The sequence below is a fragment of the Bos javanicus genome, chromosome 8, assembly GCF_032452875.1.
Source record: "Bos javanicus breed banteng chromosome 8, ARS-OSU_banteng_1.0, whole genome shotgun sequence".
NCBI classification, from domain to species: domain Eukaryota; kingdom Metazoa; phylum Chordata; class Mammalia; order Artiodactyla; family Bovidae; genus Bos; species Bos javanicus.
Genome location: NC_083875.1, coordinates 70,512,004 through 70,785,916, shown reverse-complemented (window position 1 = coordinate 70,785,916; position 273,913 = coordinate 70,512,004). Strand labels below are relative to the sequence as shown.

Below are 273,913 nucleotides of genomic sequence, written 5' to 3'. Positions count from 1 at the left end.
ACAGGTTAGCCCAGGGATCTCTGCTGCCCTGAAGCAATTCCTAGAGCAAGCCTGAGATTTCTTACTCATGGGGGACTAGAAAAAAGAGCCAAACTGGGTGAGCTAGAAGTCTGAGAGGATGAAAATGGGGTTAGGGATGTGTTCAGTTTGTTTTTAGAGAAATGGATCCCACTGCCTAAAAAGTTGGGGTGCTCCTGGGGTGGGGAGGAGGCCATTAAGGGGTCACAGAGGGACTGGCCTGAGATGGAAGGAAAGGCCAGGCTCAGTGTAACTGGAGGCGTTTCTGGTATTGGCAGCGACCCTTCAGGTAGGAGAGGGGCAGAGACAGAGTAAGCCTGAGGGCCACAATGGCCCCAGAATCATAGGCTGTTACTGTACTCCATCCTGGCCAGTGGCCGCTTTGATTGATAAGCATGAAATGGGCGGTTGGAGGGGCGTGCCTTCCTCGATTCCCTTTCCCTCCTGGCTAGGTTCACAAGGAGAGAGTAGGATCCAGGCCACCTGTAGACATTCCCCCCACTTTCTGCCCTGACACTGGCTGCCTTGGGTTTCTGGACCACACACAGTCAAGGGGCTACTGCATCTTGATGGGTAAGATTCCTAACCCACCTGCCCTTCAAGCTGCCTTCACAGCTCTTCCACAAGATCACATCGTGAGAATCCCACATTGTACTAAGTGTTGGGACAGGTGAGCACAGATAGGGAAAGATGGGGCTTGACACAACTCCTGTCTTTTCCCCCAAGCATAGAGAAAGATGCCCAGGGTGGTCTCGGGGCCAGTGAGATGTGAGTGATGGACTTACCTGCCGCCTCTCCTCTGGGGCCCGGCTGGCTTGTCACTATTCCCCGTCTGGAAGCAGTGTCCTGGGCCAGGTCAGTGGGAGGGAGGGAATGAGTGAAGAAACATCCAGAGGGATTTTTCAGGGCTGGGATCCAAATGCCAGCCTATGGGGAGCCAGGTAAGGGGCATGGTCACTGTATCCAGGGGTGGGACCTACTGGCAGGCCTCCTGGTCAGTTCCCGCCCTCCCCAGACCTCAGAGAGAAACTACCTGGCTAGGAATTCATGATCCCATCTTTGGGCAGGTGAGCATTCCAGATCCCTCACCCGGCCCCTGACCCCAGGGCTCTGTGTGGGTCTGCCCTCAGATTCTCATTCTGATTTCTCTTCTGGTCTCTCCTCCTCCCCCATGGTGACTCACACTGCTTTGGAATTTCACTCACTGGCTTTTTCTGACGCACATCCTGGGAGCCTGGCTTGGAGCCAAGGAACAACACTATTGCTCCAACCCCACCAGTAATTAATGTTGGCTCCTTGAGCTAAAGGCTATATAGACTTGTGGTGAGGGAAGCCAGGCTGGAGAAGCAGGGTGGGGAAGGGGAGATTTGGCGGCGAGGGGTGGTGTTGCTGCTAAACAGAAAGGCTTTCTTCCTGTTTCTGCTCATCTGCACACAGGTAGAACACAAACAGCAGGAAAGCTATGGGCTTGTCATGTTCAGACATACCCAGCCGGGCAGCCAGGAAACTCAAGAAGATGGAGCAAGAAAGTTTAAAACCTGGACTGACCTCTGCGCTTTTTAGATTTCTGTATACATGCGAAATTGCTTCAGTAGTGTCTGGCTCTGTGAGACCCCATGGACTGTAGCCCACCAGGCTACATGGGATTCTCTAGGCAAGAATACTGAAGTGGGTTGCCATGCTCTCCTCCAGGGGATCTTCCCAACCCAGGGATTGAACTCTTATGTCTTCTGCATTAGCAGGTGGGTTCTTTACCCACTAGCACCACCTGGGAAACCCTTTTGGATTTCTGGATCTCAGTTTACACTTTTGTGAGTCTTAGAGGTTTGAGCTTCTCTGGTGGCTTACTGGTAAAGAATCTGCCTGCAATGAGATGCAGGAGCCATGGGTTCGATCACTGGGTCGGGAAGATCCCCTGGAGAAGGAAATGGCAACCCACTCCAGTATTCTTGCCTGGAAAATCCCATGGACAGAGGAGCCTGGCCGGTTACCGTTCGTGAGATTTCAAAGCATTGGACACAATTGAGCAACTAAACCACTGCCACAAAGGTTTGACAGCCCCTGACTTTAAATGCTAAGCATGACAGCCTGGTTACTTCTTTGATGGAAGGTCCATATGACTCCCGACAGCTTGAACTCCCATACCTCCCCCACTTTGAATACTGTGTAAAAGGTTGTCTGTGTGTGGGATTTCAGAGAAGAAAAGGAAAGGTTGTCATGACAGTGCCCTGGGCTGGAAACTGAAGATCTGGATTCATTTCCAGGTCAGCCATCACCCCATGAGGGAAAAAGGAGATGATTCCCATGGTGACAGCACTCCCCTCCTGGGAGTCCCTCTTGTTTGTGGCAGGAGCTCGCAGTGGCTCCTCGATTTTGTGTATCTCTCTTACCTCCACTTCTCCATAAGGCAGTTGCTTTTCCCATCCCCTCACTAGACTGCCCCTGACCTCAGATCTCCCCTCACTGCCCCAGGAATCATGGTACCACCATGGCCCTTCCAGCAGTTCTGCTGAGAAGTAAAGGATTGTGTGTCAGTCTGATAACCTGACCCCTGGGAGGACTGCAAGGCCAGAGGAGGCCCTCAGTATACTCAGGAAACAAAGCTCTCACCCTGTTTTTCACCCCCAAAGAGTGACTTCAGGTCAAGAGGGTTGCCCTGTCAGTGAAGACGATAGCCAGTGCATGCATGTGAAGTTGCTTCAGTCATGTCCAACTCTGTGCAACCCGTGGACTGTAGCCCACCAGGCTCCTCTGTGTGATTCTCCAGGCAAAAATACTGAAGTGGGTTGCCATGTCCTCCTCCAGGGGATCTTCCCCACCCAGGGATTGAACCCATGTCTCTTAAGTCTCCTGCACTGGCAGGCAGGATTTTTACCAGTAGTGCCACCTGGGATGCCCAGAGGTCTGTCCAATACCCTACTCTGGTAGGGTAGGTACGGTCTGCAGGGAGCCCTAAAAAAGCAGGCCATCAACTCTCATTCCACCTCCTCCCTCTTAGCCAACTTCAGGGACACGATCATTTGGGAAGATGCTAAGGGGCAGAGAGAGGGAATAAGGAAATGAATCTGTGCCTCAATCCCCATACCAGTGATTATAATCAGGATTTTTTTTTTTCAAATTAAAAGCACCTTTAATAAGACAACAATACATCATGACCAGATGGATCTAAGAGTTTGTAATCCCAGGACTTCCCCTCGTGGTCCAGTGGTTGAGAATCCATCTTCCAAGAGGCAGGGGATACAGGTTAGATCCTTGGTTGGGGAACTAAAATCCCACTTGGTAACTGAGCCCGCAAGCCCTAACTGCTGAAACTGATGACTCTAGAGCCCGTACTCTGCAATAAGGGAAGTCTGAGCTCCACAACTAAAGAAGCCATCAAGTGCCACAACTGGAGAAAGCCCACTTGCAGCAACTAAAAGCTTGTGCACCGCAATGAAGACCCAGCACAGCCTAAAAATAAGTTTGGAATTCCGAGTCAAAACTAAGTTCATATCAAAGGAGTCCCACTTACAGGCTTTGGGCATGCTACATGTTTCCTTCTATAGTTGTGATATTTTTAAATGATGTAATATGCAGTATATTGAAATGTTACATGGCTTCCCTGGTGGTTCAGTGGTAAAGAATCTGCCTGCCAATGCAGGAGACACACGTTTGATTCCTGTGTGGGGTAGATCCCCTGGAGAAGGAAATGGCAACCCGCTCCAGTATTCTTGCCTGGAGAATCCCATGGACAGTGAGCATGGCAGGCTACAGTCCTTGGGGTCACAAAGGAGTCAGACATGACATAGTGACTAAACAACAATAGCAGAACGAAATGTTACATATAGCCAAGTTATAAGACATAGTAAGGACCAAGACAACTGTGAACCCCTTACCGAATTTAAAAACTATAATCCAACCAATACATTGCATGGTTGAAGCTACAAATGTGTAACTCCCCAATCCCACTACCTGTCTTTTCAACAGAGTACCCCTAATATCCATTTTGTGTTTGTCATTTTCTGGATGATTTAAAAAATTTTCTATCGTATTGTGTGGGCATCCCTAAATAATATGCGGCTCGGGTTTGGTTGTTTCAAAACTTTGGGAAGTGGTGTTATATTGTACATATATCGTCTTGTTGGACTGGTGTTTTTCTCAGCCTTATGTTACTAAGACATAGCCATACTGGTGTGTGTGTAGCTGGGTTCCATCTTTTTCACTACAGCATCATTTCCAGGGCTATGGCATATTTTTCTGCTGTCTAATTTCTTGCTATTATAAAAACCACCTCTTTGAGTATTCTTGCACTTGTTATCTCATACACATGTTCGAGCACTTCTCATTGGGTAGATAAGTAGAATTGGAATCGCTGGGTTATAGTGTATGCGTACACTGAACTTGACAAGATCACACCAAGTATTCTCCCAAATGGCTGAAACACCAGCAGTGTAGGAGAGTTCTTAGTAGCTCACATTCTCATCACCACTTGCCTTTTCAGACCTGACCTTTGGCTCTTCTTTGTTGGATGTATGATGGTATCTCTGTGTTACTCTGATTACTAACAAAGTTAAGCTGTTATCTTCATACATTTTGGTATGTTTGTGTTTCTTCTTCTCTGAGGTGCCCAATCATGTCCTTTGCCCATATTTTGGACACCATCGTTAAAAAAAATTTTTTGTTGTTTATTTTTTTGACTGTGCTGGGTCTTTGCTGCTGCATGGGCTTTTCTCTAGCTGCGGTGCCTGGACTTCTCATTAGAGTCGTCTCTCCTCTTGTGGATCACAGGCTCTAGGCTCTTAGGCTTCACTTGTTGAGCTTCCAGGCTTTAGAGCACAGGCTTAATAGTTGTGGAAAACGGGCTTGGTCGCTGTTAGGCATGTGGGATCTTCCTATATGGACCAGGAATCTAACCAGAGTCCCCTGCGTTAGCGGGCAGACTCTTCACCACTGAGCCACCAGGGAAGCACCACCCCCCCCATCATTTTTTTATCATGAGTGATTTGTTTGAGTTATTTATAGATTCTGGAATTAATATTTTTAGTAATATAAACGTTATATATCATATAGTAGTATATATCTTCAATGTAGAAAAAATATTTCTAACAACTTTTTCAGCTGTATATGTGACAATTATTTTTTCCAGAAATATTTCTTATTCTATGAGTCTTTTTATGGTGGCTTTGGGTGAACATGCATTCTTAATTACATTTCAGTGGAAGTTATCAAGTTTTCTTTCACAGCTAGTGTATGTTATGTCTTGATTTAGAAGCACTTCCCTAGCTTAAGGTAATGAATAAAGTCTTCTGTATTTTTTTTCTCAAACATGTTAAACTTCCTTTCCTTTTTGCATATCCATCTGTAATTCATTTTTGTCAAGTGGATTTTTTTGCTTGTTTTGTTAAGAAAGAAATTTTATTAAAAAATTCCTGGTTCTATAATTAACAAAGTCTCATGAATACATAATAATTTCAGAAAACTTGGAAAATATGAAAAATGTAAAGCCATTAAAATTTTCACTACCAGTAGATATAACTATAGAAAGTATAACTCTAGGTATATAGCATTATATTATTTTTTATGTTTTCTAATCATACAGGTTCATTTAGAAAGTAGAAAATAAATAAAGGAAAAAATAGTATGTGTTTCCACCACTTTGAAAGTATTTGATGTGCTTCTCAACATCCCGACTGGTTATTCAGCAGCAGAGTTCTCCACTGGTGAGAAGATTCCAGATCATGGCCATCACTCCCACATGAACAGACTTTCTAGCCTCATCCTTCATCAGGAAGAGACTCATGTGCACCCCCTGGAACAAGCATATTGTGAGGGGGACCGTCAGCAACCCAACACAATTTGAAATGGGCCCACTCAAATTCCATAAAAACAAACTGTACTTTTGAATATTTAATGACACCATCCAAAGTATGTGGAATCGGTTATTTCAATGAGAAATAAGTCAGGCCTCTACCAAAAACATTTCTTTTTCCTTAAGGTAGAAAATAAAAACATGGATTATGATCAACACCCCCAAAACCGAGTATTTTTCCCACCACCACATTTTACTCATGCTCTATTATGGCCAAAGTCTCAGCCTTGGACTTACAGCCATTTTTAGCCCTGTGAACTTGATTTCACTGGACTGGTATACAAAGTAGTGTCCGTAATGGTGCAAACATGCCGTGTGTCACTTTTATTCCCACTTAAGCTTGTGGCAGGCAGAGCAGCTAATCAGCCACGTACCCACCATGAGGCCAGAAAGTGCCTTGCAATCCACAAGAAAGACTCCCTTTAACAATGGGTTGTACTTGGCCCCAAAATCTGAAGTCTGGTTTGCTAGGTAGTTCCACTTTGGTACACCGGAAAGACTCAAGAACGAGAGAGCCAAAGGAGGAAGCAGCAGGCAGCTCAAAGGAGAGCAGAGCCCTCCCTGGCAGATGGAAAGGCCAGGAGATTGTGGTTGTTCCAAACCGAGGTCGCCATTTTGTCTAGATGTTGCCCTAGACCTGCTGCTGCTGATGCCTCTGCCTAGTCCCTTCAGTCGTGTCTGACTCTGCCACCCCATGGACTGCAGCCCACCAGGCTCCACTGTCCATGGAATTTCCCAGACAAGAATACTGGAGTGAGTTGCCACTCCCTTCTCCAGGGGATCTTCCCAACCCAGGGATTAAAGCTGAATCTCCTGCATTGAAGGCAGGTTCTTCCCTGAGCCACCAGGGAAGCCCGCCCTAGGCCTACATGATGGAAACAGGCTGCCTCCAGGCTGTAGCCTCACATTTTTCCTGCAGGTAGGTTGGGTGGAACGGTGAGAGGACAGAGCTGGGGGCAGTGGAAGCTTTCTCTCTTCTAGTTCTGCTGCAGAAATGTCTGGGCAGATCCTGGTGCTTTAGCCAAGAGACAGACATCACCTTTTATAGATTGGGGCCTGAGATCCCGGTGGGGAAGCTTGGGGTTGGGGTGTGGGGGAAGCGGTTAGGTGCACCTGAGTGTGAAGTGGTCCGGCTATGGGGCCTCTGGGGCTGAGCAGCATGGTTTCACTGCAGTGGAGCTCAGCTGACTGGGCTGGGGGCCAAGTTTAGGCCCTACACTCCCCTGCAGAAGCCAGAATTGCCCTGTAAGAACATTCCAGCTAGAGGGGCTCATTGCTCATTGTGCAGCCCTTGGAGAACAGATGGTGTTGCTTCAGGGGCAGGTAGGAGGAGGAAAGGTCTGCAGAGGGTACATCTCTTCTGTCACCTTTCACCCTTATCACCCCTCACCCCCACCCCAATTCGAGAGGAAGAACCTGCTGTGCCAGCTGTGAATTCCTGGAAGGGATGTGGCAGCTTATTCACAAAGCTCAGATCTCAGAACCAGACTGCATGCATGCATGCTAAGTTGCTTTAGTCGTGTCTGACTCTTTGTGACCCTATGGGCTGCAGCCCTCCAGGCTCCTCTGTCCATGGGATTCTGCAGGCCAGAATACTGGAGTGGGTTGCCCTGCCTTCCTCCAGGGGATCTTCCCAACCCAGGGATCAAACCTGAGTCTCTTAAGTCTCCTGCATTGGCTGGTGGGTTCTTTACCACTAGCGTGGCACCTGGGAAGTCCTAGCCTACATGGAACCATCTCAAGGGGTCAACCCTGGGACAGCATCTCATGGCTCCAGTGTAGCAAGGAGTGAAGGTAGGGGAAGAGTGGCCATTACAGCTCAGGAGGATGCCATGGGGAAAGCAGCAGGTAGCTCCACCAGATTTGTCTGAAGATCCCTTTGTTTCTGTAAGTGATATAATTCAGCATAATTTTGAAAATAATCATCTCCACCAACCAAGTTAGAGACGTTTTACTTTTACCGATGGTTGAGTTGGTTCCAGTCAACATGATCAAACATTTATGGAACTAGTTATAGCAGGCACTGTGCCAGGCACTGACAATTTGCCTTTAAAATAGGAAATGAGATTGTAAGGAAAAAATATATTCTGACAAGCAGACCTGCTTTTATAGATACTGCAGTAGAATTCCAGAAAATACATTTATAAATCTCAGAGGAAGGTCAGTAGGTGGTTTAGAATTGGAAAAATCGTGACCAAGTTCTTTTGCTTTAATCTCTACAAACAGACAATGGATCACCTTTGAAATAAACAGCTTAGAGTAATACAGTGTTTTCTTTTGATTGGCTATGGCTTAACAGGAAAGTTAAATATAGGAGATTTGAGCAGATTAAAAAACATTATTTTGGAGTCATAGCTATGGAATGAAGTGCACTTAATGTAATCAAGTGAAAACACAAAGTTGTAATTTGGGATTGCTGAGGTATTTGAGACACCACACAAAGTCATTGGAAGATTAGCCTCCATGGAATTTGGAGCATTAATTTTAAAAGCCCACAGAGTTTGTTTTTTAAAAAAACTTGGTGTTGGACTTCAGTCCAAACTTTCACTTTGAAGATATCTAGGATAACAATCAAAATTGTCCTGATTAAATAACCTGACCCTTCTGTTTTTCAAAATTATTAAGGAATTTGATGATTAAATGCATTCTTATTTCTCTTCACGCTGGTAAGATATACACACAATTTTTTCAGTCTGCTGGCATAAATATTCTAATGTCACAATTGAGTATTTAAGATCTGAAGGATTTTAATCCACTAGTAAATTTTTTAGCAAATAAAAGCAGGTAAAAGAGCAGGCAAACATAATTCATTCAAAAAGGAAACAAATAGGGAAGCAAACAATTTTTTCAAAGACTTAAGCTCAGTGATTTTAAAAAATTGAAAATTAGACCAATTTTAATTTATCAAATCAGTAATGATTTCTAAAAATGTTAATACTTGACTCTGCTTCATAAAAGCATAAATTAGTAAAAGAGTCCTGGAAAATAATCAGATAATACACATGAGGACCCATTTAGAATCCAGGAGTTGATATAAAAAATATTTTAAGCTGAAAACATTTGAAATGCAACAGATGTAGAAAGAAGCCTCTTGAAGATCCCTGATCTAACTAAAAGCAGAGATTTCTGGGAAATAAGTCTACCATAAATTATTTCTTCAAGGTAGACTTATTCCCCAAAGAGATCAAATAATAAAACTTACCCCAGATCCCTTTTCTGGGGAATCTGTATGGCCTTGAAAGAACAGAAATACATCTGATGAAATAAAATTTATATTTTAAGGCAAGACAAGAAACACTGAACATAAAATTCTCTCTGCATGTGTGTTTGGGCCTCCTCTTTCTCTCCATAACACGCCTGCATTACATACTAACCAGAGCTCCTTGAAGATGGGAGTGCCTGCTCAACCATAAGATCATTTTTTTTCTCTCTTCTGAGGCTACCAGTGGAACTTCTTACGAGAGTAGCATTGACATACATACACTACCACGTGTAAAACAGTTGCTAGTGAGAACCTGCTATGATAGCACAGGAAGCTCAGCCAAGTGCTCTGCGATGACCTGGAGGGGTAAGATGGGGGAGTGGGAGGGTCAAGAGGCGGGGAATATATATATATACATATGGCCGATTCACAATGTTGTACAGCAGAAAGTAACACAACATTGTAAAGCAATCATATTCCAATTAGGGAAAAAAAGACTGTTCTTTTCGGGCTCTGTAGGGAATCATGGTGACTTACTGTTCACTTGGTACCTGTTACCTATCCTTGGTGACCTTAATGTAAAATATGGTATGTCATTTTGATGTATGATCCTTTGTCTCAAAAATATATATGACTATACCTTTGACTTCTGACAGGCACAACAGGTCTCAGAGCTTTCTAAGAATCTGCTCCCTGGGTTCTAATCCTCAGTATGGCTCAAAAAAAGCCATACTGTTTTCCTTCCTGATAGTTAATTGAATTTTCATCTACCTGTATAGACAAATATCATCACAAACTTTATCTCTTGTTTGTTCTGAAAATCCATTTATCCTACCCAAAAGAGGCCTATTTATTCTTCCCATAGAAATATTTTACTCCTCTCTTCCTGTCCCCTACTAAGTTAGGTACATAACCCTTTAACTTTTACCATTTAATGAACCTACATATATACTAAGAGGAAAGAAGAATTCATATATTTTGATCCAAGAAAATATAAGGGCAAAAAGAGTCAGGGAAAAGATATACATATAGGATGTTCACGACACTAGAAATAGGGGGGAACTGAAGAAAAAAAGACTAAGTATCTTTGTCTATTCAGGTTGCTATAACAGAACATCATAAACTAGATGGCTTATAAACAACAGAAAAATATTTCTGACAGTCTGGAGACTGGGAGATCAAGGTACTGGCATATTCAATATCTAGTGAGAGCCTATATCCTAGTTTATAGACAGCTGTCTTCTCCTGTGTCCTCATATGGCAAAAGGAGGAATGGAGACCTCTGGGGTCTCTCCTGTAAGGGTACTAATCTTGTTCAAGGAGGCTCCATCCTCATGATCTAATCACCGTCCAAACACCCCATCTTCACACACCATCACATTAGGGATTAGGTTTCAACATGAATTTGATAGGAAGACAAACATTCAGTCTATTGCACTAAGTGTCCAACAATAGCAGAAAGTTTAAATACCTGATGGTGTATCCATAAGATGGAACGTGTGCAGCATGCTCTCTTTCTCTCTCTCTCTCACACACACAAATAATACATGATTGCTTATCAGTATGATCTCAATTGAGAAAAACTGATACATGAAATAAAAGATTAAGAAATATCACAAAATGTAAGCTGTTTTTTTCTAAATGTTGAAAATAAAGGTCTTAAATGTTTCTATCTGTTTATTTTAATACCTTCTAGATTTTTAACATATGTGATATCTTTTGATGGGGGATGGAGGGAAGAGAAGCACAAAAGGTAATTACTCACCAAGATAATAATTTAATTTGAAAGGAAGGAAAGAAAAAAGAAAGAAAATGTTTTGCCAGTTCTTTTTTTTTGAATTTTAAAATGTCACTAAAGCAATAAATTTGAGTGAATTTTTTTCCTTAAGGTACAATTAGTATTTTAATTGCTTTATTGCATCCCATAGGTCAGTGATAAAATAAAACATAATGTAACTCAAGTTGAAACATAGAGTTGAAATGTGGTATGTTAAATAATTTGGCATAAAAGACTCCAATAAGGTAAAGATACATACATATATATGTATCAGTTCAGTTCACTTCAGTCGCTCAGTCGTGTCCGACTTTTTGCGACCCCATGAATCGCAGTACGCCAGGCCTCCCTATCCATCACCAACTCCTGGAGTTCACTCAGACTCACGTCCATCGAGTCAGTGATGCCATCCAGCCATCTCATCCTCTATCGTCCCCTTCTCCTCCTGCCCCCAATCCCTCCCAGCATCAGAGTCTTTTCCAATGAGTCAACTCTTCGCATGAGGTGGCCAAAGTACTGGAGTTTCAGCTTTAGCATCAATCCTTCCAAAGAAATCCCAGGGCTGATTTCCTTCAGAATGAACTGGTTGGATCTCCTTGCAGTCCAAGGGACTCTCAAGAGTCTTCTCCAACACCACAGTTCAAAAGCATCAATTCTTCGGCGCTCAGCCTTCTTCACAGTCCAACCCTCACATCCATACATGACCACTGGAATAACCATAGCCTTGACTAGATGGACCTTTGTTGGCAAAGTAATGTCTCTGCTTTTGAATATGCTATCTAGGTTGGTCATAACTTTCCTTCCAAGAAGTAAGTGTCTTTTAATTTCATGGCTGCAGTCACCATCTGCAGTGATTTTGGAGCCCAGAAAAATAAAGTCTGACACTGTTTCCACTGTTTCCCCATCTATTTCCCATGAAGTGATGGGACCGGATGCCATGATCTTCGTTTTCTGAATGTTGAGCATTAAGCCAACTTTTTCACTCTCCACTTTCACTTTCATCAAGAGGCTTTTTAGTTCCTCTTCACTTTCTGCCATAAGGGTGGTGTCATCTGCATATCTGAGGTTGTTGATATTTTTCCTGGCAATCTTGATTCCAGCTTGTGTTTCTTCCAGTCCAACGTTTCTCATGATGTACTCTGCATATAAGTTAAAAAAGCAGGGTGACAATATACAGCCTTGACGAACTCCTTTTCCTATTTGGAACCAGTCTGTTGTTCCATGTCCAGTTCTAACTGTTGCTTCCTGACCTGCATACAGATTTCTCAAGAGGCAGGTCAGGTGGTCTGGTATTCCCACCTCTTTCAGAATTTTCCACAGTTTATTGTGATCCACACAAACAAAGGCTTTGGCATAGTCAATAAAGCAGAAATAGATGTTTTTCTGGAACTCTCTTGCTTTTTCCATGATCCAGCAGATGTTGGCAATTTGATCTCTGGTTCCTCTGCCTTTTCTAAAACCAGTTTGAACATCAGGAAGTTCACGGTTCACGTATTGCTGAAGCCTGGCTTGGAGAATTTTGAGCATTACTTTACTAGCATGTGAGATGAGTGCAATTGTGCAGTAGTTTGAGCATTCTTTGGCATTGCCTTTCTTTGGGATTAGAATGAAAAATGACCTTTTCCAGTCCTGTGGCCACTGCTGAGTTTTCCAAATTTGCTGGCATATTGAGTCTTTACTCCCTAATAATTTAAAATGCATTCTCTCAAGAAGGACATTCTTTTTCACAACCACAAAAGCATCATTACCCTTAAGTAAATGTTCCTAATATCATGTACTACCTAGTTGTTATCATATTTCCCAAATTGTTCCCAATATCTTTTATACCTATTTTCTTATTCAGATCTTTGAACAGTTGCGCAATACTCCCATCACAGGATGAAACTCACTATTTCTTCTAGAGTTGAACTGCAATTATCAAGGAGCTTCTTTCTTTGCAAAGTTGTTCTTTGAACAAGTGTTTATTGAGCACCTATTAGCTTCTCTGTGGCTCATCTGGTAAAGAATCTGCCAGCAATGTGGGAGACCTGGGTTCAATTCCTAGGCTGGGAAGATCCCTTGGAGAAAGGAAAGGCTACCCACTCCAGTATTCTGGCCTAGAGAATTCCATGGACTGTATAGAGCATGGGGTCACAAAGAGGCGGACACGACTGAGCAACTTTCACTTCACTCACTTATTGAGCACCTAGCATGTACAGCAAAGTGCTAAATGCTGGAATTAAAGTCACAAGGTGGCATCTTTGCGGACTCTGGGGAACTCTAGTCTCATGTCTCAGCACAGAAAGAATTCAGTAAGAGGCAAAGTGATAGGTAAGAAGTGATTTGTTAGAATAGGATGCTTGAAGGCTTATAATCGGGTGGGCCAGAGGGAGCCACTTCCTGAGAACTTAGTGAGGTACAGTTTTATAATCAAAGGAAAAGTGGGGAGGGAGAAAAAGACCACTTTCATCCTCATTCTTAGGCACACATCAAACTTCCATCAGAGAGTTTTCTTATCCCTGCATGGTCAGTTTAAGACTGTCATGGCGCTATGGAAAAATTATTTCAGGTCTCGGTACAAGAGGGTCTTTACTTTGAAATGTCACCTTTGCGTAAATGGTTGTGTTTTTATGTGAGCAGAGAGCGTGTCCTAGGAGTCATGAACTTACTGAGCTCACCAGGTAGGATGTGATCTCAGGCCACCATTGTTTTCCTGTTTGGGGGCACGTCTCATGCTTTTGTTGAATGGTTCTTTTGCTAAACAGGGCTGCTTGGCTTTGTGGTTAAGCAAACCTGCTTTTTTTTGAATGATTACTAACTTATAGGGGTCTCCATTACATTTTTCTTTACTTGCAATCCCATAGTGGGATCAACTATTTAATCACATACTTTGTCCGTTTGCATGTGTGTGTGCTAATTTGCTTCAGTCGTGTCCGACTCTTTGTGACCCTATGGACTATAGCCTGCCAGGCTCCTCTGTCCATTGGATTTTCCAGGCAAGAATACTGGAGTGAAAAAAAAAAAAGAATACTGGAGTGGGTTTCCATGCCCTCCTCCAGGGGCTCTTCTTCCTGACCCAGGGATTACACCCTGGTCTCCTGCATTGGCAGGCGGGTTCTTTACCATAGTGCCACCTGGGAAGCCGCTTTGTCCTTTCACTTTGTCTCCATCAGAATGATGGGTTGAAAGTCATTTTCCTGCCTTTGGGTAGCATACGATCAGTGCACAAGGATACCTTTCTCTCATTGGAACATTTCTAAATTAGCAGAAAAGGGGGAGGGAAACTGAGTCAAACAATGGGAGTTTGCATCTTAATATGCGTATTGTCATTCCCTTCCCCAATCCCCACCAAAATGTGTTCTAGCCATCATGATGTATCAACAGATACAATGCTTTGGTCATTTGACCCAACTGGAAACAGCAATATCCATTCTTTTGCAATTTCTCCCCCCCCCTTTTTTTTTAATTGTTTTCTGTTTTGGTATTTCCTTTAACAAAAACCAATATGGCTTTTTCTTTGTTGCTTAATGATAAAAGTGGATTTTTCTTCCCAAGTCCCTCAGTTACCTCTATTAGCTATGCTTCTGTGGTCCTTTCCTTTTACCCTCTGGTCGCAGCATCCTCACTGCCAGAGTAGTCCTGCCCCTGGAGCAGAGGTGGCCTTTCACAAGTATTTACTGTGGGTGGGGCGGGGGGTGCGGGTAGGGGAAAGGAGGAGAAGGTGGACCTGGGAGACCAGGATTTGCTGTTTCACAGCTTCCACACCCCCCACCCCCAGAGTCCCCACAGGGTGATGGGCAGCCAGGACTCATCACACTGAAGAGAGTGGGAAGAACAGCAAACAAGAAAAGGAAGGGGGCTGCCAAGCTGGAAGGACCACCTTAAGCTGGTTCCGTCTTTTTCTCCTAACCCACCCTTCACCACAGTACTGCGTGGCAGCTGTACTTTGCCTTACTCTGCTTCTCGCTTTCTTAGGGCTGTGTCCCTGCCTAGAATGCACTACCCATCCTCTCCTCCAACCACTCCTCAAGGCCAAATTCAAGTTTTTAAAATCTCCTCTCACTTTCACTCTTTGCTCACACTCAGCTCTCTCCATGCTTCCCTCTCCTCACCAACACAGCAGCATCAATGCTCCCAGGGGAGACCCCTCCCAGATGCTTCCAGCCAGCTCTGGTGGGAGTCAGATGTGCAGGACAAACCCAATGTCTTGGTGTGTGTGTGTGTGTGTGCGTGCATATTCAGTCATGTCTGACTCTTTGTGACCCCATAGACTGTAGCCCACCAGGCTCCTCTTTCCATGGGATTCTCCAGGCAAGATACTGCAGTGGGTTGCCACTGCCTCCTCCAGGGGATATTCTCGGACCAGCGATTGAACCCATGTCTCCTGCATTGGCAGGCAGATTCCTTTATCACTGAGCCACCTGGGAAGCCGGATCCTAGAGATACCCCCACTTAAGAGGGGCAAATGGGGTGCTTAATGGGTGAATCACTCCTGTTGTCATTTTGTTCACAGGCCCTCTAAGTGGTGGGAACTCCGGATAGTACTTGTTTATGCACAGTACCTGGGCCAGTGGGGGGCTTCCCAGGTGGCTCAGTGGTAAAGAACCCACCTGCCAAAGCAGGGTACTCAGGTTTGATCACTAGGTTGGAAAGATTCCCTGGAGGAGATGGCAACCCATGCCAGTATTCTTGCCGGGAAATCCCATGGACAGAGGAGCCTTGCGGGCTACAGTCCATGAGGTCACAAAAGAGTCAGACACAACTGAGCGACTGAACAACAACCTGGGCCAGTGGCTCCCAGCAGCCCTTTCTCTCCCCCTGCTGGTCATGTGATTTAATTAATATCTCAGGAAACAGAATTCCCTATGGAGGCGACTGATGGCCAATTAAAACTCTACTAACTGCATTTCACAGGCCCAGGCCGGGGACTCAGCCTGGCCTGGCCTGGAAGATTCGAGGTCTGCAGGGAACTTAAGTTCCTCCCTTACCAGAGCTGTGGTGACTCAGGAATTCTCTGTCAGCAGTATCTCCAGGGGGAGGCTAATCGGAATTGTGAAGTGGGGCAGTGCTAGTTACAGGTGAACTCTCCGAGTCTAGAGCTTTCCGTAGCTTGCTGCCCCGGGGAGGCCCATGGGCCATTTGGGTTCAGCTCCCAGGCCGAAGGCACTGGCGTGTCTGCTTCCCTCACCCGTGACACTAAAAAAGTACAAACAGCAAGCAGGCCACCCTGCACTCCACGACTTGCCTCTGCCTTGTGACTGTGCTTAATATAGGTCAAATGGAAACAGCTCCCAAAATAGACCTTCTCTGAGAAGCAGCTGCACTTGTGAAAGGCTCCACAGAAAGGGAAAGGCGTGGGTGACAGCAGAGCATGGCTCTTCTCAGGTGTTACGTAACCTGGGCTTGAAAATTGGGGCCAAATAGCTCCGGAGAAAAAGCCAGTGTGCCCCTGCCCCTGCCTTTCCCCTCCCCCTAACCCCTTCAGGCCCAGGAAGCAGCCCAGCTGTCCATCAGCAAATTCCAAAGGAGCTGGTTGTGTGCTGGATGACAAGGTCACCCCTCAGAGCATCACTCTGGGGGAGCTTGTCATGCATACCAAACCAATCACGTGACCTCACCAGGAGTGGGGAGGTGACTCCCCTGGGAGAGCTGGTGCAGCATGTGGGGCTCATCTGACCCAAGCTGTGAAGTGGGGGAGGGACAGAGAGAGGTGGGGGGGTGGGGCGGGTGGTGCGGCTGCTGCCTGGGCTGAGGGGAGCTGGATGAGATTGCCAGCCCCAGGGGGTGGCCGCTTTCATGGGTCCAGAGCCACAGGAAAAGCCCCTCCTTCTGTAGATACAGCCTCTTCACCTCCATCCGCACAAGCCACCAATGTGCCCAGTTCATCCCATCAGGGCCTCTTCCTTTGCTATTTTGCCTCAGCCAGGAGGAGGGCTTTCTATGATTAGAGAGCCAGCTCCCCCATTGTTCACTTCCCCATCCACATATTGGAGCTGCCTGTGAAGGGAGGCAGGGAGAAGTTCAAGACTTCTTGAAGAAATCAGTTGAGAAGAGACAGCAGGTTAAAAGGGGGCTGCCTAAGCAAGGGAAAGACGTGCAGGGTGTCCAGGCACAAACAAAATATGTGCAAAGGCCCACAGGTGAGAGGAGAGCCTATTTCCATGAGAAACCACAGAGTCACTGGATAGCAGATTCAGAAACGCACAAGGGGCGACTTCCCTGGTGGTTCAGTGGTCAAGACTCCATGCTTCCTCTTCAGGAGGTTTGGGTTTGATCCTTGGTCAGAGAACTAAGATCCTGCAAACTGCGTGGCATGGCCAAAAGAAAAAATAAATAACAACCAAAAGAAAAAAAAAAAAAAGTACAAGGGGAGATGAGGCTCCTGAAAGGAAGCTTGGACTTCATCCGAACAGAACTGGAGACTGTTAAAGAAACAAGCGTTCTTTAACGTGTGGGCAAGTTTGGAAAGAAGGTTGTTGGGCCTTGCCTCAGATCTACAGAATCAGGAGCTCAGAGCTGGAGGCCCTCCATCTGTGGTTTAACAAAGACATTCACATGATTGTGAGTCACCCTGAAGTTAGAGAACAGCGAAGACAAAGGTGTGCAAGTCTTTTTGCAGCAGTGGAGACTGAAGAGAGGTTGCTCTCCCAGAAAGTCTGGCTATGAAGGCAAGGAGAGTGATGGGTGATGGTTAGTGGGGCTTGCAGAGTGTCTTGGGTCGGGACCCTGGGAAACAGATTCTGAGACGGAGGTTTGCAGGCAGGAAGTGTCTTGGGGAGCACTCCTGAGGGTAGGGGCACACCGTGTGAAGGAGTGGAGCGAGAGGTTGGACTGTGATGTAAGGATCCAGGCTCGGCAGAGCCCTCTGGGAGATGTGGAACTAGGATGGCCTTTCTGAATTGTCCCAGAATCAAGTTAAGGGGGCTTGGCCCTTTACCCCACATATTAATGCCATTTTATCTTCTGTATTTTCTGATGTTTTGACATCTGGAGCCTTGCTGATTCTGGAGAGTCTGCCCCTCCCAGGACTAGCTAATTCTAGAGACAGAAAATGACTCCTCTGTAAGCATGACTTTCCTATGCAAATCAGAATAGGAAATCAGAGTCCATTCACCCCCAGCCCCCACCCCACCTGCCACCAGCCATCTCCTTTATCAGAATCTTACACCAGGGTCACTATCCACCTGCCCCAATCATGCAAGTGTCAGGCACCAGAGCCACATTCTTTAGCGTCCATGAAATTACTCTAACTGGCCAGTCCTAAACCTGCTTACACTGCCTTCTTCATGGAAATTATAATAACGGTTTTCACACGTTCCCCTATTTTCCCCTCACTTCCTCTGCCTCCTGACCAATGCTGGTGCTTCCTGGTGTGTTCCTACAGGGCATGCTATACCTCCTGTTTCTAAGGATTGGTGAGCGCAAACCTCTTGCTTCATGATAGTCATCTCTAGGTCTGCGTGTCTTAGTAGTAATAGTAGTGTTGTTGCTCAGCTGTGTCTGACTCTTTCCAGCCCTATGGACTGTAGCCTGCCAGGCTCCTCAGTCCATGGGATTCTCTAGGCAAGAATACTGGAGTGGGTTGCCATTCCCTTCTCCAGAGGATCTTCCCGACCCAGGGATTGAGCCCAGGTCTCCCAAATTGTAGTCATATTCTTTACCATCTGAGCCACCTAGAAAGCCCTGTCTTAGTATACCTGCTTAAAACAAATCCCAAGTACCCCTAAAATATCCCAGCGCCTATCAGCCAACTATGGCAGTTCTCAGAGGGGGTTTGAGCTGTGAGCTGTCGGCAGCCAATACTCCTGGCAGCTGGAAGGATGAATGTCTCAGTCCAGGAGGGGAAGCTGGGTTATGCATGACAGCATCTACTGCAGAGAGATTTTTTAAGGATGGAAGAAACACAAGCATGTTTAGGTGCTGGGAGGAAGAATCAAGTTGAAGGGGAGGGATTAAGAAATGGGAAAGGAACAACTGATGGGCTGGGTGAGGGTGAGAGGAAGAAGACTGAAATCTAGAAAGACAGGAAAACCTTTGATTTAGGGAGATACATCTTCCCCATTGTGTTAACATGAAAGCAGAGGTATTCAGGTAGTCTTTGTCTCATAGCTTTTTTGGTTGTGGTTTGCTCTCCTGTAAAATCATTATATGGGACTGATGGGTTTCATGTGGTTGAGAAATAGTTTTAAGGGGAGGAAGTCAATGAATGAGAGAGCTGGAAGCATGGGGCTGAAAAGGGATGTGAGATCTCTGACAGCAGAAGTGGAGCAGAGTTCCCTGGTGGTCAGTGGTTGGGAGTTCGCCTGCCAATGCAGAGGACACGATTTTGATCCCTGGTCCAGGAGAATTCCATACGCCACAGGGCAACTAAGCTGGTGAGCCACAACTACTGAGCCTGTGTTCTAGAGCCTGAGAGCCATAACTACGGAAGCCCACACACCTAGAGCCTGTGCACTGCCATGAGAGAAGCCACTGCAATGAGAAGCTCACATACCACAACTAGAGAGAGAGTAGCCCCTGACCACTGTAACTAGAGAAAACCTGCACACAGTAATGAAGACTGAGTAGAGTCAAAAATAAATAAACTTTCAAAAAATGAGAAAAAAAAGAAGTGAAGCAGTGTGCCCTGGGGAGAAGGTAACAAAAACAAAATGGACTTAAAGATCTTAGAAGATAAAATAATCAGGGAATTGAGAAACCATCTTGTTGGATCACTCAGACTTGTGATGCTAAATTGACTTAGAGGAAGTTAAGACCTGAGTAGAGAAGACAGTGAGCTGGGTTTTAAAGCCCTTGGGGAATGAGGAATTGTGACTAGGAGGTCAGCACATGGCCTCCAAGGGGAAGCATAGAGGGCAGAATATCATGTGGCTGAAGCAAGATCCTTAGAAGTCAGATGTGATGCCCTGCAAGGAGCTGACTTTCCCAAGTCCCTTTCCATGTCTGTACTGTTGATTAAAGAAATACACAACATGAGAGTAGAAATTAAGTTTTATTTGGGGCAAAATGAGGACTGCAGCACAGGAGACAGCACCTCAGATAGCTCTGAGAGACTGTTCCAAAGAGATAGTGGGGGAAGGTCAATATATAAGATTTTGGAAGGCAATGGCATCCCACTCCAGTACTCTTGCCTGGAAAATCCCATGGACAGAGGAGCCTGGTGGGCTGCAGTCCATGGGGTCGCTAAGAGTCGGACATGACTGAGTGACTTCACTTTCACTTTTCTGCATTGAAGAAGGAAATGGCAACCCACTCCAGTGTTCTTGCCTGGAGAATCCCAGGGACGGGGGAGCCTGGTGGGCTGCCGTCTATGGGGTCGCACAGAGTTGGACACGACTGAAGCGATTTAGCAGCAGCAGAGTTTAACACAATCAAGCACTGACTTTATAAAAGGTTTTCTGTTAGTCATGAGGAGCAAATGTCACCATGAAGGGATTTAGTGTTTTTCTAGATATGAGGAGCTGCAAGGATTGGGATCATTAAATCAGTTCCTGAAAATCTCTATCTAAAGACCTGTCCCACCAGTTTACCTTACTCTGAACTCCCTTACTCTGCACTCTGAACTCCCTTCAGGGTGTGTCAAAGGTCAACAGCTGCAGCAGCACAGGGTTCAGTCTTCACAGAAGCAGATGGCAAATGCCCTTGGCAGGTACCAATTTGTAGTTGACACTACTTTGCTTATTTAGGTCATATATTTTTCTGCCTTATCTTGTTACCAAACTCAGGTTCAGTTGCTCACTGTTAAAAAGCCAATACTCAGGAGATGCATTAGTAGGAAAGGAAAAGTTCCTTTTTTCAGAAGACAACAACCTGGAGAGAAGGAGAACTCATGTCCAAAAGCCAACTCCTACGATGCTTGATCACAAAAGTTTTTAAAGGGAAAATCATTTGAGGAGGAGATGAGAGTCTTTCTTGTCTTCCACTTTGTGCAGATTTTTCTCTGATTGGTTTGTGGTGAGGTAACAAGGAATCTTGTGCTCAACCTGAAGTTACCATCCTTCACTGGTAGCTCAGTGGTAAAGTATCCGCCTGTCAATGCAGAAGACACAAGAGACATGGGTTCAATCCCTGGGTCAGGAAGATACCCAGGAGAAAGGAATGGCAACCTACTCCAGTATTCTTGCCTGGAGAATCCCATGGACAGAGGAGCCTGGTGGGCTACAGTCCATGGGGTCACAAAAGAGTCAGACATGACTTAGTGACTAAACAACAACAATCTGTTAATTAACGTGGGGGCCTTAATTCCTGCAGAATAACTCAAAGGTATTGTTATGTGTATTCCTTGCAGAGGAGCCAGGATACTGCTTTATCACTGCACCATTGTTTCGTGACTGCTTCTCCTTTGTTTCTACATGCCCTCCTTTCCCTACTTAGCAACTGTATGAATCTGTCCATTGGAATTTAGGGAAAGCCTCAGAGGCTGTGCACACTAAGTCGCTTCAGTCATGTCCAGGTCTTTGTGACCCCAAGGACTGTAGCTTGCCATGCTCGCTGTCCATGGGATTCTCCAGGCAAGGATACTGGAGTGGGTTGCCATTTCCTTCTCCAGGGGATCTTCCCCACCCAGGGATTGAACCCACGACTCCTGAATTACAGGTGGATTCTTTACCACCAAGCCACCAGGGAAGCCCCAACAGAACTCTTAACCTGCAGTAATAGTCACGAGACTGAAACTGAGCAGGACCCTGTGGTGCTCTCCATGTACAAATCTTTCCCATGTTCCTTGTTTCTTGTTTGCAAGAAATAGCCTTCTTTCAGCCTCTGAGACACAGAGGACTCAGGTCGATCCCTGTGTGGGGAAGATCCCCTAGAGAAGGAAATGGCAATTCAGTCCAGTATTTCTGTCTGGAGAATTCCATGGATGGAGAAGGCTGATGGGCTACAGTCCATGGGGCCTCAAAGAGTCAGATACAACTGAGCAGAAACACACATACACACTCTGAGGGTCAAGGTCCATTGGAAGGAAGTCAACTTGTCTGCCATCTTGGATCTGGTTGATTTTAATCGGTTTATGTTGTATCTTCAGGCTATGTCATTCTTTAAAGGTTCAGACCTGCCCCATTCCTGTCTGTTTTGTGCCCTTCAAATTCACTCTTTCTTTATCTGCCCTGCTGTTTGGCCCAGAGGCTGGACTGACTGTGGAGTAGCCTTGCCCTCTGGCTTCCAAGTAGGTCTGGTGAGAGGAAGCCTTGTGGGAGATAAGAGGATGGGAAGAGAATTAAGAGCATTTATCTCAGATAGTCTTTCTGTGGGGTCACCTTGGGCTGCCTCTGGTACCCTATGGAAGATCACTGCTATCTCCAGACAGCTTTCTCTGTAGGACTCCCTTTCCAAGTTCCCTTAGTAGCTTCTTCCCCCAAGGCCAAGGCTAGGATGGGATGAGGGAGGTGCCTGCGATGCAAAAATATAAAGGCACTCACTCTCACTTGCACAATCCTGAGTGAATGGATCCTTAAGTTTTTCAGTCTAGGTGCCTCAGTTTTCTCACCCTAGTCTCTGCCCTGCCTGTACTGCGTGCCTGGAAGTCTAGAGACATTGTGCTGTGACTTTAGTCCTGGGTTATTGTATTACCTGTAATGTTTCTCCCTGGGCTTCCCTGGTTAGTCAGTGGTAAAGAACCCACCTGCCAATGCAAGAGACGTGGATTCTATCTCTGGGTCAGGAAGATCCCTTGAAAAAGGAAATGGCAGTAAGCATTCTTGCTGGGAAATCCCATGGACAGAAGAGCCTGGCAGGTTACAGTCCATGGGGATGCAAAGAGTCGGACATGGCTTAGCGACCACAAGAAACAATGTGTTTCCCTACACCCTGCCCTCATCTTTGTAGGTAGCCCTTTTATTGCTTCCCTATAAGTTTATCCCAGGTTGAGTTTACCATCAAGCTCCTCTAGGAATGCTGACTGCTATGCTTGTGTACATCTTTCTATGTCACTTAGCATTTTTACAATATTTTTAATAGTGTGCCACCTACATTTTAGTGGTAGTTCCCCTGTATAAAATGTTATCATTTTAAAACATCTAATTTTCTCTTGTTAGACTTCATGATTTCCAGACTATTACTATTAGAAATAATACAGCAAATATGTGGGCATTTCCATAAGGTAAATTCCTAGCAGAATTTCAGGTTTAAACTGCATAAACCTTTTTAAGGCTTTGATAGTTTTTATGTAATAAAATGTACCTAGTTTCAATTTCCATTCTTCATTTGTTAATGAGATAGAACATTGTTTTAATCATATGTTTATTTCTTATTTTGTGAATTATTTGTTCAGAATCTTTACTCATTTTTCAGTGGAATGATACTTTGTATATTGATTTATAATGGCTCTTTATAAATTATGAATATTGGTCTTTCGTCACCTGTTATAAATATTATTTCCTAGTTTGTTGCTTGACTTTTATCTTGTCTGTTAGCATTTAATAATTTTATGTTTGTGCTTGTGCATTCAAAAATTTCAGATTTTTATCTCTTAATAAATATGCATTTTTGTTTTTTATTAATATGTTTTCTTTGCTTTTAATCTTAGCAAGGCCTTTCCCCAGTACTGAATAAATATTTTATATTATTTTCTCATTCTTTTATAGTTTTGTATTTCACATTTAACTAATTGAAGTGTCTGGGTTTCTTTCTTCTGAATAGTCAACTGTCCTAGTCTCTGTACTTTCCTCACTTAAATCCCAATTTTATCATATATTGAATCTTCACTCACACTTGAATTTGTTCCTGGACTTCCAACTCTGTTTCACTGAGCTGTGACGGAGCCATGTTCTTGTGACAGAACCATAATGTTTTACTTACAGTAGTTTTACAGGAAAAATGAAATAGGACATGTTCTTCTCCCCTGCATACCCCATTAACTTTTCCTTTCCAAAGAATTCCTGGCCTATTCAGTTACCCTGATTCTTCCAAATGAAGTTTAGGCTTTCTTTTTAACTTGCATTAAAAATGAAAAATTTTTTATTTGAATTGCTTTATACCTATAAATTCATTTGAAGATCATTGATATTTTTAAAATATTAAACTGTCCCAACTAGGTATATAGGTATCTCTCCATTGATTCAATTTTCTTTAATGAATATTTCTTCAATATTAAAATTTTATCATTTTCTCCATATACATCCATGAGTTAATACAGATCTTATTTGTTTAGAGAGAGCTTCCTGTTTTATTTTGACTTTGATGTGCTTTTTTGTTGTTTTAATTTTTAAAAATTTATTTAAACTGTAGTAAAATAATGTATCATAAAATTTGCCATTTTAGCCATTTTTCAGTGTACAGTTCTGAGGCATTGAGTACATTTACACTGTTATGCAACCATTATCATCACCCAACTCCAGAACATTTTTCACTTTGCAAAACAGAACCTCTGTTCCCCATTCTCCCCTCACCTCAGCCCCCAGCAACCACTTTTCTATTTTCTGTCTAAATGAATTTCACTATTTTATGTACCTCATATGAGTGGACTCATACAGTGTTTATCCTTTCATGACTGGTTTATTTCACTTAGCATAATTTCTTCAAAGTTCATTCGTGCTGTAGCATGTGTCAGAGTTCCCTTCCTTTTTAAGGCTGAATGATATTCCATCATATGATAGAATATATATCTGTAGTATGTTGTCCATCCATTTATCTGTTGACATCATTCATTTACTCTGTCTGGGTTGCTTCCACCTTTTGCCTACTGTGAATAATGAGTATACCAACATCTCTTCAAGGTTTTGCTTTCAATCTTTGGGGCATATACCCAGAAGTGGAGGTGTTGGACCAAATGTTAATTCTATTTTAATTTTTTGAGGCACCCTGTACTATTTTTTATAAAAGGCTGCACCATTTTATGGCCCCACCAGCAGTGCCCTAGGATTCCAGCTTCTCCACATCTTCACCAACACTTACTTTCGGATTATTTGATAGTAGCCATCCTAAACGGTGTGAGGTGGTATCTCATTCTAGTTTTGATGTGCAATTCTCTGATGCACTAGTGATGTTAACTATATTTTCATGTGCTTACTGGCCATTGATATATCTCCTCTGGAGAAATGTCTACTTAAGTCCTTTACTCATTTTTGAATCAGGTTTGTTGTTGAGGAATAGGAGTTCTTTATATTTTCTGGATGTGAATCTTTTATTAGATTTGTGATTTGAAAATGTTTTACCCCATTCTGTGAGTTGTCTTTTTATTGTTTATAGTGTCCTTTCATGCACAAAAGTTTTTTTTTTTTTTCAGGAAGTTCACTTTGTCTATTTTTTCTTTATTTTTCTGTGTCTTTGGTGTCATTTCTAAGAAATCATTGCCAAATCAGATGTCATGAAGAGTTGCCCCTATATTTTCTCTTAAGAGTTTTGCAGCTTTTGAGCTTACATTTAAATCTTTGATCCCTTTTTAGTTAATTTTTATATATGGTGTTAGGTGAGAGCCCAACTTCAATTCTTTTGCACGTGGATATCCAGTTCTCCCAGCACCATTGGTTGAGAAGACTGTCCTTTCCCCCATTCAGTTGTCTTAGCACTCTTATTGAAAGTCGTTTGACCATATGAGATCATAACTTTGTGTCCTCCATGGTTTCATCTATGCTTATTGATTCATAAATTTTCTTGAATACAAAGCAAAATGAAGGTAACTTCCTTCTCAAAAATCTGACTCTTGAAAATCGTACACTTGGCATTCAGGCTCTGTCTTTCCAGTAAGGTAAAACCTGTCCTGAAACTCAAAGCTGAGCAACTCTACTTTCTTGTTCTACGCATAAAGTGGTGAAGGATGGATGTTGAGTTTCTGGGCTAGTAGGAGAAATCAGGAGCTACTTTTAATGAAAAAATGCATCACTTAATGTTAAATAAAATATCCTGCCATTTTAGAAATAATTTTATCATAAAATCACCTGGATCTAGTACATGTCCAAAAGATAATTCTTAGATCACATTTTCAGTTTTTCCATTGTTATTTGTCTCTTTGTTTTATTTTTTGTGAATTTGAACACCTTACATATTCTGAAAAGCTATAGGTTTTATCAATGTTTTCAAGTTGATTAACACAGTTTGTATGTGTACTCATTTCAAGAATATCTTTTTGTATAATTATATCCCTTTCCTTAACTTACTGGTCATTTCTCTCTTTGACCTGCATCTGTCAGGGCTCAGTTGCAGAAAATAAAGTCCTAACTGGGGTAAGCAGAAAGGAAATGATGTCAGTATGATAAATAGCATACAGAATGGTTGGGAAGACAGAAGAAATAGACTTAAGGTTGAGCTCTCAAAGACAACTTCTAAAGACACATAGAACTTAGTGAGTCCCTATTATGTATCCCCTCTCCCCCACCCCACTTTTTAAGCACTTTGTAAGTCATCTCAATGGCGTCTACCCCACAAGGTAGAACAAAAACAGACCATTGAGTTCATGGTTTCCATGGTCACCAACAGTCCTAAAGGCAGGGGACCAGGGCCTGACATAACTACAGAGATCAAAGCAGAATTGAGATGTGCCACTAGCTCTTGGTGGCCCTTGCAAGCTGTTACCTAAAAGTTCAGGATCAGCCAGTAGCTAATAACAAGAACCAGAATTCTGGACTGAATATCACCCTGGAACTGAATTATTTTCTTGCTAGGAGAAACCTTAATTTAATTCTGCTCTGCTGCTACTGCTGCTGCTGCTGCTAAGTCGCTTCAGTCATGTCCGACTCTATGCGAGCCCATAGACAGCAGCCCACCAGGCTCCCCCGTCCCTGGGATTCTCCAGGCAAGGATACTGGAGTGGGTTGCCATTTCCTTCTCCAATGCATGAAAGTGAAAAGTGAAAGTGAAGTCGCTCAGTCGTGTCCGACTTTTATTGACCCCATGGACTGCAGCTCACCAGGCTCCTCCATCCTTGGGATTTTCCAGGCAAGAGTACTGGAGTGGGGTGCCATTGCCTAAATGGCCCTAAGATGTGGGCCATGTGACAGAGACTCATGAGTAGAGGGAGAATACATTATGGCTGGACAAACAGGGTAGAGACCCAGGAAGCATGTGTAGGTGGCCTGGATATCTCCCCTACAGGGCTCAAGAAGGATGAAAGGTGGATTCCCAAATCTGGAAGCCTGACGGGGTCTCAATTTTCTTCATATGGAAAACTGAGCACTGCTGGTCTGGCTTGGACCCTGAGGCCATCCAAGACACACATATGTGTACCATGCCCCACTAGCTGCTGGTCAGTGTGGTTACCAGGTTTGTGGGATGTTAGCCTTCCCAACTGGGGCCCATCCAACCTAGAGAGGTGGGATGTGGAGGGAGGTGGGAGGGAGGTTTAAGAGAGGGGGGGCATATGTATACCGATGGTTGATCCGTGTTGATGTGTGGCAGAAACCAACACGATTCGTACATGCATGCTCAGTCGCTTCTGTCATGTGCGACTCTTTGTGACCCTGTGAACTGTAGCCTGCCAGGCTCCTCTGTCTATGGGATTCTCCAGGCAAGGATAGTAGAATGGATGGCCATGCCCTTCTCCAGGGGATCTTCCCCACCTAGGGATCAAACCCTGGGCCTCCTGCATCTTCTGCATTGCAGGCGGATTGTTCACTGCTGAGCCACAGGGGAAGCTCAACCACAATATTGTAAAGCAATTATCCTTCAGATGGGGAACACATGTACACCTGTGGCGGATTCATGTCAATTATGACAAAACCAATACAATATTGTAAAGTAATTAGCCTCCAAAAAAATAAATAAAGTTAAAAAAAATTAAATTAAAAAAAAAAAAGAATGTAAACATAGCCTCCAAGTATGTGTATTTCAAATCTATGGCCTCTTGAGTGACAGATTTCAGGGTACAGAGTCCAGCTTCCTAACTTTGATTTTTCATATGAGCTCCTTCAAGTTGCAAGCTCTCCTTTCTCCACCCTGTGCCTCAGTTTATCTGCGTTTTAAGTAAACAAAAAAGCTCACATGTACCCTAGTATACATCCTCTCCTCCTCCCAGCTTTCACTTATCTGAGATACAGAAGACTAACTTCTTCAGGCTGTCTTCATACTTAAAGCTGCTTCCAGGTCTTTATCATATTTTCTATATTCTGTTTCCAGCTGCCTGTCTTTCTAGAGCTTTGGAGTATCCTCAGTGATACTCCGACCTTTGGTGAGGGGCAGACACCCACGCAGCACCAGGTGAGGACAGCTTGGCTTCTTTGTGCTTGTGGGCAGTGGACAAAAGGAAAGGACACGTACTGTACTTTCTCAGTTGAGTTGCCCTGCAGAGCTCATGCTTACCATCAGAAGTTATCAGTCTTATGAAGACAATGCAAGCGTGAGTTGAAAAAACAGCCCAAGCAAAACTTAATTAGAAACAGGATATTTGCATAATCTCTAAGTCAGTTCAGTTCAGTTGCTCAGTCATGTCCAACTCTTTGCAACCCCATGGACTGCAGCACACCAGGCATCCCTGTCCATCATCAGCTCCCGGAGTTTACTTAAACTCATGTCCATTGAGTCAATGATGCCACCCAGCCACCTCATCCTCTGTCATCCCCTTCTCCTCCTGCCTCCAATCTTTCCCAGCATCAGGGTATTTTCAAATGAGTCAGTTCTTCACATCAGGTGGCCAAAGTATTGAGTTTCAGCTTCAGCATCAGTCTTTCTAATGAATATTCAGGACTGATTTCCTTTAGAATGTACGGGTTGGAACTCCTTGCAGTCCAAGGGACTCTCAAGAGTCTTCTCCAGCACCACAGTCCAAAAGCCTCAACTCTTTCGCGCTCAGCTTTCTTTATAGTCCAACTCTCGCATCCATACATGACTACTGGAAAAACCATAGCTTTGATTAGATGGAACTTTGTTGGCAAAGGTACTTTTTAATATGCTGTCTAGGTTGGTCCTAGCTTTTTTTCTAAGGAGCAAGCCTCTTTTAATTTCATGGCTGAAGTCACTCACCATCCGCAGTGATTTTGGAGCCCCCCAAAATAAAGTCTGTTTCCATTGTTTCCCCATCTATTTGCCATGAAGTGATGGGACCAGATGCCATGATCTTCATTTTCCTGAATATTGAGTTTTAAGCCAAAATGTGGCCCACTGGAGAAGGGAATGGCAAACCACTTCGGTATTCTTGCCTTGAGAACCCCATGAACAGTATGAAAAGGAAAAAAGATAAGACATTGAAAGATGAACTTCCCAGGTCAGTAGGTGCCCAATATGCTACTGGAGATCAGTGGAGAAATAACTCCAGAAAGAATGAAGAGACAGAGCCAAAGCAAAATCCCTAAGTATTTACTCATAAATATGTAATAATTACAAAGGGAAAAATAGTAAGTCTACAGTAGAGAATCCTGACAGAGACCACCTTAACCAAGTGATCAAGGTCAATATCAGCAGTTACAGATTGACATCCATCATATTCCCCCTGATCTGATGCATTGAGAAGGGGGTGCTCTGCTGCAGCCTCCTCAATAATGTTGGCCTCAATCTAACCATGAGAAGACATTCTCCAAAATATCTGACCATTTGCTCCTAGGCTTCAAAAAATATCAAAATCACAAAAGACAAGGAAAGACCGAGTGTCTTAGTCCATTCTGGCTGGTAAATACCAGACTGGGTGACTTACAAACAACAGACATTTATTCCTCACAGTTCTGGAGTCTGGGAAGTCAAAGGTCAAGTTGCCAGCAAGTTCGGTGTCTGGTGAGAATCACTTCCTGGTTCATGATAAGTGCCTTCTCATTGTGTCTTCACATGATGGAAGGGGTGAGGGAGCTCTCTGGGGCCTCCTTTATAAGGGTACTAATTGCATTTATGAGGGCTTCACCCTCATGACCTAATCACCTTCCCAAAGGCTCCACCTGCAAATACTTCAGGGATTAATTTTCAATATATGAATTTTGGAGTGAGACAATTATTCAACTGTAACTTAGGTGCTAACTAAGGAGATGTGACAACAAAATACATCATGGGACCCTGGAACAGAAAAAGGGGTTCATGTGAAAACTCATAAAGTCCAGATACATTCTGTTGTCTAGGAGTATAGTACTAAGGCTAATTCCTAGAGTTAAAAAATAATAATAATTGCATTCTGGCTGCATTGCAGTGTGCAGGCTTTCTCTAGTTGCACTGAGCAGGGGCTACTCTCTAGTTTCAGTGTGCGAGTTTCTCATCACTGTGACTTCTATGTTGCAGCGCACAGGCTCTAGGGAGTACCGGCTTCAGTAGTTGTGACTCGCAGCTCTTAAGAGAAAGCGCAGTAGTTGTGGCTCACGGGCTTGATTGCTCCAAGGCGTGTGGAATGCTCCCAGACCAGGGATTGAACCTCATCTCCCCTGCACTGGCAGGTAGATTATTCTTAACCACTGGACCACCAAGGAAGTCCTAATTCTTAGTTTTAGTAAGTGTTCTATGGCCATGCAAGGTGAAGCTGGATGTGGGGTAGACAGTCTATTCTCTGTATTACTTTTGTAACTTTTCTGTAAGTACAAATTCAACTTAGAAACAACCTGCAAAATCACAGGGGTGGGTTGAGGGGCTGTGCAAAGGAGAGCACTGGTGGATCCCAGAGCCCTTCCTTGCATTTGTCTCCATCTGTCAGGGCACCTGCCTTGATGGTTAGTGTTTGGCTCCTTCGCCAGCCCTAGAGCAGGAAGCTCTGGAGGATGGTCTCCCTCCATATTCTCGGTACCTGGCACAGAAGGGCATGCAAAGATGTGTTGAATGAATGAGTTGAATGGGATCCTGGTATCTAAAATGGAAGCAGAATTGTCCTCCACTTCAGAGAAACTGACCAGGTGGGTCAGCCTGGTGTCCTGAGGAATCTGGGCATGGAGCCAGAGTGAAATGCAATTGGTTCTGAGTGAATCTCCAGGTTGTGCTGTCCCTCTGGGCTCCTTTGGGTGGTTGGAGGAGCTAGTGCTCATCTGAAAGGCCTTAGAGGGGCCACTGGAGCACAACTCCCTAGAGGTCTGTGCTCCGAGTTTCTTCCTGTAGTTTCCCCCTCCTCTCTGCTGGCTTATTCTTTGGTTTTTCTCTGATGTGATTTGTGTGTGTGTGTGTGTGTGTGTGTGTAGTCGTTCAGTCGTGTCTGACTCTTTTTGACCAATCAAGCTATAGACCGATAGGCTCCTTTGTCCATGGGATTCTCCAGGCAAGAATACTGGAGTGTGTTGCCATTCCCTTCTCCAGGGGATCTTCCCAACCCAGGAATGGAACCGGCATCTCCTGTGTTTCCTGCACTGCAGGTGGATTCTTTACCCATGGAACCACTGGGCAAGCCCATTTGATTTGTAGAAGCTCTTTATGAATTCTCAATATGGAGACTTTTTTGCCTATATGCAATATTTTATATCAGGTTCTCTTGATGAAAAAAAGATTTTTTTGTTTTAAATATAATCCAATCTATCAATCTTTTTCATATAGTCTGTGTCTTTTCTGTACTATTTTCTTCCCCATCTTAAGTCATAAAGATGGTTTCCTGTATTTTCTTCTGAAGGTTTAAGACTTTTCTATTTTAAATTTCATTTTTAATCCACCTGAATTTTGTTCTGGGTAAAAGTATAGTGTCATAATCTAATTTTATTTTTACATATGGAAATTCAGTTGTCCTGGCAGCATTTATTGGATAGTCTGTTCTTTCTCCATTGACTCCAAATGTCACTTCTGTCATGTAAGGATGCTTGAATAAGAAAATAAGACTACTGGGTGTCTGCCATGGAAGATAGCTTAGAGCACACTCTTGGTTTTCTGATTTTCTGCCCCTTTCATGACTTGGGCTATTTTTAGAACTCCATAAACTATAGATGATGATGTAGATAACTAAAAACAATGCTAAATAATTCTCATCTATAAACATAGAAATAAATCCTGGATAGTGGAAGTTCATTTGATTTCCCTTGCACATTGCACATTCATTTCAACATTCCTGACCTATGGATATATCCATTCTTTGGCTTGCCTTTGAATGGGTTGTAAGGTCTTATCAATTCCTTTATTAATAATGAGTTAAAATAGAAATTTTAACATGTATTTGTATCTGTGTGAGAGTGATGGTTTTCCTTTTCTAAAAAATTATTTGTTATATATCCAAGACATATAGCTTTAAGAAAGCCCAAAGATGGGAATTCCCTGGTGGTCCAGTGGTTAGGACTCCATACTTTCAGTCAAGGGCCTGGGTTCAGTTCATGGTTGGGGAAATAAGATCCCACAAGACACTCAGAGACCAAAAGAAAATAATAATAATAAAACCCAAAGAGAAACCATTGGTAGGTAGCAACTACTTACTTATACAAGCTCTTCCCATGTGAGCAGTTACAATAGGATACAATTAATAAGTGTTTAGACCCATTTCTTTAGGATGACAGCCCTAAGTACAGAGGCATGTTTTTGCTTATGACAGTGCTTTGGGTAGGGCTTCCCAGGTGGTGCTAGTGGTAAAGAATTCTCCTGCCAACGCAGGAGACAGAAGAGATGCGGGTTTGATCTCTGGGTTGGGAAGATGCCCTGGAGAAGGAAATGACAACCCACTCCAGTATTCTTGCCTGGGAAATCCCATGGACAGAGGAGCCCAGACTGGGCTACAGTCCATGGGGTTGCAAAGAGTCAGGTAGGACTGAAGCAGCTTAGCACACATGCAGTGCTCTGGGTGACTGGGGGAAAAACCCAAATAGAACACATATTCTGATATGTCTCATAAGCATTACAAGGGAACTTCCCAAAATTGAAGTAATGGTAGAATCAACACCAAACATCTGGAATGAAGGTGCCTGATTCAACAAGGCAGAAGATAATGAAGTTTCCAGAAGCTTCCATCACCCATGCATTCCTCAATAAATATTTACTGAGCACCTGCAAGTGAAACCGTTGGGTGGCATTTTGGGGGCACTCCGAGGAGCTCCAATCCTTTATGCCTCAGCACAGAAAGAATTCAGTGAGAGAAAAAGTGATAACTAAGAAATGATTAATTAGATTAGGACATTTGTGAGGCTTATAAATGGGTGGGCTAGAGGATGCCATCCCCTGAGAAGTTACTGGGCTAAAGTTTTATAATCAAAGGAAAACTGAGGCCGGGGGAAAGACCACTTTCTCCATCACTTTTGAGTAGACACTATGCTTCCATCATCGGCAACTCCTTCATTGGGCAGAAGAATTTTCTTGTCCCTACATGGTCAAGACAAGACTGTCACGGCACTATGGAAATATTATTTCAGGCCTCAGTTCAATGAGGGCCTTTACTTTGAAATTCACCTTTGCATAAATGATTTCTTTTTATGTGTGCAGAGAGCATGTCCTAGGGATCATTAACTTACTGAGCTCACTGGGCAGGATGTGACCTCAGGCCACCATTGTTTTATTGTTTGGGGGCACGTCTCATGCTTCTGTTGAATGGTTTTGTTGCTAAGCAGGCCTGCTTGGTTTTGTGGTTAAGCCAACCTGCTTTCTTAAATGATCATTAACTTATAAGGGTCTCCCATATTTTTTCTACTTACAATCCCCCAGTGGAATTATTTAATCACCTACTTTGTTCCTTTACTCTGTTCCTATCACAAGTGCTATGCTCAGTCTTAATGCAATAAATCAAGAAGTAAAAGTCTCTTCAGTGGGTTGAAACTAATTTCCTAATCCAAAGTGGAACTTACCCCCTCTGCCACCCACCCATGAACTCTACAAAGAGAGATATGATGACATGAGAGGACATGAGAGATGTGACTTGGATCTGAGCAGGTCAAAGAGCAAGTTGTGCTGCCTCCTGTCCCAGCTGCAGGGACTGTGAGGGCTTGTACCTCTCCTGCTATGGGCAAAGACATGTGGTCCCTGCTGGCAGAGCAGAGTTCGTGTCCTTTCTGGCCCCCACCTCCACCCCATGTGACTGTCATCTGTGAGGGCTCCCGGGGATGTGACTGACTGACTGTGCTACCAAGAACTTCCTTCCTTGGCCCTTGGGGAAGGCCTGGTGTCATTTGTTTACCATCTAGCACCTGCTTATTGTTCAGTCAGTGTCCAGCTCTCTGCGACCCCCATGGACTGCCACAGATCAGGCTCCTCTGTCCTCCATTATCTCCTGGAGTTTGCTCGGATTCATGTCCATTGAGTTGATGATACTATCCAACCATCCTATCCTCTGTCACCCCCTTCTCCTCCTGCCCTCAATTTTTCCTAGCATCATGGTCTTTTCCAATGAGTCAGCTCTTTGCATCAGATGGCCAAAGGATTGAAGCTTCAGCATCAGTCCTCCCAATGAATATTCAGGGTTGAGTTCCTTTAGGATTGACTATTTGAGCTCCTTGAAGTCCCAGGGACTCTCAAGAGTCTTCTCCAATATCACAATTTAAAAGCATCAATTCTTTGGCACCTCTGCTTAATTTAGGAGATAATTTGGTGACCAAAGACAGTCTCATCACTAAGTGGTATTTCCCCAGGGAGCCCAAGCCCCTCAAAAAGTAGTTTTCCCAGGCTTCCCTGTGGTCCAGTAGCTAAGAATCCACCTTGCAATGCAGGGGACACAGGTTCGATCCATGTTCTGGAAAGATCCACATGCCATGGAGCAACTAAGCCTGTGTGCCATAACTATCGAGCCTGAGCTCTAGAGCCCACAAGCCACACAACGTAGAGCTTGTGCTCTGCAACAAGAGAAGCCAATGCAATGAGAAACCTGGACACTACAACTAGAGAGTACCCCCTACACACACACCCCCACCCCCGGCCCCTCTCTGCAACCAGAGAAAATCCCGTGCAACAGCGAAGGTCCCTGCAGCTCTAGACGGTTTGTTTCTTCCTGGTCTTGCATCCCCTCTCTTCCCTAATTAGCAACTTCTTGAATCTGCCCGTTGGGACTCAGGGAAGGTCATGGAGGCTAAAGGAAGTCTATTTCCTATAATCAAAGAAATGGGGGGGGGTGCAGCACAGAAAGTCTTTGTGCCTAGGAGGCCCACAGGACTCTGCTTAACATAATTTGTCTGCCGAGTTGAGTTTATGATTAACATCTTTATTCAAAATAGTTATTTCCTTTTCTCATCCAACACCTGTTCTTCTCAAGATTGGGGAGTACCAAAGAAAAGTGGGGGCAAGCAGTTGCTAATTAGGGAAGGGAGACCAGGGAGAAATAGTCAAGAGCAGCTTTGGAGCAAGGTCCTTGGGGCAATTTCCATCACAGATACACACAACAGTATCTTTGAGCTGTTATGCAGATACTGAGGGGCTTCCCAGGTGGCACTAGTGGTAAGAACCCACCTGCCAACTCAGGAGACACAGAGATGTGGGTTTGATCACTGAGTTGAGGAGATCCTCTGGAGTAGGAAATGGTAACCCATTCCAGTCTTTTTGCCTGGAAAATCCTGACAGGTTGGCTACAGCATCATACCAATGAAAATCATAAAAAAATCATTGGCATCATACCAATGAAAATCAAACAAATATGTCAGCTTGAGTGTTGTAGGTCTGAAAGAGTACTTGAGAAAAGCTTAAAGAGGGAAAGGGCCAATGGGCATCGAAGGAAGGTCAGATTTGAGAGTAGGGTGAAGGGAAGACATTCCCAGAGTAGAGGAGAGTGGACTCCCTGGAGGGGACTTTCAAAGTGGGACACAGAGCTTGGCCAAGGGAGGTGAAGCAATGAAATTCAGCACAGTTGTCCTCACATGCTGTCTAGGAGAACCTGACAAACAGAAACACCAAATCCCAGGCCCTGGGTTTGGAAAGAATGGGTTAGGAGCTTGTGAAGGGAAAGAACAGAGGCCTAGAGTCAGCAAGGCTGACTTCTAATCCATCTCTCCTCAGCCAGCAAGACCCATAAGATGTCAAACCATCTTTAAATGCCTAAAACAAAATGCATAATTAATACCTGCTTCTTTACCCTGGCGATGCTTCTGTGGCTGAATTCATCACACTGTTGACAATTTTGTGATTGTTGTTTGTTTGGATGTTTATTGTCCTTGTTCAACTTATCAAGTTAAGTTTATCAAGTTAAGGCTCTGCATCTCATGCATCTTTGTACCTTCGGCATCTGTAGGGTACCTGCCCCCAGTTAGGTGCCTGGCTGCTCTTTAAAATCCCATAAGGAGCACTTAAAAATGTACTCTCAAAGATTCTGACTTAATTCATCTGGAGTGTTTAAATGTCTACTGACTCCTTGAATTTCCTGGAAGAAATTTTCCAGAAGGAAACCGAGGCTGTCCACCCAGATGTGGTCATTTAAAGCGCAGAGAGAAATCCAGGTCCTGCAAGCCAGGGACTTGCCTGTTACAGGAGCATCCACTGCCCATTTTGGTAGAACATTACCTGCTGGACACAGTTGGTAGGCCTGGCATAACTTGGCCTTGAACCAGTGTTGTTCTTCTGTGGCTCCAGGCCATGCTTGCTGGGGAAGGGGGCACTGACTCCACCCCAAGCAAGGGTCCCAACCCCACCTCTCTCCTATCTGTGTCTATGAGCATTTTGCTCTAAAGCACTCAGGCGCTATTTGTCTCTCTCAGGAACTCTGGTCTCTATGGTTTCCCTCCATCCCTCTGCAGCTCTCTTATACATCCATAGCGGGTCTTCAGCCGGCTTTACAGTGTAAAGGTAAGAGAATCGTCTATGTGATTCCCACGGCTTTCTGTAGAGTCCTTGGAAGGAGGAATGCCAGAAAACCCACCCTGTCTTCTTTCCTATTCTCACCCACTCTACATATTAGCTCCTCCCTGGAACTCCCTAGAACTTTCTCCAACTGCCTCCCCAACGACCAACCGTTGCCTCCTCTGCTGGCAACTCCAGGAGCCTTCCCTATACTCTCCGTCGCTCAACACTGCCAGACTCTGATTGGGCCTTAAGGGCCCAGACTCTGGGGCATCCTGGAGGGAACTTTCTCCCCACCTTCTCCAGCCCTGAAACCTGCCAAGATTTCTCATCTCCCCGCAGCCTCCTCCCCACAGCTCCCACACTGCTCTGGGTAAGTGGCCAGACTCTTCTCCTTGGCATGGAGTATGAGATGTGAAGCCAGGACTTTCCATAAGGACCGGCCAAAGAGACAGAGAAACCTCAGGAATGAGAACTGTGGTCTGGAGGCCTTAAGGAAATTCATGTTTAGGGTGGTATCTTCGATTTCTTCACTCTAGTATGATTTGAGGCTTGTTATTCGTGGCTTTTCTATGCTTATTTCTGAGCATCAAACATTTCTTTAACTTTCCCAGAAATGGCTCTTGGGTACATATATCACTCCTGGAGTTCTGTGCTAGAATTGGCATTACTAATGGGATTAGCATTACTGATTTAGTTCAGACAGGCCTTACCAAGGAAGGAAGTAACAGACTTGGAAAGTTTCCTTTCTATGTGGGGTCCTGATTTCCCTTTCCAGAGAAAGAAGGATCTCAGGCTGATCCTGAGAACTAGAACTCAAGGTGAAAGGTTATAGTCTTCTTGGGTTTTTTCTGAGCATGTGTCTTGAGCATATGGCTTTTTCAATTCTTCCACTTATACAGCTAGCTACTTTTGAATGTCTTAATTTCCCCAAGAGTCTCACCCTAGTCTCTGCTTAGGACTTTTAGATTGTCTTTTATGGGTGTGAAGTAAAGTGAAAGTTGCTCATTCATGTCCGACTCTTTGCGACCTCGTGGACTATACAGTCCATGGAATTCTCCAGGCCAGAATACTGGAGTGGGTAGCTGATCCCTTCTCCAGGGGATCTTCCCAACCCAGGGATTGAACCCAGGTTGCAGGTGGATTCTTTACCAGCTGAACCACCTGGGAAGCCCTTTATGGGTGTTTACCCATAATTTAATTTGGCCCACCAGGCTCCTCTGTCCTTGGAATTCTCCAGGCAAGAATACTGGAGTGGGTTGCTATTTCCTCCCACAGGGGATCTTCCTGACCCAGGGATCGAACATGTCTCCTTCATTGGCTGGAGGATTCTTTACCACTGAGGCACCTGGGAAGTCCCACAGAAGAACACATACAGTATAATCCCACCTATATGAAATGTCCAGAAAAGCACACCTATGAAGAGAGAAAGATAAGTAGTTCCCAGGTTCTGAGAGAGGAAGGAATAAGGAGTCACTGCTAATGGATTCTCTAGGCTTCTTTGGGGGGTGATGAACATATTCTGCACATCCTTTAGTGATTTTTATACTAAAATCCCCACTGAACTGCACGTGTTAAAAGAGTAAATTTTATGGTATGTGAATATATTTCAATGTTTTTAAAAATGAAGTAGGAAAGAAATCACTGAGGGAGAATTTGGTCACTGCAGTACAGAAACTCCAGAAGGCAGAGGTGGAAAAGTTGAGGAGGGAGGGGAAACATAAGAGTCTGTGTCTGGGTGGAGAAAAAGCAGGTGACACTTGAGCAGTGATAGGGGTGTCAGGCACAGGAGGCCTGGAGGAAGGAGAGGAGGGTAAAGCATTCCAGGAGCACTGGTTCAGTAGATCTGGGTATCTAGAGAAACCAGGATATCTCAGGAAGCCAACGGTGTGGCCTGATTGATGGTGCTGGGAGGTGGTCTTAAGCCCACGTGCCTGAAGGAAGAGAAGGAAGCTTCAGGGGTGACCACTGAGGGGGCTGGAGTTCAAAAAGGCAAGTCTTGTGAATTCCCCCAAGGAAAGGATCAGATTCAAAAACACCAGGAACCACTGCATTCTGTCAGATCTCTCTGTACAAAAACAAGCCAGAGAAAGTTAGATAAATAAGCAATGGGGAGCCAGGGCCTAACGCCAGCCTGAGAGGTTACTTTCCCACTGATATTTATAGAGAGTTAAGAGCTATTGAGTGAACACAAGGACCATCAGAAGCAGAAGTGGCAAGTTTGTCAGGCATTCAAACTAGAAAGTATGTAGCATGTAGACCCACCAAGGGCTGCCTTGGAAAACGAGACACAGACTAGGCATTGCCTCTGAGACCCTGGTGGGCTGTGGAGTGGGGAGACTATAAGCAAATTACTAAGTATAAATAGCTACAAAATAATTTTACTAACATATAAGGACAGTAAGGAAAGGAGTAAATTGCTCTGATTCTGTATAACAGCAGTCTAATGGAGTCTGGGAATCAGAGGAAGTCTCTTTGAGGAAATGACACTTCCGGGTCCCCCAAGGGGGAATGGGAAGTGGCAGCGGAGTACTGGAAGGCCCTGGGGCAGGAAGGAGTTTGAAGGACAGACTGAGAGTAGAAAGAGGTGGCTAGAGAGGCAGGAAGAGCCAGATCTTTCAGGGCATTGTGGGATACCTGGAAGATTCCAGGCTTTATTCTAAGAACAAAGGGACTAGAGAGGAACAAGTCAGGGCACCGCAGAGCCGAAAGAGGTGTCAGGAGAGTGAATGGTTAAGGAGCATGGCGTCCAGAATCAGAAAGCGAGGGTTCAAATCTCAGGTCGGCCACCTACTACCCATGTCACCCAGGTGCAGGTTCTCTGGCTAAATCTCTCTGTGCCTCACTCTCCCCCTCTGTACAATGGGATCATAATAGTACCTACCTCATGTGGATTATGGGGCTTCCCAGATGGTGCTAGTGGTAAAGAACCCCCCTGCCAATATAGGAGATATCCTTGGGTCCAGAAGATCCCCTGAAGAAGAGCATGGCAACCCACTCCAGTAATTCTTGCCTGGAGAATCCCATGGATAGTCCAGGCAAGGTGGGCTACAGTCCATGGGGTCTCAAAGAGTCAGACACGACTGAAGCGACTTAGCACAGCACACATGAGGATCACAGTACGGAATAAAATACATATCATCATGAGGACTCAGTGCTAAAAGCCTGGTGCTCACTGAATAAGGAGGAATTGCTGACTCGAGTAGTCTCCCCAGGAGCAGTCCTGCCCCGTGGACTCACTCCCACCTCCAGACAGCCATTCATCCTTACTGGAGTTAAATGCTGCTGACACCCAGGAGAGTTCTGGCTTCTCTAGTGACTGTCACTCTGAAGACTGGAGCCTCTTGGTCTTGGGTGATCATTCTGGCACTACCATCTTCTGGCTTGGGCTGTTCTGTGAGCTCCATGAGAGCAGGGACCACTCTTAGACTATGCCCCACAGGCACAGGGCTCAGCACATAGGAGGTGCTCACACCTGCTGGTGAGATGGATTGAGAATGAATGGATGAAGGGATGGATGGGTCTATGGAAGAATATTTACACTATACGTTAATTATTGAGCATTCCCTACGTGCCAGACTCCTTACTGAGCGCCTTATATAATTCATTTCATTTTATTCTCACAACCATCTTATGGGGAAGCTACTCAGAGACACTCTCCAGTAGGGGAGGCCTTGGGAAGGATCTGTGGGGGAGCCTGAGTCATACTTCAGAGAGCCCGATCACTGAGAAATGTGTTTAGTTTGTAGCCCCAAAGAAGGGCTTTTTGCTGGAAGTTGGATCCTGGAAGTAGGAGTTCAACCAGAAAGCCAGCTCAGCTAAAAATGATTTCTTCAAAGATCTAGCTGCGTAGATGGTAGAGCCATGATCTCACCTTCCTTAGCCAGGCACAGGGAATAAGAGATCATACTTGTTTTTGAAAAGAGGTACTGCATCCTAGATGGCGCTAGTGGTAAAGAATCCGCCTCAAATGCAGGAGACAAGAGGCACAGGTTCGATCCCTAGGTTGGGAAGATCCTCTGGAGGAGGGCATGGCAACCCACTCTAGTATTCTTGCTGGGAGAATCCCATAGACAGAGGAGCCTGATGGGCTACAGTCCATGGGGTCACAGAGAGTCAGACACGACTGAAGCGACTGAGCACACAAACACACACATCCTAGAGAGGCGTGGGGCCCCCCAGTCATGTGGTTTAGCTCAGAGCAGAGCCCAGGAATCCTTGGTCCCCCACACCCCTCCCAAGGTGTGAGAACTGCCTTTGATCTTTCCCCTGCCCTGGCTCTGGTTCCAATCAGAGCCCCATACACTCCAGCCTGCCGGCCTGTTCCCCAAAGGAATGAATGCAGATTGCCCTGGGGTCCCAGCTGAGTTGTTCAGTGCAGCTCAACCCCAAGGCCCCCCTTCCTCCCAGTACAGCACTGTGCATGCCACCCCCATCTTGGGCAGCTCTGCTGGCCGTCTTCTCCAGGGACTATTATTTTGGGAGAGTGCTGAGTTCAGCACCACCACAAGGTATAGCTGGACGCGCCCCGGTGTCCTCAGCTGGCCCTTTGGAGCTGTCCTTCAGGCCAGGCAGCCCCACCCACTGCAGCAGCGGCCCTTCCTACACAAGGTCACCGCGTTCAACCATGACCCCCACCCCACAGCCCTGAGGCCATCTAGACAGGCGGCAGAGGAGCTGCGGGCAGGAGAAGCAGAGCTGTGCAAGGGGCACCACCCAGCCTCACTCCTGCTCCAAAAAAACCCAGCAAAGTCAGGCTCTCAGGAGCACCCCCAGAACCCAAAACCTGGGGCCACCAGCCTCCAAAAGGTTTGCGTTAAAGCCAGAGGGGCAGGCTGGCCCTCAGCCAACTGACTGCACATGGGGAAACTCAGGATAGGAGGTGTGTCCGGGACGAGGTGGGCCGTGTGAGAGGCTTATATGAGCCTTCCTGCTCTGCAGTCTGCTCGTGCCCCGGGCAGCAGCAGGAACAAGTGACAGCACTGCCCTGCATAGACGGAGGAGGGGCCTAGGCCACGATTGTAAATTGAATCCAGCTGGGAGGAGGCCCAGGGCCGCCCAAGGGACTTGTGTCTGGGTGGTGGATTAGCTGCCGGAGCCCAGGCTGTGCCTGCCCTTCTCCCTGCCAAGCAGAGGGCTCTCTCCCTACCAGGTGGGCCCCCTGGGGCAGGGGCTGCGGGTGGGAAGGGCACCCCCTGCAGAGAGCCCGGCAGCTCTGAAGACTCCTTCCTTTCCAGGTGCCCATGGGCTGGACCATGAGGCTGGTCACAGCAGCCCTGCTCCTGGGCCTCGCGGTGGCGGTCACTGGAGAGGAGGAGGACACGGACTTGTGTGTGTACGAGGCCCTGCCTGACAACGACGCTGTCCTCTGCAAGTAAGGCTGGGTGCAGAGGGAGGGGGGTCTCCACGAGTCCGGGGCCACTGGCTCCCGTGGCAGTGTCTGCGGACAGGAGACTCAGACAGATCGGGGAGAGGACTGTGAGACAGGCCTGTGCCATCAGTCCATAGGGCGGTCCTCTCAACACCAGGACTGAGATCGGGGAGAGGACTGTGAGACAGGCCTGTGCCATCAGTCCAGAGGGCGGTCCTCTCAACACCAGGACTGAGATCGGGGAGAGGACTGTGAGACAGGCCTGTGCCATCAGTCCAGAGGGCGGTCCTCTCAACACCAGGACTGAGATCGAGGAGAGGACTGTGAGACAGGCCTGTGCCATCAGTCCAGAGGGCGGTCCTCTCAACACCAGGACTGAGATCGGGGAGAGGACTGTGAGACAGGCCTGTGCCATCAGTCCAGAGGGCGGTCCTCTCAACACCAGGAGGGTACCCGGATCTGGCCACCTCCCCTGGGGCCTCCAAACCTGAGGGGCTGGCCTCACCCTCCCTGCTGGGACCCCAAGAGAGACCATCCCTCCCCTACAGCCTGGAAGGCTCCCTTCCCCCCAACAAAGTGGCACTTTCAAGAAAAGTGGCATTTGACAGAGGCTGTGTAACCAGACCCTCCCTGTGTGAGAGGTGGTTGTTTGCTTTTCTCAAACAAAGCCCCGGAAGGGTCAGGACAGGCCGGAGTGGGGCCATTGGACATTGTCCAGAGAAAAGGCTGGGCGTCAGAGGCTGGCTCTGTCCCTTCCAAGGGCACAAGCTTCTCCCACTCTGTGTCGGAGTCCAGCTCACTCCTCACCCGTCGTGGGTCAGAAGAACCGGTCTTCATCACCCTGGACACATGGGCCATCCCGAGGGCTGCCCAGGCCACATTGCCCCCAACACCCTCTGCCAACCTGGTGGCCGAGGACGCTGGCGTCACACTGAGGCCATTGGAAGTAAGAGAGGGAACAAGGACTTCTTACTCTGTCTCCTTGAGTACATTCGAATTCTTACAAACATTAACATTACTTTTAGGGAGATAAATATGTTTTTTCCTAAAAAGTTAGGCAGCTGAATTCCGCCCCCTCCCCCTCCCCCAAAATGGCACAGATTTTGTTCCTATCAGTACAGTTGTAACTCTGGTGAGACAGTGCTGGGTGAAATTTTGTGTGAGGGAAGGCGGGTGGGGCTGCTGCTCCTATGTGTGCAAGGTGCTCTGTGGAGCAGGACCTTCCCGGGGGCGGGCAGGCCTTTCCCTTTGGTGGGCTGGTCAAGCCCCCCAAGCTGGGGAGGACAGCGGGGCCAAGGCCATGATCACAGCCCCATGCGGAGAACCTCTGTGCTTCCCGTGTTCACCGTGGGACACGTGGATCCCATGTATTCGGTCACCATGTACGGAGGGAACCCACCAGCACCCAGATGCCCTGAGCTCAGCCCTGCAGGCATCCACAGGCTGGTCTCCTGGCGGCCTGGGGACCACGGCACATGCAGGAGCTCCAGTCACCTGGTACGTGACGGGTGTTCTGCCAGTGATTTAGAGTCCTTGACCTATTTCATTGTTACCATGACCCCACCAAGTACGTGTTATCATCCCATTTTGCAGATAGGAATCCCCAGAGATTAAATAACCTGCCCATGGTTCTGATATACCTGACCAGGGGCAGAGCTATGATGCAAACCCCTGCCCCCACCGCCCCACGTCTGACTACACTCCTACTCTTTCCCCACTCACCTTCAACTGCTGACCCTCGTCCAGGGCCCAGAGCATCTCAAGTAAAGGGAATCTGTCTTACAGCAGTCCAAGGGGCTGCTATAACACAGGGCCACAGACTGGGTGGCTTATAAAAAACAAAAAATTATTTCTTACCATCCTAGAGGTGCTTCCCTGGTAGCTCAGATGGTAAAGAATCTGCCTGCAAAACAGAAGACCCAGGTTTGACCCCTTGGTTGGGAAGATCCCCTGGAGAAGGGGATGGCAACCCACTCCAGTATTCTTGCCTGGGAAATCCCATGGACAGAAGAGCCTGGCGGGCTACAGTCCATGGGGTCTCAAAGAGTCAAACACAACTGAGCAACTAACACACACATTCTGGAGGTTGAGAAGTCCAAGGTCAATGTGCCAGCAGATTGTTTGTCTGATGAGATCCCACTTCCTGACTCATAGGTGGCTGGATCCTTGATGGGTCCTTGCAGACTGGAAGGGGTGAGAAAGCTCTCTGGTAAGTCTTTTCTATTCTATTCGTGAGAACCTCACCCTCATGACCTAAGCACCTCCCAGTGGCCCCACTTCCAAATTTTGTTACCTTCAGGGCTAGGATTTCAACCTATCAATTTTCAGTTCATTGCAAGGAATCATTCTCAGGACTTCTTAGAAGATGCTAGCAGATCCCCAGTTTGAGAACTTAATGGACTTCCAGCATTAAGCCTGCATGCTAGGACACGAGTTTTTGACTGCAGATCATCATTGCAAGAGGGAAGCTTTGACTTTATGACTGCTTAAGATTTTTTTTGGTAAAAGATTCAGGGGATCTTCCTGACCCAGAGATTGAACCTGTCTCCAGCATTGCAAGCAGATTCCTTACCATCTGAGCCACCAGGGAAGTTCATTAAAAGATCATCACCGAATGAGAACACAAAAGAACATATCAGACTCCGAAGTTGAGATCAGGACCTCCTGTTCTGTGCCCCCATCCCCAAGGATCCTGCTCAGTTCAGGCTCTTGACCTTGCTGAGAGACTCCCCTAGAGAAGCGCCTCCTCTCCCCGGTATTGTTAGAATCTAACAGGGAATTCTTGAAGTTAGCACTCAGGACCTAAAAATATTAATCTATAAGAGAGGAATTTCTTGTGCTGTGACAAGCAATGGAGAAATATTGTTAAGAGAAAAGTTCTTCTCAAATAATACCTTACCTATGCTTGAGGGGCTTCCCTGGTGGCTCAGGTGGTAAAGAATCTGCCTTCAAGGTGGGAGACCCAGGTTGAGAAGATCCCCTAGAGAAGGGAATGGCAACCCACTCCAGTATTCTTGCCTGGAGAATCCCATGGACAGAGGAGTCTGGCGGGCTACAGTCCATGGGGTCACAAAGAGTCAGACATGACTGAGTGACTTTCACTTCACTCTTGAGGAAGACAGACTAGACCAGCAAAACCACTGAGAGTCAGAACTCTAGGTTCAGTCACAGACATGAAAGAACCAAAGTCATCCAGTGGGTGAATCCACTCAGCCCCTCTCTCCTTGCTGCCTCGGCCCCAGTGGCCCCAGTGGACTCTCACAGGGACACGACCTGCTTCCCAAAGTCCCCTCTTCTGTACTGAAAGCCTCCCACATCATATAGGGCACCCTTGTGTCAAGGCTTGTGACTTGTCACAGTCACCCTTGTGACTGCCCTTCTTTAACTGCACCCCCATTCTTCCTAGTTTTGCCCCAGGCACTGCATCGAACAAGTCTAGCCTCTCTGTCCCTGGAGGGTCCTTCCGATGTTTGGAGACAGATGTCACGACCCTGTCCCCTGCCTTCACCTGCAGTTCTTTTTCCTCTGAGCCTCCACCTCTCATCCTTCAATTCCTCCTTGGGGGTCTTGTTCTGGGCTCCTGCCCTAAGGAAGAATTGGTTGGAGATAGACCCACATATCCACACTGAGAACCACACAGCAGAGGGTGGGGTGTCCCCTGAGTCCCCAGGCGCCTCTATGAAGGCAGCCTTCCCTCCATGGACCTTTGTGTCTCCCTTGCTTTGGGGGCAGCTGGGATTCTGAGCTTTTTTCATCCCCAGGGAGCTGTTTTCCTCTGATCTGATTCTTATGATGCTGAGTGACTTCCGTGAACATCCAGTCAAGGGAAGTGCAGACAAGCCTGTGCACTCCTTCTCTGTTGCTTACAGAAGAGTTCCCCAAACCTCACTGGGGCACACATTTACTGCCTCAGTTTCTCTGGGCATGACCCAGCTGGGCACCTCTGCCCAGGTTCTTGGGAGGCTGTGGTCCAGCTCTCGGCCCATGGTGATAGTCTCATCTGAAGAATGAGACTTGGAGGAAACACGTGGGCTTCAGACCCTGGGCTGACAGTGCCCTGTGGGTACGACAAGGGCCTGGCTGGATGGGCCTAACTCTTGGTCCCCTGGCACCCTCTGGGGCTTTGCTTGCATGCTCAGTCGTGTCCAGCTCTTTGTGATCCCATGGACTGTAGCACGCCAGCCAACCCTGTCCATGGGATTTTCCAGGCAAGAATACTGAAGTGGATTGCTGTTTACTCCTCCTGGGGATTTTCCTGATCCAAGGATGGAACCTATGTCTCCTGTGTCTCATGCATTGCAGGCATATTCTTTATTGCTTGAGCCATCTAGGAAGCCCCTCAGGGGCTTTAGGCCTGATCTGAGAGGCAGCAGAGAGCAGTGGCTTGAAGCAAGATTTTAGTTCCCTCCCCAGGAATTGAACCTGCAGCAGCAGCAGCAGCCTGGATAAAAACCAGGAATCCTAGCTGCTAGTCCACCAGGGGCTAGAGGCGAGAAGCGAAATTCCCCTGGCCCTTGCTCCCCTCCACTGAAAAATGCAATTCTCAAGGAGGCAAAAACTGTAAAACCGAGTATGAAGTTTATTATTAGAGACACAGCACAACTGGGAGAGCACACAGATAAACAGTTTGTTAAGACAGAAGCAAGGCAGAGATGCACCCCGGACAGAAAGGGTGTGGGCGTCTCCCCTAGTGAGGAACGCAGTAGAGAGGAGGTTAAGTCATTTATATAGGGCAGTTCTTCTGGGTCTTTGTTTATCTTTGGCCAATTATCTGATTTCTTTTTCTACAATTGACCTGCCCTAGGACCCTCCCTAATATTTATGCACAACTGTTTTCTGAGATGGATTCCAGCCCAGAGGCCTATGGGGGAGCCTCAGCATCACCTGCTATGGGGTGTTTCTGCCTTCTTTTTGACCCTCAAGGAGGCTTCCTGCCCATGTACTGCATCTCCCTTGTTGCATGGAGGGGACATTGGTGACCGCTTGATCTTTTACTCAAACAGGGTTTAACCCTTCTCTGTCCCGCCATAGCTGTTATCTTAAAGTAGCCACAAGAAACAAAGCCTGGCTATTTGCCCTGTTTCTGTTATTATTTCTATTTCAAAGTACAAACAGGAGGATGATTGTAAATACCTAACCTGGAGCCTACTTACTTCCTGTCTCAGGAAATGCAAACAGGAGGCTAGTTGTTAAGTGTCCCTCCTGAAACCCATCAATCTCCTGCCTCAGGCCCACTCACAAATGTCAGTTTGATGATTTTGCTTAACTATAAGAAGATCAAACCAATCGATCCTAAAGGGAATCAACCCTGAATATTCATTGGAAGGACTGATCCTAAAGCTGAAGCTCCAATACTTTGGCCACCTGATGGGAAGAGCCAACTCACTGGAAAAGACCCTGATGCTGGGAAAGACTGAAGGCAAAAGGAGAAGTGGGTGGCAGAGGATGAGATGGTTAGATGGCATCACAGACTCCATGGATATGAAATTGAGCAAATCCCAGGAGATAGTGAAGGACCGGGAAGCCTGGCACGCTGCAGTCCATGGAGTCACAAAGAGTTGGACACGACTTAGCAGCCAGACAACAAGAACATTTAAACATTGGCAGCAATTCTACTGGGATAGAAAAAGGAGACACTTGTGTTGCCTCTGGTCCTCAGTTTCCTTCCTCCCCACCCTTTCCCTCCGCTTCCAGTTCTGGGCTGTGGTCTGAGTCCCCATCTTTCTGCCAGAAGAGGGTCCCCTCTCTCAGCCTTAGATCTCGATAGCTGCTGTGGCAGGGGGTAAAGGCAGAAACAAGCCAAAAAGTCCTTAAAATGCTGCCATGAGGAGAGATGAAAACCCATACTCTACAACTTCTTCAAAAGTTATTAAAACTATACCACCTGAGGACTTCCCAGATGGTCCAGTGGTTAAGAATCCACTTGCCAATGCAGGGGACACGGGTTCTATCCTTGGGAACATCCCACATACTGCGGAGCAACTAAGCCCATGAGCTGCAACCACTGAGCCTGTGCTCTAGAGCCCAGGAGCTGAACTACTGAACCCGAGTGCTTCAGCTACTGAAGTGCACACACCTGAGAGCCCATGCTCCACAGCAAGAGAAGCCCGTGCTCCACATGCAATTAGAAACCTGAGTACCGCAGCCAAGAGGAGCCCCTGATCACTGCAACTAGAGAAAAACCCACATGAAGCAACGAAAGGCCGAGCACAGCCAAAAATAAAGTAAATAATAACACTAATAAGGAAAGCACAAGGAATGGCATATCGAGAGCCTAGGGTAGGGTCACCCACAGAAGGGAGTTATGCAGCTACTGCTGGGATTTGCAGGCATGGAGAGGGTCTTGATTGTTTAAAGAAGTTTGTCCCCATGAAGAAACCTGTGATAACTTGCTACACCTTTTTTTGTGTAATAAGAACATTCCAAAAAAGCAACATAAAAATATCATTCTTCTATACCCAGCCCTACTTTAAAGACACTGATTAGGTTTGCCTATGGATTTTTTTTTTTTTTTTTTGAGAAGTAAACACTGACAGTAATGAATACTTTCCGACCATTGATAACATGCCAGGCCCTGTTGTAAACATCAATCACTACTTTACCCTTCTCACCAACCCTACAAATAGGTATTATTAGTATTCCCACTGTACAGGTGGAGAAACTGAGTCACAAGAAATCAAGTAACTCAAGCTCCACGGGTCAGACTGAAGCCTTATGCACCCCCAGCGCCCCAAAAACCCCAACACGAAACAACCACCTCCCTCTCTCCACAGGGGCCTTAAGGTTTTCTACCCAGAGTTGGGTAACATCGGCTGCATGATCGTTCCTGAATGCAACAATTACAGACAGAAGATCACTACCTGGCCCGAACCAATCGTGAAGTTCCCTCAGGCCCTGGACGTGAGTGAGCTGCCCTGGCTGGAGTGGGAGGGTCGCTCTGAGATCTGGGTTCCCTCTGAGTCTGTTCCTCTGGCTGAGAGGAAACCACGTGCAGAGCCAGCTGAGCCAGGACTGGTGGCACCAGATGGCTTGTTGCCGTGAGTGTGTGCCTCCGTTAGAGTGGCCCACCGCCTTGGAGGAGGCTGGGGTGGGTAGCAGGGGCTGCAGGCCGCAAGCTTTGGCATCGTTCAGGGGGTGCTCCACCCGGGGACTGGCCAGGGGATGCAGAGGGTGGCAAGGAAAATGAGAAGGGAGGGATCTATGGGGAGCTCTTTCTCAAGGTGCAGAGTGGCAGGGTTTTTGGAGTGATCTAGATGGGGAGGACTCGATTCATATGGAGCAGTGCTTCTCACGTGGGCTGAACAAGTGGAGGTCAGAGCCCTTGACTCTTGGGGCATCTCAGTATGAGACCCGCTCAGAAGTTGGCCCCGACTTGCCCGAAATAAAAAAGAGAAACATTCTAGGAACTGGATAGAACTATTCCTTTTTCTGGAAAATGATCGGTACCATCTTGTTCTGGAAGCTTCTCTCCGTCTGGGAATGTGGTAAGCCTGGGGAAGAGCGATGGGAGGGGGATATAGAGCTGCAGTTGTCAGGATAGCTGCTCCAGTGGCTTAGTCGCCTTTTCTTTCGTCTTTGACTCCAGGCTGAGCTCCCAGAGTATCAGGGGGCGGAAGGTAATCCTTGCTTTATCTGCAGGTTGTAGTAGAAGGTGCCAATGTCAACCTAGGCACAAGGACTGTGATGTGTTCGGGACTCGAATGGGTGGAGACGGAAGGGTCATGGCCAGGATGTGACCACAGGCACACCTCTGCTAACCTTCTGATCCCCCTGCGATCGTGGCAGGGAGGGAGCACAGAGGGCTCCCCACCTCTGTTGGCCCAGCCTGGGGGCTGTCAGCACAAGGATAACAAGATGACAGGTTCTCGAGTCGGGGGCTGTGAAGACTACTCAGGAGATTTTTCTTTTCTTTCTATTCTTTTAGCCATGGCTTGTGGCTTGTGGGATCTTAGTTCCCCGATTTAGGGATTGAACCCAGGGCCCTGGCAGTGAGACCACAGAGTCCTGACCACTGGACCGCCAGAGAATTCCTGAGAGTTTTTCTTTCTTTAACTGACTTGCACTATCAGGGAACAAATACATGGTGATCTGTCTCATAATTGATGAGGCTGAGAACATGAAGCTTTGACAGGCTATTGTGTCTGCAGCGTTGACAAACATCCTTTCCTCTGGGGGGCTAAGCAAGCTAGTCATGAGAGACTTTCTCGGTGTCCTCTTCCTCAGCCCTCCCAAGCCTGCCACACATGCACACGTGTGTGCACACACACACACACATGCTCATGTCAGCCCTCCCCACCAGAAACCCTCCGCCTGGGTCATAACATCAATAGGTGGGAGAAGTGGAGGAAACATAAGCCTCTGTGACTGTAACTCAGGGCGGGAGCCTGTTCCTCCAAGGAAAGGTATAATGCTTACTCCGTGAGACAGGACTCTTGACTTTACCCTTAATTCACTTGTCCTTAAGGAGTGAGGAGTTTGGACCAAATACTTTCAGAGCCCAATGACTGTTCAAAGAGGGAATCTAAGCCAAGAGCTCCATTCCCAGTGATATTGCTCCATTCCATGCGACATTGTCACATATGTCCACTAGATGGCAGTGTAGACTTTCCTGAGTCCCTGGTGCCCTTGGCCGCAACAAGTTTGAAGCCAGTTTGGGAAGCCTTTGCATTTGACTTGGACTAGGCTGCAGTCCATGGGGTCACTAAGAGTTGGACACAACTGAGCGACTTCACTTTCCCTTTTCACTTTCATGCATTGGAGAGGGAAATGGCAACCCACTCCAGTATTCTTGCCTGGAGATTCCCAGGGACAGAGGAGCCTGGTGGGCTGCCGTCTATGGGGTCGAACAGAGTCGGACATGACTGAAGCGACTTAGCAGCAGCAGCAGCAATTGGGACTGATGGTCCTTGGGCATGAACACAGAATGCAAAGAAAATATCACCCCCTCCAGATCCTGCAATCTCCCACCCTGCCTCAGCCCAGAGTGGGGCAGCGGAGAAAACCTGGAGATTTACAAAGGATGCAGAGCTGTGGATAAGAAATCCAAGGAAAGCAGAGATTTCACAAAGGACAGTCTGGCCAAAGTGGTGGAAAGAAATAAAGGAAAAGTAGAATTCTACTGCTATAGAACTATGAAGTTTACAGAAATCTGTCTGTTGAGAAAGCAGGTTCAGCTAGAGTGTCAAAAGCTACCATTTATTGGGTGGTACCCACTTCATATTGAATACTGTTCATGCATTGTTTCATTTAATGTGCTCATCAAGTTAAGTATTTATTTAGTCAAGATTGTCGGTGGCAAGAGACAAAAATCAACTCAAACTGGCTTGTGACAAGAGAAAAGAAGGAAGGCATTACTGGTTCACAAACTGAAAACTCCAGGGATAACTTCAGGCATGGCTGGATCCAGGTGCTCAATCAACGTCACCAGGAAGCTGTCTGTCCCTTTTCTCTACTTGTTTTTTCTGTGCTGGTTTTGTGTGTAAACACTCTTTCCTGTAATGACAAAGATGACTCTATCAGCTTCAGAGTTATGTTTTACTAGTTTATTAACCCACTGGATATAGATTGACCCCATCCAACCGTTAAAAGTCCCCAGATTTGTCCTGCTTGTATCCCGTGTTCATCCCTGACCCAAACAGTGATGCTGGGCAGCCCCATTTACTCTACAAGGGCTGAGAGCAGAAGAGGATGGTACCCTCCAAAGGAGCATCAAGGGGCAGGTTTTCAGACAGCAGATAGGATATTGAACAGGAAACATGAGAGAAAAAGTGCAGAGTCCCTTTAAAGTGGGGGCAGGGAAGCCCGAGACCTTAGTGACAGTGAAGAGGACTAAGGCATTGCCTCTGGGTCTGATGGAAAAGGGCAAGAGGCTGGTGACTGACTACGTGGAGATGTTGCCTTTCAAAGGTGATCAAAGCAGCTTACAGGGGACACGCCCAGGAAGCCCACCCACGAAGCAAGCCCTGAAGCCCCGGAAGGAGCCGTGTAGTGGGCGGGAGACTAGGCTCTCTGCCCAGTAGAGGTCTTCCTGCTGGCTTAGGCCCCTTCCCCAGACTTGGACCGCACTCCGGTACTCCCCGCCCCTACCAAAATGCTTCCTCCTCTGAGAAGCTTTCCCTGACTGCCTTCCTCTGAGTAACGCTTCCCTCCCCCCAGTCTTTGTTGGGTCTCTTCTTTCTCCGAGCAGTTTTCACATCCCCTACCCTCCAAACCCAGCGTTTGCTTCCCTCTGTCTTGTCCTGTGGTTGCCTGTGCATATCTCCTGTAGCGTCAACTGATTTATGAGCTCTCGGAGAGCAAGACCATGTGTTGTATTTCTTTGAACTACCCACAGCCCCTACCAGCATCACAGACCCCACGCTGGCTGACTGGGTGGCCAGGTGGCCAGATGAATGAAGGAAGGAAGGAATGCATGAATGGCAGGTGGATGGACACACCTCTTGGAGCATCAGCTCTGAGGCGCGTGAGCCCCATGGTTTGTGCTTCAAGCTGCCGGGTGTCCTGGGGCCTCGGCAGAACCCCAGGACAGCATTAGTCTCTCCCCTGCCAGGATAGGTGGGGGGCTGGGGGTGGGGAGGAGGAAGCAGAGAGAGAAGAGGAAATAGGGTGGGCCCCCTAGAAGGCAGAGTAGTGCAGGAAAATACGGCTGGTCCCCCTGCCAACAGCCGCAGAGAGCCAAGAGAGGCGATGAAACAAGAAACTTCCTCCCCTGGTGCTGTGACAAACGTTAAGAGGCAAACATCTTAAAACGCGTGCCCTTCTCGAGCCAGTGAAGACTGAAAGGCCCCCGAGAAGCTTCTTGACTGTGGCTCATTCTTCACCTTGAATTTAAACAGCTGGAATCCTTTTGAAGGGAAGAAATTGCCGTTAAGTGGGGAGTGTGCATTGCATTAGAGGGAAGGAACACAGACCACAGCCATCCTTCCTGTGGGCCCTCGGCTTTCCAATCTGTTCTCCTCCCCAGCAAGCCAGTGACCCTGAGTGTCCCCCCCGCCCCCCGCCCCGGGCTGAGCAGGCGTGTCCCCGCGTCACACGGCACCTACAGCATCTGTGCGGTTGCCTTTTGGGGACCACCTCCTTGCCCACATCGGCCCAAGGCAGAGACGCAAGTTTCAGCACGAATCTTATAGAGGTCTGGAAATCTGGAGACATGCACGTGTGGGAGAGTCGGAGACCATTCTCGATGAAAGAGACCTCAGAGCTCCCCAGCCCACTGCCTATCATTCTTCTTCCTTTTCTAACTTTTTACGATATACAGAAATACAGCCGATCAACAATGTTGTGATAGTTTCAGGTGGACAGCAAAGGGACTCAGCCACACGTACATGTATATCCATTCTCCCCACAAACTCCCCTCTCATCCAGGCTGCCACGTAACACTGAGCAGAGTTCATGTGCTTTTACAGAAGGTCCTTGTTAGTTATCCATTTAAAATATAGCCATGTGTACAGGCAACCATAAGTTCATTCTCTAAGTCTGTGAGTCTCTTTCTGTTTTCTAAGTTCATTTGTACCAATTCTTTTTAGATTCAACATATAAGGGATGTTGATTCTAAACATATAAGGGATTACATATTTCTGTGTTTCTAATCCCAACATATAAGGGATAACATATTTCTCCTTCTCTATCAGACTTACTTCACTCAGTGTGACAATCTCTAGGTCCATCCATGTTGTTGTAAATGGCACTATTTCATTCTCTCTAATGGCTAATATTCCATTGCATAAACGTCCCACACCTTCTTTACCCACTTACCTGTCGATGGACATTTAGGTTGCTCCCATGTCTTGACTATTGTAAACAGTGCTATGATGAACACTGGGGTGCGTGTATCTTTTCAGATCATGTGTTTCTCTGGATATATCCCCAGGAGCTCCCATCCTTTTTATACGCAGAGCAGAAAAATGGGAGCTGCTGCCATCATGAAATGATTAGGACACAGGGCTCCAACACCCGGGAGCAGCCCCTGATGGATTAGCAGATCCACCCAGCTCATTTTTGAAGAGATGCTGAGAGGGAATGTGCCCACATGCAGGGGGCAGCCAAGCGCAGTTGCTCCAGGGACAGCAGTTCCCAGTCTAAGGTGGAGAGATGGACAGATGCATGGAGCGCAGGGACACCGTGTCAGTGCTTCAGGAGAGGGACCTCAGGCACCATGAGGGCCAGGGAGGGCAGCCAAGCTGAGCCGGGGCCTGGAGATGCTTCCAGGGGGAGGGGACCCTGAGCTGAGCTGTGCTGGTGACAGACAGGAAGCTGGGACAGCCGGGTGAGGGCTGAGGCTCCAGAGGGGGCAGGACCACACTTTGAGGGGGTCACAGATCTGCTTCGTGGGCGCTGGTGTGGAATCTAGTCTTTATCTGGAAGCCAGGCTGAGGAAGTGGAAAGGTCACCATTTGATTTTCAGGCTGGTACAGGTGATCGGATTGACAATTCAGGAAGGTCCCTTGGGTAGGTCACCCAGGTGCCTGTGGGTGGATGGGAGAAACACAAGGCTGGAGGCAGGGTGAGCCTGCTGAAGCAGAGGGTGATGGCGTGGACCGGGGCAGGGGTCTGAAGGTATAAAGGCAGTCAAGTCCACTGGGCTTGGTGACAGCAGAGGAATGGGTATCGCCAAGAAGGAGACAGCCGGGACAGCTGTCGGGTTTCTGTGACAGGCAGGTGGGTGGCTGAGGGTTAAGCTGGGCATGTTATTTATCCCCCAAAACAAGACATTTTGGAGAGTGTTAATAATAATTGGGAGGAAGGGCATTATCGGGCACTGTCCCTAACAGCGGTGCTGTCACCAAACCAGGGACACAGGAGAAGGCTTGGATCCACAGGGACCATGGGCAGTGAGTGGCAGCAGCCTCACTAAGGCCCCTGTGTGCACCCAGTGAGCGTATCAGTCTAATACTGGGAAGAGAAGGCAGGGCTGGAGGCCTAGCTTTGGGTCCTTGGCATCTGGGGGCGCAGGGTGGAGTGTTCCAGGAGGCTGGGCTCCTCAGGGGACTGGGGAGGATACGGAGTGGCCAGCAGCAGCCAGCGGCAGAGGTCAGGTCAGACTGGCGAGAGAGAGGTTGCTGAAGGGCCAGGCTAGGGAAGAGCTGTCAGATTTGTCAAATTCCCTGGCGCTGCTCTCCAGCAAGCAGGAGAGGAGTTTCAGGGCAGTGGGCCTAGGGAGAAGGTCAAGTCAGGACACAGTACAGAGTCTACTGGAGGGGGTTCACCCACGTGATGCTTCACACCTGTGATGCTTTAGGGAAGAATTAATTAATGAGGTGCAACTGCAACCCAGTGCCAGGCACATGACAGAAGAGTAATAAATGGTATACCTTGTCATACAATAAAAGACTGCTTTGTAGTCTGAAGGGTAAAGGGCACAGAAGGAGGGTTGGGCTCCTGGAGGCTCTGAGAGGAGCTGGTGAGGTGGTAACAGAGAAGGGGGCTGATAGGTGGAGACAGGTCTGGGAAGGCAGGTGGGCAGACCACCAGGCACCCAGGTAAGGATGCTTGTATGGAAGAGAGTCACGTGTCATTTTATCCTTTGTCCTTGGCTGAAGGCTGCTAAAATCACCCCACTCTTTCCCACCCCAGCTCAGGGCCACCCAGCCATCTTTTTGGGGGGTGCCTCTGGCCACAACAGGGCCAGGTGAAAAGAATGATGTTCATGGCCGTCTCTAACCTTTGTAGTCAGAGTCTGAGGTCATAGAGAAACTTCCTATGCAGGATTTCACATGATCCTCCTAGCAACGCTGGGAGCTAGGCCAAGTAGGGATTATCCCCACAACTGCAGGATGAGAAACATTTCCCAAGGTCAAGGTTAAGCTCGCCCAAGCTGGGGAGTGGAGGCATCAGCCCTGGATGGCAGGTGTCCCACCTCTCAGTTCACTGCTCTATCACCTTCAAGATGTTGCTTCTCAAATGCACCCCCGAGTCCCAGAGAAGAGTCCTGGATGTCCATGCGGGACTCAGGGTGTCATGCACGCATCCGTTTCCCGGAGCAGATCCTGCCCCGCTGCAGGACACTGTCCCGGGAGCCAGTTGTTGTTGTTCAGTCACTCAGTCGGGTCTGACTCTTTGCAACCCCATGGACTGCAGCATGCCAGGCTTCCCTGTCCTTTGCCATCTCCTGGAGTTGGCTCAAACTCATGTGCATTGAGTCGGTGATGCCATCCAACCATCTCATCCTCTGTCGTTCCCTTCTCCTCCTGCCTTCAATCTTTCCCAGCATCGGGGTCTTATACATTCCTGCCCACGAGGGGCATCTTGTAGCTATGCGAATGTAAGTTGCAGTCATTGTTAAGAGGATGACCTCAGGAGGAGCCCTTCCATGGCTGATGTTTTGCTCCTGGGTGCCTTCGTTAGGGAGCTTCTTGGCCTTGACCTTCATTTCCAGTCCTCTTTATCCCCCACCATCTTTTCCAGCGTCATACTCTCTGCTCCAGGGTTTACAGAAGCCCTGGTCAGACCTTTCTATAAACCTGCCCATCCCCAGTCCACAGGGCTGTTCCTGGGAGCACCGGCAGAGAGGGTGTTTGTTCAGTGACTGAGCCTCTGATGTCTGCTGAGAGCTCCCGGTCAAGTGCTGGGGAAACAGGCTCCAGATGTTTTTCAGATCAAATAATGTTCCTTTGAAAACACTGTGTGGGCTGCTTCACTGAGGGGGCAGATGGGGCCTGAAGGGCCAGTTCAGTGGGTTTGCATCCGGGTTTAAAGAATAAAGGTCACTCAGCCAGTGTGTGTTGGGGTCCAGGGTGGGGTGGGGGTGGGGGGGTCGCCGCACCCTTGGGATCTGTTCTCAGTGGTCTGCTGGGAGTGTGGGCAGAAGTCTCTTGTATTTTAAAATCGCTGCACAGCCTTGATTGGAGCCATTTAGAGGGACAAACACGTGAACTTTGAACGCCCCGCAGTGACTTTTGTAGGCTCTTGCTGGAGAGGGGGAGGTGGCTTTACAGAGGAGTTCGGAGAAAGACTGGGAGGAATTTAAAATGAGGCAATAATGTCCTTTATTGTTTGTTAACACTTGCGGACTGAGGGGTGAGGGGAGAGGGGAGGAGGTGGGGAGGGCATCTGCTAGGAAGGGGCACCCACTACAGTCTGAGCCCTCCCCAGGCCAAAGGCCTGAGAAGAATGGGAGCTGGGATGGCTGCTGGGGGTTGGGGCCTGGCAATGTCAAGTGACTTATAGCAAAGGGACGGGTTGAGGGGACGGGGGCATGCAGAAATGTGAAGAAATCAGGGACGGTTTGCTCCCCACCTGCAAGTCTGCTCCGACAATCCAAGGCAGGGTCAGGACAATCCATGGGGCATTTTAATTCCCAGGTCTGAGATCTGCCGGTGACGTTGGGCACGCGGAGACTCTAGATGTCCCCGTAGGGGCGGGCAAGGCCCAGAGGGCCGGGAAGGAGCAGGGCCTGCCCGGCTGGTAGGCGTGGCTCTCCAGGCCCTGCGGGTTGGAAGGCGGAGCTGGCCTCTTCGCTCTCCCGAGGCTGCAATTCCAAGAGCCGACACCAGAGGGAGATAGACGACCGTCATCCCGCCCCATCAAGGTGAGCGGGCTGAGTGGCCAGGGTCTCAGGCACAGGGAGGCAACGGCCAGGGCCTTGGGATGGTGGAGGCTTAACCTGGTAATGGAGAAACAGAGGGTCCCTGATTTGGGTCGAGTGTGCAAGCCTCCGCACTCCTTGCTCACCTCTCCTGGGCCAGGTGGCTGTGGGGGTGCCCTCCTATTCAAATACAAATATGCCTGGAGTGAAATTTCTGACACTGGGCACCACTAACTTGAAATGCCCTAGGGGCCAGGCTGGTAGACTGGTGGGTGAAATAACCGGTTGGAAGGCGAGGAGAAGGGCAAAGACAGGCCCTCACATCCCAACTGGTAGTAAAAAGTTATTTTAAATTGTGCTTATGGTCCTCTGTTCATCCCATTTTGCTTGCCTGCAGACTTGACCTGCAGAGTCAGGATGGTCTGGCGGGACTGAGAGCTGCCAGCTGTGAGAGTTGGTTTTTCCGTTCACAGAGCACTTGGAGCCCTGGGGTTGGTCTGAGAAGCTTGCAGGTCCCTGGCCTTGCAGAGACCTCCTCTCACACCCTAATCTGTTGCCCATAGCACTATGACCTTGGGCAGGTTGCTTCTCGCTGAGATTCCTTTCCCTCACCTTAAAATGGGTATAAGATCCACTTCTGGTGGATGAGCAGCCAGTTATCTGTCCCGGTCTTTTCCTGGTCCATCAGTAGCATTTGGTCCAGTTGGTCACCTCTTCCTCGTAGATGCATGTTTTCCACCTGGCTTCAGGCACCCACACTCCCACCCATTTCTAGTTCTTCACTTCTTCATCCTCTCTGCAGGGTGCTCCTCCTCCCACCAGCCTCTCCTTGCGGGAGACCCCAGGCCTCAGTGTCGTGTCTGTAAATGTCACCTGTATGCTCTCCTACTCACATGGCCACGGGGGTGTCTGATGGACCCTCACAGCCAACATATGCAATGCCAGTGCTCCGTCCCCACCCTCCCCCAACGCGCACCGTCTGCCATCATCCCCGTCTCGGCACAGAGCTGCCCCAGCCCCAAGTTGTGCCAGCTGGACATCCTGGCATCTTCAATAACTGCCCCGTCTCTCCCACCACACATCCATCCCACCAGGAAACGCTCTTGGCTTTGCTTGCAGAATCTGTCCAGTCACTGACCACTTCTCTCGCCTCCGCTGTTAACACCCTGGCCAGGGCCACACCCTCTCTGCCCGAATTATTGCAACAGCCTCCTCCCTGGTCTCCAGGCTACCACAACTACCCTGAACAGCCAGCCTGTCCTCAACAGAGCGGCAAGAATGAGCTTTTACATCTCCTGGTCAGATCAGCTCACTCCTCTGCTCAGAATCCTTCCATTTCTCCTCAGGTCACCAGAAAGTAAGAGCCAAAATGCTCACACTGGCTTATAGGAGCCCCTGTGACCTGGCCCACTGTCACCCCTCTGACCTCAGTCCTGCTATTTTCGCCTGGCTCGCTGGCTCCAGGCCGCCTCGCGTCTCGTCTGCTTCTGGACCACAGCAGCCACGCTCCAGGGCCCCTGCCCGGTGCTTCCCTCTGCCTGTGTCTCTTCTCCCCCATCACAACGTCACATCCTCACCTGCTTCTGACTCTGCTTAAATGCCATCACCTCCAGGAAGCCTTCCCAGCCCCTCAGCCTGGCACCCTGAGCCCCTCATCCCTCTCTACTTCTTCCTGTCATGTTTATCACCTTCTAACCTACACATCATTTCTTCAGTTACTGTGTTTATGTTTTGTTTGCCTGTCCCTGCCCCGACCCCACAGCTAGAATATAAGCTCCATGAGGGCAAGAATGTTTGGTTTATTCGCTGATGCATCCCAAGCACTAGCAGTGTCTGCCGCATTGCTGCTGCTGTTCAGTTGCCGAGTCGTGTCCAACTCTGCAACCCCATGGACTCTGGCGTGCCGGGCCTCCGTGTCTTTCACTGTCTCCCGGGGTTTACTCAAGTTTATGTCCATTGAATCAGTGATGCTGTCCAACCGTCTTATCATCTGCTTCCTTCTTCTCCTTCTCTGCTACATTGTAGACACAATAGATATTTTCTGAATGAAGATTATTGAATGATGGTTGCGAGAGATCACATATATAAAGCCTGTCAGTGCCGACACAGGAAGCATTCCAAAAATGATGATGGTGATGGTGGTGGTGATGGTGGTGGTAGTGGTGACGGTGGTTATAATAATCTTCTCCAACACCTAGGTGCCTAGTGCATCCTGCAACACGACAGTGGAGGCAATATCTAGAAGACATGGCATACAAGGCAGAGGGTTGTAGGGGAGGTTTAAGGGTTAAGAAGAGATAGCAGAAGAGAGCTAGAGATGGAAGGGAAATGTTTTATACCTCATTGGAAAGGAATAGAGCTCCATGACTGGACACAGTGCTATGCAGAGAATAGACACTAGGAAACCTTTGGAAGGGTTTCCCAGGTGGCTCTAGTGGTAAAGAATGCACTTGCAATGCAGGAGGCACAGGAGACGCAGGTTCAATCCCTGGGTCGGGAAGATCCTCTGGAGGAGGACCTGGTAACCCACTGCAGTATTCCTGCCTGGAGAATGCCATGGGCAGAGGAGTCTGGTGGCAGACTACAGTCCATGGGGTCGCAAAGACTCAGACATGACTGAAGTGCCTGAGCACACACACAAACCTATGGAATGGATGAGTAAATCCTTTGCCTTGTCATCACGTGCAGAGATCACTTTAGAAACTGGGCAAGCAGCCTTGGCAAAAACTTTGGGGAGGGGCGGGGAGGCTGAACTGAAATAGGGACAGTGGAAGGAAGGCAGTAGTCTCCTGAGGCTGGACAGAGATGGGTAGTCTGCCACAGCATCTTCTCGGATGGCATCCCTCTGCTCAGGATCACAGCGTCCCACCCGGTAGGTATTCATTGACTCCTGGGGCCCTACGGGTGATTGCTGAAAGAGAAGAGCCATATCTCTGGGAAGCTGGTTTCAGGTGCCCTCTCTCCGTTAAAACCCCACACCCCCACCCAGTACCTCTTCTTCACGAAAACCTGGTATTTGGTGAAATGCAAGACCCTGATGCTGGGAGAGATTGAAGGCAGGAGGAGAAGTGGTTGACAGAAGAAGAGATGGTTGGATAGCATCACTGACTCAATGGACACGAGTTTGAGCAAACTCCGGGAGATAGTGAAGGACAAGGAAGCCTGGCGTGCTGCAGTCCATGGATTTGCAAAGTGTCAGACACAACTGAGCGACTGAACAACAATGCCAGTGAGACTGCCTTTAGTTCTTTCTTCAAGTAGAGTGATGGTTAATTTCAGGTTTGGAGTCGAATGCCTGGATTGCTAACATGCTCAGACTGAAACTGCTCGCCAGCTCTCATGCATCTGGCGCTCCCCATCCTCCACCTCCCCATCTCAGATGGGAAACAAAGCCACGTGAGGTGTGTACCTTTTCCAGCGTGTAATCGTGGAACAGCTATTTCCTCCTCCTCGCTCATTTCTCCCATTCACTAGCAAAAAACCAGGGCTCCGTGGAAAGGTGCCTACAAGGCTGAGATCTCCTGAAAGGCAGGAGCAGCAGGTCAATTCCTGCATCTCCCTGGCAACAACCTCTGACCTGGCCCTGCCAACTCCAGCCTCAGACAAGCAAATGCAGAACCCCACCTGTACAAGAAATCCAGGTGGTTTAGAGCAGTCAGTGTGAAATCAAAACCACAAAGCCATAAAATGGCTGGGAAAGCAACATACAGATAAATGTTTGTCGGGTTGCAGGTTAGGGAGGGTCTGCCTAGGCATAAAAATCAAGACAAAGTCAGAAGGGAAAAAAAAGAGGGATGTGAGTTACAATAATATTTGAAACTTCTGCACTTTAAAAAATGCCATAAACAAAATAAAAATCCAACGACAAACTGAGAGAACATATGTGCCACAAATATGGCAAAGGATTATTATCTTTATTGCATAAAAAGCTCTTATAAATCAATAAGGAGAAGATGAATATCACATAGAAAAAGGGGGCCAAGGATATTCATAGATGATTATAAGCCAAAGAAAGTTCATTTAAAATGTGAGGGGAAAAGTCAATTCTACTTATAATTCAAAGACCCATAATTTTTTAAAACAGTATAGATTTTGTTTAAAACCTACCAAATTTGTACTTTGGATTTTTTTAAAGAAGAGTGTACATTACAGGTAGAAATACAAATTGCTTCAACCTTTCTGGAGGGTGATTTGATAATGCATATTAAAATTATTCACATGTTCATTGCACTTGAACAATAATTTTAGCTCTATGAATTTATTCTAATCTGATTAATGAGACATGCACACAAATTGATGGAAAAGGATGTTCATTGTTGTGTTATTCAAAATAGCAAAAGAAAAAAGGAAAGCCATCTAAAAGTTCAACAATAGATTGGTTAAATAGAATATGGTCTATCCATATGAAAGAGTACCATGTAGCTATTAAAAAATCATGTTCTCGGGGACTATTTAAAGCTATGGGAAAGTCTTACAATATGTTTTTAAGTGAAAGAAACCAAATGATAAAACAGTAATTTCACTATAGTCCCAATTTTCAAAAATTATATCTTTTTATGCATGCATGCAAAAAAAAAAGAACTAGACGTATGAAGAATACATCAAAATGTTAACATTGGATCGCTCTGAGTGGTGGGATTAAGGGTGATTTTTATTTTCTCTTTTACACTTGTCTGTAATTTCCATATGTTCTCCAGTAAATGTGTATTACTTTAATAATAAGGGGGAGAAAAGCTATTTGGGGAGAAAAAAGAGTGAATGCTAAGAGGAAAAGGCTTCAGCTACCCAAATGGTCTGAGTGCTGGTTGCTGTGGAAACTGTAACTTTGAATTGCCCAACTTTTTGTGAATTACTTCCCTGCTCTGCAGGGTTAGAGCTAGGGCTGGATTCACCATTATCGGGGTAGGCGTAGGCATGCGTCCAGGGAAGGGGGAGGTAAAACTGAGGGGCCCTGCCTGAGGAAAAAGCCCACAGGGGACCCTGTGTTTCATCCTGGCCCTCTCTTCCCTTCCACGTACGGAGGGACCTGGAGTCCCAAGGGGATTGCCGGGCACAACCTGCCCCATGCACAGACCTGCCCAGGAACCAGGAAGAAGCCCACTGCCTCTCTAAAAGTGTCCCCAAGTGCCTTGCGGAGTGTTGATAGTTCTCATTAATCAGCCTTTCTCCACTCGCAGCCCGGCACCTAAGGGGTGGGGTCCCAGCAATGGCATGGGGAAGTAGGGCAAAAACAGCTGATGCATCGGAGTCCCAGGGACCATTTGCTGAAGCGGGGCATCTAAGCCAAGCCCCAGCCCCAGTCAGAGCCTTGACCATGTGCCCTCTTGCCTGCCTTCTCTTTACTGCCTGGAGGGCAATCCCTGTTCTGAGCGGGAGTCCAGGATGAAGCACTAGCCCCAGGGCCTCACAGGAAGCTGGGGGGCTGGGTACCCCGAATGCAAAGACACTTTCAGATGCCTATTCTCGGAACACGAATGTCTCGCTGCCATTTGTGAATCCTGCTCCGAGCTCTAGGGTGTGGAGAACTGGTTGGTTTATAGATCGAGGCAGCCACAAGTTGGAATTTTAAAAAGCAATGTGTCCTTTGAGCAGGAGCCCGGGCTGGGGGCTTTGCAGGCTGTCGCTTTGTCCCAGGGACCAGATGGAACTTGTTTTTCTGTTCACTTGGGGGTTTAACCCTTCGTGCACTCCCTCCTCTGCAGCCCCACTCAGGAGTCGCTGCCTCCGGGGCAAGGAGTCAGCTATGAAACAGAATCCACACATGTGAGCCTCAAAGACATTTATTGGGTATGTCTCATCTTTTCAGTCCCTGGCCTTTGCCGGATGACTTTGTTTTATTTAGCACAATGACATGTGACAGGCACTGTTCTAAGTGCTTTAGAAATACTAACCCACTTACTCTTCTCAGTCATTATTATCCCAGTCTTTACAAGTGAGTAAACTGAGGCACAGATGGGTTAAGCAACTCACCCCAAGGTCACATAGCTGATGAGTCATGAAGCCAGGATCTGAAACCCAGCTGCCTGGTTCCCAAATCTGTGTATTTAATCACAAAATCATGGCTGCCTCTCAGATAGCAGGCAAATGGATTTGGCTCTTAACAGTTTGAAGCTCCTGGGGTGAGTCTTCCCGCTTAAGCTATGAGAGCGTAAGGCACCATCAGTGAGAGATGGAATTCAGGTCCCAGGCGCTGGTGCCATCCTGGGTCTGTTTCACAGGATGCTCCTTCGGGTTTGTCCCCTGGTTCTTCTTATTTGCGAGGCCCGTGGGATGTAATGAGAGGTCCAGGGTTCAGTGCGCTGCTCCATTCCACTCACAGCCTGTGTGAATCCAGTGTGACCTGGGGGCCTGGAGTTCCTGCTGGAAAAACTTCCTGTCACATACAGGTTTTCATACAAAGAATGAGATGGTTGGATGGCATCACTGACTCAATGGACATGAGTTTGAGCAAACTCTGGGAGATAGTGAAGGACACGGAAGCCTGGCATGCTGCAGTCCATGGGGTCGCAAAGAGTCAGACATGACTGAACGACAATAACAGCATACAGTTTTCCTGCAGCGGAGGTCCTGGGGTCTGCCTTTGGGCAGGCTCTCTTGCCTATTTATGGAGCAGAACCCACGGGGCTCTGTGAACCTTTAAGACAGACTGGAACCCCAGCATACGGAGCTGACCCTAGGGAAGTCCACATGGTTCTTTCTCCCCTCTCTACAGAGGCAGGAGATGGAACTGAGACGGGGCTGTGACAGAGTGGCAGTCAGAGATGAGTGTCCACAGCATCCAGCCTGTGTAGGGAGAGACTGCAGCCTGGGGAGGGGCTAAGAATGCCTCAGGTGGGGCTTGTCACCTCCACATCAGGGTTATGAGTGCCCTCGGGGACACTGCCCCAAGCCATGAGGGTACAGGGAACCTGGAGAACGGGGACTGCTCTATTCAGGAAGTGACATGGGGCTTGGAATCAATGATAAAAATGGCACTGCAGTTGCAGGGGCGGGTGGCACAGTTCCCTGGTGGCTCAGTGGTAAAGAGTACACCTGCCAATGCAGAAGATACAGGCTCGATCCCTGATCTGGGAAGATCCCATATGCCAAGGAGCAGCTAAGCCCATGTGCCACAACTATTGAGCCTGTGCTCTAGAACCTGGTGGTCTCGACTACTGAGCCCATGCACCCTAGAGCCTGTGCTCCACAAAAAGAGAAGTCACTGCAATGAGAACCTCGCACATGGCAACAAAGAGTAGCCCCCGCTCAACACAACTAGAGAAAAGCCTGCATGTAGCAACTAAGACCCAGCACAGCCAAAAATAAAGTTCTTCTTTTTTTTAATGGCACTACAGGGACTTCCCTGGTGATCCAGTGATTAAGACTTTGTGCTTCCAATGCAGTGGCTGCTGGTTCAATCCCTGGGCAGGGAGCTAAGATCCCACATGCCTTGCCACCAAAAAAAAAAAAAAAAAGGCCCTGCAATGATACCACACTTGAGAGTGAGCTGTCCTTTCTAAGCTCATCTTCTGGATAATCAAACCTTGCCCGTTTAAGTACTCCAACTTCTTATTTTAGTCATTCTGTGTGGCAGTCTTTCTAAAATAGATTCCACATGACCCTGCCTTCTTAAACAATGGAACAAACATAGTTCAACCTCTGTTAAATGATTCCAGGTCATCATTGTAAACATCTGTCACAGAGGATGCCCCTGTTACCTACGAGTGTTTCTTCTGTGTGGCAGCGGAAGTTACTGAGCCCCTAGCAAGGCTGTTCAGGATCCTAGCAGTCAAGGTTATGCACCTGTGGGCAGGTCCGGCCTGGCCCTCCCAGGGAGGTAGCTCTGATTATCAGTCCTCCAGGACATGGAATTAGAACCTGGAAGCTGCCCCAATGGCCAGGCTATGTTTTCCTGTGCTTCTGACACCAAATAGGGGATTTGGGGGCTTCCCTGGTGGCACTAGTGGTAAAGGATCTGCCTGCCAATGCAGGAGACATTAGAGACTCAGGTTCAATCCTTGGGTCAGGAAGATCCCCTGGAGGAGGGCATGGCAACCCACTCCAGTATGCTCACCTGGAGAAACCCAGGGAAAGAGGAGCCTGGTAGGCTACATTTCATGGGGTCACAAAGAGTCAGACACGACTGAAACAACTTAGCACGTGGGGATTTTATCCACGCTGACAACCAGCTCTCCATCTATCCAACATAGAGTTCTACAATTCAATTCAACACTCACCTAACCACCCAGACTTAGTATCAGACTCCACAGGTTAAGGGCTTGGTCCACAGGATTATCTCCCACTTCAGACGTTCATCACAAGTATTGTTACCAAGGGTGCCCACACTGCTCTTTACCTTAGCTAGAGAGTTAGGGTCCCCAATGCACATTCCCACTTCAGGTTCAATAATCTGCTAGGAGAGCTCTCAGAACTCAGGAAAGTAGTTTTCCTCCTATTGCTAGTTATTATAAAGGATACAACTCAAGGAACAGCCCAGTGAGCAAGATGCCCAGGGCAAGGAAGTCAGGGGGCAGGGGTTTCCCAGGGGCTTCCATGCCCTCCTCAGGAGCACCACCCTCCTCCCAGCCCCTTGATGTGCTCACCAACTCAGAAGCTCTCCAAGTCCCGTAGTGTAGGGTTTTCACCGAAGTCTCATCACAGAGGCGTGATTGACGGAATCATTGGCCATTGCTGATTGACTCAATCTCCTCCTTCTCTCCCCTCCTTGGTGATCTGGGGGTGGGGCTGAAAGTTCTCACCCTCTAATCACACCTTGGTCTTTGTGGGACCAGTCCCCATCTTGAAGTTATCTAGGGGCCCTGGCCACCAGTCATCTCATAAACGCACAAAAGACAGTCATCTCATAAACGCACAAAAGACACTCATCACTCTGGAGATTCCAAATGTCTTTTTTTCTTCTTTTTATTTAGCCTAGCGGCTGGCACACCAGATCTTAGTTCCCTGACCAGGGATGGAACCCTAACCCCCTGCAGTGGAATTGCAGAGTCCCAACCTCTAGACGGTCACCCGTGCTGTGCTTAGTCACTCAGTTGTGTCTGACTCTTTGCAACTCCATGAACTGTAGACTCACCCCCAGCCCCCTCCAGGCTCCTCTGTGCATGGGGATTCTCCAGGCAAGAGTGGGTTGCCATGCCCTCCTCCAGGGGATCTTCCCAACCCAGGGACTAAACCCAGGTCTCCCACATTGCAAGCAGATTCTTCACCGTCTGAGCCACCAGAGAAGCCCCTGGATGGCCAGGGAAGTCCCAATTTCAAGTGTCTTAGGAGCTCAGTGCCAGGAACCAAAGACAAAGACCAAATATATGTTTCTTATATGGTACAGTGTGTTTGACAATGTAGAGTGGATAAGTGGTATTGCAGGTGACTTTATATGCAATCAGGCAGGACCACACACAGACACATCCCTCTCCAGGGGTCAAAAGCTGCCAATCAACGTGACACACTCCCTCCAATGGCACAGGCCAACTCCAGGAGGGCAAAGAACAGAGTGAGCCAGTTACTTCACAACAGAAAGCCCTGAACCCAGGACTATGCTGGCACCTGGCGGGTATCTGATCAATAGTTACTAATTATGTACTTGACAAGCAAATGGCTATTTTGCAGCAGTCACCTGGTTTCATGTTAACGTCTTCATCAGCTTCCCTTTTGCTGTTCCCAAGTCTTCAATGAATCTGCGTCACTCATTTCACAGTGGTCCTGAGGACAAAGGGCTTCCCAGGTGATGTAGTGGCAAAGAATCCACCTGCCAAGGCAGGAGACATAAGAGGCATCGGTTCAATCCCTGGGTTGGAAAGATCCCCTGGAGAAGGAAATGGCAAGCTGCTCCAATATTCTTGCCTAAGAAATCCCGTGGACAGAGGAGTCCGGCAGGCTACAGTCCATGGGGTTGCGAAGAGTTGGACGCTGCTGAGGGACTGAGCACAGCACAGCACAGAGCTGAGAACCAAAGCCTTGGTTCTGTGTCTATAAGAGTGGAACATGACCAGAACAGGGCTTCAGAAAGGAGAGCAGGGATCTTGAGGAACAGGAGTCTGAGCTGCTTGTGGTCCCAATGCCCCACCCAACACAGAGCTTCTTTCTCTGGAGCCAGTTCTGCCTTAGGAATATAGGCTTTATTTTATTTTCATAAGGAAGGCTGACTTTTTTTTTTTTTTTTTTTAGGTCACTCACAAGTGATAGCTATAGGGAGCAAAGAAATTTGTAGGGTTATTTGTTTCTACACAAAACCACCCAACACTGCTAAAATTACTTTTAAAATTTATTTTCCTCCCATCATCTGTTATTTCTTGCTCCTGTCAAAGATGATTGGTATCCTTATGTCCTTTCTGATAGGCGGCAGGATGGGAAGGCTGATAACCAAGCAGGTCAGAATGAGTTCTAAACCAAGACTAAGCAGGCTAAAGTGAAGACATGAGTCGAGTGGCTTGGGTCTCCGAGCCACCATGACCTATGTAAGATGCCTCTGTCTGTGTTTTTTGGAGGGGAGCGTGGGGAGGGTGGGGGCGGTGGGAATCAGGGAAGCAGCCAGGCGGCAGGGTGGGGGGAGGGGCAGAGCATGAGCTTAAGATCTGCAAAGACAGGTATGCTTTCAGATTCCCCGTTCTGGATCCAACTAGCTCCCTAGTTTTTCCACCTCTGAGCCTCACTTCCCTCATCTGTGAAAGCAAATGATAATGTCTACTTTGAGATCGTAAAAGGGGAAACTCGTCAAAGGAACCAATTAGAGCGCAGAGAACTTTCCCACAGTAGGCGCTCGTCCTTCTTTTTCTCAAATTTTATTTTTAATTGTAGGATAATAGCTTTATAATATTGTACTGGTTTCTGCCATACATCAACATGAATCAGCCATAGGTATACATACATCCCTTTCCTCTTGACCCTCCCTCCCACCTCCCACCCCATCCCACCCCTCTAGCTTGTAAACATCTTTCTCTTTCTGTTGCTCCACCATTTCCTGGACACTTGGGCTCCTGGGAGAGGTGATCTCTCTAGAAGTCAATTTTACTGTCTCTCACGTTTTAAGGAGCCTATTATACTCTTTGTATTCCTCATCCTTGTCTCATTGTGAGGTCCCATGGGGCTCTCTCAGTTGATCCTCTGTTTGCAGATGAGAAACCTGAAGCCAAGAGACGTAGTTAAGGATCTTACCCAAGGTCACTTGGCAGGTGGGGATGGAGAACCCTGCTCTCCTGACCTTCTCCTTCTTTCTCTGTGCCTCGCCCCTCCTGTTGCCACAGGTTTTCCTCCCAGAGTTTTTGACTTCCTCACATGCAGCGCGGGCTCATAAAACCTCCCTGGCCGTCTCTGCAGTCTCTTGGGATCCAGGATGAGTTAGATGCTATCCCAGGCCCCCGGTGCTTCAAGAGACATAATGCCCAGGAGAGCTCTTGGAAAAAAGTAAAAGCAGTAAACATGAGGATTCTGCCATTTTCATGCAATATTTTAATCCCTTTCTAACAACACTGGGTAGGTGAGGTGCCTGACACCCCTCCTCCTTCCCTCCATCCCTACCTCTCCCTTTGTGCCTCCCCCACAATCCCAGAGCAGCTTTTCCAAGAGTCCCACTTCACAGAATCCAGACTCTCAGGGACTCAGCACCAGGCCCTACATGGCAGGGTGCATCCAAAGAAACTTCCAGAGGAGAAAGCTAAAAGCACCAGTTTGTTTGGGTTTTTTTAATCACCCATAAAAGCGAGTCTTCCTCACACCTTTCTGGGCTCGTCAGAATTACTGATTCTGAGGGCCTAGCTACTTCCTGTGAGCCCTTGAGGCCCCTCAGACAGGGACCTGGGTGAGTAAGCCCTGCTCTCTGTCATCCTAGAGTGAGGTTCAACAGGAAGGGGCTGGCACTTGCCCAAAGGGCCTTGAGTTGGGGAAGTGCAAGGGAGGGGGTCTGATGGCCGAGGGCCCAGCGGCCCTTGGCTTTGCAGGTCTGCTTGCTGAGGGCAGCTTTCAGCTCCGGAGATTGGGTGGGATAAGAGCTGACTGGTCAGGCGAGGTCCTAAGTTCTTCATGCGTCACCATCATCCTTTAATCTTCCTGGCAGTGTTGTGAGGTGGGTGCTATCATCATCACCGTCTTCCAGATGAGGAAACAGGTGTGTAGCAGGTTCGAGCTGGTGTGCTTCAGAGCGGGCCTTCAAACTTGGTGATCTGGCTCTTGAGGCGTGTATTAACCACCACGCTTCATCCGGGACAGGGGCCTGTAATTTCAAGCCACATTTCTGTGGACGCATCCACAGCAGGGACTAGCAAAGGGAGACTTACGGTTTGGTTTCCAAGCCTCGTCTAGTTTCCATGGTGAGGCCCATCCCTCTCTGCCTTGTTCAGCTCCTCCCCTCTCCCCTGTGGGGAGGAAGGAGCCTCTGCAGGGCTCAGCCTCTCAAAGTGGCCCCTTTATTACCATCAGGACTTCAGCCTGCCCCACCCTTCATTCAGGCTCCCGTATTTCAACCACAAAGTTCCTCCTACAAGTAGTGTCTCAAGTATCCTAGACCCTCGAGGACTTTGTAACTCCAGAGGAGAAAGAAAAAAGGCAAAGAGGAACTAACAGACATCTCAGGGCTTACCTCCTGGGGAAGCAGACCATGAGGGAGACACCTAATTCCCCCAGACAAGAACATTAATGGTTGTCTTTCAAAACTTACCCTAAACCAGAGGTTAGAGTACTTGGATTGAGGTTGCCCATGTTAGATTGAGCTATCTGATGACTGGGTGGATACTTCCCATTTTCTGAGAGGGTGTCAGTCAGCTCAGGCTGCCATGACTAGATACTGTAGACAGTGACCTGAACAACAGAAATTTATTCCCACAGTTCTGGAGGGTGGAAAGTCCAAGATCAAGGTGCTAGCCAGTTCAGCTTCTGGTGAGAGCTCCCTTCTTTCTAAAATATTTATTTATTTAGCTGCATCAGGTCTTAGTTGCTGCATGCGGGATCTTTCATTGTGGCGCTCGGACCCTCTAGCTGTGACCCATGGGCTCTAGAGCGTGAGGGCTCAGTAGTTGCATTGCTCAGGCTAGGTTGCTTCTTAGCATGTGGAATCTTAGTTCCCTGACCAGGGATGGAACCCACATCCCCTGCATTGCTAGGTGAATTCTTAACCACTGGACCACCAGGGAAGTCCAGAGACCTCTTGTCTCTTCTGTAGACAGCTGTTTTTCCTCTGTGTCCTCACATGGAGAAGGAAAGAAGAGAGAAAATTCTCTGGAGCCTCTTCTTATAAGGGCACAAATCCCATCATGAGGGCCCCACCCTCGCAACCTCATCTAAACCTAATCACCCCAAAGGCCCCACGTCCAAATACCATCACACTGGGAATCAGGGCTTCAACATATGGATTTGGGGTGGCCACAAACATTCAGTCCAAAGCAAATTGGAAAGACTAAGGGAAGAGCATCTTTAGAGGATGGGTGTGAGAACTTCGTGATCTGATCTGAACATGCTCAGTTTGAGGTGCTATCAGACATCCAGGGAGATATGGGTGTTTTTTTAACTTTTTTTACACTTCTTATTTATTTATTTTTGGTTGCACTGTGTCTGCGTTGCTGTGGGCAGGCTTTCTCCAGGTGCAATGAGTGGGGCCTTCTCACTGCGGTGGCTTCTCTTGTTGGGGACCATCGGCTCCAGCTGCACAGGCGTCAGTAGTTGCAGTACTTGGGCTCAGTGACTGTGGCACACGGGCTTAGTTGCTCCGAGGCACGTGAAATCTTTCTGGACCAGGGATCAAACCCACGTCCCCTGCACTGGCAGGCAGATTCTTAACCACTGGACCACCAGGAAAGTCCCGGGGAGAGATGTTGAGTGAGTTTTTATACAAAAAGAGTTTGATGTTCAAAGGAGAGGTTCAGGCTGGAGATAGAAATGGATTTGAAACTTACTTCCCCAAGCTACAGTTTCTCAACTATAAAATGGGTTGAATAATTCCCATCTGGTAGGGTTTTTGTAAGGTTTGAATAAGAAAAACAAAATGCTTTGTGATGTTTCTATGCATGCTAAAGCCAGAGAGCTAATTCTCAGAAGTTAAATGCAGAGATAAGCCTGGCTAAAATCATGACATAATTTGTCTTTGGTACCTCAACCCTCCGTATATCCTTTCCCACATCTTTTTCCCCCTTGGACATGGCAACATCCTCCTTTTTCTCCACCCCACCCCCCATCCATGTCTGTTCTTCTCAAACACATCACATCACAGTGTGGTGACTGATAGCAGCTTAAAATGTTATCTGCCTCAAGGGATTTTGCATGCTAAGAGGCTGAATTGATCTTAAATTTGAAGAAGGGAGAGAAAGAAAAGGAGGAGGAGGAAGAGAAGAAGGATAGGGAAAGGGTTATATTTTCTCAATTAGCAGAAAAATATAGGATTTACTAAATACAAAGCTTTTAATCCCATACTTTTGTTGCCTTTCTTAAGTCTTTTTCTTTCCTTATCAATGCCTACATTAAGCTTTGGTCTATTTATTTAAGCTATATAATAATATATGTATTTTTAGCATATTTAGTATGTTTGATATTTGATTTAAATATGTATTTGTTCATATCTATCCATGTATAAAGATCCTTATATTGATCTAGTGTGTGTATATAAATAAATATATATATATATATAGAGAGAGAGAGAGAGAACCATTATATACTGTACATCAATATTGCTTGAGAACAACTGAGTTTTTTCCCCCGGTCCTTTTTATTCTATTTTTCATTTTGGATAATTTCTATTGCCATGTCTTTACACTCAGTACTATGTTATTCAGTGTGGCTAAGCTTCTGCTAATTCCACTGAGTATATTTTTCATCTCAGACATTGTTTTTTGTTTTTAGCCCTTCCAAATCAATTTGGAATTAAAAAAAAAAAAAAAATATATATATATATATATATATATATATATATATACGCTCCATCTCTCTTGGGATATTTAAGCATCCCTACCTTCTTGAACATATGGAATATAATTATAATAACTTTTAATGTCTATTTTTATTTGTGTCATTTCCGGGTCTGTTTTTATTGACTGATTTTTGTCCTCATTTTGCCTCTCTGCATACCTGACAATTTTCTTTTTTAGGTGCTAGACATTGTGAAGTCTACTTTTCCTTTGTCGAGTGTGAAATATTTTTTCATATTCTTGTAAACACTCCTGGTGTTGTTCTGTGATGTAGCTGTGTTCACTGAAAATAGACTGGTCCTTTTGGGGCTTGCTCTTAAGCTTTGTTTGGTGGGCCAGAGCAGCCTCTTTCTAGGTTTGCATTTGCTCTACTACTGAGTGTTCTACTACTCCATGAATCGTGAGGCTTTTTAAAAAAAATCTGATTGGTATTCTTAAACTATTCTTAATCCTATGTGAGCCCCAAAGATGTTTCCCTCTGTTCTTTTGGGGGTTCTTTCCCTGGACTCACATAGTTTCCTCACATGCAAGTCCTAATCAGTACTCAACTGAAGACTCAAGGAGGACTCTGCAACTTCCAGAAGTCTCTTTCTGTACAGCTCTCTCTCTGTCTGCCCTGTGAATTCTGGGCACTTTGATCTCCATAGACCCCCAGCTCTAGCTCCTCAACTCAGAATAACTGTAAGATTCCACCTGGGTTCCCCTTCCCTGCACTGCAGTCTAGAAACTCTGTTCAGGTGGTAAGCTGGGGGTAATCATAAGATTCTCCTCATCTGCTTCCCCTCTCTCCCTGATCACTGTCCTGAACTGCCTGATGTTCAAGGTCCAAAAACCACTGTTTCACATATTTTGTTCCATTTTTTAGTTGTCTTGAGCAATAGGGTAAATCTGATCCCTGTTACACCATCTTGGCTGGAAGGAGAAGACTTTTACCTACCTTCAGACTGAGCCATTCAGATGACCAACACCAATATGAGGGTCTACTGCTTGCAACCAAGGGCTTCCCTTGTGGCTCAGACGGTAAAGAATCTGCCTGCAATGCAGAAGACCCAGGTTCGATCCCTGGGTTGAGAAGATCCCCTGGAGAAGTGAATGGCTACCCACTCCAGTATTCTTGCCTGGAGAATCCTATGGACAGGGGACCCTGGTGGGCTACAGTCCGAGGGGTTGCATAGAGTTGGACACAACTGAGCAACTAACACACTTTGCCTACAACCTCTTCTAGTTCCAGAACACTAACATCCATCTGTCAGAGTTGAGGTGTAGAAAACTGAAACCACACTCTAGCTATTTTAAGCAGAGAAGGCCTTACTACAAGAAATTGGGTGCTTACAACTTTGTTAGATGGTCTGAGGAGTGGACTCTAGTTTCAGCCTCCAAGAATGATTCCCCCAGGAATAAAACCACTGAGCTGGCCTACCAGAGAAGCTGCTTTTTCTGCCCCAGTGAGGAAGCTGAGGAATCAAGAAGTTGTCTCTGGAACTGCTGACTTCAGCACACACTACAGCCACTGCATCCAGGGATCAGGGAGCTCCCTCCATCTCTGAAGGGCAGGTTAGCTTCTGTGAAGTCAGTGACTAAACCTGAGAACAGTGAGTCTGGAGGTCTCTTATCACTGCATCTCTCTCCACCAGTGCATCAACCCAGGAAGTAGGAGATGACCCTCTGTCTCACCTTGTTGTGTGAGCATGTCTCATTGGTGAAATCAAATTTGCATCCAGAACCCTAACTGCAAGGGAGTCTGGGAGATGTAGTTTTTAGATTTCAGCCTCTGCAGTTCCGGATGGTCTACTTGCAGGAGGTTGCAGAGGATGCCAAGTGACAGTCACCATGTGGTACAGAAGAGCCTGATTCAGGAATGAGATGAATGTGGGAAGCTGAACTGAAATGTACAGAATTATGATTTATCAAGACAAAACTAGATTCCCTTTTCACCTTTTGTCCTTTAATAGTCTCTTTGCATGGAGTTTATAATCTGGTACATCCTCACTGTAGTGATGAGGAAGTCTCTGGGCTCTAGAGTGTGGGACTCTTGCTGACTGTGAGATGTTTCAGAGATGGAGGAGGTCTGTGGGCCCCATGCCTCTACTGTGGGGTGGTCCCCAAGTCCTCAAGTGGTGATAGCACAAGTGGGGACTGCATCTCCAGCCACAACCATCAGCAAAAAGAGTTCAAGTGACACATTTGTCGAGTTCTATCTTATCCCCAAGCAGTGACATTGGGAGTCAGATGAAGGCCTAGAGCAAGGCTCAGGGGCTGAGGAGACAGAAGGAAACTAACATTTCATGAGTACCTACACTATACCTTAATGTCATCCAATCACAATCCTAGAAGGAGGCTGAAATATTATCTTCAGTTCATTTATCAAGAAACTGAGGCTCAGAAAAGTGTATCTTGTCCAGATCAATACATTCGTGAATCATGATAATAATCCATTTAAATATCAGCCTGAAATGGAGGGGGGCAGAAAAACATACAAAACCTCAGAAATTTAATCCAGAAAATGTAGACCTGTTTACATGTTAATAAGTATTTTATTCCTGTTAACCTTCCTTGTCACTCTTCTTAAAAATGTAACCTCCTAAATTTTGGAACTTGAGATTGATATTTCGTTGCTGTGGTCACAGCAATAGTAAAGATAATATGAAAAACATCTACATTAAAACATAACCTATTAAACTTATTTTCTCACTGAGAAATAAATGTTCTAGTGGGCAGAAAGAAAACCATAACCTAGGACCCTTGCCCTATACCATATACAAAAGTTAATTCAATATGGATCAAAACCTAGACATAAGAGCCAAGACTACAAAACTCCTAGAAGAAAACAGGGGAAAGCTGGATTTAGGCTATGATTTCTTGGATATGACACCAACAGTACAGGCAACAACAAAAGAAGTAGATAAATTTGACTATATAAAATTTTTTAAGTTGTCAAAGGATATAATTGACAAGGTAAAAAGGCAACCAAAGAATGAGAAAGTATTTGTAAATCATATACTCAATGAGGGATTAATATCCAGAACCTATAAAACACTCCTGCAACTCAACAACAACAATAACAAAAACAGTCCAGTTTAAAAAATGAAAAAATGACTTGAATTGATATTTTTCCAAAGATATACAAGTGACCAAACAAGCACATGAAGAGATGCTCAATATCACTTATCATTAAGTAAATGCAAATGAAAACCATAATGAGATGCCACCACACACCTATTAGGATGGCTACTATTTTAAAAAAAGAGAGAGGGAGGGAGAGAGAAAAGAAAAGAAGATAACAATTATTGGCAAGCATGTGAAGAGATTGAAACCTTCGTGGATTTTTGGTGGAAATGTAAAATGGTGCAGCTACTAGAGAAAACAGTATAGTGGTTCCTCAAAAAATTAAAAATACAATTACCGTATGATTCAGCAATTCTGCTTTTGGTTAAATATCCAGGAGACAACACGGATGAATGTTGAGGACATTATGCCAAGGGACATACATGCTCAGTCACTCAGTCATCTCTGTCTCTTTGCGACCCCATGGACTGTAGCCCACCAGGCTCCTATGTCCAGGGACATAAGTCAGTCTCAGAAAGACATATACCATAAGATTCCACATATACCATAGGATACCTCATAGGTATGAGGTACCTGGAGTGGTCAAATTCACAGAGACAGAAAGCAGGGTGGTGGTTGACCAGGGGTTGGGTGATGGGAGAACAAGAACTTGTTTCATGGGCTTGGACTTTCGGTTTGCAGAATGAAAAGCGTTCTGAAGATTGGCTGCACAACAAAGCGCACACTATGATACACTGAAAAAATAGATGGCAATTTTTACGTTAGGTGTATTCTACCACAGTTTTAAAATATATCACCAATACATGGCACTTAGAAATAATTCGGAAAACATGTTACTTGGAAAATAACTATTTTAGCACTAAGTAGGCTGACTACTTAATTTCCATTGATTACAGTACCATGCTTAGTTGCTCAATCATGTCTCACGTCTGACTCTTTGCAACCATTTGGACTATAGCCCACCGGGCTCCTCTGTCCATGGGGTTTCCCAGGCAAGAATACTGGAGTGGCTGCCATTTCTTTCTCCAGGGGATCTTCCTGACTCTTGGGATCATACCTGTGTCCCCTATGTCTCCTGTATTGCAGGCAGATTCTTTACCTACTGAGCCATTGGGGAATCCTAATTATACTTTGATTTAATTGTGACTCTTAGTCCCACTACTTTCTACTTGCTTGGTTTCTTCAGATATGAGAGGCTGTGATGTATGGTGGATAAAGATGATGGAAAGACCCAATTGTAATCCCAGCCTTGCCCCTGCTTGGCTGTGTGAGACAGTCCCACCTTTCTGGACTTTATTAAAGCCTGAGTCTGCTTTCTAAATCAGGGACTCCCAATTCTCCTGGGGGCAGTGGATGGGTGCCAGTCCATGGCCTGTTGGGAACAACAGGAGGTGGGCTGCCCAGTGAGTGGAGCTTCACCTGCCATACCCCACCCACCCCCCCATCACTTCCCATCACTTGCATTACTGCCTGAACCATTCCCCCAACCCTGTCCGTGTAAAAATGGAAAAAATTGTCTTCCATGAAACTGGTCCCTGGCGCCAAAAAGGTTGGGGTCTGCTGCTCTAAGTGACTCTAACATTTGCCTGCATAGCCCTGAAGTGTACATGAGCAACACCCCATGGCAATACCATTCCTCACCATATTGCCATCCCCACACACAGACTCCTTGTTCCCCCAAATAGCTTTGTTCTCTGGCCAGTAAATTATTCTTGCCACCGTTATTTATTATCTCTTGCCACACCAAGAGACCATATGAGTGTTTCATGCATCTGCCACTTGGGTTTCATTGGAAGGGGGAAGCAGGTGGGGCATCGGGGAGAGCAGGAGGAGCCAAGCTGCATCCCTGTGGCCCAGCCTTCTGCCCTGACTTCTTCCGACTGCAGGATCTGAGATGAGCCACTTACACTTTGTTTGCCTCCTAAGTACTCATCCATCCGTTCATTAGGTATGTGTGCTGAATAAATACAAAAGGGAACTGGCCCTTTTAGAACAGCTGATTGTGTCGAGCTCTTTATGTATGTTATCCCGTTCAATAAGATGGGTAAATTTTGAGGAAGAACTTTATTCCCAGGACACCAGTGAGGAAGCTGAGGCTCAAGGAGGTGAAGTAACTTCCCTGAGATGAAGTATGCTGTCAGTAAGTGGTGGAATCACAATTCAAACCCATGCTCTGCTGCGTGCATGCTAAGTCACGTCAGTCGTGTCCTACTCTTTGTGACCGTATGGACTGTGGCCCACCAGGCTCCTCTGTCCATGGGATTCTCCAGGCCAGAATACTGGAATGGGTTGCCATTCCATGGGTTGCCATGGGATCCCTTCTCCAAGGGATCTCCCTGACCCAGAGATCAAGCCTGTGTCTCTTTTGTCTCCCGCATTGGCAAGTGGTTTCTTTGCCACTAGCACCACCTGGAAAGCCAGAATCAGCATCTACATCTTAGCAAAATTCCCAGAGCTCTTTGCCGTAGCTGGATGTTCTCTGACCCTTCACCCTTCTTCCCCTGGATGTTCCAGAGCACAGTCACTGCTGGGTTCCCAGGCCAGGAGACTACCTCTTCGCCGTTGCCATCTCCTGCCAGGGCGTTCTGTCTCCCTGCCTGTTGAGGGTGGTGCACAAGGGCTGGCATCTCCCTGTGCCTCCCCAGAAGCGTGAGGTCTTCCAGGTAACATCTGGTAGTGCTCAGCTGCTTGCTCAGAGACCTCAATATTGCTTGGCTCAACCAAAAATAAATTGGAAAAGAAAATTGAACATTGCATCAATTTGGAGCAAGTTTATAAATTCTGCAGCTAAGCAATACCAATAGAAAATGATAGATGGCTGCAGAGCAGGGCGTCTCTGCGGTGATGTATAGTCACATTAGCTGAAATACCGTATTACATGATTCTGCTTTATTACCAGTGTTGGTGGCAGACAGAAAAACAGATTACACTTGAGTTCAAATCGATAGGAACTTTATTTACTGGCCTTTTAAAAACATATTTCTGCACTTTATAAAAACATACGGTAGATGCTATTGATAGAGCTTGTCTGCTTGTTAAAAAGCAATTTGCCCAAAACGAGGCTTTTAAGCTGTAATTTACGGCATTACCTTTTACCTTTTTTTTTTTTCCGGGGTTCTGTTCTCCTGGCTGTGCTTTGACGACTTCCTTAGACTTCTCTTGCCTTTAATTTTCTCTCCCACTTATCATCTCCCTAAACTCTGTGCTCCCCAGGGCCTCGGAGCAGAAAGGAGAAAGGAGCAGAGTCTTCTCTTGGTGGAGGCTGGGTTGTGTTCCCAAAGCCCACCTTCCTATCCTCAGCCCTCCTCTGTTCTGGTTTTTGAAGGGGCTCCTAGGGGTTCAGGTGGTCAGGCCTCCTCCTGCTGTTTCTCACTGCCATGGACCCTCTTTCTCCCTTCTCCCTCTGAGAAGAGCACATCTCTTTCCCCAAGCCCTGATTTCAGTCATTCTGTTATCACCGTGCCAACTCAGGCTCAAAGAGCTCAAACCCAGATCTTCTGACTCCAAGTCGAATTAAGTTATTTTTTAATTCATTAATTTATTTTTAGCTGCACTGGGTCTTCATTGTTATACTCAGGCTTTTTCCAGTTGCAGGGAGCAGGAGCTAGTCTCCAGTTGTGGTGCGCGGGCTTCTCACTGCAGTGATTTCTCTTATCTTGGAACCATGGTCTCTAGGGCACTCGGGATTCTGCAGTGCGGCTTGCGAGGGCTCCAGAGCAAGGGCTCAGTAGTCGTGGTGCATGGGCTTAGTTGCCCTGAGGCATGTGGAATCTTCCTGAAGCAGGAATTAGACCCCTGTCCCCTGTATTGGCAGGTGGATTCTTAACCACTGGACCACCAGGGAAGTTCAAATCAAGTCTTTCTTGAGGTTAGAAGATGTGCATGGCAGTGAGTGGGTGCTGTGGGGATACAGAAGAAGGCTAATGCATGAGTTGGCTTATCAAAGGAACTGCGATCCAGTTGAGGAGACAAAACAAAGCTACTGGCAGACTTTGGAGTTATTGAGTTTGGTTCCAGCTGTGCTCAGTTGTGTCTGACTCTTTGGGACTCCCTGGACTGTAGCCGACCGGGTTTCTCTGTCCATGAGATTTCCTAGACAGGAATACTGGAGTAGGTTGCATTTCCTTCTCCAGGGGATCTTCCTGACTCAAGGACCAAACCTGTGTCTCCTGTGTCTCTTGCATTGGTAGGTGGATTCTTTACCACTGTGCCACCTTGGAAGCCAGACCACCGCCAAAAAGTGAATACTGCAGTGAAGCGAGCCACTCAAACTTCGTGGCTTCCCAGTGCATATGTTACATTTATACTATACTGTAGTCTATTAAGCAATAGCATAGCATTATAAGCAATAGCATTATGTCTAAAAAAACAACATACATCCCATAATTTAAAAATGCTTTCTTGCTAAAAATATATCACCATCACTGTGTGATGTTGTGATCTTTTTGCTAGAGAAGGGTTTGAAATATTTCAAGAATTATTCAAGTGTGACACAGAGACACAAAGTGAGCAAATGCTTTTGGAATATGGCACCAAGAGACTTGCTCAACGCAGGGTGGCCACAAACTTTCAATTAGTAAAAAGTCCCATATCTACAAAGCGCAATAATGCAAAGCACAGTTAAGCCGGGTGTAGTTGTCCTTTCCAATAAGCAACTGGAGGCACTTATCTGTGGTTGGATTGAATAGTGATTGACGCTCGTGGGAGTTTGAGGAAGTACAGGACAGGCAGGCAGAAGTTGGGGAAGCTTCCTGGAGGAGTGAGGCAGCCTGGAGGGACGGCAGGGTTGACCCAGGTCAGCCAGGAGAGGGAAGAGACGAAAGTGCTCCCAGCAGGTGGGCAGTGGGAGGATCAAGGTGCAGGAATGAATGTCAGCAAAGTGATGCCCAAGAGAAGTGAGCCATCAGCCAAGGGTGTGCATGAAGGGTGTGGCAGCCCCTGACTCCCAGCAGAGAGCTAAATGGAACAGTGAAACAGAGGCATTGTAGGGCGCAGGAATAGCTCAGAAATAATGGTGCAGGGAGATTTAGGCCACAATGATATGTGAGATCCTGGTTAGAAATACAGGGACTCAGAGAAGTGCCTGCAGCTGTGCCAATGGCCCTGCTCAAGCCAGTACAGCCCTGCTGAGAAGGGTCCCAGGCAGGCTGGGAGGAGGTGGGCAAACCTGGGTGGGTAGCCATCTCAGTGACAGGTCTCAGCCTCGGAGCCAGGGCCCAAGACTGACGGTTCTTCCATAGCTCATTTTTTAACAATTATTAATTTTATTTTTGGCTGCACTGGATTTTTGTTGCTACGCAGACTTTCTCTAGTTGTGGTGAGTGGGGGCTACTCTCTGGTTGCAGTGCACGGCGGTGGCTTCTTTTGTTACAAATCACAGGCTCTAGGGCTCAGTGTTGTGGCTCCTGGGCTCTAGAGCAAGAGCTCAATAGTTGCAGTGCACAGGCTTAGTTTCTTCTCGGCATGATTGAACCCGTTTCCCCTGAATTGGAAGGCAGACTCTTAACCCCTGGCTTCCCCACAGCCCATTTTTAAAGAAATGTCAGTGGAAGATGTATTGCATGGGAAAGACAATTAAATGTAAAGAAGTAGAAAGCAAATTTAGAGCACTAACTCTCTTTTTGTTGTTATTATCATCATGGTTTTAAATGTTTTGAGTTAGCAGGTGTATACGGGTCATCGTAAAAAGTGATTCTCCCACGCTGCTCTCCATCTCTAAAGCAACCACTGTTACCATCTTTGGTAACCATCCTTAACCATCCCCAGGTTAAGGATCCAGCTTCCAATGCAGGGGACCATCCCTGGTCAGAGACCTAAGATCCCACAGGCTTCAGAGCAACTAAGCCTGCTTGCCTCAACTAGAGAAAGACTAAGACCTGCAACGAAGACCCAGCACAGCCAATAGATATATATGGAGTTTCCTTTGGGCCCAGAAACTTGGAAGGAATAAAACATAAAGAAATACATGTCACATGGAGTAAAATAGGAAAGACAAGTCACAGTTAGACTAACAGTTACCGCACCTTCACTGTTCCTGATTCGATCACTTTTGGGGGATCTCTGGCCTCCTCTGTTGCTGCTGCTGCTAAGTCGCTTCAGCCGTGTCCGACTCTGTGCGACCCCATAGACGGCAGCCCACCAGGCTCCGCCATCCCTGGGATTCTCCAGGCAAGAACACTGGAGTGGGTTGCCATTTCCTTAGCCCCTCTCATGAGACTCCTGCCACAGTGAACTGTGCGGCTAACCACACCCTCCACCACCCACTCCTGCCCCGTCTGAGGAGCCCAACCCCCAACTCTAGTACACTGCCCATTGCTGGGGCTGTGCCCTGGGCCTACCCCTCCTCCAGGATCTCAGCCCAGTGCTCCCCGAACCTCCATGTCAGATCTCTGCTGTTGTTCCTTTTGCCCCTCAGGTAAGGAGTAGGGGATTTGAACATCTAAGACCAGAGTGGTCAGTGCCACCACCCAGCCATAATACTTTCTTCTGGTAACAAATCATGCACATCATTCCAAATGAATGAGTACATTCTTACCAACTTCAATCTATTTAATAACTGCATAGGATGTACTGTAATGTCCTTCCATTGACAAACGTCTATACTGCTTCCAGTTTTCCTTATTAAGAAAACATTAGGGACTTTCACTTTCCCGTGGCTAAGACTCCACACTCCCAATGCAGGGGGCCTGGGTTCAATTCCTGGTCAGGGAACTAGATCCCACATGCCTCAACTAAGACCCAGCACAGCCAAATTAAAAAATTGTTTTTAAAAGATGAGAAAATCTGGGCTCCACTCCAGTACTATTGCCTGGAAAATCCCATGGACAGAGGAGCCTGGTAGGCTACAGTCCATGGGGTCGAAAAGAGTCGGATATGACTGAGCGACTTCACTTTCAGGGTCCCGCAGCTACCAACCAGGGACATCAAGGCCATGAAATTGAGTGTTAGTTGCTTACTCATGTCTGACTGTTTGTGACCCCATGGACTATAGCCTTTTCTGTCCCTGGAATTTTCCAGGCAAGAATACTGGAGAGGGTTGCCATTTCCTTCTCCGGGGATCTTCCCAACCCTGGGATCACACCTGTGTCTCTTGCATTGGCAGGTGAGTTCTTTACCGCTGAGCCTCCGAGAAATAATAAAGCAGATTCTGGGACACAAAAGGCCATTCCCAAAGGCAGGCGTTCCCACCCTCTTGCACCCTGGCACTGTGCCTGGGACACAGGACTGACATCCCCAGAGGACCCGGGGACACTACTGAGGAGTGTTCACTTGGATTCATGAGTCCTGACTTGATTCAGAAAAAAAAATTTTTTAACCCTTAGACTAGAGAGTTCAGCTTCTTTGCTTGAACAAAAAGGAAGGTGTCAACTTCCTGGGGGAGAATAGAGAAAGGATCACAGTTGTGTCTTGACCTGGGGCTGGGGAGGTGGACGAATAGGGTCTAGCAGCTGGCATTCCTGAGCTCAACACTCATCTGGTCGAAGAGACCAGTGCCAGCCTGGTTTCCATGTTTAGTCTCAGAGGAGAAGGGAGGTGGCTGGAGTCAGCTGGACCTCAGTTTGGATTCTGGTTTAGCTCCTTACTATCTGTGTAACCCTGAACAAGTCACCCAAACTCACTGAGCCTCAGTTTCCTCATCTCTAAAAGGGGGAAATAAGAGAAATCACCTCACAGGGTTGCCAGAAAGATTCAATGAGACGATTTGTAAGAAGCACTCAGCTTTTATAAGCTCTCAATATATAAGGGCTGTTTTATTGAGAAGCATCCCACAAGGATGGCACACATTTTCTGGGACGGCGTGGTATCTGCTTACACTATTAACTCCATCTCTCAATGCCCACAGCACCATCACGTTCAGAGATGTCATATTCCATTCTCGCTTCCAAGAAGTGAGAACACTCATCCAGGAGCATGCCTAACTCTGTAGATGTAACTTGGTGATTATCTAACAGTAACTGCCACTGTGACTCAAGACAAAGATAACACTGCAGGGTGGGCCTTCTGGAAGAGGTGAGCCTGGGTAAGACTTCTACAAGCAGAGAGAAAAGGGAATAGGACGAGCCAAGACATGGAGGCAAAAATTCCCATTGGAGGGCTGGGCAAAATTAAGGAGAGGATATTGGGAGATCTGGCCTTCCCAGGTGGCTCAATGGTAAAGAATCTGTCCGCTAATGCAGGAGACTCATGTTTGATCCCTGGGTTGGGAAGATCCCCTAGAAGAGGAAATGACAACCCATTCCAGTATCCTTGCTGGGTGAATCCCAAGGGCAGAGGAGCCTAGTGGGCTACAGTCCATGGGGTTACAAAGAGTCAGACACAACTGAGCATGCCCACTCACACAGGTGGCTTAGTGGTAAAGAATCTAAATGCAGGAGACTTGGGTTCGATCCCTGGGTCAGGTAGGTCCCCTGAAGGAGGAAATGGCAACCCACTCCGGTATTCTTGCCTGGGAAATCCCAGAGACAGAGGAGCTGGGGTCGGGGGCTTCAGTTTATAGGGCTGCAAAGAGTTGGACGCAGCTGAGTGACTAAACAACAACATTGGGAGAATATGGTGACGGTATGGACTGAACTGATCATGTGAAAGCTGGGGATAAGTGAGAAGCAGGCTTGCAGGAGAAAAGAGAAAGGGAAATGTCCAAGTCAAGGGAACAGATGCTGATCCTCGGAATGAACAACCCACCTTCTCCCTCCACCCCCTGCCGGTAGCCTCAACAGTTGTCAACTGAGTGGATCTTGTCCATCAATTGGCCCTTCCTTGATTAACCTCCCTCCTGGATCCTGAGTCCTATTTTGCATCTGCTTCCACCTAATAGCCAGTGCGCCCCCCAATCCCACTGGTATCTGAGAACGTGTGTCCTGACATTATAATAGGCTCTGCAGAGAAGGAAATGCTATCATCCGTGTTGGTGACAGCGGGCTCCCAGGCCTGCCAGGTAGCTTAAGCAACATCCTAGTCTTCCTTGTCTTGTTAATTAGGAGAGCCTAGCTCACAGATTCGGAGACGCATCACAGCTAGCAGCTCTTCAAACTTCGTAACTGCTTCTAACGAGGTGGTAGGACTACGTGCATTTTGTCCTCCTTCTAAAGAGACCTTGGGATTTGAGATCTGTGTGTGAGCCCTGTCTGTAGTGCAGGAGTGAGACAACCATCCGCGATGGGGAAACAGAAGGACATTCGCTGCATACCTGTCCAGTTGCCTCCAAACTTCTCACTCTTCAGCCCCTGAGCCAAAATCAGTCGCTACTCCATCTCCTTTCCTTCAGGGATATGTGTCCGGGTGTTGGGGAGCATTTGAAATTAAACATATATACTTGTGAACACCTGAGCGGAAAACTGGTGAAATCAGCTGATGGTGGCGTTTTCCCCATCTTTTTGTATTCCCGGTAAATAGTATACAGTAATCAAAGTTTAAGCCGCCCAAGATGAAATAATTGCTTAACAATCATATAAGACAAAATGATTCAACAAATGACAATGAGGCCCCGTGATATACAGAACAGATGCATTCAGTGTACCATATTATAATGCGCTAATACAAGATTGACAGCACAATAATAGGAGTGAGCAGCAATTCAGCCTATAATTCCGAACCAAATGTGAGGCTGTCCACAGAACTCAAATCCTACCAGGCTGCAAAATTAGAGGTAACACCGCACAAGGTTCAAGACAACTCATTAGCAGGTTGGCAGAGTGTTTCAGGAGCAAATTTGTCTGTCGAAGAAACTAATTTTGTGCCATCTTCAGCTCAACTTTTTTTTTTTTTTTAAGTGTGCAGATACAGCCTTCCCTGGAGAGAAATGCAGGGGTGGGAGCTAGAGATCTGGTCATAGCCCTTGGGGCACAGTGAGGTTGCTGCTGTCAGCTTTTGAGCGGGCAGTATTGGGTGTAATCAGGGTGTGTTGAAGGGTGTACTGTGGAGCTGATGGCGGTGACGGTAACAAACACTATTGAGATCAGTCCCAATGCAGAAGAGTTATGAGGTGTCCTGCTGCCTCTTGGGGGGCTGTTCCCACATCAGAAAGGGTTTGGATTAAGGATGTAATTCAGGGGGTGCTGAGGATCCTTCCAGGTCCTGAACTTCTATAGATGTGTCATAATGACTGCTTTGTGCAAATACCTTACCTCTTTTAAGGATATTTGAAGCAGGTGTGGTCAGACACTCAGACACAGAAGTGACTGTCATAAAGTAAGAGGTTTTTATATTCATTGATTCCCAGAACTGGAGGCAGACCAAATGGGGAGCCATGCGGGGAAGCACCAGAGTCTGTCATGGAATGAGGGAGTGAAGGGAACTGTAGGCAAGAGCTTTTACTGTAGTTTCCATGGGTAGGAAATAGATGAAGCAGGGTAATCAGGATTCACCTGTTGGCTAGTTTGAATAATTTCATGGGCTCTGGGTAATAAGGACTCTCCCTAGTTGACTGGTGATTAGGCAGGGGATAGTGGCCCAGAATGGCAACCCACTCCAGTACTCTTGCCTGGAAAATCCCATGGGCGCAAGAGCCTGATAGGCTGCAGTCCATGGGGTCAGGAAGAGTCGGACATGACTGAATGACTTCACATTCACACATTGGAGAAGGCAATGGCAACCCACTCCAGTGTTCTTGCCTGGAGAATCCCAGGGATGGGGGAGCCTGGTGGGCTGCCGTCTATGGGGTCGCACAGAGTCGGACACGACTGAATCGACTTAGCAGCAGCAGCAGCGGCCCAGAATGGCAACCCACTCCAGTACTCTTACCTGGAAAATCCCATGGACGGAGGAGCCTGGTAGGCTGCAGTCCATGGGGTCTCTAGGACACGACTGAGTGACTTCACTTTCACTTTTCACTTTCATGCATTGGAGAAGGAAATGGCAACCCACTCCAGTACTCTTGCCTGGAGAATCCCATGGGCGCAGGAGCCTGGTGGGCTGCCGTCTATGGGGTCACACAGGGTCGGACATGACTGAAGCAACTTAGCAGCAGCAGCAGCAGTAGCAGTGGCCCAGAGTGTGAGAGCAGATAAAGGATTAGGGAGTAGATAAAGGAGGTGAGGACTCTGGGCTGTCTGGTTAGCATATGAAAGGCATGCTTTCCTAATAGGAATTAGCTAGCCCTGGGAGGGGGTAGCACTCACCCACCCCACCCCTGGGGTTGGTGAGATGCCAAGATATCAAAACATCAGAATACAGAATAAAAAGACGTGGTTGATGAACACACTTTTGTAATCATACACCATCAGCTTCCTTCTCTTTCCTGCCAGGCTGAAGCCTCCCCCTTCCCTTGCCCCAGACCCCTGATGAAAACACAGCTATTGACACCACCATCTGCACATAATGTAAAGCCATGGTAGGTTAGTCAAAACCACCCCAATCCAGGATCTGTGGCCTCAGAAGGGAAGACTTCCACCACCCTTTGACTAATGGAGCCCTTGCCAGGCTTCTCCCCATCTCTCCTCACTCTGGGGCCATCTGGGTGTGGACAGCAGCAGCCACATCAGCAGGCTGACTTAGAGTGTGACTCAGAAATCCTTTGTTGTTGTTGTTCAGTTGTGTCCAACTCTTTGTGACCCCATGGACTGGGGTCCTGTCCTTCACCATCTTCCAGAGCTTGCTCAAACTCATGTCCATTGAGTCAGTGATGCCATCCAACTATCTCATCCTCTGTCACCCCTTGTTCTCCTGCCTTCAATCTTTCCCAGCATCAGGGTCTTTTCTAATGAGTCGATTCTTTGCATCAGATGGCCAAGGTATTGGAGCTTCAGCTTCAGCATCAATTCTTCCAATGAATATTCAGGATTGATTTCTTTTAAGATTGACTGGTTTGATCTCCTTGCAGTCCAAGGGACTCTCAAGAGTCTTCTCCAACACCACAGTTCAAAACCATCAGTTCTTCAGCACTCAGCCTTCTTTATGGTCCAACTCTCACATCCATACATGACTACTGAAAAAACCATAGCTTTGACTAAACAGACCTTTGTTGGCAAAGTAAAGTCTCTCCTTTTTAATATGCTGTCTAGGTTTGTCATAGCTTTTCTTCCAAGGAGAAAGCAACTTTTAATTTCAGAAATCCTACACCTCCTAATTCCACCCACCAGTAACCGCCCGTGTGGCCATGGCAAGGCTGCCTCACATTTCTGCGTATCAGTTTCCTTCCCTAAAGAGAAATAGGATTAATCCCAGTTCTAAATGCTTCATTTCTCTAGAAAATTAAGGGAAAGGAAGAGGAAATGCAGCAGAAAAGCTAAGGAGATGGGTGGGGTTCTCTAATCCTCACATAAAATCAGTGATGGCCACAAAACCAGAGAAACTGTCCAGGGACCCTCAGCCCTTCTCCTTCATCCCTTCTGTGGATTTGAGATTCTCCCAGTGACAGTGATGGGCTTCCCTCATAGCTCAGTTGGTAAAGAATCCACCTGCAATGCAGGAGACCCCAGGTCGATTCCTGGGTCGGGAAGATCCGATGGAGAAGGGATAGGCTACCCACTCTAGCATTCTGGCCTGGAGAATTCCATGGACTATATAGTCCATGGGGTCCCAAAGAGTCGGACACAACTGAGCGACTTTCACTTCACTTCACAGTGACAGTAATGATGATGATTATGATCATCAGGATAACAGGAATTCAGCCCCTGCAGGTTAGCCAGGCTTTTACATAAACTGCTTTATTTAATTCTTACAACAGCCCTAAGGTGGAGCAGACCCTCTCAGCCTATTTTACAGCTGGGGAAAACTGAGGAGTAGAGAGTCACTGGCTGGGTATCTCACAAGCAGTAAGTGAAGAGCCAGGTCTGAGGTCCAAAGCCTCATTCCTCATCACTGCACTCTGCTGCTCCCTGTGCCATGGGCAGCTTGGTCCAAAAAGAACTCAATGGATGCATCCCAAGCAGCAGTAGGTATTAATTCCAGGAGGGGGAACCTCTAAGAGGGAGAATGAACCCCCAGGGAAAGGCATTGCCCCATGAGGAGAACTCTTTGGAACTTGGAGGTTTCCGTTCTTTCTATTTTGTACCCTTCAGAGGCCTGGCATGGCTCTGGGCATTGAGGGTACATAGCTGTGAATGAGACAGGGAGCACTCAGGCTGGGGGAGGGAAGGAGGAAGACGGGAGAAGCGAATGGATGAAAACAGTGGCTGTAGAGGGGCCCAGCCTAACAGGCTCCCACCCTTCCTATGTTAAGCTCTGCAAGCTGGAAAACTCCAGCCAACAGAGAAAGCACAAGGCCTTCATCAGAGGCCAGATCTCAGTGACCAGGTAAGCTTCCCTCAGAACTCAGGGAGCCAGCAGTTGGGTCCAAACAGGAAAAACATAGCCCAGCTGCTGGCTAGTGGCACCTTTCCCCTCAACCCCCTGCTCAAGCCCAATTCTGGGTGCAACTAATTCCAATTTGCAGCCAAACTTAAGCGGATGCAGAAATCAGAACAATATTTTCAACAATATTTTCAGCTGCAGGAACAGAAGAAAATGATGTTTAGCACCCCGCTTTTGTGCAAATGCAACATGCCTATCTGAGTAAAGTAGAATTTCACCATATTTTACAATGAAGTAAGCATCCCAGAAATTTTATATTTTTTTCTTTCCAAGGGGGAGGATGAAGAGATTTTGGTAATTAAAACTCCCATCGATCACTGCTTAGATCTCAGAGATAATTGCACGGCTGCTACAGATGTGTGTTGAATCATGCAGTTTTGTTTTCAAGGGTGTGTGTGCCCCAAGGCCTGGAATCACACCTCCCCCGGCGTGAGGCATGAAGCACCCTTTCGCCATGCTCACTGTCCTCCCCCACCAGGGCAGGATGACACTTAGGGGATGGTCCTGGGCCTGCCCTGAATTAGCGGTGTAGGATTGTGTATGTGGCTTAACCTCTATGTACCTCAGGTTTCTCTTTCGTCAACTGAAGAGTTGGAACTCAGTTATCTCAGGGTTCTTTACACCTCTTTTGATGCTTCCTAGAGTTGACATTCCCCTTGAGAGCTGCTGGCTGCATGGTAAGCCAATCAATCAAGAGATATGAGCTGTCAGAGCAAGGAATAGGGACTTTATCTGGAAAGCCAGCAGACTGAGAAGATGGTGGACCACTTTCCAAAAGAACCATCTTACTTACCCAAGTTAGAATTTAGTACTTCTTTTGTACTAAAACCAGAGAGGTCGTGGTTTGTGCTGCAAGTCTCTGGTGCTGGAATTCTTTATCCTTGAGGCTGTCTGTGTACATCTGGCCATAATATCCCTATAAACCTCCATCAAGACAAATCTTATTCTCTGGTCTGCAACTTTTTATCTCTATATGAATGGGAAAGTGTTATACCTTTAAAGGTCAGAGCCTTGAGAATGGGCAATGCTGCATATTTCAGGCTATAGGCAGCATTCTGGTAGCAAAAGCAATAGCATTCAAAGTTTAAGGTAAAAAAAAAAATACATCCAATATGGAGTCAGATTAGTTCTTCCTTATTAAAATCATCTCTCCACACTGATTTATTTTTCCCCTCCCTCTTGAGCCTCCCTTTGTTTTTCCCCTCCCTCCTGAGCCTCCCTCCCTCCCCCATCCCACCCCACCCCTCTAGGTCATTACAGCACTGAACTGAGCTCCCTGTAACAATGTATTAGGTTCCTGCTAGCTGTCTATTTCACACATGGTAGTGTATATATGTCAATACTACTCTTTCAATTCATCTCATCCTCTACTTCCCCGGCTTGTGTCCACAAGTCTGTTTCCTACTTCTGTGTCTCTATTCCTGCCCTGCAAATTGGTTCATCATTGCAAATTTTCTTGATTCCATATATATGCCTTGCTGCTGCTGCTGCTGCTGCTGCTAAGTCGCTTCAGTCGTGTCCAACCCTGTGTGACCCCATAGACGGCAGCCCACCAGGATCCCCCGTCCCTGGGATTCTCCAGGCAAGAACACTGGAGTGGGTTGCCATTTCCTTCTCCAATGCATGAAAGTGAAAAGTGAAAGTGAAGTCGCTCAGTCGTGTCCTACTCTTAGCGACCCCAAGGACTGTAGCCTACCAGGCTCCTCCGTCCATGGGATTTTCTAGGCATGAGTACTGGAGTGGGGTGCCATTACCTTCTCCGTATATATGCCTTAATATACAATATTTGTTTTCCTCTTTCTGACTTGTTTCACTCTGTATGACAGACTCTAGTTTTATTCATATCACTACAACTGAATCAATTTTGTTCCTTTTTATGGCTGAGTAATATTCCATTGTATATATGTACCACATCTTCTTTATCCATTCATCTGTTAACGGACTTTTACGTGACTTCCATGTCCTGGCTATTGTAAATAGTCCTGTAATTGTAATGTAAAAATGAACATTGGGGTACATGTGTCTCTTTGAATTATGGTATATGTCCAGTTCTCAGGGTATATGTCCAGTAGTGGGATTGCTGGATCATATGGTAGTTTTATTTTTAGTTTTTAAAGGAACTTACATACTGTTCTCCATAGTGGTGATATCAATTTACATTCCTACCAACAGTGTAAGAGGGTTTCCTTTTCAACACTCCCTTTTCCAGCATTTATTGTTTGTAAAATTTTTTCAATGTTGGCCATTCTGACTAGTGTCCACTGAGTTTTAATCTCATCTCTGCTACTGATTCACATGTCCTTGACACATGAATGCCTTGTGTGTGCCAGACGCAGTGATAGGTCTGGAACCACAAAGATGCCTAGGGTCTCCCCTGACTCTGTGGGGCTCACAGTTTGGTGGACTGGGTGGCCCAGAAGCAAACACATCACAAGGAAATATGTTGTGTGCCTTTCACACTCTCATTGTGTGGCCGGCCTGCCCTAGGGCACCCTCAGCTATAGTAAGACCTGCATAGATGTTAACCTGTAGTAAAACATTTCCCCTGGCACAGGACCCATCCTTTCCTCCTTCCCCAAGAGATCGAGTATACAGAGGAGAAACCGCGGATGGGCCCAGAGCCTCATCAGGAGCATGAACCATAATCTGTAGCTCTTGCTCTCACACATGGTTCTCTGTTAGGAAATCAGATCAGCACCATTCTAACTGTTCCTGGTAGCCTCTGGGATCTGCCCGTGGCAACTTGACTGTGACCACTATAGTGAAAGAGTGAGAAACCTTAGGATGGGAGGGATATTCTTCCCTCGGCATCCAGCATGACCTGGGTCTTAAGTTTGCTGTTCCATTCCACTACAGAGGAGCTCTGAGCTCCCTAATGAAAACATGGATGCATCCATGCTGGGCACGTCACCACCGTACACAACCTGGAAGAGGAAGCCAGGAGACCCTCTTCCCTGCTGGCTCCCACTCCAGGAGCGCCACTGGGCTCTCCTGTCTACTTTGTGATCGGAACTGAGCAACCAGATGACTCTGAGCTTCCCCTGGCAGCAGCGACAGCACTAATTTGGCGTGTCAGGTACACTGACAAGCAGAAAAGTGCAAAAGCTCCCCCCGGGGACAGCAGCCTTCCGTGGCACCACCCAGTTCTGCCACCTCGCAGAGGCCTCTCCCTGAACATCCACATTGTGCATATCGATTTCACCTATATGGGATGCGGGGTCCCTGATGGCTCAGTGGTAAAGTATCTGCCTGCCAGTGCAGGAGACACAGGAGATGCAGACTTGATCCCTGGGTCAGGAAGATCCCCTGGAGAAGGAAATGGAAACCCACTCCAGTATTCTTGCCTGGGAAATCCCATGAACAGAGGAGCCTGGTGAGCTACAGTCCATGGAGTCGAAAAGAGTTGGACACGACTGAGAACAGCACATGCAGGATTTAGGCAGAGGTCCCCAAGTCTCCTCTTTGCACTATATTCTCCAGCCTTCCATGCCAGGGACTGACTTGGCCCCTTCCTTCCTCGCCATCCTCATCCCCCTCTACCTCACCATCCCTAGGAGTTGCCGTGCAGTCAGCCTCCTGTGCCTATAATGGATTCACTGGTTAACACTCAATAGCACTAGAGACCCCAAAAGGTCCTTTCCCAGCCAAATCTGGTTTGGAGGAGAGTGTGGGAGGATGGGGGCACTGAGGCCCCTTGATTTTACCTTCTTCTTCTCTGCCGCCCAGTTGCTACTGAGCTGGTGACAAAGCCTGTGCATGTGCGCCTTGGATGCACGGATGCATGGATGGATGGATAGACATCCCCTCTGGAGTGGGGTGGGCTTTTCTGGTGGCTCAGATGGTAGAGAATCGGCCTGCAAGGTAGGAGACAAGGATTTATTCCCTGGGTCGGGAAGATCCCCTGGAGAAGGAAATGGCAACCCTCTCCGATATTTTTGCCTGGGAAATCTCATGGACAGAGGAGCCTGGTGGGCTACACTCCATGGTGTCGTGAAGAGTCAGACATGACTGAGCAACTCACACACACACACACACACACACCGTAGAGGGGGGGAGAAGCTGTCCTCTCTGTATTTTCTGCCTCTCCCCCACTCCATGCATCCCCAACTGCTGGTGTCTCTGAGGCAGTGCTTATGCAAGCAGCTCGTGTTCTGCAGGGTTACAGGATGCTGTTGTCAATTTGAGGCAAGCCCATGAGTGTGGTTGTCCCTGACGGTTGTAAACAGGACGGGAAGCAGGATGGGTGGGCTCCCTGGATTTGAACCACTGGACTAGGAGCCTCCCTACGGCTGCCTACCATGTATCTGCAGCCTGGTGGGGCCTCAGGCTTCCTGGCTCGGTGTCTGGAGCTTCCACCCATCTCCTGTAGTGTCTTCCAGCTCTAACTATCTACACACTGGAGCCCAGTACCGGGGTTGTGTTGGGCTACTTAAGTAAAGGCAAAAAACCTGACTATCGAGGGCATGACAGTCCCTAGGACAACTAACCCACCCAGGAGGCCAAGATGAGCTCTGCATTGTCCCTTAGGGTTTGATTCTGTGTCAGGAAAAGTAACTCTTTAATGATATGTTCATTTTACACAAATAGTCCCTTTCCTCCCAAGTGCCTGACCTCATCCATGTGTCCAAGGACAGGAAGGGAGCAAAAAAAGTTTATGAGCCACCAAACAGTTGAAATGGCTCAGAAACCTTATCCCTGAGGCTGAAGGGCTCAGTTTAAAGATTCCCAACCAGCATAGAGGTATCCAGCCTTGTCAGTTCTCAGCTGTTTTCTGACTAAATAGGAGAACCTGGTTCGGGAAGAAAATTCTGAAACAATGATGCCCATTTGATACAGGTGTAAGAACAGGAAAAAATCCTTGAACCCAAACCACAATTAAAATAGCTCATGTTGGGCTTCCCTGGTGGCTCAGTGGTAAAGAATCCCACAGCCAATGCAGGAGACACGGGTTCAGTCCCCACTCCAGGTAGATCCCACATGCCCTGGAGCAACTAAGCTTGTGGGCCAGAACTACTGAGCCTGTGCTTTAGAGCCTGGGAGCCAAAACTACTGAAGCCTGCACGCTCTAGACCCTGTGCTCTGCGAAGCCACCGCAGTGAGAGGCTGGAGCACTTCAACTCGAGACTGGCCTTTGCTTGCTCCAACTAGGGAAAAACCTGTGTAGCAATGAAGACCCAGCACAGTCTAAAATTAATACACAAATTATTTGAAAAAAAATAGCTCATGTTTATGAAGAGCTTCTCTGTTCCAAACACTTGCTATGAAATTTACATTTAGATCCTCACAAGGACTACATGAAGGAGATACCCTTATTATTCCCATTTTATAGATAAGAGAGGTTAAGTAACTGGCCCAGGGTCACACAGTGGATGAAGAGAGGATCATCGAAACTCAGCGTCTTTTTTTCTACCCTTCACCTTACAGAAATGTGCTTACCTGGTTGGGTCAGCAAGGAAAGGTATTGGCTTTGATCTGGGGAAACTGATGTCCCACCTGATAAGTAGCTTTGTTCAAATAGAAGAGGAGACAATTCCTCTCATTCATTAACTTCTAATTTATATACTTCAAGTACTGCTCATTTACATGAGCCAGGCACTATAAACACACACTCATCAGTCAAACAGGTTTGTGGCGTGTCCCTGGGTTGTGAGCTGAGGTCAGGATGGGATGGGTCACCACTGCCACCAGAAAATTTCCTCACTGCCTGGTGACTCCTTCCCCGAGTTTCTGGCTTTTCAAGCGCTTCTAGGTAATCTCATGCAAATCCTTTCCTGGAATGGTATCTAGAGGGACAAATCCTAAGAAGCTGAAGAAGGAGCCAAATGCCACCTCTTATGAGTAATGCATTCATTCCATCCTTCCACAAACCCTAGCAGAACTTCACCATGGACATAGTGTACCCGTGATGCATAGTGTCCTAAGACGCCATCTCTGTCCTAGAGGAACTTGGCAGAAAGAGTCAGCAGACACATCACCATAGTACACATGACGAACCTAGACAGCATATTAAAAAGCAGAGACATCACTTTGCCAACAAATATCCGTATAGTCAAAGCTATGGTTTTTCCAGTAGTCGTGTACAGATGTGAGAGTTGGACCATAAAGATTGAGTGCTGAAGAATTGATGCGTTCAAACTGTGGTGTTGGAGAAGACTCTTGAGAGTCCCTTGGACTACAAGGAGATCAAATATGTCAATCCTAAAGGAAACCAATCCTGAATATTCTTTGGAAGGACTGATGCTGAAGCCCCAATACTCTGGTCACCTGATGAGAAGAGCCAACTCATTGGAAAAGGCCCTGATGCTGGGAAAGATTAAAGGCAGGAGGAAAAGGGGACAACAGAGAACCAAATGGTTGGATGGCATCACCAACTCAATGGACATGAGTTTGAACAAATTCTGGGAGATGGTATAGGACAGGAAAGCCTGGCATTGCTGCAGTCCAGGGAGTCACAGAGAGTCGGACACGACTGAGCCACTGAACAACGTAGTATGTATGGGATGCAGAGGAGCTGCATGATAATAAAGAAAAAGGGGGTTACAGAGGAGAGAACATTTGAGCTGACTCTTGAAACCTAAGACCAAGTCTAAAAAGGTCAGAACGAGTGTTCTAGGTGGAAAGTGAAGTGTTAAGTCACTCAGTCACATCTGACTCTTTTGTGACCCCATGAACTGTAGCCCACCAAGCTCTTATTTCCCAGGCAATAATATTGGAGTGGATTGCCATTTCCTTCTCCAAGAGACCTTCCTGACTCAGGAATCAAACCCTGGCCTCCTGCATTGCAGGCAGATTCTTCACTGTCTGAGCCACCTGGAAATCCCCAAACTCTGGGACTTAGAAGAAGTGGCTGCTACTGCTGCTAAGTCACTTCAGTCGTGTCCGACTCTGTGTGACCCCATAGACGGCAGCCACCAGGCTCCCCCATCCCTGGGATTCTCCAAGCAAGAACACTGGAGTGGGTTGCCATTTCCTTCTCCAATTTAGAAGAAGTGGAGGGAAGAGTAAATGCAGTGACAAGAAGATCTGGAAAACTTGGGAAGTATTTTAAAGCATAGCATGAGACTCGACGTGGGTCTCAGTGTGAAGGAGAGAGAAGCAAGAAAGATGGGAGAGGGGACGACCTGCAAGCCCCCCACAAACTATCAGCGGGGATACAAAAAACTGTGCTATAGACAAGAAAATACCAAAGTTCATAAGCAATTTTTTAAAAGCCAAGAATCTCCTATTTGAGTTATTAGTAAAATACTATCCAACATGGTTTCCCGGCCAGAAAGGAAAGGGGGTGGGGTTGGCCTTTGTGGGAGGAGAATATGCATATTAGCCAGTGCCCTGGCTGAGGGCTGGCAAGAGCTTGAGAATCACTTTGCAGGAGAATCTCCCTGGTGTAAAGGCTGTGCACAGCTGGCTCTGAGGGATAAATCCATTATTTCACTAACAAGGTTGACTCCCAAGGTGGCAAAGGGAAGAGATTTCGAGGTTGTGGGTATATAGCCTGAACTGGGGAGCAGGGACGCAGCCAGAGACCCCACCTAGACCACCACATGGGGAGAAAGACCACCAAAACCTCCATTTCTTAAAACCCCAATGAACAGCTGAAAATTACTTGCCCCTGGGAAAAAAAAAAAAACAAATTCCACATTATCATTTCAATGGCTCCTCACATAAATACCAAAGAATCAGAAAAGCTGGTGCCTCATGTTGCTCCCAGAACCCAAGAAATGGTATCTTTCAGTTATCGGATTTTATCTCTTTGCAGCGTTACATTTTATACATATTTATTCATGCAGAACAGAAGCGCAGCGTTATTGAGGCTGCCATGGGAGCGGAAGGAAAAGCTGTTATACATAAGAATGCACCGCATTTACATCGTAGCACTTTGCGACAATTGAACTATATGCAACTGTTTTTTTTTTTAATAATAAAAAAAAACTCTGGTTTGCATTTAATTTGCTGATTTTTCCCCCCTTTCTTCCTCTTGCATTTTCATATGCCAGAACAGTGTGAAAGGGGGAGGGGTCGAGATCATTGAGGATATGGAGGGTTGGGGGCTAGCGACAGGCAGCTTTCATGGAGGGGTAGGGGATCCAGAGCAGGTTTATAACTATTTCTTTTTTAGCAGATGCAGTTAACTGAATGGCAAAACATTCATCTTCCGATTTAATAACTCCTCCTCCCCGCATGGAGACAGGGGTATTATAGTGTGGGATATTGCTCTTCAGGCTCTTTGAGTGTCAGTGATGAATCCCCATCTTCTAATAAAACACATTTTCATAGTAATTGAAATAATAATTTTTTGGCCCCTTCATTTTCCCAGGGACTTCAAAAGGGGCCTTTGACTTCTTTCCCTTTCCCCTGCTCTGACCTTATTTTCTTTTCATTGAAATTCCTCCAGCCCCTGAGAGGCAGAGTCTGGGTTTCTGGGATGTGTGTTCTGATGGCCTTTATCCTTCCCCCACAGTCATAACCACAAGATGGGCTCCAAATCTAGAGAGTCAGGGGCCTGTGACCTGGAATTCTGGGCCAGGTTTAGCTTTTCAATTCCATTTGCATAACAAGCTGAGCATCCCCAGGGAGGGACGAACATGGTAACCAGGCATCTGTGGGGACCCCAGAGAGGAGCAGAGAAGGGCCTCAACCCCACCAAATCCTGAAACTCATGCACTATGCCAACACTTAAGTCTCTCCTACCACCCCTGAGGTCAAGATCTAGGGCTGCAGCTCCCCATTCTACATCTGCCTCTTAGGCTGCACGTGACCTCATCCCTGGGAATTAAAATAAATATCAGTGTGTTAAAAACAGCACTGCTTCCTCGAGAATCAAGTTTGGGAGGGAGAGGGTAATGGGAGCAATGATGATATTGCACTAAGTGTAATACATTTAATCCACAGGTTATTTTAAATGCTTGCATTCCAAAAATTTTGGTGCCAGGGGTGGGGGCACCAACAGAAAGTCTTTTTTATGTCCCTGCCCTCATTGTCTAGTTGAGCAGGAAATAGACAAGTCCAAAGTATCTGTAGAGCCTCTTCCTAAATGAATCCCCCCATACCCTTACCTAAGGTCATTCTTAAAACTGAGTTGTTTTTTTTTTAACTTTTTATTTTGTTTTGAGGGTATAGCCAATTATGGAGAAGGAAATGGCAACCCACTCCAGTATTCTTGCCTGGAAAATCCCATGGACAGAAGAGCCTGGTGGGCTATAGTCCATGGAGTTACAAAGAATCGGACATGACTTAGTGACTAAACAGCATAGCTAGTTAACAATATTATGACAATTTCAGGTGGACAACGAAAGGATGCAATTGTACAATACATGCATGCATTCTCTGCCAAACTCCCCTCCCATCCAGGCTGCCACATAACATTGAGCAGAGTTCCCTGTGCTATACAGTAGGTCCTTGTTGGTTATCCATTTTAAATATAGTCAGGAGTTGGTGATGGACAGGGAAGCCTGGCATACTGCAGTCCATGGGGTTGCAAAGAGTCAGACACAACTGAGCAACTGAACTGAACTGCCATCCCAAGCTCCTTAACTATCCCTTACACCCAGCCCACATCAGCTGTTAAAAAGAATGAACTAATACCATTTGTAGCAACATGGATGGACCTAGAGATTGTCATACTGAGTGAAGTAAATAAGACAGAGGAGAATTATCTTTTGGCATCTCTTATATGTAGAATCTAAAAGAAAAAAAACATGATACAAACAAACTTACTTGCAAAACAGAAACGGACTCACAAACTTGGAGATCAAACTTATGGTTGTCAGGGAGGAAGGCCGAGGGAAGGGATAGTTAGGGAGGTTGGGATGGGTATGCTGAGACTTTTGAGATGAGTGAGGGTCATTCCAGAAAAAAGCCCCATCTCTGGCAGAAGCCAAGGGATTCTTTGGAAAGGTGAGAGAAGCCATTCAGAGCCTGCAGGTCTAAGTTGGATAGACCTGTGGCACATTCAATTCTTTGGTTTTTTAGTAGTCTTTGTTTTTTAGAATAGTTTTAGGTTCAAGCAACTCTGAGTGGAAAGTACAGAAAGTTCCTGTATACCCCCTGTCTATGCACATGTGCTACCTCCTCTCACCAACATCCTAGACAAGAATGTTGCATTTCATATAGTCAATGAACATATGTGGAGATATGGTTATCACCCAGGGCCCATAGTTTACATTAGGGTTCACCCTTGGGGTTGTACATTCTATGGGTTTGGACAAATGTATAATGACATGTATTCACCATTATAGCATCACACAGGAGAATTTCACTGCCCTAAAAATCCTCTTTGCTCCACTCATAAATTTATCTCTCCCTTTCTGGAAACCACTCATTATTCTAGCTGTCTCCATAGATTTATCTTTTCCAGAATGTCATTTTGGAATCACACAATCTGTAGCCTTTTAAGATTGGCTTCTTTCACTTAGTCATATGGATTTGTCTTTATCCATGATTAATATGCATGTCTTTTCATGGCTTGATAGCTCATTTCTTTCCAGCACTGAATAATATAGTATTGTCTGGATATAACACAATTTCTTTATCCTTTTATCTACTGAAGGACATCTTGGTTGTTTCTAAGTTTGGACAGTTATAAATATAGCTGCCATAGACATCTATATATAGGTTTTTGTGTGGATATAGTTCTCAACTTCTTTGAGTAAATACTAAGGAGCATATTGTTGGATTGTATGGTAAGAGTATGTTTACTTTTATAAGAAACTGCCAAACTGCCTTCCAAAGTGGTTGTACCATTTTGCATTTCTATCAGCAATAAATGAGAGTTCCTGTTGCTCCATATCCTCCCCAGCATTTGATGATATCAGTCTTCTAGACTGTGGCCGTTCTAATAGGTATATGGTGGTTTCTCATTGTTTTAATTTGAAAACCCAAAATGATATGATGTTGCATATTTTCATATGCTTATTTGCCATGTGTACATCTTATATGGTGAGGGGTCTCTTCAGGTCTTTTGCCCTGACCTGACCTTAGGTTGTTTTCTTATGGTTGAGTTTTAAGAGTTTTCGTATATTTTGGATACCAGTCCTCTATCAACTATCACTTTTGCAAAGATTTTCTCTCAGTCTGTGACTTGTATTCTCATTCTCTTGACCCCGTTCAGCTTTGTTCTCTCTTCCTGTGTGCCCAGTGGACCCATAGCTCCTTTTCTCCGAGCTGCTGGGAAGCCCAACCAACTGTGGAGGGGCCAGGCTTCCTAGGGAAGTGGGTGAGCCTGTCACCACCATTCATTTCCAACCAACACATATTTATTCATTCCTTAAATACTTACATTGTGCCAGACACTGTTCTAAGTCCCAGGAATGTATCAGTGAACAAAAGAGAAAAAGCTCTGAGTCTTTCAGAGCTCACTTTCTGGTAGGAAAGACACGTACTGAAGAATACACATAGAGATGTATCTGGAAAATGTGCATAAGCATATTATATAGCTTTCTAGAAGTAAGTACAACATGAAAAAAGATGAGCAGAAATAGGGAGATTGGAGGTGCTGGCACACGGGAAGTTTGCCATCTAAATAAGGTGGCAGCATGGGCTGCATTGGAAAGGAACACTTAAGCAAAGAGGATGCAAGAGAGATCGGGCAGAGAGATCAGGCTGAAGGGCCAGTCGGTACAAAGGTCATGAGGCAGGAGTGCACCTGATGAGAGAGAAAGTCAAGGATGTGGCCGGAGTGGAGCAGAGGAGCAATCAGAAGAGAAGCTTCTAATGGACTCGATGTGGGGATGAGAGGAAGAAGAATCACAGACGACACTAAAATTTTTGACCTGGGCCATTGGGAGGACATCATTCACTGAGATGGGGAAGAGCAGGTTTCTGGGGGTGGGAAAGGGGTGGAAGGCAGATATCAGGAATTATGTTTCAGACACGATGAGTTTGTCCTCTTAGACATCTTGGTGGAGACGTCAGGTAGACTGTTGGATAGAAGGGCTTGGAGTTCAAGAGAGTTTGTGTGTAAGACTCTGGGCTGAGAGCTATGAAGAACAGAAAGAATAAAACTCAATTCCTCCACCCCTACCTCTGTCGAGGTATCACTGGGCAGTGGGAGTGAGTTCAGGAGGGCAACACATAACAGAGGCACACCCCTGGAAGGCAGTTCCTGCCAGCTCCCTTGAGGCTTGAAGGCAGGTGAACACAATCCAAGCTCCCCCTGATTACACTAAAGACAAATCAGATGAAGGACAGCCCCCAAACCCCTTGACTGCTCATTTCTAACAAGCTGGCATGAAAGGGAAACGAGGGTGGTGTTTTACCTTGCCCAAATGCAGTAACTTCAGATTTTTTTTGTTTTTTGTTTTTTTGAAGATTACCATAAGGGTTCCTCCTACTCCATCTGCCTTCCCATTCACCTACAAGGCAGGTAAAGGCAGAGAAGGAAGGCTGAGGGGGGGCCCACCGGCTACAGGGGTAGTCACTTTAGCCCTCCTACTCCCTTAGCTCTGCCCTCCACTGCGTGTCAAACCAGGCTGGGTCCTGTGATCTGTGGCCTGTGCATGCACAGAGCTTGCTGTTTAAAGGGAGGAGAGCTGTGGCTATGGGCTCAACCCCACAATAGACCAGTATTAGGTCAAATCCCTCATATCAGTAACCCAGGTCCCAAGGTTAATCTGCTAGCTGTGGTCCTCACCCTGAAATAGTCAATCGCCCAAACAAGAGCCGTGTTTTCACTTTAAACATCCCTGAGTCTCTCTTGCTCAAGTGGCAGATGGTGAATTTCATGCAATGACGTGAGCAAAGGGCCCTCTATTTCCAGCCTGGAACTCAGAATCTGCAGAGAACCTGCATCTCTGTATCCTGTATTCCTAATGTTGCAGCTCTTGGGGTGGGGCGTGAGGGGTTTAGGATGTGTCTGAAAGGACTGGGTCCAGGAGGGGAAGAGCAATGAACTGGCCTTTGTCCCAGATTCTCCAGCAGGGAAAGGGGAACCCGGACTCTTTGGGCAGCCTAGGCTGGATCCGTAGGACAAGACCTGCCATCCACAACCTGAAAATCTAGTGTTTTAATAAGCCAAGGCTGATATTAGAACTGATTCACCCAAGCGCAGGGTGAGGGGTAGTTACTGATGTAATGTCTTTGCAGGCTTGGATCTGAGCAAGAGTAAAACTGTTATGAAAGAGGGCCAGATTAATGAAAATGTGCATGGTAACAGCCATGCAGCCTCCAAGATTTCCACCTGGCTCTTTGGCACCTTCTGACCCAAATATGTTGACCTGAGTCTAATGCCCCACACCCAGCCTTTTCACTTCCAAAAACAGAAGCAGATTTATAACACAACAATAACCTTCAGGAATCTCAGCCAACTCCTAGACTGCTCTCTTAGGTTCCCAAAGGAATTAACCCTTCGGGAAAGGTTTTAGGATAATATTGTAGTTTAGTCACTAAGTCATGTCCAACTCTTTGTGATCCTATGGATGGGAGCCTGCCAGGCTCCTTTGTCTGAGGGATTTTCCCAGGCCAGAATATTGGAGTGGGTTGTCATTTCCTTCTTCAGGGGATCTTCCTAATGCAGGGATTAAACCCGAGTCTCCTGCATTGACAGACAGATTCTTTACCACTGAGCCACCTGGGAATCCCTTAAGCATAATATTAGGGGTTTGGAATTCTCTATTTGAGGGATTTGCCAAGAAATTCGACTGAGGCCTCAGCACCCACACTCTGGCCCTCTCTTCACTCCTATCACATAGACAAACTTCCTGGCAGTTTCTTCAGCCAGCCTGTCCTCTGGCCAGGCCTTTGAACCCTGGGGTACACTGTCCTCTCCCCAAGGGTGCTCTTCCCACACAAGCATCACCATCTTTTGGAAGCTTTGCAAGCAAGCTGTACTTTAATACCATTTATTGCTTTTTTTTCTTATTATAAAATTCATGTTCAATGCAGAAAATATGGAGCTTATAAAAAAAGTGAAGAAAACAAAAATCACCCATCATTTTGACACATATTCTTCTGGTCTTTTTTTTTTTTTCCCAAGTGTTTATATGTATTCTAATTGGGAGCATCCTGTACATGCTGTTTCATGATCTGCTTCCCCCCCCCTCCTCACTTAAGGGTACATAGTTAAGCAAACAAGGGGGGGGCAGTTTAGTGTAGTGGTTATGTGTGGGTGGGCTCTGGAGTCAGAATGTCTGGGTTCAAATCCTGGCTGCACAACTACAGTCCTAAGACCTGAGCAAGTCACTGACTTTGTTTCCGTGTTTAGAACAGTGTGGTTTACACTGCATTTTAATCTATAATTTTGTTTTCTCGCTTTCTCACTCCACTGTGAGATCCTTGAGGTCAGAGAGTGACTCTTCCTTTGGTCTTTCTGTCCCCAGCATCTTGCTCGCACATAATAAGCATCTCCAAAAGGTTAAATGCATGAAAGACTCCAAAGGAGAAGGCTTAGAGCTAGGAGTCAGATAAAAGTCCCTGAAATAGAGAATCAAAGATCTGCGAGATGGGCGGCGCAGATGCTGGGCTTTATCTCTATTAGCTAAAGCAGGACCATGCATTGCTTTCTGAGGGTTCTGTTTCATCGTTTGTCAAATGGAGACGCCAGGGTGATTATGAGACAAGCAGGACAACTTCGTGGACCTGCTCCACAAACTGCAGAACTTTGCTAGTGAAGTTGTGAGCCCTTAATTTCCTCTCCGGCTCTTAATGGGGACTGGCATGGACCGATGTCCTCAGAAACAAGAGGGAGGCCGGGCTGTGCGCACCGCGGCTCAGGGCTTCCCTGCTCCCCGGGTCAGCATGCGGGCCCCCGGGCGCATCCTCTGGTCCTGAGTCGGAGGAGTGGGTGTTGGGGCGCCCGAGCCCGCTGGGCCTACCTGGACGCCGCCACCGACTCTGGGGGCCCCCGTTCCTCACCACTCCCTCTTTCTCCCAGGACCTATCCTCCCCCGCCCACCAGATCCGGCTATGGGGAATCCTATCCCTCACCCCCCCCCCGCCCCCCCCCCCCCCCCCCCCCGCCTTCTCCGGGATCCGGGCGGAGAAGGGAGGGTGGCGGTGGCTAGAACTGAGTCTTCCTTTGCCTCCTACTCTCCGGCAAAATCCGCTTCTTTTCTGAGCAGGATGGGGCGGGGGCGGGGGGCCGCGTGTGCGCGGGGCGGAGGGAATTCCTTTCCCGGCGAGCTAGGCGCCGCCACCCGTCGCAGCGCCTGCCCTTTTTTTAGCTCTTCCCCGGGGCTCCTTCTTGGAGCGGCCGGGGGGGGCGGGGTGGGGGGCGGATGGCGGCGCGCTCCGCCCCGCAGTGGGGGGACCGTCCCCCCCATGCCCGCCCCGCACCCCGCCGAGCGCCCGGGCTGCTCGAGTGGAAATCGGGCGACGGCGCGAGGGTCCCGCCGCCGCCGCCGCCGCCGCGCCCGTGGGTGGGCAGCCGGGAGACTTGCTGGAGGGAGACCCGGGGTGATTCCCATCCGCCCGCAGCTCTTCCAAGGCTGCCCTGAGCATGGAGTTGTTTCGTCATTTTGAAAAAACACCTTCCCCCGCCCCCAAGGCTGTCTCAGAAATGGCATTGAGTCAGACCTGAGTCACAGGAGAACGTGGGCCCCCTCTCCCCTCCCCGGCGATTCTTCCTGGTCCCTCGCGCAGCCCCGCTCTCAGCACACACACAGACACACACATAGAGACACACACACAGAGAGACACACAGACACACACACACAGCATCCCAACCGTGATGGGGCCCCAGACGCCGCGGCCCCCGACCGCCGCCTCCTCTCGGTGTCTGGGATACCTGTCCCCGCCGCCCCGGCCCAGCCCTCCATCCACCCTGCCCGCCTCTCCACCCCATTCCTTCTCTGTTGCTGCAAAGGCAGTTCTTCTAGGGACAGCGATCCGGTCCTCAGACCGTGTAAAGGCCACAGGCTGCCCCCCTGCCTCCAGGTGAGACGGGCCACCTGCCCTTTCTTGACCTTCCCGCTGCCGGGTGTCAGGCTGAGCAGGGGCTGGGCGGTGGCCACGGTGTCCTCTCCTGCGATAGATCACCGCGGGGCTGACCGCCCTATATGACCTGGTCAGTTTCTTCCACCTCTGGCTACCTGTGTTCTCACCCCTTCCACCCTTCCTAGAGCTTCTGCGGGGAAGGTGCTACACAACTCTATTTTTAGTCCTAACAAGCTGCCTGCCTGTGCAGCTTCCATCTGCAGTTCTCCAAGCCCTTTACAAATGCTAATGAATGGGAACTGCTGCCTCCAGAGTAACTTGGATTCCTCTTCCTCCCTCTTCCCCACCCCCAAGCTTTCCGGGGGTTGGGGGAGGGGGGGGATTGAGGCCGGAGTTAGGGTCCTGGAGGTATGCTCAACCCTGGGTCAGAACCGGAAGTTTCCTGTAGTCTGTTGTGGTCCTGTCTTGGCCAGTGCATTCTGCCCCCTCATATTTCACACTCGGAGGATAAGATAGTTGGATGGCATCACCGACTAATGGACGTGAGTTTGGACAGACTCTGGGAGATAGTGGAGGACAGGGAAGCCTGGTGTGCTGTAGCCTATGGGGTCGCAGAATCAGACAGGACTTGGCGACTGAACAACAACAAAACTTCACATTCAGTGCCAGGTCGTGGATTAAGTTCAGAGATCAGACATTCCCTGTCCTCAGTAAGCCGAAGTTCAGGGGGAGAGAAGAGCATAGAAGTTGATCACTATAGCACAAATAGGTAGACTCACAGAGCTGTTTCTGTAGAGAACATTGTAGAGGCACAGAAGTTTCCCCCAGCCTGATGGGGAGGGAGGGTAGCGGGGGTTAGTGGAGTTAGTGGCTTATTTTATAATCGGAAATGGCAACCCACTCCAGTATTCATGCCTGGGAAATCCCATGGACAGAGGAGCCTGGTGGGCTACAGTCCATAGCGTCACAAAGACTTGGACATGATTGAGCGACTTTGACTTCACTTTATAATCTGGGAAGCCTTCCTGGAGGAGATGACTCCCTGAGCTGAGTCTGTAATTGAGAATTGGAGTTAATCCAGAAAAAAAGAGGGCATTCTGGGAACAAACACAGGGTGGAAAAAGAGACAGATCAGAGTTGCTGATGGTGGAAATGTTCCATGTGCTGAGGTGGGAGGTGAGCTGGGAAGGATCTTGGTGCAAACAGGAAAAGGACCTGGTCAGGTTGGAGTTTTAAATACATCGTTCTGGAGGAGGGCAAGCTTGATGGGATAAGAGTGGAAGCGAGGAGACCAATTAGAGGTGATAAAGGCCTGGCCTAGGTGCTGTGGAAAAGACAGGGTACATGAGACGTATTTGACAGTTACCTAATGAGAAATCCACGCGACACAATCTTTATTTTTTTCCTCCGCCTCTGGCTCACTGTTAGACTGGCAGGGCAAACATCGTCCCAGGAATTGAACCAAATATCACCGCCCAGGTGACACCCTTCTCTTTTGAGCAGGATGTCTGGACCTCCTGGAGGGCAGGACCTACCCTCTGTCTCTGTCATGGCAACTAACAGTGATGCAGACAAATCTGTGTTTGAATGTTGGTTCAGTTGATCAGTTAAGGGTAAACAGGAGTGGGAAATTACCTCTCTGCAACAGTAGGTATAAGACCACAGGACCCTAACCACTGTTCATCAGAGTTCGAGCTGCCAGCACACTTCCACAGAAAGCTAGCCCTCCCTCTCCAGCTTTCATCCTGAATCAGACAATGCTGCCAACTGCTATGAACGCAGCTTCAGAAACTGTAGGAAGTCTCCTTACCAGTTTCAGGGCCCTGCTTTCCAACCAAAAAATCTTGGAGCACCTAAAATGCATTTCCTGTTGGAACAGGCTGTGCAGAAGATGCACGTGTGTGCTGGCCCTGGGGATACACAGACCAGGAGGGTGACATGGAAGGACTTACCCATATCAGCAGTTTTATATGGTGTGATGGCAGGAGTTCAAGGCAACAGGCCTTTGCTCATTTAATTCTCCATGTTGTCTGTGTCATGCTGGAGAGTCCTCCTGCTGCGCATGCGTGCTCAGTCATATCCGACTCTGTGACCCTATGGACTATAGCTCACCAGGTTCTTCTGTCTGTGGAATTTTCCAGGCAAGAATACTGGAGTGGGTTGCCATTACCTCCTCCAAGGGATCTTCCTACTGCTGCCTTTCACTGCAAATAGCTTCCTCCAGTCACTTCCCAACATTAAATCCCAGTACGTCTGCTGTGGCAATAAAGATCAGCATCGTAGTTAAGAGAGTGGACCCTGGTCCAGGCTCAAGTTCCATCTCCTCCACTCCTGCTAGCTATGTGCCCCTAGAGAAGTTAAGTGACTCAACCTTTTGAAACCTCAGTTTTCTCATCTGATAGATCAGGTATAATGTTAGAGATACTGTGAAGTTTGAAAGAGTTGACACCTGTTTAAGGGCTTAGAACAGTGTCTGGTACATGGTAAGCCCTCAGTAAATATTAATTCCTATTAATATTGCCAGAGTCCTCTCTCTTCTATCTGAGATGATTGTACTTCCAGCTCCTTTTACCAGCTGATCAACCCATGTTGTTCTTTTTGAAGTCTTCCCTCCATCTCTTCTTCTATTTTAAGTCCTGGATACTTAACCATTGACTCTTTAATTGCTGAATCACTCTTCTGGGGGCAAGAAAATATATTTCATTTAGTAGAAAAGACCCATATCTTTTGTTTGCTAGTTTTTTAATTTTTTTAGCCGTGATGCACAGCATGTGGGATCTTAGTTTCCTAACCAGGGAACCCCACCCTGCATTGGAAGTGGAGTCCCAACCACTGGATGGCCAAGGAAGTCCTGAAAAGACACATTTTTTTAATTGAAGATGAGATGTTGTTGTTTAGTTGCTAAGTCGTCATGCCCAACTCTTTGCAACCCCATGGACTGTAGCCTGTCAGGCTTCTCTAGCCATGGGATTCTCTGGGCAAGAATACTGCAGTGGATTGCCATACCCTCCTCCAGGGGATCTTCCCAACCCAGGGATCGAAACTGTGTCTCCTGTGTTGGCAGGTGGATTCTTTACCACTGAGCCACCAGGGAAGCCCCTGAAGATGAGAAACTCTTGTAAAAATTGACTGGGATATAGAATCATAGAATGTTAAAGCTGGAAGACATCTGGGAGGTACTAATTCAAGCTCACATTTTTCACAGATGCAGAAAGATGGAGTCACTTGTGTAATCAGTGACTGCTGGAGGGTGGGAACCCTGGCTTCCTGATCCCAATGCTTCCCCACCGTCACTGCTGGCTTTCCCAGGTTCTCTCTCACCCACACCTTCAGGCCACCCAAATCTTTTTGGCCTTTGCTCTCTCCTCTCTCCTTTCTCCTCTCTGCCTCTGGTCAAGCCTTCTCTTGTCTAGTCCAGACCACACTAGTGGTCTGTCCCTGTGTCAGTCAGGGTTCAACCGCAGAAACAGAACCAGTAGGAAATATATAGCAGAGGGGTTATTGCAAGGAATTGGCTTACAGAATTGTGAAACCACCTAGGCAAGTCCCATGCGTGGTGTAGGCCATCAGGAAGGGTGAGCAGGGAACTCTTGGTCAGGAGCTGAAGCTGGAGTTCACGGGTGGAATTTCTTCTTCCGGGAAAATTTAACTGATTGAATTAGGCCCACTCAGGTTATCCCTGATGCTCTCCTTCACTTAAATCAGTTGATTATGGACATGAATAACAACTACAAAATACCTTCACAGTAATACCAATGTTTGAATAACTGGATTCTGTAGCCTTGCCTACCTGCCTTGGCTGCTTGCCTGTGCATGCTGAGTCCTGTCTGACTTTTTGCGAGGCTATGAACTATAGCCTGCCAGGCAAGAATACTCGAGTGGGTTACCATTTCTTGCTCCAGGGGTTCTTCCCAACCCAGGGATCAAACCTGCATCTTCTGCACTGGCAGGTGGATTCTGTACCACTGAGCCACCCGGAAAGCCTGTAGCCTTGCCAAGTTGATACAATACCAACCACCACAGTCCCCTAGTGGACTTGCCATTTCTCCTCCCACTTAAAACCTTCCATTCTAGATGAACCTGTTGACTTAGCCTCTGAACCATAGCCATCCCTGTACCCTTCCCTCATCCAGCTGCTTCCCACTGCCCCAGCCCCACCCCTCCCTTTAAGGCCATTTTGTTTGGTTCCTGCCACAAAGCTCCCCCATCCACGCCGCTCATCGCTGCAACAGCCCTTCCATCTCTCCCTCCAGCGCCAGAAGCATCTGTTCTCTGCAGCCCTCACTTGCTGCTTAGCTAAACAAGCGGGAGAGATTAATTCCAGTTGCAGAATTGGTAGGGAGATGGGGAGGGGACTCACTACCACTGCTCCTCCTTCCTCCCAAACCAGCCAGCATTCTGGTCCAGCCCTAACATTTTGCGTCTAAGATCTTACTACTAAAGTGAGAGGTATGGTCCAGCCTAGTCTAAATGGCAACTGAAACAATTTTCTCTCCATTTCTTATTTGTCCTGCCCACTACCTACCCCATACCTTTCTGTCAAGAGAAGTCCTTGATATTTCTTCATAATTGAGTTGATATCCCTTGGACATAAGGAAATTCAGAATGCAAGACTCTGGACCAGCCAAAAGAGAAAATAGGTCCCTGACATAAGAAAGAACCTCCTTTAATGTTCTAAGAGATTCTCCAGTGGATTCTGCTGAACATAATCTATATAAAATCTTTTTCTTAATTGAAGTATAGCTGATTTGAGGGGTTTCCCTTGTGGCTCAGCTGGTAAAGAATCCACCTGCAATGCAGTAGACCTGGGTTTGATCCCTGGGCTGGGAAGATCCCTGGGAGAAGGGAGTGGCTACCCACTCCAGTAATCTGGCCTGAAGAATTCCATGGACTGTATAGTCCATGGGGTCGCAAAGAGTCCACGACTGACATAATTCACTCACATAGTTGATTTACAATGTTAGTTTTAGATGTACAGCAAAGTTATTCAATTATACATACATATATACCTGTTTTTTTTTTTCAGATTCCTTTCCCTTATAAGCTATTACAAAATATCGATTACAGTTCCCTGTGCTATATAGTAGGTCCTTGTTGGTTATCTGTTTTATATATAGTAGTGTGTATATGTTAATTCCAAACTCCTAATTTATCCCTCCTCCCCCCTTCCCCTTTGGTAACCCTAAGCTTGTTTTCTGTGCTGTGGGTCTATTTCTGTTCTGTAAATAAGTTCATTTGTATCATTTTTATACGATATTTATCTTTCTCTGTCTGGCTTACTTAGTATGATAGGCTTTATGTCCATCCATGTTGCTATAGATGGCATTATTTCATTCTTTTCAATGACTGAATAAGGTTAAAGTGAAAGTCTCTCAGTCATGGCCAACTCTTTTTGACCCCATGGACTATACAGTCCATGCAATTCTCTAAGCTACAATACTGGAGTGGGTAGCTGTTCCCTTCTCCAGGGGATCTTCCCAACCCATTGCGGGTAGATTCTTTACCAGCTGAGCCTCCAGGGAAGCCCTAGAACATTGGAGTGGGTAGCCTATCCCTTATGACTGAATAATATTCCATTATTCCATTGTATATATGTACCACATCTTCTTTATCCATTCATTTGTTGATGGACATTGAGGTTGCTTCCATGTCTTAGCTATTATAAATGGCGCTGCAATGAACATTGGGGTGCACATGTCTTTTCTAATTATAGTTTTCCCTGGATATATGCCCAAGAGTGGGATTGCTGGATCACATGGTAGTTCTATTTTTAGACTTTTTAGGGACCTCTATACTGTTCTCCATAGTGGCTGCACCAATTTACATTCCCACCAACAATGTGGGAGAGTGACTTTTCTCCACATCCTTTCCTGCATTTATTAGTTGTAGACTTTTTGATGATGGCCATTCTGACTCGTGTGAGGTGATACCTTGTAATCTGCACCAGATCTTGGCAAAGCAAGATGTCCGTATCAGCAGTGTAGTGTGAAGAATTTGCCTACCTGGGTTTGCAGGCAAGTTTCTGGCAAATCTGATCATTTCCTTGTGGATATGGGCTAAAGTATTTAGCTTCTCTGTGCCTCAGTTTCATCATTTGTAAAATGGGGATAGTGATAGATATTTGCTTATCCTACGTAAAATGTATCCCTTGAGTTTATGGTGGGGATTCAGTTCATCTATGGAAAGCACTGAAAAAGCCTGGGACATAGAAAGAACTCCATACATCTCAGCCACCACTATTATTAGCTACTGGGCTTCCTGGATAGGTTAGTGGTTAAAAAAAAAAATCTGCCTGTCAAGCAGGAGAAGCAGATTTGATCCCTGGTCTGGGAAGATTCCACATGTCACCAGGCAACTAAGCCCGTGTGCCACAACTCCTGAAGCCCGTATGCCTAGAGCCTGTGTTCCAAAATAAGAGAAACCACCACAATGAGAAGCCTGCTCACCACAACTAGAGAAAGCCCACAGCAATGAAGACCCAGCACAAAGTGAAGTCACTCAGTCATGCCCGACTCTTTGCGACCCCATGGACAGTAGCCTGCACCAAGCTCCTCCATCCATGGGATTTTCAAGGCAAGAGTACTGAAGTGGGTTGCCATTTCCTTCTCCAGGGAATCTTCCCAATCCAGGGATCAAACCCAGGTCTCTCACATTGTAGACAGACAATTTATCGTCTAAGCCACCAGGGAAGTCCAAGACCCAGCACAGCCATAAATAAATAAATAAACAACAACAGCAAAAGAATGGTTACGATGGCAAATTTTATGTTATGAGTGTTCTAGCACAACTGAAAAAAAAGGAAAGATGGGAAGGGACCTGTAAGAACAAAGTTGTTAAGAAAAGTAGAGGCAGAGAGTGTAGGATGTGTTCAAGGAAGGATGTGGCAGGAGGTGAGGTCAGATGGAGGCCATGTGTGCCTTGAATGCCATGCCAAGGAATATGGAGGCCAACATTTTGACTGTTTTCATATACTGCTGAGGTGAGTCTTCTAATATCCTCTTCAGCCTCGACTGCCATGTAGATCATCACGGGACTCTATGGGCCCATGTGCCACACAGTTACCCCAGTTCTACACCAACCCACCTATTTTGCTAAGCAGACCCAGGCTCAGCTCACCTGGGTCTCCATGGCACCTAGGTGCCTCTGGGTGCTTCCTCTGCTGCTTTGGGTTTGGACTGATCCTCCTGGGAGTGTTTAACCTCCAGCTGCTCCAATGGAAACTCAGTGAGATCCCAGTCAGATTTATCTGACTTCTTTCCGATTGAATATTCATAAGCAACCTCAGTGCTGCAGGCGCCACACTTGGTCTGTCCCTGGCTCTGAATCAGAAGACACTTGAGTTTCCCACCCCTGACTTCCTCCCATGGCACTGGCTCCACAGGGAGGTGGGGTGGGCGGGGGTGGGGGTGGGGGGCAGTGTGATGCCTTGTAATCAGGTTACCCTGCAGAGGCTGCCTAATTTTGATTTGTAGGCTGAGCTCTTCTCTAAGACAAAAGGCTTCCTTGTTGAAAGTAGAAATGAACCTACCTAGAACATTTTGGAGTTCAGTTTGTTGTAATATTTAAGTATTTGGATGTCACAGGCACACCGGGGCAATGCTGATTTCTAGATGGAGCTGTGACCTGGATAGCTCAAGACAGCCCTCTCAGTGTAGCTCTGTGACTTATTTGACATAAGATTTTAAAGCTTCAGTTATTTTCTCGTGTGTGTGTGTGTGTGTGTGTGTGTGTGTGTGAGTGTGCTCAGTCGTATCCAACTCTTTGTGACCCCATGGATTGCAGCCTGCCAGGCTTCTCTGTCCATGGAATTTTCCAGGCGAGAATACTGGAGTGGGTTGCCATCTCCTTCTCCAGCGGATCTCAGTTTTTTCATCTCAAAAATGAATACACTAATCCCTTTCCTGCTTTCTGAGGATATCCGGAAGATGAACGGGGGACATGTTTTGAAATCTGAATGACAAGGTGAACACATGATACTATGCATTCTCCACGAATGCTGGGACTAAACCTTGGCCAGTGAATATGTATTGCGTATGCTCCTTATCCCTGTGTTTACCAAATGGAAACAGAAGAAGGAGATTCTTGTTCTGAGGTTGACAGTAAGCCTTAACCTGAATGGTTATTCACTGAAAGGCAGGCTGAGTCCCTTCCTGGGGCACAGTGCTAGAAACAGTTCAGCTCCTTGGACGTCCCAGCTACTTTGCTGCCCAACATCTGAGAAAGGAACTTGGTGGGAAGAAATGCAGGAATCTAGATGATTCTTTTCACCATTTCCTCACCCACACCATCCTGCTTTGATAGCTGTGTCTGTTGGTTCACGGGAAGCTTCGCCTTCTCCCTGGGAGCCAGAGAGGAACCCTCCTTATGTTATAACAGCAGCAAGAACAAAGAATATCTTAGGCCACCCTGGTCACCTCAAAGAATTCTACCATATGGGCCCCCATGCTCCACAGAACAGTGTTTGTTTTCTTTTCTTTTGATGCAGAGGGATTATCCATTTTTGCATAATCTACTCCATCACTTTTTTTTCCGCTATGATTTCCATTTTCATGTTATTATTGAGAAGCTGTGCCACTCATTGGAACATTCTTTCTTGTTCTCTGCATCCTTGGAAAATAATAATTCAGGCTATTTTATCACCAGAATCCTGGCCTTCAGGGCTGCATTTCCTCCCAGGGTTAAAAGCGGGGGAATATGGAAAGTGTAGATCTGAACACAGACCCCACATCTGATAGCATCTCTGAAGGCTGGCAGGGGAATTTACAGCTGACCTATTGTCCTGGTTACAGTCTGACAAGTCCAGACTCTGCTTGAACTTCCCTAGTTCTCTCATCCATGGATTTAACCTCTTACAAATCTTTAGACTAGGTCCCTGGGTTCAGAATAACTTCAACAGCTTCCCAAATGCCCCTTCCCAGGAACTCCCGGTGCCATCAAACTGGGTGGCCTGTGCTCTGAAGTGTCCACGAGGTGCAGGGCCAGAAGTCACCCCATATAATTACAAGTGGGAAAGAGAACGAAGTGGGTCATCTCTTCACTGTTAGGGTGGCAATGCTCTGCTATCAGCTATGGAAACCACTGACCCCTGAGTGTCTGTGTTATCCACACCTGGGTTGTGATACCTCTTCCAGAGTTTGAAAATGCCTTTCTTTTCTGTGTGTGTGTAAGCACACATGTTCACACTCACACAAGCTTGCAGACACACTTTCTAACTTCACTCTTCTGCTGGTTAATCCTAAATGGGAAAAGCCATCTCTGTAATTTTAAAGAGGAGAGTAGGGGCAGGGGAGTGAACGAAACCCTCAGTAGAAAAAGTAAGAAAATGATGGGCATTGAGCATGTGCAGAGTAATTTTTCCTCTGCATGCCTTATTAAAGAATTATATGACATAATTACACGTTATAATGTCTTTACACATATTTATGGTAATTACGTCAATGCATACTTGATGTTCTGTAATTACAGTAAATATACAACAATCCTGACAAATCGCTTGATCAAGAATTCAAATTCCCTAAATGAAGACTGGGAGGAAAGACATTAACCCTTCTGCTTCCTGATGGCCCCAGCGCCTGAGTTTTCCTCGGGCTTTTCCTGACAGCATTGAGGATTCTTTTTGTCCCTGAGTGTCACCAAGGAACAACTGCATTTGTTTCCACCAGGAATGTTCCTGAAATAGGTCCCTACAGCAACACCACTTATTTCTATCATTGTTTTCCCTACAGTGAGCTTGTGTATGCTATTCACGTAGGAGTGGGTGCCAGGCCCTTTGGGGCCTCAAAGGCTGGTAGGTGGTGAATGTGTGTTGGTGAGTCTGTAGTGAAGAGAACTGTCCTGGGAGGGGTGGGAAAATCCAAAGAAAATTGCCAATTGGGCTTCATCTTCTTTCTTTTATTTTTTTGGCCGTGCTGCGTGGCTTGTGGGATCTTAGTTCCCCGACTAGGGATCAAACCCATGTTCCCAGCAGTGGAAGTGCAGAGTCCTAACCACTGGACAGCCAGGGAAGTCCCAGGATCTTTCTTATTATGGAATCAGGGCCCCATGGGCGGAACAGTGAGGATGAATATCGTTCAGTTACCTGTAGGCTATTGTTAATCTCCAAGCCATTTTGTCACTCAGTAAACTCCTAATGAGCCATGTTTAATTCTCTGGAGCCTGGAGTCATGCACTGGGATTTTTCCTAGCAAGGCCCTGATGTGTGTGTGTGTGTGCTGTGCTCAGTCATGTCCAACTCTTTTGTGACCCCGTGGACTCTGGCCCAACAGGCTCCTCTGTCCATGGGATTCTCCAGGCAAGAATACTGGAGTGGGTTGCTATTTCCTCCTCCAGGAGATCTTCCTGACCCAGGGATCGAACCCACGTCTCCTGCATCTCCTGCATTGGCAGGCGGATTCTTTACCTCTGAGCCACCAGGGAAGCTTTAAATAAATGTCAGGAATTTGTGGTAAATTCTCCCCTGTGCCCAGCGTTGGCCTCCCTTTGTGTGGAGCAGGAATAACCCTCCCTGTTCGCATCTGCTGATTTTATCCCACCTCTGTGACCCAGAGAAGCTAATTATCCCTGGCACAGGTGGTCCTGAAGGGAAATTTCACTTGCTCCCCACAGGTAGAAAAAACAAATGTTACACTGGTTCAGACCAGTGTGGGGCTGGCTAAAGTGAGGGCTGACTAATGACTCCTATATGTAGGCAACTTATTGACTGATATAATTCTTAGTCATGAAGCCACCACAGTCCATACATCCTGAAATCAAAACAATTACAGATTTCAATGAAGCTGGAGTCCTTAGTGCAGAAAATGGCTTGTTTTAGCCCAAGATGGGGGCTTGAGGTGAGTGATCCCTTACTCCCGCGATAATGAAAGAACCTGGCAGCCCGCAGGCTTCTCAGGATGGTAATTGCTGGGGGCTGAGGTGGGCATCTCACCACACTAATGAGGCCCTTTTGGTTTTTTGAGCTCTCACTCCACTTTTCACGTAGCATCTAGACTGCCCAGGAATGCAGCACATCTGAGCCTTTTGCATTTTTCAGAAACGTTACCATCATCTCTGTCTTCCTTCCTTTGTTTCTCCCTCCCTCCCCCTCTCTTCCCTCTCTCCATTTTCTCTCTTCTTCCCTCCCTCCCTTCCCTCCTTTCTTTCACTGTTAATCATTTGTGTGCATGCATGCTAAGTCTCTTTGGTCATGTCTGACTCTTTGCGACGCTATGGACTGTATCCCTACCAGGCCCCTCTGTCCATGGGATTCTCAAGGTAAGAATACTGGAGTGGGTTGACATGCCCTCCTCCAGGGGATCTTCCCAACCTAGGGATCTAACCCGTGTCTCTTATGTCTCCTGCATTGGCAGACAGATTCTTCACCACTAGCACCACCTGGGAAGCCCGTTAATCGTTTAGGACCTGGTAAATTTAGACCAGTGTCTCATCCATGTATTGAAACATGTGAGCGAGTGAAATGGAAACAGATGCAGCATTTTCTTTCTTCCTCTTTTTTTTTTTTTTACTTTTTAGTGAGGACTTTGCATGGCCGGGAACCATAATTCATATTTTCTTCACACTCACAGAAGACTGTGCTGGAACCAAGTTTGTGTTGGGAAACAGACTTTCCTAGGCTCTTTCTGGTTAGGCGTTGTGGTAGTGTGTTTTTAAGTGCTATTCATTTACCAACTCCCAGAAAAGGTCGGCTCAGAGGGAAAGCGGACCAAAGCTTGCCTCTCTGTACACGGGTTCGAAAAAGAAATCAGGAGGCTTGTGCTCTTGTGAAGATATTTGAAGGTGGGGAGGAGGGGACCCCACAAGATGTATTCGTGTAAATCAGAGCCAGGCCATTTCACAAAAGCAATTTCTTGCCTTGGCACAACAGGTTGTATTGGGTTGCGGGGTGGGGTAGGTGGGAAAGAAGAAAGAAAGAAACTCAGCTCTTAACTTTCTAAGGGTTGATGCTTTTGGAGGTGGAGGGCAAGAGTTTGAAATTAAATATTCGGAAGAGAAAATCAGCAAGAGACAAAGTCTTCAGCCAAAGATGTCCATTAACTTCCAGTGATGGGATTGCTGATAAAGTCCCTTTCAGCTTCCCCCTCTTCCTTCCCTCCCTCTGCCTTGTCCCCACTAGCACGTTTGGGAGTTCAGTAACTACCCCCACCCCACCCCCCGAGGGACCACGTGCTGTTCTCTTCAGGTCTGTATAATCCTTGGCGGCTGAGCGACCAACTGCAGTCCCTAGGGATTGAAAATTAATTTCTTTCCCTGCCCCACGCGGCTGATCCCAGTTGGCCTGTGGCTCAGCTGGGAGCTGGGGTCAGATGCACGAGACCACCGGGTGCTTGGAGTAAATGATCAGGCCTTGGGCCGAGAAAGCTTCTAACAATACGGAAATGGCATTTTCCACTTAACTCAATTGCTGTGCGCCTGGCTGTCTCTCGGCACCAAGATTCAATTATCAGGACCGAGGCGTGTTCCCCCTTCCCCCGCCCGTCCTCACCTTGCTTTCTGGGGAGCTGTGTCATGTCCTCTTTTTCTGGCAGCTGTGGGTGATGGGATTCCAACAAGCAAGAAAGAGAGGGTTTCCTGCTGGTTGTCAGCTTCAGAACTAACTCTGATGTGCAGGGGGTGGCACCGTAGAAGAGCACTAGAGTGTTGTGGTCGTGTGGCCTTGGGCGATCACTTAACCTTCCTGAGCCTCCATTTCCTCCTCTGTACAACAATAAAGTTATACCAGATGAGCTTTGGTCAAAGGGTCCAATTCTAAAATCCCGAGGCATCTATCTTAGTGTATTTCATTGAAGGTCCTAAAGTACTTCCTTGACCAGGAGTGTGTTCAGTCTCAAAAATTAATTTAGAAGAATCTAGAATACAAAGCCACAAATAAAGGGCATTGTGGGACCCAGGAACTGATGCAGCTGAAACTCAAGCAAGGTATTCTAGCTTCTAGTCAGAGTCTTCTGCATCCCTGTCCTCAGGCGGCCCAGTGGTCTCAGTGGAGTCCTGAGTGTTAGAACTTATGGCTTCCTAGGTAGTGCTAGTGGTAAAGAACCCACCTGCCAATGCAGGAGACATAAGAGACATGGTTTGATCCCTTGGTCAGGCAGATCCCCTGGAGGAGAGCACGGCAACCCACTCCAGTATTCTTGCCTGGAGAATCCCATGGACAGAGAAGCCTGGCGAGGGTTACAGTCCATGGGGTCACAGAGTCAGACACGACTGAAACACCTTAGCACAGCATCCAACAGAGAGGCACCTTGGAGGCAAGACCTGGATGGGAAGGAGGAAGTGGAGACTGTCACTCAGGGCACAACTCGCTTGGCATCACCCCCTGGAGGCTGCCTTTCCAGGTCCACAGCCTCTCGCTCTCCAGCTTGCAAAGCTTTCAGTGGAAACCGGATCCAAGTGTTGCTGATTCAATGATGTTTGCCCAAATGCTGTTTCCCAAGAGCTGTTGGATGCCCAGGATGCCTTCTGAGTCTTTTCTTTTTCCAACAGGCCCGTTTCTTTTCCTGGAAGTGGGACGTGGCATGGAGCCGGTGGAATCCAAACCCCAGTCTATTCCAGCTCCTTTCTAAACTTGGATCCCATTGCAATGAGAGGATCTGGGAACCCAGCAGAGTCCCCTTCCTCCTACCCCTCCCCAAGGGTCCTTCAGGCAGAGGCTGTTAGTATGCACCCAGCAACCTTCCTGCCTATGAGCCAGGCACCGTTCCATACATGTGTTCATGTCATCTTCAAGCCACATTGGGAGGAAGGCATTAGAGCCTCCATTATACAAATGGCAGATGCTACCTTCAGACTTAAGCCCATAGCCCATGCCCTTTCTAACATCACACACACACCACACACGCTGTGAAGGATGTGCTCCTTTTTAGACCAAGGAGAACCCCTCCTAGGTGGCACAGCTTTGAATCACTTTGTTAAAAAGGCAACCCCAAGTCCTGGGCCAGATCCGAGCTGCTGTCTCATCATTGCTTATCTTGCTGGCTGTTTGAATACAACTTTCTTTTTTGGCTTCGCACTTCTCCCAAGCAGCCTGGCTCGATCCAGGGAGGAGACCCTGGCTTTGTTCCTTTCCCCATTCCTGTCCCTGTCCCTTCCCACTGCTGGCCAGTCTCTTTGTCTCGTTAGCCTTATTCGAAACACTAGCCAATAGGCTCAAACCTCCATCCTTCCTGGGCTTCCCTGATAGCTCAGACTGTGAATGGCAACCCACTCCAGTATTCTTGCCTGGAGAATCCTGATGGACAGAGAGCCTGGCGGGCTATAGTCCATGGGGTTGCAAAGAGTCGAACGTGACTGAATGACTAACACACACCCCCCATCCCTCCCGCCCTTCACAGTTGCCATCATTTTCTGCTGTGCCCATCCACCCTGACCCTAAATCAGGGAGGCTTTGGAGCAAGAAGAGCAGCGACCCCAGCTTTATCACTCAGTGGCCCGTGTCCTTCTGACCACTGCGTATTCCTTCTAAGACACAGACCTCTTTGTCTTCAAAGGGGATAATCATGCCTCTTCTCTCAAGGGTTTCTGGGGAAGTCAGTGAATCAGCATTCGTGGAGAGACTTGTGTATGTGTGTGCTTATGTGTTCAGTCGTGTCTGACTCTTTGCGACCCCATGGACTATAGTGCGCCAGGCTCCTCTATCCATGGGGTTTCCCAGGCAAGAATACTGGGGTGGGTTGCCATTTCCTTCTCCAGGGGAGGGACTTGGTGAACAGCAAAGCACCAGGCCAGACCAACTCCCTCTGTGCCCATTCCGCCCACCCTCTCTTGCTCATTCCCTGTTTCTTTCTATTCAGCCTTTATCAAAGGGACACCCATGCCACCTCCTCCTCAGAGTATACTCTCTCCCAGTCCCCTGCCCAGGCCAGTTGCATCTCACGACAACAAAAGATGGACTAAAGCCACAGACACAGGGATGTCTTGGGTTGGCTTCCTGCAGAAGAAATCAGAAACACTGGATTTTGACATCTTTTTTTTAAAACAAAAAAAGTTTTATTTTGCATAAAAAGTAGATGTGAAGAGGGAAAAGTCATAGTAACACCCCAGGCCAAGTAGCACATTCAAGACAGCATGGCAGGTGACACGCAGGATGTCAGAGATCGTGACAGCAGCAAGGGGAATGTGAATAGCATAATGTCACATGTCAGCATCACCTGAGGAGCCAGTGTGGCTCCACAGCAGGCATGGAAACACTGTCTGGGTCAGAGAGGCTGGGAAGAACCCCAGTGTATGAACCTTAGCCCAGCAACACTCGGAGCTGCACGTGTTTGACCCCCACCTCGCTGCCTTTTTGTTGATCCCAGGTTGGTGGGCTTCTTTCTACCCCGCTCATGTGGTGGGATTCCCACCTTCATATTCACACTGTGAAGCACTGTGGGGGCCTTTGGTCTCCACCAGGTCCCAAATATGTCTGTAAGTAGAAGACATGAAGTACCTTTTAACCAATCAACAGCCATAGTCTTTTTTTTTTTCTTTAACTCAGTGCCTCAGCTTCTCTACTTGTAAAATGGGAGGATAATTCTAATCCTCTTTTTTTTTTTAAGTTTATTTATTTATTGGCTGAACTGTGCAGCATGGGGGATCTTAGTTCTCTGACCAGGGATCGAACCTGTGCCCCCTGCATTAGAAGCATGGAGTTTTAACCACTGGATCACCAGGGAAGTCCCCCCAGCCCTCTTTTAAAGGAAAAATGTAATATCCTTGGAGTGCGTTGAAGCCATTTATTAGACCTGCCTTGTGCTCATCTTCATTTTTTCTTTTTTTTAATATTTGCTTTACTAATTTATTTTTGGCTTCACTGGGTCTCAGTTGCGGCACATGGGATCTTGGTTGTTGCTTGTGGGCTTCTCTCTAGTTGCAGCTCACAGGCTTAATTGCCTCGAGGCATGTGGGATCTCAGTTACCCAACCAGGGATAGAACTCTAGTCCCCTGCATTGGATGGTGGATTCTTAACCACTGGACCACAGGGAAGTCCCTCATCTCCATTTCTGATGATAATATTACCCATCCACTTTTGCCTACAGGCACTGTCAGGAATGAAGATGTTTGGTCCTTTCCCGATCTCTGCCTATGGACTGTGTTAGGATGAAGGGGAGTAACAAAGCTCTGACTCTCTGTGACACTGGCTACAGCTTCTACAAAGAGACTAGGGGTGAGGTGGGACACTTTTGTCTTTAAAGAGACACGATTCCACTTCCTCAGCTGTCCCACCTTTTTGCCAAACCTCTGCTTTCTTGGTGACACTCATTGTTTCTTCCCTAAGAACACAGCGGATGAAAGGAAATTTCTCCTTCCTCTCTACCTCCAGTTGCTACTACCCCAAATCCACTCTCTCCATCTTCTCCTTTTTCCACCTGTCTTTCTTTCTCTGGCTACCAGGCATTCGAGATTGATCTGTTTCTCACGGCTTCGAGTGGAATTTGACTCTGTGCATGGAAACAGCCAGGCAGAGCTGACAGCGCTGTCAGACAGTGAGCACAGCTCCTGACATCCGTGCATGGGAGTGAGTACATGTGCACGTGCATGTGTGTGTGCGCACACACACACACACACACACTTCCCCATAGGATTCCCTCTCCATCCCTCTCTGGCTGGTCCCACTTGCTCATCCTTCTCTGCTCCAGCCCACAGCACCACCATGGGGCCCAAACTCCACTCCAGGCTGGCAGACAGCCCTCCCGCGCCTCCCCCCTCCTCACTAATCCAGTCCGGGGGACCAGGAGAGCTGCACTCGCTGGATAATGAATTGAGAACTTACAGCCCTTAGTCTCTCTCTGGCTGGTGACTGACACAAATGGAATTCATCTTTAATCATCTGTTAACTCGTTGTCTATTATAGCTCTTTAATAGCACCATAGATATTCTTAATGAAGCATGATTTAAGGTATTTACAGCCCATGGACCGACAGACATCACTCACGGTGTGCAGGTAATGAGGCATAAAACGGCTTTTGAATTCCCCCCAAAAGAGAAAGTGACAGAGAGAGAAAGCTTTAGCACTGGGGCAAAGAAAAGAAAAATTAAAAGCCTTAAGTTGTAAGGTTTGTTTTAAAATGTTTAGGCATTTAGAATCATTTTAGCTCTTTTGAGGTGTTTGGCTCACAGAGTTCAGCAATTTACCCCCACGGAGAGTGCAGACTTGGGTCTCGATGTTTCGCCACAGCCATCTCTGCCCAGGCCTCTCGCCTGGCGCATTGCAGGGGTCTGGGGGTGGCACTCAGGCCCCAAGTTTTCTTCTATATGTGAAACTGGGTCTTCATCTGATTTCCTGCACTCAACCCAGTGTTCCCTGATGGTGTTCCGAGGTGCTGCCCGGTTGGAAGGAACAGTGGTAGAATGGGTGGTGGTTGGCCCCACAGAGAAGGGGACAGGCTGTGGTCACCTTCCCACCTGGTGGACAGGCTGCCTGATGCTGGCGCCTCTGCTCTTGAACGAACTTTAAAGTCAGGCCTGGGACTTCCCTGGTGGTCCAGCAATTAAGACTGCACCTTCCAATGCAGTGGGTATAGGTTTGATCCTTGGTGGAGGAACTAAGATCCCTCATGCTGCATGGTGCAGCCCAAAAATAAAATAAGTTGCTTTAAAAAAAAGTCAGGGGACTTTCCTCATGGTACAGTGGATAAGAATCTGCCTTCCAATACAGGGGAAGTGAGTTCAATCCCTGCTCTGAGAAGATTCTACATGCAACTAAGCCCATGTACCACAACTACTGAGAGCAGGCCCTGCTTGCCACAAGTAGAGAAAGCCCATGCACAGCCATGAACATCCAGTGCAAGCAAAAATAAATAAATAAATTTTTTTTTTAAGTCAGGCCTAAGACAATAGAAATAAAAGAAAAAAACAAACGGGACATAGTCAAACTTATAAGCTTTTGTACAGTAAATTAAAACCATAAATAAAGCAAAAAGACAACCTACAAACTGGGAGAAAGTATTTGTAAATGATGCAACTGACAAGGGCTTACTTTCCAAAATATATAAAGAGCTCATACAATATAATACAGAGCTCAATAACAAACAAACAAACAACCCACTCAAAAACTGGGCAGAAGACCTAAATAGACATTTCTCGAAGAAGACATACAGATGGCCAAGAGGCACGTGAAAAAGATGCTCAACATCGCTGATTATCGGAGAAATGCAAATCAGAAACACAATGAGGTATTAGCTCACACCTGGAAGAAAAGCCATCATTAAAAAAAAAAAAGGTCTGCAAATGGTGGAAATGGAAATTGGCGCAGTCACTGTGGAGAACAGTATGGAGGTTCCTTATAAAACTGAAAATAGTTAGACTTTCCTGGAAGTCTAGTGGTTAAGCCTCTGTGCTTCCACTGCAGGGAAAAAACTAAAATTACAGTTACTATATGATCCAGCATATCCCACTTCTGGGCATATATCCAGAGAAAACTAATTCAAATAGCCACACACACCCCAGTGTTCACTGCAGCACTATTTACAATAGCCAGGATGTGGAAGCAACCTAAATGTCCACCAACAGATGAATGGATAAAGAAGATGTAGTGCATATATAGAATGGAAAAATGGAATATTAGTCATAGAAAAGAAAGAAATAATGCCATTTACAGCAACATGGATGGACCTAGAGATTTTCATACTGAGTGAAATGTCAGACAGAGAAAGCCAAATATCACATGATATCACTTATATATGGAATTTAAAATATGATACAAATGAAGTTATTTACAGTAGCAGACTCACAGACATGGAAAACAAACTTATGGTTACCAAAGGAAAAGGAGGGGAGGGATCGATTAGGAGTTTGGGATCAGCAAACACAAACTACTATATATAAAATAAACAACAACATCCTACTGTATAGCACAGGGAACTATATTCAATATCCTGTAATAAACCATAATGGAAAAGAATATGAAAAAGAACATATATATGAAACTGAATCACTTTGCTGTATACCACAACACTGTAAATCAATTATGTCTGTGTATTAGTTGCTCAGTCTTGTCCAATTCTCTGCAACCCCATGGACTGTAGCCCACCCATCAGGCTCCTCTGTCCATTGAATTCTCCAGGCAAGAATACTGGAGTGGGTTGCCATTCCTTTCTTCAAGAGATCTTCCTGACCCAGGGATCAAACCCAGGTCCTGAATTGCAGGCAGATTCTTTACCATCTGACCCACCCAGGGAAGTCCAACTACACTTCAGCTTATAAAAAAGTTGGGCCTGAGAGATGAGGAGGACCTATCCTATCACCTCATTCAACCCTTCCTTTCACTGATGAGGGAGCTCAAAGTTATCCAGACTGTTAGTGACCAAACCAGAGTGAAAATTGAGGTGTCCTCTCCCTGGGTGATGGATGCTCTGTCCACCACACAGCTATGCTCTGCTGTTCCTGCAGACAGACCCCATGAAACCAGAAGATGAGGATTTAAAGACAATGAGGGATCGAATGGGGTGGGTTGTTCCCAAGGATATGCTTTAAAGTTAGAAATCCCCAAAGCAAAAGAGACCCCCTTGGAGGGCTGTGTGCCAGAATCTCACAGCATCGAAACTATAAGATCAGGCTTCCAGCTCCGAGTTTTGTTTCCCTACAGGGCCTTCGAATGGACTTCCCAACCTTCCCTCTTCCTTCCTCTCTGCCCCAGAGGAATGGGCCCAGATCACCTTCCCTACAATCAAGGTACTACAAAAAGAAAATCCATGACCTGGGGGACTTCCCTGGTGGTCCAGTGGCTAAGACCCCTCACTGCCAGTGCGGTAGAGGGGGTTCCATCCCATCCCACATGCCACAACCAGACCCGGTGCAGCCAAAATAAGTAAATATATTTTTTTTTTAAAAAGAAAATACATAAAAAAAAAAAGAAAAAAAGAAAATACATGACCTGGGGGCTCAGGGGTGGAGATAAACACTCACAGGGGGTAGAAGCGGTGTTACCTGTTCATGCTGCCTTTCTGCTTTCCACCGTCACTGTCACCCACACTCACTGTCTGAACTTGGCCTCAGCCCCAGACTAGGGCTGAGCTGGCCCTCCATGTCCACATCCTGCATGCCCCGTCCCCTTTCTGCAGCTGACAGGTGTCGGCCACTCAGTTCACAGGAGATACTAGCAGGGGACAGGTGCCCCCCAGGCCCAGCAAATTCCCCTCTTTTGCTCCGGAATCAGTTCCAATCCCTTTATCTGGCTTTGGGGGGCGTTGACTGGGCCTCCCCACTCCTCTAGCCCTCTCTCAGAGAAAGCAAGCTGTGAGAGCCACAGTGGGGGCTTTCAGTCACCCCCGACTCGGCAGCCAGAGGAGAAGGTGGGCCTGCAGTGGGGGTGAGGACAGCACAAAATTTCCTGGGTTGGGGTGGCGAGGATGCCCATGTCAGTTTGACTAAGGTTACCAGATTCTCCTCCCACTGAACCAATCTGCCTCCGCGTCTGCTGCCGCTTCCCATGCCTCTGAGGAGCTGGTGACCACGGGCGTGAGCCAGACACCTTGATCTGTGTGTGCGTGTGGTGCAGTGACACTCTGAGGACACAGATAAGGAGGTCCCTGACGCCCACCCAAGGGCGGGGTCCACGTCAGAGAAGGGCATTGAGCTCAACTGAAAGGGCGTTTGTCCGGCATTTCTACCCATTTCCACATGGTCCTCCCTGTCCCAGCCTCTGTGATCTGAGCAGGGAGCCTGCGTACCCCGAACCTTGCTGACTCCACATTTACTAGTGTGTGGATTCATGCCCTCATTCCATGCCCCGCCAGTCATGGTGCCAAGTTCTGAGGGTAACTGAGCCGCTTGCCCAGAGGAGCTCAGAAGACAAAGCCCTACACAAATGAGGTCTCATGATGGCTTGGAAGTGGTGGGGGCAGTGACTTCCCAGGTGGCACCATTGGTAAAGAATCTGCCTGCCAATGCAGAAGACACAAGAGATACGGGCTCGATCCCTGGGTCGGGAAGACCCCCTGGAGGAGGGCATGGCAACCCACCCCAGTATTCTTGCCTGGAGAATCCCATGGACAGGGGAGCCTGGCGGGCTACAGTTTGTGGAGTTGCAAAGAGTCGAGGGGCAGTGAGAGATGTTTCATGGGACAGGAGAGCAGAATGAGACTGAGTGGAATAACCATGATGTTTAAGATGGATTCTCACCCTTAAGGATGGCAAAGCATTTTCACCAATAGGCCACAGAGCTGGATCCAAATGAGATCCTCATTCCAATATGTATAGACTCATGGGATGTCAGGATGGGAGATTGTCTCCCAGTTTCCCCTAAGACATCTCCCCATGTGATGGTGAACTTACACTTTTCCCCTATCCTACCCCTGCTCCCAAGCAGCCCATTCCATGTCCGCCCAGCACTTTAGATATTCCTCCTTCGGCCACATTGAAATCTGCTCCTCTGGCCACTAACAAGCCTGCTTCTACCCATCAAGTAATAGAAGGCTCACACGTGGGATTCTTGAGGACCAGACAGGGAATGGAAGGCTGGTGGGCCCCCTGGGTCCTGGAAACAGAGCTCTGTCTGTGCCACCATTCTCACCCAGGTCATTCTGGCCCCCCAGGAATCTCACCCACATATGACTCTGATTAGCCATGACCCTGACCTCTTCCTCCATCTGCTCATGCCCCTTGGTTCAGAGTACTGCTCGGGAAGAATAGAAGCAGCCCAGCCCAGCTTTTCAAGCCAGAGCACACACTGGCCAGTTTATGGATTGCCTGCCCCAACCCACCATGATCCAATCGACTAAGGACCAAGGCTTGAAACCAGAGAGGAATCAGAGTCAGGATTCAGACACACTGGCCTCCTGCTGAAGATGAGGGCAGCAGACATACCAGAGGGTGAGGAGCCCGCTTCCAAAACCTCTTGGTTAGAAAGGACTTCTCTCCCTCTGAACACTTGGAGCCAGTCTTTGTTGCTCAGTCAGTCAGTTGTGTCCGACTCTTTGCAACCCTGTGGTTCAGCACTCCAAGCTTCCCCATCCCTCACTGTCTCCTGGAATTTGCCCAAGTTCGTGTCTATTGTTTTCATGTCCACAAGTAAGTATTATCCCTATCATTTTTTAAACAGAACAGAGAATAGAGAGCAGAACACAATTCCCTGAAAAGGGAGAGAAAAACCTGCACAACTTCATTGGAATACTTGAAATTTTCTTTTTTAAAATATTTATTCATTTATTTGGCTGCATTGAGTCTTGGTTGCGGCACACGTGATCTTCACTGTGTCATGTAGGATCTTTTTTTTTTTTTTTACATGTGGAATCTCTAATTGTGGTGCACAGGTTAACACGTGATCTTCACTGTGTCATGTAGGATCTTTTTTTTTTTTTTGCATGTGGAATGTCTAATTGTGGTGCACAGCTTTAGTAGCCCTGTAGCATGTAGGATCTTAGTTCCCTGACCAGGGATTGAACCCACGTCCCCTGAATTACAAGGGGCATTCTTTACCACTGGACCAGGGAAGTCCCTTGAAATTTTCTATTCAGGCAAAGCTTTATGATGTGGGACTTCCTTGCGGCACGGCCTCATAACTTAGAGTAACTTCTCTCAGATGAAAAACACCAGTTGATAGCTGCATCAGTGTCTGTGGAGAATTTCTGGGGGCTCATCTTGGTTTTTCTTCTGTGATTATTTCTGGAGCAATGTGAGTGACTGAAGTTAATGATTTCTGTAGTATTTTTTTTTTCTTTCCCCACCGTGCCAGTAAGGACTCTGCCAAGAACCTGCCCCTTTGTGCTTTCTAAGGAGGATTTGAGATAAATGGCTCTGAAGATGGAGAAGCCGAGGCTCCCAGGAGTGAAGTGATTGTTAGAAATGTCACGTTAGCGTGATGATGGGAGAGATGAGAGGCGTGGAGAGGCACAGCCTGGCCCAGGGTTCCTAGGAGTATCTGACTGTATGTTTGTCCTCTAGTATCATCCTCACCCTTGAATCAGAATCTAAGCTTTTCTAGCTTCCCAGAGAACTCAGGAGTGCCCTTGTCATAAGCGAAAGTCATTACTTAAGAATGTTTCTGAGAAATACAAATAAATGTCTGGGAGGAAAGGAGAAGGCTGCTGTTCGACCCCAAAACACCTCCTTGAGACCAGGCCCACGAAGGCTTATTTTTTCCACTTCTCTAGATGATTCCACTAAGGGGCTGGCTGAACAGCAGGTCTTTGAGCAACGTGAAACGTGCCCCAGGCTCCCCTGGGCCCGATCGCTCTTGTTTTAGTCCCTGCCATTAAGAAATGCTTTTAGCAAAGCATGTGTGTGACACTTAGATGGAGCAACTAGTTGCCTAGGAAACTGTCCATTTTACATGTGTTCCACTTCCTGGTGTCGTTTGGATCCAGCTGCCTTGATTGGCCTTCTTCCTTGACCTGCCTTTGACACACCCGCCCCCTCCACATTGTTAGACCAGCTGAGTCACTCCTAACAGGGACCAACTACATAATTTCTGGGGCCCAGAACAAAATGGAAACACAGGACCCCTAGTTGAAAATCATGGAGAATTTTAAGACAGTGACAAAAGAGCATTAAACCAGGCCCTGTCTTTTTCAGTGCCCCATGGGTCACAGACCCAGGATGCTATAAGAGGGGCCCTGGGTAGGCTTCCTCTGGCTCCAGAGAATTACTGGGGTCCTGGTCTGGTGACTGAGCCACCCCCTTCCACTTTATCATAGTAGCGTTCCAAAGCATCACGCACACAATCACCAGATTTTTAAGGCTCCCCCTGTTGACACCTGAAAAGCAGGGCTCATATAACTGTAGAAACCAGGAATGACTTAAAAATATACATACTTATTTATTTGGCTGCACCAGACCTTAGTCGCAGCACACAGGATCTTCGGCGGCATGTGGGATCTACTTCCCTGACCAGGGTTCAAACCCCGGCCCCCTGCATTGGGAGCGCTGGACCACCAGGGAAGTCTCAGGAATGACTTTTTGTAAACCATACTCAGTCTTCTCAGAATATATGCATAACATTTCTGACCTACTTCAACCCAAAAAGAGCATCAGAATTGGCACCCTGGGTGGAAACAAACCGCCCTCTGGGCATGTCACCTCTGGACTCTGCCCCCAGAGACTTTGAACACTCCCAGTTCTCCTCTCTGCCACTGGGACTTAAAGATCTTGTCCTTAAGTCACAGTCTACCCAAGAAGCCATTGTAAAGCCATAGCCCACAGGTTTCTCCACACCTTTTCAAGAGCAATTTGTGTGTCCAACCTTTCTCACCTCTTGGATAATGAGGTAGATGAGTTCAACACTCAGTGTGTAAGTTAGCAATTCCTTTTCTTGGTCAAGAGCTCTTGACAAAGAATTGCTTTCTTTTTCAAGCGTCAAGAATTTCGCCTAGTTCCGCCTTCTAGGATTTGGTGACCAAGACTGTGTTTGGACATGTGTAGCCTTAGTCATTTGAAACACTTTGCTTGTTTCTTCTCCCGCCCTCCCCTGGCCTCTCTGTCTCTCGTGCCTTGTATTGGACCATTATGGTGGCCCCTTTCTGCAGCACTCAAAACTGAGGACAGCGCCCCCACGCGGGTATATGATGGCTCTGCCCCAAAGCACAACGCTAATTTATGCACATTTCCAAGACCCCTGGAGTAGGAAATAGCAACCCACCCCAGTTTTCTTGCCTGGAAAATTCCCATGGACAGAGGAGCCTGGCGGGCTACAGTCCATGGCCTGACAAAGAGTCGGACACGATTGTGCAGGCATGCCTCACACCTTCTAGTTAAGCCTGACCTTTGTTGTTGTTCCGGAGAAGGCAATGGCACCTCACTCCAGTACTCTTGCCTGGAAAATCCCATGGACGGAGGAGCCTGTTAGGCTACAATCCATGGGGTCGCTAAGAGTCGGACACGACTGAGCGACTTCACTTTCACTTTTCACTTTCATGCATTGGAGAAGGAAATGGCAACCCACTCCAGTGTTCTTGCCTGGAGAATCCCAGGGACAGGGGAGCCTGGTGGGCTGCTGTCTATGGGGTCGCACAGAGTCGGACACGACTGAAGTGACTTAGTGTAGCGTTTGTTGTTGTTCTGGGTCACAGCAGGTCTCTAGGGACCAATCTGTAGCAAGTACAATATCCTTTTCTGAGCTGTCCTTTCAGAAGTACCCAGGATTTTTTCTGCCCAGGCCTCAGCCTAGACTGGACCTTCCCAGGAACGCATGTGCCCATATTTCTGTCCTCGCACAGCCTCCCATAGTCAGCCTGGATTTGTCCCCATCCGGTGGCATTTCCAGCTGCCCAAGGATTTCCTGATCATCTGATGGCCTGAGAGTTTTATTGCACACTTCCTCTCCCATACAAGTCATGTAAATGTGTAGAATACAAGGCCTAGAATTGAGCCCCCAAAGAATTTAATTGAGACATGAATGTGAATGGAGAAAGAGATCGTTTCATGGCTTTGTTTGTGGCTGTCTCTAAGCTGCTCCCTATCAATGACAAAATATTTGGCACCAAAGGTTTTTGATTTTGAAAGCAACCTTGTCAAAAGCTTTTGAAAGACTAAATACAATTTTCCTTCCCACTAATTTTTGTGCCCCCTCAAAGAACTGTAACAGACTAAAGAGGCATGATTGCACTTTATAGAAATCCCATTTCTTTCCCTCAAAGGGCAGTAGAACAGAAAGCTTTAGAGCCCCAGCTTTGGAATCATACAGGGTTTGGTTTTTGCCTTTGTCACTTACTCATAACGTGTCCTTGGGCAAGTTACGCCATTTCCCTAAGCCTCAGTTTTCTCATCTTTAAACAAGAATAAGAGTACTAACTCCGTATGTTGGCTGTGGATTTGGAATGGTAGGGCTTCAGTGCTATAATTTGTTTGATAATCTTTTATTACCAGTTATATCAGTTTGTTCATCCAGGGTTTACTTTTGCTGGAAAGGCATTTAGTTGGTAAATTTCTTTGCTGTTGGAACCACTAGTCACATATTTCGTTCATGTATTCTGCATGCACATTACTGCACATCTCATGTATGTAAAGGACAGTAGGAGCCAACTGCCAGTCCCCAGCCTGGAGGGGTTTGTAAGATGATGGTGGGAAACAAGCACACCAAAAACTAATATAGTGTATCTAAGTGGCGCTAGTGGTAAAGAACCCACCAGCCAATGCAGGAGATGCAAGAGACACTGGTTTGATCCCTGGGTCGAGAAGATCCCTGGAGGAGGGCATGGAAACCCATTCCAGTATTCTCGCCTGAAGAATACCATGGACAGAGGAGCCTCGTGGGCTACAGTCCATGGGGTTGCAAAGCGTCGGACACGAGTGAGGTGACTTACCATGCACACTTACTCCTCCCTCGAGGAACTGATTCACATTCTTTCCAAACAAGTCTGTGGCAGAAATAGCTCAAAACTCTTCCCTTCCCATTTTCTTAATATTCTCTTATATTAAGAGAACTAGCTACTTTGAGGACATCCCCTTCCCCAGCATATGAGGCCACATTTCATCCACACCTTGGGACTTACCTGGTGGCTCAGATGGTAAAGAATCTGCCTGCCAAAGCAGGAGACTTGGGCTCAATCTCTGGGTTGGGAAGATCCCCTGGAGAAGGAAATGGCAACCCACTCCAGTATTCTTGCCTGAGAAATGCCATGGACAGAGGAGTCTGGTGGATTGTAGGTCACTGGATTGCAAAGAGTCGCACACAACTGAGTATACCTGCATGTATTTTGAAAAATCTTAAATAAAGGCCCAACAATCTCTTTGACTCACTGGGTCTAGTTTTAAAGTAGATCTAGAATATGCTGATCCATTCTGAGGGTGATATGAAGTGAGAAAGAAAGTTCAAATCTATTCAGTACCTGAAAAATATTTTAGACTAGCATCATCGTCAGAAGATGCTCCCTCTGAATCTCCACCTAAAGCCTTTCCACAATTAAAAAAAAAAAATCATTTTATGGATTTGGAGTATAGAATCCAGCGAAAAAAAATTCTTTTCCCCAATTCATGTCTTACTTGCAGCTGACCAGTCACATTCCCTGGGTTTCTTTTCAATGAAAATACTTCTTAGAATTGTAAGAAGACTTAGAAATCACATGGCTGTATTCCCTTCATTCACTCTCTCCTTTCACCACCCAGTTCACTCTTTCAAAAGCTCAGCAGTGCCTTCTTCTTGGCCATTCCAACGGGGGCGTAGTCTAGGGGGTCAGAGCACCATTTTCAGTTTCACAGAATGTGATGGGCCCCCACATGGATGAGCTGGGTAGTGAGAAGACAGACTCAGGAACAAAGACCCAGCCGGTCGTTGTCCTCATAGACGTGCCTCGTTCTGTACCCCGTGGAAAGATGAAAACCCCACACACAACCTTCCAAATCAGAGTGCTTCGGATCCACAGGTAGTGCATTTGCGCTTTTATTATTGGGTTGGCCAAAAGGTTTGTTCGGGTTTTCAATAACAACCTTACCCTGAATGAACTTTAAAAAAAAATAAACCTGCAAACTTTTTTTTATTTTGTATTGGGGAATAGCCGATTAACAATGGGTAGAATGTAAAAAGAAATGATATAAATAAACTTGTTTACAAAGCAGAAAGAGACCCACAGACTTAGAGAATGAATTTATGGTTGCCAGGGGAAGGATGAGGGGAAGGGATGGTTAGGGAGTTTGGGAAGGTCATATACACACTGCTATATTCAAAATGGATAACCAACAAAGACCTATCGTATAGCAAATGAAACTCTGTTCAATGTTATGTGGCAGCCTGGATGGGAGGGGCATTTGGGGGAGAATGGATACATGTGTGTTGAGTCCCTCTGCTGTTCACCCGAATGAACTTTTTGGCCAACCCAATAGTTATTATATTCCATATACCACGTCTTAATTGTCCTTTGTAGTTAAACCCTCTTTCAGAAGAATTGTTGACATTTTGTATAATCCAGCCCTTCAAGGAAGGAGGTCATTAAGATCATCCCTTCCATTTTGTACATGGAGTAACCAAGGCCCAGAAAGAACCAGCCATTTGGCTCAAAACCTCCACCTCCCCACCCGCCCTTCTCCACTCCAGCCTTTTTCCTCCGGGCCTTGATACCTTCCAGCGCCCTTGCACCATCAAAATGCCTCAGCTGCAGGTTCCTAGGGGCCCCACCCCTCCCTAGCATCCCCTCATTGGGTCGCCTGTCCAAGGGGCCACCACCTCAACGGGGGCCAAATCTCTGGTGAAACCACAGCACCTCCCAAAGCCTGAGCCATCAGCCCAGCCACTCACCCCAATCTGGGCTCGGTCACCCAGAGCAAGTGTGAAAACGCCACCTTTGCAGGCCGGAATCCGCAAGAAATTGGAAACCTGCTGTCCGTTCATTCCCACTTCTCTTTTCATGTTTGCTGTTATTTTTTAACACTTTTTTTTTCCCTCATAAAAGCACTATCCTCTTCCCCAGAGCTTGCCTGTAGCGAAGGCATGGTCTGTACAACTGCAATTATTTCAGAGAACAGATGGAGTGAGGAGCAGAAAGTCTGTTAATAGTAATAGAAATGCTACATGTTAACCTGGACAGCACACGATGACAGTCCCATGACTACCCGTTCTGTTCCCACCAGCTGGGCCACCAAAGTAGGAATGAGATATTCACAAACACAGCCATCAGCCACGTAGCCACCTAAAGTTAGAACTCGAATTCCTTCACACCAGGGGCTTTGGCGACAGCAGAGGCTCTGGCCAAGAGCAAGGGAGGCCAAGCCCCGGCTCCGCACTAGGTGGAGCACAATTGGCTCCGCTTAGCTTCAACTGCCCAGGCTTCCTGGGTCAGCCGAGGTCCAGGCCCAGCTTTCAGGCAAACGCTGAACTCTCTGGTCTCACCCATGAGCCAATCTAACCAGCCCTTTACTTCAGTCTCTTGGATGGGAACATTAAGCCCAGCTGAGCTGATCTTGACTTCCTAGGGGGAGTGGGTGAGTGGGAGGCCTGGCTCCCCCAGGCAGAGGCCTGAAAGACAAAGGGCAAGCGATACAGCATCAGGGCCAGGAGTACAAAGGGCTTGTCCATCTCTGGGCCAGAAACCTCCTCCCCCTTCTAGAACATGGAAAATAAGCCAATGTCTTATCCTGACAGAGGAAATGGGTCAATTTGCTTCAACCAATATTTCTTAAGCACCTCCTATATGTGCAAAAACATATGCCGGGTGCTTCAGGAACGACAAAGAAATCATAGTCCCCACCTTCAAAAAAATCACGCTCTGAGGGACTTCCCTGGTGATCCAGTGGTTAAGAATCTGCCTTAAGAGTCTGCCAAGGGGATGCGCCTTCAATACCTGGTCAGGGAACTAAGACCCCACATGTCTCTGGGCAACTAAGCCCACATGCTGCAACTAAGACCTGAGGCAGCCAAAAATAAAAATAGATAATTATTTTTAAAACAAGAAAAAGAAAATCATACTCTAATAAGAAAGACCAAGAGATTTCTGCCTGAGTATAACTAGATACATAACAGATGTTGACAAGCACCCCTCTAAGGTACAAACAAAATATGTTCTCAGGGTTCAAATAGGAAGGACATCATCTCTGGTTCAAGAGGTTCAGAAGTCTTCACAGAGGAGTTAGGTAGTATTTGAGGTATGTCTTAAAGAAAGGAAAGGATTTTCCAATGAGCAGAGAGACTGGTGGCAAAGAATTTGCCTGTCAAGCAAGAGACGCCATTCAATCCCTGGGTCAGGAAGATGCCCTGGAGAAGCAAATGGCAACCCCACTCCAGTATTCTTGCCTGGAGAATTCCATGGACAGAGGAGCCTGGCGGGCTACAGTCCATGGGACTGCAAAAGAATTTGACACGACTGAGCAACTAAACAAGAGAGAGAGCAGTACAGATAAAGGTGCAAAAGTAGGGAAGGGGAATCACAGGGGAGATGGGGAATATGCCGTTTTTATACCCGTGTCTGGCCATGGTGGGATCAGCTGGGCAGGATGACTGACAGCAAGCAATCAAAGGTCTGATGCCAGGGTGGGGAGTTTGTCTTGAAGTCATAAGTCCATGGCAAGCTGTTCTTTAGACAGATGTGTGCTGGCCAGAGCCAACTCTGTGCTCCTCTTGCCAGTCTCATTTTGGCAGCTTGGATGGGCCATGGTGTGAATATTTACCATGGAAATGGGCAAGAGCCGCAAGCCAGGGCTTGTTTTTGTTTGGCTGTTTGTTTGTTTTCCAAAGAACTGGTCTACCAAGTCAGCGCTGGCTTACTCTAGTACAAGCCAGCAGCGCATGAGTAGGAAGGGAGACAGAGAGAGAAGAGGGCCAGTTAAGAGACTATTGAAATAGTAGAGGCAAGAGCTAGTTTCAGGGACTTCCCTAGTGGCCAAGTGACTCCGTACTTCAAGTGCAGGGGGCGTGGGTTCGATCCCTGGTCAGGCAACTAGGATCCCACATGGCTGGGGTGGCCAAAAACTCAATCAATCAATCAAATCCTTGCCTCAATGAACCTTTGAGAAAAAAAAAAAAAAAAGCTAGTTCAGACCTTACCCGAAGGTATCAGAGAGAAGGAGGAAAAGTGAGCCTGGGTTCTAGAGAGAACCTAAGCTTAGAAATCAGAAAGAATGGGGCACGATCGGAGAGGGAAGAGGCAAAAGATGATTCATCTTTTTCATTTGGTGGCTGACAAAATGTCAGGGCCATTCATAGAGAAACAGGCAAGTCAGAGGAGGAACTGGTGAGCAGGATGGAGGTGAATGTGGCTTTGGAGATGAATATGGTCGTCCGGGAACCAGTTTGATTGAAGAAACGAGCCACCTGCTCGGTATTGCTTATGAGCCCTCCTTCTCATTCCCTCCCTTCAGTTCCCTTCTCTCCCTCCCACCCTCCCTCCCAGGCAGCTCAGATAATATCTCAATTCATCACTCAACAGGCAGGGATCTCTGTTCCTGCTTCGCTGCGTGTGAGGCTTTGAAATTTAAATAAGTCCCTCAGCTTTACAAAGACAGAAAAGTGGCAGTGGGCCACAGTGGGGGCTTTGGTCAATGGGTAGAGCACAGCGAACTGGCCAGGATTTGAACTCACCCCTCGCACAGCGCCAGGATCCCAGGCGCCTCCCCTCCCCCAGCCATCTTACGCGGGCAGATGCTGTGGAAGGACTGCGTCCCCAGAGGACTGGGCAGCACAGTGGCAGAAGGCACTTGATTCAGAGATGCCGGAACACGTTGCCAACAAGCACATCTTTGTAGTATGTATATTTTAAATTACACAAGCGATCCAGAGACCTAGGTGCAGAGGAATTTGCAACATCAAACAAATACCATATTGTTATGAATAAAAGTCAACATCAAATCTGTCCCTCTTCCTCCAGACCTGTGCCTGCCCTTCTGTACAGGGAAAAGAGGGTAGAACTGGGAGGTGAGGGAGATGGTTTTAAATCCCAGAGAAACCATTCCATGGCTCACAATGGCTGGCATTTATTGGTCGCTTAATTTGTGCCAGGTGCTATTCGGGGCCATTTAACTCACTTAATGTGCATAGAAATTCAAGAGAAAATCACTGTGATTATTGTGATCTCTCTTTTAGAGATAATAAATCTGAAGCCCAGAGAGTTTAGGCAACCTGCCCAAGGCCACACAGCCATGAGTAGAATTCACATGGCTAAAACATATTTCCTCAGACAGATGGGCTTAATCCTTCTGAACTTCATTTTCCCATCTGTAGACTCAGAATAATAATTTCTATTTAGCAGATGTTCCCTCCAGTGGCTCCTTGTTCCTAGTCATGTGACTCTGGCCACAGCAAATTATGGCCTTAACTATCGGCATGCATGCTAAGCCATTTCAGTCATGTCTGACTCTTGGTGACCCTATGGACTGTAGCCCACCAGGCTCCTCTGTCCATGGGATTCTCCAAGAAAGACTACTAGAATGAGTTGCCAGGCCCTCCTCCAGGGCATCTTCCCTACTCAGGGATTGAACCGGTGTCTCTTACATCTCTAGCATTGGCAGGCAGGTTCTTTCCTGCTAGTGCCCCCTGGGAAGCCCATGGTCTTAAATGAAAGAAAGTGAAGTCACTCAGTCATGTCCAACTCTTTGTGGCCCCATGAACTGTAGCCCACCAGGCTCCTTCATCCACAGAATTTTCCAGGCAAGAGTACTGGAGTGGATTGCCATTTCCTTCTCCAAGGGATCTTCCTGACCCAGGGATCAAACCCAGGTCTCCCGCATTGCAGGCAGACTCTTTACCATCTGAGCTACCTGGACCCGTATCACCCGCCACCTCCCATCTCCACATTCGGCTGCTTAAATCATCCTTTCTTTTCCCTCACTGACTGCCGCCTTCTCTGTGAAGACTGACCTTCTCACTACCACCCTACTGGGCCTCGACATGCTTGGTTCCCTGTTCTGTGTTCCCAGAGCCCTTTGTTTAAGTGTGTATCCCAGCCTGTCATGGTGTACTGTAGTTGTTTACATGTCTGTCTCTCGTGGTGTTTTGTGAACCATCCAAGGGCATCTCTGTAGACTCAGTGTGGGGTGCAGCCCCAAGTAGCTGAGGAAACAGGGCCCTTCAGCCTGAACAAAAGGTCACTGTGAGACTGTGATCCTTGCTTCAAATGTCTGAAGGGCGGCCATGTACAAGAAAGACAGGACTCATTTTATGCCAGAAAGAATAGCTGTGAGTTTTAAGGGCAGCTTTTGGCTCCATGAGACGTAGCCCTTTCTAACAATCTGAGCTGTACTTGAATGAGTCGCATCCCCCCAACTCAGGGAGTGAGGGACACCCACTGCTGGGAGCGCCATGGAGTTGTTAGATGTTTGCTGGCTAGATTTGCTTAAGGAAACTTGGCCCATTTCCTGCTGCATTCCAGGGTTCTGTAATCTGTCCCACTCCCAGGCAAACTTAGTCCCTTTGGGAACACAAAAAGAGGGAGAGTTAGAAGGAACAGTTGTCTCTATATGCACTAGCGTCCCCGTCCAGAGCTAGATATGTGGAGAGCTCAGCCTCTCTGTCTCCAGACAGTTGGAGACAGGCCTTGAGGAAGCAGTCTTCTGGCTGTGAAGGTAACTGCCACTCCAGGGACCATTGAGAACAAACTCTGAGAGCATTTGTTCACAATAACAAAACTTGACCCATGGACATTGCTTCACGGTCTTAAAAATACTTTCACACCTTTAACTCATTTTATTTTTAGAATAACCCTGTGGTGTGGGACACATATTATCGCCATTTTGCAGATCCATAAACCGCACCTTGGTGTGCATAAATGACTTACCTCCAAATGTACAGCATGTACAAGCAACAACTGGGGCTACAGTCTTTGTCCTCTATCATTTACTTGAGTAATCTTTTCACGACATCAGGATGCCTCTCTGAAATTCAGCCTCTGACACTCAGTTACCAAAACCAGCACCAACAACTGATGTGCATGTCAGGTAGGAATGTGTTTAGGTACAAGGAAGACAAACCCGTACCATATGAACTTACAGGGTTTATTTGTTTTGTGCAACAAGAAGTCTAGGGATTGGCAATCGTGGGCTGATTCAGCAGCTCAGGGACCCAAGTTCTTTCTGTCTCTCTGCTTTGCCATCTTGAGCCTATAGGTTGAAGTAACCTCATGTTTGTCCTCTCTTGGCCACAGAATAGCTGCTGCACATCCAACATCACATCTACATTTCAGGCAGGAAGAAGGAAAGGGGGAAAGGGGAAAAGGCAATGAGGGTCTTCTCTTAGTAAGTCTTTGCCTTTTTTTCCAGAAGAGATCCCTTTCCAGGGACTTTCTTCTACCTCTTCCTGGCCAGAACATGCTCCCTTGGTGCAGAAGAAGCTAAGGGATCCAGTATCACAGCTTTCCAGCCTCTGTAGTAGAGGGGGCAAGGAAGAAGGACAGCTGATCCACAGTGACTACACGACACCTCCTCCCAAATATGTCAAATCATGGCATGAACCCCAGCTCCCAGGGGCATGAGCCTCTGTCCACACAGTCAGGGAAGTGTCTTTGTCAGCACCTCTGGACAGAAATGTTGTTCTTCTGGATGCCAGCCTGAAATGTGAGTTAGTCCTCAGGGATGAAAGGCTTTAGGCTCAAGGGCAACTCCCGGCCTGCATCCTGGTGAGCCCATCAGTCCTGGTGAGGAACAGCTGTTACACTCAACCTCCCCCAGGAAGAAGGCTCTTAACTAGATTTCCCATACAGAACTGTGTGGAGGAGGTTCAAACACAACCAACCCACCATAGGCTAAATTTGTACTCCAACCAACCTCATAATGAATAGTAGGAGACTCGTGTTTGTGACTTCAGCTTCTAGATTCGGCGCTCCAGCCCCTCAATCTGCAGGGCCCCAGGCACCAGGGACCCCGGCCAGGATCAGGGGAAGCCCGCCCTCTGTATAGAGAGGGCACATGGTCTTCCTTGAGTGTACACTAAGAAGAAGGAGGGAAATCTGGGTTTTTTTCAGTCAGTGACTGATTTGGTCAAGGACTTGGGGGAACCAGTTTTCAGGGCTGTGGTTCTCACCTCTAACTCTACATCAGTGTCACCTGGGAAATTTCCACATCGACGCTAATGCCGGGGCCTCTCCACCTTGGCAGTTTGGAAAATCTGATATTCTGATTCTGATATTCAGGCAGGGGTAAGGAGTACTGCTTTGGAGAGGATGGCTCTCCATTCAACTTGACTGTGAACCCTTAACCTTAACAGATCAGCTCAGTCCTTCATTCTAGGACAAGTGAGGGCTGTAGGCCACAAGCCACAGACATAATGAATGAAAGTCGCTCAGTTGTGTCCAACTCTTTGCAACCCCATGGAATAGTCCATGGAATTCTCCAGGCCAGAAGACTGGAATATAGCCGTTTCCTACTGCAGGGGATCTTCCCAACCCAGGGATAGAACCCAGGTCTCCTGCATGGCAGGTGGATTTTTTACCATCAGAGCCACCAGGGAAGCCCAAAGCCACAGACATAATCATATGAGAAAATGAGAAAAAATGCAATGCTAGCTACTCCCCAGTTTCCTATAGTCTTCAAATGGGCTTGGTGGATATCTGAGTCACAAGAAGTCAAGGGCCCCACTCTAAAATGTACCTGGGGTTTGTCGGTTTGTTTGTTCAATATTAATTTATTTATTTGGCTGTGCCAGGTCTTAGTTGTGGTATGCAGAATCTTTAGCTGCAGCTTATGGAATATTTTTTTAATATATATATTTATTCATTTGGCTGCCCCAGATCTTAGCTGCAGCACGTGGGACCTTTGACCTTCGTTAAGGCATTCAAGATTTATTTATTTTGGTTACAGCATGCAGGATCTTAGTTGTGGCATGTGGGATCCAGTTCCCCAAGCAGGGATTGAATCCCAGTGCTGGCAGTGCAGAGTCTTAGCCACTGGACCACCAGGGAAGTCCCCTGGGATTTGTTTTCATTGGCTAAGATAAGATATGCAGATGGAAACAGTGGTCATGAAGGGAGCAGATTATACTCACAGATCCCTAAAGACGGGAGTCACGGCACACCACACAGGGCCACATGGGGAAGCCCTAAGGTCCATCAGGAGGCAGAGGGAACAAGGAGAAAGCATGGATGAGAATGCTTATAGTGATTTTTGTGGCAAAAAAAAATTGACGAGGGAGGTAGACACGCAGGGTAGACACGCTCGGGATTGGCTGGTTTGGATAATTCCGGCCGACCCTGAAGCAGAGGAGCTGACCCTGATTGTCTGGAAGCTGACCCCCAGATGAGTAGGCCTGAAGGATAGTGGCTCGGCCCGATAAAGGGGAGGATGTAGGCTCTGAATTAGTAGATTTGCACTTGAAGAGCCTGCTCTCAGTTATGAGTGTACTGTCTCTGGGAACCAACAGCCTCTCCAGGGACAGCAAGGTGCCAGAGGTCAAACCATCAGAAAATAAAAGATGTGATTAATATCAGCTCCACCTTCATGGCACTTCTAGGACTCAGGACTGTTTACTGAAATCCTATCGTATTCTGTCCAAAGAATACTTTCTAATTCTCCTCTCTGGGAAAGGCAGGCACACACAGATTCTTCAAATGGCAAGGTGGAAAGAGGGGTCCTCAGAGACCCCAGAGCACGCCTGCCCATCAGGAAGGCCCCTCAGCCTGGGCATCTCTGAATTCCAGAAGGTATGGCACGCTGGCCTGCCTCTGGGAATGACCACTCTTGTGCCATTCTGTGTCCCATCCCTCACATGAATCAGCCTAATCAGCCCTCATTGGATGTTGCTGTACCCCCTAGGGTCCACCCCTCACCCCACCACCTGTCTCTAAGTCACCCCACACCCCCATTCACAAGCCTCCTTGGCATATAGGACCTGGCCCATCTGCACTGTCAACCCCCTCTGGCCCCCTCCATTGCCCCGCTAGTTCTCTGTCCCTCAGCCTTGGGGACTCCGTGCTCAGACACAGAACGACTTGCTATTGCCTTTCATGTCTCCATGGCTTTGTACATGCTGCTTCCTTTGCCTGGTATGGCCTTCCATCCTGGGCAGACTTCCATTCCTCAGGAGCCAGCTCAGAGGTGCCATTCTCTGTGAGGCTTTATTCAGTCACCGCATGGCAGAGTTGATAACCTCCTCAAGTTTGCTTCTGCGGGCCCAGCAGTGTGCCTGCTGAGTCCCAAGGGTGCTCAGATTCTTTGCATGTGTATCTAGGTCCCCACTAGGCTACTGTCTCCTCAAAGGTAGTGGCCACGTCTATCTCATTTCTTACCCTCAGCAGCCCCTCTCATGGTGCTTAATGCATGATAAGGGCTTAGTCAGTGCTTGTGGAATGAATGAATGAATGAATGGGTGAACAGCTGAACCCCTTGGGCCAAGTGCAATCATTATTTCAGTTACTCATTCAAAGATATTTATTGAGTGTCTTCTACGTGCAGGACCCTGTAATCTATGCAGGTATAGAGGTAAGCAGAAACAGACACAATCCACACACTCAAGAAGGTCTTAGTCTTGTGGGGAAGTGAAGTGTTAGTCCATTAGTCATGTCTGACTGTTTGCAACCCCATGGACTGTAGCCCACCAGGCACCTCTGTCCATGGGATTCTCCAGGCAAGAATACTGGAGTGGGTTGCCATTCCCTTCTCCAAGTCTTGTGGGGACACAGATGTGGCAACAAGGAGCAAGGACAACTCCTGGGGTTTAAGGGGCATGAGAGAACACATGCCAACACCGGAGGGCGCTAAGGGGAAGAGGCCCTGAGGGGAAAGGCAGGCAAAGGCAAGAAAGTAGAGCAATTTACGGAGAGACAGAGGATGACGTGGCTTGTTATTTAGCAGCATTTCCAGAGGGCAGCGTGGAAGGGTTTGGAGGTGGAGAAAGAACAGAAGAACTCTTTTTCTTGACTCCAAGAAAGAGAAAGAGCATCTGGAACATGATGGTGTGGTGAGGACCAAGGGCTGGGAAGGAGATAGTGGGGAGGGGGAGGTCTTTGAAAAGATCTGGATGGCAGGCAGGGAAATTTGGGCTCAACAGGTTCCCTGAAGGAGGCCAGTGGAGCAGGGGCCCGAGAGCCTGGGCGTGGAGTGTCCAAGGGTGCTGTCTGCTCGCCTGAGTTCGTGGCTATCCCTGTGGTTGATATTTCCCTACTGGAATAATCAGAGTCATGGTGAGTCACAGGAAGAAGACAGCCCCAAGTACAGATGATGGTTGAGGGCAGACACCAATGGTTCAAGGATGAGGCAAATCCAGTCCTGGCCACCTTCTTTCCTTCCTTTCCATTCTCCCCACCACTCACATTTCCCATAACTCTCGATTGGGATACAACTACTAAAATTCCTTCTAGAACAATAAGAAGATACATTTTAAAGGGACAAAAGATTTATACAGTCATTTCACCAAAGAAGACTTACAGATAGTCAAGTAAGACATGAAAAGATGCTCAACGTCACTTGTCAGGTAAAGAATCTGACTTTGATTCAGGAGACCCATGTTTGATCCCTGGGTCGGGAATATCCCCTGGAGAAGGACATGATTACCCACTTCTGTATTCTTGCCTGGAGAATCCCACGGACAGAGGAACCTGACAGGATATAGTCTATGGAGTTTCAAAGTCGGACATGACTGTGCAACTAACACACTGTCATTAGGAAAATATAAACAAAAAACTCAATGCGATGCTGCTTTACACTTGCTAGAATGGCTATAATCAGACAGACGGATGATAACAAGTGTTGGTGAGGATGTGGAGAAATTGGAACCTTTATACACTCCTGGTGGAATTGCAAAATGGTGAGACCACTTCGGAAAACAGTTTGGCATTTTTTTTTTAATATTAAGCATAAATTTACCATATGTCCTAGCGATTCCACTGTAGGTATTTTCCCAAGAGAGCTGAAAACAAATACCACACAAAGACCTGCAGCAAATGTTCATATCAGCTTGATTCATAATAGTCCCAAAGTAGAAACAACCCAGATGTCCACAAAGTGGATAAACAAAATGCACACCAATACCCACTCAATGGAATACTCTTTGGCAATTAAAAGGGATAACCTGTTGGTATATGCTACATGCAAAAATGTTATGCTGAGTGAAATAAGCCAGGCACAAAAGACCACATGTTCTATGAGTCCACTTATCCAAAATGTCCAAGAAAGGCAAAAAGGAGATTATAGGGACAGGAAATGGATTGGAAGTTGGCTGAAGATAGAGGCAGAAACAAGTAGTGATTGCAAATGACACCAGGATTGTTTGGGGGGTGATGAAAATGTTCTAAATTTAGTGATGATTGCACCACTCTATTAATTTACTAAAAACTGTTGAAATGTGTACTTTAAAGGGGTGAAGTTTGTGTTAGGAAAATTATACTTCAATACAGCTGTGTAAAAACCTCACTTGGACAAGCACAGATCTAATGCTCCTCCTGTGTTGTCATGATCATGCCAAAGCATGTGATCTGTTGACAAGGCTTCAGGTGTCTCTCTTCAAAGCCCAGGACGTTGGTCTGCCCTGCACCTAACTGACCTCCAAATATGCAGTGGGGATTCCCTGGGCTCTCCCTACCGTAAAGACAGAGCCATACCTCTTTACCTCCCAGCCAGATAGAGGGAGATGAGAACTAACATCTCTAAGATAATGCTATGTGATTACTATACATTTCATTTGATTTTATCTTTTCAGTTTATTTTTAGCAGGTAATACATTCACATGGCTGAAAAATCGAAATGAAAGAATAGGCACATAAGAGAGATTTCCATCCTACCTCTGTTCCATCTACCCATATCCCACCACCACCCACATCTTTTTTTTTTTAAGTATCTTTCCAGAGTTTGTTTATGCAAATACAAACCAATGTGAAGAAATAGTTTATTTTTTCTTTCTTATGTAAAAGTAAGGTGCTAGATTAAACTGTTCTGCACCTTGCTTTTTTCACTCATTTATCTTAGAGAGTCTTTCAGATCAAATCTGAGAGATCTTCATTTTTTTTCCCAGCTATAAAGTGTTCCGTTGTGAGTGTGTATCAGTGTTTATTAACCAGTCCCCAGCTGATGGATGCCTGTATCATTTCCAACTTTTGCTATTATAAACACGGCTGCAATGAATACCTTCTACAAAAGTCACTTCATAAATGTGCAAGCTATCTTTTGGGGAAAATATTACAGAAATGGGGTTGCTGGGTCAAAGGATAAATTGGCCTCGTTTTTGCATTCCCATGGCAATGTAGGAAGCTTCCTCACAGCCTCGCCAGCAGGACGTATTGTCCAGATCTGGGATTTGCAGAATGCTTCATAGGGGTGTTGATTCCATCCTGCTTTCTTCAAGTGGGATTACTTTCTATTTTATATCTCAGCTTGTGGGATCTTTGTTCCCTGACAAGGGATCAAACTGTAGCCCCTGGCAGGGAAAGTGCCAAGTCTTAACCCCTGGACCTCCAGGGAATTCCCTTTCTGTTTTAATTTTAAGTTTTATCTTTTTTTATGTGTGGTAAGAACATGAGATCTACCCTCTGAACAGATTTTGAAGTGTACAATACAGTGTCATCAACCACAGGCACAGACTTGTACAATGGATCTCTAGCACTTATTCATCTCATGCAATTCATACTTTGCACCTATTGAACAGCAACCCCCCATTTCCCTCTTCCCTCTGCCCCTGGCCACCACCTTTCTGCTTTCTGCTTCTATGAGCTTGACTGTTTTAGATACCTCGTGTAGACTGAAGGCTTCCCAGGTGGTGCTAACGGTAAAGAAGCCACCTGCCAATGCAGGAGATGTAAAGAGACGTGGGTTTGATCCCTCGGTCAGGAAGATCCCCTGGAGGAAGGCATGGCAACCCACTCCAGTATTCTTGCCTGGAGAATCCCCATGGACAGAGGAGCCTGGCAGGCTACAATCCATGGGGTCCCAAAGAGTCACACATGGTGGAAATGATTCAGCACACATACACACACACACAACCTTACTACATACCTATGGTATACTCAATTTCTCGCCTCCCCAAATGACTACTTCACAGCTTCTCTGTTCCCAGACTTTCTATAATCCCTCTTCACTGATGATCTTGCCTCTGATTTACTGAGAAAATAAAAGTAACCAGAATCCAATTTCCTCATTCTTCATCACATCTCTCATGCCCTAACATCCAAACCTGTATCATCCACCGATCAAAGTCTAGGTCCTACACTTTTGCTCTGGATCCTGTCCCCTTCCACCTTCCCAGAGTCTTGGCTCTTGCAATAAACCCCTTTCTTCTCTCTGACATCTATGCCTCGCTTGCCACTGGATCACTTCCGTCAGCCTGCAGACACGCCTCACTGTCATCCTTCTTTTTAAAAATTTAAAAAGAAATAAATCTCTTGACTCTTCCTTCCCATTTAGTAACAGCCACTCTGCATCTTAGCTGTCCTTCACACTACAGTTTCTCCTTTTATCATCTTTCATAACTATCTTCAGTTCCTCACCTCCCATCTCTTCACCACCTGTTCCAATCAAACATCGTCCTTTCTACTCCACTGACACTGGTCTTGCCAAGATAACAGAGATCTCCATGTTGTCAAGTCACGTTGCCACATCTGTGTCCTTGTCTTGCTCTGCCTTTCAGTAGCATTCAACATACTTGATCAATTTCTCCTCCTTGACACATTTTCTGTGTCAGCTTTCATGATACCTTCATTTCAGGTGGTTCCTTGTCTCCCTGGCTACAGTCTCCTTTGCTAGATCCTCCTCTCCTCTCAGTGTTAGTATGTTCTAGAGTTCACTCATGAGACCTCTTTTCTTCCCCAAGTCTAATCTCTCCATGAATCATCTCATTATTCTGCGATGAATTTAAGGGCCACCTTCAGTCCTTGGGATTCAATGACTTAAAAATTCATATATCCATCCTGACCTCTCCTCCAAACTCCTAACTCTGACTTAGATACTTGTTTGACTTCAAGAGGCATTTCAAACGTAACATGTCCAAAACAGAACCCTCAGGATCCCCCTTCAAACAGTCTCCTCTGCAAGTCTTCTCCGTGGCCTTAAATGGCTCTGTTCATCCAGTTGCCCAAGCCAAAACCCCAAGTCCTCCTCCATTTCTCTTTCCCTACCCTCTCCTCCCTGCCCTACTGTCCAGTCCACCAGCAAGACCCAGTGATGCTCCCCAAAAATACTTCCCCAGTCCACCTACTGGCTTTTGTCTCCATTGCTACCATTCTAGTCCCTAAGCCATCATCTTGCCATTTACCACTGCAGTAGCCTCCTGTCTGGCTTCCTGCCAACCATTCACTCTCCATCCAGCCATCAAGACCACTTTTAACAGTGTAAACCAGAGCATATCACTGTCCTGGCTAAAAAATACCCTCCAGTGGTTCTGCATTGCACTTGGAATAAAACCCCAGCCTCACCCAAGTCTGCAAAGCCTTCTGTAGCCGGAACCCCATCCATCTCGCCAACCTCGTCACTCTTCTGGCTTGCCTCTAGCCACGTGGCACTTTTTCTGTTGCTCAAACCCTCACTCCATCAGCTTCATGTGACATCATGTGATGAAGTAGTCACACATCAGTCACATGAAGGCCTTTTAGAGGTTGTTTCCCCTTCTTAGAAAGCTTACTCCCTCCACGTCATGTCCAGCTCTTTGCAGGGTTAAGCAATGCATGCATTGCACAAGGGCCCCCAGGTGAGAAAGCGGGGCGTGTTGTTGTTGTTTAGTTGCTAAGTCTTGTCTAACTCTTTCCTGACTCTATGGACCGTAGCCCACCAGGTTCCCCTGTCTGTGGGATTTCCAGGCAACAATACTGGAGTGAGTTGCCATTTCCTTCTCCAGAGGATCTTCCCAACCCAGGGATCAAACCCGTGTCTGCTGTATCGGCAGGCGGATTCTTTATCACTGAGCCACCAGGGAAGCTCTTACTCCCTCCAACCCCACTCTATTTTATTTTGTTCATAGCACTAATCCCACGTTGGCATTTCCTTGGTTTTTGTTGTTTAGTTTGTGTGTGTGTGTGTGTGTGTGTCTTACCTAGAGTAAAATCTTCCTGAAAGTATGGGTCACACTGTCTTGTTCTCTGCTGAACTCCCAGTACCTATAACAGCTTCTGGCCCATAACAGGTGTTTAGAAAATGTTTGTTGAAGGGATGAATGAATCTGAGCATTCCTTGCGATTGGTACAGCTCCTGACATGGATATACTAAGCTCACGTATTTGCTGAATTAATGGACAGGTTGCTCCAACTCTGTGTGTGAGCTTCTTGAAAACAGAAGCCCTATTTCCTTTCTTTCTTCCCCAGCTCCTGGCATGATGCTAGGGACTTCCAGGTGCTGGGTAAATATGCTTACTTGATTGATTGTTCTTCATAAAGGGAAAGCCAAACTATTAAGCTGCCTACCTAATAGACCAGTTCTCTGAGAATCAGCATGTGACACAAGAGGAAAGTCATAAGAATAGGGCTGAATCAAGTAGAAAGCTCCAGGGGTGGGTCAGCCACTGTTGGCTGGAATTGAGGTAAAAGGAGTGTCTGCACCTTGTAGATTTCCCATCCGAATTCTAGCCACGACACTACACTTGTTTCTGGTGAATATGTTACAGGATGCAGCCTACATCCTGGTGATGGTGGACCCCGATGCCCCCAGCAGGTCTTCTCCCAAAGCTCGATTCTGGAGACATTGGCTGGTGTCAGATATCAAGGTAAGCAGTGCCAGAAGGCACTTTCAGACTCAGCGGGCACTGGGGCCAAAAGATGGTCATTCTCAGCTCTCACTTGGGTTCTCAGCTCTCATTTGGGAGGGTCAGGGACCCTGCTGAGCCAGGACTTCTGTGTCAGGTCGCCCCCAGCACCCAGCTGTCACAGCCTTGCACACGTTTTCTAATAATTTCAGAAAATATCCCCGGATCAGTGATACATAGGTAAGCAGGTTCTCGGGATAAGTAGGGGTGGAGCCCCAGTTTGTACTGTTTTCCTGCTTTCTGTATTGTAAGGACTCCCACTGTCACCAGTTTCAAGTTACAGTGATTTCATAACTGAATCGCAAATTTTCTGAAACTGTAGCAATGGCTTCAGCACACCACTGCCAGGGGCCTGGGTTTAGGGGGGCACCAGGTGATTCTATGTGGTCCTCCTGGCAGGGGACTCCTGCAGGATCTGCTCCTGACGGGCCAAGGGGCATGGAGGGGGCCTGGTGATCCATTTCTTTTTCTTCATACGGAAACAAATGACCTTCCCTTATTTTCCCTTTTGTCATCAGCCATAATTAGAAAGGTGCTTGGCTCCGCCTTTCCAGAGTTGGTCTGAGGAACACAAATCCGGTGGCTTGTTAAAGGGGCATTAGATGAAAAAACCAAAACCAGAAAGGCTCTATTTCCAGGCAAGTTTTGGAGACTCTGGGTTAAACTGCATTAATCCCATTCCTCACTGAAGGGCTTTTTAGAGCTTTTAATATCCTAGTATGCGTTATATAACATGCATCTATTTTCCCATCTCACTTGACTGTTGAATCTTTTGTTCACAAGCACGTGGCAATGCACTAGGGGAAAATCCACACTATCATCAGACATCCATGTATTTCTGCCTGGAAAGCCTGCCGATGGCGTTTGCATCACGTGTGCAAAGGCATCAGCCTCGTAAGATGGTGGGAACCCAGACCTAGAAAGACTAAGTCTGGATCCAGCCTGGTTCCCAACTCAGTGATCTCCTCCATGTCGTGGAGACCCTCAACGGCATTTCATCTTTATCCGTAAGATGGGAACCATGTTAACTCTTCTGTAGAGTTGTCATGATCCTCCAATGAGAGCGTGTACTAAGAGCAGTCTCTAAAACACAGCACTTACCACAAATATAGGGACTTCGTATTTTTCCTTCTAGAGCTGTGGGGCAGAGGGAGGGGTATCTGTCTGAACTAGCTGTTGACTCTCCTGGTCAAGGCAGGGCTTTTATAACCGCTGGAGTGGGGAGGTGGTGGGAGGGTTACCCTGGCAACCAACCTCCGCCCAGTGACCACAGATCCTTCGCAGGATGCTCAGGGGGACAGCCAGTTCTCAGGGGCAGCCCCAGTGACAATCTAGGTAGTGGCTCCCTCCAGGGAGACTTGCAACAGTGGCTTCCAGAACAGAACACAAGCAGGGCTGAAGAAGGAGGGCAGAAGCAGTGCTCCCACACCCTCCCCTGGCCAAACCCTGCTCTCCAAGAACCTTGGAAACACCATAAACCTGTGAAAGGGAAGAGCAAGGGGAGATTCCTGCCATCAGGGGAGGGAGGGAAGCTGAGAGCACGAAAGGGAAAGATACTGGATCCTGCCGCAAACTAGAGCAGAGGCTTTGTGTACTCAGGACTCCCCAGCAGCCACGAGGGGGTGAAACTCTCAAGAAAAGACCATCACACTGGTCATCATATTTACAGTCTGCGCCCCACGCATAGGGCTGCCTGTAAGAAGGTTCTGTGGGCAACTCTGAGGCCCGATTTCAGAAGCTGGAATGTAACAGAATGTGATAATGCATGCATGTTCAGTCGTATCCAACTCTTTGCGACCCCATGGACTATAGTCCTCCAGTCTCCTCTCTCCATGGGATTCTCCAGGCAAGAATACTGGAGTGGGTTGCCATGTCCTCTTCCAGGGTATCTTCCTAACCCAGGGATCAAACCCATGTCTCCTGCATCTCCTGCGTTGGTTCTTTATCCACTAAACCACATTTCAGAGTAGAAGGCTCCTTAGGGTCATGAGGTTGCCTCTTTTCCAAGCCTGAAGTCTCCTCCTGCCCACTCCTCTCCCCCAGTACAGGACAGGACAGTTTTTTCACACCAGCCTTGTGGTGCAAATGTGGTTTCAGCCCTTACAGCCCAGCTTAGAAGCAGAACAGGTGGCAGGTGGCAGCTGGCCGGCGGGACCGCTAAGCCATAGACTTACCAGGGCCACCTGCCCGGGTACAGCCCTCAGCCCTCTCTCTCGGGCTGGAGGAAGCTTGGGTTTCCGCTGCATTGTCACCCACTTGCCCAGATGCAAGGGTCCAGCAGGAAGCAGCAGCTCTCCCCAGTTATGTCCACTCAGCCTGACCACCGGCCCCCGTGTTCCGCCAGCTGCACAGCTGGTATAAAAACCAGACTGGGGTAGGTCTCAGGCCGTGGATCTCAGCCAAAAGAAAAGAGGGCGCTGATCAAACTCAGAAGCACTTCCTGTGTGTTCCGCTACAGCTGAGTCGGTCCCCAACATTAAAGCACATTTAGATCAGCTAGCAAGCTTGTTAAAATGCAGATTCCTGGGCACCCCTTGGGTCAGGAGGGAACAGGACATCCACACTCCACAGGCATCCAGGAGGGGTTTAGCAGCTGGAAGGAAGACTGCAGAGCTCAGTGTCAGAATGCCCAGGTCCTTGTTAATATCACCCATTTGTGCAGCAATTTGCAAGTGAAAAGCTCTTTTAGAACTTCCTATTTGTTCAGTTCCTGGGTCAGGAAGATCCCCTGGAGGAGGAAATGCCAACCCACTCTGGTATTCTTGCCTGGAAAATCCCATGAACAGAGGAGCCTGTTGGACTACAGTCCATGGGGTCAAAAGCGTCAGATATGACTGAGCGACTAACACTTTCACTACTGTTTTTCTCCATTGATCCTTTCAATCACTTTGTGAACCAGACATTGTCCCCATTTTACAGATGGGGAAACAAAGGCTGCAGAGAGGAAATGATTCCAGTCTCTCAGCTATGAGTGGTAGAGATGGGTCTTCAATCCTGGTACCTCAGCTCCAAACCACCATCCCACATCTCTTGCATCAACTCGACTGTGGCCAAAGGCGTGTCACCATGGCCTCCCTGTATAATGGGAAACAATCTCTGTGGTTCCCTTGTCATCCTGGGGCCCTGTTTCTGGTTACGTTTTACAAGTGGATGCTTCCAGGGACCTTCCTGAGGGAATGCTGTCTTGGTAAATAAAACACTCCTGATAAGGATCTTGAACCCCATAAAGTAAACCCTACGTCTTATCATAACCCTCAGTAACAAGTGGCATCAGCAATAAGGCATGCCAAAAAGTCACTGCAGATACAGAAAGACAGTAGCTCTGTGATTCACAATGACCACAGAGGCAAACTTGGTGGCACCTAGGCTGGCCTCATTAATAGGGCATGAGTGTGTTCCAAGTCACTTCAGTCATGTCTGACTCTTTGTGACCCTGTGGACTGTAGCTTGCCAAGCTCCTGTGTCCATGGAATTCGCCTAGCAAGAACACTGGAGCGGGTTGCCATGCCCTCCTCCAGCGGATCCTCCTGACCCAGGCTGCGTCTCTTATGTCTCCTGCATTGGCAGGCAAGTTCTTTACCACTAGCGCCTCCTGTGGGACTCAGACCTAATTAGGTGGTGGGCTGCACCATGGCCATGGGAGCCCCTCAGGAGAGATAATTTTTTGGACTGTCTGTCCAGGTTGAAACAAGATATAAACCACTTCTTAGGAATACGTGAAATATCAGCAGCCCCTCCAATGAGAGGCTGGTGGGATCTGGGACAGAGTAGGATAAAGCTTCAGTCCTTAAAGAAAAACTAGGAGCTAGAGAGAAGTCCATCAGAAAGGACTAGGCATTCACGGTACTCTTTGTTCATTCAACGCATATGGATTGGCCATTATTTGCTATGTCCTAGGGTTTCAGGGCGAGAAATCTGGAGCCAGACTTGTGGTTTGAATTTGAATCCACAAGTGTTAGCTTTGTGATTTTTGTGTGGAGGCTGTGGTGCAGGGAGGCACATGTTCTTCAACCTGTGTTTTTACTTGCTCTCTTATAAACTGGGGATCCTGAATGTTCCTACCTCACACTGTTGTTTGTTGCTGTTGTTTAGCCACTAAGTCGTGTCTGACTCTTTTGCGACCCCATGGACTGTAGCCCACGAGGCTCCTCTGTCCATAGGATTTCCTAGACAAGAATACTGGAGTGGGTTGCCATTTCCTTCTCCAGAGGATCTTCTCAACCCAGGGACGGGATCCACATCTCCTGCTTTGACAGGCAGATTCTTTACCCCTGAGCCACCAGGGAAGCCCCCACATTGTAAACGACAGGTTTACTTACTTAAGGGTGCTTAGAACAGGACCCAGAACTCTGTATAATATGTTGCTGTGAGGTTATCATGATTGCTCCAAGTCAGGCCCTATACTAGCCCCGGGGTTGCAAACGCAAACAAAACAGGGGGCCTCCCTGTTATCAGAGGGTTTCTACTCTAAAGAGACAGAGAAAGGAGGCTGCAGTGGGGTTACCAGGGCCTCCAGAAGTTGGCTGGGTTCAGAACTCCCTATACCTGTGGGTTCCCATTTGCTCAGGGATAACACTAGACTTTAGTCCCCAAACCTGGCCAGACCTGGGCAGGCAGGGACTGATACATAAATTGTACTGTCTTTCTGAGTCCCCTGTTTGAAAAACCTCTCATTGAGTGAAAAATATTTCCAACAGACTGTTGATACATAACATCCTTTCTCTTCCACAGTGCTACATCCCTAGCTTTTCCTTTAAGATGCTTTTAGTTTTAACTCAATCTAATTAATAATCTTTGTGCTCAAGCCTAATTAAGGTATTAATTAATTTGCATCATTCATTTCAAAAAGAAATGCTTATTGGTGGATCATCTTCTATTTGTCTCCGAAATTAGTGCTCAGGGCTTTTCAGGCAGATACTTTCATTAGGTTTATTTTTATTGTTAATGGGAATATTGAACACAGGGAGATGGTATGTTAATACTTTCCACAAAGACTATCATGACTGGTGACAAAGAACACAAGAACAATTAAGGAGGCAAGGGTGCCTTTCTTCTTCCAAAAGAGAAAATCTTCCTAGAAACTGTCAATGATTCTAAAATTTGTCCTGAAAATCTTTTTTGTTTTAAGAAAGAAAAGGAAATGGCAAGTTCATGTTTCCCTTTCATTCAGTGCCCTCAACCTTTGGCAGCTGTAAGTGCAAGCAATTCTGGGCTGAATTGAAAGGACTTTAAGGGTTCATTATTCTGTCTACATTTCTATAGAATCGAATTTTTCCATAATGAGAGATCCTTTTTTTTTTTTTTTTAAGGACCTCTTAGTGTGTTTGGTGAATAAGATAAATGGGAAACCCAACAAACAGAGCTGGGATCATAGATAGCCCCTTGCTTTCCAATTAGGTGCTTAGCATGTGTCAGGACTCCTCTGTTGGAATTATTGGTCCAGCTCCTGAGAAATCTCAGGCAAGTTACTTGACCTCTCTGATACTGTGGCTTCTTGTCTGTAAAGCTGAGACAAATCCTTCCTCTTCAGGATAGAGACAGGAAAAGGAAAATTACATATGCAAAGAGGTGAAGCCTCCCTAGAGAAAGGCACTATATAAAGCGGCAGATTCATCTTTGTTCCTAATCAATTGAGCAGTAGATTCTGTAAAAAGTTTAATATATGTATAATTATATAATCTAATTTTCTATACGCTCAGAAACCAGCTAATGGTAATAAAAAGAAGAATAAATGATCTCTATCGGGCCCTCAAGTTCAGGTGAAGAGGTCAAACCAAGAAAATAGGATTCATTCATTGTTTCTTTATTTAGACCTGTATTTTTAGTTCTGTTGCTACTATTTGTGCACTTGTCCATGTATGCTTTGCCCTGCCCCATGAGGGTCCATTTTAAGTAATAAATACCTGCAAAGCTTGGCTTATGCTCCCTAAGAGCATGTCGGTTTGGATCTAGGAGCCCTAAAGAGCATTTGGTGATGCGGACAATGCAGAGGCCCTGGTTATAAACCAGATGTGTACATGGCCACCATGAGGGAGGCAAGAAAGAGCCTGCACTTTGGGGTCAGATGAATTGGGGGAGGCTCCATGCACTGCCACTTCTAGTTGGGAATCTCTGAGCTTCAGTTTCTCTGTCCTTAAAATGGGCATGACAATAATATCTATTTCCCAGTGTTTGATGAGTTTAAGTTTCATAACATAGAACAGAAGAGTAGGACCTCCATCAATGTGACTCTCTCCCCCACCACTCCCAACTTCGAGATCTGACCACAGCTGCTACTTATGATGTAGCAACTTCCCTTAGGCTGTTGGGCTCCTGTTTTGCAAAGTAAGAATTCTAGGCAACACCCCAACACAGAAACCATGTGGTAAAAGCAGCTCATCCTTTCACCTCTCAGTCTAGATGGGTCCAGGCCCAGCCTGGAGGTACCAAACTGACCCAAGCCTGCTTTGGTGGAGGAAGTAATTGAGGGGAAGGATGTCTGTCCCATCATTCGTGTGCACTAAGTTGCTTCAGTCGTGTCCAACTCTTTGCGACCCCATGGACTGTAGCCCACCAGGCTCCTCTGTCCATGGAACCCTCTAGGCAAGCATACTGGAATGGGTTGCCATGCCCTCCTCCAGCAGATCTTCCTGACTCAGGGATTGAACCCGTGTCTCTTATGTCTCCTGCATCAGCAGATGGGTTCTTTACCACTAGTACCACCTGGAAAGCCCGTCTGGTCATTCAGCCTCTGGGAATTGCCCTGTGACCCTCCTGGACCAGACCAGGGGCTCCTGGAGTCATCACAGACCACAGCCTGCATACGGGCCTTGGCTGCAAGCATCAGTCAGGGCTACAATGTGCCTCCCACGGGCAGGGCTACACTTCATTCCCAATACTTCCTACTTTCTATTTATTATTTTTTGTGCCTTGCAGCATGCAAGATCTTAGTTCCCCCACCAGGGATCATACCTGTGCCCCCTGCATTGCGAGGACAGTCTTAGCCACTGGACCACCAGAGAAGTTCCCCCACTTTTATTTTTAACATGTCCCAGCACCCTTCACCGTTTCCTTATCGTTCACCATCCCCACTTGGCTGTCATTGTCCCACCACAGGGACGCCTCGCTTCCCATTCAAAATAATTTAAATAAACTGTTGCTACAAAGTGGAATATTATCTTCTGATGAATGTTTTTAAAGCCCTTAAGGTTTTCATGGTAATTTGCGGTGTAAAATTATTTGGAGATAAGAGCCAAATTAACTCTCGGATGCCGAGGTCGCTGTGTCCTGTTATCCATGTGAGCACTGTTTAAATATAATCAGCCCTCAGACTAATGCAGCATAATTGTTCATTTGAAATAGCTTTTTTTACTCCATTCAATGAGTCATTAAAATATTCAAGGGATAATGCAGTGAATTGGAAATGAATTTATCATATTATCCCATACATACTGTAGTGCTTCAGGTAACTAAGGAGAAAGGGGGAGAGGGAGGGAGAGAGAACGTGGATACAATGTGCACAGGCAGGAAGGGGGCCAGGATACGCGGGGATATGGGAAACAAAGCTTTTGGGGTGCTTTATGGCAAGTGTGTATAGAGAGGCTGACCAGGAGGGGTGGCAAAAAAGGGAAACGCTGTCCTTTGAAGAGCTCACTGACTCTCTCTCTCTCTGCACTCTGAGAATCTGTGCTCCACCACAGCTCCGCTGTTAACTTATTTTTATCAAATATGTTTATATCAGAAAGTCGTTATGGAAACCAATTCTGCCATCCAGGAGAATTCCTGGATCAGGCAGAAAACTCTTTCTTTCTCTCTCTTTCTCTCCTTTTCTCTCTGTCTCTCTCTCTCTCTCTCTCTCATACACACACACACACACCACTCGCGCACGCACACACATTTATAGACACCCCAAAGGGAACAGCAGTCTTGCTCACCCAATTCTGAACTCAGCTCTGACACAGTCAGAGGGTGGCACCCTGGCTCCCCTTCGTGGGCAGAGCTGTAAAGTGGCTGAGACTGAGACCAGCTGTCCAACCTCACCCCTTGCCCTGACCTTGGGAACCTGGGCTGTGGCTTTAATTCCTCATGGTCCCCCAGACCCAGAACCCCCACCCCAAGCACATGCACTAAGGAGAGACAAGAGGGCGCCGGTGGCAATGTATTTGACGGGGCAGTTCTTCCTCAACCAAGGGAAGGTCCCATGGGTGTGTGTGGCTTGTACTGCACCTGGAATACCATCTTCTGTTCTGGTCACAGCATTTCAAGAAAGACAATGAGCAGCACATGAGCAAAGCAGCCACAGGGACAAGGCTGTGCAGAAACCAGGAAAGCAGGGCTGGCTGGCCTGCCAGAACCCCCAAGGGCAGCCATGAGGACTGACTTTAAGAAGTCTTCAAAGATTTCTTTTAAAATTGGAAAAACTCTATTTGGAAAACAACAGGGAGGCCTACTCTCCTCTTCTGGGGAGAATTAGAACCAGTGGGTAAAATTTACATGGACGTCAGTTTGGGCGCCATGTAAGAAAACACTTCCTAAGAATTTGAACTGCTTAAGAACTGAGCACATACTCCACAGAGGAGGGAGTACTTAGCACGGAAGGTACTTATTCACCAGTGACTCAGGAATGGTCCCCAGCACAGGAGGTAGACCAGATGATCGGTTAGATATACCCTTTGATATCCATAGTGTTTCTACCTGCCATATTTCCCTTCCTGGCTAAAGATACTCTTCTTAGAGCTTATACCCTTATATTAACAATGACAATAATAATTTTAAAAGGAAGAATAAATGGAAAGAGAAAAAAGAAAGAGAAGAGGAAGAATGAAAAGAAACAAAACATTTATACATTAGCATGTTGTGCTGGGCACTGTGCTTCATGAATTTCTCATCTCATCCTCACAAAAGCCCCAGATGAAGGTAATCTAAACCAGAAAATTAAGATCTAGAGGGGTTAAGCAGTTGTCCAAGATCTAGCTGGTGAGCAACTGATTGGGATTTGAACCCAGAGCAGGCATGTATAATCATGATGCCACAGTAGGTCTCCAGAGTTTAGGTAGATTCTACCCCTTGCTACCCATGCCCAACAAAGGTCCGTATAATCAAAGATATGGTTTTTCCAGTAATCATGTATGCATGTGAGCGTTGGACCATAAAGAAGACTGAGTGCTGAAGAACTGATGTGTTAGAATTGTGGTGCTGGAGAAGACTTTTGAGAGCCCCTTAGACAGCAAGGAAATCAAACCAGTCAACCCTAAAGGAAATCAACCCTAAATATTCCTTGGAAGGACTGATGCTGAAGCTGAAGCTCCAATACTTTGGCCACCTGATGCGAAGAGCCAACTCATTGGATAAGATTCTGATGCTGGGAAAGATTGAGGGCAGGAAGAGAAGGGTGTGACAGAGGATGAGATGGTTAGATAGCATCACTGACTCAATGGATATGAATTTTGAACAAACTCCAGGAGATAATGAAGGACAGGGGAGCCTGGTGTGCTGCAGTTCATGTGGTTGCAAACAGTCGGATACAACTTAACAACTGACTGAAGTGACCCAAGCCTGGATTCTGTGACAGCTTTTGTCAGGACCAGGTGTGGCGGCTGAGAGGAAGTGGTGCTGGTATGAAGGGTGCAATTTGAGCTTCCTGGCCTCCTGCCCTTTACCTCCATTCTTGGCCATGCCCACCTCAACCATAGTGCAGCCCTGACCTGGGCCTTAGAGCAGGGGCCTGGGAGACAGCTTCTCCAACTTACTGTGAGCAAATGATTCCCCACCCTGAGTCTATTTCCTCAACTGTAAAAGAGGACATTAGCAAAACTTTAAAAAAAACAAAAAGGAATTTTATAAGCCACATAGTTGTTGTTTAGTTACTAAGTCATGTCCAACTCTTTTACAACCCCCTGGACTCTAGCCCACCAGTCTCCTCTGTCCATGGGATTTCCTAGGCAAGAATACTGGGTGGGCAGCCATTTCCTTCTCCAGGGGATCTTCCTGACCCAGGGATCAAACCCACATCTCCTGTATTGCAGGTGGATTCTTTACCATTGAGCCACCTGGGAAGCCCAAGACACATAGGCATGTATGAAAAAAAAATCATTAAAAAAAAATAAGATGAATACACTGGCATCAAACCACAAGAATGTTGTTGTGAAGACATAATGAGATAAAATGTGTAAAGTACCCAGCACCCAGCATTAGATGCTACCTATTTGCTATTTCGCTACTCCTTCCATCTACTATCTCCCTAACTCCTCTACTGGAAGCTTAGACAATTGAGCCTTTGATGGTAAGGAGCTTACATCACTTCCAAGAGGCAGGTCAGAGCCTGCCAGGAGAATGAGCTGCTCTCATGGTTACCACTTAAAAGACCCTAAGGGAAAAAGCCACCACAGACATAGGACTTAATCAGGAGGTGTTGGGACCAACTCTTTAACCTGGCCTGTGCTCAGCACTGCAGCTATTAAAAAATAATAATGTAAGACCTACAGAAGATAGATAGATAATTTGATGAATTTAACATTGTGATGAATTTAAACATTGGATGAATTTAAAATGTGTTTTTTCTGTTCCCCAATTGGAAAGACAGGGCTAATGTGTAGGAAACAGAGAGTAGAACTCATGGGATATTAGCATCAACTCTAACTGGGCCCTTTAGATTCAGATGGCTTTGAGAGTTCAGATCGCTCTCCCCTCTGCAGTGAGGTAACGCCTCCTCCTTCAAGGCTCAGCTCAAATGTCACCTCCACTGAAAGGCTCTCTCTGAGGCCTCCAGACTGAGTTAGTCAGTCCTGCCCTGAACTCCTACTACACTGAGTCAAACCTCTGTTAGTGTCTTTATCACATGGTTTGTTATTATTTATGAGTCTCTTTTCTCTGTTAGACCACGAGTTCCTGGAGGGTAGAATTGTGTCTTATATCCTGAGCATTTAGCACAGTGCCGGGAACACAGAAGACCCTCAATCAGTGTTGAATGGATCAGTGAATGAAGGCATGAAGGGATGAATGGATAAAAGAATGAAGGAATGGATGGATGGATAGTGGCTGGGCAAGTAGAGGGATTGATGTATGAGGTGATAGTACGTTGTGATGGCTTCACAATGGAGACAAGAGCTGTGCTGGGGCTTGAATTGTGAGCAGGCCCAAAAAAGTCAAAGGATATGAGATTGTATTTCAAGAAGAGAAGAGAATAACTAAAAGTTCAGGCATGTGAATGACGTAGAAAGAAGAATTATAAACATAGAATTAAACGTCAAGACAGCTGAGTTAATTAAGGCCCCCTTTATCACCTCTCCCTGGGTGGTTATTGCAAAAGCCATCTAACTGAGCCACTTCCTGTAACCTCATCCCTTGCAAAAGTATCTATCTGTCACGCGAGTGTATGCTCCTCGGTTTTTGTCTCGTTACAACAAAGATTTGGAGTGACGGACATTAAAGCCCCCCCGGCGTGTTACAGCTCTGGGGTCTTGGATAGACAGTGTTATAGCTCTCAGGTCTCAACAGACCATGTTATAGCTCTTAGACAAATCAGTGTTACAGCCCAGTGTTACAGCTCTATTTTATCTAGAAGATAGGAAAATCCATCTTTGAGGCGTAAGGGCATGTCGATACAAAGACGCGAAGAGAAGAGCACCCCAGCGCGCCGGGGAGAGAGAGAGAGAGAGCTAGCTTGGGCTCCTCTTTTTATATGTTTTTCTCTCCCTGGGCCTGTCCTATGTAAATTGGGCCAGCCAGGAGTGTTGTTTGTTTTACCTGAGGTCCTCACTCTGGTCCTCGGACCTTCCTTTGTTCTATTTTCACGGGCTTTTCCCTTCCTTGCCTTTTAGCCACCACCATTTTGGACTCCTTTTCCCTATTCTACCTAACACATCTTTCCTTCATGGGTTGATGTTTTCTAAAATTGAAATATGATCATATTACTTCCCTAGTTGAAGCCTTCAGTGACTCCTCAGTATCTCAGGACAGACTCCTATATGGTCAGTATACTGTATTGTTTATTTTAAAAATTTTATTGAAATATAGTTGATTTACAATGTTGTGTTAATTTCTGCTGTACAGCAAAGTGACTTAGTTTCATACACACACACACACACACACACACATATATTCACACAAGCATTCTTTTTCATCTTCTTTTTAAATTTATTTTATTTTTTGGCCACATGACATATTGGATCTTAGTTCCCCAACCAGGGATCAAACCCATGTCCCCAGCAGTAGACGCCCAAAGTCTTAACCACTGGACTGCCAGGGAAGTCTTCTATTCATCTTCTTTTACATTATGGTTTAGCACAGGATGTTGAGTACAGTTCCCTATGCTATAATAGGACCTTGTTTATCCATCCTGTATACAACAGTTTGCTTCCTGGTCAGCATATTATTTAAGGCCTTTGGCTCTGGCCCTTCCTGCCCCATCAGCCCTGCATGGTGCTCTTGCCAAGCTGCATGTGGTGTCTCAAACCTTCTGTGTGTCTCAGGCCACTGTGGACCATTAGTAGCTCTGGTCCCTCTCCCTAGGAAGCTGTTCTGCAATCTGAAAACACTTAGTTGCTTTATAGAAGTTAAGATCTCTAGATGAATGACACCTTCAAGGTCCAGAAAAAGCTGAGACTTAGGATCACAGAGTCACTTCCAGAAATAGGAAAGGAAAATGTGGATTCCTGAATTTAAGATGGTGAGTGTAATATCCATCCGCATCAAAATTCCATAACAATTAAAAAGCAGATGGTCTGAGACAGCAGAGGAAGCATTGAACACTGTGAGTCTGCATAAGCTCACTGAAAACAAGTCACTCCTGACCACTCAGATGTCTTTACTGATGAATGTACTGGTCCAGTGGACCAGGAGAAGGTGCTAAGTAAGCACAGCGTAGCTTAATTGACCAAGGCTTTAGACCAAGTCAGTCATGGTAAACTGTGGGCAAGGAGGACAAATACAGCTTCAATTTATGACTATTGTGTTCAGTGGGTTTGTGACTTGTTAGCAAACCGCTCCTGAAGTGACTAGTAGATTGTGCTTCCCTGGTAGCTCAGACGGTAAAGAGCCTGCCTGCAAAGCGTGAGACCCAGATTTGATCTCTGGATTGACTCCAGGGAAGATACCCTGGAGAAGGGAATGGCTAACCACTCCAGTATTCTTACCTGGAGAAATGCTGCTTCAATTTATGGCTATTGTGTTCAATGGGTTCAGGATTTAGTTATCAAACCATTCCTAAAGAATGTTGACTAAAAGATTCACATCAACCTCCAGGGCAGTCCCTAGTGACAAGCCACGGGATTCTGCCAAAGGGCCTACCTTGTTCAATATCTACAAAGATAGCATGCTCACTGAATAAAGGGCACCCAATAAGTTTCAAGGAATTGCTAACACACAGAGTGACACAAAACAGTTAATTTTGGCAAATTTGGAAGGATGGGCCTACAATGAAAAAAATTAAACTTAATAGAGATTAATCTCAAATTCTATATTTAGGTTCCAAATCAATTGCACAAACACCGAATGGGGAAGACTTGGCATAGCAGGAGTTCATGAAGGGAAAAGATCAGAGCACTTTTCATTAATTTTTAAGCTAATTTTAAGCTAATAATAGAATGTCAAACCATAATGCAGGAGTTAAGAAAGTTAATATAATCTTAGCTCCATCAATAGAAGTAGAGGTTTTTAGATGATTGAAGATTATAAATCCCTTTTTTCTGCATCAGTCAGACCACCTCTGCTTATTCATTCATTCAGCATGCGTTCAGCACATCCTAGGCCATAGGTTTCATTCAAGCACCACACGTCAAATGTTTATAAAGTCAGATCCTTCCAGTGAGGAGTGCCCGGTCTGGTGAGGGGAGCAGAGAAGTCAATCAATGATTATAGTACATAGTGGAGAGGGTCAGGATGAAGTTAAGCCCCAAGAACCATGGGAGAAGAGATGGTGCACAAGGGGGAGGTCTCCACAGAGGAGGTGACCCTTGGATAGACCCTTAGACAGAGTAGAATCCACCAGGTGAGCAAGTGAGGAAAGGGCCTCTAGGCAGAGGGAACAGCAAGAAGGCCAGTGCAGCTGGAACACAGTTATCAGGGGGGCATGCAGGGGAGATGAGCTCAGTGAGGGCAACCAGGAGGCTAGGGAGCATGGAGGCTCAGAACCCTGACCACTCACCCCTTAGAATCACCAGGCGGCAGTACCCAGACCAGCTAGGTCAGAACCTCTGGGAGTGGAGTCCAGGCATCAGCTTATTCAAGATTCCCAGGTGATGCAGATGATATGCATATGGGTAGCAGCAGAGGGAAAGGGGGGGTTGTCATTCAATGAGTACGTGGTTTCAGTTATGCAAGATGACTCATTTCTAAGGATCTGCTGTACAACATCAATACTTTAAAATTTTGTTAAGAAGGTAGATCTCATGGTAAGTGCTCTTATCACCATAAGAAGAAAAAAGAGAGAGAGGAAGAGAGAAAGGAAGGAAAGGAAGAAGGAAGGCAGGCAGGAAGGAAGGAGGACCTCCCTGGTGGCCCAGTGGTTAAGACTCAACGATTGCAATGCAGGGGGCACTGGTTCAGTCCCTGGTCAGGGAACTAAGAGCCCACATGCCATGCAGCACAGCGGGGAGAGGGGAGCACACACACACACACAAAGGAAGGAAGGAAGGAAGGGAAGATGCATGTGGGATTGACAACCATTGTTGTAGGGCCTGGTGTCCAGGCCTGGGCACGGAGTTTGGTCCATGGGCTGTTGGCGGACTATAAATAGGAGGATGAAAACTGTTTTGTGTTTTTAACGACCACTGCCTGCTGCTAGTATGGTTACAAGAGGCCCTTTGCTCCTCTGGGAGGGACAAGAATGACATGTACCTGTGAAGGTACATGTACATGTGAAGGCTGTGGACCCAGAGAGGACAGCATTGGGTCTTTATTGATGCTTAGAGTCAACAGGACCTGCTGATGGATTCAAATTGGCAGGTGAGAGCTCTTAGATCTGGAGCCTGAGTGAAGGGCCTTCACTTAGACGGGGAACACTGGAGGGTGGGATATGTGGGTGGAAAACTGGAGGTGTATCCTAGGACTTCCCTGGTGGCTCAGATGGTAAAGAATCTGCCTGCCAATGCAGGAGACCTGGGTTCAATCCCTGGGTCAGGAAGATCCCCTGGCGTAGGAAATGGCAACTTGCTCTAGTATTCTTACATGGAGAATCCCGTGGACAGAGGAGCCTGGCAGGCTACAGCCCATGGAGGATACAGTTGTCTCCTAGACATGTTAATTCTGAGACGCTCTTTAGGTCTCTGAGTGCAGATTTCAAGTAGGAGATTGAAATGAGTCTGGAAGTTAGGAGAGATGCCCAGAGAGGAGGCCTGGCTTTGGAGGGATACTTCAGTTGGCAGAGGGTGGAGATTGACAGCCCTGGGGCTGAGAGGAGGGAGGCGATGCTGAAGAAGAAGCCATCTGCTGGGGACTGGGCAAGATCTTGGGTGTGACGGTCTCTTGGATGCTTCCTCCAGCTCTCAGCTACTGGGCTTTTATACATGAGTCTGACACCAGCCGGCCTGGAGCAGAGCATCACGGGAGCAGAGGAGACAGGCAGCGAGGCCGGGGTGGGGGAATGCGGTAGGGGGCCGTGAGGAGTCTGTTCCACAAAGCAGGAGACTGGGCGACACTTTGGAGACAGTTTGGGACCAAGACTCAGAAGACTGGCATGCTAGTTCACTTGCTGGCTGGGAGACGTTGCTCCAGGGTCTGCCCGTCTTGTGGGTCTCAATTCTCTCATCTGCAGGATGAGACAGTTAGATGGGCGATAAGGACCAGCACGGGGAGGCTATGATTCCACACTTGATCCTCTAATCAGCAGTCCTCAACCTTCCTTTGTGTCAAAATGTTATTCACATGCCTCGCACAGTCCCCTGGGCCTTCTCGCACGTGAAACAAGCTCCAAGGTCCTCGCAATTCCCAGGGCACTTGCCCTCCCAGTCAACAAAGTGTGGGAGATGGTAGCATCATTAGAAAGGGGATGTAGAAGCTGATTCCATTTATTTTAAAAGGTAAATCACTCATGGGAGCTTTCTCATTAGCAATGCCCACTTGGAACCTACTTCCCTGTGATTTATGACCCGAGGCTGGGATCCATGTCAGGTGGATGTTGCAAACCTCAGCTGCACACCTTAGGGACCTGCGTGGGCTGGTGAGCAGGGCGGGGCCCGAGCAGCTCTGGTTGGGGCAAGTCAGCCAGTGGCCTGCTCCTGCCCTGGGAGGAGGATAGCCGTGGCAGGAGGCTAGCTGGTGGTGGGGGTGGGGGCGGCACCTGCAGGAATCCAGGCCCCAGGGTGAGCCACGGGCCCTGAGCAGGGTCAGCGGGAGGGGAGGTGAGCCTAGTGCATGTCCCACAGCTCTTCTGCCAGCCTTGGGCCAGAAGGACATGGTGAAGTCGATGTGGCAAGATCAGAGGCTGAGGGAGCAGGAGAAAGCAAACCCCCTCCCTGCAGTGGGCTCTGTCACTTCCCAGAGAGATGAAGAGGAGGAAACACAGTCCAGAATCCTGGGGAAGTCAAGCAGCTAAGCATCAGCTTTCTCCTTTCAAAGAGAGTGGAAGTCACTGTTTTCTTGTCTCGGTTTGATGAACAGATTCTGGGTGGCAGGAGTCACCATAGAAACAGGTGCTATCTTAAGCAAATGAGCCTTATTAACCTTAAGAGTGGTGGAGTTTTCACAAGATTGCACATATAGGGTAGGAGGGAGAGCGAGGTTTGGTGGGGGGAGGGCCGCCGTGGCTGAGGAGCCAGGCTGCGGTGGCTCTGGGCGTGGATGCGGGTATGCACCTGTGGGCATGTGTGCATGCAATGTGGGTGCAGGCCTAATGTGCTTTTGCAAAACTGCCTCCCAGGGAGTGAGCTCAGGTTCTAGCTTTGCCCTAAGACATGAACACATTCCCCCACAGAAACCTCAGCCTCCTAGGGAACTGGCCTTAGGGGAGCAGAGGTCAGAGTCCTGCCTCAACCCTTGACTCTCTCTCTCTCAGTGCTGTTTGCCGTCCCTGCGTATCAGGGGCAGGTGCCTCCCTGAGGGCCCTCCAATGCAGGAGGCGGTGTGGTACCACCGTGGGAGCCAGGAATACAGGCACGGGGTGGGTGGGCCTGGGTCCCTAAGGCTGCTCTGGAATTCTGAGCCAATGAGACTACCCTTCATGAACCCCAATCTGTAAAAAGCAAAAAAAAAAAAACAAAAACCCACACAGGTTTCCCTGGTGGCTTAGCGGTAAAGAATCCTCCTGCCAAAGCAGGAAATATTGATTTGATCCCTGATCTGGGAAGATCCCACTTGTCTCAGTGCAACCGGGCCCACATGCACAATTACTGAGCCTGTGCTCTAGAACCCGGGAGCCACAACTACTGAAACCCTCAAGCCCTAGAGCCCTTGCTCCGCAACAGAGAAGCCACCACAAGGAGAAGCCCGAGGACCACGACTAGAGAATAGCCCCGGCTTGCCGCGATGAAGACCCAGCAAAGCCAAAAATAAATAAATTTAAAAAAAAAAAAAAAGGCAAAAACACCACACACCTCACAGGGCTGACGAGGGGACCTGGGCTGATACAGAGCGTCTCCTCCAGCCCTCCCCCTCCGTGTGCGGACCTCCTTTCTGGGGTGAGGAAAGGGATGTTTCCCCCAGGCACAGCTGTGACCTGGCGAAGGTTTTCCAAAGTCAAGATTAATCTTTCCCAGTATCCTCTCATCATGTAAGTTTCTACTCCTACCTGCTGTGGTTTTAGGACAAAGAGCCTGCCCTCAGGGAGGTTACCATCTTTTGGTGGGGAGGGGAAGGATTTTTAAACTAAGAAAAACCACCAGGAAGTAGTGGATTGGGTAGAGGAAGAGCTATTTACTACTATTGCTATAGTTCACTCTTCGGGACACTGTGGACTGTAGCCCGATAAGCTCCTCTGTCCATCGAATTTTCTAGCAAGAACGCTGGAGTGGGTTTGCCATTTCCTCCTCCACGGGATTTCCCCAACCCAAGGATTGAACTCATGTCTCCTGAATTGGCAGGCAGATTCTTTACTACTGTGTTACCTGGGAAGGCCAGAGAGAAAAGCTACAACAGCTCAAAGGGAGGGGGCAGCCCAAGAGGATGGGTGCGGGTTTGAAGGCCTAGTAGGACCCAGTAGCAAAGAGGAAATGTCCAAGAAAACAGAGTGTATATTCACCCCTGGAGGCAGACTCAGCCAAATTCTGCACCACTTCTACAGCGCGTGAAAGGTAAATAAGAAATTGGCACTCTCCCTCTGGATCCAGAGTTATGCATATTGGCTCCAAGAAGCTTGTCTGCTGCCCTCTGCAGCCCCGCCTTGGGCAGGACACTCAGCCAAACCCCGTCTGGCTCCAGCTCCAGGGAGTAAACCTGAACCACCATCCCACGAGCCCTGAGGACCAGTAGGATGTCCCTTGAGGCCCTACCGCATGTAACCTGCAGGCACAGGATGGAGCCAGCCTGCCCAAGGACTATGCCCTCCTAAGGACAATTTTCCTCTGCTCAGAGGAGTAAAGGGTGCTGACACAGGTCTGAAGCTGGGGTGGCAGCCTGGAGGATGGACTGTTACCTGCTTTAGATTTCTTGATCTCCAGCGCTGGAAGGGCCCTCAGATTTATGTGGTCCTGCTTCTCCATTTTGGGCTTCCTGGGTGGCTCAGTGGTAAAGAATCCACCTGCAGTGCAGGAGATGCAGGAGACTTGGGTTCAATCCTTGAATCGGGAAGAGTAGGAAATTGCAACCCACTCCAGTATTCTTGCCTGGAGAATCTTGCCTGGTGGGCTACAGTCCATGGGGTCACACAGAGCTGACACAACTCAATCAACATAGCAGGCACACAGTCTTCCATTTTACAGATGAAGACGCTGAGGCCCAAATTCATCTAAGCTCTATGTTGCAGAGTATGGACCAGAATTGGAGAGTCCCACCTTTTAGTCCCATGGCTCTTTCCTGTCACTGTTGCAAGCTTGCTGAATGAGAGAATATCAGCGCTGGAGATCAATGAGAGACTGGCAGTTGCCTAGGTGGTTGTGTTGGGTGACTAACCGAGTCCAGGAAAGGAGAAAGAGAAGCTTTACACTGCGCTCCCAGCTCTCACAGCCTTCCTGTCTCAAAATTAAAGCTTGGCATTTTGTGAGCTTCACCTGGCCCCAGCCAAGGACCACAATTTTAGTAGTTCCAAAAACATTCTCTCAGTCCACCCATCCCTTCCTCCCAAATTTTATTCCCCATTGGCTTTGTTGTTCAGTCTTTGCAACCCCATGGACTGCAGTATGCTAGGCTTCCTGTCCTTCACGATCTCCTGGAGTTTGCTCAAACTTACGTCCACTGAATCAGTGATGCCATTCAACCACCTCATCCTCTGTCACCCCCTTCTCCTCCTGCCCTCAATCTTTCCCAGCATCAGAGTCTTTTCCAATGAGTCAGCTCTTCACGTCAGGTGGAGAGGTACCTGAAATTCCTTAATAGCAGGGAAAGCATCATATCACAATCGAAGGTGAGGCTGAAAGGACTGCTTATACTGGGACTGACTTAAGGCTCAAACTCTAAGTGGCAGTAAAAAATATATATATATATTGAAATTTGACTGGGCCACTCGGAAGAAAACAGAGCAGGAGGTCACTGGGCAGTGAAGGAAAATGAGGTAAGGGGGAGATGGAGCAGGAGCAAGAGTCAGAGGAAAGGAGGGGGATCTGAACCTGGTTGGAGATCCCCCACCAAAGACCCTGCTATTTCCTCTGCACCGGCTGCCCAAGCACTAGGGCTGTCCCCTTTCCTAGTGTTGTGGTTGTTTCCAAGATTTAATATATAGAACTGACTGAGTCATGATGTGGAAAGATCAATGCCATTAAAGGAAGTTTTATTACTCACAGTTCCCAAGAGAAGGGGGCATGCCTGGCCATGCAGGGCCACATGGGGAAGCACCAGTGTCAGTCAGGAGGCAGAAGGAGTGAGAGACAAGGATGGCCCAGGGCCTACACTGTGGTTTCTGCGGGAAGGAATGGGTAGGGAGGGTAGGCAAGTTTGAGCAGTTTTAGCATTGGAGAGTTTGAATAATCTCGGCAGGCTCTAGGCTATGGGGCTGGTCTTCAGTTGCCTGATACCTGGCCCTAGGGTCATTAGGACAAGAGAATATTGACTTGGTGTTGAAATTGAGATATAGGAAGTGGTTGGGGATATGGCCTTGGGGTTGGTTGGTTTGTAAGTGAACAGTGTATTTTCAAGCTAGTATCTGTCAATACAGGAGACATAAGAGACGTGGGTTCAATCCCTGGGTCCAGAAGATCCAGTATTCTTGCCTGGAGAATCCCATGGCCAGAGGAGCCTGGAGGAGCTACAGTCCATGGGGTTACACAGAGTCGGACACAACTGAAGCAACTTAGCACTCACAGAAATTGGCTAGCCCTGGAGGGGCAGTCTCCCCAGCATCAGCAAGCCCTCGGGATGTCAAAACATCAGAAAATACAGAAAATGAAAGACATGATCAATACACCCCTCTTCTCTCCAAAAGCTGCTCTTTTTTAAAAGTTCTCTCAAAATCCACCTTGTTCACCTTGCTTCCCTTCAGCTCCAAGACCCCTCCCTGTCTCTGGCCTCTCACGTAGTGCTTGGTCTGGGCTGCACAACTGAGCACCGGATTCCACGCTGTCTCGTTTCCTAGTGGTCCCAGGGCACGTGCCCTAGTTTCCCAGCCTCCGGGGAAGACTCTACTTGCCCTCCCCCTGCCCTGGTACACATCTGGCCCTCGGCCCAGAGCACAGCCACTCTTCTCAGCTTCAGTCCTTCCCAGCTACCCTCCCGGCCGAGGTACACACACTCACCACCTCACCTTTCATGCTTTTATCCCCTGGCCAGGTTGTCATGCTACGCTGTACCATCCCACCCACGGACAGCAGCAAAGCTCTCTTCCTCTGGTCCTCTGACCACAGAGACCCCACAGCTGTCTGCCAACCACCTCCTCCAGCAAACACACACCCTCCACTGACTGCTACTCCTGCTCACCACTGGTGACATCCTCCCACCTTGAAACCTCTTTCTTCCCATCCTCCCCATGAGAAGGATCCTCTCCTTTCTCCGCTCCCAAACCAAAGCCTCCTCGATTTCCAAACCCTGCTCAAAGCCCAGCATATCACCTCTGAATCACACTGAACTCCTTTCAACTAGTTCACTGACTTTGAGTAGAATGATTGATCTCCCTTGGCTTTGGTGCCCTCCCAGGTTAAATGAAGACGTGGCCAGCATGATCCCCTAGGTCCCTTCAAGCTCTTAACCATCTGGGGTACCGACATTTTTCACAGAGCCATTCCTTGATACATGGCAAGCATTTCTTCTTGGGACACATGTAGGCAAACAGGGCTCTTATGCCTAGAATGTCCTTTCCAAGGAGCAAAATCCAGAGAAAGCTTTCTCAGCTGCATATTAATAACCAAACTGTCCATTGTTACAATAGCTAGAGAATTCTGTTCAACTCAACCATGATTTACTGGGCTTGCCTTCTGAGTTCAGCTGTCTGCTGGGCATCCTGGAAGCTCTAGAAGAATAGGATTAAATTCCTGCCCTCAAGGAACTCAAAACTCAATGGGGAGATTAATTACACATATGCATACCTACACATGCGTTTGGGAATTGCCAAGGGAACTGGGTGCGTTTATAGGTTAAAGAGCCAACTTGAGTCACTGCTTTAAATCCATACTTTAGATTTGCCAGTTCTTGACTCTAAATATCTGACAATAGGCTGATGTTCACATACATGTTCATATAAATATTGAGTGTCCACCATGGTGTGGGCACTGTGGTGACCACCTCAGGCTCAGAGATCACACCTTTGGGATTTGACCAACATGTTTCCGATTTTAAATATCCCCACCTTCTTGCCCTCTTAACCATAAAAATGTCAGGAATTCTCACATTTCAGCACATAAACTATATCTCCCTAGTGTGTGTGTATGTGTGTGTGTGTGTGTGTGTATGTATATCAGTTCAGTTCAGTTCATTTGCTCAGTTGTGTCCGACTCTTTGCGACCTCATGGACTGCAGCATGCCAGGTTTCCCTGTCTATCACCAATTCCCGAAGTCTACTCAAACTCATGTCTATCAAGTCAGTGATGCCATCCAGCCCTCTCCTCCTCTGACGTCCCCTTCTCCTCCCACCTTCAATCTTTCCCAGCATCAGGGTCTTTCCCAGTGAGTCAGTTCTTCACATCAGGTGGCCAAAGTATTGGAGTTTCAGCTTCAGCATCAGTGCTTCCAATGAATATTCAGAACTGATTTCCTTTAGGGTGACTGTTTGGATCTCCTTGCAGTCCTAGGGACTCTCACGAGTCTTCTCCAACACCACAGTTCAAAAACATCAGTTTTTTGACGCTCAGCTTTCTTTATAGTCCAACTCTCACATCCACACTTGACTACAGGAAAAACCATAGCTTTGACTAGACGGACCTTTGTTGACAAAGTAATGTCTCTACTTTTTAATATGCTGTCTAGGTTGGTTATAATTTTTCTTCCAAGGAACAAACGTCTTTTAATTTCATGGCTGCAGTCACCACCTGCAGTGATTTCGGAGCCCAAAAAAATAAAGTCTGTCACTGTTTCCACTGTTTCCCCATCTATTTGCCATGAAGTGATGGGACCAGATGCCATGATCTTAGTTTTCTGAATGTTGAGTTTTAAGCCAATTTTTTTCACTCTCCTCTTTCACTTTCATCAAGAGGCTCTTTAGTTTTTCTTCGATTTCTGCCATAAGGGTGGTGTCATCTACATATCTGAGGTTATTGATATTTCTCCTGGCCATGTTGATTCCAGCTTGTGCTTCATCCAGCCCAGCATTTCTCATGATATACTCTGCATATAAGTTAAATAAGCAGAGTGACAATATACAGATTTCTCAGGGGGCAGGTCAGGTGGTCTGGTATTCCCATCTCTTTCAGAATTTTCCACAGTTTGTTGTGATCCACACAGTCAAAGGCTTTGGCATAGTCAATAAAGCAAAAGTATATGTTTTTCTGGAACTCTCTTGATTTTTCTATGATCCAATGGAAGTTGTAAATTTGACCTCTGGTTCCTCTGCTTTTTCTAAATTCAGCTTGAACCTCTGGAAGTTCACAGTTCACGTATTGTTGAAGCCTGGCTTGGAGAATTTTGAGCATTACTTTACTAGCATGTGAGATGAGTGCAATTGTGTGGTAGTTTGAACATTCTTTGACATTGCCCTTCTTTGGGGTTGGAATGAAAACAGACCTTTTCCAGTTCTGTGGCCACTGCTGAGTTTTTCAAAATTGCTGGCATATTGAGTGCAGCACTTTAACAGCATCATCTTTTAGGGTTTGAAATAGCTCAACTGAAATTCCATCACCTCCACTAGCTTTGTTCATTGTGATGCTTCCTCAGGCCCACTTGACTTACCATTCCAGGATGTCTGGCTCTAGGTGAGTGATCACACCATCATGGTTATCTGTGTGGTTATATGTGTTATCATAATGAACATTATGAACAATATATATATATATATAGTTTTATATCTGTATCTGTGTGCATGCTAAGTCACTTCAGTCATGTCCAACTCTGCAATCCTATGGGCTATAGCCCACTGGTCACCTCTGACCACGGGATTCTCCAGGCAAGGGTCCTAGAGTGGGGTTGCTGTGCCCTCCTCCAGGGGATCTTCCTCACCCAGGGATCAAACCCACATCTGTCTCCTGCACCTGCAGGTGGGTTCTTTACCATTGGTGCCACTTGGGAAGCCCACATCTCTATCTATCTATCTATATCTGTGTTAGTATTTCTCTGTTCTCAAGATAGGAAAAGACTTTTTAACACATATTTGCAAAAACAGAAGTGAAATAGTTGATCAATTTTGCCTCATAAAACCTGGAAGTCTCCATGGATCAAACTTCCTCAGACAGAATTAAAATGCAATCAACACATTAGAAAAATTGCGATATAGACAACGAAAGATTACTATCTTTAACTTATGAGTCACTTAAAAATCAGTAAGATAATACTGCAATTGTATGTTACTCATGAGCTGTTGGAAGTATTGAAAGAAATAAAGCAATGTAGAAAGTACCCAGGGCGATGCCTGACACACCCTCAGTAAATGACATACACTCAATAAATGTGAGCTGTTATTAGTTTATTTTGTAATAAACAGAAAAACTGGCAAAAATACAGAAATAAAAAGGTCTTTAAAAAGAAACACAAAATAGACATATGACAAATGAAGATCTACACCGGTAGTCAGAAATGCAAATGAGAAGAAAGTGTTGACCCCTCTCCCTCCCCTATACCAACTAAAGCCTTTATTCGGCAATATTTGGAATTAATTTCTTTTTAAAAATTAATAGTGATAATAATAACACCAGTGTCCTCTTACATAGTACTGATCAGAGTGTAAATTGTTTCTAAAAACTCTTTTGCAGGGTTATTTGCCAATGTGTATCAAACATCACATGTCTTTAAAATGTGCATAGCCCATGATCCAACAATGTCCTTCTAGAAATTTATACTAAGAAAATTACATCATATGTGAGCAGAAATTTATTCACATAACAGCGTTGCTTATAAGAATGAGAAGTTAGAAGCAACTTATTTGTCTAAGAAGCTATGATTGGCACATATTAATAAATTGTGGTCTGTGGAATGGCACCCCACTCCAGTACTCTTGCCTGGAAAATCCCATGGACGGAGGAGCCTGGTAGGCTGCAGTCCATGGGGTCGTGAAGAGTCTGACATGACTGAGCGACTTCACTTTCACTTTTCACTTTCCTGCATTGGAGAAGGAAATGGCAACCCACTCCAGTGTTCTTGCCTGCAGAATCCCAGGGACGGGGAAGCCTGGTGGGCTCCCATCTATGGGGTCGCACAGAGTCAGACGTGACTGAAGCAACTTAGCAGCAGCAGCAGCAGTGGAATATTATGCAGCTATTAGAATGACTGAAGATCAATGGGTAAAGATATCAATAAAATGCTTGTGCCAGTTCTCACATGACATGGAGAAGAAAACTAAAAATAATTATATAGTGCACAATACAAAGTTCCCCAAGACATTGGAAAGAATGCACACCAATATATTCATAGAAGTTAGTTAGGTCTGGATAGTAGAGTTATGAGTGATTCTTATATTCTTTTTTGAGTTTAGTTCTTTTTTTAAATTTTCTATAATATGTATTTTTTATAATCAGATGTTACATGCTGGTTTTTTTTTAATTACTTTGGCTGCGCTGGATCTGCCTTGCGACTCATGGACTTTCTCTAGTTGTGACTCACAGGCTTAGTTGCCCATATGACCAACCTAGACAGCATATTAAAAAGCAGAGACATTATTTTGCCAACAAAGGTCCGTCTAGTCAAGGCTATGGTTTTTCCAGTAGTCATGTATGGATGTGAGAGTTGGACTATAAAGAAAGCTGAGTGCCGAAGAATCGATGCTTTTGAACTGTGGTGTTGGAGAAGACTCCTGAGAGTCCCTTGGACTGCAAGGAGATCCAACCAGTCCATCCTAAAGGAGATCAGTCCTGGGTGTTCATTGGAAGGACTGATGTTGAAGCTGAAACCCCAATACTTCGGCCACCTGATGCGAAGAGCTGACTCATTTGAAAAGACCCTGATGCTGGGAAAGATTGAGGGCAGGAGGAGAAGGGGATGACGGAGGATGAGATGATTGGATATCATCATCGACTCAATGGACATGGGTTTGGGTAGACTCCGGCAGTTGGTAATGGACAGGGAGGCCTGGCGTGCTGCAGTTCATGGGGTCTCAAAGAGTCGGACATGACTGAGGGACTGAACTGAACTGAACTGAACCCAGCCAGGAATCAGATCTATGTCCCATGCTTTGGAAGGTAGATTCTTAACCAGTGGACCACCAGGGAAGCCCCTAAATGCTATATTTTAAAAAAAATTAAATCTCAAGGCAAGAGAATATGATTATCCCAGCTATGAGGAATATAAAGAGAGTTAAAGTACATCCCTGTTCCAAAGAGTCTGTGGCTTCCTTGGAGAACATTTAAGCATCACCTCTGATGCAGAGCCTGAGAACCTCTTCGCTCCCCTGCCATCCCTCCACCGCCTGCCCCCATGGTTCCCAGTACACACTTCCATCATATACCTGGCCCACGTAAAGGCAGATTTGCTCTCCTGTCCTCTTACTAGTTTTTGAGTTCCTCATGGGCAAATCCCGCATCCTTCATCTGTGTGTCCCCCAGAGCACAGGGCCAGACACTGAGTAGAATTACCTCAAGTGTTCTTTGAAAGAGCAAAATAAGCTTAGAACAAAAATCATAGCTATCAGCATAAGGCAAGACATATTAAGTGCTGGTGAATTGCATAACAGTAGGGTAAGGTCATAAAAAGGAGACTTTGGTTATGATTGGGGTGAGCACAGAAGACTTCATGTAGGAGAAAGATGTTGAAAAACACCCAGAAGCATGGATAATTGGATATGCAGGTCCCAACCATGGGTCCTACCCACCCTGCCCCTGGCTCTTTTACCTCTACCTTGAAACCACCCAAAAGTACTCTACTAGGGCTTCCCAGGTGGCGCTAGTGGTAAAGAACTCATCTGCCAATGCAGGAGATGTTAAGAGAGGAGGGTCCATCCTGTGTTGGGAAGATCCCCTGGAGAAGGGAATGGCAACCGACTCCAGTATTCTTGCTTGGAGAATCTCATGAACAGAGAAGCCTGGTGGGCTTGTCCATGTGATCACAAAGAGTTGGACACAACTGAAGCAACTTAGCATGCACGCAGGGCATGGCTTTGCCACCGTGCCACCCTTCCTCGCCACTGTTCTACTCAGACTGTCTCTCTGGTATTAAAAGGACACTGACCTATTGGCATATTCCACCAGCTCACTTGATGACTGTCATACAGATTTCAGCACATTTGTTGGAAACCAGTGGATTTGAATGTTAGCCCCTGGAGGCAGGGGCTTTATCTGACTTGTTTATCACTTAACCCCCAGGGCCTAGGATAGTGTTTAGTGAGTAGGAAGTGCTAATTAAATGTTTGTTGAATAAATTGAATATGATAGCTTAAATACTGGCATACAGGACTCTGCGTATTACACATATATGTGATAAATACACACATACATATATATATATATTTCCATAGCTGCCTTGTGAATATGCATTATGTGTTTGTACATCAGATAAATAGAGAACCCTAAAACAAATGTGCACACAAGAGCACACACACGCATGCGCACACACACACACACAGAATTTGGGAAAATATCAAAAGGAGAAGCCCACAGCTTTCTCAGGAGTCAATCGCCTCCTTTGAGGAGAGGCTTCCGATAAAATAGAATTTGGATGGTGTCACGGATAAATTTGCCTTTCTAAAACCTCCCAAATTAAAATTTGAGAGAGGCTTGAGCATGATAACAGGATGGCAATGACTCGATATGAATTTGCTTTATTTGCGTGGCTCAGAAAGCCTCTCCATACCCTTCGGGTTGAAGGGAGAAAGCAGCAGGTACAAAGTGCCAAGGCTCTCCTGCCCCCAGCCTCCTTCTCTGCTCTGCTGCCTAAGGTTCTTGGGGAGCCCATGGGAATGCAGTCCCTTCCTTGCCCCGCCCCACAGCCCACCCCCAGAAGCCCATGGAATTAAGCCTTCTCTGTGGAGGGGGGGTGGGTTGGGGAGGCTGGTTGTCTTCATGAAGGCAGTATTTTAGGTTAATGGTGCCTGTTAAATTACCCAGCTTAGCTGACTATTCTTCTGGGCCTCTGGCCAATCAAAGGGCGCTGCCTGCACCCTCCTCCACCAGCCCCCACCCCCCACCCTACCCCCAGTAAAAAAAAAAGTCATTGCCGTCATATTGTTCCAGCATCTTAAGCCCTGGGGATCATTGCGTGTCCCAGTCACTCACAGATCCCAGCGCCTCCTGCTAAAGACTGTATTTAAGGGTAATATAAACAGTTTGATCTTTAAAGTACCCTGGATGCATAATATCTATACATAGTTCTTGAATTTTTATTCTAAAAACAATTAGCCAAAAAGCCCTTTTTATATGATATTTGCAACTACACTGACAGTAACAGCAATTAAACCCCGTCTGTTGGCTGAGAAGAGAGCCAACTCTCCAATTCTCCAGAAGCCTGTAAAATGTACAAATTCAGAGCTAGAAAACTCAGCCTTCAAAGGTAGCCGTGGGACCCTTCAAGGTCAGACTCTAGCCGGTTTTATTTCCCCCTTCAACCCCCACTTGAGCCTGTCATTCTAACCAGCCAGTCACACTTGAGTCCCAGCTTAGTATTTGCTGAAATGTTTTCCTTCCTCTTCCCTCTCTGAACCCACTGATCCTTCAGGGCATTTTTCAGATGCCCCTTGACTTATGAAGACGCCCTGGTCCACCTCCTCTGATTACCATGCCTGCCCCTTTCGAGAAACTTCCACTCGTTTGCAGAGCAGTCATTTCCACGCATGCCCACTTCCCTCTGAGCTGCAATCTCCTTTGAGTGCAAAAGTAGATCAGGCTTTGTGCTTGCGTGTGTGATGAATAAATGAATGAGTGAGTGAGTGAATGAATGAATGAGTCATCAAACAGTCCATACAATAGAAGGCTACACTGAAGGCTGACAGAAGGAGGCTTCCAAATACGTGGAATGAACACTGTGCTTCCAAGGCTGAGAGTCAGGGATGGGGGTGTGGGGCAGGCAAACTTAAGGCTTCATTCATGGTTTGTTGTTCAGTCACTCCGTCGTGTCCAACACTTTGCAACCCCATGGACTGCAGCACGCCAGCCTTCCCTGTCCTTCACTATCTCCCAGAGTTTGCTCAAACTCATGTCCATTGAGTCAGTGATACCAGTGTGTTTACCCCTAAACATTCAGGTGCCTCTCACTGAGAGCTATCTTAAATTTCCTCTGCGTGCTTTCCTGATGGGGAAATGTTTCCAAGTTCTTCACGTTTACCCATTTTATGCTTTTGTTCGACAGATATATTTTAAGTGGTTGCACTGCATCCCTCTGTGGTAGGCACTCTGGATGCAACAGTACATGAAACTAAGATCCCTCTCCTCATGGAACTTATTTTCTAGAGGAAGGGGACCAACAAGCGACAATAAGCTTCATACATAAATAAATGATTTGGTGCATTAGAAAGCACTGGGCTTCCCTCATGGCTGTAACGGTAAAGAATCCGCCTGCAGTGCAGGAGACCCCAGTTGAATCCCTGGATCAGGAAGATCCCCCGGAGAAGGGAATGGCTACCCACTCCAGTATTCTTGCCTGGAGAATCCCATGGACAGAGGAGCCTGGTGGACGACAGTCCATGGGGTCACAAAGAATCGGACATGACTGAGCAACTAACACTTTCACTTTTCTTAAGTACTGGGGGAGAAACACAGAACAGGATTGCTGGGTGAAGGTGATGCACAGTTTGCAGGATTAGATCTGTGCCCAGGAAGGGGCTCATGGAGAAGGTGAGATTTGAATGAAGACTTGGGGGAGGTGAGGGAGAATGGCATGCAGAAATCTGGGAGGAGAATGCTCCAGGGAGCGGGACCAGGAGATACAAAGAGCCCAGGGCTGGTGCACACCTGTTGTGTCCAGAGGAGAGCTGAGAGGCCAATGCGGCTGCAGGAGGGCAAATGAGGAAGCCTGGGAGAGGAGTTCCGGGAGGTGAGGGGACAGACAGGCAGGGCCTGGTACGGGCTCAGGTTTGCTCCATGTGTATTGTATACTGGGAGGCAGTGAGTGGGGCAGAGAAGCAGAGCAGGAGCGTGTTTTATTTGGGTTCGAGCAGAGTCTCACTGGCTGGTCCAGGTGAGGGGTAGTATCAAGGAGACTCGTCAGGAGTCTATTGCAATAGCCTGGGCAAATCAAGACCATGATGGCCAGAGGGTCATAGGGCCAGAGAAGAAGCCAGACCTGCCCCTCTCACCTGCATTAGAAAGAGGGTACAGTGTTACTGCATTAACATGAACAGGGCGCGTGCAGTCGTTTTCCCCCAAGTTCAGCTGGGTGATAATGAAATGCTACCGAAGCTCAGACAGCCCTGCACCCCTCGAGCAATCTTGAGCTGTCCAAGCCCCCAGGCTTGCAGAGAATGGAGGAGTCCAATACACCTACCCCCAGAGTACGTAGGAATGTAGTCACCTCCTAAACCTCATTGTAGGGGGGTGGATGTGTGTCTCTGAAGGCCGCATGCAGCCATAAACTTGAGGTTGTTCAAGGCCCGGCCCCCTCAACCCCATCCCCGATTAGTGACTGTCCTAGACTTCCCGCTCAGCTTGAATTCCTTCATCTGAAAAGTGAAGTTGGGCCCCCTGATCTCTAGGGTGAATCCCACTTCTAAAATTCTCCCATTTCAGAATATCTCCACTTCTTTGCTTCTGTGACAGCCTACTTTCTATCTAATGACTTCCAAATTCACATGAACACGCTTGGTGTACAACTCTGTCTTTCTGTTTAGTTTTTTTAGTTACATTATTCCAGATAATACTCTACTCGCTTGCCAAGAGAAGGAAAAAATGACATTAATTAAAGATTTGGTCTGTGTCCTAATCAAAAATTTTAAAAATGAATGTATCATACTGTACATTCTGTAATGTAGCCTGCTTTTTTACTTAGCAATATATCATTAACATTTTCCCATGTCAACACATATTCTTCTACACCATGATTTTTAGTGCAGAAGTAGTTTACCATATGGATGTACTATAATTTACTCAGCCGATTCCTTACTATTGGACATTAGGTTGTATCTTTTTTTCATATATATATATCTATATGTTATCACAAACACTACAATGAACAAAGTTGTGAATACCTACTTAGTTTATTTACCTCGATTGTGACTTTGTTAGAGTGAATTCTCAGGTCAGAGGTGTCACCCATTCAAAGGCTTTTTGGTAGGTATTATTGAAACACCACCCAGAATTTAGAATTTGTATCAATTTGGAATCCATAGCATATGAACAAGCATCAGGACAATCCAATTCGAGAGCGGAAAGGAGACCTAGTACTGCCATGGTCCAGGCCCTTCCTCTTCCAGGTGAGGAAACTGAGGCCCTGGTGGCTATGGCAACAGGTATGTGCTCCAGGCATCGCTGCAAGTGTATGAGAGACTTTGGACCCAGCTGGGAAGCACTGGTTGCTATGTGTGCCCCAACCCAGCGCTGCCAACCTCAGTCCCCACCTCTGCAGGCTCCCAGAGACCCCCAGCTCCAGCCACAGCCACTCCACCTCTCACCCACCTTCCCAGCCACGCTGCTTCTGAGCGCGGGCTCCGCGTGCAGTTTCTCCTTCACCCACACCTCCTGTTCCTCCGATGGAGGCTTGTCGGTTCTCATCCCAGTGGCATCTCTGTGACTGTTAGATGACGTCTCCTGTTTTCTCATTTTTGTTTTAAGCAATTTTATTTATTTATTAAATGTATTTATCTTAGTTGCAACGTGCAATATCTTTAGTTGTGGCATATGGGATCTAGTTCCTTGACCAGGGATTGAACCCAGGCCCCCTGCCTTGGGAGCTCGGAGGCTTCGCCACTGGACCACCAGGGAAGTTGAACATCTCCCATTTTGAAACGCGCCTCTTCCATGATTTTCCTCCCTAGTTCTCCTAGCATCCCTTTCTCATTCGGCCCAGGAGGAGCCCGTCCATTCCCACCACATCCAGCATACCCCATTACCTCTTCCTGAGTCCAGACCTGGCTGCCCATTACCTGTGTGTCTCTCTGGATGCTCTGCAAGCTCACTCTCAATGCATTCAAATTGAATCGGAGTATCTTCCCCTCAACTAGTGGTGAAGAACCTGTGTGCCAAGGCAGGAGGCATAGGAGATGCAGATTTGATCCCTGGGTTGGGAAGATCCTCTGGAGGAGGACAGGGCAACCGCTCCAGCATTCTTGCCTGGAGAATCCCATGGACAGAGGAGTCTGGCAGGCTACAGGCCATGGGGTCACAGAGTCAGACATGACTGAAGTGACTTAGCATGCACATGTGTACGTATCCTCCCCCTCCACTTGGCCCTCCTGCCCTGCCCTCTTTTCTACAGCATCACAGCCACCCCAGGCAGAAACTGAGACTCGGCCTGGAGCCTCCCTTCTCCCCAGCCACTCTCATCCTCCCATCCAGCCACTGCCTCACATCTCCCAGGTCTCAGGAGTGAGGCACTGGCTTTCTCACTGGCTATCTGTTTCTGGCCTCTGTGTCCCCAAAGTGTTCTCCAGAGAATCTTCCTAAGAGTGGCTGCTCCTGGCCAACCACTCCCCTTCTAAGCCCCTTGACGGTTTTTGTTTGTTTTTAGAATGAAAAAAAATTATTTATTTATTTTTGATTGCGCTGGATCTTCGTTGCTGCATGTGGGCTTCCTTTAGTTGCTATGCACGGGCTTTTCATCATGGCAGCTGCTCTTGCTGTGGAGCATGGGCTCCAGGCGCACAGGCTTCAGTAGTTGCAGCACGTGGGTTCCGTAGTTGCGGTGCACAGGCTTTAGTTGCCCTGTGCGTGTGGAATCTTCCCAGACCAGGGATCAAACCCGTGTCCCCTGCATTGGCAGGCGGATTCTTATCCACTGCACCACCAGGGAGGTCCTTAACCCCTTGACTGTTAAATACATACAACTTGGCAAGGCCAGTAGGGCCCTCCCTGACCTGCCCCTCCTCTTCTTCAGCCTCATTTCTCAGCAGTCCCCACACAAGGGCCCCCCCCACTCCCACCCCAGCAGTATCAGCCTTCCTGTTCTCCTCCCAAGCAGATCATTTGGGTCTTCCCTTCCCAGTCCTCAGCTCAGCCCCATCGTTTGCCAAGGTTATCTTTTAAGGCTGAGCTTAAATGTGTCACCTTGTACAAGTTCTTCCCATGCCAACCCTAAGTCCATCTCCTCTAGGAAACCACCATGGCTCACCTGTTCCTCCATCAAGGAACTTAGCTCAGGAGTGCAAATAGCAGCAACAACTGTAGTAGCAGTAGTTTATTTCTCTGACTCTCCAACTAGACTCAAGTCCTTGGGAATAGATGCCATGTTGAATCCTTGTCTCCAGTGTGAATTTGTTGATTGACTAGCAGGGGCAGAGGAAAGCAGATATTATCAATTACTAGTTAATGCCTCTTTGCCAGCACCGGTCAACTGGGAATCTGAACGAAGCAAAATTTCTGGCTAAAAGGAGAGGCTATGAGTGCTATTGAAACAAGTGACCTAACAAAATGCTGGTATCTCCACTGCAACTACTCCTGCCAGTTCCCAGACCTGTAGAATGTCTATCAGTCAAGATCAATATGAGATTTTAAGCCTCTGTGTCATTCTTGCCCTTCTGACTGTGTCTGAAGTACAAACACTGCATGCTAACTTAGCTGACATATCTAAAAACAGGTGCCAACTCTTTACATCCACTCCCTGGGTTCCATTCTTCTAGAATCCTCTCCTTTCTCCCACCCGTGCAGATTCTGCACCCCTGCCAGAGAGGCATCTGGAAAAGGTCCCTGGATAGACTCACCCTTGAATTAGGCAGCAATCCCCAACCTTTTTGGCACCAAGGACCGGTTTATTGGAAGAGAGTTTTTCCAGGGACCTGGGAGGGGGAATGGTTTCAGGATGATTCAAATGACCCCATGGATAGGCTCCTCTGTCCATGGGATTTTCCAGGCAAGGGTACTGGAGTGGGTTGCCATTTCCTTCTCCAGGGGATCTTCCCAACCCAAGGTTTGAACACGGGTCTTCCACATTGCAGGCAGACACTTTACCATCTGAGCCACCAGGGAAGCCATGATTTAAGTACATTATATTTATTATGCACTTTATTTCTAATCTAATGCCGCTGCTGATCTGACAAGAGGTACCAGTCTGTGAGCCAGAGGTTGGGGACCCCTGAATTACAGGAACCAGCCCTCTTCCCTTCACATGACTCCTGGGACATTGGCCTTCCACGCTCCCTATTGGCTCTCTTTTCCATGCTGCCTGCCATGGAGCAATGTAAGGAGTATGCACTCCGATGAACAACCTTTGATTAGTGGGTTGAAGACCTAAGTGTTAGAGGGACAAGAGAGAAGGAGATTGCTCTCCCTCTGCACCCTCAAACTGCCATGGCCGCTTTAAAAAAGCCAAAAATAGATGGGTTTTCAAGTTCAAGATTATATCTAGCCTTTTCCCATGAAAAGTGAAAGTGTTAGTTGCTCAGTCGTGTCCAACTCTTTGGGACCCCATGTACTGTAGCCCACCAGGCTCCTCTGTCCATGGAATTCTCTAGGCAAGAATACTGAAGTGGGTTGCCATTCCTTTCTCCAGGAGATCTTCACCAGACCAGGGATCAAACCCAAGTCTCCCATATCGCAGGCAGATTCTTTACCATCTGAGCCACCAGGGAAACCCGCATAGGTGGGCTACTTATTAACTTGCTACTTCTAAGCATCCTGCTTCTAAACATGCCCCAAGTATTCTAATGTGCTCAAGTACTCTTTCCTTGGTAGCTCTAATCCAGAACCCACCAGAAGAGATGGTTTAGCTGTTCTGCTGTTCTCTTCCTGGAAGACAAAGATGGATGAAGTGAGTGGGAGGGAGAAAGAGAAGGAGAGCCAGGATTTATTCCCTTTCTACCCTGTGCTGGGCACTTTCTACACACCCATTATCTCATTCCATCCTTACCCAGCACAGGGAGATGAGCACAAGTGCTAATGGACACATGGGGAGACCAGGTTTGGAGGAGTTAATTCCCTTGTTCAGGGTCACATAGCTGGTAAACAGCAGCTGAAATTTTAAGTTCAGCTCCAGGTCAACTTAAAGCTGCAGCAAGCCTAGTAAACTTCATGTTTGCCAAACCTGTCACTGCCTTCTCTACACACTCATCAATGATTTACTGATGTCAGACAGAATGTGTCGATGTTATCTCTTAGGGTCCTCACGGGACCCTGTGTGCTAGCTATTGTTCCCATTTTATTTTCGTTTTTTAATATTCATTCATTTATTTGGCTACACTGCATCTTAGTTGTAGCACAAAGGATCTTCAGTTTTCACTATGGTGCACAGGATTTTTTTTTTTTTCTCCTAGTTGTGGCAAGTGGGATTAGTTCCCTAACCAGGAATCGAAACTGGGCCCCCAGCATTGGGATTGAGGATTCTTAGCCCCTGGATTGCCAGGGAAGTCCCTGTTCCCATTTTAACCTTTTTTTTTTCCTGGCTATTCTGGTCTTTGCTGCTGTGTTCAGGCTTTCTCTCGTTGCAACAAGAGGTGGGTACTCTCTTGTTGTGGAGTACAGGCTCTAGGCGTGTGGGCTCGGCTCAGTAGTTGTGGTACTTGGGCTTAATTGCCCCACAACATGTGGGATCGTCCCAGACCAGGAATAGAACCTGTGTCCCCTGCATCGAGAGTGTGGAGTCTTAGCCACTGAACCACCAGGGACATCCTTTTTCCAATTTTAAATGAGGAAGCAGGCTCAGAGAGGACACATGACTTCCCCTGGTTACTCCACCTGTACCACTGCCCAGCCCCACCTCCTTAACCAGGCTTTCCTCTCAATCCCCTGCCCAGATACATAGCGTCATGTCCATGGTGGGGCATCACACAGCAGACTTGTCCCAAACCAGACTGCACCTCAATGCTCAGCTGCATCCTTGCCTTTTTGGTCTTACCCCCTCCCAGAGATGTGGCCTTCTTTAAATGTCTCATTGGAGGATGCTTGGGATCGTCATGGGTTCCTGGGTGGCACAGTAGTAAAGAATCCATCCGCCTACCAATGCAGGAGACTTGGGTTCAATCCTAGGTCGGGAAAATCCCCTGGAGAAGGAAATGGCAAGCCACCCAGTATTCTTGCCTGCAGACTCCCATTGACAGGAGGCAGTGGGCTACAGTCCATGGGGCTGCAAAGAGTTGGACACAACTGAAGTGAATAAAACAACAACATTGAGATCTTGATAAGGCCCTTGTTCCTGGGTGCTGGGCAAGAGGTAAAAGGAAAGATCTGGGACATGTTCCCAAAGGTGCCCCAGCAGGACAGGGAATACAATGTGAGGACACGGCAGCTCCCAATTCCATCACCTAAGGCCTGGTGACCTTGGTAGTGGGTACTTGCAGGTCAATGGCTTTATTCTCAAAAAAACTAAAACAGTAGTCAAGACATCACTGACTTGGGCCCTTGCTCCTACTTCCCCGTAAATTGAAGGAAATAAATACATAGAGACTTTCCCTGATTAAAACTGACTCCCTGGGGAGGCTGATTCCCCATGGGTCTATGCTAAACTGTTCTTTCGTCCCAGAGCAGAGCCAAAGTGGATGACAAAGTGTTCTGAGCACACTGGGGCCCTGAGGCAGTGGGCCAAGCCGCGACTCAAGCCCACAGGGCCTGTTCGTGGCCACAGGCAGATGCCCCACGGCCCACGTTGGCCCCCTGGCCTGGGCTGGGTCTCCAGCTCCCCCCAAAGGGGATGGAGCCTCAGATGGGGTTCAGAGCATCTCTGACGGCTCCTCCCCTCCCGCTCCCTGCCTTCTTCCTGGTGTCATCGCTATTGACAGAGGATTATGTAACCTCCAAGGAAGGGAGGCCTGGAGTTCTCCCCAAAGCAGGCGAGTGAATCTGTTCTCACTGCCGTCATTTTCTCAGCAGGAACCTGCTCCATGCCGACTGGATTTAGGGGTTTTTCCTGGATGCTTCTGTTTCATTTAACATGCAAGGGCTAATAACTTGTCACAATTCAATAAGGCGGTGGTTACAAACACCCGGGCGGCTGCTTATTTAAATGCAGGTTTGGTAATTAGCTTCTCTTAACAAGGCGTGCGCTAAATCAGGCACCCGGCTGGCAGCACCCAAGCCTGTCATGTCTCCCGGGATGCAAGGTTGGCTACGGGGGTCACATACAGTGGCTGCAACAAGGCCAGAACTCAAGCTAGGAGGTCCGTCCCGGCCACTCCTCTGCCTCAGTTTCCTTAAAACAAGACCCTGATGAGAGATCTTTAAAACCAAGTACAGGGTAGCTATGGTCTGCCTCTTCTGCCTGCTCTGGTCCTTTTTTTGGCCTCAGAGTCCTGAGTGCATCCTTCCCTCCAGGTGTATTCTTGTCTTTACTCCTGTTGTCATCCTTCCTGGCCACCACCTCTCTGCCGAACCTTCCGTCACGTGTTTCCCAGCCCTCTCTGATGCCCGTCTCCCCTTATACATCCCTCAGTTCTAGTTTTGGTGGTGGGGTCCCAGTGATGGGAACAGAAGAAACAGAGCAAAGCTGGAGTGCCTGTTGCATGCCAGATGGGCATGTCCCACGACCCATCTCTGTCATTCTCACCCCAGCATAGAGATCAGGGGTCCTCATCCTCCTGGGTCCCAGAGAGGCTACCTCACTCAGCAGTGAGTTGCTCTGGGCCTGTCCTTTCAGGCATGGCTCTGAGACCTACCCCTCTCCACTCCTGGTACACACGACGTGCTCAAACTGCAGGTAGTGAAGTGAGAGGTCCTCATGCCTGCATCTCGGTGACCTCTCCTCTGAGATCCGGTGGAGCACCCTGACCCTGGTGGAATCTTGGAGTTTGATTTTACCCAGGGCCTTCTGGCCTCTCCTGGGCACCAGAACACCAGCCACAAGAAAGCTGAGAGAGTCCACAGGAGCAGCAAGGCCACCACTCTTGGAGGGCCCAGCCCTTTGCACACCCCTCCAGGGCGCCTCGGGGGCACCTTGGCCTGGTGAGGAAGCTGAGGTGGGGCTGTGGTCAGAAGGAGAGGGCATAGACACCCCAGGAGACACTTCTGTACACTCCAGCCCTCTTGATTGGATGGCCACGCCCATCTCTCTTTCCAGGGAAAAAGGATTCAAAGCACAAAGAGAATTGCTTGGCATCATTCACTTATTCTCAAGAAAGGACTGAGAAAAGATCTAAATATAGAACCAAAGCCAAAGTGTGGTTAGAATGGGGAAACAGAGCCTGGAGAAGTCCCAGGCTGCCCAGCCCTTCCCCAGAGAAGCAGGAAGTCCAGCCCACATCCCCGGACCCAAACCTGGGCAATCCTGGCTCAGTGGACAGCGCAGGTGTGCCTGGTTTATGAAACTCCCAGCCAGTGCTGCTGGCTGAGGTTGGACCTGGGGCCTGAGCAGAAAGGTTGGGGGAACCAGGGGGGCTTCCCATGGTCCTGGCAGAAGTGAGCACCAGGATCCTGGAAGCCAATCGCTAGGACATAGGCACTCAGCACTGACCCCAGGTGTGCTGTGGTAGGGGACTGTCACTCTCAGACGCCCTAAAACAAGCTGTTTCCACTGCTGAGCGGGCCTCTAATAACAGAAATGATCCGTAATCCTTGGAGGATCATAGACCCCAATGTTATGAAAGCTCTGGGCCTCTGTGTCTAGAAAAATATGCAGGCAAGGATGCACAAACGTATTGCTGTTGTTCAGTCACTCAGTCATGTCCGACTCTTTGCAACCCCACGGACAGCAGTACGCCAGGCTTCCCTGTCTTTCACTATCTCCCCGAGTTTGCTCAAACTCATGTCCATTGGGTCTGTGATGCCATCCAACCATCTCATCCTCTTTCACCCCCTTCTCCGCAAATGTCTAGTTTGGCAATCTCTGGACACTTACAGACCCCCACGAAGCAGTTCATGAATCCTAGGTTGAGATCTCCCTCTTAAAGAAGTTCTAAGAGACTTCGCTCCTAATTAAGACTCCTGTGTGTCAGGATGAGCTTTTCTGTATGTGATCCAAAGAAACCCTGTCTGATAACTGAAGTGCTCTAAAACTCTCTGATGGATGGTGTGGGTATTTTCATGCCTTGAAGGCAGAGGTCTGGACCTGCCAGTTTGCACAATGCTTAGGGCATAGTACGTTCTCTGCAGATTTGCGGTGAGTGAATGAGCGAGTTTGCTACCTGCTGTGTGATTTGGTACCATGTGGTTTTTATAACTCAAACGATCGTCCTTCAGAGGTGGTACTGAATCCACGAATCAGACCTTTGTATCATCAGGACTGACATCAGGGTCTTTGAAAGAGGATGTGAGAGGACATGCCGGGCACCTCTGCCTGGTGTTTCCAGTTCCCACCTCCATCGCATTGGGGCATCTCTGTCCCATGAAGGCTGACCTGTGCAGTAGGGAGGGAGTCAGAGGAGACAGAAGGACATGACACCCCTGCCACAAGACATGGAGAGTAAGCAGGGCACCCTGGCCCGCAGGCCCTGGTCTTAGGACGTGGTGGTACCCGAAGGTACCTGGACCTCGTTAAGGTGGGCCACCTCCCCCACCACCACCCAAGGAGAGCAGTGAGGAGAGCCAGCCACGTCTAAAGTCAACATGGCGCTTCCAGAAACGAGCCGGGAACTCTAAGCTGGGCCCAGCCTCCAGGCCTGAAAATGTGAGGGTCTAGAGCTAGAGCGGGGGCTGACACCAGGCAGGGCGCTCAGTCTCCCAGATTTCTCCCGGTGGCTGGGCCACATGACATCGCCAACTGAGGCGGGGAGTGGCTGTGTGGGAGGCCTGGGTACAGGGGGAGGGAACTCCTACCCCCGCCCAGGCCTTGGATCATTTGAAAGGCAAATGTGCTGGGTTGCCTAGGGAACGGAAGAAAAGGGACTTCCCTAGCACCGGTGACTAGTAAGGGATGGAGAAGAGAGCTGTGATGCTGAGAAAATTGTTTCCAAAAAAAAAGTAAAAAGCGGTGACTAAGCAGCCCTGGTTATGTAAAGCGATCCCTGAGGAAGTGTGGGGAAAAGCCTGGAACCCACCCCCGGGGCCCTCCTCCCCTCTCCCAGCCTGGTTCCTGCTGCCATGGGGAGTTTCCACCAGCCTCTGCCCCCTCCCCTACTCCCCGGAACTCCCTGCTCCTCCTTAGGACCCAGGAGGAGCCAGCCCCTAGCCTGAAGCTGGGCTCTCGCTGTCAAGGGCAACCAAGCCTGATGGGTGGGACACAAAGAAGGAGATGCCTTCCTTGATCCCTCTGGGGCAATTCTGGCACCTCTGCTTAGAACAGAGCACCCCGGGTCAGCCCAACAGGTGGCAAAGGGTCATTTTGCCAACCCAGAATCAGGGGCAATTCCACTCTGAAGACCAGAGTTCCACATTCAAGCCCCAACACAGCTGGTTGCTCACTGGGAACCTGGGCAAGTTACCGAACCTCTTTGAGCTCGTTTCCTAGGTTGTACATGGGAGCTGACATCTACCCCCAAAGCTACTGGAGTAATGAGCTAGGTAGGACAACCCTTGTGCAATTCCAGGCATGAGGCGGACACATGGCGGGCACTCAACACGTGTTAATTTCTCATCCCCCTAGACAGGAGCCCTAGAGACCCTCCTGTCCTTTTCTGGAAGGGAAAGTCTGCACCTGGTCACTAGATTTACTGGGGATCCAAGGAGTCCAGCCGGCCCTTCAGTGCCTCTGTCTGCTTTCTTCCAGCTGATGAAGGGCCACTGACCCAGACACCTTCTCTGCCTGGTGGGTATGTGACAGGTGAACCTGTGCCTTCAAGCCTCACATCTCCCAACCTGGATATTCTTCCAGTTCCCAGGACCCTCCTTCTGGCTGCCTGGGGAACATCCTCTCCAGAGCAGCCCAGGAAATTAGCAGAACCTCAAATCGTTGATGTTGAGAAGAAAGTGGCTATCCACTCTAGTGTTCTTGCCTCAAGAAACCCATGGACAAAAAAAAAAAAAAAAGAAACCCATGGACAGAGGAGCCTGGTGAGCTACAGTCCATGGGGCTGCAAAGACTCGGACAAGACTGAGTGACTTTCACTTTCACCTTCAAATCATTGATGAGATGTTGACACCCCTAAAATCCCCACCTGCGGTTGAGATAGAAAAGCAAATGCCTCTGGTTCCCCCATTCTCTCTACTGTGCGTCCTTGCAGGCGAAGCAGACCTTTGCTCTGGACAAATGGATTTCAAGGCATAAACTACTCTGGGTCTCAAAAAGCTAGGGTAGGGTCTGGGGAACAAGGGCCTCTGTCACCACTGAAAGTGACCAGGCCTGAGTGGGGAAGGAAGTGGTAATCCATCACCTCCCTCGGGGTACACGGGAAGTAACCCCACTTTTAACTACACCCAGCAGACTGCTGTGTTGCACCCACTCTCAGGGGGTCACGGGTCCAATCGAAATCCCCTAGCCTGTAGCCCAAGCCCTGTGTCCTCTCACGTGTCCTCCTTGGAAGATAACAGCAGCTCATCCCCTTCTGTAGGCATATATTTCATCAGTCCAAACTATGAAGAAAAATGTCACACAGGGCTCGAGACCTGAAACCTAGCATTTCCCCAGAAGCCTGAAGGGTTGAGAGGGGCCTTCATTCCTTTTAAAACACCGTACCCAGTGCTTCTTTTGAAAGGGTCTTTGAAAGGGTCCCCTGGGTCATGGAGACAGAGCATCAGGCTTCTGGAGCCACTGGGCTGACCCTACAGCAGAAGCCCAGAGGAAAGAGCCGAGACCCCTCAGCAGAGACTGTGGCCACCTCGGACCCCTTACGGCCCTCCCTGCAGCTGCTCACTGCAGGTCCTATTCTGCTCTGCCCCACACTGTACTTATGCCCTAGTTCAGTTCAGTTCAGTCACTCAGTCGTGTCCGACTCTTTTCGAGCCCATGAATCGCAGCACGCCAGGCCTCCCTGTCCATCACCAATTCCCGGAGTTCACTCAGACTCATGTCCATGGAGTCAGTGATGCCGTCCAGCCATCTCATCCTCTGTCATCCCCTTCTCCTCCTGCCCCCAATCCCTCCCAGCATCAGAGACTTTTCCAATGAGTCAACTCTTCGCATGAGGTGGCCAAAGTACTGGAGTTTCAGCTTCAGCATCATTCCTTCCAAAGAAATCCCAGGGCTGATCTCCTTCAGAATGGACTGATTGGATCTCCTTCGGGCTCAAATGCACCTTCTCCCAGGCCCAGCGAGGCCAACGTAGGATTTCTTTTGGAATCCTCAGTACCTCTTCTGCTTGCTGTCAAATTTCAGCTCAACCTCTCCTTTTAGAGCCCAAGCCTTCCTCACCTGTTCCAGTTCTAAGTGCTTCAGTTCAGTTCAGTTCAGATCAGTCACTCAGTCGTGTCCGACTCTTTGCCACCCCATGAATCGCAGCACGCCAGGCCTCCCTGTCCATCACCAACTCCCGGAGTTCACTCAGACTCACGTCCATCGAGTCAGTGATGCCGTCCAGCCATCTCATCCTCTGTCGTCCCCTTCTCCTCCTGCCCCCAATCCCTCCCAGCTTCAGACTCTTTTCCAATGAGTCAACTCTTCGCATGAGCTGGCCAAAGTACTGGAGTTTCAGCTTTAGCATCATTCCTTCCACAGAAATCCCAGGGCTGATCTCCTTCAGAATGGACTGGTTGGATCTCCTTGCAGTCCAAGGGACTCTCAAGAGTCTTCTCCAACACCACAGTTCAAAAGCATCAATTCTTCGGCACTCAGCTTTCTTCACAGTCCAACTCTCATAACCGTACATGACCACAGGAAAAACCATAGCCTTGACTAGATGGACCTTTGTTGGCAAAGTAATGTCTCTGCTTTTGAATATGCTATCTAGATTGGTCATAACTTTCCTTCCAAGGAGTAAGCGTCTTTTAATTTCATGGCTGCAGTCACCATCTGCAGTGATCTTGGAGCCCAAAAAATAAAGTCTGACACTGTTTCCCATGAAGTGATGGGACCAGATGCCATGATCTTCGTTTTCTGAATGTTGAGCTTTAAGCCAACTTTTTCACTCTCCACTTTCGCTTTCATCAAGAGGCTTTTTAGTTCCTCTTCACTTTCTGCCATAAGGGTGGTGTCATCTACATATCTGAAGTTATTGATATTTCTCCTGGCAATCTTGATTCCAGCTTGTGCTTCTTCCAGCCCAGCGTTTCTCATGATGTACTCTGCATATAAGTTAAATAAGCAGGGTGACAGTATACAGCCTTGACGTACTCCTTTTCCTATTTGGAACCAGTCTGTTGTTTCATGTCCAGTTCTAACTGTTGCTTCCTGACCTACATATAGGTTTCTCAAGAGGCAGGTCAGGTGGTCTGGTATTCCCATCTCTTTCAGAATTTCCCACAGTTTATTGTGAAAATGAACTAAGTGCTTGCTGCTGCTGCTGCTGCTGCTTGGCCTGCCATAAAAAATTGATAGTCGTGTATGGATGTGAGAGTTGGACTATAAAGAAAGCTGAGAACTGAATTGATGTTTTTGAACTGTGGTGTTGGAGAAGACTCTTGAGAGTGTCTTGGACTGCAAGGAGATCCAACCAGTCAATCCTAAAGGAAATCAATCCTGAATATTCATTGGAAGGACTGATGCTGAAACTGAAACTCCAGTACTTTGGCCACCTGATGCAAAGAGCTGACTCATTGGAAAAGACCCTATTGCTGTGAAAGATTGAAGACAGGAGGAGAAGGAGATGACAGAGGATGAGATGGTTGGATGGCATCACCGACTCAATGGACATGAGTTTGAGCAAGCTCCAGGAGTTGGTGATGGACAGGGAAGCCTGGTGTGCTGCAGTCCGTGGGGTTGCAGAATCAGACACAACTGAGTGACCGAACTGAACTGAATTTGCTGGGCCAATGAACATTCCCGGTTGGGACTCTGCCTGGCCTCCCGAACAACTCCTTCTCCCAGTGGAAAGGTAGTGGATGCCAGAATGTAACCCCAGCCCTCACCCCTTGGTTTTTTAGTCCCCCTCATATAATGGGGCAGGGGGTGGGTGGTGCTTCCCAGATGACTCAGTGGTAAAAGAATCCACCTGACAATGCAGGAGACTCAGGTTCAATCCCTGGGTTGGGAAGATCCCCTGGAGGAGGAAATGATAACCCACTCTAGTGTTCTTGCCTGGGAAATCCCACAGACAGAGGAGCCTGGTGGGCTACAGTCCATGGATTCACAAAAGTGTGGAACACAGCCTAGCGACTAAACAACAACAACATATGATGGATCGGGGGGAGGCTTGTGGCCTGAGCCCTACATGAGCTGAAGAGACCCGCAGGGTTCTTTGTGCAGTCCTGAGACACACATGAAAACATGCAAGTCTTGCAGTCAGAGACACACATGCACCAAGTCTGACCTCCCTCTTACCCAGCTGACCTCTAGCAAGTAAGCCCTTTCCTTCTCTGCTCCTCAGGTTCTCCATCTGTATATTGAGGCCAATACCAGCGACCTCAGGGTTGTGGGGAGCTGGGATACCTGAGACATCTGAAGGCCTCAGAAAAAATTAGGGCAAATACGGGGCACGTTGGACCCCACAGTCGTGTAGAGTTCTCCTGCAGGGACCCTGGGTCCCCATGGTTCTCCTTGCCCTGGATAATGCGCACAGGCAGCCAGGCAGCTGACTCGGTGAGGAAACCCCGGCCCCTGCCTCCCCCGCCTCCCCTGCCCGCCTTCCCACCTCCTCCTCCCCAGAGGCTCATAATTGGTGTTGTGAAGATTAGTCACCGAGACAGCGAGAGTCTGCCTCCCCGACAGCCCGGGCCCCCTACACAGGCAGACGGGCTGAATGCTTAATTGGAGTTCCTCACACCTCCAAGGACAGCCTCCCACCAATTGACAGGGACACAGAGTCGTGCGCAGGCCCCGACCCTGGAGGAGGGCCAATGAGGAGCTGAGGGCTTCACTGCCCCCCTCCCACAAAGGCCCCCTCCTGGTGACCTCACCAGAACTGGGAGGGAAGGCTAGGAACCTGTGTCAGTGCCCTGAGCCCCAACAAGACTGTGCTTCCAGAACCTTCTCCTAAGAGGCTAGCTGGGAGGATCTCCACCCAGGCCTATTTATCTCAGCAGAAAGGGCGGCCCAGCCCAGCTCCATCAGCAGGATCACAGAAAAGGAATGGGACAACAGGAAGGGAAGGAGAAGATCCCATGTGCAGGGCCCTAGGTGAGGGCTGCTGGGGGGCCTCCACAGCTGCCCCCCGCCCCCGAGAAGCCCGAGAGAGAATCGCAGGGGCAAAACTTGGAGGATGCGGGCTCACTGACTTGTCTTCCCCGGAGGGCAGGAGGTGTTGATCCAGGGGAATGAGGTCCCTTGTCACCTTATCGATGCTGAGCTGGGTGAGGTGGACACTCTCTGGAGATCTCACTCAGAACAAGCAGGAGGCCCAGGTTCAGCTGGGGAGCAGCCCGGAGGGGTGCAGGGGGCGACCAGGGAGAGGACAGGAAGAGTGGAGGCTTCTGCCCTGGGTGTGCAGCTGCCAGAGGGGACTGCCTCATCGGGACTCTGTTTTGCCAAGGGGGGAACTGTCCTGCCCTGAGTTAGGAGGGGCTGGGGAGTAGGGCAGTGAGCGGGGTGGTGGGGGTGGTGCACGGGGCTGGAATGAAGGATCCAGGCTGTGATTTCTCATGGGGAAGCCAGAAAGCTCCAAAAAATCTTCTCCCACACGCCCTCAGCCTCCCCATCTAATTGGATTTTCTCGGCCTCCCACAAGGTTATCCTTAGCACCAGGAAAATGCCTCATGGTTGGATTCTCCCCCCCAGTCTCCCCCCACCAAAGGAAGTCTGGGGCTCAGAACAGCTCTGCCATTCACAACATTTTCCCGATGGCGCCGCCGCAGTCACCGCCCCCAGCTGTGAGGGTGACAGGAGTGCCTGCAGGGAGGTGAGAAGGGGAGCTTCTAAGGGCAGGGCCAGAGCGGGCTGGGAGCTGGGGATGAGCTGCCACCGGAGGCCCTGCCCATCTTCTTCAGGGTCCGCCTCTCCCCTGGGGGTCCTGGGGCCACATTCCCCACTCTCCTCTCTGCCCTCTAACTCCCCAGGCCAAGCCCCCCTTCCTTGGCTTCAGTAGCTCTCAGAGCCTAGAAGGATCCCACCCATGGCCTCACCCTCCCCAGTTTAATCCCTGTCTTCCAGTTCACTCCTCCCCAGAATCCACAAAGCCAGGACCACAGCTTCCTGGTGGATCTCCTGCAGCAACAGAGGGCTTGGCCCCTGCTAGAGAGTTACCCTGAGCACAGGGCCACGCCCTGAACCCTCTTTCATACCCCTCATGGGGCTGGGCTCAGGGGAACATTTAAGGGGTTGGTCAGGTGCACTATTCAGGACTCAAGGCCTAGACTTCTGCCCAAAGGGTCTTCTTAGCCCTGCGCATCTCAGAGATGTGGAGTTGAGAGCCCATCTCGGGCTGGGGGCCAGCTCCTCCTAGGTCCTGTGGAGGAGCAGGGAATTCTGGTGAAAAAGGGAGGCGGCAGGGACTAGTGGAAACTCCCCAGACAAAGAGGAGCTTCTTCCTATTGACAGGCATCTTGTCTAGGCTAGTCCCAAGAGGGCAGGGTTGGTGCTGGGTGGGGTGCGCGTGACACCTGATGTCACGTATCAAGGGTTCCACACAGAGAAGGTAGGACATTGCTGCCCCTCTGCCCTGTGGTCCTCGCAGTGCGACCGATGTCCATGAGGACCACTAACCTCAGTCAAACCTCTGGTCATGCTTGCCTTTCCCCCAGTATAGCCTGGTGCCGTGTCCCCACCAGCCCCAGCGGCCCTACATGGAGCAGACCTAAATGTTTTCTGGAAGCATCGTCCACAGTCCCAGGTCCAGAGAAAAGGGTCAGGCAGAAGTGCCAGCTGTGCCCAAGCCACACGTCATTCCCCTGGCCCCGCTCTGCCACCATGAGGCACTCACCCGTCTGAACCCCTCAGTGTTTTCAAGCTTCTGGTCTGATAGCGTAAGTTCTGATTTATCCCCTGGACTCTCAAATGTGCCCTTTGGGCGAAGCCTGCCCCACATTTTAGTCTTCACCCTCCTTGCCTTACAGCTAATTTAAGCAAATATTGTTTAAAAAAAGAAAACACCAAGATGCTTGCATATGGCCTGATTTTACCATTTTAATAGTCTCGTTGCAGACACACCTCTCCCTCCTCCTGTTCTCTCCTCCTCTTCTCCTCCTCTGATCCCTTCACCTCTCTGCTTCCCCTTCCCCTCTAGCCCTTTCCTCAATCCACTCTGTCTTCCTTGCATTCTCAGTGGCAGCTGCGGGGTGGGAGGGGCAGGGGCACGTGAAGTAGAGGAGAGAGAGGCCAGGGGCTGCAGCAACCAGAGCACAGCCCCCCTATCCTCTTGTGCAAACCCATGTGGTCCTTGTGGTCCACCGAGTGGTCCTTGTTTTGGTGTTCTTAGGAGTCATATGGCTGGGGTTCCCTAGCCACCACCTCAAGGACCTGGATCAGAAAATATGCCCTGCCAAATACCCTATTTGTCTCTGGTTCCATAACCAGTTCCTAAGCTCATGGCCAAGGATGGTGTTTGAACCAGTTGGGAAATAGATGGTGGGATCCAAGCTATGGAGGAATCAGCATTTGCAAATGGGGAAAGAAACAGCATCAAGAAAGGATAAGAGAAAAATGCAGAAAGGACTGGACTGATGATGGAAGTGGTGGTGAAGGAGGGTGCGGGAGGATGGAGCAGCCACTGGGATGAAAGGCCAGAGGTTTGCAGGCTAAGGGCAAGGTGGCTGGCTCAGATGGTAAAAGAAACCTGCCCACAATGCAGGAGACCCAGGTTCAACCCCTGGGTCAGGAAGATCCTCTGGAGAGGGTAATGGCAACCCACTCCAGTATTCTTGCCTGGAAAATTCCATGGAAAGAGGAGCCTAGTGGGCTACAGTACATAGGGTCGCAAAGAGTCGGACACAACTGAGTGACTAACACTAAATAACCAATAAAATGAGTGCATCCAGCCCAGCTGCTGTTCAAAGGGTCTCATGTGGGGCCAGGAAAAGCCCTGTGTTGCTTTTGAAAGACTGTGTCTTTGTACCTTAGAGAACTTTCATGTTTTCCATCATCCATGAGAAACGGGAGAGATGCAGGGATGACAAAAGGTCTGCAATGGTCTCTACAGACCCAGGTACCCCCTCACCCGAAACCCCTTGGTGGGGGGGATCCCCAACACCTGAGCTCCAACTTCAGCGTTTCAGCATCCAGTTCTTCAGAGAAACCACTGCCCATGAGGCTCTCCAAGTGCTGCTCTGGTGTAGGGGTGAAGAAGGGTGGTCCCCAGGCCCTCCTGAGGGAGGTGATGGCATCTGCCCTAGGCAACCCTGGCCACTGACCCACCTGCCTCCCAGGCTGGAGATGCCCCTGGGGGTGCCTATGAAGCCCCATTGTTTTGGGGGTGCACCCAGATGACCCTGGTCATCCCCTATGGGGAAAGATGGGTGGGAAAATCTCCCCGCCAGTGCCTCCAGTAAGGGAAAGCCCGCAAGAGCCTAGGAGTCAGGCAATCCTTCCTGCCCACTCAGAGATTCCGGAAGCCCTTCAAGTCGGGAGAACCCGCCTCCCCAACCTCTCTCTCTCTTCTCGCTTCCCCTGTCTGTCTCCTTCCCGCGACTCCTGTGAGTGCACAGGAGGGCTGAGGGAAGCCCCGTGAGCCTGTGATGAACGGAGCTAATTTCTAGTTTGCTGGTATGCCGCAGAGAGGCTGCTGCCTCCGTTCCCCTCCTTCCCAGCAAACCCTCTCCCACACACAGACAAATAGGCTGCATATTTAATTGGAATTCCTCACACCTACAGGGTAAAGCCTTGTCAGTAGAAATAGAGCCCACAGCCAGCTGGCTTCCCCCATTCCACCCACCTTGTCTCTTAAAAAGAAATCCCCCCCCCATACGTGAACACCCACCCACGGTCCCTTACACGTCCCTCCCAGCATGGTTGTAAAGGAAGGATTCATTGGCAGTGACGCTCCTTTTCTGGGCGGATACAGCTGGGCCCACCCGGCAGAGACCACCCAGAGGCTCCTCCCTGGCAGATGGGCCCTGGCTGCCTTGTCATCACCCACCTCAGGAACCCCTTGGCCAAAGCTCTTAAAGCCCTGGGGTCCCTGGATGCTGCTGAGAGGCACTGGCTGCTTGGGTATCAGAGATCTGGTGATGTAGGAGGAAGGGGAGCCAGGAAATCCTAGAACATCACCTAGAAGCGTGTGCATGTATGCTGAGTCACCGCCAACTCTTTGGGACCCCATGGATGGTAGCCCGCTAGGCTCCTCTGTCCATGGGATTCTCCAGGCAAGAATACTGGAGTGAGTTGCCATGTCCTCCTCCAGGGGATCTTCCCAACCCAGAGATCAAACCTGCGTCTCATGTCTCTTGCATTGGCAGGCGGATTCTTGACCACTAGCAACACCTGGGAAGGCCCATCATCTAGAAGAGACACAGCCAAACCTGGTTCTCCACTCCTGGGACACTGCCTTGCCTCTTTCTCCATGGAGTCTCTCCCCAGACAGGGTGGGGGTGGCACACAGAAGCTGGCAGGACTGAGGAAGATGGGGCCCAGGGGAGGAGAAGGGGAGAGACGGGAGGGCCCAGAAGTGTCGGCAACGGAGAAGGGATGAAAGACCCCAAGGAGTCCTTCCAGGGGAGAGTCAACTTTGTCTATTTCCCAAAGATAAAGGCAGAGATCTCCTGGGGAGGCCACACTCCTCTGGACGGCCTCAGAGATGCCCCACCTGAGCTCTGCCCAGGAGCCGCATCCTGGTGGGGACAGATGGGCCAGAGCTCACCACCAGCACCCCCAGAACAGGAACACCCCTCTCCCCACTGAAATCCCGGGTCAGCAGCCTCAGCCGGGTTTGCAGGACCTCCTCTCCATTGTCGGGGATTTTCCCCTTGGCACCTATTCCTTCCTCCCCTGGCGCCCGGCCCCACCAAACCTGTGTGTCAATGAGCAGACAGATGCCTATGGGGCTTGGAGGAACGATGTGACATCCTCTTTCTCCCCCACAAAATATCATCTCAGTTTGCCTGAAAGTTCACCATTAGTGACTCATTTCTTTGGGTTAAACATAGCCCTCCCTTTTGAAATGCAGCTGCTCGAGGAAAGGGTAACTCATTGAGTTCTCAACATTCTAGTGTGAATGAGGATAGAGATGCTATCTCCGAGTCTGCCAGGAAGGGCAGAAGAGGAAGTGGAGAAGGAGTCGGAGAGGAGGAAGGGAAGCTATTGAAGCAGAAGGGACCAAAGAAAGGACTGGAAAACAGCAGCTCTGTTCTCCCTTGAGTGCCAAAACGCCAACAGTGAATCAGAGAAGCCCCTTTGTTTAGGCGATTTCCCAGGCGGCTCAGTGGTAAAGGATCCACCTGCCAGTGCAGGAGATGGGCGTTTGATTCCTGGGTCGGGAAGGTATCCCAGAGAAGGAAATGACAACCAGATCAAGTATTCTTGCCTGGAAAATTCCATGGAAAGAAGGAGCCTGGTGGGCTACAGTGCATGGGATCATGAAGAGTCGGACACGACTGAGCAACTAAGCCACACACACACGGGTTTATATAGGTAGAGCCTCTGCGATTGACAAAGGACTCGCACACCCACCCCCATTCCGTCCTCACAGCTTCTGTGAAGCAGAAACAGGGAGGTTGTTGTGCCCATTTTCCAGTTGGAGAGACTGAGCCTCTTGGACTTTGGAGGACTTGCCATCCAGCCAGTGAGCAGAGGACCTGAGCCCTCTACCTCCTTTGTACAGAAGCTGCCCCCACTGAGTTCACCTTCTCCCTAACTCACCAAGGGTCTCTGATCAGAACAGGAAAGGTGCTGGTAGAGAAACAAGAGGGAAAATGGGGCCAGGAAGGGGTCAGGGGATGGAGAGGGCAAATGCAAGACAGTGAGGGCAGAGAGCATACTCCAGGTCCTGAAGCCTCTGCCCCAACCTAGAGAGGAGATATGGATGGAGGGCACAGACCCTTCCCCCACCACTGGTGACAAGTCTGATGCCAACATCTGGGACATCCCCCACATCCTTCAGTTGGCAGCTTCACTCCCCAAGGCTCCACGCAGAGGCCAGGAAGACCCGAGAAGGGTTTTGCTGGCCTTAGGGGTGAGGAGGAGGCCAGTTGTGGACAGAGCGGTGTAGGCTGGACCCAGGAAGGGTCTCCAAGGAGACAGGGGAGCAGGAAGAGACCCCAGGAGCCCTGCCAAGACCACGCTCCCACCCAGGGGCTTCCACGCTCAGCTTCTCCTCCTCCCTTCCTGTCCCTTCTGTTTCCACCTTTTTCCCTCTCACAGTCCTGTCTTCAAGACAAGTCACAGTTGTGTCTTCCAGCTTTCCACCCTGCAGGAAGTGGTTGGTCCACCATATTGAAACTGTCCCCCGTGTCTCCTTCTTAATGAGCCAGGTTAAATATGCTGTAATCAGAGTAATAATACACCTGGGCTGGTTCTCCAGAGAACTGCCTTTTGTACGGCAATAGGACATTAATAGCAATTATTCTGCTTTGTAATTGGAGCTTTAAATACTAATTCAAACAGCCAGAGGAAAACCAATTAGTGCTAATTTATCTCTATGTGTTTTCCAGAGCTGGTGTCTGTCACACTGTGAAGAAATAGGTTGGTAATTAGTACAGTTGGGTGGTAGATAGAAGTAATTATCAGATTCTTTCATTTTTCTTTGGAAAAAAAAAAAGTGGGTGGGGGTGGGGAGGGCTGGGGTAGGTAGGTTCTGTAAAGTCTTTGTTCCCTTGGAATTTAAAGGGAGGGCCTGAGCTGATTCTGAGATGCCAGCCCTGAGCATCTCAGCTGTACAGGTATTTCCAAGGCCGGTGGGCTCCAGTAGAGGTTGCCTTGAAGGCCTTGACCAGGAGCCTCCAGCTAATAGGCTCGTAGAAGTTCCGCCGGCAACATTACACGAAGCAGAGCATTTCCAGGGAAGGGCTGATGAGACCCAAATCCAAGCTGACCAAAGAAGTAACGGGACAGGGGGCCCTGGTGCCAGGCCAGCTGTGTGACCTGGATGGAGGCACTAAACCTCTCCGAACATTGGTCTCCCCATTTGTAAAATGGACAGAATAATGCCTATCTCACAGGGTCATTGTAAGGATTGAATCAAAGAAAATAATGCTTGTAATGAGCCTAAAACCCAGTCACAATAGGTATGAGTTACTGAATGCAAACCATTTGCCCAGGATTCTTCTAATGATTTTGTATATATTATTATTATCTCTAACCCTCCAGAGCCATGGGTTGACTCACTCTACTAGTTCAGTTCCGTTTCCTCTCCTATCCATACCTTTCACCAAATATGCAAGAAGAAAAGTTATTAGTCTCAATAAGCTTCGGTTTCCTCATCCATGTAATAGAGGTGAAATAGTATTTCCCTTATGATGTAATTATGACAATTAGAGACAAAGATTCTAAAAGCTCTTAGCAGGGGTCTATTATAATTATCAATATTATTTTTTAAATATTTAAAAAATATTTTTACTTAGTTATTTGGCTGTTCCAGATCTTAGTTGTGGCACACAGGATCTTCCATCTTCGCTGTGGCTTGTAGGATTTTTTACTTGTGGCAAGCAAACTCCTAGTTGCAGAAATCAGGATCTTTAGTTGCAGATGGATCTTTAGTTGCAGGATCTTTAGTTCCCTGGCCAGGGATGGAACTCAGGACCCCTGCACTGGGAGCATGAAGTCTTAGCCACTGAAGCTCCCGGGAAGTGTCAATTATCAACATTATTAAATTATCACTTCATTTCGGGTAGTTTTGTCATCACCTACACAAATCCTCTACTGAAAGATACAGCACTATCGGTACATTTCATTAACTAATCCTCGAGGACTCATCAAACGTCTGATATATACTCACTACTGTAGCAAGCCTGCTCGCACCATTTCAAAACATAAAGTTAACACACCCTGAACAAGATGGGAAGACAATGGCATTTCACAGAGCTTCACTGTTTATACAGTGCCGTCACATGTATCATTCCAGTACCTTTTCACAAGTAGGCAGGTGGAGATTGACTTCATTCCCATTTTACAGGTAGGAAAATGGGGCTCAGAGAATTTGTGACTTGCTCAAGAAAGTGGTAGAGTCAGAACCAACTCCCAGGCTTTTGGCAGCACAGTCTACCTAGTCACTCACTAAATGCTTGTTGAATGAATAAGTCTGCTTTCTACTAAACCCTATCACCTAAGCCGCCAACTTAGGGATATCTCATTCCATTGCATGAGAGGCAAGGCTGGTCAAGGAGAGGTGAGACGGAGGTGCAGAAATCTTCAGGGGGAGATGGGCCGTGGCAGGGCTGGACAGCTTTGCTCAGCCTAAACCAGGCTTCTGAACATGTTGAATTAGTGTTGGTGGTGTTGTTCAGTCGCTAAGTCATGTCTGACTCTGAGACCCCGTGGACTGCAGCACGTCAGGTCTCCCGTCCCTCACTGTCTCCCAGAGGTCACCCAAGTTCATGTCTGTTGAATCAGTGATGCTATCCAACCATAGTATTTATTGAACTAGTAGGTAACATTAAAAACTAGGGAGACTGCATTTAGTGACCTGGGTGAAGATCTGTCAAACGAGACCATCTCCTCTTCTCTCAGGTAGCATCCCACCCACACAGGGGACCCGCCTGGACCCTACAGGCACATGAGGTGTGACCGGGCTGGGCCTCTGTGTACAGCCATGTGAGGCAGGGAGAGTGAGCAGGATGTAGAGCGTGTGGCTTTGGCAAAGACCCCAGGAGGGGCCAAACACAATGTTCGAGAAGCAGGGGCTAAACTGGCCTAGCAGCTCAAGAGGGTAAGTGCTGGGGAAGGGAGAGGCCGTGGTTGGTAAGATAGAATTGGCCATAACACAGCAGAGAGCCCTGGAGAAGGAAATGGCAACCCACTTTCAGTATTCTTGCCTGGAAAAATTCTTGCCTCCACGGACAGAGGAGCCTGGCAGGCTACAGTCCATGAGGGTCTTAAAAGAGTCGGACGTGACTTAGTGACTAAATAACAAAAGAAGAATGGCAGAGGACAAGTGTGACCAGCGCTGCCGGCTAGTTATTCACAGCTCCCGTAGAAGGGACAAATGGGCGGCCTGTACCCTGCCCATCAACCACTCACTCAGTCCAGGAGCTGCCTCCTCCTTGAAGAAAGGGAGGCCTTCTTTCTTCTTATATTTTTTTAAAAATATATTTATTTATTTTGGCTGCACTGGGTCTTAGTTTTGGCACTCAAGATCTTTAGTTGCAGTAAGTAAACTCAGTCATAGCATGTGGGATCTAGTTCCCTGACCAGGGATTGAACCTGGACCCCCTGCATTGGGAGTGTAGAGTCTTAGCCACTGGACCACCAGAGAAGCCCCAGGGAGCCTTTTTTCTAATCACTCACAGGCACCCACCATATGCTCGTCAAGTTGTGGGCTTCCACTCAGAGGAGCACTGGTTTCCTGTGGGCCAGCAGCTGACCAAGATTAGACGTGTTTCAGAGGCAGTGCTTGAGAAGGTGGTAGAGGTGGCAGGGTAGACAGAAGGGGGGTCAGAGAGGCTGAGGAAAGGCAAGCATAGATGACGTGATTGTGGCAAGAATGGGGAGACATGAAAAAAAGAAGAGGGTGTGGGCATGTGGGCACAAGCAAGAGACGACCTGGACATATATAACAATAATATATGCTATGACTGGAGGCTGATGGATAATTTTAATCATATTCTTTTTGCTTATTGGTGCTTTCTAAATTTTCTACATTGAGCATAGTTCTCTGATATACTAAGAAAAACAATGAAACTTATTTTTTTAAAAAGGAAGGGACATATGCTGGAGACATTCGGAAGGAGAACTGACAGAATTTGATAAGTGATAAGATAAGGCTGATAAAGGAGAAAGATGAATCAAAAATAACTTAGAGGTTTTGAGACTGGGTGATTGGGAGAATGTCAGGGAGAGGGAAGTTAGGTGGAGGGTTAGAGAGTGGGGACAGTACCCTTTCAAGTGAGGCAGTGGAGGGTTTTCATTCTTGCGGCAGAAAAGGAAGGAATGCCCCTGAGAGGGTCCCTGCTCACAGGCTGCAGGCTACCCCGGGGTCAAGAGAACTAGGGACACCCTTACCAGTGCTCCATCCAGAGCTGCAGGCAGATCTGCCTTTTTAGGCAGAGAATTAAATAGAGGGCACCCAGGGACTTTCCTGGCAGTCCAGTGGTTAAGACTCTGAGCTTCCACTACAGAGGTTGGGGGTTCAATCCCTGGTCAGGGAACTAAGATCCCACATGCCATGTGGTGTGGTCAAAAAGAAAAAAAAGCACTCAGACAAGACCAGAAATAGACGTGCCCACGACCAGCAGGCCTTCTCAGCCTTGGGACTGGGCTGCTTGTGTCGTAGGGGACCAGGACAAACTCAGTGCATGACAGGGAAGGGGGCTGCGAGGCTGCAGAGGATGGAGCAGGCTGGCAGGGAAGCCCCAAGAGTCCCGGTGTCATTGGTGATGGCTGGCCATGGAGGAATGGAAAGCGGGGGAGCTCATCTCTGCATTCCAGAGCCATTCCTCACATGGAGAAGGGTCCTCCTGAATCTTAGCTCCCAGCCTACTGCCTCACCCCCACTTGTCCACAGACACATAGTTAGCCCCTAGAAACCCGTTCTGCTGCTCCTTCCTGACTGGTCTGCAGGGGCTTGGGACCTGCCAGAGCCTCAGAGACCAGCTGTCCCAGGCCCCACAGACACCCAGGACGGGAAAAGACTGTTCCCTGTTGTCTCGAGAACCATCTGCTTCGTATCTACTGGCGACTCTGCCAAGGCTGGGTCTCCTGGGGCTCTAAGGGAAGACTCGCACCCTGCCTAGCATCCCCCCAGCCAGCCCGCAGCGAAGCTGCTGCCTCTTCCACTGGGATCACTTCCTCTCCCCTTCCCCAATCGGCCCTGCCCCCTGTACCCCGTGTGCCAGCCCTCCCGGCTCCAGGGCCAGAGCCGCTTCACTGAACCACCATTGCCTTAAAAGACTCCAAGCTGACTGAGCCCGAGGCCCCACCCGAGGCTGCGTCACCGTTTCCTTGGCAACCGAAAGGGGTGGGTGAAAAGTATCACACAAAGCAAACAAAATGAGCTCCACGTTGGTGGCCGGGAGAGTCACCTCAGGATCCGACGGCAGGCAGTGTCTGCTGGACTCTCTCTCACCGAGGCTGCTCTGGGGGTGGGGGCGAGCTGACAGCCCCCCAGATCCTAGGCCAGGAGCACTTCATAACACACCATGGCCACAGGCGTGCTCTCCCTCCCCCGGGAGCTGTCTTTCTAGGAGAAATGAGATTATCTGGTGAGGGTCCCACCTCTGCACACACTGGGCGCTAATGAGGCTGAGATGTCAGCCCCAAAAAGTTGTCTTGTCAGCCGGGAGGAGCACAGAGCCGCCGGAGAGACCTCGTGGCCAGTCGCTGCCTGCCTGTGGCACTCCCAGGACTCGTACAGTGAAGGTCCTTCTGAAGGGTGCTATAGGAAAAGACTGACAGGTGTATGCTTGCAATTCCAAAGTGCTTTTCAAAAAAAAAAACTTTGAGTTATAAATATATCCATCAGCTATCTAGATCTTCAGTGTAAAACTTCATGGCTTTTACTCATTGTCTTAGTTCTGGCCACTAGGACAGAATACCATAGACTGAGGGGCTTATCGACAATAGACACTTATTCTTCACTGTCCTGAAGCCCAGATGTCTGAGATTGGAGTGCAGTATGGCAGGTCCTGGTGAAGGCCCTCTTCTGGGCTGCAGACAGCTGACTTCTCCAATATGCTTACTTGGAGAGTAAGGAGAAGGAGAAGCCAAGTCTCTCTGACTCTTAAAAGGCCACTAACCTCATCATGGAGGCCCCACTCCCCTGACCTCATCTAATCCTAATCACCTCCCAAAGGCCCCACATCCTAATATGTCAGGTGGTAGGTTTTCAACATATGCATTTTAGGGGGACACACACATTCAGTGTATAGACAGCATATTAAAAAACAAAGACATCACTTTGTTGACAAAGGTTCGTATAGTCAAAACTATGGTTTTGACTATAAAGAAGTCAAAAGTTAGACCATAAAGTCTAACTTTATGGTTAGACTTTATGGTCTAACAGAGTTAGACCATAAAGAAGTCTGAACGCCGAAGAATTGATGCTTTCAAGTTGTGGTGCTGGAGAAGACTCTTGAGAGTCCCTTGGACTGCAAGGAGATCAAATTAGCCAATCCTAATTGAAATCAACCCTGAATATTCATTGAAAGGACTGATGCTCAAGCTGAAGCTCCAAAACTTTGGCCACCTGATGTGAAAAGCCGACTCATTGGAAAAGACCCTGATGATGAGAAAGACTGAAGGCGGCAGGAGAAGGGGATGACAGAGGATGAGATGTTTGGATAGCATCACCAGTTCGATGGACATGAGTTTGAGCAAACTCTGGGAGATGGTGAGGGACAGGGAGGCCTGGTATGCTGCAGTCCATGGGGTTGAAGAGTCAGACACGATTTAGTGATTGAACAACAACAAATTCAGTCCATAACACCATGTAACCACCACCCAGATCAAGACATGGAGATTTCCTATGCCCCCAAATCCTCCCTTTTCCAGTCAATATCCCCATCCCAAAGACGACAGTATTCTGACAGCTGTCACAGTCCATTAGGCTTGTTGTTGGCTTCAAGTAAATGGAACCATGTAGAGTGGGTGCCCCTCTGTGCCAGCCTGACTGCTGACATGGTTTTCCGCCTTGGAAGTCAACCATGTCAGAGCAGAAGTCAGGGACTCCTTCTTTCTCTTGCTATGCAACGTACCTAGTGATTCTAACTGTCCCCAGGGCTTTTTTTTTTTTTCACTCCCTATTTATTTGTTTATTTATGGCCATACTGGGTCTCTGTTGCTGTGCGAGGTTTTCTGTAGTTGCAACGAGTGTGGGCTACTCTCTGGTTGAGGTGTATGGACTTCTCTTGTCGCGAAGCACAAGCTCTAGAGCACACAGGCTTCAGTAGTTGCAGCATATGGGTTCCGTAGTTGTGGCTCCCAGGCCCTAGAGCACAGGCTCAATAGTTGTGGTGCGTGGGCCTTATTGCTCTGTGGCACGTGGGATCTTCTCAGACCAGGGACTGAGGCCATGTCTCCTGCATTGGCAGCCGGATTCCTTACCAGAGCGCCACCAGGGAGGCCCTCAAGGCCTTCACATTTGCATTTTTCTCCAGGTCCCTAACTTGCCACTGTTATTTCCACCAGGCCACGTGTGACTGGGGACACCCATGCCCAAGCACACCCAGGTGGTGCCCAATCCTGGGTGCGCCCTTCTCTACCCGACATGAGAAGTCACATAGGAATGAGCGTGTGTATGACCATATCCTGGGAACAACCTTGTATTCCCCAGAAGTGGCGGGGCGTGGGGGGTGGGTATTAGAAAACTGTGGCATTTCATTATTAGTAACATATTTGTGATACATCACACAACTGCTGGTACCACACCAGCATGTCACAGCTTTTAGGCTGAGAACTGCTAGCCTAAGTGGTGTGACTTCAGAAGTAAAGGCAGGCCATTTCCTGCCCTCAAAATATCTCTTTACCCCACACCATTGCTTCTGTAGTTTCTGCCCAGGCAATTTATTGTGCTTTATCAAACAGCAAAGTGTCCTCTTTTAAAATGCAAGGACTCCTTTGGGGAGAGAACCATTAAACCCACAGCACCTTAGAGTACTTAGAGTTTGGGAGCCCTGGAAAGGAATGCGTGCTGGGGGCTGGCTGCACGTGTGGTGCTCTGGGACCTTTCCCCGTGCCTCTTCTCCCCATCCCCACAATGAGCTCAGGAGGAGGGTATTCTTAGCCCCATTTCACAGATGAGGTAACGGGGGCTCGGGGAGATGAAATAACTAGCCTAAGACTACATGTCTCTTAGGTTGCAGAAGCAATCATTCCAGCCCAGTGCAGTCCCCTCTAAAGCCCAGCTGAGTAGGTGGAAAATACCGGGTATTTGTGAGCAAGGAGAGAGAAGAGCCTAGAAAGGAGAAAGACCTGATGCTGTGCTGAGGAGAGAAGTGACACCCAGGCTGTAAATCAAAGTGTCAGAGGGAAAAAGAGAGTCCCTTCATACTGGACTCCACGTCCCCAGGCTCTGCTGGCCCAGAGCCAGCAGCACGTGCACCCTCGAGGCAGTCTGGCCCCATCGGCCCCAGTGCCTCCTCCAATCTGGGTGACCACCGAGGGATGTGTCACAGGCACCAGGTCACAGCCCTCCAGAGATGAGCACAGGCCTTCCTGATTCCTAAAGGCCAGGAAGGCCTTTTATTGTTAGTGACTGAACAACAACAACAACACAATCAGTCCAACAATAACACCATGTAACCACCACCAAGATCAAGACATGAAATATTTCCTACACCCCAAAAGCCTCCCTCTTCCAGTTAATATCCCCACCCCAAAGGCAACAGTATTCTGACTCGGGGTGCAGAAGAACACCCATTTAGAAACTTCAGGAAGCATTAGCTCCCTGCCAAGTATCCCATATGCACCGTTTCAGTCCACACAGCAACCCCATGGTGTGGGTATACTGAGGCCCCATCTGTAGATGAGAAAGCCAGTGTTCAGAGGTCAGTGCATGGCCACGATGCTGTAAACTCCATGCGGGCAGAGATCATGTCTCTACAGGGCATCACCTCCGGCCAGCACTCACCACTTTGCCTGGAATATACAGAGTGCTTTTCTCCTTGGCACAGCATCAGCCCCTATTACCTATGGGTCCTTCAGCAGTGTATGGCTGAGTCTTCAGACCCTAAAGAGGACATCCTATCACCGGATGAGGTGCACTGTAGCAGGAATGGTTAGAGACCCAGGGGAAGGAGGAAGAAGGCCTGACACCAGGAAAGGAGGCCTGGGCTTCAAAAGGAAGAGGGTATACTAAGGGAAATTCCATGGACATAGGAGCCTGGTGGGCCACAGTCCATGGGGTCGCAAAAATTGGACACGACTGAGTGACTAAAGGGCTTCCCAGGTGGTACCAGTGGTAAAGAACCCATCTGCTAATGCACGAGACATAGTTTGATCCCTGGGTCAGGAAGATCTCCTGGAGGCGAGCATGGCAACCCACTCCAGTATTCTTGCCTGGGGAATCCCATGGACTGAGGAGCCTGGAGGGCTACAGGCTATGGGGTTGCAAAGAATCAGACATGACTGAAGCACTTTAGCACGCACACATGAGCAACTAAATGACCACCATCAAGTTAGGCCCAGAGCTGGCTGCCTGTATCTGTTGGCACAAGGCAAAAACACATCCTCAAAAATAGCAGCCATCCTTCCACCAGTGTGTGTTCACTCCCTCAGGTCTCAAGCACCATGTTAGGCTGTGAGAGAATAACAGGTGAAACGTAGCAGTGTCCTGAGGGTCCAGAATAGGAGGGGTGCAGAGCACACGATGGCCACGGGTTGTGGAGGGAGCCCTCCTGCTTGCGGGGTGGGCCCCCGTGAGGCCCTGAGAGCAGCACCAGGCACGGAGCCATGGTTACACACACACAAGCTCACAAGCACAAGGGCCGGGGGCTAGCCTAGGATCATGAAGTAGACGGGGAGTCTCATGGGAAAGGGTGTAGCAAGCGAGTGACATGGTCCCGTGTGCTAACTGCAGCAGCAGCAGTGATGGAGGGATAGACGTGTGGAGGGGGCAGGGGGACCGACTGGTGACACTGGGCATTCTGGAGGAACCACATAGCATTGTTGGCACCCTCCCATAGTGGGTAATACCTCAGCCAAGAATACCCCGGGTTTGAGGAGGGATGCCAGGAGTCAGCCCCAGGGACAGGCATGTCCCTCCTCAACTTACCCAGGGTGGGGGGCTGTGGGTGTGCCGTTGTGGGGTGCACACGCACATACACACAGATGCCCACACATACACACACACATGCATTAGATTTCAGAATGATGAGCTTTATCAATGTTACATGGCAGCCCGGAATGGAGAGGGCTTTGGGGGAGAATGGATACATGTATATGTTTGCTTGAGGCCCTTCACTGTTCACCTGAAACTATCACAACATGTTAATCACCTATACAACAGTACAAATAAAAAGTTTTTTTTTTTAATTGAAGAGCTTTAAAAGAAATAAATAACAACCCAGGGAGTTCACTAGTTTCCTAGTGGTTAGGGTCCACTTTCATGGTGGAGGCTCGGGTTTGATCCTTGGTTGGGGAACTATCCTGCATTCCACAAGACTTGACATGGCAAAATTCAGAAAAAAAAAACAACCCATACCTGGGGGCCATCCACCCAGTGAAACCCCAGTCTTGTGTGTTTGGATGATGGACACAAGGTGTGCCTTGGACTGAAGCTCAGATTTGCTGCCATTTTTCCTTCATCCCTGATATATATATATATATATATATATATATATATATATATGATTTTGCATAAGGGAAATGGGTTGGAAAAAGTTAAATAAGGAACATATAGAGAAACTGAAGAGCATATGCCCTGGGCAAGAGAAGCTCTGAGGAGAAACTGTAGATTCTTTTGGGTTGTCAACTCTGTGAGGTCGGGGTGCAAGCTTTTTCCCATGTCTCTGACCTCTCCTGTCCCTAGGTGCCTGGCATGCAGGGGTCATGCAGGGATGGCTGAGCAATGAATGAATGAAAAACGGTTGAAAACAGTCCCACAAGGAGCAAAGTGAATCTTATTCCGTGGGTCACCAGGCAAAGCTACAACTGTGGCAGTTATGCCAGGGATCTTGACGAACTTCCTACCAATAAAATAGCTAAGCTTGATGAGTTTAACAGGGTGGACACTGCTTGACATGTACAGTAAATCTCCTACAAATGAACCTTCAAGTTGCAAACTTTCAAAGATGCAAACATGCGGTCCATCAACATCAGGTGGTGAACCTGCAGCTTGCCCTCTGTTTCCTATTGCTAATGATCCTTCAGCTCTACCATCTCCCGCCTCCTCTCCCTCCTTCAGTCAGTAACTCCTCTTGCCTATTCACTCGATGCCAGCCCCTGAATGCCAGCTGTTGTACTGGACTACTGTACTTTTCAAAGTACTGTACTGTAAGATTAAAAATGTTTTCTTTATTTTTGCTTTTATTTTTTATTGTTTGTTTTTTATGTATAATTTGTGTGAAAAGTATTATAAACCTATGACAGCATGGTACTCCATAGCCAATTGTGTTAGCTGGGTACCTAGACTAACTTTGTGGGACTCACGAACAAATTGGACTTACAAACTTGCTCTTAGAACAGAACTCATTCATATGTAGGGGACTTACTGTATCATCTGTCATCCTCATGAAACCTATAGGGCTATTGCTGCTAAGTTGCTTCAGTTGTGTCTGACTCTGTGCGACCCCATAGACAGCAGCCCACCAGGCTCCCCCGTCCCTGGGATTCTCCAGGCAAGAACACTGGAGTGGGTTGCCATTTCCTTCTCCAATGCAGGAAAGTGAAAAGTGAAAGTGAAGTCGCTCAGTCGTGTCCAACTCTTAGTGACCCCATGGACTGCAGCCCACCAGACTCCTCCATCCATGGGATTTTCCAGGCAAGAGTACTGGAGTGGATTGCCGTTGCCTTCTCCGACCTATAGGGCAGGCATTCATATTTTTCTCATTTTACAGAGGAGGAGGAGACAGAAGCAAAAAAATGTTAAGTCCCCTATCCAAGATCATAGACCTGGGACTTGGCAGTGCTGGGTTTGAACCCAGACACTCTTGCTCCAGCATGCACTGTTCTTAAACACTTACTTAACTGTGAGAAATGCACAGAGATGGTCTGACACTACAGGAATGGTCACCAACCCTCCATCCCTGGAGGAGGAGCCAGAACCAAGAATGAACAAGTCATGGTTGGGGACATCATGAAGGCAATTCAAGCAGCAACAGAAGGGTTGGACTAAATGACTTTCCAGACTTCTTCCAGATCTCAGAGAAGAAAATTCTGTGTCTCAGGCCATTTGGACTGTTATAACAACTGCTATAGACTAGGTGACTCAAAAGACAAACATTTATTTCTAAGTTCTAGAGGCTGGGAAATTCAAGATCAAGATGCCAGCAAAGGGACTTCCCTGGCGGTCCAGTGGTTAAGACTCTAATGCAAGGGGCATGGGTTCGATCTCTGGTCGAGGAACTACGATGCCACAGGCCACATGGTGTGGAAAAAAAAAAAAAGTGCTGCACATCCAGTGCTGGACAGTTGCCCTCTTGTTGTATCACATGATCAAGAGAGCAGAGAGAGGAAGCAAACTCGATTCTGTCACTCTGTATCAACATAAGGGCATTAGTCCCATCAAGAGGGCTCCATCTTCATGACCAAAGGCCCCACCCTGACATACCACCACATTGATCCATTAGGATTTCAACATGTGAATCTGAGGAGAACGCAAACATTTAGTCCACAGAACTCTGTCATTTGATTCCTTTGCCCTTAGTCATTTTTCTGAGGGAAGAGTTCCTTGGATTACTCTATTTGAAGTAGAAAGAGTGCTGGCTTGGGAGTCAGGACCCCAGATTCCAGCTTGAACTGCAGGCAGCTCTGTGCTGTGAATTATGAGGTTCCTTCAGCGGAGGTTCCTTAGCTATAAAACAAAGATGGCGGAGCTCTAACCCCTTCAACTCCGAGATCCCACAGTTCTCTGATTGGGTGTAGGGGAGGAAAAAGAAGACCACAGAAGGGAAAGGGGACCCTGCTTCGGTCCTGCCACAAAATTAATTCTACCTTTCTGGGTCCTCTTCATCACTGGAGGTATAATTAGAGGCCTGGCCAAGAAGAAACCAGTCAGGTCAGGATGAGGCTGTCAATCCCTGTGGAACTTGGCATTTTTCTCCCTTTAGGACTGAGAACCTGACAATCCAGGGCATCTCAAATTTGATCTTGCTTTTTCACAACCATGGGCAAGGGCTGATGTCAGAAATGTCCAGAAAAACTGATGGAGCAGGATTCTGGCTACATCTGCACATAGGCATTTTGAAGGGTCACCCTGCGTTTTGGCTGGACTGCTCCCTATCTCATGGTTTTCCACCTCTCTGTTGCTTTCAGAGATGCATATTTACATACGTATAAATGTCTCTTTCCCTGAGGGACAATGAAGCTCAGCCAAGTGGGAATTCACTGTGATCCAGTAGCATTTGTTATGAAGGAATTTCACCAGGTCGGGGAGCAGAGACTGTCTATTCAGGACATCACCTGCTTAATAAAATATTGCACAGCTCACAGAAACTCATGCAATTTCCTTTCTTATTTTTCCCCCTTTAAATTAACAAATGGTATGCTGTTTCCCCCATTTTTGCCAATCTATATTGCAATATTTTTTTTTGAGACAGTAAGCAAACACAATAAGGGTTAAACAATTTGTTAAAGGGTCTGGGGGTAAAGAGGAGTTGGGGTTTGGAAAGGGGGTTGGGGGGACTGAAATATGCCAGCAGCAGCAATAAATGCAGAGTTATGCCTCAGGCATAATATATCAAAAAATATATATAATGCATCCAGCTTAAAACTAATGATTGCCATATAATTAGATGAGAGGCATTGTGCTATAAATGTGTATTCTTTAGCGTGCTGTGATTTTACTGTAAAAAAAAAAAAAAAGAGAGAGAGAGAGCAAGAAAGGAGACAGAAAAACACAGAGCCCAGCAACATACTATAAAAAGAACCTTCTGTTGACTTCTCTACTGTTTAGTATTCCTTGGCTGTTCTCCCTTGGGAGTGTGTAATTAGTACTTTATGAAGAGTACATTTAAAGCAGTTTAATATTCACCTCATTCAATCTGAAACAATGTGATCCATGCTTAGACAAATCAGTGCTCCTTGCTGACATAAGCTGTCAGAACATTACCTCTGAAAAGACCTTTCAAGAGGTTTGGATGTTAATTAGTTGTCTATCATCTATAAACAGAGCAGTGAGCAGAAGGGGCTCCGACAGGCCAGAGGGATACGTCGGGAAATGCATTTTGTATGAACGCGGCTTGCAGGGGGGTCTTCTCGCTCTCCCCGCCTCTCTCCCTCCCCCGCCCCCGCCCCCGTGTCAGCAGCCATGTATGCTTTGGACATCTTCCGGGCAAGAAAAGAGCTTTCCGGTGGCTTCCAGGGGCACCGCCAGCCCCTAGAGGGGACTGAGGATTTAACAGGGTTCCCCACACACCACCCCTGCCCCTGACACCTGCTGGAGCCCCAGGACAGGGCCACCTGCAGGTGGGGCAGGAAGCGTGACCTCACCAGCCCACTTGGCTTGCTGGGAGGCTTTGGGGCCTGGCTGGTTCCGGCCTCCTGTGGGTGGGGAGAACGCAAGAGCCAAGAAGAGACGGAGGATCCGGTGTGCTCATGCCCGTCTCCTCACTCACCTGAACACTCTGCTCCTCTGGGCGGCAAGTCTGCTATACACAGAGTTGCACGCCACAGCAGAGGACTCCCCGACATGGGAATTCACGCAACTTCCTGTGACACCCTAGCTTCTCAAGGGGCCGGCAAGGTTTAAAACCTGCAGGGCATGGAGTCCAGACCCGCCCTCCAGCATGAACTTCCCAAGCACATCCTGCAAGGACCAGGGTCAAGACTGCCTTTATGAGCAGTCCAGGGATTTGAACTAGCTGTCCTTTATTCCAGACTTAGAAGGCCCTTGTGTGAAGCACTTCCTGGCATACTGAAGGTGCTTGCTAAGTAGTGTCAGGACATCATTCTGTTCCTTCCAGGCTCGTAATTCCAAGATGGCGTGGCAGCTGGCCGCAGGAACCTCCTTCCATGCTAGGGTCAAGCACCCCCCACCCACTCAGCTGCTTTCCCCGCTGGTCTTCCTTTCCCCCTTGCCAGCACCTCACCTTCCTTCAGTGGCACCAGCCCCCGCAGCCTCTGCATTCAACTTTCATTCCATCAGCAGGCACTAAATCCCTAGTATGCACATGGCACTATGCTTCATTCTAGGGGATCAAAGATGAGTAAGTCGTGGTCTCAGCTCATGGGGCCTTTCAGATCAGATCAGATCAGATCAGTCGCTCAGTTGTGTCTTTGCGACCCCATGAATCGCAGCACGCCAGGCCTCCCTGTCCATCACCAACTCCCGGAGTTCACTCAGACTCACGTCCATCGAGTCAGTGATGCCATCCAGCCATCTCATCCTCTGTCGTCCCCTTCTCCTCCTGCCCCCAATCCCTCCCAGCATCAGAGTCTTTTCCAATGAGTCAACTCTTCGCATGAGGTGGCCAAAGTACTGGAGTTTCAGCTTTAGCATCATTCCTTCCAAAGAAATCCCAGGGCTGATCTCCTTCAGAATGGACTGGTTGGATCTCCTTGCAGACCCATAAACTTATTATTACAGTTTGGGGTAATTATAAATAGTGTTAGAGAAGCAATATAACTCAGTGGTTAGGTGGGAGGGCACTGGGATCATACTGCCTGGATTCAGATCCCAGCCTCACCCCCTTAACACCTGCCCAGCAGGTTTATTTAGCTGCTTTGAGCCTCAGTTTCCTTATCTGTAAAATGGGGATGAGACTATTTCATAGGTTTTTGAATGTTAGATGACATAATTCAGTAAAGTGCTTAGCATAAGGAAGTAATAAGTGTTCAGTTAAGGTTTGTGCTTCCCCCCCAACACCCACCCACCCCACTCCTGCAATAGAGGGCTATCAAAATCCCTGAAGGTGGAAGAAAGAGATATTAACTGTGCCTGGGTAGTCCTGGAAGGCTTCCTGGAGGAGGTGACATTCGAGCTATGTTTTCAAGGAATGAGTAGAAGTTTACCAGGTAAAGAAGTAATGGAAGGACTTTCTAGGTACAGGAACAGTGAATTATAGGTTAAAGGGGGCACAGGAATGAGTAGGGTGTTTGAAATATGAAGACACAGCACCCGTATGCCGTGTCACACCCCTGAGTTCCAGACTGGGAGGCTGGTCCCAGGTGACCCTTCAGAATCAGCGAGTGGATGGCACTGGTACACAGCAGAGAGTGCTCTGGGTTCCACAGCTGGGTCGTGATGGGGTTCTTTTAATATTCATTTTTTTTTATTTATTTATTATTTATTTGGCTGAGCCAGGTCTTGGTTGCAGCTCTTTGATCTTCGTTGCGGCATGTAAGATCTTTTAGTTGCAGCCTGCTAGATGTGATATCTAGCTCCCTGATCAGGGACCCAACCCAGGCCCCCTGCATGGGAAGCATGGAGTCTTAGCCACTGGACCACCAGGGAAGTCCCCTGGTCACTTTTATTATTAATGGAAAAATAAAAGTGTGTGTGTGGGGGGGGTGGGTTTCAGAACTTCTTCCTTCTCTAGCTTTTAACTTGACCAGAAGCCAGGACTCAAGACAATCTGGGAGTCCCCGGGGCCCTCTCAGCAAAGCCCCCTTCTGTGTGTGGGGGCCTCTTCTAGACCCGCAGACTTCCAGGCCACCCTCCCTTGAAAACAAAGCTGGTGGTAGAGCCAAGGTCTCCCACCCCACAATCAGCCACTCAACATGACCCAGGTCTTCCTTTCGTCATGAAACCTTGGGCCTCTTCCTATGGAGCAAAGCCTTGGCCACCTTATAAACTATCCCAGATTCTGGGAGGGTGCTATCTGCCCCGCCACACCCAGGACAGGGCAAGGTGCCTGCTGCTGGGTAGACAGCAGGCACCTCATATGTAGAACCCTCACAACAGTTCTCCGAAGTAAGTAGGCATTATTACAGCCATGGGGCAGACAATTCAGTAACCCTGAGGGAGGTTACAACATGATCCAAAGGCCTGCAGGCAGGCAAGCAGCAAAACTGGGGATCTTAACCTTGCTGGGTTGGGAAGATCCCCTGAAGAAGAGAATGGCAATCCACTCCCATATTCTTGCCTCGAGAATCCATAGACAGAGGAGACTGACACTCCATAGGGTCGCACAAGAGTCAGACTAACACTTTCAAGACTTTTCTATTTCCAAACTCCCTCACCCCCACACTTATTCTAGGCCAGGGCAGCAAACTACAGCCCATGGGCCACACTGGCTGTTTTTGTAGGATTTGTGAACTATGAATGGTTCTTTTTTTTTTTTTTAATTTTTGGTTGCATTGGTCTTTGTTGTTGCGTGAGGGCTTTCTCTGGTTGTGGCATGTGGGGCTATTCTCTGGTTGTGATGCATGGGCTTCTCATGACAGTGGCTTCTCTTGTTGCGGAGCGCAGGCTCCAGAGTGCCTGAACTTCAGTAATTGTGACACAAGGGTTCAGCCGTTGTGGCGCATGCAGAGTTGCCCTGAAGCAGATGGAATCGTCTCCGGCCAGGGATCAAACCTGCATTGGCAGGCAGATTCTCAACCCCTGGGAACAGGAGGGAAGTCCTCCTGTTTCTTACATTTTTAAAGAAAATAAAGAGGGAGTAGGAAATGGCAACCCACTCCAGGATTCTTGCCTGGAAAATTCATGAACAGAGAACCCAGAGGGCTACAGCCCATAGGGTTGCAAAGAGTCAGACACGACTAAGCGACTGAAGTGCACACATGCAAGAAAAGAAATAAATAAAGAACTTGTGACCAGAATCGCATGTGGCCCATGAAGCCTAAAATATTTATTGCTACATAGACCTTTGCAAAAAATTTTCCAACCCTGCACTGGAGCCCATGAGGCCACCCAGGGGACATTTGATTTGGTACCAGATATTGGGTACCAGAGATTCAAGTCGAAAAGCCATAGTAGAGAAGGCAGATATTTGATCAGTACAATTTTGCTCTGTGATCCATCACTTCAAAGCTATTTTTAAAACATATTTATTTATTTTTATCTATTTGTCTTCACCGGGTCTTAATTGCAGCACTCGGGATTTTCAGTCTTCATTGCAGCACAAATTCAGTTCAGTCTAGTCGCTCAGTCCTGTCGGACTCTTTGCAATCCTATGGATTGCAGCACGTCAGGCTTCCCTGTCTATCACCAACTTCTGGAGCTTGCTCAAACTCATGTCCATTGAGTCGGTGATGCCATCCAACCATCTCATCCTCTGTCATCCCCTTCTCCTCCTGCCTTCAATCATTGCAGCATGTGGGATCTTTAGCTGTGGAATGTGGGATCTAGTTCCCTGACCAGGGATTGAACCCGGGCTCCTGTGTTGAAAGTGTGGAGCCATAGCCACTGGACCACCAGGAAACTCCCAAAAGCCACTTTTTAAAGCTGATTTTATTTATTTAGTTAGTTAGTTTTTATGTTTGGCTGTGCTGGGTCTTCATTGCTGCACGAGCTTTTCTCTGGTTGCAGTGAACAGTGGTTACTCTGTAGTTGTGGTACTCAGGCTTCTCACGGCAGTGTCTTCTCTTGCTGTCGAGCACAGGTAGGCTCTAGGCCATGTGGGCCTCGGTAGTTACAGTCCTTGGGCTCAGAAGTTGCAGTTCCCAGGCTCTAGAGCACCAGCTCAATAGTTGTGGTGCACAGGATTAACTGCTCCGCTGCATGTGGCATCTTCCTGGACCAGGGATTGGCAGGCAGATTCTTTACTATCAAGCCACCAGGGAAGCCCCCAAAGCCATGTTTTAAAAAGTCTTTAATACAGATGAGACAGGGCTGAACAGAACACCAGTAATTTCTCTCTCTGCACAGCCTTTATAGTTGATAATGAAATTCTTCACACACAATGTCTGTTTTCTGTAGTTAGTATTCCCACTTTTTGAGTGAAAAAATGGAAAAACTGAGAGGGAAAAAGGCTGATTTAGGGGTACCTAGGAGAAGGCAATGGCAACCCACTCCAGTACTCTTGCCTGGAAAATTCCATGGACGGAGGAGCCTGGTAGGCTGCAGTCCATGGGGTCGCTAAGAGTCAGACACAACTGAGCGTCTTCACTTTCACTTTTCACTTTCATGCATTGGAGAAGGAAATGGCAACCCACTCCAGTGTTCTTGCCTGGAGAATCCCAGGGACAGGGGAGCCTGGTGGGCTGCCGTCTATGGGGTTGCACAGAGATGGACACGACCGAAGCGACTTAGCAGCAGCAGGAAATATCCTCCCCAGGCCCCATAACCTCAAGGTCAGTGTTCTTTCTGTCACACCAGGGCTGCTTCTGAGTCCTGGGCATCTGGAAAAGGAGGCAGAGACAGTGCCAAGGCTGACCAGAAGGGAAGCAAGAGTGATGACCGTTGGTCCCAGCATCTCTCACTTGGTGTACAGAGTGCCTTTATATGCATCTCAGAGTTCCCTTTGTAACACAAGCCCAACTATCCTGGAGCTGTTTCAACCACTGAGTCAGCCCTCAAGAAGAGTACCCCCAATTTGCTGTGTCTTGGGGGTGATCCTAGCCCACCACTCATCAAGCTCAATAAAGTGCCCTCCAGGGCAGAGATGATTTCCTGTCCCACCAGCCAGCTGTGTGACCTAAGACCAGCCACCATCCCTCTCTGTGCCCCCCTTTCCTTCCTGGGAAATGGAGTCAGTGATCCCCATGCCCTACTCAGCCCACATGGGACTCTGGGAGAGTGCATGAGATCACGTCTGTGTGGGGCTTGGCGGAAGGAAGCAGCAGGAGCACAGGAGTATTATTTTTTGGCTCTCACTGGGCAGCTGCGATGAAGCTGCAGAGATGTACAAACCTTTCAGAGGCCTTGGAAGCCCGTCCCAGGAATGCCGTGAGAAGGCTGTGTGTCAGCACCAGCCGAGGCTTCCGAGTCACTGGGCAGTGAGTTCAGAGCCCAGCTCAACCACTCACCAGCTTTGGTAAACCACCCAATTGCTTTTGGCCTCAGTTTCCCCACCTATAAAATGGGAATAATCCCAACCACAGAGGACTGGTGTGGTTAAGGATTAAATCAACTAATCCCTGGCACCCATGACCATGATTGCTGTGGACCTTGTCAGGACACCTCTTTGTGTTTCTCCCTGAACTATCTCTAAATAAGCATACATGTCCTCCCCCTGTGATGCCCCTCAGGACGGCCTTCTGCAGCAGGTATAGGCTGGACTTACCGAGAGCCTCCTTTTGAAAAAAGAAAAGTGAGAACTGAGGCAGTGAGCATAGGCCTCTCCTTGCATCACCCAGGCGGCTTGTGAACCTCAGGGCTTGGGGTCCAAGGCCAGGGGACTAGATGAGGCCAGATGTCCTCCAGGGCCTTACCCTTGAGCAGTGGTAGAGAGGGGCCCTGAGTTCTAGACCTAGTAGTCCTGACCCTAGCAGCCAAAACTCTTGGCCTGGCCGGCCACCCGAGGAAAGCAGGCCACAGAGCCCTTCCCTCATCACCCTCACCAGGTGCAAAATGAAAGGCCTCGCTGAGCCCAGGAATAAATGAGCTGGCTTGGGGCAGACGTGGGCTTCCCAGGTGATGCTAGTGGTAAAGAACCTGCTTGCCAATGCAGGAGACATAAGAGACGTGGTTCGATCCCTGGGTTGGGAAGATTTCCTGGTGGAGGGCATGGCAACCCACTCCAGTATTCTTGCCTGGAAAATCACATGGACAGAGGAGCCTGGTGGGCTGCAGTCCATAGAGTCTCAAGAGTCAGACAAGACCGAAGTGACTTAGCATGCATGCACCCACAGGGGCAGACGAAAATGAACTGTCTTCCTGGGCCTCTTTTTGTAGGGCAGGAAGGGACACAGAGGTGGGGGATTAGATGCCTACAGAAGAGGTCTCAGGTCGGGAGGAGCAATGATGAAGTCGTGGTTGAAGTTGGTCCAGCGAGGGAGCTAAGAGATCCTTCCAGCAGAGGGTGTGAGAACCAGCCCCAAACTGACCTAGGCCTCTTGCATCTCACACCAAAGCTGTTGAGCCAATCGGCCCAGAGAAGGTCTGGATTAGTCACCAGTTTTGACAAGGAGTTAAATCGGTTACATAACAGCCTCCCTTGCTCTCCACTGGCTCTCCAGAGCTGGGCTCTCTCTCAGGGTAGAGGGGCTGGGGCAGGAAGCGGGTGACATTCTGGGAGCAGTGGAGCTGTTAGGTTCCCGCAGGGGCCCTCCTCCTGCCTGCTTCAGCCCTCCAGGGCCAGAAGGAGGCGCCAGCTGTTCACCTCCTGTCTGAATCGTGGCCACCCTGCCTCCCCCACAACCCATGCTAGCCTTGCAACCCTACTGCTCTCAGCACTAAGCTTCAGCAGCAAGGATGCCCCTGCCAATGAGTTCAATTGTCTCTCAGCTTATGGCAGCTCAGAAGCACTTGGAGCGCCCCTGGGCCCACTTCCCTTGCTTAATTTGTTAGAAGACATCTTTATAGTAATTATTTTCATCAACATTTAGGTAACACCTTTGGTTGTGCCCTGTTCAAGGCATTGTAGGGGCGCCAAATGTGAATAAGACACAGACACGCGGTAGCAGAAGTAGCTTGGAATTATAACACCTTTCCTCCAGAGAGAGAGCACTTTCAGGTAAAGGAACTCAAAGCCATGGGCCCCATTTCCTGCTGAGGGTCAAATTAATTTTTTTAATTTATTTTTTATACCAATTTGGCTGTGCTGGGTCTTCCTTATGGCACTTGGGGCTTCCCTAGTCTCGGAGCACAGGCTCTAGAGCGCAAAGGGCTCAGTAGTTGTGCTGCATGAGAGCTTAGTGGCCCTGTGGCATGTGGGATCTTAGTTCCCTGACCAGGAATCGAGACCACGTCCCCTGCGTTGGAAAGTGGATTCTTAACCACTGGAACACCAGGGAAGTCTGAGGGTCTGATTTAATCCCTGCATACAGGCAGAGAAACCAACCTTGACCTGAGAAACACCGGGGACACTGCAGGCTTCTAGTGGCCGGAGTTTCTGGCTGATTAACTCACCCACTGCTTGCTCATGGCTGAAGAGTGTTCAACAGTATTAATAATGGACAATGAGGATGAGGACAATGATGACAAAAGTAATGTTAGAGAAGAGTACATGTGTCCCATTTTGGCCCCAAGCCCACGGGACTTTAATCCTTCCTTCCTCCCTATTGGCACGTCTCTTACACACACAGGATAATAGAAAACAGGAGTAGAAGTTTGGGAAACGTTTAAGAATCATTCACACAGGCCTCTGACTCCAAGCAGGAGTTGACTAACTCATCCAGGAAGAATCATCATTGCAGCTAGTGAGTGAATGCAGGAGCCCGTGAGTAGGGCGGGGCCTTCTTGGACCCTTCCTCCCCTTCCCAAGCGTGAAAGTGAAAGTATTAGTTGCTAGTGCTGTGCTGTGCTGTGCTTAGTCCCTCAGTTGTGTCCAACTCTTTGCGACCCCATGGACTATAGTCCACCAGGCTCCTCTGTCCATGGGATTCTCCAGGCAAGAATGCTGGAGTAGGTAACCATTCCCTTCTCCAGGGCATCTTCCTGACCCAGGAATCAAACCCAGATCTCCCATATTGCAGGCAGATTCTTTACTGTCTGAGCCACCAGGGACGTGTAAGTGAAGGGAAAGTCCCCAGCTCAGACTCTACAGGACTGATAACACCAAGGACCACATTCCCTGCTCATCACCCTGCCAGATTTGTGACAATTAGGAACTGACAGAGATCTCAGAGATAGCCTAGTCTAGACTTCCCATTGTACAGATGAGAACACAGAGGCCCAGAGAGGAGAGATGACTTACCTGGGGCCACACAGCAGAGCTGGGACTCAAACTCCTATCTCCTTTTTAAAAAATATTTAGTTTTGTTTATTTATTTGGCTTTGCCAGTCTTAGTTGCGGCCTGCAGGATCTTCAGTCTTCATTTCGGCATGCAGGATCTAGTTCCCTGAGCTGGGGTGGAACCCAGGCCACTGCATTGGGAGCAAGGAGTCTTAGCCCCTGGACCACCAGGGAAGTCCCCCATCTCCTTTCATTATGCTGTGAAAACCAGACAGAGAAAGGCAATGGAGGAAGCTAGTCAGGGAAGCTATTGTATTAGGTGCCCCTTCTTGCAGAGATCGACATGATCCATAATTCCTGCCTCTCTGGCTCCAAAGCAGGCAAGTAACAGCTTTGCACAGAGGAGCAGCTGTGGTCATGCAAGCGGTCACGATGCCACGTCAGTGTGTTTGCAGAACAATGGGCCTTTCCCCTGTGCTCAGCTACCTAGAAAAGAGTCTAAAGGGGTAAACGACTCTCCGGCCCCCAGGCAAATTCCTGATGAGAACCTGATTCAACTTTTAGCTCCCAAAGATCTCTCCAAGTGTCTACTTGGTATAAGCTGTCCCAGCAATGTTTACAGCCAATTAGAGACAATTAAAGGATTAAGTGGGAAACCTTGGGTTGATGTAGCCCACACAATCACTCACTCATTCAACAAGCTTCTAAGAGTGTCTACTCTGAGAGGATTCAGCAAGGAAGAAGATTGGGTCTCTGAGCTTAGTACACCCTCAGTCTACTAGATGAGACAGAAAAAGGAGGGGCTTTAATTGCTACAATGCAAGACATTTAGGGGCTTCCTTGGTAGCTCAGTGGTGAAGAATCCACCTGCCAATGCAGGAGACTCGGGTTCAATTCCTGGGTGGGGAAGATCCCCTGGAGAAAGAAAGGGCAACCCACTCCAGTATTCTGGCCCGGGAAATCCCACGGGCAAAGGAGCCTGGTGGGCTACAGTCCATGGGGTCACAAAGAGTCAGACATGGCTTAGCGACTAAACAACAACAAAGACATTTGGGAAGCACAGGGAAGGTGAGGAGTCAGGCAGCTTTGCAGAGGAGCCGTCAGACCCTGGGAACTCGGGAGCCACCTCAAAGCGCATGCTGGCCAATGCATCTGATCTATCTGCTCTCGGGTTTCTCTTTGCCCTTCATCCCTCCCCGGCCCCAGAGCTCAGACATTCTGTTTTTCATGGGAATGTAGACCCTCACTAACCCCTAGCTCCAGTCTCTGCCTTCAGATTTTCCTTTTCCATCATTTTCCCCATTTGGGACCCCAACCAAGCCCACACCCTATGGATGGACGGGTAGGCTCGGTGTGGAGGTTGCAGGGAGGGGCCCCACCAGACTTACCCCGACAGATGTGCTCTGTCCCCCGCACAGCTGTCCAGCCATCCCATCTGCACTCACTTCCTGCCTCCCGGCTCCAGCCCCTCACACCTCCCACACAGGGGTGGGGAAGTCTGGTCCAAAAGCCAGTATCGAGCCCCCCCACCCTCCCACCCACCAGCACACCAAAGCCAGTAGGCCAGGAGCCTGGCTCCCACCCTCCGCCCTCCTCCACAAGGAGTAGTGGCCTGGGAAGGACTTTGGCAAGGTGGCCTCTCTGGGGGGCTCTGCCTCAGGGTTCAATCTCAGGCACTGGGCAGCTGCGGGAGCCGCCCAGCTTCTCCAGTGCTCCTAACACTGATTGTCCTCATGAAACTCACTCCAGTGTCACTGATCTGATTTCATTATTTGGTCAAAACTAAGGAGTCTGCTTCGCTCTGGCTAGGTGTCTCCACGGGAAGGAGAAACTATTTTCAAAACAAGTTTGATGTGAAAAGATGTCCCAGCTAAAAGTCTGCCCTGATGCCCTTGCAGCGCTGACTCATTGTTGAAGTCCATGCAGTGACCCCAGTTTCGACGCCGGGAGGTGGGAGGAAACAGGAAATCTCTCGAGGAAGTGACTTCTCTGGAAACCTGTGTGTTCCTGGGATGCGACCAGCTGCCTCCTGATCACTGAGCAGGGCACATACGTTCTCTGGGATGATAAGGATGGTTCAGGCAGCTCTGTGGCTCCCATGAGCTGAAATTATTTAAGGACAGGAACAGCAGCCCTGTAGCCCCAGCCCTAACTCCATCCATGGTAGGCCCTCACTAAGAGTGTGCTGAACCAGGCTACCAGGCTATTCCCTGGCCACCTGCCTCTTGCGTCACACAGGCAAGTGGGGAATTTGATTAACCATCACGGTTTGCTCTTAGGAAACTCAAATTGGGCAATCAGGAAAAGGAGATGTGTCACCATATGTCTCCATGACAGAGAATGGGAACAGGAGAGTACTGGAGTAATGAGAAATTTGACTATAAAATTAACAGGTATCTTCTACTCAACCCAGAGTCTTTTCTTTAATACTGTGTCCCAGTGCATTGGCAGTGAGGGAGAAAGATGATAAATTGTTCCCTTTTCCTAGAAACAAAAAATGTCTTACAAGTATGTGCAAACCCCAGGATCCTGTATCTCTTGAACGGGATTACCTGGGTAGGAACAGGCTTCTCCAGGCAGAAATGAGCCCCTACAACAAGGGCTGGTGCCAAGAACAAAAGCTAAGGGTTAACCCAACCTTTCTAGTTGCAAGAAGGGGTTGTCTTCTTGACCACCATTTTTGAATGAGGGGAAATTCCAATTTGCCCCACTGTTCCCACCACAATCACAGACACACCCAGCCTTTGTATATGACTTTAAGTGAGGGGCATTGCTAGCCTTCCTGCCCAGCTGGAAACCCATTAATGTGGACATCCATTCAGGTTTTTCAAATTGCTCACTCTCACAGCCTCAGATGTGACCAGACAACTGTGGAGTTCGGTTACTTTATTTTCAAAGTGTTTTGCTAAGTATCTAAGAAAGAACCTTTCTTTCACAAAGACATCCATGTCACCGTTTTTCCACTTTACAAATCTGGCCGCCGTAACCATGGCGGAGTCCCTGAAAATTCAGGTCCCAGCCTGAAAACTCTGATCATCTGATAAGTTTGAGCCTCTTGTAACAGAAAGAGAAGGTGGATGAGAGATGGCTGATGACAAGAGGGATGAATGACAGCTGGGCAGGAAGGCAGGCTGATAAGCCCACAGCAGGCAAGGAGCCCCATCCCCACCCAGGGCCTTTGAGGCAGGCTGCTTGGCAAAAGGAGACACTCCTTTGTTTTAGGAATGGTTAATTTATGCCCCTGTGGTTTCAAACAAGAGCAACCCAAAGTTTTCTTTAAACACACACACACACACTCCCCTTCCCTCTCCTCCTCCTCTCCTCCTCTTCCAAAGCGAGGCTCCTCTCCCCTAGCCCAATGATATGGGGCCTCTTTACTTAAGAGAAAGGGACAAACCATATTCACCAGTTCACCCAGATTATTCCACTAGTTCATGGCAGTAGGGAAGCCCTAAGACCACACAGAGGTTCCTGAGTATCAGACCCAAGTTCTCCAAGCCAACGGGATGATGGAAGGAAGGGAAAGAGCTTCATTCTGACCACCTGCAAGGGTCAAAAACAGTCTTGCGGGCCCTCAGAGACCCAGGTTTTACAACATAACAGCCTCTATAGGCCTCTGAATCGAGGACCCTAGCGTTTGCTCTCCTAATCTAGGAACCTCGGTTTAGGGTGTCCCCCCTCACTCACCCCAACCCCGTCTAGAAGCAGGAGGCTCGACCTTGGAGCCCCTGCAGCATGGATTCCCTGGACCAGATTTCACAACGCAGCGCTGAGTTTACTACAAGTTTCAGACAAAGAAGGTGTGTCAGAGCCGAGAGCATGCTTCTGCCCGCTGCGTGGGCGTCAAGTTCAATACCTTCTTGTCAACACTTGAATGTGTTGAACATCACTCACAAGGGCATTCTTTAAGAAACCTATTAACTTAATTACCCAGGCGGTTTCCCGCCCCCCTCCCCCTATCCATGCATCTCATATAAAACTTTGGCTTTCTTCCTCTCTGAGATACTTTTGATGTTACTCCTCTCCCCTTGGCACAATACCATCTTGTTTATTTCTCTAACAGTTAGTCAGGGTGGCTGCACTGGTTAGTCTGACTCCTTGGCTCAGGTCTTAGCGCTGTAGGGAGCTGAGAGAGAGCAAAGTGTGACTCTAGTGATGGAGGAGAGGGTTGTCTGGCATCGTCTTCTCACTGCCTGATAGGAGTGGGAATCTAGAGGAAGAGGGCAGTGAAGGTATAAACCAGTTTCCACAGCATGTGCCTGCAAATGCAGGAGATGCAGGTTTGATCCCTGAGTGAGGAAGATCCCTTGGAGGAGGAAATGGCAACCCACTCCAGTATTCTTACCTGGAAAATCACATGGACAGAGGAGCCTGGCAGGCTACAGTCCATGAGGTCTAAAGAGTCAGACACAACTTAGCGACTAAACCACAACACAGGGTGTGCTCCCTCCTTCTTCTAGAAGGGGAGAGAGAGGATGCACCCAGAGATGCAGGTTAATCAACAGGCAATTAGTAAACACTAGCCATGTGCCTGGAACCATCCACTTAGATCTTGAAAGAAAAGAAAACTCTGCCCAGATCAGTTTCTCCAAATCCCAACCCCATGCACATCCCAGTCCCTGGGAAATGAAAGAGTTAATTTGGTAAAAGTCATCTCACACTAGAAATCAGGAAAACTAGGTTCCAGAGCCACGCTGCCTATAAGCGGTCCCCTGGATACCAGGGCCCTGAACTGGTTCCTCTGGGAAAGGGAGAGAGTAGACAGCGATAAGGGGTCTCTGGACTCTCTTCAGATCTCATCAGCCACAGCTCATCTGAGCTCCCATGGGCTGTTGGCAGCTTCCCACCCACTCGGGGAATCCCCTCAAAGGAAGGGAAGGAGAGGTGATGTCCAGACAGGGAGGCAAATTGCAACCATCTAAGGGAGTTGATCCATGTGCTGTGTTTGGTGGCCAGGCCCTGGACAGTGACTCGCCTCTCAAGGAGGGAGGAGATGAGGAGAGGCAGGGACTGGGAAGGGAATGACTTTCCGCTCTAGCAGGGTCAGTAGAGGTCATGAGCCCAGGAAGGCAACTGTGCTCCTAGGGCTGACATCACATAGAGGGGACCTCTTGCCCACTAATCTAAGGCCAGAAAAGCTACACAGAGGCCCAACAGACATGTCGGGAAGGTGCCAACCAGCCAGACCTCAGGCTCCCATTCATTGTATTGTGGGAAATCCGGGCTGCCAGCTATGATAAAGGCGGGACACACCCCACAGCTTTCTTGCCAAACCCATGAAGAACCAAAAAGCAATTTTCAGACCTTTCCAACCATCCCCATTCTCTCTCCTCCTTCCAGGGAAGCAAGAGCACTGGAGCAAATTCAGAAACTCCAGCAGAGCTCTGTGGGATACCCGCTTCTGTACGCACACCTCAGATTATCCCTTCCCCAGTCCCAAGAGCAGGCCCCCTAGACTCTCCGTGGACCAGTATGGGTCTGCAGAGCCAAGAGGCATTGGTGTGGTGAGTCCTCTGTGTGGAATTATAGAGTTATAAGGGACCTAATGGGCCATCTGATCCAACCCCCAGCCTCTGGACAGGTCTGCTGCCCAGTCGCTCACTTGCTGTGAGTGGTCCTGAGTGCCCGGTGATGGCAAGTGGTCAGTGCCTCACGGCTTCCAGGCAGGGAGGGCTCATCTCCCGGGAAGCGCTTGCTTGTGGGGAAACCGGAGACTACCTGATGTTATTCCCACCCACCTCCCTGACTCAGGGCTGATTAAAGCCTGGTGACCTCTGATTCACACCATCCCCCTTCTTCACTCACCCCTAGCAACCCCTCCATGTGTGTGCAGTGGTAGAGGGGGAGGAGTGCTGGTGGAGGCCGAGGTTTTGACCCTCAGCACCCTCTCCTCCAAGGCGTCCAGCCTGCAGTTTCACTCTGATGCAACTCTCCGCCAGGCGGGTTCCGTGACCCAAGCACCCTGAGGCTTAGGTACCTTCCCGGGCAGAAGAGAAGGCATCTCCTTCTATCCACATTCTGGCCTTGTCCCGTCACTCACTGGCTGGTGGGCTTCTCTCCCCACCCACAGAGGGTTCCTCTCAGTGGTCCCTTCCACCTCAGCCATATAGGTTTTGAGCCTCCATCATACCCAAAGAGCCTAGGAACACCATCTTTTCAGGGGATCCTCCCTTCTCTAAAGGTGTGGGGGGATCTGCTGTGGCTGAGGCTTGGCAGGAGGGCAAAGCAGCAAAAGCTAATTTATCTCCCTTCCATACCTCCCTATGTGGTGTATACACAGGTGTGTGTGTGTGTGTGTGTGTGTGTGTGTGTCCAAGTTGTTGGAGTTGACTAAGAGTCTAAGCATTGCCTAAGCCAGGGCCCAGGTCCAGGTGAAGCCCCTCCCCCACCACCCCCAGTCTGGGACCGACATCCCCTCCAATGCCAGGGCCCCCGGCTCTGTGGGAGAGAGCACTTGCAGCCCAGGGCTCCTGCTCACACACTCACACATTCCCTGAGAAAGCCCCCTGGGGCCTCCGTGGGAAGGCTTTCCAGGAGACTTTTATGGCAAGAGAGGAAGTCTGGGGCATCATTAAAACAGCTCAAGCCAAGGAGTGGGCAGAAGCCTAGCAGCAGAGTCAGGCCACAACCTTCCCCATCTAAGAAGCCTTGAACTCCTTTCCTAGTCTCAAGCTGTTCAGTTAGGCAAGATCCCCATAGTCTCACTGCTGCCCCTCAAACCACCTCCGCCTTGTGCACACATCTATGTGTATGCACACACACACACACATGCACAGGTGAATCACACATACACACACAAACACCTAACTGGATGCTCACACTGACTCACCCAGATCTGACCATCGAAGGCTCCAGCCCAAAGAAGCACTGAACTTAGAGCTGCAAGTCTATAAGCAGGAGGCTCGACCTTGGAGCTCCTGCTGCACTTGGAGCTGGGAGAAAACCTTGAGCCTTGGGCACCTTCCTCAAGAAATTATCTTCATTATTTAACAGAAGAAGGCACTGATCGGCTCCCAGATCCAAGGCCCAAGGTCACCCAGCTCCGAGTCCAGAACCCCATGGCCTCTCACAGGTAGCCTATCAGGAAGCTGAGCTCAGAAGAGAGGCTGGTTCCCCTTAAAGGCTTATGGAGGAGAGGCTGGTTCCCCTTAAAGGCTTATGGAGGAGGCAGGGCGTGGATGAGGCAGGGGACCTCCAGGGAGTCCAGTGCTAGGTATCATTTAGGGGTCTGATGTCCAGCTCAGTAGCTACTAGCCACATGTGCTGATTTTAATTAAAATTAATTAAAATTTAATAAAGCATTTTAAAATTCAGTTCCTCAGCAACACTAGCCATATTTGAAGTGTTCAAGCCACGTATGGCTACAAGTTACTGTATAAGACAGTGTGGATCTGCAGCATTTTCATCATCACAAAATGTTGTATTGGATGAAGATGTATTGCCGCTCAGGAGAAGGTGAACTAGGGAAGCCAAAATGAAGAAATCAGTTTCCTGATAGAAGGCTGAGGTTCATGTGGGAAGGAGAGAAGGAGAAGAGAGGGGTGAAGAGGAAGAGACTGGAGAGAGAAGAGAGAATGGAAGAGGAAGAGGCTGAAATAAAAGAGAAGGGAAGGGAGGCAAGGGAAACCCTGTGGCCTAGAGCTGACCAGCTGCTCCTAGTCTGGGAGACTGACACTCTCCCTCATCCTCCTCCAGAAAGGCCAGAGAACAGAACCACAGGTCCCGCAGCCAGGGGCCACAGATAGGCCATCTGGTAGTTATCCAGACTGAAAGAGTTCAACCTGTCCCCAAACAGATCAGCCCTCACGTCCAGGCCTCTCTCCATCCCCAAGGGTGGCTTTCACACCAGGACTCCTGGACTTGCAGAGATGGCCCCGCCCCTTTCCATTGTCAGGGCGTGGGGGCGGGGCACATCTAACAGGGATGGCCCTGAGGCCCTTTTACAGATCACTGAAGCAAAAATGTTTCTTGGGAAAAAAGAAGGAAGCAAGCAAACTGAAATATTAATGCTGCTTCTGCCATGAGTTGGGTGCACTGTTCAAGTCAAGGGACAACACCTCGACTCAATTCCATAGACAGATAAATCTATCATGTCATGTTCTCCCACATCCTCTGATGTTTGAAAGACTGCACTGAGCTGGATAAAGAGCATCACACCTGTGATCAGCATTATCTGGGTTTAATCCCACTTCTGCCACCTAATGACCTGGACAAATGGCTGCCCTCCCCCAGCCTCTTTTTCCTGCCTTGTGGGGTCATCAGGGTGATCAGGTGCACCGATGAATGTGGAACGCCTGGACCAGGCCTGCACTGAGTGTGTGCTAGTCCCTCGCCTTCAGCCCCAGCCTCTGCTGGAGGAGCAGGAGACAGAGCAGCAGGGGCACAAGATGCTCTGGCAGAGCTCGGGACCAGAGGAGATGCAGAAGAAGCACTTGGGAGAGAGCACCTGAGGAAGGCTTCAGAGTGGAAAAGAAGTGGGAACCAGTCTATAAAGATAAGGAGAATCAGAGGAGGACATCTGAGACAGAAAACACAGAGCCAAGCCCACAGAGAACCTCAACTCTTACTAGTCAAGCTGAGGGCCTGAGGAGAGCTCTCAGCCTCACATGGGTAAATCCTCCAGTCACAGGGTCCCAGGCCCTCCCTGAGTCACCTGCCCACCCCAAGACCCTCCAGATCCCACCTCAAAATCTGGTTGCCAATGCCTCTGCAGAACCTAAGGCTAGGGAAGTGTTGACCCATCATAGTCCAGACCCCTCTCAGTGCTCCCACAGCGGCACTCAGTATCCCCTAACTCCAGAGGGCACTGGAGAAAGTGACCTGCCACTGTCCAAAAAGTTTCCTCCCCCAGGCCAGAAGGAGTGGCCCAGAGGAGATTTAGGAAGATCTGGACTGGTCCTTCAGCCCAATTTGAGCTCATCCAGGGTGGCCCAAGAAATTCCAGCAAAGGGGAAAGGAATCATCTCTTCCCTTCAGCATTGATTTCCTGAACACAGGCCCCCTTTGTTACAAGGTGCAGGCAGAGTAACCTTGGACTCTGAGTCAGGAGGCTTAGATCATGGGCCAGGACACCTGGATTCCATTCTGTAACCTCGGGCAAGTCACTTCACCTGTTGGGAGCTTGTGTTCCCCACCTGCAGATTGGGGTGATAAGCCTTGTCCTTCTGCCTCCTTGGGAAGAAGAGTTAAATGATGCTATGGCGTGAAAGTGCCTGAGAGGCCTCTGGATAGGAGAGTGGCCAACACATGTATCGGATGGTGGTTGTTACTGCCTGCTAATCACGACACCACCTCCAAGTGACTCACCTCACCTATTGGCTCTCAGAGACTCTCTAAAGGTGCTTTTCCTACTGCGGTGCCCCCCTGCTGAGAGGCCAAGTGGGAAGCGAGGGCAGTGCTTTTTCTGTCTGGCGGTTGTCAGGGGGCGACTTCTCCAAGGCAAGGACACTGAAAATGGGAGGTCAGTGAGGGGCCCAGGAATCTGCCTCTTGGGATCCTCTGCCCTCCTCTGACCCCAATTATCTGCAGATGGCCTGGAGGCAGGGCTAGGCCAGTGCCCAGATGGGAACACTGAGGCTTCAGGCTGACTCATTAGAGTTTCTTGCCATTGGAAGACCTTGTAATGATGGCCTGTGGCTCTCATCCAGATGCTGACCAAAAGACCACAGTTAGGCAGCTCCGGAACTCTGGAAAAAGCAAATCAGCCTGTCCGTCCATCCTCTGGGGCGTGTGTGGGGACTTAGATTCTGCTCATCCCACCTGCTTCAGATGTTACCAGCCACCACGGCCCCATGGCCACTCCCAGGGGCTTGCCCAGGGCTGGTGGGTTCGATTGTTGATTGTTAATTGTTTTGCCACCTTATCCCAAGTGACTTCATGTTCACCTGACCAATTCCTACAATCAACCTAGGTTGGGGGCGGGGGGGACTCAAATAACAGCTAGAATCTCTCCAGGAGCTAGTCCTGGGAACACAGGGGCAAGTATCTCTTTAAAAATATTCCCTGCATGGCAGGTCACACTGGCCTGCAGCCACAACACCCAGGGCTGTGATCTCACCAAGCTCCAGGAAGCCAAACAGGGTCAGGCCTCCCAAGCAAAACATAGGTGTTGCTGGTGATTCAGCAGGCGAGCCCCGCCCTCCCAAGTCTTGCTCTTTTCAGGTGAAGGAGTTGATGCTGGGATGATTCAGTGAGCTCTTATGGGTGGGGGGTGGGGAGGGGCGCAGAGGAAGGGGGTGTGGTGCCACCAGCAGCTGGTTCTTCGGTGCTCCTTCTCTGCAGCCACATGTTACAAGTGTCGACAGGGTTCTGAAGAATTAGGGTATATACGCTTCCTCCCTCCGCATCCCCTGCCCACTTCCTGAGGCTAGTCACTGGCAGGCATCTCCTCAGACTCCTTGGGCTGTTTCAGCCAGATAAGGGATGGAGGAGGAAAACAGAGCCTCAGAGGCACAAGCGCAGGAACCCAGGGACCACCCCACCCGCTGCCGCTGAGCCAAACAGCTGGGGTCTGTGGCAGCCACAAGGCTCCAGACCTCAGCCCCTGGGATGGTCCCTTCTGGTTTGGGAACAAGTGAGGATAAAAGGGGTCCATTAAATGAGGGCAGTCATTAGTCTGTTTTATGAGCACACAGATATTCATTACACCCCAACCCCATCATTAGAGGCTGCAGCGAGAGTGAGCTTGGGGCCCCTTTTTTATTGCTATAGATACTGAGGGGGTTTCTCCCCCAAAGGGATCATTACTTCTGCTTCCCAAGAGGGGTTCCTGCCCAGGACAAAGCCAGTGGCCTCCACTCATGGCCAGATGCTCACTTCCTTTCCAGTTCCTTCATCCCTAGTCCTCAATCCCCCAGCCACCAGGCAGCCCAAGGGGAGGGCCAAGCAGTTTAAGGAGGAGGTGATAAGGGCCTGGGGCTTCTCATAAGGAGGCTCTGGAAGAGCCCAGGCCTCACAGCTGGAGTCCAGAAGTAGTGACCTTCCCCTTCACTGTCAAGCACCACCATCAGGTGGAGAGGAATTCGTACTTCCTCCAGGAAGCCCTCCATGCCCCACTCTAGGCCCTCTGCAAATCCTCTTAGCACTCATGGTACCTGTCATAACCTCTTTTCTCTCGTGTCTCCGTCAGACTGTCAGCCACCTTCCCGTGGACACAGCACTTGGCACCTAGCAGGAGTTTACTCAGTGTGGGCTCCCTGGCATTAGCCTGGAACCAGGGCAGGTGAACTGGGGTAGAAAGAGGGACTTTCCCCTAGCCCCAGTTCTTCTCTCTGCCCTCTCCCCCAGTGCGAATGATCCAATGGCCTGACTGCTTTCTCAAGGCCACAGTCAGTGAGCAACTGAAAAGCCAGCTACACATCTAGCCATGCCCCCACTCACCTTCTAAATGTAATCTCTTCACAGCAGTCCCACTGGGCCACTCTCTGCCCCCTTCCCGACAGGTCACCAGGGACAGCCTCCAGCGGGGCCAAGCCCTCTCCTCCAGGGCCAGCCCCTCACACAGGACAGGACAGCTGGCTCAGGAGGGCAGAGGAGGCACGGGAGCTCGCCCTCTCCCCCATGAGGGCTGGAAGCGCCAGTGGTAATAGACTGGAGCCCACCCTGCTGGTGCAGGCCATCGAGGCTATGGAGCGTGGCCAGACCCCACAGGGAGGAGCGGGGCTAGAGCTGGCAGATTAATCAGCTGTCATTTGCTTTCATTAAAGGCCCCTTGCTTGTGTACTGCAGCCTCAGATGCCAGGGCAATTAACTGCTCACAGCAAAAAGTTCCAGGGAGAAGTTTATCTCGGCTTCTTGTGGCATAACCTAGGGATTGGCCTGGTGTCCCGAAACCCCAGACTCCTAGGGTGGAGGGCCTCTGAAGTCCAGACTCATGGGTGGGGGGCCGGAAGGAGGCCCTGGGAGAGCCCGGGAGCCTTGGGAGTCAGAAGTTGTGGAGGGCTCCTTGACCCTCTTTGGGTTCCTTCCCAGCTGTCACCCCATCCTCTTTCCTCCCCTCTCCTCGTGGCCCTGGGCACTGTCACCTGTAAATGCTGGGCCCTCCTCAAGGTTGTGCAAAGACCATTTCAACACACTCTGAGAGCAATGATGATCCTGACTGGGCCCATGGCCAAGCACTACAACTGCCCCGAGCCTGACTCTCCACCTGCTGGGGAGGAGGGTGGGCACCCAGTTCATAGGCAGCCAGGGTCCTCCACACAGACCTCCCACCCAATCAGCTTCTGGGGCTGAGTGACCCTTAATAAAGGAGCAGCACAGTGATCCAGTGCACTTGGCCTTGCTGGAGGGAATCATAGCTCTCCCTTCCTCTCCCTGGGGTCATGTTAGTTCCCAAGCAATCCAGTGACTGATGGAACCAACCAGGAGGTCAGGGTGGAGTTCATTAAGCTCAGTCTCGGGTGTTTTTTTCATCATGATTGCCAAGCTCCCCAGATTGGCATTTGCCTGCCAGGCACTGTAAAAGGTGACACAACAGAATGAGAGTAAGCTCTGGACTGGGCTGACAACTGCTTGTCCCCAGTGGGCTGTGTTCACTGTTCCCTTGGCCTTGACACAGGAGGTAGGGACAGAAAGACGAGGGTAGCCCCGAAAGTTGGTCAGTGATAGCAAGTTTGCTTGGGTATCTGCAAAGGAGAGCTGAGGGGGACACTTGGCTGTAGGCCTGCTTCTAGGACCAGGGAACCAGTGCAGACCCCCCCCACCCCCCCACCCCCCGGCCTCCTGAGCCACCTTACACACCTGCCTCTGGTCCAAGACTGCAAGAAAGAACAATGCTTGCTCTCTGTCTTTTTCAAAATGTTTTGAGTTGTCGATTTCTTTTTTTAATTTATGTATGTATTTATTTTATTTATTTTTGGCTGCACTGGGTCTTCGTTGCTGTGTGCAGGCATTCTCTAGTTGTGGTGAATGAGGACTACTCTCTAATTGCAATGCACAGGCTTCTCATTGCCATGGCTTCTCCTGTTGCCAGTCAAGGCCTCTAGAGCACGTGGGGTCATGAGCTTGAACGAGCTTCGTTGCCACATGGCATGTGGAATCTTCCCAGACATGGATCAAACCTATGTCCCTTGCACTGTCAGGTGGATTCTTAACCACCAGACCACCAGGGAAGTCCATGAGCAGTGCTCTCTTGCCTCCTCCTTCCCCAGAGATTTCTAAACACCTGGAGAGGGACTTCCCTGGCAGTCCAGCGGTTAGGACTCTGCGCTTTCACTGCCAAGGATCCAGGTTCTATCCCTAGTGGGGGAACTAAGATCCAACAAGCCTCACGGCCAAAAACATAATAATAAATGAATAAGCACCTCGGGAATAAGCATTCCCCACCTCCTCAAATAGGGTTGGGAGTGGGGAACAGGATGGGAAGAAGGAAGCACCAGTGGGTGTGTATCCAACACCCTGGGGAGCACCTAGCAAACAGTGCACCCAGATGTGGCTCCTCAGGGCCCCCTCCAGCAGGAGGGGCTGTCTTGCCCAAGGCCAGAAACACAAAGGTTCCGAATAGTGAGTGACACCAAGAATCACCAACTGGGTCTGCTTTTCATGGCTCCAAGCAGGGGTGCTTACCAGGCCTCATGTCTCCCAGTGCTGGCCCGGCCCCAACCCCTCTCTACCTCCTGTGACCACTCAGGAGCCCAGCCAGTCCAAATAGTCTGCCTTGAGAGCTGGGGTCACCTCTGCACCTGAAGGTCAGGCAGGTCCTGCTCTGGGAAGTATGATCCCCTCCCCTGGGGGCAGGGTGGGGGTGCTCCTGAGCCTGGAAGAGACCAGAAAGGGAACAGTGTCAGAGACAAGGGCTCATGTCACCACCGCTGCCACCACAGCTCTGATTCGGACCCTGCGCTCCCGGTCCAGAGACGCCGGACCCTGGGAGCAGGCTTCCAGGGCAGCGCTTCTCAGATGAGTGTGTACGCAAGCTCTTGTTAAAAGAAAGATCCTGATTCACACCATATCTGGGTGGGGCCCCAAATCCCGCCTTTCTCACAAATTCCCACGTGATGCTGCTGCCTCTCTGAGCAGCAAGGGGCCAGGGACTGGGGCTAAGTTCACTGTCAGTCCCTCTGAAAAGAGTAAGACGTGATTTGAATGAGACAGACTGTTTCTGCTTATTGTCACCCTCTCTAAGGAGCCTGGGGTTTCTTGGAGCCTCCATACCTCGCCGGCATCTTTTCTTGCTCAAAAGTCTTGATCCCCAAGCTTCCTTCCAGAAAGTCCCTCTCTCCTTCCTTCCTTCCTTCCCTCTCTCTTTTCTTTTCTCCTTCCTTCCTCCCTTCTTTTTCACAAGGCAGCCCTGGGCCTGGGCCCTTTGGTGGAGAAGGAGAGAGAGACCCCAAAGTATAGACAAAGCCTTATCTTTCTCCTGAAGCCAAGTGTGGAACTGAAAATAGGGCAAAGGAGGGGGCCACAGCTAAGCTCAGAAGCCTGACTGAGGACCCACCAGCCTCTGGGGCCTGGGTTCTAGGACAACCGCATCCCAGAGCTGGTCCATGGCCAGGACAGAGGAGCCCAGAGACAGCTGGCTGTTTCCTGGTTGGTGGTAGAGAGTAGAACAGTCGGGTTGGGGGGTGGGGAGACACAGGCAAAATGAGAGTAGATGGAAGGGGCAGGAAGGCCAGGATCCAGAAGAAACTGCTGAGCCAGATGCTATGAGAAGCCTTCTTGGCCGTCGGTGATCCCTACCTGGTGAACCTGGGGGAGCCCCCACATAGCTCTCACAACCACTCAGGGAGTGTTCTAGACACTGGTGCTCCCCCTGACCACTCATAAGCCCTGGAGCACTCCTCACCGGGCCAGGGGACAGTTATGGGGTTGCTGGACCCCCTCTGCCCAACTGGGGCTGGGGAGAAAAGGTCTGGGCAGATTGCCTCCTCCCAGCTTTCTGGTCTTCGCAGTCCCTCCTCTGGGGTTGCAGCCACCCAGCCAGAAAGACTAGATGCTGGAGATTAGAGATGCGGTTGATAAGGGCTGGCCTGAGGAGGTAGCCCTGCAGCTTCTTCCCCTCCGGCTGGCTACAGTTTCTCAAGTCCTGTTTGTTTCAGGATTAACTGTAGTGTTTCCTAATTGTTCTACTGCTTCAGGCGGCAGGCCAGCCTGCCACATCCCACCACAACAGGCAGGAGGGCAGGGGGCAGAGCTGGGACACCCCTGACTCCTAGTTGAGCCCCCTCTCCTGCCCCAGCTCCTCTTCCTTCCTGTGTCCCCACCCCTCTGGCCCTCAGACTCTGGAGAGTAACAGAGAACAGCTCAGTTCTTACTCACAGCCCTCAGTCCTAATCAGTCATCCCTCAGTCCTGGTCTCCTGCCAAAGGCCTGGAGATTCCCACACCCCGCTTCTCCTAGTCCCACGGTCCACACTGTAGCCTCACCACCACTGGCCCCCTCCCCAAACACCCCCCACCCTGATGACCCCTGACATACCCACCAGTGAGAGGCTGCCTGGGAGAGGGAGTGTGTGGAAGGTTGTCTGTGTGTGTGTATGAGTGCCTTGCAAATGTGCATGTGTGTGGGTGTGTGTGAATGTGTGTTAAGTGTATATGTGTGAGTGTGTACATGTATAAGCATGTGTGAGTGTGTGGGCATTATGTGTATATATGTGTTGGATAAATGTGCAAGGTGGAGGGCTCTATGTGTATGACCGTGTATATGTGAGCGTGAGTGAGTGTATCTGAGGGTGTTGTGTGTGGGCATGTGTGAATACGTGTTTAGGTGGGGGAATGTATGTGAGTGTGCATTGAATAAGCATGTCATGTGTGTATGCCAGCATGTGTGTGACTGAACACATGTATATGTGAGCATGTGAGGACATGTGTGATTGAACGTGCACAAGTGTGTGTGTGAGTTGAAGGCTGTGTGAGCATGTATACGTGAGTATGCATGCAAGTGCATGTGTTGTGTGTATGAGTGTGTGTGCATCAGTGGGGGCTGTGGATGCGTGTGGCTGAGTGAACTTAACTCACAGATCCCTTCTCTGGCTCTCGCCCCTCCTCCCACCCCCAACCCCTGCCATCCCCGCCCCACGTCTAGCCTCCCTCCCTCCTGCTCCCAGCCAGGGCCAGCCCCTCCCCAGCTCCAGTCTCCTGTCTCGCCCTTGCCGCTCCCCATCCTTCCCACCAGTTTTGGAAAAGTCTTGCCACTGTTTTGTTTCCTTGCTTCCACCACCAAGCACTTTCTGGCCAGATTCCCACCTGACCCCTGAGCCAGCAGCACCCTACTTCCTCCCCTATCCTGGATCCTCTGTCTGACCCCTGTGACTGGACCCCCATCCCAGCCCCTGCCTTCCCGGGGTGTGGGGGGCAACTGTGCCTTCTGTCCCTCCTCCGAGGGCCGACATCTCTATGTGAGTGGGTGTGTGTCTCCACAGGAAGGGGAAGAGAGAGGAATGGGAGAAGGCAGGCCAGGCTCAGATGGTGTCATTAGTAGACACTAATGCTCCTCATCAAGGCATATTAATAAACATCATGTGCCACACGCTCTGCACAGCCGGGCGAGTGCCAGCCCAGCGGGACGGGCCCCACATTCACAGCTGAGTAATCTCCGAGCCCACGGTGCCCCATTAGCTTCATGAGGCTGACCCTGCCAGGAGGCTTCCTGAGTCAATCACAGCAAAAGATAGCCAGTGGGATGGGTTCTGAGCAAGCGGCAGCTGGAGGCAGTGTCCCCTCCCCACTCAGCCTGGGCAGCAGTGACCTCAGCCCTTTCCTTCCACGCTGAACCCTGGGGAAAGGAGGCCCGTCATGATCCTTACACTCAGATGCCACCACAGGATCTCATACTATCCCATTTCCTAATTTCTTCTTCACGAGCCTGTGAGGAAACCAGGGCAGGTATCATTATCGTTGCTCCTTTACAGGTATGGAGACTAAGACGCTGGGAAATTAAGTGTCTTGCTCAAAGTCATGCGGCTAATAGGTAATGACATTGGACCAGTGCCCAGGTTGCCCTTTGGAACAGCTGTGTTAACAGCTCAGTCACTGATCCATGCTTTAACCCCATGGCACCAAATCCCTGGTTCTTGCAGCGCCAGACACCAGACCACGAAGCTTGGCTCTCTCAGCAGGACTGAGGACTTCCGTTCTCTCAATGGTGGGGGGCGGTCTCCTGAGCAGCAAATGGGCTACAAGGCAGAGACTGGAGTGAGCTAGCTTGCGCCAAGATGCTGGCAAAATGCCTGCCTCATTGTAGGTGCCCCGTAGGAGGTGGTTCCCCTGTCTTTATGTACTGACCGTGACATCTATATTAAATTATTGGACCTGGAGGAGGTTGGAGCAGGCGGAAGGCTGAATGGCCCGTTCTTTGTATTTATTTTTGAACATTGCAGTCTTGTGTTGTTGCAAGGTGAAAAACTGGTTATTCACTGAGAGTATACCATCATGGTGTTTAAAATTACAGAAGGTATTCTCCGTGTGTGTGTGTGTGTGTGTGTGTGTGTGTTGAAGAACACAAGAACTAGTGTTTTAATAAGATCACTATCCAAGATATAATAGTTAAAATGAAAGGAGTTGGGGAACTAAACATATAAGATTTGAGAGACCAGGGAAATGTTCTTATGAAAAATACCCAATTCCCTACATGAGTTCAAATAAATGAAGCATTCTGGCAACCTGTTGTTGGTACCGAAAGCTTCTGTGTTTGTTCCGTGTGTCTGGAAATGGCAGTCTTTAGCCTAAGCTGACAATGATGCATAATAATTATATTTAGCTATCACCTCATGATATTTGCTCTCAATCTATCTTAATATTTCTTGACTGTTTCTAATTGGGACAGGTTTAATGAGACCCTACATTGAGTTCTTTACTCCTTTTTTCCTTCCCACTCTCCTCCTAACCCTACCTTGATGCTACATCCAGAGAATGGGTAACCTGTAGCAGACCAGGGTCAAAGAGGGGGGCAGTCCACCATCTCCTGAGGTCCAAATCAGTCTCTGAGCTTCAGAGACTCAGAGCAACTAGGGAAAGTTTCCCCAAGGAGATGGGCATCCAGCCAATGCCGACCCCAGAAGGGATAACAGGCTCGAAGCTGACACTTGTGTAACAAGAAGCGTTGGGACCCAAATGCAAAGAAGGGAGCCCTGATGTTCTCAGGGCCATTATCTCTATGCAGAGTAATCCCGGGGATTCTTTCTCTCTCTAGTTATTTTTTTTTTTCTCCTGAGTCTGAAATTTTTTCTGTAATGAACATACTGTACTTTCATGACCTAAAACTGAAAAATTAACAGTCTGCAATGGGGATGGGCTGGAGTTCGAGGGTCCCATACTCACCTGCTGTGAGTGAGGCCATGGTCACAGGGTTCAGCTCCATCCAGATCTGACCTGCCATGTGGGCCATGTCCCAAAGCCTAGTCCCACCCAGATTCTTTCTTGACCAGAGAGGCAGCTGACCAGCCCACTTCAGTGAGGCTCCTGGGACACAGTTGCTGAGTATGTGGAAAACAGAAAAAGTCTTGCCGGGGTCTGTGGACACAAAGTTTGGGTTGTTGATGGCTTTGATTCTCAGATATCAGAAGCATTACCAGACACTGAAGCTTAACCCCAGCCTACATTTCAAGCCTTAACTTGAGCTTCTTCCAGACCCACCTGTTCTTTCCATGCCTTGTTTACATATTTATACCTTGCTTATGCAACTTCCTCAACTTAAAATGCCCCTTCCTTCCCCTATCCAGTCCACTAGAAAATAGGAAAACTCCTACACACCCTTCAAAGCCCAGGTGGAGTACAGCCTCCTTTCAATAGCTTTCCCTGATCACTAACCCCAAGCAGTTGCAATTTCCTTCTTCTATCCTCCTCCAGGATTTCCTATAGACTGCAATTATTTAGATGTATAATACAGTTATTTCTTTGACAGTATGTCTGCCCAACTAGATCATGTATTCCTCAATACCATAAAATGTGTCTTCATTCCTATTTCACAGGACTTCTCATTCATTGAATCTACCCATCTCCCCAGCCAGCATCCCTTGGGCCAACGCTATGCTCAATACTGTCACATACACACAGGTGCAAGACAGTGTGGCTTCTTTGGGAACCACATGCACCTCCACGTGACCTGGAACAAAAAACTTGGACAACCTGTTAGACACAACTTGTTAGACACAAGCAACCTTGACCCAGGCCTTGGGAAATCTTGCCTCTTAACCCAGAGACGTGGAGAGAGATGAAGTCCCTCCCATCCCAGTAACTGCTTACTCCAAGAAGCACACCAGCTACACCCCACCTCGCCCCAACCCATTTTGGCATCTGGAGATGCAGGAAAGTAACTGACTCCAGATTTGAAGCCAAACTAGGAATCAAAACCCAAGGGTCCTATTGCCAGTTGGTGTGATATACCAGAATTTGCTGGCCATCCGTGGGCATTTTCTAATGATGAAATTCGCCATGCAACCGCCCTATCCTTGAAGATGCCAGAGGAAGTCTATCAGGTCCTTGATGCTAACACTTCTTGAGGGAAACTGGTGCAAAGAAAAATTGGCCATCCTACACCCTCGAGTCTGTAAGCACTCAGCTCCCTGGAGGGCTCAGGTCTGTGCTTCCTTCTTACCACTTCCCACGGATTCCATTCCACCCGCCTCAATGGCCAGCCCGTTTTCCCAGCCCCAGGGCAAAAAGCAGGCCACAGGATTAATGGATCGCAGGCTTCCCCTTGGAGCAGGCACAGTCTCCCTGGCTGGGTCCTCTCCAGGCGGGTGTTAGGAGGCCTGGCAGCCGCAGCCCTGGGGGACTTCAGATACCAGGAGCTGTCAATGCCTACCACTCACTTACCCCTTGTGAACTGCAGAATCCATAGATTGCTGGGTAGTACTTTCTAATCTTGTGCCTTTTCTTAGATCCTTTGCCACTTGGCAACTTGCAGGCAGCTGTGCAGACAGCAAGGAGCATCTCATTCAGTGCCAGTGTCAGAGCCTAGAACTCTGTCCTATTTTCTCTTCTTTTCCATTCCCGGCTCCGCCGCCCCACCGCCCCCCCTCCCCCTGCCCCTACAAGTGCTCTGTTTTGCTCATTTCTCCCTCTGCTCTCCCTTATTTGCATGACACCCTTCTATACCTCACCTTTCAAGTTCAGGACTCTCTCGATGGGCACCCCACCCTCCGACCCAGAGATCACAAAGTAAAACTTCCCACTCTGACAGAGGTTTGAAGCCAGGTGGGAGAAGTGCATCCTCCCGCCCTGATGGGAAGAGGTGGGTGAAGAGACTAAATCATCTTCTCAGAAAGGTGCCGCGGGTCCTCTGCTCAGGGGTTCAGCAAGCCCAAGTACCTGGGACCTCCATGGATGCCCAGTTGGGTGGGCGGTTGCCTGGAGGTCATTGAAGGGAAGTGAGGAAGTGGGACCAGCTTCCCTCCTGAGAGCAGCGCTGAACCAGACCCCTGCCCCGCCCTCCAGATCTCACTACCCAAATCTGGCCACCATGCCTCACAGAGCCCTTAGCCAAGGGGCTCCCCTGGCTGGGGGAGGGGGCATCTCTGGACCCTCCATTCTCAGGGAATGTAGCTCTCCGGCTGTACCCAAGGGGACAAGAAATAAAGGACTGAGGTGACTTTCATCTAGATTGCTCACCTGTTTGTGGCTTTCCAAGGGTTTCATATTTCAGGGTCCCATCCCTGCATTGGGAAAATCCCCTGTAGGAGGACATGGCAACCCACTTCAGTATTCTTACCTGGGAAATCCCATGGACAGAGGAGCCTGGCGGGCTACAGTCCATGGGGACGCAAGAGTCAGACATGACTAAAGTGACTTAGCACAAAACAGTATATCAGGGACCAATTCTGTCAGGGAACTCTGGGGCCTGGCCTGGGAAGGCAGAAGGACCCAGGTCCAGACAGTAGCAGTGTGGTCTCATCAGGAGAGACTAGGACCAAGGGACTTTCCTGGTGGTCCAGTGGTTAAGACTCTGCCTTTCAATGCAAGGGATGAAGGTTCAATTCCTGGTCAGGGAACTAAGATCCCACATGCCACCGGGCAACTAAGCCTGCATGCCACAGCTACTGAGATGGCACTCCACAACCAGAGAGAAGCCCATATACCACAACTAAGACTCGACACCGCCAAAAATAAGTAAACAAAATCAGCCACCTCTGAAAGACAAAGCCTTCATTCATCTCCAAATGTCTATTGGACCCGTAAAGCTGTCTTTGCTTGGGGGTCCCCCAGAAGCAGAGCCTGAGACAAGTATTTTAACACAAGCAGTTTATTTTGCTGGGGACACAAGAGAGCACTCAGTTAGGCAGTGGGTAAGACAGGAAAAGGAAGGTGCGTGAGCATGCAAGTTCCACTGTGGATTCCTGGAGCACTTATACACCAATTCCCATCAGTCATTGGTTAAGAGCTATTGCCAGGGAAGTTTAACACCCCAGCACATCTGCCCTGATGCATGGGGGCTGGGGGTGAAGCAAGCTCTGGAGGCTGGTGCTGGCCCTGGGACCAGGAGAAATAGGTTGAAGGTGGAGCCAGTGAGCCAGGGAATGGGCCAGGGCACTGAGAACATCTAATACCCCTCCTGTGTGCCAAGTATCTTGAGAGCTACAAAGATAGAAAGGATACAGCCCCTGCCCTTGAGAAGCTGAAGCTCCTCTGGGTTTCTCTCCAGTCAAATGGGGAGACCAATCTCTGCCCTTCCCATACAAGAGCTGCTGTCAGATCCATTGATTGGACAGTACCCTCGAGAATAAATACTAAAAGCTCGTTACAAATGTAAGATGGGATGGGGGGCAGCTCTCAGCTTCCAGCACTGTGTTTTGTTTTGTTTTGTTTTTAATAATTTTATTTATTTAGGCTGTGCTGGGTCTTCATTGCCTCTCAGGCTTTTCTCTAGTTGTGGCGAGTAGGGGCTACTCTGTAGTTGCGGTACTCGGGCTTCTCGCTCCAGAGGCTTCTCTTGTTGCAGAGCACGGGCTCTAGGGCACATGGGCTCAGTAATTGTGGCTCCCCGGCTCTAGAGCACAGGCTCAGCAGTTGTGGTGCACAGGCTTAGTTGCTCCATGGCATGTGGGATCTTCCTGTATCAGGGATCGAACCTGTGTCTCCTGCATTTGCAAGGTGGATTCTTTACCTCTGAGCCACCAGGAAAGCCCAGCACTGTGTTCTTTACTTGCCCTGAGACAAGCCCCAGTCAGAACAACCCTGGCTGAGACAGCCTGCATCACCCTGGTCCATGAAATGAGGTTCCTGCAACTCCCCATCGAGCCTCAGCTCTTCTTAAACATCTCACATGTCAGTTTCAAACTAGCTCAACAAGACACGATGGGTTCTGAGGTGGGAGAGAGCTGGAAGGAAAGTCTCATGTTCTATAAACCCGGACATTCCTCCATAGGGTCCACAGAGTTGAGCTTCTTCTCTGTGATAGAATAGTATGTGTTAGTTTGTGTGCCACCTAGCTCTGTACACACCCTTCATGCACACACATGCACATTTACACACACATGGATGTACATATGCACACATCAAGCACCAGAATCTAAAAAGAGGGGAGACTATCTTATATCCCGAGCATTTAAGGGTCCAACTCAGCAATTTCCCACCTCTTGCTCCCCTCCCGCTGCTAAGAGGATGTTGAGTGTTGGGTTCCGCATTTCCAGAGGATGCTGATGAGGAAAGGAGTTGCTGTCCCAAGGCCACTGGGTCCCTGTGACTTAGAAGGGCCCAGAACATCCTCCCAAGCGCACTGACAAAACACCTCTGGTGCTCCCATACTGAAATCCCAGAAAACCCATCCCGGACTTCTCAGTGTTCTTGAGGATTAGCAATCCAACTATTTTCATGCTGTGTGTAATTTCTGTCATTATTTCCTTTTTAAGAATCTGCATTCAGACAAGTTTCTTTTGAAAATGTCCACCTGTCTTAGCTATAGTTAGGGAAAGGAAGTTTTGTCTGTGCCAGTCTTAAAGAGGAGCAGCACGCCTGGGGGCCGAGAAGGGGGTAGTGGGGAAAGAAAGGAAGCCCTCCCCTCCTGAGGCTCTCCTGCCAAAGCTCTTCACTGCTGACTCGACAGGTGTGGGGTCTGGTCCTCAAATGCTGAGCTTGTTGCCACTCTCAGGGTACTTTCCTCAACCCCGTCTCCTCTGAATAATAGATTTCCCTCTTCTCTTCAAAATTCCCCCGAATCTCCTCCATCTCCAAAGCTTTCCAGCTGTCTAAGGTGACTTTCCTGCTTTCTAAGGTGATGTGCGACACTGTAAGCCATGATGATGCTTTAGGAGAGTTCATGTTTTCACATGGGATGGGGGTGGTGTTGAGGGGGTGCGTAATCATTGTCACAGGAGCCCCAGTCCTCCAGGTAATGTTGTTCAATCACTCAGTCAAGTCCGATTCTTTGCAACCCCACGGACTGCAGCACGCCAGGCTTCCCTGTCCTCCATTAGCTGGATAATACCTGTATACATTAATAATGGTCTTCCTGGGACTTCCCTGGTGGTCCAGTGGTTAAGACTCCATGCTTCCAATGCAAGGGGTGCATGTTCAATCCCTGGTCAGGGAACAAGGATCCTGCATGCCACAGGGTACTGCCAAGAAAAATTAATACATAACGGTGGGTGGCTCAGATGGTGAAGAATCTGCCTACATTGCAGGAGACCTGGGTTCAATCTCTAGGTTGGGAAGATCCCCTAAAGAAGGAAATGGCTACCCACTCCAGCATCCTTGCCTGGAGAATCCCATAGTCAGAGGAGTCTGGCGGGCTAAAGTCCACAGGGTCGCAAAGAGTCAGACATGACTGAGCAACTAAGTCTTTCACTTTTCCCAAAAAACACCTCCTAGAGAAGGAAAGGGATTGTCACAGTGTCTTAGAAGAAGTACTGTGGGTCCAAGGTCAAAGGGTCTGAGGCCCCCTCCTCCTAGAACCTTTGGCATTCGCTCACTCACCACTCGTGTGGTGCTGGACGTGTTGTCTGAGCTCTTTTGGGGACTCAACTTGCTCACCCTTGGATTTGGTTTGCTAAGGCCCCCACCAGGTGTTAGTTCTGTGGTAGAAACGTTAAGCCCCTGAGGACGGTTGATGGCCAAAGGGGAGCTTAGCCAATTCCCAACCCAACTTGAGTAAACACCAACAGAGCTGACCACATTCAGGGACCCTTCTGCTGCCTGGTCTTTTCTCAGAACTTTCCATGGTGCTTTTCCTGCCAACAAGGATTAGTATCTGTCCAAGGACAGGGTCCCGAGAGACCCTCTAGGCTCTCCAGGCCATCAGTACCATCTGCTCACGGCCCCTGGCAGCTGCCTCAGCCGATCTCGGGGGCAGTGGGCAGGGGAAGGCGGGCAGGAAGGGCCGCCAGTGTTACTAAGGGTTTGCATGTGTCCTTGCCAAGCCAGCCCCGGCCAAGGAGAAAAAGACTCCCCAGAGTGAAAGGGAGGGGACGGAGAGCCTCCCCACCCTCATGGAGGCTACGATCAGACTTTCCACACTGCTCTGACCCTACAGGCCCAGGGCCTACCGCGCCCTCGCCCCCTCTCTGTGCTTGCACCAGGAGAGAGGCCTGTTTATCACTCTGGGTGGGACCCAAGCCTGTGGGGAATTGAAAAGAAACAGCCGGCCTAGGTTGCTATTGTTTTGTTTAAACAAACCGCTGGCCGGGCTGACTTGGGAAGGAATGAGGGGGAGGCTGGGAACGAGGGGGAGGCCAGGCTGGGCTGGGCTTCCCTGGCCTCAGCACCCACCTTTCAGTCCTGCTAGAGAGGCCAGGGAGCTATTCGGAGAAAGCGACTGGAAGGCCTCAGGTCCTCCCCGCCTCTCCTGGGAGAGAGAAGAGTATCCAGGGGAGGGGCCTCCATTTCCCCCACACATCCTGCCACCCCAGCACCTCAGCTGCTGGCCACACCAGGGTCTCAAGCCAGCCCTAGATAAGGCCTGGCCTGATCCTGGGGGAGAGGGGGTAAGCAGAGCTCGGGTCCATCTGAGGGGCTGAATTAGAAGGCTACCTGGGTGCTACTGAGCAAACAAGATGGGGTGAGGCTGAGGGCAAGGACATCAAAAGACATGCAGGAAACAGTGGGAGTGGGGCTCAAAGCGGGGCTCCATCCTTCTGCAGTCTCCTGCCCCTTCTTCCCACCACAGGTGACCTAGCTGGACACGGAGGAGCAGGGGGAGGGGAGGGAGAGGGATATTCTGGCACAAACTTGGACAAACTGCAGCCTAAAGGGGAGAACAGGAAGGGGATGGGGGGTCTGGAATGGAACGGGGCTTGCGTTTTTGTAAAAAGGAAACCACACTGGGGTTTGGGTCACTCAGACTCTGAGAAGCTCCGCAGAGACCTGAGGAGAAATATCGCATGCTCCCCTGCCCCACCCCACCCCTACCTCCTCTCACGGGTAAGGAGCAGGGGCCGCACCAGCAGGGCTGGGTGGAAAGGTGGCCAGGGCACAGTTAGGTGTTGGCAGAACCAGTGAAGAGCCACACTAATCACCATCATTAAGGCTATAAAACCCCACACCTAGGGGCCACAGGACTCTCTGGCATGGCCCGGGGCCCCGAGCCATGGCACAGACCCAGGGGCCCGCTCCAGCACCTTTCATCTGAGCATCTCCCGGCCCTGCACAAACAGTAATTAGCACCCGCCCCCAGGATCACCTCATTATCTCACAGACACTGAGTGGAGGGGAGGGGGAAGGGAAAGGGAGCAAGGGAAGGGGGAAAACTGAGGCTGTCCCAGCCACCCAGCATGGTGGACTGAGTCCCCTCGAGCCTCAGAATCAGGCGGTCCAGCCTCCTCTGGCCCTCCCTTGCCCTGCTAGCTGCTCAGGCAGCCGTTGGCAGAGTATTCTGAAGGTCCCAAAGACAGCCTGAGAGGATGGGCAAGCAGTGAGCATGGTCAGCCCAGGCACTAGATTTAACAGGACCCACAGACCTAGAGGTGCATCCTGGGCTCAGCCTAGGAGCACGGAGGGTGAGGGGGGGATGTCTCTTCCGGAAGGATCCTCTCAGGCTCTCCATAGACCAGGGGGTCCGTGCCTTGCCAGCAGGTCATCCCCAACAATGTCTGTATCTGTCCTCTCTCGCAGACCCCCTGAGGCACCATTCTAAACCCCACAGCCTGTCCTAGCAGCATCCCCCAGGACAGTCAGACCGCTTCCTCCTTTCCCATCCTGCTCTCTCAGAGAGAAAGACAGAACTCAGCAGAGCCTACTGGGACTGAGTGGATGGTGTGGTCTTCCGCTGCCCTGGGAGTAACCCTTGCCCGTGCCTATCTCTTATTTTCAGGGCTCCGACATGAAGATAGGGAAGATTCAAGGCCAGGAGTTATCGCGTGAGTGACACCCTCCAGGGCCCCTCCCCCCAGCCAGGGCAATGACAAGCATCATAGCAATACAGCTTCACGATGTGGGAAGCACTGATCCCCGAGTTCACTTGGACGTTCTGATTTAATCTTCACAACTGTCCTTTAAGGTCACTGCCATCAACATCTCTTTTATAAAGAGGAGGAAACTGAGGCATAGACCCACCTGTCCCATGTCACACAACCAGTAAGAGATGGAGCCTACATTAACTTACAGGGCTTTTCTGAGACAGAACCCGGAACCAGAACTGCCCCCCAAAATGGGCTTGGTCCCCTCCCTGCTCTCTCCCAGCCCTACTATGCAGCTGCATGGACCTCCCTTTTCTCCAATCCCCTCTTCTTCCCACCCCCATCCTCACCACCAGCTCCCCTCCTCCCTTCCCTCTGGGATCCGCCAGCAAGAGCAGGCCCACCACTCAGCTTGAAGCAACTGCTCCAAGGATGAGCTGGCCCCTGGCAAAGGGTTGAGCAAGAAAAAAAAACAACTGAGTTTCATGGTTTGGTGAAGCAACACAGACTCGGGCACCAGCCAGGCCTGGATACAAAGCCCAGCTCCACCACTGACTGTCAACTCAGAGCCCCAGTTTCCTCATCTAGATAATAGCCATAATACCCGCCTTCCCGAGTCGTGATGAGGACTCCGGGGATGCGACAACCCACTCTAGTATCCCTGACTGGAGAATCCCATGGACAGAGAGGAACCTGGCAGGCTACAGTCCACGGGGTCACAGAGTCGGACACAACTGAGCGACTAACACTTGTGACTAGTGACATGGGAAAGCACCTAGCTGGGGCCTGGCCCCAAGATGCAGCTCAACAAATGTGTCCCATTGTCTTCCTCCTCGTGCCTCTCAGCTCTACTTTTGGAGGGAGAGTTTCTTCAGGAACACCCTAGTGAGAAGAGCTTCCATCTCCATCTCCCCCTAGGACAAATTCCCGGCTGCACAGAACCACTGAGATCCATCACTGGACAGCAGTATTTGTATAAAAAAAAGCGTCAATTTACCCACACGCACACACTGCAGAGCCCCTCCAAAATAGCCTGGGCACACATGCACCAGTTCCTGCAAAACCCACACCCACCCCAGTGTAGACCCTGGTTCACACAACTCACATGACTTCTGGCAGACCCTGGGTTCACACACACACACACACACACATCTGCTCTGCAATGTAAAAACCCAGGGAGGAATGAATAGTCAGGAATTCCCCTGGCTGCGAGCATGCCAGAGGCCGGAAGTGCACCAGGAGGAAAGCTTCCACCGCTCTGAGAAGCAAGTGATTCTTGTCTAACTGACAATCAGGAGAGGGAAGTGGCCATCATATGTCAATGCTCCATCCCACTAGCAGCATCCTTGCAAACACTCCATCCCCACCCACCCCTCAGAAGATGCTTGGTTCCTTGGAAAGAAAGATGAAGGGAGCAGAGGGGTGGGAAAGAGGCACCACACTCTTGGAAGGAGGCCCAGCTGGAACAGTCTGCAGAAGTCTGACCCGCAAAACCCCGAGGCCCTGCATAAACTTAGGGGAAGGATGAGAGATGTCCCCACTCCACATCTCCCCCTCAACAAACAGTGCCTCCCGCACAAAGAGCAAAAGGAGGGGAGATGGGCACTCTCCTCCGGAAGAGACTGAGTCAGCTCCCGGTGCCCCAAGCACCCAGATCCTACAGCTTCCATGATCAAACCTTTGAACCGAGTCCCACCCACCCCCGTAACCACTTCCAGATCCTCCGGATCCAGCCAAGAAATTTGCTTCTTTGGGGATTGAGTTCATAAGGAAATGCTGAGAAAATAAATAAAAATCCCCTGCCAAACACACTCGCAGAGGAAGATGGGGTTTCTCTTGAGGCAGGAAATCCATCAGGATAGACCAAAGCGGAAAGGGGACAACACCAAGACCCACTGGTCCGGAAAGGCCCAAGAGTCCAGCCAGCACCCAAGACCTTCAACCTGCCCACACCTCCTCCTCCCCCCACCACCCCAAACAATGCGCTTCTTAAATGAAGTGACTGAAGATGAGATTCTGCCCAAGATAAAGCCTGAAGGTCTGCAGTATGTGGACCTCCCCCCACCCACACACACACAGCTGGGACCCCAGGAGAGTCAGCGAGGACCATGAAAAGGACCAAGACTGACTCTTTGCCCCCTTCCCAGAGCAGCCAGGAGCCCCTGTGTACTGGGGCATATGGAGCCTACCCTCTCTCCTTTTTCTTCCCATAGCCTACCATCCTCCCTCCCCACCAGCACACAGTGGCTTACATCGCTACCAGTTCTTTGTCTATCTTCAGGAAGGAAGGACCATCTCTCTCTCTCCCAAAGAAAACAAAACTCGAGGTAAGACCTTCCCATTATTCAAAACTGGGGTGAATTCTGGGGTGGAAGTGAATGGTTCGAGTATTTGTGGGCAAGTAGGGACCTTAACTCTACCCATGAGCCTTAGGGTGTTAGTCGCTTAATCATGTCTGACTCTTTGCAACTCCATGAACTATAGCCTGCTAGTCTCCTCTGTCCATGGGATTCTCCAGGCAAGAATACTGGAGTGGGTTGCCATTCCCTTCTCCAAGGGATCTTCCCGACCCAGGGATCAAACCCGGGTCTCCTGACTTGCAGGCAGATTCTTTACCATCTGAGCCACCAGGGAAGTCCATGAGCCTTGGAGGCCAGAGTCAAAGGGTGTGGTGTCTCTTGAGAATAAACCGGGATGAATGTCCCAAAAGAGATGTTGACATCAGACATGGTCTCCCCCTAGAAGCCAGTTCCATCATCCCTGATGGAGGCTTTAGTTGGGTAGTTGGGTCTATAAGGCAGGGTCCCAAAGTGGGTAACTAGAGTCAGAGAAAGAAGCATCTCCTCCAGTAGCTTCAAATGGCATGTGCAGGCAGCTACCCCACAGCACTTCTGCATATAATTGTACCCAGTAATTGAGTCTGATCTGGGCGAGAGGGCCCTGGAATGCCATCCTGCCGGTCTGTCTTCATCGGTCCTTAATTGCTCTGTGCCATCTCAGTGGTGGGACAGAGACATCCCTGGCCATGCCCCCTCTTTGGCTTCTCTGAGCAGCCCTCCCAGCACTCTCCAGAGGACCCAGAACCCGCAGCACCCCAGTGGTTAACCCAGCCTGCATGGCCTTGGTCCTCCTACCACCAGAGCTGAGGCCCTGAAGGAGCTGGGGACACCTGGCTACTGAGATGCGATGTCACAGGTGACTCACCTGACCCTGTGAGGGCCACGCCACCCTCTCTGAACCTAAGATTTCTCTTCATGAATGTGGGAAATAATGTGATCCCTGTGCGTTGTATGTCTCACACCCCGTTTTAGGGAAGGGAAGAGAATGTGGAATGCACGAATGCCAACTTGGGAGGACAAAGGGCACATCCCCCAGGCTGACAGAGGGTGAGGGGGTGGGTGGGCGTCATCAGCCATTTCCTCTCACCCAGTGATCCTGACCAACCTCCACCCACTGGGAAGCCAGAGAAGGTATTGTCACAAGTCTGCCTCGGGCCTCAGAGGAGAGGAGGGGAGTGTGGAGCCCTTCAGATGTGCCGAGCAGGGTCCACCAATCACAGGTGGCTCCAGGCCGCCCTGGAAGTGGAGCTGGTACAACCTTTCTACCGGTGAACCTTCCCCAGATGCCCCGAGCGCCTCACCAATCTGTAAATCTATTCAAACAGCTTTGCCAGAGACATGGTTTCAAGTTTGGCTACAAAGAGAGAAGGGAAATAAAAATGTTTCTTGTCCAGACCAAGACCAGTTTCTCCAGTTCCCTAGGTCCCTGTCTCATCACGAAGCCCCTTCCACCAATCCTGGTACTGCGATTTTCCAGGGGGGCTGGAAACCAGCACCTCAGCCTACAATGTTTATGCGACATGGGAGTCGAATAAAGGAACACAGTGCCTTTGAGGTCCACATTAAACATCAGGGCCTCAATGCCAGTGCCCTGGACAGGATAACGCTCAGACAGTCCCCTGAAGGGGCCTCCAGCGGACCAAGTACTCTTCCAGGGTGAGAGAGGGATGGAGCCGGGAGAAACATTAGGTGATGCCCAGAGGAGCTGCGAAAGGGGCGAAGGAGGAGGACAGGTGCGCGCACCAAAGACCTCTGCCACCCCTTGCACAGCTTGTCCTCCAGAGCCATCGGTGCCTTTCCTATGACTGCAGCAGCAGGCAATGAAACTGCAAGCCCATTGGGCCTGAAACTCATTATTCGTCCCCTTTGGATCTTTGCCAAAGCCACGGTTTTTTGTGCACTCCCAGCAAAACCCTCCTTCCATCTCTGTGAAAACTTTGGAACCGGACTTGCCGCTGGGCAGAGTCCCTTTGGCTACCATATGCTGTTTTGTTTGCTGCCAGCAATGGAGACGGTAAAATTATTCTGGCAGATGAAAGTTTCCAGGTTCCAGTCCCATGGTGTGATGTCTTCCATGTGCCCTGTGCTAAGGTCTTTGGAGGGAACATGATCCAGGGCACAGGGAAAAATCCCTGCCCTCAAGGGGCTTACAATCTCCTTTGGAAACACTCAAATAACAATGCAGAGCAGTGTATAATTAAGCACTTAATTGTGTGTTTCTGGCTGGAAGGACAACGGGAGCTCCAGTGGACTTAGGGACAGTCCTGTCCCTTTCCAGTTTCCCTTTCCCTCCAGGATGACACACCTTCTTCAGCTGGGAAGAGTGAAAAGTATTTTACTGCAGGGTGAGGAAACATTGATTTCTAGTCTACCTAGTGATTTGACGTCTCAGCAGGTCAGCTAATGTCTCTGGGCCGTGATTTCCTCCTCTAGAAAACAAAGAGTTGGATCTTCAGGTCCACAGTGTCCTGAGGCCACTTGGAGGAGGCCGAGTGTAGGCTGGCCCTGGAGAAGGAAGAGATTCGAATCCTTGAGTGAAGGGGGAAAGGGTGCTCTGGACTGGGGAAACTGCAGAGGCAAAGCTTATTTTTAAAAGTGAGAAGGGCTTCCCTGGTGGTCCAGTGGTTGGGAATCCGCCTGCCAGCGCGGACACAGGTTTGATCCCTGGTCCGGGAATATCCCACATACCATGGAACAACTAACCCAGGAGCCACAACTACTGAAGCCCGTGTGCCCTAGAGCAACAAGATGCTGGATCTTATTGTACTCCACAGCAAGAAGAGCCACCACAGTGAGAAGTCCACTCCCCACAACTAGAGAAAAGCCTGAGCTGCAACAAAGACCCAGCACAGCCAAAAATAAATAAATAAATTTTTAAAAAAAATATAAAAAGTGAGGAGGCCCCCTGTGATGGTGATGAAAGGAGAAAGTGGGAGGTCATGGAGGTTCTCCAAAGCCCAGCACAGGCATGACTTTGGTGGGGGCCCTAGAGAACTACTGGAGATTGCCCATGTGAAGAGTAACACACAAAAGCCACTCTTTAGAGAAAACTGCACCAGAGTGGTGGGCAGCACAGACTAGAATGAGAGGACAGGAGGCCATTGGGGGCCTAGGGGTGTGTGGCATGGATGAGCCCAGGGCTGACTGCAAAAGCAGAAGCTGCTTGTGTGCATTTCCCAAGGCCAGGCAGTCTCTAACATTCGCACAGTGCCAGAGGGTCTCTGGGCACTCAAGCTGGACCAGCCCTCAGGAGTCCAGGACAAGAGGCCTTGCCCATGAGCACAGGCCCTGGGGCTTACTTTGATCTAGTTTTCTTTCCATGGAGGGAGGTGGGGAGTCCCAGGGTATGTGTGCCATAGCCAACCCTGGTCAAGTGACCCCTGGATGAACTGACAGGAACAGCATCCAGAGGCTGGAGGGGAGAGGTCAGTATGCAAGAGCCCATGTAGAAGGGTATCCACGGAAGATGGTTAACTTGACTCAGTCCTTTGGGGTTGCTCCTTATGCTGGAACTTAGCTGTGAATGACAAGATTCAATGAGAATGAAGCATGAGATTATTCTCCATGAACTTATATGACTGTTTTGGGGGTCAGGATTGATGGGGGAGGTGGCATTGTTCAGGGTCAGGGGCCCAACCCTCTCCAGGATTCCTCTTTGTCCTGTGACTCCAGGATGACATACGAGGGGTCAACAGATGGGAGATCTCAACATCCAAATGCTCACTGTCCGACCCTGGACAAACCACCTCACCTCCCTGGGCCTCAGTATCTCCATTATCAAGATAAGGAGTTAGTCTAGCTGGTCTACCCCAGAATGACCCTCAACAGATTTGCTTCTGGTTCATGGAACTCTCCCACCTGCCAGTTTCACCACACAAATCTGGGTGCGACTCCCGCCACCGCCAGTCCTGTAGGCTTCTGGGCAGAGGCCTTTTATCAGATCCAGGGCCACCGGGGCCACTGCTGGAAGAGGATCTGGGCCCACCTCGCTTCTAGTCGGTGAAGTCCTGCCTTTCCACAGCTCCCTCCTCCCTGTGCCACTTTCCACATCATGATTCAGCAGTGCCTTCTGCATCCATTCAGGTGACGCTTGGTGTCAAGTGTGTTTGAGGCCCCATTCTGGGTGCCGTGGGTACAGAAGTACATCCCTGCTGCTGCGGATGTGTGGAGTAACCTGGCGAATCTCTGCAGACACTAGGAGCTCACAGAGAGAGTGGAGGGAGACAGTCACATCGCTTAATCATGTTGTTGTTGTTCATTCGCTAAGTCATGTCTGACATTTTTACGACCCCATAGATGTAGCCCGCCAGGCTCCTCCATCCACGGGTTCTCAAGGCAAGAATACTGGAGTGGGTTGCCATGTGACCACACCCTAAATGGAGGAGAATGCTGAGGCTGATGGAGCCTGAACTGGTGCCCTCTGACAAGGGCTGACCCAGTTTCACTGACATTTGTCCCAAAGGCCACACCTCACCTTTTCAGATTTGGAACTGGCCTTATCTTGGGTCTATAAGACACAGGACTTGCCCCCTTGGCTTCCCAGTTTAGCTCCCCTCCCCCAGGTCTAATCTCCAACCCCCGCCCCTCCCCATCCTCTTCACCCAAAGCCTAGAATCCGGTCTCTGGGTTCATCTGGGTTTCATGATGGTTTCTCTGCACATGGTCTTCATGGCAGCCTTGGATTTGGCCCTAGACTTCCAGATACTAGAGGAACCAACCAAATGCTTTGAGGGGCCTTGTCTGCAGAGGGCCCACACTCGATACCTTGTTTCACACCCTTTTGGACCACACGCTGCCAGAACACCCTTTAACCCCTGCTTCTTCATTCATGTCCACCTGCCCACCAGCTCACCCAGCAATGGATTTGCCTCTGCCTGCCAATCTGGGCAGAACGTTTCCCCTCTTCCCCCACAGCAGGACTGCCTTTAAACTTTCAGGACACTAGTCCATGGCGCTTCTCTAAGTCCCCCCAAGGGCCCATCTTCTCTCAGTCAGTGAGAAGTCCACCCCTGTCAGTGCCTCCCCTGCCCTCTCCTGCTCCTACTGCACGCTCACATGTGCACAAAACACCTAGTTTTATGTCCTCAGTCACCTGCTTTTCTCTCTTCTGTATTTTTTACATTTTCCTCTTGCCGGCTCCCACTTCCACCACTCTTAAGAGCCCCTTGGACTGCAAAGATCAAACAAGTCAATAATAAAGGAAATCAACCTGAATATTCATTGGAAGGACTGTTGCTGAAGCTCCAATACTTGGGCCACCTGATGCAAAGAGCTGACTCATTGGAAAAAACCCCCGATGCTAGGAAAGATTGAAGGCAAAAGGAGAAGGGGGCAACTGAGGATGAGATGACTGGATGGCATCACCAAGTCAATGGGCATGAATTTGAGTAAACTCCAGAAGATAGTGGAGAACAGGGAGGCCTGGTGTGCTGCAGTCCATGGGGTCTGCAACAAAAAGTCAGACACGACTGAGCAACTGAACAGCAACAACGTCCACCACAAGACTCTCTAGTCTCTTCCTTGAAGAAAGAGCTCAGGTCTGTCCTACATTCCCTTTTTGCCACCTGTCCCTGGGCGCAGCCCACTGTGAACTTTGAATCAATGAGTGTGTTTGTATAGCAGACAAACCCACAGATAACCATTCACACACACACACACACACAGAGGGATCTGCACATTTTCACACCCCCACGTTCACAAACACACCTCACGTTCAACTTCCTTTAACATCTGCTAAGACAGCTGCTTCTGTGAGCACTGTGCCCACAAATGACCATTTCGGTGCCCACACCCACCCTGTCCCAGCCTCTCTATCAGCCTGCCCTGCCCCTCCCCCACCACCCAACCATGTGGAGTGGGCAGCACAGTAACCACATGCCCCCTACCAACCCCGGGGCAGAGGAGGAAATCAGGGCCCAGAATGGTGAGTGGCTTGCTTGACTAAGAATCTGCAGTTCATAGCAAGATCATTTTCTTCTGCTTTCTGGGCCAAGGGTCTTGGCAACAGTTCACCCACATTCCATCTCCCCTGACCCAGACCACCAGACTTCTGGGCCCTAGTGTGGGGTCTGAGAGGGAGCAAGGCCGTCCATTGCCCTGGGTGTCTTGGTGATGCCCCCACACACCCCTCCTCTGGAGGAAGGCTGCAACCCGGCACCACGTGGAGACTTAAGCTCTAGGAGCTGTGGTCTGTGCCCTGCCACACCTTAGGCACCTTGCCCAGGGGTGCCACAAGCTGGCCTCACATGCCTCAGGGTGAGCTGGGGAATCCCCTCTGCCACAGCTGGCTCCTCAAGCCTCTCCAGGCCCAGAATTGTGCTGCGGCACCATGGGGACTAACAGGCCATGCCAGGCTGGGTCTGCCTGACCACGGAAGCCTGGGGGATCTGCAGGGAGACTTCTTGCAGAACAGGGTGGGAGGAGCAGAAGAGGGTCCCTGGGCTCCAGACCAGACAGCCAGAATCTTGCTCCCCAGCACCACAGGCGGCTGAATGGAGCCGCCTCTGGGTGAGCCACCCACCCACAGGGGTCAGAGAGGAGGGACGGGCAGAGACTTGCCACACCGTGGGGTTTAAGTCTTGCTTGTGGCATCTGAAGGCCTGTGGAGTTCTGTGGGTGAGTGAGGTAAGGGCGCTGTGGGGAAATGTTTGAAAGCCCGGGCCAAGGGCACAAAGGCAGCGTCCACAGTAGGCAGCATCCATGGTGAGGGCCCGAGGCTGGTAGGGGATCCACCAGGCCTGGTGGCAACGAGGGGAGACCTAGTGCAAGCCAGGTAGCAGCGAAGGGAGTGCTGCCTGGAGAGCAGCCCAAATGCACAGACAGACACAAACACACACAACCCACTGCAAAACAGCCCCTCCCCGCCCCCCATGACCTCCCATGGTGGTTCACCTGGCCAGGCCCCAGGAGCCCGGGGGCCCAGCCCCTGAGTCACTGTGTGGGCTTGTGTCAGGCAGCCCTCTTCTGCCTCCAAAGGGCCCCACCCACCTGGCAGAGCGGGTAGGACTCGGGGCCTGGCAGCGGCCCAGGTGAGGCCATGCTGGGCAACTCTCAGACAGGCGCCCTGGCTCGGAACCACCTGCCACCGCCACAGGCCCCAGGCACCCTCTTCCAGAACACACCCCAGTCAAGCCCAGCGTCAGCCATCCCAAGCTGTACTGAACAGATCATCCGGAAACCGCAGATAATCCCCAACTTTCACCCAGAACTCCAGTCAGCCGTCCATCACCACTACCAAGTACTGTAATTGATAACTGGGGGCTCAGTGGACAATTTGGAGTCTCCCCTCTTCTCATTCCCTTACCCACACCTACCTGCCACCCCCAAATGCACGATGGAGGGAGGAGCCTGGTGATCCACTTACTGGGTAATTAGGAATCGCACTTCCGCTCGCCAGCTCTCGGGGGTTCTCCTCTCTACCTTGGAAAACCCCCTTGACATCCCCACCCTCTCACTCCCGCCAAAGTCATAGTGGTCCCCTCTGCCCTGAGCCTCTCAAGTCAGCAGGATCAGCTACTCAGCAAATATTCTCCAGGAGTAATTGGATGTGATGGAACGAGGGCTTTTCAGCTCCCAAGTGGAAGTCTCTGGATGTCATTTAACGGCACAAAAAAATAAAAGGCTCAGGCCTCCCGCCCACCACCGCCAGGACATCATTAATCTCATCAGAAAGGCATCAGCACTCCCCTCACGGCAGCCAGCCCCACGCAGAGCCAGACAAATTACAGACCTGAGCCGGGCACTCAGTGGGACGCTTATTAGGCTGGTGTTCAATTTTTGTCTTTCCTTCAGGGCCACTGTCCCCTGACAGGAAAGCACTTGTGTCCCTGAGCAAAGGGAGGGCAGCCAGAGGCTGGGGAATAGGGTGGCTGCCTCAGTTCAACGCAGCTCACCGGCCTGGGGTGATAGGGCGTCTCTGAGCCAGGCACCACGAGGTCATGAGTCCCAGCAGAAGCTAAGGGGGGCCCATGCCAAGGTTTAGATCCCTGTCCCTTTCCCCAGCCAATCTGAATGGGTGTTTCCTTCCCAGAGAGAGGGGAACACCTGAGGGTCCACTGAGGACCAAATGACAAGGCAGGTGGGAGCAAGGACACACAGGGAGTGCTGCTTCATGCTATAGGGAAGTCTAAAGAGTGAGTCTGGTGGAGAACTCCAGGACCACTGTGGGGGATGGGAACTCGTCTCCTGGGGCTGCACACTGTGCAGTGGAGAGACCATCCCACAAAGGCCTAGCTTGTTATTAGTCCAACGGTTTTTTTTGTTTGGTTGGTTTTGTTTCATTTTTTAAAGCAGTTTCTTTTCTTTCTTTTAAATTTTGGCTGTGCTGAGCCTTCCTGCGGCGTGTGGGCTTTCTCTACTTGTGGCACCTGGGCTCAGTAGTTGTGGCACGGGCTTATCGCCCCTCTGCACATGGGATCCTAGTTCCCCGACCAGGGACGGTACCTGAGTCCCCCTGCGTTGGCAGGTGGATTCCTAACTGCTGGGCCAACAGGGAAGTCCCTAATATAGTGTTGATCATCCTGTTATAAAGTTGTCAAGGGCAGGAGTGAGGCCTGGATCAAGTAACCCTCCACACTCCTGGCAGCCCCTAGAAGCAGCTGTCAGTGTTAGGGGGCGCCTGGATCCCAGGGTCTGAGATTCCCTTCAGCTCAGAGTTTCTGAATTCTGGCCCAGGTGCTGTCTACCCAGTTCTCCCAAATCCTGGTGGGTGGGTGTTACTAAACTAGTGTAGCTTTACTTTCTCAGTCTCTTGCATTAGTGCTCAGCCACTCAGTCCTGTACAGCTCTTTGTAACCCATGTATCGCAGCCCACCAGGCTCCTCTGTCCATGGGATTTCCCAGGCAAGAAAACTGGAGTGGGTTGCCATTTTCTTCTCCAGGGGTTCTTCCCAACCCAGGGATCAAACCCAGGTCTCCTGCATTGGCAGGCAGATGCTTTACCACTGAACCATGTGCCTCTTAAACCCTGACAGGCTGGATGGTGGCAGGGGTGGGGGAGGGTCCATTCCATGTGATGAACTACTCCCAAGCAGTGAGTGGTAAGCCAGTCCCACAGATCTGGAAAGCTGGGAGTGGAGAGATGGACAGTCAAGACCTGCCTCAGGGCCATTCCCAAACATTCCAGCCTTGCCATTCCGAAGACTCAAATTCATGGGATGAGTCTCTGAAGCTTGTCTCCCAATTGTTGAAGACAAGGGTCACTCACCCCCTCCCAGTGTTTGGTAGAGAGGCTCAGAACACCCCCTCCCCATGGCTTGAGATGAGATGACCTAACTCTCCCCGCTCCCCACCTCCCAGCCCAGGTCTGGAACATCTCTAAGGTCTATTATTGTTGAGTTGGTAAGTTGATAAAGTTGTGTCCAACTCTTTCCAAACCATGGACTATATTATAGCTTGTCAGGCTCCTCTGTCCATGGAATTCTCCAGACAAGAATACTGGAGTGGATTGCCATTCCCTTCTTCAAGGGATCTTCCCAACCCAGAGATCAAATCTGGGTCTCCTGCATCAGCAGGCAGATTCTTTACTACTGGACCACCAGGGAAGCCCAACATTTAACATATCTCATAGCTAACATCTTTCCCGTCAGCACCACCCAATAAGTGAGCAAACGGCCTCTGTGTGTAGTTGTGCTGGATCAGAACAGCACTCCCTAGGGTTGTGCAGGGACCACCCTGCACACACTCTGCCACAGCCCCGTCCTGAGGAGACCAGGGACCCCTGGGTTCCAGCCATTGGTTCAGGAGCCGCCCTCCTCCTTTCTCCCTGCAGCCGGAGGCCTCGCGCCACAGAGACCTGAGAAGTGCACTGGCCAGTCCTGTCGGCTTCCCAGGCAGAGCTGGTCCAGGGTAGGTCCGGGCACAAGGGGCGTGGCCTGAGCCAGCCGGCTGCCCGCCCCTCCCTGCAGGGCAGCCCTCCGGAGCTACTACCACGCAGGATGGGGCTTTCCTCCGGGGCAGCAACCACAGAAGCCACAGCCTCCCAGCTCCTCACACAACCCAGAGGGCCTGACTCACCCCTCTTCCTTCTAGAACTTGCACAGGGTCAGTTCCTCTCGCCTTCTGTGGCAGGAAACGGAGGTGTAAGGAGTCACAGCCAAGCCAGGGGAGGAGGCCACCAAGGCTAGCAGCCCGGCACTGGGTGCCTCTGCCGAGGGATGCGCCTGGTTTGAGAAGCTGCCCAAGAAACCCGAGAACCCCAGGGATATCGGCAATGGGACCCGGAAGGCGCACCTCTGCCCCAAACTCCATCAAGAGAGCAGACTGCTGGGAGAGCTGAGCAAGGTCTCCCTGGGAGCAGGGGGATTTCTTTCTGCCAACTTGCCCTGATCTTGTGATGAGTTTCAATTCCTTCCCTGCCACGGGTTTCCTTCCTGCCGTGCTCTGTGGGGAAGGTCCCCTTGTCTCCGTGCCAGCCACACACCAGTTCACCCATGACCCTTTCCCTGGCGCATACATAGTACGTGTACATATACACTCCTTCTCAGGGTCGTGATAACTACAGTTCTTTTCCAGCCAGCCCAGCTCCCTTGGGGCAGAGGCCACAGACAGGCGAGTACCTGCTCTCTCCTCGTTCCCTCCCTCCCATCCTAGTGGAAAGCAGCTCCCCACCCCCTCCCCCCAACCCCCAGCAGTGGGCCTTCATCTCAGGCCACTGCCCGACCCCCTCAAAAAGAAGTCCTGAAACTAGAAAACTAGAAAACCTGTTTTCTAGCCCTCAAAGGCCCAATTTGAATGCACACAGAGCCAGATAAGACTTGAGGGAACCTATGGTGGCCCTTCTCCTGAAGTGTGTGTGTTAGTCGCTCAGTCATGTCCAGCTCTTTGCAAACCCGTGGACTGTAGGCCACCAGACTCCTCTGTCCATGGGATTCTCCAGGCAAGAATACTGGAGTGGGTTGCCATTCCCTTCTCCAAGGGATCTTCCTGACCAAGGAATTAAATCCAGGTCTCCTGCATCGGCATGCTGATTCTTCACCATCTAAGCCACTAGGGAAGCCCTCCTTTCCCCCATCCATTCCCCTAAAAGCTTTTTCACCAAATCTGGTCCTATGACCCCATTATCCCATCTGTGCATTGAGAATAAAAACAGTCTTCTCCCCTTGTGGGGCTTCCCTGATAGCTCAGTTGGTAAAGACTCCACCTGCAATGTAGGAGACCCTGGTTTGATTCCTGGGTCAGGAAGAACCGCTGGAGAAGTGATAGGCTACCCACTCCAGTTTTCTTGAGCTTCCCTTGTGGCTCAGCTGGCAAAAAATCCGCCTGTAATGAGGGAGACCTGGGTTCGATCCCTGGGTTGGGAAGATCCCCTGGAGAAGGGAAAGGGTACCCATTCCAGTATTCTGGCCTGGAGAATTCCAGTATTCTGTGTTGCAAAGAGTCAGATACGACTGAGCGACTTTCAATTTCACTTTTACTCTTCTTTCCTCATGGGGATTAAATGAGTATGTGTGGAGTTCCTAGAATTGTGCCTAGCACATAGGAAGCACTATATTGGTGTTCTTGCTATTACTTTTTACTTGGCTGCACCAGGTCTTAGTTTCGACATGTGGGATCTTAGTTCCCTGACCAGGGATGGAGCCCAGGCCCCCAGCATTGAGAGCGCCAAGTCTTAGCTACAGGACCGTCATGGAAGTCCCCATGTTATTGGTATTATTTCCAAATCATTGTTTTATTTGGATTAAAAATTGTCTTCTCCTTGAGAACATCTTTGAAATGCCAACAGCTGGCAGGTGGCAGGTGGCAGAGAGAGGGGACTTGCTTTCTTCATTGCTGAAAATGGAGGTGGATGCAGTCGAAGGGCCACAGGTGGGTGAAGGGGCGGCTCAGGGAGGAATTCTAGGCTGTCAGCCCCCCAACTCATCCTCCTGGTGTGTTAGAGGTCTCCATTAGTTCAGGCTGTATCAGCCACTGTCTAGCCCTGCTCCAGGCAGGGTCTACCTACAGTAATTCCTCTAGCCAGGAAAGGCTGCTAGATTGGGGGTGGGAGAGGGGGTGGGGAGAAGCAGGGGGGCAGGGATAAATAAATATTGGGTTGGCCAGAAAAGTTCGTTCAGGTTTTCTGTATGAGCATATGGAAAAACCAAAACGAACTTTTCGGGCAACCCAATAAATACATTAAATAGGTAAGTAAATGTGTGATCAGTCATGTCCAACTCTCTGCAACTGTATGGACTATAGCCCACCAGGCTCCTCTGTCCTTATAGGATGCTCAATTCAGTTTGAGTTTCAGATAAACAAGGAATAATTTGTTAGTATAAGTCTGGGCCACACAATATGTGGGATGCACTTGCACTAACAGAGGATTCGTTGTTCCTCTGAAATTCAAATAGAACTGGGCAACCTGTATTTTATCTGGCAACCATCCACCAAGGGTGCCTGAGGCCCGGGGTTTGGGAAACAAGAGTATGGGAATATGCCGCTGACCACTTCCGTAAGCCCCTCCCCTGTGCCTGGGGCCTTGCCCTCCTTGCCCTGCTGCTAGGCCTGTTCACACTTGCTCTAAAAGATGCACCTCCTTCCCCCCACAGCCCCGTGTTCTCTCCCCCTGGAGAAGGTCCCCTCTGACCTGGGCACCCACTGGACTTCCCCAGGGTCCAGGCTGGGATGTCTCGTCCACTCTCCACTCCCCTTCAGGATCTAGGTCCTCAGGGCATGGAGAAGCAGCCTGGCCATGTGCCTTGCCTTTTATCTGTGTCACCGCCGGGGAAGGAACCCTGTCGCACGAGGTCTCTTGGGACTGGGGAGGAGGTGGCCGGGCTGGCATCTGGAGAAGAGATTGGAAGAAATGGCACAGACATTTCTGCCAATCCTAGCCTTGGCAACGGGGGTGACCAGGTATGAAGAAAAGCAGCATTCAGACCACAGTCACGAGGTCAGGGGAACTTGCAGGAAAAGATGGGTGGGAGGCAGAAGTGGGTAGCCCACCTGACCAGGCATTTCCTTTCTGCACACGATGGGAAGGCAGAGTTGTGCCAAATAAAGGCCTGAAGAAAGAGATTAAAGGCCATCCTTGACTCAGTCAAGACTCTTGGTCCCCACTGTCCTCTGGGAAGTATCCTTTCCAGATGCTGCTGATGTCCAGGGCTTCCCCTGCAGCCAGGAGCCAGCAGGCACCCCAGACACCTCCTGCCTTCAGACCAAGGGCCAGGGTCACCACCTGCTATCTCTATTCCCCAGAGCCGGCCTCCCTCTCAGGCCCCTGCCAGTTCTCAAGTCCACAGTTCTGTCTCATCACCTCCCTGTGGTCTGTTTGTCCTTCCAGGCTCTTGGAAAATGGACAAATTTCTGAGCCACTTCCACCTGACCGAACCTGAAGCCAGCACCCAATTCATGACCCAATATTACCTGGATGGGCTAAGTCGCCAGAACCCGGGAGTAGTAAGCAATGAGACCACGGACAAACCTGAACCGAAATAACTGCCCGCCAGACCTCAAGCTCCACACTGCCAGTGTGTCCACAGCACGCACCACCCATGGTCTGGGTATGGACTCCCCCCCTCCGGGTATGGAACCCCCTTTCTCTTCCAAATTAAAAAAAAAAATCATCTAGGGCTTAATGGTTGGATGTTTTATTTCCAAACCTGTCCTCCTTCCAAAACCAAGAGGTGGAAATCCATCGATGTCCAGCACTGGGGCTGGGGTCACTCCTGTAAAAGGCAAGGGGTTGGTCGGGAGTGGGGTGGGATGGAGCGACAGGCAGGAGGTGGGAGTTTCTAGCCCTGAATGGTCCTTGAGGCACCATGTGACCTTAAGCAAGTCACTTACCCTCCGTAAAATTCCACTTCCTCAGTTGCGAAATTGAAGGAGGAAGAAGGGACAAGGGTGGTTGGTTTATCACCATGGCCCTTCCCAGTTCTGAACACTCATTTAACAAACACTGTTGGCACATGGTGTGTGCCTGACCAAGGTGCTGGGGATCCACATGTGACGAAGGCAGGCCCAACATGAGGATTGTTCCATGGCGCTTCCAGTTCAGGACGGGAGGGCAAACTTCTCCATCAGATGACCACGGGCAAATTCCAGCAAATGTGGCAAGTGCCATGAGGGAGTAGAGGGGACCTGATTTGTGATGGGGGGTGGAGGGTGGTCAAGGCTTGGGAACGCCTGTCTTTCCTGAGGAAGTCATGTTTCACTTCACGGCTGAGAAGTGGGGTAGGGGTTAACTATGAGTGGAGACAGGGACAGAGAGAAGACATGGCACCTCCCAGCTCCCGTGGCTGATGGGGCAATGAAAAGCCAAAACTTTGGCCACCTGGACAGATGGACAAAGACCGGACAGGTCAGGCCTTGCAGTCATGTTCACATTTTGGATTGTACCCTGGAAGTGACGGGGAATCGTGAAATGACAAATAGATTGGAGGGGAGAAAGCGTATGATCTGATGTCTGCTTTTAGAAAGCTGTGAAGAAACTCTTTGGTCTGCACAGGAAGGATTTTCGGCTTCTTGACAGCCTCTGGATATCCTCTGAAAGTCTCTTGGCTTTCCTACCCCAAAATCCCTTGGAGGCACCTCTGTGCCAAGGTCTCATTCACAGGCTAAACCCTGGTTCCTCAACTCCCCCACCCCCGACTCCAACCCCCCACCCTCTCAACAAGACCCTCTGCTCAGTTTCCCTCCCAAGAGTTAATTACTCCCCTCTCCTTGGCTAGAATACAGCAAGATAGGTGACTCATGCATGCAGAGTGCCTAGGGCCCCAGATGAAAGGGGCCATGGGTTATTACCTTCCTAAAGCCGTGCCCTGCATTAGCCAGAAGGCAAGGGGCCCCGTCCAACCCCTGGGCCCAGCACACTCTTGACTAGTGGGAAGATTTTAGTGATTGTTGTTGTTGCTCAGTTGTGGCCAACTCTTTGTGACCCCATGGACTGCAGTACATCAGGCTTCCCTGTCCTTCACTATCTCCTAGAGTTTGCTCAAACTCCATTGAGTCAGTGATGCCATCCAACCATCTCATCCTCTGTTGCCCCCTTCTCTTCCTTCCCTCAATCTTTCCCAGCAGCAGGGTCTTTTCCATGGGGATCTGAAAAACACCAGGAAGAGGGAGACAGAGTGTGTGATGGGAAGGGATTGGATGATGTCCCCCCCAACCCCCCCTGCCCCCACATCTGTAGATTCAGCTCCCCACCCAGGTGATGGACAGCAAGCTCTTGTTCTATAGAACAGCCTTTGTTTGACACCATCCCAGGTAGTAGGAACTCCCCACTCCATTCTAGGCCACCAGACAGGCTTGTCAGCAGGGCTACACGAAGCAGCCAAAGGAAACGTCAGTTTGCAGTGTCACAAAAGGCAGCCCTTGAAGGAACTGTATGGATGTGTGTGAACCTCCCTCTCTCTGGGCCCTCTCCCCACACCCCTCACTCCACCGAGGCCCACAGTGTAACTGGCAGCTCTGGTCGGTGTCCAGGGCCGGCATAAATAGCAGGTCAGCTTCCTAGAGCAGCCCCAAATTGAGACACATCCTCCCCTCTTCTGCTTTTAATTCCTTGTGGCTAGCATGTTTATTTTGGGTGAGGAAAAAAATCGGATGTTTATCCTTCGAGGAAATTATCGGCTTGCTTTCCTTCCTTCCCCCCGCCCCACCTCTTTTCTCTTCCTCTGGTGTTTTGGGCTTTTAGTTCAGCTGCTGGAGAGACCCCCACCCTCCTGGCCCCAAAACTTGAAAAAATAACAAAACTAGCCCAGGCACTAGACTGAAGCCAGCCTTGCCAGACGTGTCTGAAAGCCACAGAGAAAGAGCTCCCAGGGGTCGGCAGGGAAAGTCTGGAGGCCAGGAGAACTTGGGGAAGCCCACCTGGCTCAGCTCTCTGCCTGCAGAAGGCTTTGGGCCTCTTGCCCCTTTTCTTTTCACTGCCTCCTCCAGAAAGAAACAAAATGAGTATGGAGATCGCTTCGAAATTGCCAACAAAACAGTTTAAAAAAATGTAAGGGAGTACTGCATGCGTAGTCAATTGTATCCAACTCTTTGCAACCCTATGGACTGTAGCCCACCAGGCTCCTCTGTCCATGGGATTTCCCAGGCAAGAATACTGGAGTGTGTTGCCATTTCCTCCTCCAAGGGATCTTCCCGATTCAGGGATTGAACCTGTGGCTCCTGCACCTCCTGCATTCACAGGAGGATTCTTTTACCACTGAGCTACCTGGGAAGCCCCAAGGGGAGTATTAGTGACCCCTTTACAGACAGGAGAACTGATATTATCATTATCATCATCAGATACCATTTGTTGATTGCTGTCTGCATACCAGGCACCATGCCAAATGCCTGACATGTAACATCTCCTTTAGTGCATTCATTCCTGCCTGGCTTCCCAGCCTACCAGGCCTTCATACATATTCTCTCATCCAGTTGTCAAAACCACCTAATAGTGTAGGTGTTGTGATTGTCATCTTATAGATGAGGAAACTGACATTCCGATAAGTTAAGGGACTTCCTCCCTGTTCTGTAACTAGTAATGGTAGAATCTGGTGTTAACTGGGCCTTCCCACTCTCAGTACTCACAGGTAACGTCCATGCATGCTAAGTCACTTCAGTCGTGTCCGACTCTTTATGATCCTATGGACTGTCGCTCGCCAGGCTCCTCTGTCCATGGGGATTCTCCAGGCAGGAATACTGAAGTGGGTTGCCATGCCCTCCTCAAGGGGATCTTTTCTACCCAAGGAGCGAATCCCTGTCTCTTACGTCTAATCTGCATGGAAGGCGGGTTCTTTACCATTAGCACCACCTAGGAAGCCCATTTACAGAGTGCTCTCATTTTACCCTCCAGGCTACATAAAATAAAGGTCAGATCTTCTATTTATCCCAAAGCTGGGTAGGCCAAGAAGGAAGGGTAGAAGTTCTAAAAGAACCTAAAGGGAGTCTTCCCTTCCCCTGCTGCTGCTGTTGCTGCTGCTAAGTCGCTTCAGTCGTGCCCGACTCTGTGCAACCCCAGAGACGGCAGCCTCAAGCTATTCTAGACAAAGCATGATTTGTGGGGAGGGTCAGCTCCCTGACGCTGACAGCAATGGCCTGGCCAAGCTCAAGGCCGTTACCACCCCCCTCAACCTGCACAAGGCAAATACCCCAACAGTTCACCACCCTCAATCCTTTGCATCACCCCTCTGCTTCCTGGAACTTTGTTTGTGTAATAACTGCTAAAACAGAGATGGAAAAAGACATATAGGAAGAATTCCTAATGATGAAGATGAAAATGATAACATTGATGTTGAAGTTGGTGGTGATGATGGTGGTGATAGGGGTTGACAGTGATGGGTTCAGATGTTAGTGCTAAGCACCTGTGGGATAAGAAGAAAGGCAGCTAGATGCATGAGGTGGTGTAATTTAAAAAGCACAACTTTTCTTAGCACACCTAAGTTCGCACAGTCTCTACCATTTGATAGCTCTTTGACCTCAGGGAACTTACTCAACTGTTCTGGACCTGTGTTTCAACTGCAAAAAGAAAACAGTATAATGAGAAAAAATGGAAACACACATGCCTTCCTTAAAGATCTGTTGCAACGGTTAAATGAGATGGCACGGAAGGCGCCCGGCACAGTGCCTGGTATGCAGGCTGTTCAGTAATTGTGTGTTCTCCTCTCCTTCTCTGCCTGCACCTCACCTGCTGTGCTCCCCAGCTCAGCTGAAGCAAGCATTCAGGCTGAGGGTAATGGGAGGGCTAACCCTCTCCAGATGAGTCTTTCCCAAGAGACCCATTGGAGTGTCGGCAGCCCCAGGGAGAGGGCCAACTGCCAAAGGAGCCTCAAGCCCAGCCCAGCATCCCCCTCCCAAGCTTAGCAAAACACTGGGAGGCTTGGATCAGAAAAGACAACCCAGTTCCTTAGCAACTAACAAGCATTTCCCTGTAAAGACAAAGACCCTTCACTCAGAACGCTCCTTCCCCCCACCTCTCCAGGTATCTGATCTGTTTGCATGAGTGGGGCTAGAGGCCCGTCCACCCCCGCCCCAGGTCTAGAGGCCTTTAGCCCCACCCTCCCAGCTGTCCTAATATTACCTGCAATTATCCCACTGCGTCTTTCATCCTGGCACTAATTAACTTTCCCATTTTCCCCAGGAGCTGCTGGGAGACACATGAGATGCACGCGCGCGCACACACACATACACACACACTTGCATGCACACACATACACAAATACCTATAGTTCCCCTGCAGAGACCCTCGCTCCATTTTAGAGATCTGGAAACTAAGGTACAAGAAAGGAGAAAATTCCTTGAGGTTCTCATCCGCCTCCTGGGTACTTGGAAGGAGAAATACAAGCTGAAGAGTCTGGCTCAGGAAGAGGGGAGGACAGAGTCCCTGACAATCCTGAGGGATAAAGGACCAGAAAGGAGAAAAATCTTTGGAGAGGACAAATGAAAACTATGCAAAGACTGAGGATTTAGCTCTGAGTACCCCCTTAGTGCCACCAAATGCAAGCCATCGCACTTAACACAGAGAGGGCATTTCAAAGAGCAAAAAGGAAATATTTCAGTCAAATTGGCGAGGAAGACAGAGTCAAAAAGAGATGGGAATTGGAAAGAAAGTTATCGCCATCTGGTCTGATGAACCAGACCAGGTATATCTGAAAGAAGCACTGATCAGAACTCAAGACCTGATTTCAACACCAGGTCTACCCTTCACTGCTGTGCGACCCTGGGCACATCAGCTGCCCTCTCTGGGCCTCAGCTTCCTCATCCATAAAATAGTTTGGTATGAGTGTTCTCTGAGACCCGCCTCCAGCTAAATGTTCTTCAACTCTGTGGTTATTTGGGTGCATGGTAGAGAAAGCCACTACCACCAACCCTTTGGCAGGGTGGAGCAGGAGTGTCAGAGGAAACCACTAGAACAGGAGAGAATGAGTATTCTTAGGATTAAGAATGGAAAAGAGCCCAGTGCATTTTGTGGCAGGAGCCAGAAGACCCTATCAAGAGGTTAAGGAGAAGTCTGCAAATGTGGGGAGATGCAGACCATAGGATTTCAGGAGAACACTCTCCCAGGCTCAGTGGCCAGCAATAGAGCTTCCCCTCCCCGGATCCTGGCCTGGGGAGACCCTTCAGGGACCTGGAGGAGGGAGGAGGGGCCCTGGGTCTGCACCTGGTCACAGAAGGTAGAAATATGACTTGGGAGGACCCTCACAGCTGGGAGGGTGGGGCTAAAGGCCTCTAGACCTGGGGCGGGGGTGGACGGGCCTCTAGCCCCACTGGCGGTCCAGTGGTTAGGACTTGGCACTTTCACTGCCAGGGCCCAGGTTCAATCCTAGGTCGGGGATTGGACAGGATTCCACAAGCTGCGTGGCATGGCCAAATGAAAGAAAGAAATATGACTTGGGATCCTCCTGACCTGTCCTGAATGAGGGCAGGACACAGAAGTTGCCCCCTTTATTCCTTGGGAGCTGGAGTCCACACCACTGCTATCTAGCAACCCGGCAGGAAGCTGAGAGCTCAAAGGAAAGAGGCTGAACCTGTCAGAAAGGCGGGCACAGCAGGGCCCTGGGTCCAACTTTCACTTCCAGTCTCATGAAAAAAGCAGACAGTGAGCTGAGGGGGCTTCCTTTAGGGCCTGGGCATAAGGACAAGCCCGGGCAGTGCCCAAAAGGAGTCCAAACACCCTCCGCCCACACCCACACTCATTCACACAAACTCAGACCTCCCGCACTCACTTCCATACTCACACATCAGCACACTCATTCGTTCACACACACACAGAGAAACAGCTGGACGTGGATACTCAAGTCACCATAAGGCAATAGATTGTCTCCACTCGCTGTGACTGTGAAGTCAGAGCCCTGACACTCCTTCCCTAGTATGGATGGAGGCTTGGCCAAGTGCTAAGAATTGAAGGGATTACAAAAGAAGCCTGGAAGTTCTGTCCCTCCCCCCCAGCTCCTCAGAGTGGAAGCTGCATTCGCTCACGAGGATGCTGGTCACCCCTATCCAGAGTTTGCCTGTCTTCCTCCCCGAAACACCCTGAGAACCAGGCCCTGCCGTCCACACATCTATGAACGTGTATGCACACACTCACACACACCTCTACTCTACGCATCCTGCACACACACTGTAAATACTCCAGCCCACACAAAATCACATGGAGTACACACCCGCTAGACACTCCAGGGTTTTGCCTCTGCCAAGCTCTTTCTACACATCCATGCTAGCTGCATGTGCGTGCAGTGTTCAGCTCAGGAAGTGGCGAACATAAGATTTGCATACACACGCGGTCTCCATGTGTGCATGCCCACTTCATTCACAACCCACTACCCACTGGTCCACCAGTGACAGGGACACACCATCCTTTCAAACTGAGATCAGACCAAGGCCTAACCCCAGTTCTCACCTTTCAGGCTCCTGATACAGCAAGCGGATTTGTGGCGGCAGCTGTGGAGGTTGTGTGTGTGTGTGTGTGTCTGTGTGTGTGAGTCTGTGTGTGTGTGTGTGTGTGTGTGTGTGTGTAGTTTTGGGTGGGGGGTGTGTGGAGAGGGGTGAAAAGAAGGTTCTGGCTGAAGAAGGGAACCAGGCCTTCCCCTGAAGGCCACAAGGAAGGCGCTGAGACACACACCCTCCTCCCAGCAGCCCTACCCACTCCCTGTGCCCTCGCCTGCTGCCAGGCCAGGGAAAGGAGAAGCTAAAAGTGGCCAGTCTGACTTGCTAAATTGGTCTTCAGTGGAGAAAGGGAAACGCGTCAGTTCCCTGGGGAAGTGGCCGAGCCCAGGGTGGCCACAGGCCCCTGGGCTTCTACTCCAATGGAAAAAAAAACTTGCTCAAATAGATCTGACGCTTTGTTTTCGAACCCAAAATACTCTGTGGCGGCTGCCGGAAGTGTGACCGCTGGAGGGAAGTGGGGCAAGAGGGGAGGTTAGTCTGAGTTTCCATTGCAGCAACTCTTTCTTTCATTTGGGTTCTAGATGAAGCTCTCCTGCCCATCCACGAGAGGGTTGGTGTGAGAGGCAGTGAGGGCTCTGAGGTTCAGGCCTGGAGTACTCACAGCCACAGTCACCCTTGGCCCACTGCCATCCTTTCCCCAGAGGCCGCTAAAGAAGACCACATCAGAATTTTCTCTCAGGCCACCTGGTGGCAGGCGGGAAAGCTGACCAGGGAAGAGGGGCTGTGCTAGGGGCAAGGGGCCCAATCACAGGTGACTCTGCCTTCAGAGACGTGACTTTCCTTAGTGAACTTTGATGTAATCTTTTTAAAAAACAAAGATCTTATTTACACAGAAATTTTCAAAGAGCATCCAATGAATCAGCTGGACTAACAGCACAGACCTCAAATATTCTGAGTCAGTACTTTAGTCTGTGGCACTAATGCCAGCTCCAAATGCAAGCGTTGGGGAAGAATGACTGACTACATATAACAGGATCCCAATGCGCACGCCCCATAACCCTGCTATCCTCATTTCTTTTTCCTCACATCACTTACCACCACCTTGTATGCATTTTCTTATAGCCCCTTCTCACCCTGAATCCTTATTAGGCCTTGAGTCTTCGCACAAGCTCTTTTCATCACAGCTGTGTCCAATGCCAGACACACAGTAGGTGCACAAGAGATAAATCTTAAATGTTGAAGGCAATCAGGTGGAGGGGCAATCAGCAAACAGTTCTCTTGCCTGATGAGAACTTGTTAATTCACAAATGCTGCGGCCTGTGGGACTTGCCTGGTGATCCAGTGGTTAGCACTCTGAGGTTCCACCATAGGGGGTGCAGGTTCAACCCCTCCTCAGGGAACTAAGATCTCGTATGCCACGTGGTGAGATCAAAAAAAGAAAAAGAAAATGCTGAGGGCTGCTGTTACACCAGACTGTAGCACTAGGTGGGGATGGGGTGGGTTGAGAGGGGACCATATCACGGGAATATGTAAAATCAGAAGTGACTCCTGCCTTTCTGGAACTTGGGGCAGGAGGGTGAGAGGCAGACATCCATCAAAGAATGACACAGACTCATGTGAAAAGGTAGGTAGGACCAGGGCAACCCAGGAGCGCTGTTTGGTGCAGTGAGCACTTAGCACTGGACTTGTAACCACTGGACATAGTAACCAACACATGGACCGAGGGTCTCAGAGGAAAGGCTTTTCTGGGTGAGCGGTGACTGAACTGAAGGAAGAATGTCCTCCAAGACACCATGGTCCAGAGAAAACGTCACTCTAGATGCGGGATGGCATTGGGGCCCCCGCAAGTGGTTCCGGCTGATGGCGGGGTTAGGCGGGCGTGCTGCACACCTCCTGGGCCTGGGAACCCCCGGCTGCAGTTAGAGGCCGCCGAGCGCCCTCGGTCCCTGGGTGATGTTTACCGTCTCTTAATGACGGCAGGGTAATAATCACCCTAATGAAAAACTCCCTCCGGGCGCGGGCCAGCCAGACTGCGATGAGGAAACCGGGAGGCATTTCGGAGCCGCCGGTGACTCAGGCTGAGTGTGCAGCGCGCGGCCTGAGGGACTCTCGGGTCGCCTCTCCTGCTCCGCGCGCCCCTCCAGTGCCGCCCCCGGAGCGCGGGGAGCTGAGGCCCCCCGCCGGCTTTCCTCCGCCAAGCCATCGGCAAAGCCAATCGCCCACTGCCACCCTCGGGCAGGCCCTCGCCTGAGACTTCTTTCTCTGCCTCTGCGCGGGTCTCCAGCGCCCCCTCCCCATCATTCTTGACCTCGACTCCCCCTCTGCCTGGCTTTGGAAGCGGGTAGCGCTCTGCGGGGCTCACCCCTGCCAACTCCTCCGGGCTCTCCTAACGGCATTTTCTCTGTCAGTGCCTCAGTTTCCCCGACTGAGCAGCAACAGCAGCTCGTTTCTCCACACCACCCCCACCCTGCCCCCGGGTGGCGGGAGTATTAATTACAGTTCGTTCCTGGCTTTGAAGATGAAAAATGCCAAGGATCATTACCACTCAATCAACGGGGCTATTACCACTTGAGTTTATGTCTGATGAATCCTACCCCACCCCCAACCTGGGATCCACGTTGCCTTGGGACTCCTCAAGTACCTCCTCTCTCCTAGAGTCCACATCTGGACTTAGCCCCTTTCCTGTTCCTGCTAATAGCACCCCACACGGGACATAGTAGAGGGTCTGACACATTCATTCTCCCACAGATATTACAGATAAAGATGGAGCACCCACATTATGGAGAACCCCCATAAGCCAGGTTCTAGCTAGGGGTACAGCAGTGCAGGTCTGGACCTCAGCCTTTGCCTTCCTGGAGCCTACATTCTAGTAGATGCTCCAGGGTCTGCTGGCATCTCCAGATCCTGCCTCAGAGTGGTCTTCCTTCCCTTCCTCTAGGATTCCTCACTCATCCACAAACAAACAGAGAAGTTCTGAAAGGACAGGGAGTTGGTGATGGACAAGGAGGCCTGGCGTGCTGCGATTCATGGGGTCAGGTCGCAAAGAGTCGGACTCGACTGAGCGACTGAACTGAACTGAACTGAATTGAATGGGCTCTAGCTAGTTTCAGAGATTAAAAAAAAAAATTAACATGAAAATAAGGGGTGGATCACAGCTCCTTACACAGAATGGGCTTCCCTGGGTCTCAAATGGTAAAGAATTTGCCTGTAATGCAGGAGACCTGGGTTTGATCCCTGGGTCAGGAAGATCCTCTAGCAAAAGGGAATGGCTATTCACTCCAGTATTCTTGCCTGGAAAATTCCATGGAGAGAGGAGCCTGGTGGGCTACACAGTCCAGTCCATGGGGTCGCAGAGTCATACACAACTGAATGACTAACACTTTCACTTTACACAGAATACCCCTGCCCTTCCCTCTCCTCCTCACTTAGAGGTCTTAGCCAACCCAGTCCTCAAGGTCTTGATCAACACCCCCATCAGGTTTTCCTGTCTCTGAGCTTGTCCTCCTGCCTGAACTCCTTGCCCGCACTTCCTCTGAGAACCGATAGGGCCTTGTGTGTGCTCACTTCTACCTCAGCCTCATCCCTCACTTCCCTTTAAACTGCCTGCTCCCTGACACATGGCAAATCCCAGTCTCAAGTCTGAGTCCCTCTACAGGAAGTGCTCCCTGAAGGTATGTCTCACTGAAACGAAAGAATTTAGTCCCAGACACAAGAGCCTCTCCCTTCACTCCAGTGAGAAATAAACTTTGGTAGACAAGGGGTCCCCCATCCTGTACAGTGTGGTGAGAGTGGGTGCTGGAGTGGTAGAACCCATCCTGTATAGTATAGGGGGGTGGTGTGCTGGAGTGGTAAAAATGCAAGAACAAGGTGGACAAGGGGTCCCCCATCCTGTATAGTGTGTGGGGGGGAGTGGATGCTGGAGTGGTAGAAATGCAAGAACAAGGTAGGAAGCACACTGTGGATCCTGAGTCCCTCAAATCGGCCCATGTGGACACTTGAGTTGGGTCAACAACTTCCTGTGAAGCACCTGCTGGGAACAGCCAGGGGAGTGTTAGGGAGGCAGAGGAATCAGACTCAGTCCCTGCCCCCAGGGAGCTCAGATACCAACTCTTGTCATCCAGTAACTTTCTTGGTGATCTGAGACCAGATAACTCTAAAAGGCCAAAATAATTCTGCAGAGAGGAAGAGAAATCTATCATGCCCCTTCTCCTTTGCCCATCTTCCCTGAACCCTGGCAAAAAAGCCCATGCCATCAGTCAGGTTGATAGGCAGACTTCCTGTGAGTACCAGCTGGCTAGTACTGTCAGCCCTCAGAGTGATGGGATGGGCCAGGGGCAGTGTCAGTTCTTTACACCAGTGGTTGTAAAGAATTTCATTTTCTAGGAGAGCTACGGCCTAACAAAAGTCAGGAAGCCCTGCCTGGGCCTTCTGGTGAAAGAGGATGCTAACATAACTGAGGACCTCGAATTCTGGGCCCAAAAGAGTCATCAACTGCTTTTCCCCACATCCCAGGATAATTTTTTTTTTTTTTGACAACATAAAACAACAAAGAAGAAGCCAAAAGTCGGCCCCTAACTCATCACCTCGGTGGATGAGGCCAAGGGCCCACTTGTTTAAGGCTGGGGAGGGTCCTGAGACTGGGAGCTGATCCGAAACACCAAGATCTAGAGACCACAGCTCTCCGATTCCCCAACGGTTGTCTTTCCAGGGCAGAGAGGAAAGGAATCTGCCAGCCTTTTAGATGCTTGACCTATCACATGCTTGAAGCCTACAGCCAGCAGAAGGCTGGTTTTTCGGGCAAGTGG

General features: G+C 48.8%; 1 protein-coding gene across 6 annotated transcripts; it reads left to right on the top strand.

Annotated features, from left to right (window-relative positions):
• Positions 1-36,467: 36,467 nt before the first annotated feature.
• Positions 36,468-262,375, top strand: PEBP4 (phosphatidylethanolamine binding protein 4). 6 transcript variants are annotated; one of them, XM_061427006.1, is made up of 8 exons: positions 41,240-41,458; positions 41,544-41,680; positions 48,451-48,577; positions 147,145-147,243; positions 246,396-246,441; positions 248,694-248,807; positions 260,542-260,624; positions 262,081-262,202. In XM_061427006.1, exons 2-8 carry the CDS (start codon positions 41,550-41,552, stop codon positions 262,105-262,107), a joined length of 627 nt encoding a protein of 208 aa, XP_061282990.1. In that variant the 5' UTR covers positions 41,240-41,458; positions 41,544-41,549; the 3' UTR covers positions 262,108-262,202. The 6 variants fall into 6 exon arrangements, with proteins under 6 accessions (XP_061282987.1, XP_061282991.1, XP_061282988.1 ...); XM_061427003.1 differs by lacking the exons at positions 41,240-41,458; positions 260,542-260,624 and adding an exon at positions 36,468-36,679 and having other exon boundaries at positions 262,081-262,375; XM_061427004.1 differs by lacking the exons at positions 41,240-41,458; positions 260,542-260,624 and adding an exon at positions 40,980-41,115 and having other exon boundaries at positions 262,081-262,375.
• The last annotated feature ends 11,538 nt before the right edge of the window (positions 262,376-273,913 follow it).

Excerpts from the sequence above, each read along its gene's own strand:
- PEBP4 (XM_061427003.1), top strand. The coding sequence starts at position 41,550 with ATGGGCTGGACCATGAGGCTGGTCACAGCAGCCCTGCTCCTGGGCCTC. Across the intron at positions 48,578-147,144 it reads AGTTCCCTCAGGCCCTGGAC|GATGCAGCCTACATCCTGGT; the intron begins GTGAGTGAGCTG and ends AATATGTTACAG. Across the intron at positions 246,442-248,693 it reads TCAAGGCCAGGAGTTATCGC|CCTACCATCCTCCCTCCCCA; the intron begins GTGAGTGACACC and ends TTCTTCCCATAG.